Genomic DNA, 285,731 nt, shown 5'->3' with positions numbered 1-285,731 from the left:
TTCCCTCGTTGCTCTCCTATCTTAATCTTTGAGACAAGATCTTACGGTGAAGGTCACTGATTGGCGAGACGAGCTGGCCAAGAGCTCTTAAGTATCTTCCTGTCTATTCATTCACCCACCCACAATTAAGATTACAGGTACCAGTCATAGCACCCATCTTTCTATATGGGTGCCAGGATTTGAGTTTGGATCCTTGTGCTTGCATGAAACCCTTTGCCATCTCCCCAGCCCCCAACTTAGTTTTGATTTATGGGTTTAGTACTGCAGATGCTGTTTCCAAAACAGAATGATGGAAAGTTGATGTGGAGATTAATATTGTTATAGAATACTATAATTTGTGAATTCTTCTCACTGTGTTAATTGCTTCTACTGAGTTTTTAATTTTGGTGTTGTTTCATGTCTTTGTTTATAGAAGTTACGTCTTGTCTTGGTGTTCTGCTACTGTGAAGACACACCACAACCATGGCAACTTTTTTTTTTAAGACTTATTTATTTATTTATTCATTCATTCATTCATTTATATGGGTACTTTGTCAGCATGTACATCTGCACACCAGAAGAGGGCATCAGGCAGTTGTGAGATGGCATGTGGGTGCTGGGAATTGAACTCAGGACCTTTAGAACAGCAGTGAGTGCTCATAACCACTGAGCCTTCTCCCCAGCCCTCCTCCCATGGCAACTCTTAGAGCATTAATTGGGGGCTTTACAGTTCAGAGGTTTAGATGTCTATTATCTGCATTTCGGGGAGCATGGCAGCATGCAGGCAGACATGGTGCTAGAGGGGTTGAGAGGTCTGCATCCAGATCCACCTGCAGCAGGAAGAGAGACGCTGGGCTTGGTGTAGGCTTTTTGTTTTTTTGTTGTTGTTGTTGTTTAGGGGGTTTGTTTGTTTGTTTTGTTTTTTTGAGACAGTTTTTCTGTGTAGCTTTGGAGCCTGCCCTGGAACTCCCTCTATAGACCAGGCTGGCCTCAAACTCACATCCGCCTAACATTCTACCTAACAAGTGCTGGGATTAAAGGCATGCACCACTGCTGCCCTGCTGGCTTGGGCTTTTGAAACTTCAAAGCCCACTCCCAGTGATACACTTCCTCCAGAAAGGCCCTATGTTCTAAACCTTTTGAATAGGGCCACGCCCTAAGGACTAAGTATTTAAAATAGAAGAGCCTCTTATTTCAAACCACCATACATACTTCATTCTTTTCTAAGTTGTCTGTTGTGAGACATTTGATCACACTGTGAACCCCGAATTTGCATTTATGTTAGTTAAAATCAAACTTGGGTCAAGAGGCCAAGTTAGCAACTAGTTGATGAAAGTAATCATAGAGAATCCGAGGGTGTCTGTAAGACGGTAGAGAGACACAGAAGTAGTAGCGGGGGACTTAGTGGAGTATGGGTTCCTTCGGTAGAGCAGAAGGACACAAAGCTCTTTCAGAGATGCCACCTGCAAAGAGAGATCAGCTAGTTGCTATTCAACCTCAGATTTCACCTCAGTCTTTAACTCTCTTACTGGTAAATAGAACAAGAGAGGTTTAATTAAAAGCTGTATTTGGCGGCAGCGACATAGCCTAAAGAATTCTTGCCAGATTGAGGGCTAAACAGCTGGGCAGCTGCCAGAGAAGCAGGCTGGTAACTAGAGCCGCATTTGCTGGGTAAAACAGCAGCAGGTTTGTGTTTTTGGTTTTGGTTTTTTTGTTTGTTTGTTTGTTTTTTAGTTTTTCGAGACAGGGTTTCTCTCTGTAGCTTTGGAGCCTGTCCTGGAACTCACTCTGTGGACCAGGCTGGCCTCAAACTCACAGAGATCCACCTGGCTCTGCCTCCCAAGTGCTGGGATTAAAGGTTTGTGTCACTACCACCCAGCTAAAATTTCTGTTGGCCCTTTGTTTGTCTGTTTATTGCTTATTTTATACAGGGTCTCACTATGTAGACCAGAACTCACAGAGATCCATCTGCCTATGGTGGTGCTGGGATTAAAGGTGTGACCACCATGCCTGGGTCCTCATCTAGCTTTCTAACTTTTTTAAAACTTGAAAGTGCGAGGCCGGGCGGTGGTGGTGCACGCCTTTAATCCCAGCACTCGGGAGGCAGAGGCAGGCGGATCTTTGTGAGTTCAAGGCCAGCCTGGTCTACAGAGCGAGATCCAGGAAAGGCGCAAAGCTCCACAGAGAAACCCTGTCTCGAAAAAACCAAAAAAAAAAAAAAACTTTGAAAGCGCAGTCTAACAATATAAAGAGCAAGCCTTTTGATACTACAGCTGGTTGTCTCCGTAGTCAGCTGGCAGTGAGATAGTAACAAGTTACCTCACACTTGCTTGGGCATCTGCTAAGTGCTTTAGCACTCCCAACCTGGTGACAGAGCTGTGGGAGCTTTGATAGCAGCAGCTGGGTGAATCAGCTCTACAGATAGTCTTTCTTCCTCCTTCCTACATGCTCTTCATTATCTTGGTTGCTATTAGAACCTACTACCTAAATTTAGAGTGGGGCTTCCCATAGCCATTGAAGGATGATTCCAACTGGCAATTAGAACATTCCAGTTCTTTATCACTGCAGTTGACAGTCTGTAAAGAAACAGGCTGGGCCTTTAATCCCAGCCTTTACGAGGTGGAGCCAGGTGGATCTCTGAGTTCGAGGCCAGCCTGGTCTATATAGTGAGTTCCAGGACAGCCAGGAACTCTGTCTGGAAAAAAAACCCAAAAGTAAAGGTCCAAGAGTAGCTGGCACTTTACCTGTGTGGCAGAAGCCTTGAAAGTACGGAAAGATGGATCTGATGGGGCTCGGCCAGTCAGCCTAGTGTGGCCAGATCGTCAAGTCCCAGATCCCAGATCCCAACAAGAAAGTGGGTGGCAAGCTGGGTGGTGGTGGTGGCACATGCTCTGAGTTCAAGTACAGCCAGGGCTACACAGAAACCCTGTATCAAAAAACCAAAAAAAGAAGAGAGTGGTTGGCTCCCGAAGAGCCTCGGTTGACCTGTGGTGTGTACATCCACACTTAGTTAAAAGATAGATGGATCAGTAACAATTCAGACCAAGCCAGGGCTAGTGGGCATGGGTTCTGCTTCCTTAGTGTCCCTTCACCCCTCAGTGGCATGCATGCATTTTGATGATGGGTATTGAACTGTCCCCAATTCTTTGTTTTTGTTTGAGATCGAGTCTAAGTCTTAATTTTAGTATGTAGGTAGACCAAATTGGCCTTTGAATTTGTCGTCATCCTGCCTCAGCCTCCCAGGTAGGTAGGATTACAAGCATGTACTAACATTCTGATGTTACTGTCTCAGGTTTCAACTGCCATGTGTATGTGCATGTACAGCTAAAAGTCGAGGTAGACAGCCAGTTGTGGTAGAGCATGTCAGTAATTTTATTATGTGGCAGGTATGTAGGAGAGGTTTAAGTTAAAGACCAACCAGCTTGGGCTCCACATTGAAACACCTGTTACCCCCCAAACAAGTAGAACTGGGGTTTAAGTGCTTGGAAATGGGGCATTCTGTTTGCATGGGAAAAGGATGCAGCTTCTTAGTCTGTCATCTGTTTTCTGTGTATGTTTTTCCTGCTCAACTGTTACCTGGTATTGGTAGGAACTAAAGAAAAAAATGAAGCATGAAAAAGAAAAGCTGAAGAAGAAAAACAAAATGTCAAAGAAAAAGTCCAAGGAGGCTGCATCTCTTCTAACTCAAGATGACTTAGCACGTGAAACCAGCAGTGCTCCCGTGAAGGCCCCAAGATCCCAGAAGAAAAAGACCAGCAAAGGAAAAGCACAACCCGAAGGGACAGACGAGTGTGATGAAACAATCCCACAGCTGGTACCAATAGGAGCAACGCCAGACAAAGACAATGTGAAGGTATTTTGTGGGTATTAATAGCTAGTATGCATCAGGCAAAAAGTGCTAAGTGATGGAACTTTTAGAGTTAATCAGGAAGGCAGGTGCTGATTTACTTTATCCTCGAGTATCTTGAGTAATGTAAAAGGCCTGTGTTAACTCTATGACAGGGTATCTTCTAGAAGTATATCTCACATATGAGGGTATTCATTGTACCAAGTACATAAAATGGTCAATCCATGTGGCCCCTCAGTGCACTCAGAACACATAACTTTAACTTAAGCTTTTAACTTTAAGCTTTAACTTAAACCTCTCCTACATACCTGCCACATAATAAAATTACTGACATACTCTACCACAACTGGCTGTCTACCTCGACTTATAGCTGTACATGCACATACACATGGCAGTTGAAACCTGAGACAGTAACATCAGAATGTTAGTACATGCTTGTAATCCTACCTACCTGGGAGGCTGAGGCAGGATGACAGCAAATTCAAAGGCCAATTTGGTCTACCTACATACTAAAATTAAGACTTAGACTCGATCTCAAACAAAAACAAAGAATTGGGGACAGTTCAATACCCATCATCAAATAGTGTCTGCTGCTGGCACAGTACAGCATACTGGTTTAAGGTTTTTGTTTTTGAGACAGAGTCTTGCTATGTTAGCCCAGGCTTACCTCCAAAGTATTAGGATTACAAATTTGTATCACCATACCAGGCAACTTAAAAAAATAAACAGCCAGGAGGTGGTGGGGCACACCTTTGATCCCAGCACTCAGGAGGCAGAGGCAGGCAGATCTGAGTTGGAGGCCAGCCTGGTCTACAAAGTAAGTTCCAGAACAGGCTCCAAAGCTACACAGAGAAACCCTGTCTCAAAAAAACAAACAAACAAAAAGTAGGGGTATATTCTAAAATAAAAACTGGCCAGGCGTTGCTGGTGTGCCTTTAATCCCAGCACTCAGGAGGCAGAGTTCGAGACCAGCTAGAACTGCACAGAGAAATTTTATCTCAGAAACAAACAGTAACCTGTATGTGCCTGTAATTCAGACTGAAGCAGAAGCTGACCCCAGCCTGGATTGCATAATGACTTCCAGCCAGGGGAGACCCTGTCTCCAAAAGAAAAAGACAGAAAACAAATGTCTGACAATAGAAAGGCCATTCCTCATTTCACCATTCCGAGGTTACACTTACAGGGTTACAGTCAGAATTGTGGCTCCTTAAGTTTGATTGTGAAATCTTGTTCTTTGTTGTTCTAGATGCAAGAAAATGTCACAGGGAAAAAATCTCCAAAAAAGAGACCTGATCCGAATATACTTCAGGGCAAGAAAAGGAAGGCCCTACCATCTACGGAGACCCCAGAAGCTTTAGGGCCTGGGGCCTCTGGGAAGAAGACAAAAAGAGATGTGCGGGAAATCAGAAAGCCAGAGGCCAAGTTCTTTACTCCCAGGAAATCTTCCAACACACCCAAAGACAAAAAACCCCAAGTGGCCCACTCAAACTAAAATCAGGTTCCTTGGCCTGAAGGAACCATCAGGGTTACCCTAAGAGCTTTTCAAGAATACTTAGACAAGGTGTGGTGGCACTCGCTGTGGGACGTAGAGATAGGCAGATCTGTGTGGGTTGAGGCCAGCCAGAACTACGTAGTGAGACCTTGTCTCAACAGACAAACAAACTTGGCCAAGATTGGGTATGCACAGCTACATCCCTAATACTCAAGCCAAGGCCAGAGAGGCATGAGCTTGAAGGAAGCCTGGAGTTCAGCAAGAATCTGTCTTGAAAAACCAAACTTCAGTCCTGGGGTGGTGGTATAACACTCTGCTAACATATGCACGGTCCTGTCTTCAGTACCCAGAACTGTCAAAAATTATCATACACCTTCACATAACAAAAGGTCCTCTGGCCCCGACCCCACTGCAGCCTTTTTTTTCAACAATGAGTCCTAGACTTAATATTTTTGTAAAGTTTCCAGAGATGATTCTGAATTAATGTTTCTATTTGTAAAAACTAGGGGTTTGAGGCAAAGAAAAAAATCTATTTTTTATTGTTCAGTGTATTTGCTGATAAGAGTGCTTCTGTATGTTTGTGGTTTTTTAATTAAAATATAATATCTGCTTGTGGGTAAATGGCATTGTACTGTGGTGTTTCACATCTCACCTAACTAACTTGAAGACATATAGCAGCATCTTTCCATCTGCGTGGGAGAATTTAGTCACTTAGACTGTTAAACTAGCTTATGCAAACATTCTAAGTAGCCAGTAAGGGGATTGATAAATAAGAATCAACTACAACTAGAAATTTTGTTGATTTCTAGGGCTGGAGAGATGATGGCTGAGGTCAGGAACACTGGCTACTCTTCAGAGGACCCAGGTTCAATTCCTAACATGATGGCTCACAATTGTAACTCTAGTTTCCAGGGATCTGAGGCCTTCTGGCCCCAGGCACCAGCACAGAAATGGTGCACAAATGTATATATATGCAGGCAAAACACCCAAACATGTGAAGAAAAAATTTTTGACAAGTCAACTACAAATTGGAGCTGAGAGATTTCTTGTATGGTTGTCTGGTTAGTTTTAGTAATGAGCTAGCACGTGCGTTAAAGGGTTTTATAGACTACCTCTGTGTAGTATTGCATGGTTTAATCTTGGGAGTCCAAGGCAGGTAACCAGCCTTACTTAACAGGAGAGGCTGTCAAAAGAATATAGATGCACTTGCAAGGGCACTAAATGAATTCTGTGATTGGATTATATATCTTAAGCCTTCCTGTTTTCACCCATTTGAGGCATGTGATGCCACCACCTGGCAGAATGAAATATTTTTAATTAAAAGAAAAGTTCTGTTGAGCCAGGCATGGTAACACACCTTTAATGCCAGAGGCAGGCAGATCTCTGAGTTCCAAGGCCAATATGGTCTATAGAGCGAGTTCCAGGACAGGCAGGGCTACACAGAAAGGGGAAAAAAAGCCCTTCAAGCATGTAATTGTGTGTGTGTGTGTGTGTGTGTGTGTGTGTGTGTGTGTGAGTGGTATATTAAGAGTTAAAACTCGCCGGGCGGTGGTGGCGCACGCCTTTAATCCCAGCACTCGGGAGGCAGAGCCAGGCGGATCTCTGTGAGTTCGAGGCCAGCCTGGGCTACCAAGTGAGTTCCAGGAGAGGCGCAAAGCTACACAGAGAAACCCTGTCTCGAAAAACCAAAAAAAAAAAAAAAAAGTTAAAACTCCATTTAAATATTTACTATTTGACAAAATTTCTAGTTAATAGTAACAAAAGGGCTGGAGAAGGAGCAACAGAAGGGCGCTCAGTGGTAGAATGGTTAGCATCCACAACACCTTGTTTTGAAATGGTCCTAGTTAAACACAGCCTTCTGTGATGACACAAACCTGGAAACGCAGCACCCAGCATGGTCTGGCAGAGTTGGGAGCTGACAGATGATTGCTGTGCTCAGATACACCTGGGAAATGCTGGACTAGGGTGTGTGTGAGCTGCAAGTCGCCTATGCTTAGTAATAACATCCTGGGCTGGGGATCCTGACGCCAGCATTTGATTCCAACACTCAAGATGTGGAGGAAGGAGGATCTCTGTGAGTTGCAGCACAGCCTGGTCTACAAAGCAAGTTCCAGGGCTACAGAGACCCTGTCTTAAAAAAAAAAAAAAAAATTTGACCGAGCGGTGTTGGCGCACACCTTTATTCCCAGCACCAGGGAGGCAGAGGCAGGCGGATCTCTGAGTTTGAGGCCAGCCTGGTCTACAGAGCGGGATCCAGGAAAGGCGCAAAGCTACACATAGAAACCCTGTCTCAAAAAACAAACAAAAAAAGAAAAAAAAATCTAGGTGTGGTGGTGCCTTTAGCCCTTAGTCCCAGCCCGGAGACAGGCAGGTGGATTTCTGTGAGTTTGAAGCCAGACTGCAGCCTGGTCTACAGAGGGAGTTCCAGGACAGCCAGCCGGGCTACACAGTGAAACCCTGTCTCGACAAACAAAACAAAATTACAATTGTAACATCTTTACCAAATCCTCAGCAGGTGAAGACAAGCATAAAAGCCGTCATTGTAAACCCTTCCAATTTTAGCCTTACCTTTTACACAGGACAGTCCAGCGAGGGCTCTGTGTGCACTCCTTGTCAGGACTTCCTTCCGAACAACTGAGGCATTCACATTAGTGGATGAATGAAGAAAATACTGTGTTGCATGAGCCCCCCTCCCCCTACCATGAGAGTCCATGTTGCTTCAATTCTTCAATCAAGGGCCTAATGCATAAAAATGAGGCACAGCCACGCTGACTCGCCACTGAAGGTTACTTCCTCTTGAAAATCCTCGCTGCTTTGGAAGAAACAATTTCTGGCATTTGCTGGCTTGGTTAAGAGCTACCCTTGTGCCAGGTGAGAAAGGTCACTTCTTTCGTTACACTCTCTGCACTCCGCTAGGGTTACCTGAAGGTGCCTTGAGATACCTGCTGAACTTCACAGCTTTATGCATCTATGCATATTAAGTTACAATTGGCACTTCTGCATGGGGAGAGGGTTCTTACCCATATCCCTGGGCTATTTTTCTGAAGATTCTGGACTTCTGGGGACTGAGAGATGGCTCAGCGGTCAAGAACACTTGTTCTTGTAGAGGATTCAGGTTCTATTCCCAACCCCCACATGGCTGCTCACAACACAACCTTTCATAACTCCTCCTCCGCTGCTGCCTCCTCCCCCTCCTCCCCTTCCTCCTCCTCTCTCTCCCTCCCTCCCCTCCCCACTCTCCCTCTCCCTTCCCCTCCTCCTCCTCTTTATTGGTAGTGTTTTGAGGGTTTTGTTTCTGTTTTTTGTTGGTTTTATTTGTTTGCTTTGAGAAGGTGTTTCACTGTGTACCAAGTCTGTCCTGGAATTCAAACGCCTCCTGCCTCAGTTTCCGAGTTCTGGGTTTACAGGCGCATACTGTCACTTCAGCCTAGTTCACATGAATCTTTGAAATTCACTTCTTGGATGAAGTCTAACAATAAAAACACTTCAGGGAGAAGCAGCTCCTACTTATTTCAGTGCCCTGAGTCCAGTGCTCTGTTCTTCGGAGCCTTTCCAAGTGTCTCGAAATGACCTGCTAACAATATATAAACATATAGAAACAATATCTTTTTTTTTTTTCATGAGACAAGATCTCACCATGTAACTCTGGCTGTCCTAGAACTCTATATGTAGTTCAGGCTGCCTCACAGAAATTCCTGTCTTTGCCTCAGGAGTATAGGAATGAAAGGCATGTGCCAACACACCTGACTACATGACACCTTTTTAACCACTAAGAACCACAGTGGAGCTGCGGGTGTAGCTCAGGAATAGAGGGAGGGCTTCCCTACCATGTATGAAGCCCCACCACCCACCCTTCTCACTGTAAGATTTGAGACAGGGTTTCACTGTGTAGCTCAGGCTGGTCTCGAAGTCACAGAGATCCACCTGCCTCTGCCTCCCAAGCACTGGGATCAAAGGCATGCACTACCATGGCCTGGCGAAGTCTGGCCTTCTTGAAAGGAACTCTTCTTTGAGACAGGGTCTCTCTACATTAGCCTTGGCTATCCTGGTACTCCCTATGTAGACCAGGCCATCATTGAACTCACAGAGACCTACCTGCCTCTGCCTCCCAAGCTCTGGGATTAAAGGTGTGGTCCACTATGCCCAGCCTAAAATACTGTTTTTTAAAGATTTACTTACTATTTTATGTGTATAAGTGTTTTTGCCTGTATGCATGTGAATCATATGCATGTCTGGTGCCCTTGGATAGAGGGAATTAAATCCACTGAGACTGGAGTTACAGAGGGCTATGAGCCACAATGTGGATGCTGAGAATTGAACCTGGATCTCCAGTGTGAGCAACAAGTGCTTTTAACCGCTGAGATCTCCAGCCCTTGAAAGACACTCTTGGTGCCTTGTGTAGATCACCCCTTAGAAGCACATTCTCACTGAATAAGCCTTGGACCTGAGCTCACTAGAAGCTTGAACTTGCTGGGAATTCTGAATCTTCCTGCCTCAACCTCCCAAGTACTGGGTTACAAGCATACCCCAACCACACAGCTCTAAATAAACTTGAGCTGTTTCTGACCTGTAATCTTTCCCCTTCAATCACTGCAGGAAAATAACCACAATGCACCAACCTCTTCAAATGGATGATACTAGCAGCATCCCAAGTAGGGAGGAGGAGCCTGTTCGCCGTCTGTCCCTCTATGAATGTTCCTGGTGGCACACACTAGTCCTCATCATGGGAGTGCTGACTATGATTCTGGGATTCATTCTCATTATCTACAGGTCCTCCCACCTCGTGGCTTTCTCTGTTGGAATATGCATGATAATTGCAAGCCTTGCTGCTGTTGTCCTCAGCCGAGTGTCAGTCGCGTCCAACCACACTGAGAACTTGACAGAAGGACCAGCAGGAAGGAGGGCAGAGAGTCACTTATACTCCTCCCAGACTTTGGTATTGGCCACCACCAGACTGTAACTGACTGAACTGGATATCCTAAGTCCCTTCAACTTTTAAATCTGAACACTAAATAGGAATAAAAATCGCCTTTTAATAGGTGGTTTCCTAATAAAGCACATAAGCAAAAATACCCAGAGATAAGACCTTTGTCTGATTTTGTTCCTGTTCTCTGTGGCACAATAGATTCCCTCTGAGGAACTGTCAGCAGCTGACCTCCCACTCTTTTATTCTCTCCCTGCCATCACTGAAGGCCTAGCTACTCTTCCTGGCTCTTAACATTGACTCCTGCAACTTTAAGCATATGCAAAGGAGACCCAGACAACTTACTCAAGATTGGTACCTTCTACATCTAAATACAATCCTGGACTGACAGGTGGCTCCGCCTGAGGTTGACACCCCCAGGAACCATACGGTAGAAGGAGAGAACTAACCCTGTTGTCTGACCCCCACACCCGTGCCAGTGCCGTGTCCACGCACACATAGAAATAATGGGTCTTTCAATCCTATCCAAATCTCGCATGCCCTCTTACACACTCTGAGGATCCGGACTCTGTTGCCCTCGTCTTTGTCCATGCGCTCACCGAATCTGTTTCTGCTGTGATGGGGTTATCCAGTCCCTGCTGTTCCCCAACTTCACTTTTGTCTGGTTCCACAGGGGATTCCCCTTTAGAACCACCACAGTCACACCCCTTCCACTCTTGCTAGCTCCTCGTCCCCTTCTCTGTCCCACTGAAAGTTTCCTAAGTCCTGCTTCCACATCATGTCTTTGTGTGCTGTGTGATGCAGAGTTTCATTATGGCTACTTGCATGAGCACAGTGTTTTACCAGTGGCCACAATACTGCACACACACACTGCCCCTGCAACCCTAGTTCTTCATAGGGCCTTTCCATATTCATAATGATTTGTTTGTTTTAGTTTTTCAAGACAAGGTTTCTCTGTATAACAGCACTGGCTGTCCTGGAAATCACTCTGTAGACCAGGCTGGTCTCGAATTCAGAGATCCACTTACCTCTGCCTCCTGAGTGTTGGAATTAAAGGCATATGCTGCCACTGTCCACTTTTTTATTTTTATTTTTATTTTTATGTGCACTAGTGTTTTGCCTGAGTGTATGTCTGTGTGAGGGTCCCCTGAAACTGGACTTACAGACATTGTGAGTTACTGTTGTGGCCAAGATGCAAGACCCCTGAGCAAGACCACCACAGAGCTGATATCCGATGCAAAACACACAGGGGTTTATCGATAACAAGCAAGCCTGGGCTTGGTCCGTGTCCAACACACTGGCTAGCCAGGTGAAGGAGGACGGCCCTGAGCTCTCAGGTTGAGGAGTTTTTAAAGGGAAAAACTGCAAACAGGGTGGTGCAAGCCTTGGCATCATATGATTGGGTGAAGGTGTGTAACCTTTGAATTTACTGGTTGGGGGTTACAGTTATCATTTTGGGGCAGGCCCGAACAAGTCCCAGGCTCTGTCCTTGAGCTGCCATGGGGGCTGGCTGGCCTTGCACATTCACATTGACCCATGCACGTAGCTCTAAGTTGGTGAGGGGTCCCAGACAGTAAACAACTGGCTGAACTTGAGCAGTCAGAGTACATGCAGAAAGGGAGCTACTTTTTGCTCACGGCCCTCCCAGAAACTGTTGCTTAAGTCTCAGAAAAACTGAAATTGAGGCCTGATCTCTGAGAGAAGACTAACAGCCTGTTATGGCATCTGCTTGGTCCTTTCACTACCATGTGGGTGCTGGGAATTGAACCTGGGTCCTCTGGAAGAGCAGTCAATGCTCTTAACCATCTCTCCAACCCCTCACTGTCCAGCTCTTTAATGGTTTGTTAATGGACTAATTTAAAAGATTCTGAATATATTTTTGGTTTTTTTTTTGAGACAGGATTTTTGTTTTTTTGTTTGTTTGTTTGTTTGTATTTTGTGGGGTTTTTTTTTGTGGGGGAGCAGGTTCAAGACAGGGTTTCTCTGTGTAGTCCTGGTTGTCCTAGAACTCATTATGTAGACTAGGTTGGCCCTGAACCCAATGATCCACCTGCCTCTGCCTCTGGATTGCTGGGTTCAAAGGCGTGCACCCCCACCTCCCAGCTCTAAATAGATTTTTATACAGAGGGCATCACAGCTCAGCAATCCAAATCCATATTCCCACTCACTACAAAGCATGATTTCCCACCTATCAGTGTTTTCCCAAAGTGCAGATTTCCCACTGCTGCAGTGTGCAGGTGCACTCATTGCATGGGATAGCAAGTCTATAAGATGTTACAAACTCAAGCTGGTAGTGCATGTTGGACCCGGCCTCACCTCCACCACTCCATTCTTCTGAAAATGCAGTACATACATTTGGGGAAGAGTTTCAATGTGCTCACAGGAACAACCCCATGCAGAGTCTCACACTCTTAAGAGCTCTGAGGACATCAAGTTATCATTTTTGAGAAAATGACTATCTTCTTTTTTTTTGAGACAGGGTTTCTCTGTGTAGCTTTGTGCCTTTCCTGGAACTCGCTTTGGAGACCAGGCTGGCCTCGAACTCACAGAAATCCGCCTGCCTCTGCCTCCCAAGTGCTGGGAGTAAAGGCGTGCACCACCACCACACGACTGAAAATGACTATCTTGATGACTGAAGAATATAAAATTGGAATGGCACTGCATAAGAACTTGACATGGTGGTACACTCCAGCAATCCCAGCACTTGGGAAAATGAAGCAGTAGGCTGAGAAATCCAGGTTATTCTTGGGTTTGTAGCAAATTTGAGACAAACTTGGGATGCATAAGGCCCTGTCTCAACAATGGGGGACTGGAGAAATGGCTCAGCTGTCAGGAGCACTTACTGCTCTTCCAGACCTGAGTTCAGTCTTCAACATCCATGCCAGGTGAACCAGAACCTACTCCATCCAGCATGGGTCAATAGGTGGGCCTTCGTGGGTTGTGGAGGGAATGCAGAACAAACACCTAGACACATGGGAAAGGTAGGTTCAGGTAGTCTGGACTCTCGGATGGAGGAGCCTCAGTGCCCCAGAAACTCAGCATGTTGATTGCATACAGATGAGCAAGAAGGCAGGTTTAGTCAATCTTGGTAGGATTGCACTCTGTAGGGGAGCATTCTTCAGGCTGTAAATATCCAGGGGTTAAACTCTGGTAAACACTATCTACACACAACTATCAACATCAGCACATGGAGCAGAGGAAGGCTTTGCCGTCTCTCTGAGCCTCACAGGCCCAGGGGAGGAGCTTTTTGTCATTTTCCCACGAGATGGAGGGTCCTTGACATGGCTGGCTCATCTCAACTGACACTTTAACTCTGTACTTCACTCACTCAGAACTCCTCCATTTCCCATAACAATTACATGTAGTTCTGGCTGCAGGGGCTCTGATGACCTCTTCTGGCCTCCACTGATACCCCCACACATGTGCATACACACATATATGCACACACATACACATAAATATAGTTTAAGGCCAGAGAGATGGTTCAGCAGCTAAGAGTGATTATTGCTCCTCCAGAGGATCATCTGTCCCCAGCAACCACGTGGTGGGAGTTCACAATCACTTGTAGCCTCAGCTTCCAATGCTCTCTTCTGGCTCCTGTGGGCAGCCACACTTACACATACAGACACATACCTATGGAAAAAAATCAATACAGAGATAGAGATGACTTAGTGGTTAAAAACATTTGCTGATCTTGCAAAGGACCCATGTTCAATTCCCAGCACCCATGTGGTAGCTCATAACTGTAACTCAGTTCCAGATGATCCCACACCCACTTCTGACCTCCTTGGGCACATGGCACACTTACATATATGCAGTCAAAATACTCATAAAATCTTCTAAAACATCACTATGCACTAGCCAGTTGGCTCAGTGGGTAAAAGTGAAAGTCATTGTCTCATAAGCTGGATGGCCTGAGTTTGTTACCCAGAAACAACCAAAAAGCTGGCTGAGGATGTGGCTCAGTGGCAGGGCACTTGTCTAGTATGTGGACCCTAAGTTCAATTCCCAGAACAAGTGATGGGGGGAAATAGTCTTATGGGCTAGTATTATCTGCATTTGGGAAGCTGAGGAGAAGGATTGTGAGTTTGAAGGCAAACTGAGATACATAGCTGGACGGTCTGTAAATAAACAATATATCAGAAGCTACCATCGTGCTCCTGGAAAACTCTGTAAGAAAGCTTTCAGAGTTTAATGGGGAAACAGTTTTTAACATTTTGATGTTGAACTTGTTTAGTTCACTTCTTTTTTTTTTTTTTTTTTTTTTTTTGGTTTTTCGAGACAGGGTTTCTCTGTGTAGCTTTGCGCCTTTCCTGGAACTCGCTTTGGAGACCAGGCTGGCCTCAAACTCACAGAGATCCGCCTGGCTCTGCCTCCCGAGTGCTGGGATTAAAGGCGTGCGCCACCACCGCCCGGCGTTTAGTTCACTTCTTTTCTTGAAATTCTCCTTTCCTATGTCCTGAACTTTACATTTGACCTGTAATATTCTACTTAGGTCTTCTGCCTTCAAGAGCTACCCCCCCCCCACCTCTCTTTCTTCCTTGAGGGTCTCATGTAGCCTATGTTGGTCTCAAATTTTATGCAGCTAAGGATTATCTTGAATTCCTGATCCTTAAGCCTCTACCCCTCAAATGCTAGCATTACAGGTGTGTACCACCATGTCTGTTTTTCTGTGGTTCTGGGAATTGAACCCAGTGCTTCCTGTATACTAAGCAAGCTCTCGATGGAGACATATTTTCAGGCACTTTTTTTTGTTTTTTTAGACAGTGCATCCCTATGTTTCTTAGGATGGCGTAGTATTTATTATCCTCCTGCCTTGGCCTCCAGAGTGCTGGGATTATAGGCCCAAGTCACAAACATTAGCAAGAATAAATTCTTGTTCTGGGACTGGTCATACAGGTCTATGATCCCACCTACTCAGGAGGTCTGAGTCAGGAGGTCTTATGCTACAGACTGAGTTTAAAGTCATCCTGGGTAACTTAGTGAGCTCCATTAGGAAAAAAAAAAAAAAGCAGCCAAGCAGCCAGGCAGTGGTGGTGCAGGCCTGTAAGTAATCCCAGCACTCAGAAGGCAGAGGAAGGCAGATCTATGTGAGTTTGAGGCCAGCCTAGTCTACAAAATGAGTAACAGGACAGTTAGGACTACACAGAGAAATCTGTCACACAAAAAAGTGCATAGCGATGATAAATTTAATTCAATAGTTATATACATTTCGATTGGCTTTGAAAATTATAAATTTATAAACTCAAGTTCCATTTGCTTTTGGGATACCATCTTACAAGGACTCCAATTTGAGTAAGGCTCGTTAAGGAAGGGAATGGCTCAGTTGCCTTTAGCCTACTGGCTATGGGTGGGTTAGGACCTCTGTTCGTCTTTTCTGTGTTGAACACACAGATTGCAAGCCCAGCGCCACTTTGAGATCTTTGGCAGCAGTTAACTCTGCAACTCACACACAATTGAGCCTGTATGGTAATGAGTATTTGGAGACGAGTAATGCCTGGGGGGCGCTCACCAACCTAAGACAGAGCGCCTGTGTGGCCTGGGCAGGTGTCTGTCTCCATGACTGGTAAGGTGACCTGCTGACGTCCCATGCAACCTAAGTCAGAAGCTCATTTTTCAGTAAAAGGGGGACCTGTAGGGGCCTGGCCCCCATTTTGGGTAACTGTTGCCTTGCTTACTGACCTTGACCTTGATATCCTCCCTATGCTAATTCCCTGCCAGGTTCCATGCTCCTGAATGCTTAAGGGAAGTTCCTTGTCTGTGTATCCTGCATAATCGGCGTTAACAGCTTAGATGCAAGATTGTAAAACATCGGTAGTGAACTTCTGCCCTCCGGGGTTCTCCCATTGTGCTGTAAGCCTGTATTCAAGACCTCCTCCCTCCAATAAAAGGCATTCAGAATTAAAAAAAAAAAAAAAAAAAAAGATAAGCCGGGCGGTGGTGGCGCACGCCTTTAATCCCAGCACTCGGGAGGCAGAGCCAGGCGGATCTCTGTGAGTTCGAGGCCAGCCTGGGCTACCAAGTGAGTCCCAGGAAAGGCGCAAAGCTACACAGAGAAACCCTGTCTCGAAAAACCAAAAAAAAAAAAAAAAATCAAAAAAAAAAAAAAAGATAAAAAAGTGATTGTTCCTTTCTTTGTAAAAAAAAAAAAAGAATTTATACTGTATCAAGCTGATAATAGAAAAATAAATAAATAAAAATGAAAAAAAAAGTGCATAGTGCTCAAGTTCAGGTCCCAGCACCCATTAGGATGCCTCACAACCGCCCTTGTCTCCAGCTATGGGGACCTGACACTTGTGACTTCCAGTGATACTTGTGTTCACATGCACATAATCTGCCCCTCCCAACAACTAAAAAGATTTATTCCTTCACTATTCTTTGTAAATTGTGTGATGAATTATAACAACCCAGATTTTGCTTTCTGAAATTGTGTTTTTAAGAAAAATCTATTTCTGTGGGCATTAACCGCTTAGATGCAAGATTGTAAAACATCAGTAGTGAACTTCTGCCCTCCAGGGTTTGTGCTGTAAGCCTGTATTTAAGACCTCCTTCCTCCTTCAATAAACGGCATTTGGCATTAAAAAAAATCTATTTCTGTTAGAACTTTTATGAAAAAAATAAAATATATTTTTATCAAATTCTAAAAATTATATAAATATAAACAAATCTTGATTTTTTTTTTTTTTGGTTTTTCCAGACAGGGTTTCTCTGTGTAGCTTTGCGCCTTTCCTGGAACTCACTTGGTAGTCCAGGCTGGCCTCGAACTCACAGAGATCCGCCTGGCTCTGCCTCCCGAGTGCTGGGATTAAAGGCGTGCGCCACCACCGCCCGGCGATTTTTTTTTTTTTTTTTTTTAAACTGGGTGTGGTGTAGTGCACCTGTAGTCCCAGCACCCGGGAGGCAGAGGCTGGGGATCTCTGTGAGTCTGAGGCCAGCCTGGTCTACAGATTGAGTTCCAGACTGGTCAAAGCAACAGAGAGAGACCCTGTCTCAGAAAAATAAAACATATTTAGAAGGGGTTCTGTGAGAACCCACAGAGTTCCTAGTGAGATCTGAGCTATTTTTACCAGCAGGGCTGCAGAAGAGGATGATTGGACCACGGGCCTGGGTACAGGTGTTTGGTTTATCTAGCAGCGGGAGGTCTTTTGCCTCACCCCTAGGCATTGTTATAGAAAGCCTTTTGAATAAAGTTCTGGGCCCACCCGAGGCTCTCCTGTGTTTCTATCTGTTTCTCTCCCCTCTATATTTCTATCTAAGTCACTTATCCCTCACTCCTCAAGAGTACCCTGGGGGGACAAGGTGGAGGCTGGTACCCCACAAATGGCACTATGAACAGGAACCAGGGACCTGGCAAAAGGAGAGAGGGAGTGTCTTGGGTACAAGGAAGCATGTTGATAAGAAGGAATTTAAAAATGAAGGCGACGGTATTTTATTCTTGGGAGTGAAAGTGGCTGAAAGATGCCCAAGTGAGATTGCAGCATATATCTCTTTCTATCTAGATTTCTTTCTTTTTCTCTCTCCCTTAATCTCTATCTACTAAAATTAGGTTTAAAAATGGTAGTATAAGTAAGTCATAGAAATGTAGGCTTAGGTATATTAGGGTAGAATAGGCTTTAGGTATACAGATATTGTATAGGCTTAGTAGGAAGGAACTTAGTGTAGGCTTAGAAATTCCCTAGTGCCAGACCTGGGACAGAGAAAGTGGCATCCATGGCAGACTGAGCTTGGCAGTCTGAGCAGCTTCAGAAGCTCCAGAAGCCACCAACAACAGCGGACGCCAGGGCCAGCTCAAGCAGCAGTGGCCGGGTATTGGCGGCTGAGACCCGAGGAGCACCAGTACAGCGCAGGTGGCAGACACCTTAGAGACAGTGTGAGTAGCGAGGGTCTGCAAGCTTTCTGCCGTGAAAAAGCTGCGGTGAGGAGTGGAGATGCCGTGCCCTGAGAGAGGCAAACAGCAGCAGCGGCCAGACTCCGGACCCCAGCTGGAGCAGGTCTATCTGTCCCGGCAGCAGTCCCTGGCGGCTGGAGCTCGGCGGAGACGCCTCGGGAGAGGCAGGAGCACCAAGCTGGAGAGAGAGCACCGAGTGCCATGGCAGCTGTGCCAGAGACAAAGCCCCCATAGAAAGATGTCCTTGGGGCACACGCCAGGAGAGTCAGAGAACAGGTGCTGAGTCTGAGTGCCTTCCGGGAACATCGGGGAGCCTGAAGCTGCGTTTAGCAGAGCGTGGGATGCGAGGAGCACGGGCAGAACAGGTAATGCAGCCGGGGTGCAGCAGCTGGGACTGGCTATGGCTGCGTTTCTTACCGGACCCCGGGTGCTGAGAGAGGCGCTTCATAGTAGCAGGGGCGGCTTCTTGAGTCCCTGTGGTATGAGGTAATTGAAAGCCCTCAGGGCCTCGGGACACAGGGGTTACAGGAGGAACAGACTGGGACTGTGAAAGCTGTGAAAGCCAGGGGCCAAAGCCTTGCAGTTTCTATTTGCTGGCTGTTAGAAAGTCTCGTTTGAGCCGGGCGGTGGTGGCGCACGCCTTTAATCCCAGCACTCGGGAGGCAGAGCCAGGCGGATCTCTGTGAGTTCGAGGCCAGCCTGGACTACCAAGTGAGTTCCAGGAAAGGCGCAAAGCTACACAGAGAAACCCTGTCTCGAAAAACCAAAAAAAAAAAAAAAAAGAAAGTCTCGTTTGAAAGAACTCTGCCCCAGCCAGCTAATAGCTTTTATCCTGAGGCAAGGTTTCTCCGGAAAGACTGCCATAAAATTTGCTGAGTGAAGTTTCAGCAACGCTTGTTTGAACTGGAATTGATAACTGCAAAAAGTTTTTGGTTGTGGGTTTCTTCATATTTGGAAGACTGGTACCAGAATTGAGTTTTTGAACTTTTTGAACTTATGAGGTGGACAGGAGTGATTCAATTGCAATGGGACAATTTTGACTTTTCTTATGTATATAGAGTCTATTCATGCACTGTTTTGTGTTAAAAATGGAACTGTTTAAATGGAAAAGTGTTTTTTTCTCTCAAGCTCAAGATACAGCTGAAAAAAATTATAAAGGGGGGTTAGGGATTTAGCTCAGTGATAGAGCACTTGCCTAGCAAGTGCAAGGCCCTGGATTTGGTCCTCAGCTCCAAGAAAGAAAAAAATTATAAAGGGGGAGTTAATATTCCTCAGTCTATATAATTATAAAAAATATTTTCTTGTCTCTTGAGAGGACTGATATCAAGTTGTGTTAATGTACCCTATGTTTTGTATAGTTCTATTAAGAAACTGCTTTTGGATTTTTGCTAAAATTTTTAAAGTGTTAATGGTTATATTGAGAGTTTGCTTTTGGATGTAGGTTTATAGGAATTGTAATTGTGTATAGTAATATTTATGTTAGTTATTATGTTAATCTATTGATATTGATGTGCCATGGTTTGGGGAAGCTAAGGGAGTGTTTGATGCAGATGCATTAGAAGTTTACCCTATGTTTTGTTAGCAAGAAATGCAAATGGTTCTATTAAGAGATTGCTTTAAAGTTTATTTTTGCTAAAGTTTTTAAAGTGTTAATGGTTCTATTAAGAGTTTGCTTTTAAGTTTGAGAGAATTGTAATTATGTATAGTAATATTTATGTTAGAATTACATTAACCTGCTTATGTTTGAAGCTAAGGGAGTCTTTAAGTTTGACACAGTTACAGTTGGAGTTGGATTTATTTGATGCAGTTGCATCAAGAGTTTATTGGTTTAAAAAAGGGCTTGGTGCAGCTGAGACTGCTGTAGTCACCTTAGACCCATTCCAAAAAAAGGATATTCCATCTGTATCATCCTCCACTCCTTCACTGGGAGGTGTGACAGCTATGGAGATTGCTGTGAGCTCTTAATGGGGAGCCCTTTAAAATATTAAGAAGACGGACCTGTAGGAGCCCACAGAGGTTTCCTAGTGATATCTGAACTTGCTTTACCAGCAGGGCTGCAGAAGAGGATGATTGGACCACGGTCCTGGGTACAGGTGTTTGAAAGAGTCTACACTTGGTTTATCTAGCAGGGGGAGGTCTTTTGCCTCACCCCTAGGCATTGTTATAGAAAGCCCTTTTGAATAAAGTTCTGGGCCAGTGAATAAGGAGCTAGGCCCTCATGAGGCTCTCCTGTGTTTCTGTTTCTCTCCCCTCTACATTTCTTTCTTTCTTTCTTTTTTTAGATTTATTTATTATGTATACAATGTCCTGTCTGCATGTAATGCCTGGCACCAGAAGAGGGCGCCAGATCTCATTACAGATGGTTGTGAGCCACCATGTGGTTGCTGGGATTGAACTCAGGATCTCTGGAAGAACAGCCATTGCTCTTAACTGCTGAGCCATCTCTCCAGCTCTCCCCTCTACATTTCTAACTAAGTCACTTATCCCTCACTCCTCAAGAGTACCCTGGGGAAAAAAAGTGGGGGCTGGTCCCCCACAGGGTTCTGTGCAAAAATCAGCTCCTCGGTGTTTAAAGGTGTTTTACTGCTCACGATTCTATCAGCTCTTCATCTACTTAATGTCATCAGGAAGCCAGTACTTTCTTAAGCCACTCTACTGTGGAGATAGGTCTCCACTGGAAAGGCTGCTTTTGCTTGTAAGCAGTCTGAACTGTGCTCAGCTTGTCTTCCTGGAAGGGTTCTCCCTGTGACATCTCCATCTTCTTTCTTGTGGTCATTGTCCCCTGGCTTTTCTCAGATCCTACCCCTCTTTGGTGTGCTTCCTCATGGGCTTTCCACTTCTCACACTGACCTCATTTTTTAAGATTTTTTTATACTTTAATTTTTTGAGACAAGGTTTCTCAAAAAAAAAAAAAAAAAAAGATATACATGGCTTACCTAGAACTCTATTTGTAGATGAGACTGCCTGTCTCTGCCTCCTGAGTCCTGGGATTAATGGCATGGGCCACCTCCCCCATCAATTATTATTAATTTTGCATAGGTGTCTGTATCTACATGTTAGTGTGTATGTGCAGGTGAGTGCAGGCACCTGTGGTGTCTGGATGTATCCGATTCCTTGGAGCTGGTGTTCATGACTGCTTGAGCCTCCCAACAGATGCCAGGAACTGAACTCGGGTCCTTCGGAAGAGAGTCAAGTGCCACTAACTCCTGAACCTTCTCTTCAGCCCTCACACTGACCTCTTTTTTATTTTTTCTTTTTCGAGACAGGGATTCTCTGTGTAGCTTTGGAGCCTGTCCTGGAACTCACTCTGTAGCCCAGGCTGGCCTCGAACTCAGATATCCACCTGCCTCTGCCTCCTAAGTGCTGGGATTAAAGGCATGTGTCACCACTGCCTGGCTCACACTGATCTCTTAACCACAGATATGTTATTAATAATTGCTTGATTTCTTTGGACAAGGTCCTGGGTTCCAATCCCATAGCAACTTTTTAAAAATTGCTTGAAGCTGGGTATGGTGATGCAGTCATCTGTAATTCCAGAACTAGAGAGGCACAGGGGCAGGAGGATTGCCACAAGTTGGAGACCTGCCAGCTGCATATCAAGATCCTATTTCAAAAGAACCAGAAAGAGACCTGGCATGGTAGCACATGTCTTTGATTCCAGCACATGGAAGTCAGAAGCAGGGACTGCTATGTGTTTGAGACTAGTCTGGTCCAGGCCAAGCAGGGCTACACAGTGAACAGTGCTAAACAAACAAAACACCAGAAAAGGGTGAGAAATGGCTTAGCACTTAAGTGCATGTGTTGTTCTTGCAGAGGACCCAGGTTTGGTTCCTACCCACATGGCAGCTCACAACCACAAACAGTTCTCGAAGGTCTGATGCCCTCTTCTGGCTTTCATGGGCAGTGCATACACGTGCTACACAAACATCGATGCAAAAACATCCGCACACATAAAATCTTTATTTTTTTTTCTTTTATTTATTTATTTATTTTTTTTTTTTGGTTTTTCGAGACAGGGTTTCTCTGTGTAGCTTTGCGCCTTTCCTGGAACTCACTTGGTAGTCCAGGCTGGCCTCGAACTCACAGAGATCCGCCTGGCTCTGCCTCCCGAGTGCTGGGATTAAAGGCATGCGCCACCACCGCCCGGCCTATTTTTTTTTTTTTTCTTTTTTGAGAAGGGGTTTCTCTGTGCAGCTCTGGCTGTCCTAGAACTTGCTTTGTAGATCAGGAGGGCCTCAAACTCACAGAGGTCTGCCTCTCTCTGCCTCTGAGTGCTGGGACTAAAGGTATCTGCCACCACCATCTGGCTAGGACTGCTTTTTTTTTTAAATTTTTTATTTTTTTATGCATTGACTAACAGTTTGCATTTGGTTTCAGGTATAAATTGATGTTCAGGTTGTCAGCATGTGGGCAGTTTATGTTGTTTTGAGACAGGGTCTTCCTCTGTTGCCCTGACTAGAACTCTCTACATAGACCAGTCTAGCTGAAACTCAGAGATCATATGATAGTATGTGCCTCAGGCCTATGCAAGGTACCAGAGGATAGAAGACACAATAAAGGCTGGGTATGGTGGTGCATGCTTTTAATCCTGGCACTTGGGAAGCAAGGACATAAAACAGTTTCTCAGCAAATGCACCTGTTTGGTGCAGCACCCAGGGAAGAAACAACTTTCCATCACTATTATAGAAGCCAAAGGAAGTAGAAACTCTTAGATCACATAGTATTTTCCAAAGCTCAGCCCCCCTTCCCCCTTGCTCCATGCAGTATATAATGATAGGTTCCCAAATATATCTACTCTCTATCCCCAGGAAACTGTGACTATAGCTATCTCCCTGGAAAATCACTGGGAATCTACAGATGTGACTGAGGACCACCTTGCACTGTCCATCTGGTATAAATGCAGAAACCAGGGCTCTCATGAGCAGAGCAGTCAGGAAGTGTGATGATGGAGACCTCAGTCAAAGAGATGCAGAAGGGGAAGGAGACGGTGGCTCTGGAGAGGAAGGGCATGACCCAGAAGTGCAAGCAGCTTCTAGCAGCTGAAAGGGGCAAAGACTCGCTCTCTCTTTCTTTCTTTCTTTTTTTTTTTGTTTTTGTTTTTTTGGTATTTCAAGACAAGGTTTCTCTGTGTAGCTTTGGCTGTCCTGGAACTCACTCTGCAGACCAGGCTGGCCTTGAACTCATAGAGGCCTGTCTCTGCCTCTCAAGTGCTGGCATTAAAGGTGTGTGCCACCACTGCCCGGCGGGGCAAGGGCTCTTTACTAGAGTTTCCATAAGAAACAGGTCTTGGCTGGGGGGGTGGCGGCGGCGCACGCCTTTAATCCCAGCACTCAGGAGGCAGAGGCAGGTGGATCTCTGTGAGTTCCAGGCCAGCCTTGTCTACAGAGCGAGGTCCAGGATAGGCTCCAAAGCTACACAGAGAAACCCAGTCTCAAAAAAACAAACAAAACAAAAACAAAAACAAAGAAAAAAGGAAAAGGAACAAGTCTTGTCAGCATCCTACTTCAGCCCAGTGGAACACCCACTGCAGACTCTGGTCCTCTAGAACTCTAAGACAAGTTTATGGGTTTTTTTTTTTAAGATTTATTTATTTATTATGTATACAGAAGAGGGTGCCAGACCTCATTACAGATGGTTGTGAGCCACCATGTGGGTGCTGGGAATTGAACTCAGGACCTCTGGAAGAGCAGCCAGTGCTCTTAACCGCTGAGCCATCTCTCCAGCCCTTGTTTTTGTTTTAAGCCAACAAAAATGCAGTCCTTTGCTACAGTAACAATGGAAAGTCATACAATCTCATCAAGTTTCTCTTGTACACCAACTCCTGGGCTTTGCCCTAGCACTCTGGGTTTAGTCAGCATGCATCTCCGGGTTTTCTAATGTAAATTCTTTCCTCTTCCCTGTGGCCCTATACCTGCGTATCTCCAGGCTCATAGCCAAAGAAGTCCTGAAACTCCTGCTCTCCCTCCTTACTCCCTGCTGCTATTATAAGTGTATGCCACCACACCCGGTTTCTTTGGTGCTGGGAATCAAACCCAAGGCTTTGTGCATGCTAGGCAAGCACTTTGCCAACTGAGCTCCATCCTCAGCCCCTTTCACTTTTCTGTTTGTCCCTTCTATATATCATTATCTGCACAAGAGTGTAAAGAAACTTTCTAATACTGTACATTAGACCCTGGAATTCCCATCTCAGAGAAGGAATTTCAAATGTCATGTAGTGGCTCACCCTCTTTGAGTTTTCTATGCGCACACACCCACACTCACACACCTTTGGTCTTCCTGTCCCTCATCTACCCAAGTCCAGCTTCAGGAGCTTTGCTTCCTCATGCCTGGGAGCACCTCCCTCCTACTTTGGTGTCACTTCTCCGAATCCCCCCCAGATTGTTTCCTTTGAAGCAGCGCTCTCCTGCTCGTGTGTGTGTGTGTGTGTGTGTGTGTGTGTGTGTGTGTGTGTGTGTGTGTGTCTGTCTGTCTGTCTGTCTTTGCAGGCTTGTGGATCTACACTCCCATTCCGCATCCCCTGTCCCAGGGATCTGTCTCACACACTGCTGTGCCTGGGCACAATGCAGGCCCCTATGGGCATCTGGTCACTGAAGCACAGGTGAATACAGCGAAACCTAAGTTGAAACCTGAAGGCCACGGAGCACGAGGCTGACTATGGAGTCAGCATTGTCTCCGGAGATCCGTGCCTACCATTCTGTTGTAAGACCAGTGCATCTTGTTCTCCAGATGACACAAATAGTGACTGTGTGTAGAGTATAGCACAACTGATGGGAATAAGTTCCGGGGAGAGTGACACCCCCAGCACCTGAAGGAGTTTAGATCACCTCCCAGGGTCCCGACGCCGCCTGCCATTCACTTGAAAGGACACGGACCTATGGTTGCTTTCAAGGTGATGCCAACAGTGACAGGGCGCAGAGCTGGACACACGGGATAAATTACTGCAGGGAACAGATTGCGGGGAGAGTGACACCCTGGTGCCCAGATGAATCTAGGTCGCCTCCCAGTCCCACTCTGGTGCCTGAGCCGCGAGGGAGAGGCCGAGGACACTGGGCTCGCGGCCGCAGGGCCGCTCACCCCGATCCATGCAGCCGCGCCGGCACCCGCCCATCGCCGCCGCTTCCGCAGCCCCGTAGTCCCGACGTGGCGCCTCCATCCCGGGTCTGACGCCAGCGGCGCAGCCAATGGCGGCGTTTGCGGGGCGGCGCGCGAGGCCTCCGGCCGCCAGAGGGCGCCGCCCCGAGCGTCGCGGGCTGGCAGCCGCCGTGGGTCGCCCAGGAAAGCTGCGAGCCAGAGGGCGACAGCGGGTGAGCGCCGGTCCGGCTGTCGCCTCCGATCCCCGCGCAGCCCGCGACCCGGGTGCTGCCCCGCAGGTGAGGGAAGGGGACGCGCGGGCACCCCGGGGGAGGCTCGCGCGCTCCTCGTCGCGCGCGCGCGCGCGGCCACCGCCTCGTGCTCACGCGCGGCCGTTAACGGACTCCAGGCGGGGGAGGGGCGCGGGCCCCGGAAGCCGCCCGGCTGCACGGGGAGCCTCCCGAGTCGCAAGCGGGGGGCGCGCGCCCCCGCCACCGGGATAGCTTGGCCGACGTCCGCGCAGTCGCTTTTGGTGGTTTTACATTTCGTTATTTCCGGGTGCTGGGTGGTCGCGGGGGATCCGGGTTAAACGGTGTCTCGGCTTGGGGGCGCGCACGATGCCTGCCGAGTGCGCGCTCGCCGGTTTCGGGTTCATCCCTGCGGGTTTTGCGCGCGGTGCACCCCGCATATGGGTGGCGACCGGTTTCCGGTGTTCAGCAGAGGTGCGGGAATTGCAAGGGGGTTTTCGGTTTTTCTTTTCCCACCCCTAAAGAATAGAGACCTGTCAGTTCCCATTAGAGGGAATTTCCGGTTAAGGGGTGGTCAGCGCAGGGGTGTGGTCAGGCTGGAAGGTCCTGGCTAGGCCCAAGGGGTGGTGCCTGTGCTCTGATTGGGTGAATTTATTCCGGGGTTGGGCGTTTTCGGGTCCCCAGATGTTAAGGATCAAAAGGGTAAAGGTGTGGGGGTATTTACGACTGAGGGAGTCTGGTGAAACTAGACCTGTGCCGTCCGCCAAGGCGGTCACTGGTGACGTGGGGCCTTTGAACGTCGAATGTGGCAAGACTTTTGAGTTATTCTTCTGGTTTCTTTTTCTTCACTTCTTTCTTCCTCTTTTTCTTCTTTCTTTCTTTTTCTTTTTCTTTCTTTTTTTTTTTTTTCGAGACAGGGTTTCTCTGTGTAGCTCTGGCTGTCCTGGAATTCACTGTAGACCAGGCTGGCCTCAGCTCAGAGATCCACCTGCGTCTGCCTCTCGAGTGCTGGAACTAAAGGCGTGCACCACCACCGCCTAGCTCTGGTTTCAATTTTGAAGTGTGATTTGGGAGAAAAAAAGAACAAAAATGATCTCCTTGCTAAGCTCTTACTTAAAAAAATCAGCATATATTTAGCAGTGTGTTAATTGAGATGATAGCTGTTGTGGCCATGTTAGAATAAAAACAATCTGGTCGGTTTCTTTTTACTTTCTTGTATGGCCACTTGGTAATTTAAAATGGCTTGTGTGGCTAGCATCGTATTTCGATTGGACAGCGCTCAACAGGAGCGTCCGGATGGGGGAGGGGTTGGGAGCCACTGCCATCTGCTCTTCCTGATTCTCTGGAAGTGGCTGCCTTTCCTGGAGGACCTCAAGGAATCGAAGGGTCTTTTCACCCTCAGTTAAACTGAGCGGAGCTGCTCATTGTGTGTGTGGTAAGGTTGGGGTGGTATTCTTCATCTGTGCCCTAAATCAAGTGCTTGGACAGTTTTCTCTGTTGACCATCAGGGTGAGCTTCAGTTGAGAATCAGATTGCGTTATTGAAGTTGAATATTGTGCAAAGAGCCATTTGATTTAGTGTCCTCCAGATGAACTGGGACACTCCTTCCTTGCTCCGTGTTCTTGTGATTTTTGGTTGGGGTTATGTTCTGACGACACTCCTTCGTCACTCCCAGACCTACTGGCAACAATGTTCATGCGCCAGCCGGCTGTAAAGCCTTGAGTTGTTAATAGTGACTGAGTTTGAAACCTGCTGATTTGGGTGTGTTAAATCCATTTGTAAGTGAAGAAATGGGTTGTTAGACTGTCAGCTGTGGAAATAGTTTGAATAGGCAGTTAAGAAAGAAATAAAAACATGTCTCTGCTCTGTTGTCACAAATACTTGAAAATGGGTTTTCTAGACAGAATACCCTGTGAGGAAGCTTTTGTCTTCTAGATAATACCTGATTGTGTTTTGTCCCAGCAAATCGACACTTTCTCCATAATCTTCAAGTGTGGGGTGCTGTGGTCTCAGCCACTTGTCATAGTGAAGTGGGAGGGAGGAGGGCCGCAGGGTGAGGCTCGCCTCCCACAGGAAGCCACAGAAGTCATCCAAACACTTCTGAGGTATTTACAAATGAAGAAAAGTTGTTCGTGTGCTCTCGCTCTCTCTCTCTCTCTCTCTCTACACACACACACACACACACACACACACACACACACACACACACACACACACTTTTTTTTTTGAAACACCACCCACCGTGTCAGCTGGGCAACCAACTGGGTCTTCAGGCTTGACAGTAGTGACTTTACGTGCTGCACTATCTTGCCTCCCTCTCATGGCTTTCTAAGTGATTTCATTGATACATAGTTTTTAAAAAATGAGGTACTCAACCTTGACAGGGTTTGCCCCAACAAAAAATTTGTAATTTGCTTTTTAATTCTCCAAGTTCAGCAATGCGTTGTCTAGTTTATTTAGTAAGATCATGAAGCTTCTGAGCCATGGAATGGTGAGAGGCGAAAGTTCTGTTTCACAAGCAAGAGAGGATATGACTTTGGAGCTGGGGGTTGCTTGGGCATGTCTCATGAGAAGGCAAGAGATGTCAGCTCTTGAGCAGTAGGGCCTCCTGGGGATTTGAGGCACATCACGACTGTGGTGACTCAGGCAGATTATTTCAGTCTTCTGTTGAATAATCCCAGGTTTGTACATGAAGATGCAGGGTTCCCTGTGATCTGCTCTGCTTGACTGGAGGCTGCTTCCCAAGTTTACAGGATCTGGAATCTCTTGGCAGTTTCAAAGTGAACAGTTCCCATGGGGGAAGGGAGGACTTAGCCCAAATAAGGAGTTACCTTCCTGGTGCTGTTTGGCATAGCCTCCTCCAGTTTTCAGAAAGTGAGATGCTGTCTCAGGGAGAGAGAAGCTGACTCAGGAAGAGAGAACTTGTCGCAGGAAAGAGAGAAACCTTTTCAGGGAATGGAGAAGCTGTTTCAGGAAGGGAGAAGCTGTTTAGCAGGGTTTCTCCACCTGGATTGCAGCAGGCAGGGTGTGGCATTTTACCCTCTTGCCCAGGGCTGGATAAGTGCTTGAAGAATCAGCTAGTGTACATTGTTTCAAGAAAGATTCACAGCCGGGTGGTGGTGGTGCACACCATTAATCCCAGCACTCAGGAGGCAGAGCCAGGCGGATCTCTACAGGCACCAAAACTAAACAGAGAAACTGTCTCAAAAAACAAAAACAGGGTTGAGGATTTAGCTCAGTGGTAGAGTACTTGGGTGGGGGGAACCACAGGGAACCAAACAAACAAAAAGAAAGGTTCACAGTAACACTACTTGAACCATTTGGTAGGTTTTTTGCTTTTTTTCTCTTGAGACAGGGTTTTCTCTGTATAACTGTGGCTGTCCTGAAACTTGCTCTGTAGACCAGGCTGGCCTCGAACTGAAAGAGATCTGCCTGCCTTTGCCTGCTGAGTGCTGGGATTAAAGGCGTGCGCCACTGCCAGTGGATACTTTTTTAAAGCAAAATTACAATAATACTAGACTGCTTTTTCTTGCACCCCTTTAAAAAATATCTTTTATTTATATTTTGACAATTTCATATACGTATATCTTGTATCTTGATCATATTTACACCTGGAATGCTTTGCCAGTCCCATAATGGTAGTTGAATCAGGGCCAGCTGGTGGTCTATTTGTTATCTTTTTAAAGATTTATTTATTTTATTTATATGGTGCTCTATCTGTATGTATACTTGTCTGCCAGAAGAGGGCTTCATATCCCATTGTAGATGGTTGTGAGCCACCATGTGGTTGCTGGAAATTGAACTCAGGACCTCTGGAAGAGCTGCCAATGCTCTTAACCTCTGAGCATCTCTCCAACGCCCACACATGAAGTATTTGTGTCTGAATATGTTCTGGCCAAGCATAGTCCATGGAGGTTTTCTTCTTGGGCATGTTTCCTGACCCCTCAGCTTGAGTGAAGATGCTTTAAATGATTGCTATGAGCTTGCCTGTGTGTACACGTGTGTGCACAAGCATGTTCATTCCATTCCTCTTGGGTGACCATGAAGTGTCCACCTGTGTCTGAGCCCAGGCCACCTGGGACAGGGAGCTCTCCATCTTTCTGCCTGCCTCCTTTGTGCTGGGGTTCAGATGTGTGCCACCATGTCCGGCTCATTCTACTTTGTCTTGTGAGCAGTTGTACAGAGTTCTAATGTAACTGATCTTGGGACTTTTCATGAAACAGTCTTTTTACACTTGACTGCTCGGTTCATCATCATCCAGCTATTTAGTGAACTAGTTTTATACGTTGTTCATGTAGTCAGGACCAAGAGACAAGGTCCCTGTTTAAGTGACCAATAGAGGTCAAGGCAGCTGTTGTGGCAATTTAAGGTGATAAGGGAAGGTCCCAAAATGTGTCTTTTAAGCCAAGACTCCAGGATGAAAAGGAGCCAGCTCTGTGGAGGACCGGGATGTACACTGTGGGCAGAGAAAACAGCAAGCATGATGCCTATGAGTACAGAGTACTTAGCCAGTCTCACAACCCCAGGAACCTGTGTGGCCTGGAGGAGGAATGGTGTGCAGGGAGTGGGAAGGAAGGCTCCTTTAGTGCATAGCAAGGAAGCAAGGCTTTCTTCTAAATGCCTTGGGAAGGCTCTGACGGCTTCTACCCAGAAGTGCAGTGATGAAGTTGGGGTTCTTACTGACTTGAACCCCTGATGCTCTTGTCTCCAGAATAGCTAGGATTACAGGAGTGTGTTACTACTCCCAACTCCTAAACTGTATTATGATAAGAGCCTTCCTTTCAGTGTCCTGTGGGAAGTGGCTAGGGAGAGGACAGTAAGAGCACTGGGCTGGGCACGGGCTTGGGAGGAGGTCTTACAGGCCTGGGATGCCCTGTGTGTGTTCTGATGTTCTGATGCTGTCATTAGTGGGATTTGAGAGTTGGTAGGATGTGGAATTGTGAAAGAAAGAACAGTGTACACTTTTGTTTCTGACTTGAGGAACTGGCTAGGTTTGGGAAGAGAATATACAGTTAATAGGGCCAATTAATTTAATTACCTCAGCAGTTAAGAGTATTTGCTGCTCTTGCAGAGGACCCAGATTTGGTTCTCAGCATCCACTTGGTGGTGTACAACTGTCTGTAACTCCAGTTCCAGGGGATCCAGTGCCCTCTTCTGACCCCCAAGAGCACCAAGCATGCACATAGTACATGTACATAGATTCAGGCAAAACACTTATGCAAATATTTTTATTTTTTTTTTATTTTTTAGTTTTTCGAGACAGGGTTTCTCTGTGTAGCTTTGCGCCTTTCCTGGATCTCGCTCTGTAGACCAGGCTGGCCACTAAGATCTGCCTGCCTCTGCCTCCCAAGTGCCCCTGCCTCCCAAGGGATTAAAGGCGTGAGCCACCACTGCCTGGCCACAAAATGGTTTTTTATTTTAAGAGATAATTATAGACACACAGGAAATCACAAAGGGAGAACATAGAGTCCCATGAACCTTTCACTCTTCTACTTCTGGTGACAGACACAAGCAGGAAAAGGCCGTGAGTGTAAGACAGTTTCCCATACATACTGTGCTGGCTTCTCATTAGCACTCATTTGTATACACATGGGGCATTCTGTGCTGATTTGTCTAGAGGTGCTGGTTTATAAACTAGCACCTAAGCTGAGACAAAGAACTTTTTGTTTTGTTCTGTTTTTTTGTGAGACAGAGTTTCATGTAGTACAGGCTAGCCTTGAACTCACTGTGCAGCTAAGGATGGCCTGAAGCTTTTGATCTTTCTGCCTCCTCTTGGATGTTGGGATTATAGGTGTGTGCCACAGGCCTGGTTTAGATCAAGGGTTTTCTATAGGGTGTCTTTGGCAGGACACATAAGAGACTGGAGGCAGTGATTAGCTGCCTTTGGGAAGGCAGATGGGACAGTGTTTGGGAAGGAGACATTCCTTTTTACTAGCCTAGTACCATGTGAACAACCTGAGGCAGCTGTGTGACACCCAAGTGGGACTGTCAGGCAGAGAGTTGTCAGTGGTCGGGGCAGCTGGTGTCATTCATGTCTGGACATGGCTAGAGGTCCTCTAGGGAAGAGGATGGAGAGATCTGGAAGAGTCCACATGAAGCTCGAGGGCTTGCCCAAGGGAGGCCAGGTGAAGACAGTGGCCGTGAGAGAAGGTGGGGAGAAGTGTCATGGAGGGGCAGTCAGGGGGTGCAGCCTGTGCTCTGCGGGAGAGAAGTGACTGTTAGATTTGCTTTAAAGAATTTTCATACTCGACCTGACAGGTGAGATATCATCAGCAAGAAGGTGTGTTTCCAAGGCAATGCTCCTCTGTTGCCTCCGGGGTGTGCTGACTTTTTTTTTTTTTTTTTTTTTTTTTAATTTTTCCAGATGCAAGAAACCCAGCTGCATAATTTGTGGTAGTGGGGATTGCATTTGTGTTCTCCTTGAGAAAGAAAAATATGTTCTCAGCTGGAGATGGTGGGGCACACCTTTAATCCCAGCCCTGGGGAGGCAGAGGCAGGCGGATCTCTGTGAGTTCAAGGCCAACCTGGGCTACAGAGTGAGTTCCAGGACAGGCTCCAAAACTACAGAGAAACCCTGTCTCAAAAAACCAACAACCAACCAACCAAACAAAAACCCTGAGGCCAGACTTTGACAGGATTGAAGAGCAAGGTGAGCTGGGGTGTGGTCGACAGGCAGTTGTCACAGAGCTGTCTAGTATTCAGGGACTCTGGGGTTTAGTCCCCAGCACTGCAGATAAATACATAATAAAACCACAAACCAAAAATAAGGGGTAAACTAAAATAATTTTCTTTCTTTAAAAATGGAGGTGGAGGTGGGGTTATTTTCTAAGCAAAATGAAATCTGTGGTGGAACTGTGTCTGCATACGGGAGAGAACGGCTGGGCCAGTGTCTGTATCTTTCCAAGGTACTCACTGAGATCCACCTGCCTCTGCTTTCTGAGTGCTAGGATTAAAGGCACGCGCCACTATGTCTAGCTACCTAATACTAACACACATAGCATCCTGGACTACACAGTGAGACCCGTTCTCAAAGAAAAAGAGGTGGGGGAGATAATACTATGCATGCTGCTGAAGGGCTTAGGAATGAACTGTAATTTATGTCAAGCCACCCGTGTGTGTGTGTGTGTGTGTGTGTGTGTGTGTGTGTGTGTGTGTGTGTGTGTGTGTGTTTTCAGATGATGCCTTGCAGGAATGGTTTTTCCTGTCATAGTTTTCTGGGATCAAACTCAGATTGTTAGTGGTGGTGGCCAGTTTCTCTACCCACTGAACCATCTCATTGTCCCTGTGGCTTACTTTAAATTTGACAAATAAAGTGAGTTGGTGTTAAGATAGGAAAGGCCAGGAAAGGCGCAAAGCTACACAGAGAAACCCTGTCTCGAAAAAACCAAAAAAAAAAAAAAAAAAAAAAAAAAAAAAAAGATAGGAAAGGCAGGTTGCTAAAGATAGACAGATGTAATAAATATTGAAAAATATAATTTGTAGAATCTAGGTAGTATATACATACATAGTCTTCATTGTAAAAAATGTTTACAGTAAATTTGGAATTCTTTATTAAGATTTTGAGCCGGGCAGTGGTGACGCACACCTTTAATCCCAGCACTTGGGAGGCAGAGGCAGGCGGATCTGTGAGTTCGAGGCCAGCTTGGTCTACAGAGTGAGTTCCAGGACAGGCACCAAAACTACAGAGAAACCCTGTATGGGAGGTAGGGGGGTGGGAGGGTGGGGGGTGGGGAGATTTTGAGAAAAACTGAAAACATGATTGAAAATGAAATGCTATTACACTGTTGCTTAGGTTTATTTTATGTGTATGAGTATTTTTCTGGCATGTTTATTTACCATGTGAGTGCCTGGTGCCCATGGAGGTCAGAAGACAGTGTCAGATTCCCTGGAACTGGAGTTACAGACAATTGTGAGCTGCCATGTAGGTTTACTTAACCGCTGAGCCATCTCTCTAGCCCCTCACACTGTGTTTAAGTATTGCCTGATATACTAAACTTGTGGCTATTTGGGGATGAGGGGTGTGTTTCTGTGGTACAGCATGCCTGCCAGGCCTGCCAAATGCATGTGAAGCCTTTGGTCCAGTTTCCCAGCATGACAAACAACTTTTTGAGCGGGGCCTATAATTCCCAAATTTAGGAGAGGGAAGCAGGAGGATCAAGAGTTCAAGACTGGCCTGGACTACATCTGGAGTTCACTCCAGACAGGGCTGCGAGAGTCAGACTTTATCTCAAAAAGACAGGACAATGACAAGTGAGGCTCTGGCCTCAGTTTTCAAGAGGATTTTTTAATTTCTTCCCTACCACCCCCCCAGACGGGGTTTCTCTGTGTAGCCCTGGCTGTCCTGGAGCTCACTCTGTAGACCACGCTGGCCTTAAACTCACCAAGATCCACCTGTCTCTGCCTCCCGAGGGCTGGGATTAAAGGTGTACACCACCATGTCCACCATATTTCCTTCTAATCATATGCTTGAATATTTAGCTCTTTGCCCTGTGCCCTTTGTAAGAAGTCAGAGTTCAAGGTGTTCTAGCACTTTCTAGGGAAATAGTCCTAAAGCTATAAAGTCCGATTATCATTAGCCAGGAGCCAAATCCCCATCCCCCCCTGAAGAGACAGGGTCTCTCTGTAGCCCTGGCTGTCCTGGAACTCGCTCTGTAGACCAGGCTGGCCACACAGAGATCCACCTGCCTCTGCCTCCAAGTGCCAGGATTAAATAGGATTAAAGGCATATGCCACTACTGCCCAGTGCAACAACTCTTCTTCTTTTTCTCTTTTTTTTAAATCAAAGATTTATTTATTTATTGTCTACACAGTGTTCTGTCTGCATGCCAGAAGAGGGCACCAGATCTCATTACAGATGGTTGTGAGCCACCATGTGGTTGCTGGGAATTGAACTCAGGACCTCTGGAAGATCAGCTAGTGTTCTTAACCTCTGAGCCATCTCTCCAACCCTCAGCAAGTATTCTTAACATGAACCATCTCACCTGCTTCTTAACTAAACTATTTTAAAAGCTGTTTAAAAATTCCAGAAATTTTACTTCATTACGGCCATTTTACTTCAGTGTCGTGAACTTAAAAAACAAAATTATTTGCTTTAATGTGTATGGGTGTTTTGCCTGCACACAGGTATAGGCACCACTTGCATGCCTGGTGCCAGAAGAGGGTGTCAGCCCTTGGGACAGGAGTTACATTTGTGAGACACCATGTGAGTGATGGGACTTGAGCCTGGGTCCTTTGGAAGAACAGCCAGTGCTCTTAACCACTGAGCCATCTTTCTATCCCCCAGTGTCATGGATTTTTTAAAAACTCATTCTGTAAATTTTCAAAGTGAATTCCACAGTTAATCAACATTCTGCCTTTTCATTCTGATCCTCCTATTATAAGTTGGGGGAATATGCGATTTTTATTTATTTATTTTTAGTTTTTTGAGACAGGGTGTAGCCTGGATGTCCTGGAACTGGCTCTGTGATTAAAGATGTGTGCTACCATGCCTGGGGAATATTTGAAAGCAAGTGGTAGATGTCTTTTCTGAGTGCTGCTGTTACAGTATCACATACAGATTCTTAACACTTGACAGTGTTGGAAAGACCAAAAAGATGCATGCCAGTCAGCCTCTGGGCATCCAGTCCTGTATATCCTCAAATAACATTACAGTGGCAAGCAGTGAAACCAGAACATTTCAGCCACCTGCTTGAGGTGTCTCCAGGTCTGAACACATGAGCTTCATTGTAGGTCTCAGTTCTCAGCCGAGGGTGATTCAATGCCCCTTCCCCTGCTGGCCCCCCCAAGATGTTTGCTACTATCTGGAGATCTCTTTGATCATCACACCTGGTAACAAGAGAGACTGCTAATCTCCAGCAGCAGAGAACACTCTATAAATGAGCAGCTATCAGCACTGAGACCAGGAAATCTAGAGTGGGGATCAGGGAATCCATATTTTAAAATTGTATGTGTGTGGGTGTCTTGCCCATGTATATCTGTGCACCACATGCCTGTAGTGTCTGAAGGGACTAGAAAAAGGTGTTGGATTCCTTGGAACTGGAGTCACAGATGGTTGGGAACGGTCAGTGTGCGTGCTGGGAATTTGCGTCCTGGAAGAGCAGCCAGTTCTCTGACGCACCGGGCCATCTCACCACCACCGGAGATCTGTCCTTTATCTCAGCCCCTTTTCAGGGCTTCTGTTTAACTTGCTGGGGACTGCTCAGTGAAGGTTGGTCAGAGGGATGGATAGCAGTGGCATGAAGTCACTGTGTTTAGACCTGTCTATACTGTTGTAAGGGTTAGCTCAGAAGCTCTTGCTCTGCTTACTAGGTTGTCAGATTCCCTCCGAGGCAGGGGAGGTGAAGTTTTCCCTGTGGACACCTTCCAGAAGCTGAGCATGGCTAAGACTGTCCTTGCTGCCGCTCACACATGCAGGTTGATGGGGAAGAGACAAAACCTGTGTCAATAAGGGGATGCCTTGCATGTGGGCTGTTTAGGAGGGGCCCACGGGAGCAGCAGAGTCACGCACCCTGACCAGTCTGAAAATAGCGTGCTGTGGACACAAAACCACAGGAACCCCAAAGAAAGGCCTAACGGCTCCTCAGTGTCCAGGGCCTTTGGAGCTGTGTGTGTTCTAGCCCGAGTGAGGGCCTAGAGTTATGGATTTGTTTGTTTGTTTTTTATTTTTCAAGACAGTTTCTCTGTGTAGCTCTGGCTGTCCTAGAACTTACTCTGTAGACGAGGCTGGCCTCAAACTCACAGAGATCTGCCTGCCTCTGCCTTCCGAGTGCTTAGAATTATGGATGTTTTAGTGGGAAATCCAGAATTGCTGGCGGGTGCAGTAATTTTGTGCCTTGTTTCTTTACAGATTGCTCAGTTAGCAAGTGGATGTGCGGGGTAACATGTCCAGTGTGTCTGAGGAGAGAAGAAAAAGGCAGCACGACATTAAGGAAGGTCTACAGTTCATCCAGTAAGAACTTGACACTTGATGGCCCACTAGTGTGCTGTCTGATGGCCTCTCCTGAATTATGTATGGAGTCCACACATGTGGAAAGTCAGAGATCTCTTGGTGTTTTCTGTTGTGAGATAGAATCTCACACTGTAGCCCAAGAAAGCCTTAAACTCCTTACAGTCCTCCTGCTTCAACCTCACAAGCACTGGATTATAAGCATGAAGCACCCCCCATACCTACCAAGCCGAGAACTGTCATAGTGTTCAGGTTGGGTTGAAAATGACATTTTCATTCCAGCACTTTTTTTCCTTATCCCTTTGGGGTATTCTTTTTGTTGTTGTTGTTGTTTTTCAAGACAGGGTTTCTCTGTGTGGCCCTGGCTGTCCTCCTGGGACTCACTGGTGTAGAGCAGGCTGGCCTCAAACTCACAGAGATCTGCCTGACTCTGCCTCCCAAGTGCTGGCATTAAAGGCATGCACCACCTTTTGGATATTCTTTTTTTTTTTTTGGAGCTGAGGATCGAACCCAGGGCCTTGCGCTTGCTAGGCAAGCGCTCTACCACTGAGCTAAATCCCCAACCCATGGATATTTTTATATTCTTCTTTTTGTTCGTTTTTAGTGCTAAAGCTCTTATGTTGCAGCCCTTTCCCTCAAATTTGACTGAAGAATTGGGATGTGTTCCTATAAGAAGCATTCTGGTGAATTAAACATCTGGAATGAACATCGGTAGCACAGAAGGCTTTTGCTGTCAGGCCATGCTGTTAAGGGACAGCACCAGTGGCAGACAGCTTTTGCTTGGGGACATGTCCAGGCAGAAGGGTCTCTTTGTTCCTTCTGGGGAGGAGACACTGATCAGCAATAAATTGGATCAGAAAGTGTCAATTTTTAATCTTTTTGGTATTTGAAGAATTAGGTCTTTTTTGAAAAGGAGTAGATTTGAAAGAGAAGTATTGTACTTAAGGAAACAGTAGTTGCCATGGTAGCCCATACCTGAAATACCTCAGCACTTGTAATTCCTGCACTCAGAAGCCAGAAGAGAGTGTTGTTGGATCTTTGAGCTCCCATGTGGGTATTGGGAACTGAATCAGGGTTCTCTGCAAGAGCAGCAAGTACTTTTAACCACTGAGCTATCTCTCCAGCCCCTAAAAAGTGCAGTTAAAGATAACTTCTGGCTGAATAATGCTGATAAGGAGCCTGTCATGGTGGAGCATTCTTGTAATCCTAACACGTGGGATGTGGAGGCAGGCTGATCTCAGTGTGTTCCATGTCAATCAGGGATACTGTCTCAGAACAAATGAACAACACTTGTAGTAGATCTTGGTAATTACAATAGATTTGTTTCTTCTTCTCAGGTCTCCGCTGTCATATCCAGGGGACCCAGGAGCAATATGCGGTAATGACTTTGGGAAGGGTTGTGGCTAGTCACAGTAGCTCAAGAACTATAATCTGCAACATAATTTGGCAAACCTTGGCCTCGTGTGTCACACCTGACTTGACCAGCTGCCCTCTTTCACAAATAAAGCTTTATTAGAATCCTGTAGCTGCAGCCATTTGTTTTATATTCTCTGTGACACAGGACAGAACTTAAATGTCCCACAGTGCTTTAGATGCTCACTTTTTTCATTTATGGAAAACGCTTGCTAGCCTCTTCTGTATAGGACAGCCTCTGGGGCATTTTTGGACACTTGCCTTGCGTTTTCCTTCCTGTGTTAGTGTAGTCTGAGTTAGTATGGATTTTGAACCCTCTGCCAATTAACTACTATTTTATTTTATTGATTGATTGGTTTTTTTTTAAACAGGATTTCTCTGTGTAACAGTCCTGGCTGTCCTGGAACTTGCTTTGTAGACCAGGCTGGCCATGAACTCACTGAAATCCACCTGCCTCTGCCTCCCAAGTGCTGGGATTAAAGGCTTGCGCCTGCCCAGCTAACTACTATTTTGTCAAAAATAAGTGGAGTGGAATTGAACAGAGAATGTGGGTGTCATCATTTTCAATTTTGATAAGTCCTGACAGCACTGATGGAGGGTTGTTTAGAGGGTGGGAGGGTAGAGCTGGGATGAATTGGCCAGACATAGGAAGAAGAAGGCCACTCCTTTGGACCTTGGACTACAGCACTGTGGCTTGGAATCTCTGAAGGTGTGTGTTTCCAAGTGTCCACTTTCCTCCTTCCCTGTGTTCAGTTCCTCCTCTTCCTCTCCTCTCCACACTGAGGAGAGTCTGAAAGTATTTGAACTGAAATACCTGGAGAAACCCTTTTGTTTTCCACATGTGGAACTGGGCCACAGAGGTTCAGTGGCATATCACAAGCCACATCAGGCATTAATGCTTGCTTTGTTCCCTGGCAATCTAGTCAGTTTAAATGTGTGTGTATTAGGACCAAAAAAGTTATCTGATCTTATGATAGAAAAGGTACATATCAATAAATGGGTATAATCACTCAATAAGCAAATTACTTAGCCTCATCCCCTAAATCAGGAAATGATCTAAGCAAATAGCTTAAAAAAGAAGAAATACAGGGCCAGAGAGATAGCTAAGCATGTAAAGGCACCAGGCACCAAGCCTAATGACTTGAATTTCTTCCATGGGTTCTGCATGGTGGAAGGAGAGATTTGACTCCCCCAAATTCTTTGACCCCCACACATGCACGGTGGCTTGTATAAAACCACTCCTCCCCTCCTCCCAGTCCCCCACAAATAACAATGTTTTAAAAGAAGAAATGTAAATGATGCATAAAAATGTGGAAAGGTTTGACCGTGCTGGTCAAGACGTGCAAATATAAAGGGTACCATGCATGTGTGCATGCTTACATGCACGTGCTCCCTAGTGTGCTGCACAGCAGCAGTGGAAGCATTTATTACTATTGCCTTGTCAGAAATACTCGTCAAAGGCTTAAACTAAAGCTGGGCTTGGTAGCTCATGCCTGTACACTCAGCTCTTGGAAAGCAGAGGCAGGAGGATGGCAGCAGATTTGAAGCCATAAATATTAAATGTACTCTATTGACTGAGGACTTGCACCAAGTGTCTTATTACCTGCACAGAATCAGAGACACACACATACACTTACAAAGTGCTTTTAACCTTTTTTTTTTTTTTTTTTCCCTCAAAAGGAGAGGGAGTTTTCTCTTGCAGAAGGAGGCAAGATGAACTTCTAGCAAGGCAGCAGTGGCAGCTTTCTTCCAGAAGTTCTGCCCTGCTGTCCAGCAATGCTTTCTAAAGTTTTAGGTGTTATCATGGTATTTACTTCTGTCTTACCTTGTTCTGGCTTCAAGAGGTAATTTTCTCTTTTTAGGTGTATTTGCATGCTCTCGTGAGAAATCTTTTTAATGAAGGAAATGATATTTATCGGGAATGTGATTGGAGTAGCTCTCTAAGTCAGTACTCAGAAGCTTTGAGTATAGCTGATTATGCAAAGTCTGAAGAAATTTTAATTCCTAAAGAAATCATTGAAAAACTTCATATAAATCGTATTGCCTGCTATTCTAATATGGTGAGTTGGGAGTTTTAAAATTAATTCTAGAGCATTTTCTTCAGAGATGTAGTACGTTAATAAAAAGTCATTTTCCTGAGTTTTGTCCTGGACTAGATGTGGAACCTAGCACCCGTGCTTTCAAGGCTGTAGCATGATACTGGGGCATCTACCGTTGTGCTGCACCCTGACCCTCTAGTGCTGTTCATGTGTACTCGCGGATGGCTGATGTTGCTTTCTATAATGTATTCCTGATCAATAAGCTGTTTGGAAGTTACGTTATACTTTTAAAATTGACATATCAATCAGCATTGGAGATCTGTGGGGTACCATGTGATGTTTAGTGATGTGTGTGTGTGTGTGTGTATACACTGTACAGTGTTCAAATCAGGGTAAGAGCATGGGCAGTCCCTTCCTTTTCTTCTATTTTTTAAATTTTCTTTTTACAAAGAATAGTTGTTATAGCTCTGTAGTCTTGGAGGGCTTCCAGGTGCCAACCAAGAGCAATATCTTGCAAGATAAGTTTGCAGTATTTTTGTTGTTGTTTTTTTTATTTTTATTTATTTATTTACTTAGTTTTTTTTAAAGACAAGGTTTCTCTGTGTGGCCTCGGCTGTCTTGGAACTCACTCTGTAGACCAGGCTGGCCTCGAACTCAGAGATGAATCTGTCTTTGCCTCCCAAGTACTGGGATTAAAGGCGAGTGCCACCACCACCTGGCTGTTTTTTTGTTCTTGTTTTGTTGTTGTTGTTGTTGTTGTTTTGTTTTTAATATTTATTTATTATGTACACTGTGTCCTGTCTGCATGTATGCCTGCAGGCCAGAAGGGGGCACCAGATCTCATTGCAGGAGGTTGTGAGCCACCATGTGGTTGCTGGGAATTGAACGCAGGACCTCTTAACCACTGAGCCATCTCTCCAGCCCCCTGGCTGTTTTGTTTGTTTGTTTGTTTTTATTTTTTTTTAAAGATTTATTTATTGATTATGTATACAGCATGTATGCCTGCACGCCAGAAGAGGGCACCAGATCTCATTACAGATGGTTGTGAGCCACCATGTGGTTGCTGGGAATTGAACTCAGGACCTCTGAAAGAGCAGTCAGTGCTCTTAACCTCTTAGCCATCTCTCCAGCCCTGTTTGTTTGTTTTTAAATAAGTTTTATTTCTCACAGGAAATAAATATTTTCCTCCTCATTGTCATCACTGCTTTTTTTTTTTTTTTTTTTTTTTTTTTGGTTTTTCGAGACAGGGTTTCTCTGTGTAGCTTTGTGCCTTTCCTGGAACTCACTTTGTAGTCCAGGCTGGCCTCGAACTCACAGAGATCCGCCTGGCTCTGCCTCCCGAGTGCTGGGATTAAAGGCGTGCGCCACCACCGCCCGGCGTCATCACTGCTTTTTAAATCCAAGCTTTCTTCCTTGGAGATCTAGGGCTCTGTGACAAAGTACTCACATTTGTCTGATATAGGATAGGGAGTATATAGATATTCATGATAATTTCCTACTTTTATATATGTGGAGTATCCTAACAAAATCACTCAAATGAACAATATCATTGTGAACTTGGAGTTTAAGTTGAGAGTCGTAGAATGGGGTCACACATTTGTTTTTGTGTCTGAAACAGGCATCAGAGTGAGATATTAATCATGGGATTCTGGCTTTCTCTTTTGGCCTTTCCCACCAGGGTTTCCATGATAAAGTTTTAGAAGATTGTAATGCTGTCCTCAGTATTAATGCCAGTAACTGCAAGGCTCTGTATCGGAAGTCTAAGGCTTTGAGTGACTTAGGACGTTACAGAGAGGCCTATGACGCTGTAGCAAAATGCTCCTTAGCAGTGCCTCAGGTATGGAATGGATACTTTAGCTCACTTGTTTGCATCTGAAGTATTTGACTGCTCTCATGTATCTCTATAGTACGTGAAAGAATTGAGTGCTCATGCAGCCTTCAGCCTGCCTCAGTTCAGTGTAATAGCTAATCAATCAAGTATCTAGATGGAAATAAAACAGCCCTGTTTGCTTGTTTCACTGCAGATATATTCATGAATGTTGCCTTTTTTAGGATGAACATGTAATAAAACTAACTCAAGAATTAGCTCAGAAATTGGGATTTAAAATAAGGAAAGCATATGTTAGAGCTGAGGTAAGTCAAACTTCTCTCAGGGTTTTTTCATTTTGTTTTATAATCTTGAGTCAGTTCTGTTTTGAAATTGCATTTTCATTTTATTTCAGCTCTCATTGAAACCAGTTCCTGGAGATGGGGCTGCCAAGGTAGGAAAGGCCAAAAGAGAAAGGAGGATTGGAAGTCTTAGCAACTGTGCTTTTTGTAGTTTTAGTGTGTGTGTCTTTGATGCCTCAGACTTGAAACTGGCCATGGCTTCCTGTCTCTTGAGAGAACAAAACAATTCAAATTTAGTCTTAGCCAGCTCTTCCTGCAGGCCACTGGAGCCTGTGACAGGGTGTGAACAGATGCTCAGTTTTCTGTGGAAATCATGGATCCAGGTCAGATACTAGTGTTGAGAGACATTGGGGTTTAAAAAATAAATTAACAACAACAAAAGCCAAAGGCCAGAGAGATGGCTCAGCAGTTACGGGCACTGCTGCTCTTCCAGAGGACCGGGGACCAGGGTCAGTTCACAGCACCACATCGGAGTGCACAACCATCAGCAGCTCCAGTTCCAGAGGAGCTGATGCTGTCTTGTGACCTCCAGGGCACTAAGCACACATGTGGTATACATACATATACACACAATAACATGAAATGAATAAATCTAATTTTTAAAATTGAAAAAAAAAAAGTCAGTAATGGCTATAGATTCCTTAGTCTTAGAAGGCAGAGGCAGGAGGATCTCTGTGAGTTCAAGATCAACCTGGTCTACATAGGATTCCAGGCCGGCCAGGACTACATGGTAAACCCCACCCCCCTCTCTCTCTTTTCTTTTTTGAGACAGGGTTTCTCTGTGTAGCTTTGGAGCCTGTCCTGGAAAAGGATTTATTTATTATGTATACAGTGTTCTGTCTGCATGTATGCCTGCAGGCCAGAAGAGGGCACCAGATCTCATTACAGGAGGTTGTGAGCCACCATGTGGTTGCTGGGAATTGAACTCAGGATGTCTGGAAGAACAGCCAGTGCTCTTAACCACCGAGCCATCTCTCCAGCCTCTTCTCTCTTTTTAAACTTTAAAGTCTTGTGGTTGATGGGATGGCACTAGCCATTGTTAGAGTCTGGTGGATGGGGACTAGATTAGTCCCTAGTCTCCTCTAACTAGCCTTTGAGAAATGCGTGTCTGCTAGAAGTACACAGTGTTTCCCAGTGTGGCCATGCAGTCTTGTGATCCTAGGAGAGTGAGGTGAGTAAGGACAACAGAGATCTGTCTTCAAAAGAAAGTAAAAAAACCAGGTCTGATGATGCCTGGTAATCCCAGACATGGAGGCAGGACGACCAGAAGTTCAAGGTCATTCTCAGCTACATTCCGCGTTTGAGATCAGCCTGTGCTGCATGAGATTGTTTCCAAAGAAGAAGAAGAAGCAGGGCATGGTGGTACACACCTTTTAATGACAGCACTGGGGAGGCCAAGGCAGGTGGATCTCTGTGAGTTTCAGGCCAGCTAGGGCTACATAATGAGATCCTATCTCAAAACAACAAACCAAAAGAGTAGGAGATAAGTGGTTTGAATGTTTTTTTGATTTCTAGTGTCATTATCAAATGTCTTTGCAAACCTGCGTCACTCTTTTTTGTTTGTTTGTTTGTTTTCGAGACAGGGTTTCTCTGTGTAGCCCTGGCTGTCCTGAAACTCGCTTTGTACACCAGGCTGGCCTCGAACTCACAGAGATCCACCTACCTCTGCCTCCCAAGTGCTGGGATTAAAGGCGTGTACCACCACTGCCTGGCTTGCATCACTCTTTTAAGATGAGTTTTTCAGACTGCTTTAGAGTTTAGAATCCTGAAAACATGATCACTATTGCTTTAATTTCCAGGCTGTGAACTACTCCGTGGAAGATATTGAGCCAGGTATGTTTTTCTTGTCATCTTAACCATCTGAAATATGCCTGCCAGTTTGCCCATTTTAGACTGTGCTTATTATATCATATTGTCAGGTGAGATTGCTGTGTGATGAAAGCAAGACTGTGACTGCTTTTATGTCCTCTGTTATTGGCTATTAGCACTCTTACTTTGTAATACAGTGGCTTGGAGTGAGCAGATTTCTATGTCTGTTACAGATTTATTAACCCTAAGGCAAGAAGTGCTTCCGGTTGTCTCCCTTCCTACATCCAGTTTTCCTCATGATATTGGGAGTGAGCTGGCCTCAGTTCCTATTATGCCTGTAACTTCTGTTTTGCAACTGCAAGTGGATGAGAGCCCACTGCCATCCACAGTGTTTGCAAATGGAGGGAAGAGCCCCTTCACACTGCCAGACGCCTTTGTAGATGATGGAGACATTATCCTTGGGGATGACATAGACGATCTCCTTGATTCGGCCCCAGAAACAAATGATGCTGTCATGGTGAGTTTCACTATTTAGTTTCCCTTTTAAAGAATGTGGGTGGTGGTGGTGGTGGTGGTGTATGTGTGACGTGTGTGTGTGTGTGTGTGTGTGTGTGTGTGTGTGTGTGTGTGTGTGACATATGTGCAGGTGCCTGTGGAGGCCAGGAGAGGGTGTCAGATCCTGTGGAGCTGGAGTTACAGGCAGTTGTAAGCCACCCCATGTGGATGCTGGAAACAGAACTCAGGTCTTTTGGAAGAGAAATGATTTTAACTGCTGAGCCATCTCTCCTGCTCAGTTTAGTTTCTCCTCTCTCTTTTAAAATTTTTATTTATGTTTATGCTTTTAGCAAAGGTTCTAGGGATTGAGCTCATGTCCTCTTGCTTACAAGGCAAGCACTCTACCCATGAAACCATCTTCCAGGCCCTACTTTGTCTTCTCAAGGACATAGTTACATCCTGTTTAAAGTATAATGCAACATGGTAGATAACTTGTGTTGCTTCTAGGATTCACTTTTGCTTTCTGACCTTGACATTTTCTTTGCTGCTTCTGAGGAGATAACAGATAACTGGATAACATGGTCATTGCTGAAATAAAAGAAAGGAGTGTGCTGTCTAGAAGTTGATCAATGTTTCTGGAATGGAAAGGTTGAGCATAACATTCTGATAGAGAACAGGCATTTGAGGGTTTGGGAGATGGCTTGGAGTAAAGAGCTTGTCATAAAAGCGGAAGGACCCGGGGAAAAGCCAGGTGTGGTAGCACCAACTTGTGATCGCAGAGCTGCGGAGGTGGACATGGAGGATCGCTAGGGCTCACTGGTCAGCTAGCATAGCCTCGTCTGTGAGCCCCAGGTTCCAAAAGACAAGGTAGGGGAATTCCTCAGCAATGATACGTAAGGTTGAGCTTTGATTTCTGGCTTCATGTATATACTCAGGAAATGTTCCCCCCCTCCCCATCAAAAAAATAAATCTTTAGCCAGGTGGCACATGCCTTTAATCCTAACACTTGTGAGGCAGAGGCAGGAAGATCTCTGTGAGTTTCAGGATAACCTGGTCTATATTAGTAGTTCCAGTCCAACCAGATCTACATAATGAGACCCTTTCTCAAAACACATACACACACTCTCTCTCACTCACTCACTAAACGTGTGTGGCTATCAGATAATACATACATAATAACACACATGTGTAGCTGGAGATTTTCTCTCCAGCTCCTACCAAGTCCCGCCAGTCCCGGAGCCCAATTATTAAATAAACACACAGACTCTTACATTATTTAAACTGCTTGACCATTAGCTCAGGCCTATCATTGTCTAGTTCTTACTCTTATATTTAGCCCATTTCTATTAATCTATACTTTACCATGTGGCTTGTAGCTTACCGGCATCTTCACATGCTGCTTGTCATGGCAGTGACTGGCAGTGTCTCCCTCACTCAGCCTTCCACTTCCCAGAATTCTCCTCTCTCCTTGTCCTGCCTATACTTCCTGCCTGGCTACTGGCCAGTCAGTGTTTTATTTATACAGAACGATATCCACAGCACACATACTCACTCTCAACTAAACATATGTGTATATATAGATATACACACCAGATAATACATATATAACAGCACACATATATTTGTCTGTATATATGTACACACACACACACACACACACACACACACACACTTGTATGAGCTGGAGAAATGGAGAAATGGCTCTTCCAGAGGACCCAGGTTTGAGTCCTAGCACCCACATGGCAGCTCACAACTGTTTATAACATCAGTTCCAGGGGATCTGATGCCCTCTCTGGCCTCTGAAGACACTGCACACATATAGTAAACACATACAAATATATACACATACAAATATATACACATACAAATTACTTCCCTTAAAAACATTAAACCTTATAACAAGAAATCCACAGAGTCTGTTTAAAGGGCAAAGAATTTATTAAGGGGAAAAACTCACAGGACAGAATTGACACAGGTTCTGGAACACTGTTCCTGCCACCTGGATCAGTCCCTCATCCAAGTCCCACGATGGAGATGGAGCCTAGAGAGAGCTGCCTGCGTAATATCTCAGGTCTTAAGGGTCACCGAGAGGTCATGCCCCAGGGGCATGTACTTCAAGGTCATAGGCTTGTGGGGCAGTTACCTGTTACATCTCTAGGGGTGGTGCTTCAAGGTCATAGACAAAACAGCTATCCACTACAGAACCTTGGGCTGGAGAGATGGCTCAGCAGTTAAGATTGCTGGCTGTTCTTACAGAAAACCCAGACTTGATTCCTAGCACCCATATCGTGGCTCACAAATGCCTATAACTCCAGTTCAGAAGACCTGATGACTCTTCTGGCAGGCAAAACACTCACATTTATAAATAAAGGTCTTTTTAAAAAAATTAAATCTTTTTTTTAAGTTTACTCAGTGGGTAAAGTGCTTGCTATGCAGGGACCTGAGTTGGACTCCCTGGCACACACATGAACAGTAGGCATAGTGGTACCTGCATGTAACCCAGAGCTAGGGAATGCAGGCCCGAGTGGTTTGCAGGGCCTTGTTGGCCAGCCAGCCTAGCTGAAACAATAAGCTCTGGCTTGAGAGGAGCAGCCCTAACTCAGAATGAGGTAAGGCAGTTGAGGACATATCAACCTGGCGTCCATACATGCCACACATGCATATACGACACACATGATTTCTGTTTTTTTCACACATTTGTGCACATGGGGGAGGTGAGAGAACAGCTTGCAGGAGTCCTGGGATCTAACTCATGACATTGGGTTTGACAGTGAATGCTTGCTGCCCCATCTCTCCCCACCCCCCTCTTTTTTTTTTTTTCTTTTAATTTTGGTTTTTTCGAGACAGGGTCTCTCTGTGTAGCTTTGTGCCTTTCCTGGAACTCACTCTGTAGCTCAGGCTGGCCTCAAACTCACAGAGATCCGCCTGCCTCTGCCTCCCGAGTGCTGGGTGTAAACAGGCGTGCGCTGCTGCCGCCACCACCACCACCACCACCACCCGGCAACCCCATACCCCTTTTATAGCATATTTGACAAGTTTAAAAATAAATACAAAATAAATAAAAGTGTGAGTTCAGGGCTAAGAATGTAGCTCATGATTTTCTAGCATGCATGAAGCCCTGGGTTACACCCTCAGTACTGTGTGGTGGCACACACCTGTAATCCTACCATTTGGGAAGCAGAGGCAAGATGATCAGAAGTTCAGTCATCTATAGGGACATAATCAATTTACATGAGACTGTGTCTTTAAAAGTGTCTCAGCTAAGCATGGTGGTGCAGGCCTTTAATTCCAGCACTCAGGAAGGATGGATCTCTGTGAGTTGGAGGCCAGCCTGATCTACAAAGCAAGTTCGAGGACAGCCAGGCTATTACACAAAGAAAACCTGTCTGAAAAAAACAGAAAAAAAAGTCTCCACCAAGACTCAATCTTGTAGTTTTTAGAGGATTCAGTCCATCCTGGCAGGGTGGATGTAGCATGGTGGGCAGAGAAAAGGGCTTGCACAGAACTGCTCTTAAGGTTGTTGTAATGGACTTTCCTTTGGATGCAACCCTCTTGTGCAGTACAGTTCCTTAGTTTGGGGGTCTGTTTTGATATGCTGGTGGTAAAAGCAGGAAGCTAAGCTGATGAGAGAGGCCCATGAGTTTCTTCATTTCTTCTCTTCAGCCCTCCTCCACCCTGGGCAGAAGCTCCCTCCTGACAGGCAGTGTGGCTCCTAGCTTGCCCTTCAGGACAGCAGCGTCCCTGCTTGGCACCTTGCCTGTCGGTGCGAGGTACGCTCCTCTGCCCTCCTTTGCAGAGTTGTATCCACCTCTGACCTCAACCTTGGGAGACTTCTGTTCTTCTCTAAATTCATTTTCGGTGACTGAGTCCAAACGAGGTAAGACTTTCTCCTAAATTATAAAAAACTACAGTCGATTTTCTCAAAATGAAAATGTATATGGCAATTTTGTAAAGCATTTTAGGTGGTAGTTTCTTCAGTTGTTCTGATTGTGGCTGAAGAATAAAGAGGGAGCCCTTAGGTTTGCATGTGGCTTCACTTAACTGACATCCTGAGAGTAAGAAGCAAGGGCATGAGGTCGGCTTGGATGTGGTACTGGTTTTAGATGGTACGATTGGCTAAGCTGGTGTTGTTGTTTTGGGGTAAATGTCTTGAAGTGTATTCTGCTGTAAAAGTCTGTCCCATTTTAAAGGATGTGAACTGGCAAACAAACTTTAAAGCTAGCCTCACATCTGGGTTTAATATGATAACATTTAGACATGGCTGAGACTTCATCTGTGGAGCTCGGCAACCTAGGCCCCCATTTTATCATAGAGTTCTGAGATCTTAGTCTGGTCAATACTAGGTTGAATAATTGGTTTTGGGTTTTTTTTTTTTTAAGATTTATTTATTTAGTATACAATGTTCTGCCTGCATGTATGTCTGTCTGCAGGCCAGAAGAGGGCACCAGATCTCATTACAGATGGTTGTGAGCCACCATGTGGTTGCTGGGAATTGAACTCAGGACCTCTGGAAGAGCAGTCACTGCTCTTAACCTCTGAGCCATCTCTCCAGCCCCAGGTTTTGGGTTTTTTGTTTGTTTGTTTGCTTTTGTTTTTCTGGGGTACTAGAGATGGAATCCGAGGCCTACGCATATTATGTAAAGGGCTCTACTACTGAGCTATGCCCCGGGGCACTTACTCCATACTATAAATAGTGAGAAAAGTCTTCATATTTTTTGGAGATACTGATAAGTAGTTAAAGGGTAAAAGTCTAAGTTTCAGAGATTTCCAGTGAGAAGACGGGATAGAGAATGGCAGAGGGAAGCAACTGAATGGTAGACTAGGATGAGGCAGCCCTGAGCCTCTGCTGCTCATGTCAGAGAGGAGGCGGCGGCGCCTTTCTCAGCTGGAATGTGGGGTTTATTTTCTTAGGTTTGTCTTAGTCCCAATCAGTAGACCCTGCCATAGATAATTTCTCCAGTAATGGCTAAGGGTTACTTAGGCCCTTGGCTTCTAGAAGGGAGACCTCCAGCCCTCTTTTGTCAGCAGTGAGTAAGAAAGCTCATAGGATTGGGATGGGAAAGCTGTGGGAGCCATAGGGAGTCAGCTGCAGAGCCCTTGTGTGCTGATTGATGTGGAGTGAAAAGGTCTGTTGAAGTCTTTTTATTATTTTAGATCTGTCCACCTCAACTGCTAGAGAGGGAACAACGCTTAACAACAGTAATTCCTCCCTTTTACTTGTAAGTGTCACTTCCTCTTTTGTGAATCCATCGCTTAAACTGAACATAGGCTGTGCTTAAGTAACTTAATTATGTGAATGAAAAATGAAAGGCTTCCTTGAATTTTCTGTGTGCTGTGGGGAATAGTATTAGAAAACTCATCCAGAACATCCAGTAATAAATGTTTTGAGCATGTGACTCGATCTGTCGGAGCAAATTAATCACCATTACAGATAGTGCCAGCTTTATGTAGTGTAGCTTAGTAGAGCAAGGAGACAGAGCAGAGCGTGTAAGATGTGTGTCCTGTGGAAGCAAACCAGGTGTGTGTTAGTAACAGCTCCTAGAGGATCCCTAAAGGGGCCCAGAGTCCAAAGAGAAAAACATAGAAACTGACAGTTTGTCATGGAGAAGCACCCTGGAACGGAACGGCACCAGCCTCCTCCTCCTCTCCACAGGAGCCCAGTTCTTTCTTTAGTGATAGTACAATATTTGTTGCCTGTTTTTGTTTTGTTTTGTTTTGTTTTTTTTGTTTTCTTATTCTTTTTGCAGATGAATGGACCAGGTAGTTTGTTTCCCTCTGAAAATTTCCTGGGAATTGCAAGTCAGCCTAGAAATGACTTTGGAAACTTATTTGGAAGTGTGATTGCTAAACCATTTTCATCAGGGACTCCTAGGCACCCCCTCGAAGGAACCCATGAGCTGAGACAAGCTTGCCAGATCTGCTTCGTAAAATCAGGTCAGCACCAAACCTAGTGGGCGGCAGGATTTGCGTTGTGGAGCTTGTGACTGGATGGAAACAGCCCTGGCTCTGGTGGCCGTCCACTTGGACATGTCAGGAGGCAAACAGTGAAAGAAACAGGCGGTGTCTAGTCCAAAAGTGATTCAGATTGTTCCTGCTTTTAGTTGATAAGCCATAGAGTTCCTGTCTGGATCATTTCCTTAGTAAGGTGCTGGCAGGGCTGCTGTTGAGTAGAACATTGGACATCCTGACAGAGGCCCGAGGCTACTCAAGCAGTCTGTCTGTTGAGATTTGGGGCCCGTGGTAGTCAGTGTCCATCTGCCCTGACTGCTTATAAACTGCCTGTAAACTGAAAAGGTATCTGTTCTGCCTGTGAGCAATCTCTCTTATGTCTTTTTCAGGCCCGAAGTTAATGGATTTCACTTACCATGCTAATCTAGATCATAAATGTAAAAAAGATATTTTAATTGGTAGGATAAAAAATGTTGAAGATAAATCATGGAAAAAAATACGCCCAAGGCCAACAAAAACAAATTATGAAGGACCGTATTATATATGTAAAGGTATTTATTGTCATTTCTTAATTGGTGTATGTTGTATGACTAATCAACTTTTGGAAAGTCTCTGTGCTGACCACCAGGCCTTGTCTTTTGTACCTCTTGGCTGCATTTGTGCCAATACTTCCAGTTGCTAAAGACAGTTAGGCTAGGAGAAAAACAGCACCTTAAATCGGTCAGTTCATATTTTCTGTTTTTTTTGCTGTTTTTGTTTTTTAACATCTCGTGTATGTTTCATAGTTTGTAGAGACAAGGCCTAGATTGGGTTTTAAAGAACTGTTGCCTCTCTGAGAATCACAGCATGGAATAAAGCTCTGAATGTGCTTCTGAGAGAACTTGCATTCTCCATTTGGTTTAAGCTTCGTCTGAATGAGCTTTGAAAGCCACTAAGAAAAAAAAAAAGAAAGAAAACCACTAAGATAATTTTATTATTTTTTGTAGTTTTCATTTTATTTATTAATTGTATGTATATGAGTGTTTTGCCTGAATATATGTCTGTGCACTACATAAGCTCAGGGACTGCAGAGTCCAGAAGAGCATCCCATCCCCTTGGAACTGCAGTTACAGAAGGTGGTGAACCACCGTGTGGGTTCTGGGGATGGAACCTGGGTCCTCTGGAAGAGCAGTCAGTGCTCTTAACTGCTGAACCATCTTCCCAGCCTGATTTTTTTTTTTTTTAATGAGAGTATTCATTGTTCAAAATGACATTTTCATACATATGTAACAAGTACTTTGGTCATATTCACCCCTATTACCATCTCATGTCCCACTTTCCCCACAGAATGGCTTTTAAACTTGGAGCACGTGCAAACGTTGAAGTGTCCTCTCCCTTTGCAGTCAAAAACATTTCGGCTTGAAGACTGAGTCTCACCTGGTCCTACATAGGGATGATTGTTCTTGCTTGAAGCTCTCTGAATTATTAGAGATTTTCAGATGATGTAACTGTGCTTGCCATTCATTGGCCCTGAAACAGGTGTCTCTGACTCTCCTGCCTTTCCAGATGTTGCTGCAGAGGATGAATGTCGATATTCTGGCCACTGTACATTCGCTTATTGCCAAGAAGAGATAGATGTGTGGACTCTGGAAAGAAAAGGGGCGTTCAGTAGAGAAGCTTTCTTTGGGGGCAATGGAAAGATCAGCCTTACTGTGGTCAAACTTCTTCAAGAGCATCTTGGAGAGTTTACATTTCTTTGTGAGGTGATTTCTCCATGACTCATTTTCTGCTGTAAACGTTGGTGATAGTGGTGGGAGACAGTGTAAATCCTTAGAGATCACTTGCCCAGCCAGCATGGGTTTTAAAAAAACTTTTTAAACTCTTTAACCCCAGCACTTGGGAAGCAAAAGCAGACAGATTTCTATGGGTTCAAGGCCAGCCTGGTCTACATAGTGAGCTCCAGGTCAGTCAGGGCTACTTAGTGAGACTCTTGTCTCAACAAAAAAAACAAAACAAAACAAATTGTGTTCAGGTATGGTGGCACACACCTTTAGCCCAGCACTCTTGACAGTGAAGGCAGGTAGATCTCTTTGAGTTTTAGGCCAGTCTTGTCTACATAGTGAGTTTTAGGCCAGCCAGGGCTACACAATGAAGCCCTTTCAAGACAACAAAAATCTGTAAAAGTTTCTGATTTGTAAGCCTCATTATAGAAAGTGCTCAGCAGACCTTGTCCCATTGTAAAGTGTTCACTCAGTAACCAGGAAGCCACTGTACTACAATTATATGAAAAAAGAGAAGAAATCTGGGCCTGGTGGTGCATGCCTGTAATCCCAGTGCTCAGGAGTTTGAGGCAGGAGGATCACTAGGTAAGTTCAAGGACAGTCTGGGCTATACAGAGATGATGTCTCAAAACAACCAGAGCAGAATAAATGGTAGTAAGGTTTCATGCTGACTGTTGATTGGCACAAATTATAAATGCATGCATGTATAAGGCTACTGAAACTAAGGCAGTATTCTGGGCACATTTGTGTGATAATCTCTTTTCTCTTTATTTCAGAAATGTTTTGATCATAAACCTCGAATGATAAGTAAAAGGAATAAAGATAATTCCACTGCTTGTTCTCACCCGGTTACAAAGCATGAATTTGAGGACAATAAGTATGTTGGTGGTTTCTAATATTTATAGTGACAAGAAAACAGATTTTCTTAGATCCAATAAAGGTGGTAGTAGACTAGGTATGCGGGTGCACATAGTTAACAAAGCAGAGGAAGCAAAGCAGGTCAGCTGTAGGTCAGCTAGGGCTCCACAATGAGACCACACTGCCTCAAAAAAAAAGAAAAGAAAAAAAAAAGAAAGAGAAAAAGGAAAAAAAAAAGGTAATAGAAGGCATTCCTCTGACCTTTCTGTCCTTTTGAGAAGTAAGAACTACTTTAAAATGTCTTTTATCTGGGTGTTATGGTACATGCCTATAATCTCAGCACTCAGGAGGCAGAGGCAGGAGGATCACAAGTTTGAGTCTACCCTGGTCTACATAGCAGGATAGGACAGCTGATCCTAATGAGAAACCAGTCTCAAAAAGCAAAACAATGAAGCCGTGAGATGACTCAGCAAATCAGTGAAGCAGTGAAATGACTCAGCAAATCAGTGAATCAGTGAGATGATTCAGCAAATCAGTGAATCAGTGAGATGATTCAGCAAATCAGTGAAGCCGTGAGATGACTCAGCAAGTCAGTGAAGCAGTGAGATGACTCAGCAAGTCAGTGAAGCAGTGAGATGACTCAGCAAATCAGTGAAGCTGTGAGATGACTCAGCAAGTCAGTGAAGCAGAGAGATGACTCAGCAAGTCAGTGAAGCAGAGAGATGACTCAGCAAGTCAGTGAAGCAGTGAGATGACTCAGCAAGTCAGTGAAGCAGTGAGATGACTCAGCAAATCAGTGAAGCAGAGAGATGACTCAGCAAGTCAGTGAAGCAGAGAGATGACTCAGCAAGTCAGTGAAGCCGTGAGATGACTCAGCAAATCAGTGAAGCAGTGAGATGACTCAGCAGGCAAAGACACTTTTTACCAAGTCTTTTGGCCTGAGTTCCATCTCCTGGACCCACAAGGGAGAAAAAACAGAACCTGTTCCAAGTTGTCCTCTGACCTCCAAATGGCACCATAGAGCATGTACACACACACACACACACACACACACACACACACACACACACACGTTAAATAAATGTAATAGAAAAGACAAAAAAGTTTAAAAAAATGCTTTTTTGCCTGTTTGTATGAGAATTAAGTACTGAATTACTTGAATTGCTAGATTGATTATTTAATATAGAAAAGCATATTTTATGACGTACATTTAGATTTCTCTTAAACTGTAATTGTAACATTAATAGTTGTGTGCATTTTTTTCTGACACTAATTTTAATAAAATGACTTTTCTGAATAGAACTTGACATTGTGTATGTATGTGTATATGCATAGTTTTTCAAAGTTGGCAGAACAGTATTAAAATTTTTTTTTTTTTGTCTTAGGTGCCTCGTCCACATTTTAAGAGAGACCACAGTAAAATATTCCAAAATACGTTCTTTTCATAGTCAGTGTCAGCTTGATCTGTGTCGGCATGAGGTCCGTTATGGCTGCTTAAGGGAAGATGAGTGCTTCTATGCCCATAGTCTTATTGAATTGAAAGTCTGGATAATGCAAAATGAAAGAGGTGGGTCTGTGCTGGCTTGTCACTGTGGCTGTATGGGAAGTCAGGAGTGACAGAACGGTAGCAAGGAGAGCACCTTCTCAGCCAGCTCGTAGGACAGCAGTGGGCAGAGGTGCTTGTTAACCTGATGAGCTCATGTGATGAGCAGAGAGAACGGGCTCCTGCACCTTGTCCTCTGACCTCCTCTTGTGTGCACACACACACAGTCAATAAATTACTTGTAATAAAAATGTAAGTGCACTGTTACACAGAGAAACCCTGTCTTGAAAAACTAAAAAAAAAAAAAAAAAAAAAGTAAGAGTGACGTTCTATCCCTCTAGTCCAGCAGTGGGGTTGAATTTAAGGCTGTGTGCACGCTAGGCAAGCTCTCTACTGCTAAGACTCAGCTCCAGTCCTTTTGACAGTTTCTGTCACTAAGTTGTTGGGCTAACCTTGAACTCCCTTTGTAGCCCAAGCTGACCTTAAATTTGGAATCCTCCGGCCTCAGCTTCCTGAGTAGCTGAGATTATAGGACTGGAGCCACCATGCTTGGCTACTATAATGTTTGTTTTTTTAAGAGTTACCTATTTTGAAGCCGGGCTATGGTGACACACACCTTTAATCCCAGCACTCTGGGGGCAGAGGCAGGCTGATCTCTGTGAGTATCAGGACAGCCTGGTCTAGGAAGTGAGTTCCAGGCCAGTCAGGGCTGTTACACAGAGAAACCCTGTCTCGAAAAAACAAAAAACAAAAAAAAAGTTCCCTATTTTGGATGTGGTTTCATGAAGTTAGTGATTGGTATGCATATGTAGCATGGATTTTAAGAGTGGGGAAAGGATTCTTCAAAAGACATAAAGAACTGTGTTTGTAAATATTCTATTTTGAAAAATGTGATAGATCAGGCTGCCTGAGAACTGGGGAGTTAAGGTTCTCTTAGTCTGACTGACACCAGATGGGTGGCTTACTGTGATGTGTTCTTAAGAGAAGCTTGTACATTCCCTAGGTATCTCCCATGATGTTATTGCTCAAGAATCCAAACAATATTGGAGGAGTTTGGAAGCAGGCATGCCTGGAGCTCAGGTACTCTCCCTTGTGTCCTTGTGAGTTGAGTGTCTTTCTAGAGTCGCCTCGTTTACCCGGTTGACAAAGTTCAGGTCATGCTTGCAGTCCTTCTTATTTGTTCAGCTGAGTAACTCTTCTGTGAAAAAATATTTGTATTTTGTTTGATCACCATAAAAAAGAAAATGACATCCTGTAATATCTGCTAATGACATAGGATACTGTTTTCCTTTTTAGCTTACTTGGGAAAACAGTGGGTCTTGGGCTTTGGCAATTCTTGAATAAGAGAGATGGGTTATGTTGTGGAGTTTTGTGTCCTACTTGGTTTGACTTATTAATCCATCATTCTCCTCGTCCCACCCAAAAGCCATTCAGTTCCAGTAGTCAGTTCCAAAACTAGCTTTTTTGTTTTTGTTTTTTTGTTTTTGTTTGTTTGTTTTTTAAGACAGGGTTTCTCTATGTAACAGTTGCTCTGGCTGTCCTGGAACTCCCTTTGTAGACCAGGCTGGTCTTGAACTCGGAGATCCACCTGCCTGTAGCTCCCGAGTTCTGGAATTACAGGTGTGCACCACCACTGCTGCCTGGCCCAAAACTGGCTTTTGTCAGTTGAGGTGTGGTGTCTATAACCAGTTTTTATTGGATTCTTTTGTGTATGTGAGACAGTTTAGATAGATTACCGGCATATATTTATTTGTCAAGTTATAGAGCCAGACAACTAAGCTCTGGTGGTAGAAAATGCATGGGATTTTGATGTGCTGTTCTTAGAAAAGTGGTTTCTGTTATAATTGGTCTTTCATTGTTTAAGGTACTTGGCAATCAGATAATGCCTGGATTACTTAATATGGAGATAAAGTTTGTCTGTGCTCAGTGTCTGAGAAACGGCCAAGTCATTGAACCAGACAAGAACAGGAAGTACTGCAGTGCCAAGGCACAGCACTCGTAAGTACGTGTGGACGGACGGACGGACACCTGTGTGGACGCCTGGCAGTCCCTGCACTCCAGAGGGGACGGCTGTGCATGTGAGAAAAGAGACGGGGACCTGGAAAGTCAGGAATTAGATGTGATGACCAAAGGAAAGGGAAGAGGCTTTGAGGATATAGTAGCTGGTCTTTCATAAGTGTTTGCTTTTAGTACTTTTTGTTTAGAATTCATAATGAATGCTGATAAATGTCAAGAAAAAGTGAATCAGTAGACCTGTGAGGCATCTCTTAGAAGGGTTGAGAAGAAATCTCTGGTCCTTTGGGTGCACATGCTGCGCCTCTCCTTTTATGTTATGTCTTTTGCCCAAGTGTTGTTTTTTCTGAACTCCATCTTTTTTAGGTGGACCAAAGAACGCCGTGCAATGAGAGCGATGTCTTTTGAACGTAAGAAGTGGATGAACATCCGTCCTCTCCCTACAAAGAAACAAATGCCTTTACAGTTTGATGTACATACGTAATTTTTAAGCCACTTTTTAAAATTAGGCATTTCCAATTATTAGAAAGTAGTACTAATTAAGATTGAAGCTCAGAGCCCTTTGAGTGCTGCTTGTTAGTGTAATGAAATTGAAGCTATTTGGTTTTTTGTTTGCTCTTTGGTGTATGTGTGTGACTCTTAACAGTTTTCATATTGATTGGTACTACATAGGTTACTTGGACAGAGTATAAAGATAACGAGAATTGAGGAAAAGTTAATTTTTCAAAGAATTTATCTTTGGGAGGGAATGAGGATTTCCTTTTATTTTGTCTCAGTTTGAGGTAAAGGGCCTTTTGTATTGTCTTTCATTTTTCTTTTCTTTTGGCAGGGAGGCAGGGTTTTTCAAGACAGTTTCTCTGTGTAACAGCTCTGGCTGTCCTGGAACTCATTCTGCATACCAGACTGGCTTCGAACTCACAGAGATGTACCTGCCTCTGACTCTAGGTGTGGGGTTAAAGGCGTGTGCCACCACTACCCTGCTCATTTTTCTTATATTCCTTGGTTGTTTCACTGCAACAAGGGATGCAAGCTAAGAGACACTACGGATAGAAGACTTGCTAAGGTGGTCCAGAAGAAAATGTCAGTGCTAGTGCACACGATGTTCTCCACACCTCTTGGGAAGAGAACACCAGGCCAGCGTAGCATAAGGAGAGCATTTCACTCATGCAGAGGCACCCCTTGTTTTGGGAGGGCCTTAAATGACCATGGCAAGAACAATAACCAGGCAGGTCACTTGTTGTTTGTGGACTTTGCTTTTCACAGGACAGTGTGTGGAGAGAGTCCACAGGTATCACACTGTGTGACCTAACAGAAAGGGACAGTGGAGTATTGACAGGCAGTACACTCTGCCCCCAGGATGAAAGCATGACAGATTGTCTTCTCAGGGAAGCAAGGCACGTGGTCGCCTTGCAGTGAGCTGCCTTCTGAATGACCAAGAAAAGTGGAGGAATTTTGCATTACCTGTGTTCCTTAAAGCTTTGTAAACTTAGTCACAAGGCCAGTCTTTGCAAGGCAGTGATCTGGCTGTTTGTCTAAAGTGGAATTAGATGGGTTTTATATGAAAAAGAAAAAGTTTTTTTTTTTTTTTTTTTTTTTTTTAAGATTTAGCTATTTATTATAAGCACCAGAGATGGTTGAGAGCCACCATGTGGTTGCTGGGAGTTGAACTCAGGACCTTTGGAAGAACAGTCAGTGCTCTTAACCACTGAGCCATCTCTCCAGCCCAGAAAAAGAAAAAGATTTATTGGAGCCTTGGTATCTTGTGCCTTAAAGGATAAGGATGTATGTGTACCAGAGACTTGGCTAAAACATGCAACTGGGCTAGGTTGTAGCTTAGTGGTGGAGTACTTGTCTAGTATGCATGAGGTCCTGAATTCAGTCCCCAGGACTGCCGAAACAGATTGATGGTTCTTACTGCAGTTCCTGAGGCAGCTGCCCAGGACTGCTGCTGTTCCTTCAATCTTGAGTGGTGAGCTCTGTCACATCACATTTCAGTAGCTGTTGCCTCTTTTTGTCCCCAATCATGTTAGATGTTGCTTAGGGACCCTTTTCCTAGAACGGATAATCGTGTGTGTGTGTGTGTGTGTGTGTGTGTGTGTGTGTGTGTGTGTGTGTGTGTGTGTGTCTGCGTTGTAGAGAATGTGGGGAAGTAAAAAGTAATCTTTCAAAAGAGCCCTGTCACATTACTTGCCTTCATTTGCTCATCTGATAAATTGGGTTCATTATGCTGTAGAGAAAGTCATATCTCATGGGAGTCTTTGAAACCCAGCATAGTGCCTGGACTTGTCCTTCATATTGTGGGTAAGCCAGGCGTGGCAGCTCACCTGTTAGCTCCAGCACCCAGGATGCAGAGGTAGGAGAGTGAATACAGAGGCAGGAGAGTCACCACAAGTTTAAGGCCAGCCTGGTGTACATAGCAAGCAAATTCCATGTTAGCCAGGGCTACATAAACAGACCCTGTCTCAAAGTCTCAAACAAGAGGGAAAAAAAAATATATGTCCTAGCCAATGATTACACTGACTTATTGAATAGGTTGTTGACCTCTTGTAGGTTTTCATGTGGGATTATTGGTTTTCATCCCAGGAGAAAATGTAGTGTTGGGGGTTTTGCAAAAGCATATGCTGAACATTTACTGTTCTGTAAGATAAGTAGTGGGAAGGGCCAGTTCCTGGTGAAGAGCAAACGGTAACCAAGTTAGCAATTAAGAATCTATGCTGCATCACAACCAGCCAGCACATTCCAGACCTCGGAATGAGCTTGTTCTTGGAGGCTAGTGACTCTCAGGGAAATCTTTTCTGATGATTGCTGTCACTTCATTTTCTACTAGTGCCTCCCGTTTCCATTGCTAATTAAAATTCCACATAACCAGACGACTGCTGTTTGAAAGCCTCTTAACTCCCTGGCCTGGCTGGTATAGCTGTCTTCAAATACAGTGTCTAATGAGTTGTGGCTAAGGTTAGCTGTCAGTGCAGGGTCATTAGCACTTTGAGTCTGTAAGTTTCCTGGCAGTGTCTAGTAACCTGGAGCAAGCTACAGTCTCTTTCTGTTCCCAGTACTGACTTGGAGCCATCCTGAATTTTACAGGAAGAAAGCAATAGCCACCTGACAGGGAGGGCGTCAGATGTCCTCTGCAGAGAAGAAATCCCCAGTATGTGACTTCGTAGGAAATCTGTACTACTTAATTCTGTGCTTCACTTTCTTTGGCAAACTGAAATAGAAATGTTTGCTGTCACTATCCCAAGTATTCTGGGCTCCCGTCTCCATTTGAATGGGATTAGAGTTTGTACTGCTAAGGTTAGCACTGATAACAAGACATTACTTTGTTTAAGTGTAAAAAATTAGTTATAGTAAGCAATGCTGTCGTAAGTGTGTGTGTGTGTGTGTTTATGCATATACATCTGTATCTGTCTACTTTTCACACAGCTGTGCAACCATATTGCTTCTGGAAGAAAGTGTCAGTATGTCGGCAACTGTTCCTTTGCTCACAGTCCTGAAGAACGTGAAGTGTGGACTTACATGAAAGATAACAGAAGTAAGTTCGTGCTCTCTGTGACCTGACTTCTGTGAAGTTCGGCTCCTCGTGAGCACCAAAAGCAGCGTGCATGGCTTTGGATGCTGCTCTAGCTGTGTTGCTGCTGTTGGCTGGAAATGTGACCACGGCCTCCTTGGTTGGGAAGCTGACTTCGGATGTGGGTTTGGTTAGGCCGTATTTGGGTGTGCATCTGTAGTTCCTCGTCCTTGGTGTAGTAGGCATCCTCCTTACAAGGGGCCCAGGCTAGCTCAGTTCCTGTGACTTTAAACAAGATCACTTCAGTGGTGGCCCATCAGGTAGATGGGAGTTTGAGAGGCGCTTCAGACAACCTTTCATTTTGAACCGAAACAGTCTTACTACAGAAATTTTAATAAAACAACAGTAAAAACCACTAACAGAAGTGCATGCCTCCAGTCTCTATTACAAGAATCACTTGGAATGAAGGCTGACCTGCCATGTGATTTGTGGGGAGGGGGCACCCTCTTATGTTCTACTTGAGGTAGCCCTTGTTGAGGCTTTTCCAGCTTTGTCTTCCTGACTCCTGCCACCATGCTCTGAAGGAAGAAGCATCTTCAGTTTTGTGCCTCATCTCTGCTTCATGATTGAATGTTGGAAAACTTCAAGGCCAGCTTTAGACTAGCTCTCAGTACCAGAGTTTTTAAATACTGATTCTCAACTGCATAGCCTTCCTTCCCTGAGAACCTCTGGCCCTGTCATGACTAGGGAGATGTGCTGCTGACTTCTAACAGGCAGAGTCCAGGGATGCTGCTAAATACTCTGTAATGGACTAGAAGTGATTGTTCAGCCAGAAAGAGCTCAGCAGAGCTGCCTTTGGAAACCCTGGCCTTAGGCTTGACAGTAATGTGGATACACCTGTTCTTACCTAGGAACCAGCCTGCAACCACTGTCCAGAGCCTGGTCCTGGTGATATTGGCCACTACACCCTAGTATGTTGATGCTCTAGAACTGTGGCTTGATTGGAGGGCTCCCAGCAGGGTTGAGCTTTGCTCTAGTGGGGTTTCCCGTCTTTCTCAATGACCGGGATGTGTCTCAGCCACAGCCCTTCTCTTCCTGCGAGGCACCTCTTGTGGTTACAGCACGGGCAGAGTTTGTGTAGCATAGGGTGACAGGAAGTAATGCTGAGGCCCTTGTGCACAGCCTTGTGATGTTCCTGAGTTTTAAACACTCCCAGAGTGTCTTGCAGGTTCGGGGAGGAGTTAATAATGAAGTTAGTTTTGCAGTATTAAGTCCTGAAAATTGGACCTTCTGCATGGGAGTATCTGCTGCTTAGACTGGACTTGTCCTCTCTCAGGTCTAATACAATTCTGTTTTTCAATTTTGCTTTTTTTTTTTTTGAGACAGGATATTTTCTCTGTGTAGCCCTGGCTGTCCTAGAACTTGCTCTGTAGGTCAGGGTGGCCTCAAACTCCGAGATCTGCCTGCTTCTTCCTCCTAAGTACTGGGATTAAAGGCATGTGCCACCACGGCACATCTGTTTTGAAAATGTACTGAGTGATAGGGAATACATATGCTTGAGTGTGTATTTGTTTTGTTTTGCTTTCGAGACAGAGTTTCTCTGTGAAACAGTCCTGGCTGTCCTGGAACTCACTCTGTAGACCAGGCTGGCCTCAAACTCACAGAGATTTGCCTGCCTCCCAAGTGCTGGGATTAAAGGCGTGTGCTACCACTGCCCGGCTTGTGTGTGTGTATTTGAATGGCATTTCGTGGTTGTTGCTGAACACAATTCCTTTTTCCTTAGTACATGATATAGAGCAATTTTATGAACTCTGGCTGAAGAATCAAAAAAGTGAAAGAAGTGATGATGTAGCCAGTCACTCTAGCAAAGACAATGGGAAACAGATCCACATGCCAACAGATTATGCTGAAATTACTGTAAGTACCATTGCTAACTCCCTTGTGCTTCGGGGCTGCCCCTCCAAAGCCTGGCCCTGCCACCTGCAGCCCGTCTCCCTCTGGTGTCTTCTTTCTTCTGTGCTAAAACATTCTTGCTTGAATTCTTAATTTGAAAACATAAAGAAGCTTGGTTGGATGTAGCCCCATTGGTAGAGTACTTGCCTAGCATACATAATACCCTGGGTTCAGTCCCCAGCACCATGTAAACTGGGTGTGGTGCTACATGCCTGTAATCCCAGCACTCTTGGGAAGGGGAAGCAGAAGTATCAGAAGTCCACAGCCATCTTGGGCTACCTAGCAGATTGGAGGCCATCCATAAGAACCTATCTCAAAAACCAAAATTGCTACACATGGTTGTACACACCTTTAATCTCAGCACTTGGGAGGCAGAGGCATGTGATCTCTTGAGTTCAAGGCCAACCTGGTCTATATAGGAAGTTCCTGGTCAGCCAGGACTCCACAGTGAGACCCGTGCAAAAAGTAAAGAAAACATGAATGGCTTAAGTCTACCATTCCAAGTTAACTGCTGTTAATGCTTTGTGTCTGTAAACTAAATGAAGGCACTACAGATAAAGTTGGAAGTATGTCTTTTCTTCCCAGAGGAACCAGATCCAGTGGGTGTATTTCTCTGTATGTTTATATATCAGTGATGTGACCCCCCCCCCTTTTTTTTTAAATGAAAGGCAGGGGTTCACTCTATAGTCAGGCTGACCTTGAATTTGAGCAGTCTTCTTGACTCAGTCTCCAGACCACTGGGATTATAGGCGTGAGCCACCACTCCCAGCTGGTACTGTGTGGTTGTTCTTCCGCTGTAGCTGACCTGGCATGTTTTCACCTGGCAGGAGTGTGTGTGTTCTGCTGTCACTTGGCTGTTGCTCCCTCTGTTGCATCTCACCCACATCCATCACCACTGCAGGGCGGCTTTTGTGACTCTGCTCAGCACACGTGTGAGCTTGAGTCTCTCATAGTGCTTAACCTCTCTAATGTGTAGCTCTGTCCTTGCAGGGCCAGCAGACTTACTTTCTGGGTGCCTGGTGCAAATCTGTGATAGTAGGGGTCATGTGTAGAATTGCTGCTGGTCATTCTAGAGCTGGCCCACTCTGACCTTAAGCAGATCCTGCTTTCCTCAGGGTGTAACTTCTGTCCAGAATCCATAGCTGCCTCTCTGATGGCTTTGTTTGTCCAGAACGTAATTAGATGAGCAGAGGCCCCATCTACTCATTTGCTTCCTGTGTGCTGCTTTATGTCCCTATACTGTAGTTGCTCCTGTGCTGACACCACCTCTGATTTGGGTTATATGTCCCTTGCTTGGCTTCCCCAGAGTGGAGCCTGGGCTGAGCTCAGGCCTCATTGGGAGGTGCAGGCTCTCAGGCAGCACATCTTCCTGCACGCTTTAGGTGGACTTCCACTGCTGGATGTGTGGGAAGAACTGTAACAGTGAGAAGCAATGGCAAGGCCACATCTCCTCTGAAAAGCACAAAGAGAAGGTTTTCCACACTGAAGATGACCAGTATTGCTGGCAGCACCGCTTCCCCACCGGGAACTTCAGTATTTGTGAGAGGTACGTAGGCCCCTGCAGCTTCTCCCTGTGAAAAAAGCTGACCTCATGGGACTTCTGAGGGCATTGTGTCTGCAGACAGAATAAGATGTAGGTGGTAGAGTCTTGTTATAGTGCTCTGCCCTGGGAGGCCCTGGAAGGATATGCAGGTGTACCTGTCCAAACTCACCCTTACCATCTTTGGATTCTCAGCTCTGATTCTCTGGTCTTTGGTCTCAATCTTTGCTCACAATAAGTGGTCATCAGAGGTGGCCTTTGGAGGGATGGCTCAGCAGTTAGGAGCACCTGCTGCTCTTGGATAGGACTCAGGTATGCTTTTCAGTAACCACATCAAGTGGCTCACAATCACCTGAATTTCACTCCCAAGGGATCTAAAGTGCTCTTCTGGTCTCTGCAGGCACTTACATACATAATGGTATGCATACATACTCAGGCATACATACACATACACCTAAAAGTAAAAACAAGTATTAAGGAAATAGGAGCATAACTATATCACTCCTTTGTCTTAGAAAAATTTTAAATGAAAAGTGGATGTGGGGACTCATGCCTATAATTCTAGCAGCAGGAAGCCATGGCAGGGAAATCACTGCAATTTTAGGTTAGCCTGGGCTACAGAGTATCTCAATGAAAAAAACTAGGTGAAAAATTTTATCATTTTTGAATAGTTATTTTTTTTTTAATTACCATTTGGCAGTTGGGCATGGTGGTGCACGCCTTTAATCCCAGCACTCAGGAGGCAGAGGCAGGCAGATATCTGTGAGTTTGAGGCCAGCCTGGTCTACAAAGTGAGTTCCAGGACAGTCAGGTTTTGAAACTCTGTCTCAAAAACAACAAACAACAAAAAAGATTTTCTTATTTTGTATTTTATTTATTCTTTTACATACCTCATCCCAAACCCAAGGCTTGGAAGATGGTCCAGCAGGTATGGGATTGCTTACTGCCCATGCGTGAGGACCTGAGTTCAAAACCCCAGAACATGGAACTTGCTTACTACCAGCCTAGCTTAGGTTCAGTGAGAGACCCTTTAAGGGAATTAGGTGGAGAGTGGTAGATTAGGGCACCCAGTGGTCCCCCTTTGCTGTCCACATACCCCCAGCCCTAGTCCATGCTTTCTGATAAATACTTTTAAGTAAGTTTGCAGGACTTATTTCCCTCTTGTATATATTGTGCCTATACAAGATTTATTTCCCACGTTTAAGCTTCCTAACTGGGTCTGGGATGCAACTCAGAAGGAACATGTGCTTAGTAGGGAGGAGGCCCTGTATTTTATCCCCAGCAGCAAAAAATGGGGAAAATGATAACTTTTGTGACTGCCAAAGGTGTGTGCAGGTAGGTCCTGCAGCTAGGGAAGAATGTGTTTTCAAGAATTATGACACTTTCTAATTGCCTCACGGATGCTAACCGTGCTGCCTCCTCCTAACAGGTATATGAATGGGTCCTGCACAGAAGGAAGCAGCTGTAAATTTGCACATGGAAATGCTGAACTTCATGAATGGAAAGAAAGAAGAAAGGCCCTAGAGATGAAACTCAACAAAGCTCGAAAAGATCACTTAATTGCCCCAAATGATAATGACTTTGGAAAATATAGTTTTTTGTTTAAAGATTTAAACTAACACGCTGGCTTTCATGTAACCCAATCAGAGCACTGACCAGAACAATTGCAAGTGTTGAAAAGCACGTAGCAGAGGAGCCGCAGGTTTTCTGCTTGATTGGCATCTATGGTTCCTCCTGAGCAGCAACCCACAGTAGATAGGAAAATGGCTGTTTGACAGGCCTGGCCAAGCTCTCACGGAGCCACTGCCTCAGATGGCGAAGTGACTTGCTGCTGGTTGCTGTCTGTTGGACAGACTTTTGGATGAGGTGTGTTGGGGAAGAAGGTAAGGTTTACGTCTAGGATGACTCTCTGAGTTGGTCCATCAGATAAAAACCATGACCATGAGAGAATAAGTGTACACTGGGATCAGAATACATAATGGATGAAATTCTTTACATGTTTAGTGGAACAAATTTATTTAATATAATAAAGTTTGCTACTTATCTGTATGTAGGTTGCTAAAAAGGATTTTAACTCAGATTTTTAAGCCAAATAACCATTTAACACTAGTATCTGTTAAATGGGGTATTTTCTGTATTTGTATGTTTCACTGGTAAGGGAGCCAATGATCATGTACATCAAGAATATTTTGAAAATAATCAATTGACACAAATTTTATTTCTTGGTCTTTTGCTGTTTAAATGATGATTTTTGAAAGATTAAACTTGTACTGTTGTCTAGTGTATGGACCAATATTGCCTGTAATAAAAGATTTTATATAGAGATGACTTTCATAGTTTTGGTGTGTTTTTTTTCTCTATAAAGAATTATTGGAACAGGGTTTTACAGAGGTTTTGTTTTTATTTTTGTTTTTTTTGGTGTGTGGTGTGCTGTGGCTTGGGCCCAGCACTTTTTTAGTTTAATATAATTTTATTTTTTTTAGTTCAGTCTAGTCTAGCTTTGAACTCCTGATCTTCCTGCCTCCCAAGTGCTAGAGTTCGGATTACAGGCATGTGCCACCAAGCCTGGGTTTGCAAGTGAGTTGGGTTTTGCTTTTAATTCATTATTAATGTGTATGTGTGTACATGATATGTGTGGGTCCACATATGCCACAGTGTGTGTAGGACAACCCTGCAATCCTGCAATTGGTTCTCTCCTGCTACCTTTATGGGGTTCTGTTGATTGAACCTAGTTGCTGGACTTGGGTAGCAAGTTCTTTTTTGTTGTTATTGTTTGCTTTTTGGTTTTTTTTTTTTTTTTTTTGGTTTTTCGAGACAGGGTTTCTCTGTGTAGCTTTGCGCCTCTCCTGGAACTCACTTGGTAGCCCAGGCTGGCCTCGAACTCACAGAGATCCACCTGGCTCTGCCTCCCGAGTGCTGGGATTAAAGGCGTGCGCCACCACCGCCCGGCTGCTTTTTGGTTTTTAAGACAGGGTCTCCCTGTGTAGCCTTGGCTGTCCTGGAACTATGTAGACCAGGCTGGCCTTGAACTCACAGAGATCCGCCCGCCTCTGCCTCCCAAATGCTGGCATTAAAGGCCTGTGCCACCACTGCCCCACTTGTTTGCTTATTTCTTATCTACACTTTTTCCAGGGAGAGTAAGATACACTGAGAAGTTGTCCCTGCTGCTGCTGCTGCATCTTAAAGATGAAAGAATTGTAGCCTGGGGACAGAGCTGTGAAGTAGAGCACTTGCCTACACGTACACTATAATTCTCAGCACCACACACTCATTTAAACTTTGGAATCTAGACTAGGAAACAAAATTTGAGGTTTCAAGCATACCAATGACTTTTTTGTCCCTCAAACTCCCCTTCATCTTCTTGCCCCACCTGCTCAGTAGTTTGCATCTTTCCAGAGAAGTCTATTTCTGCCTCAGTCAGCCCATTTCATACTCTGGCTTGCAGCCACAGCCTGGATCTCCGTATCACAACACTGAGATTGTTCATGTTGTGGGTAGATCATACCTCATCCTACTGGACAGAGAGTGTGTGTGTGTGTGTGTGTGTCTGTATAGAGTGATGGCCCCCTCCAGTCCCCTAATGACAGTTTGGGAAGCTGTAATAATTGATATGTCAGTTAGGACTTGGTTATCCATGGGGTAGTTTTTATTTTTAAAGTAATTTTATTTTATGTGTAGGGGTGTTTTGCCTGCATGTATGTGTACCACATACATACTCAATGCCCATGGAGATCAGATACCCTGGGATGAGCTGTCGACCTTTGTGAGCCTCATGTGGGTACTGAGAATATAACCTGAGTTCTGGAGAAACAGCCAGTGCTCTTAACCACTGAGCCATCTCTCCAGCCCCCCATTAGGTGGTTTTCATATTAACATTTGATTTTTTTTTTCCCCTGAAACAGGACCTCCCTTTGTAATACTGACTGGACTCATTATGTAGATCAGGCTTGTTTCACCAGAGATCCTCCTGCCTCTTGAGGGTGCTAGGATTAAAGGTATACACCACCATGCTTGGCAGCATTTGACTTTAAAAATTTTTGGTATTGGGGAGGGAACCAAAGGCCTCAAACATGCTGGACTAGTTCCACTTGCCCACCACATTTACAAAAGGTTTGAATTATATGTATGTATGTGTGGGTGTGTACATGTACATTTAGTACCCTGGGAGGGCAATGGATGACCTGGAGTTAAAGGTAGTTGTGAACTACCTGTATTGGGAACCAAACTTGGGTTTTCTGCAAGAGCAGTACACACTCTTAACTACTGAGCCATGTCTCCAATATCAACCAGGACCTTTTTATTTTGAAATAGGGCCTTGCTAAATTGCCCAGGCTGCTTTGAACTCTCTGTGTAGTCCTAGAACGTGTGGTCCCCTTGTCTTTTCTCTGGAGTAGTTGGGATCACAGTTGTGTGCCACCAGGCCTGGCTTAGAAAATTACTGATACACGATTCATAATATAAACCTCACTTTTTGGGGAAAAAAATTAAGAAAATTCACTTTGTAGCCTAGGCTGGCCTCAGCATTTTTAGTGTTGGCATGATAGGTGTGAGCTAGACACAATTTTGTAATATTTTACTTACCTAAAAATCACACCTTTTACCCAGTATTTTCCAAGTCTACTAACCCCCTTTGCCTCCCAAGCTGTAATCATGAAACTGCTTTTTGTCTCTGTGAAATTTGCCCATCAAACATGTTTCATAGAAATGAAATCATACTGATGGCTGGGTTCTTTCGTTGGATGTAATTATTTTACCGTTTATCTGTACTTAGGGTTTCTATTGCTGTGATAACACCAATAAAAGCTACTTGGAGAGGAAAGTGTTTTGCTTACACTTTCCCATCACAATCCATCATTGAGGGAAGTCAGGGTAGGAGCCTGGAAACAGGAACTGAAGCAGAAGCCAAACAAGAGTTTGGCTTATTGGTCATTGGTTTGTGTTCTTATAGAACCCAAGACCACCTGCTTAGGGTAGCACCACCCCTTTGTGGGTTCTCCTACATCAATCTTCAATCAAGAGAGCGCCCCATAGGCTTTCCAACAGCTGGATCTTACGGAGACATGTTCTCAATTGAAGATCCCTTCTCTCAGATGACTCTTAAGTTGTGTCAAGTTAATAAAAACAAACAACAAAAACAAACAAAAAACCCCACAACTTATCAGAACAGCACTTCATCCCTTTTTGCGGCCAAATAGTATTTTATTGTGCAACAGACTACATTTTGTTTCTTCATCTACCAGCTGATGGACACGTGGGTTGTTTCCACTGCTTGGCTATTGTGCCTGTGCACATTAGTGTGAACTTGTGTGCCTCCAGGTTCGTTGGTTGCAGTAAACCTCCCCATCTGTCCTGGAGTAGTCTGAGGTGGTTGCAGGTTGAGTCCCTCCTACCCTCAGGGACTCCTACACTGTGATTTAGGTGCTGAGTGGCAAGGCTTGCTCCATTCTCCTCAATCCTTTTTTCTTCAAGGCTGCTTGTCCTCTGGGGACCTATTGCATAACACTCACTGTTGAGGCTTAGGTCCAGGGATTGTGATCAATTGAGAAATGAAAGGGCAGTATTCCCCAAGCAAGTGGTACAGCTTACAAATATCCTTTTAGCTAGAGACTGGAATCCAGGCTTCTTATGTTTGTTGTAAGAGATGAATGCCAACCTGTGAAAAGCTCATTTTAGGGTCATGATACAATGTCTCCATGAGTTGGACATAGAGGCTGAGGCAGGAGGATAGCTAAGTTTTGGCCAGCCTATGCTACAAAGTGAAACTGTCTCAGGAAAACAAACAAAGGGGCTGGGAAGATGGCTCAGTATCTAAGATACTTGCCGTACAGCTATGTGTGGACTTGGGGTCGGAGCCCCAGTACCCACATAAAAAAGGGACCACTTTGGCCATCTTTTGTAACCCCAGCAAAGGAGAGGCAGAGGTAGGCAGATCCCTGGAGCTTGCTGGCCAGCATAGCTTAATTACTGAGTACCTGGGTCATAAATTTGGTAGATGGCACGGGTAGGTTCTCACCTCAACATCTGCCTCTTAGCAATGGTTTAGTCTGTGTGTAATGTGTTCATATTTGTGCACATGAGGGAGCTAGAGATGTCCTCTACCATTCCCTGTCTCTGCCTTATTTCTTTTTGTTTTTTGAGACAGGGTTTCTCTGTGAAGTTTTGTTGCTTGTCCTGGAACTCACTCTGTGGACCAGGCTGGCCTTGAACTCAGAGATCTGCCAGGCTCTGCCTCCCGAGTGCTGAGATTAAAGGCATGCGCCACCACTGTCCGACTTCTGCCTTATTTCTTTAAGGCAGGGTCTTACCTTGAACTTGTAGCTAGCTGGATCTCCCCGACAGCTAACAGAAGCAGCAAACCTCATGATTTTGTCTCTGCCCTCCAGAGTACTGGGTTACAGGCCTGGCTTGTTATGTGGTTGTTGGGATCTGACCTCAGGTCCTAATGGTTGCCCAGCACAGCACTCTTAGCCACTGAGCTCTCTGGCCCTCAGTTTTTTGTTTTTTGTATACATCATATGGCCATAATATTTTTCTCTCTTTTGGTTGAGGCAAGGTCTCATGCCATAGCCCAGGTCTCAAACTCTAGGCAACCCTCCTGCTACTGCCTTCACGTGCTGGGCTTGCAGATACGAGCCATTACACCCAACTTCTCTCAAAATTTTGTTTGTCCTGTACATCATTACTGCTACCAGGGGAGCACAGTGGATTGCTAGGTTCCTCAGTTGAAGCCGGTTTGGGGTCAGAATTTCTCACTAACTTCCTGACCTCGGTGAAGTGAGTTTTCTAAGTCTGTCTTTCCACCAGTAAACGGCTGGTAGGACTGCAGTCAAGAGAGGCAGTACCCAGACACACTGTGTGATGGCTAAGGAAAGCTCTATTTTGTGGTAGGCACCTATTCTAAATTCCTAAAAGATAAGCTCCCGGCAAATCTGATTCCTTGTCCCCTTCCCCAGAATTGTAAACTGCCAAGGTAATTAGCTGCTTGCTCTGGCTTTTGTAAGCTCGCTTATCGCAATGTTAACAGGGATAGGGGCAGCTCTTCACTAGCTGAGTGGAGTGAAGCAGTTTCCCATTCAGCTACACATGACAGAAAAACGCGATAATTGTGGTCTCCACTTAAAAATACCCTTCTTCTAGCCCCTTCTACGGAACGGCGGCACGCCTTCGATTTGGCGTTAAGGCTGTCGTTCTGCTAGCAGCAATTAATAAACTCATTTAATTATAATTTGGATGAGTCTGTTGTCTTTTCCGGTGGATTTGAACTCTGGAATGTAAATAAAATGGACTCCTTACTTTCTATGAGTCGCCTGATTTAATCCTGAGAGCGGAAGCGCTATTACTACCCATTACTCTGGTGCCGGCAGGTCTCCGTCTGTTTCCTGCCTCCTCCCCACTCCCACCCCCTTTTCTGAAAAGCAGAGACAACAAATTGCACCTATGCTCTACAGGGTCTGTAGGTCAGAGCACTGGCGACAATCACGGCTCCGAAACTCTAGGGAGAAAAGAGTAGAGCCCCAACAGTACGCGAATCAACCGACGAATGGAAGAACCGGCTACGACACATCACCAAAACGCTTCTGGAACGAGGATGCAGCGCCTGCGCAGTCGCAGGATGAGGGGCGGGGCCGAGCGTGAGTGACTGCAAACTGCGCAGTCCGTACAAGTGGGGAGGGACCTGTGAAAGGATGACGCGGCCGCGAGTGCTGCGAGCGGTCGCGCAGACTCCGTAGGCTCGGGGGCGTGGCCCCAAGGGGCGTGGCTTTCAGGGGGAGCGTGCATTTGCGCAGACTCTGGGGTGGTGGGCGGGGCGTCCCTGAAGTGTCGCTGACGTGGAGGGTCCGGGTTAGCCGGCGCAGCTGCTTGCGAGGTCTGAGAGCGACGTCCGGGGCTGGGTCCCCGGGCCCGAGGCGGCGGCAGCGGTGGTATAAAGCCGGCGACGGGGAGCATGTAATGTCGGAATGCGGAGGCCGCGGCGGCGGCGGGAGCAGCAGCAGCGACGACGCCGAGGACGAGGGTGGCGGCGGCGGCCCCAAGGGCTCCGGCTCCCTCAGCCCGGCCGGGGCGGCGGCGTCCTCGGAGGGCCGGCTCCGCCGCGGATTGCGCGGCGCCTCGCTCATGGCGCGCCGGCGGCCGGAGCTGCTGTGCGGGGCCGTGGCGCTTGGCTGCGCCCTGCTCTTCGCCCTCAAGTTCACCTGCAGGTGAGGCTGCCGGGACTCGGGCTCCGTGGCCAGAGCTCCGCCAGCCCGGCAGCGCGGGGTCAGCTCGGGGCCTCTGGGGTCGGAGGTCGTATGTCTCCCGCGGGGAAGTGGGCCGCAGCCCCCCGCTGTCCCTCTTTCGAATGGAGAGCTTCCTGGGTGCTGCCCCTTTACAGTTTTGTACCGAGGGTGTTTGGCCGTGTTTCTGAGCTGCTTTTCACCAGTTGGGTTTTCTCGGGTGCACATGGCAATTCTTTCCCACGTTATACTCTGTTTTTCCATCAATTTCATTTTCCTTAATGCTTGCAGTGTAGTGATTTGCAAGCCATTTAGGAGTCTTAATCGCTTTTGGGAATCCAGGCACGCATTTGATGTACTGACAGTCAGTGAGCACTTTGTACTCAGCAGTTGTTAATGCTGAAGACAAAAATCCCTGTTCCCTCGTGTATTTTCATTGAGGTGATATACAGTGAACAAACACTTCAGAGACCTTAGTAAGTGCAATGCAGGGAATAGAAGGTTGAGGGTAGGAAGGGCAGAAAAGCTTTCATTAGGAGTTTACACAGGAAAGGAAGGGACCAATGCTGGAATATCTGGGGTACGAGTGTCTACTACAGAGCAGTTAAGTGCAAAGATCTGGAGTCTGGACAAGGTTGGTCTTTTTTTGAAACTTGGGAAAGGCATGAGTAGGCTGGAGTTTAGTGTAGGAAGAGTGGAAGCTAGTGTGCCTCTTTTTAGGAAATGCATAAATGCAAAGTTTGTATTTCAGTTATACTTCTCCTCAGATCATCGTTTGAGATTTCAGTTTATACACTGTCTTGTCACCTATCATATCCTCTTGGCACTTCTGTCCAGAGGGAGATTTATCTGGGTCCATAGTGAGTGCAACAAACACAATGTGAGGTTCCTGTGGTCAAGACGGGTCAAAGGATTGGTGGTTTTAGTGGAAAGGGATTAAGTTTTTAATGTTTGCCATGTGCCAGCTGCTGTGATAGCTGCTGTGATACTGCTGGGATTAAAGGTCTCCATGCCTGACCTGGAGTTGGAATTTTTTTATCTGAGCAGCCACATATTTTATTGTCTTCACAAGGAAAATGCAGAAGTATTTTACAAGGTGGAATATTGCAAGTTGGCACTTGGATTCAAATTAAGAAAACAGCCCTTTTCCCACTTCAAGGAGCTGACTCACTCCAGTTTGTCCAGCTGTGGAAACAGTGCTCAGTGTTTGAGCTGAGACAACAGCATATCACTTTCATGATCTTTAATGAGAACAGAGACTTAGGAAGAATAAACAGGGTCTTTTTAAAAAATTTAATTTTATTCATAGTCCCGGTCTGAAATAAATTATTGCCCTCTTTAGTGTCTGTTGCTTAGTTGAGTTCAGAGTAGATGATATATAAGAAGGTGGATTTGGAGTTGAACCACAATGAATTTTTGTGCATTTCTGGGTATCTAATCCTTGCCCACATCTATTTATGGGCATTCAGTCTCCATGCATTCATTTTGCTTGCTTTCCTTGTACCCTGACTTGAAGGAGAAACGTGTATGTGCATAAGGAATAAAGACGAGTGCATGTAGAGCTGCCTTTCAGAAGGGAGGTTTAAGGGATACATTTCATATAAGAATTGAATTTATAGGCTGGCTTCAGAACTCATAGTAAAAGGAGAGAGCAGATTCAAGATGTTGTCTTCTGACTTCCCTGTGAATGCCTACACTCACGAACATCTTGCCCAGATACAGTAAAGTTGATCTTTTTTTTTTTAAGCAGGCCGTTATTATTCACAACCAACTCTTTTTTTTTTTTTGTACCTACTGCATAAGCTTAAAAGCTATAGGAAATCTCTGATTGACATATAATTTTTGAAAAATGTGAAGCACATTTTGAGAGATGCATGAAAACTCTGGAGGGACTGTGAAAGAGCGGAGGCCCATGTTTCTCTTTCCTGACTGATTTTTTTTGTTTAGTTTGTGTTTTATCTGGCTTTTAACTTTAAGAACTCCTCCATCAGTAAAAAATAATAAGTTGATGTCACATGTACTTCCCTCAGATTGTATTATTTTATGCTTAGCATACAGTTTTTCTTCTTTTGTTTGGTTTTGGACTGGATCTCATGTAGTTCAGGATGATTTCAAACTACTTTTACCCCTTAAGTGCTGGGATTTCAGGTGTGTATAACCATGCTGGGCTTTAAAAAAAAACTAAATTATGTGTATGTGTATATGAGTGCATCTGTGTGGATGTGTGCACATGAGAGCAAGTGCCCACAGAGCCCAGAGGCATTGGAGACCCTGGAACCTGAGTTATAGGTAGTCCTGAACCACCCAACATGGGTTCTGGGAAGTGAACTTGGGTCCTCTGCAAGAGCAGTGCCCACTCTTACCTGCAGAGCTCTTAACAACCTCCTGGCTTTGTATTTGAGACAGGGTCTTACTTTAACCCAGGCTGGCCTGAAGCTTACTGTTCTCCTGCTTAACCATCTGAATGCTGGAATTGTAAGTGTGTGCCATCATGTCCAATTCATCACTTAATGGATCATGCATTTAAATGGTAGGAATATCCACGAATGAGCAGCCTTTAGAATCTCTTCAGAATGTACCACTTTTTCTCCACAGGACCCTCTCCACCACTGTGTATGGCTATCTATCTGCTTGTCATTCAGGCCTTAGTTTGAGAGTTGCTTGATTACCACCTTGTCAGAAGCTGCTCTGTCCATATCTCCATACTGAGTTCTCCCACAACAGTGCTCGTTTTGTGTCGCTTTTATTACTGATTGTTTATATACTTGTTTGTTTGCCATCTTCCTCCTCTAGGAAGAAAGCTCCTTGGCAGCAGTCTCTGCCTGTGTCAGAAGCACAAGAGCAGTTGCTCAGGCAGATTTTTGAAAAGTTGTGCAAGGGATTGCAGTTTTCAGGTTAGGAAAGTATCCTCCACAGGCAGAAAGCTCTGCAGAGACCACAATGGGGAAATGTTTCATATGCAAGCTTGTTCCTTTGAACTCTTTTTTTTCCCTCCTGTTTTGGCATTCTATTATGGCCTCTAATATCTAGCTTTTTTTCACTTTGCATAATTGTTTTGAGATTCAATCAGGTTAGTATTATGTTTTTTGTTTGCCTTTTCAAAAAAGATTTATTTATTTTTATTTTATTTGTATGAGTGTTTTCCTGAATGTATTTAAGGGCGCTGTGTGTACATGGTACCTGCAGAGGCCAAAAGAAGGCATTGATTCCTGTAAGCCAGCATGTGGGTACTGGGAACTGAGCCTGGGTCCTTTACAAGAGCAGCGAGTAATCTTCACCATGGAGCCATCTCTCCAGCCCCTTCTTGTATTTTTGAAGTTACTACTACTGCAACATGTATATATTTATGTGGGGAATGTATGGTTGTCAGAGAACAACTTCCCAGAAATTGCTTCTGTCCTATCATGTGACTATCTGGAATTGAACCCAGATCCTCAGCCTTGGTGACAGGCACCTTTACCTGATAAACCATCTTGCTGGCCCTTGTCTTGTATTTTCCCTCAATTTAAGTAATATTTAATTGTAAGAATATTCGCCTGATGAATCATGCCAGCCTTTATGCTTACTACCAACATTCATTTATTTGGTTTTTGAAATAAGGTATCCTTCCTTGTGTAGCCCAGGCTGGCACTAGATCCTGCCTCTGCTTCCTGAGTGCTGGCCTCTGTGTCTTTATATTCTAAAAAGTATCTCTTTTAGGGGTTTATTTGACAGTCAATTCTTAGTTGAATGGCTTGATCTTTTATAATTAATTGTGATTATTGGTATGGTTGAGTTTTCTTGCTACTTGTTTTCATTTGTCCCTTCTGTGTTTTATTCATATTCTTTGGTCTTTTACTTTCTTTTGGGTTAATGTATTGTTTTAGGGCACTGTGCTCAGGGCTTTATGCTCCGGCATTGTACACATGCACCTGATGGGAGAGTTGTGGCCCCTCTAACTGTGGGGAACCTTTCTAGTTTAGGCTCTTGCTTTGCTCTTCATCTTTCTTACCACTGAATTATTATTTGTATTTGAAGTCTTTGTTATTGTTGCTTTTCCCTGGATGCTTTGCATAGGTATAGGCCAACTCCACTTAACAAATGATGTTTTCTAAGAGTGGAGACAACTGTAAATGTGGGCATTAGGTAGCATCAGGGCCTGGAGATCAGTGGCTTGTGTGGAGAGTCAGACTGCAAAGAGGTGAGACCATAGATCATGCCGTTCTTCACTGCTCTTTTAGCCCACACCTGCATGGACAATACCCAACATCTGCATTGTTCCAGTCAGGTGTTACCTTAGCACAGTGTATTGCTTTTTGTTTCAAGTACAGTGACTTTCAAACTCTTATTTTCTTATTCAAAAGAGGCCTTTAATTAAACAAACAAAAAAAAAAAACCAAAAAAAAACCAAAAAAACCAAACTGGGTGGTGGTGGCACACTCCTTTAATCCCAGCACTTGGAAGGCAGAGGCAGGCGGATCTCTGAGTTCAAGGTTAGCCTGGTCTACAGAATGAGTTCCAGGACAGCCAAGGATACACAGGGAAACCCAGTCTTGGACCCCCTTCTCCCCCAAAACAAAACACAAACCAAAACAAAGCAGAAGTCTTCTCTGTCCTTCCACACAAAGCTGTAATGGAAGGAGAACATAAGCTGAGAAATCTTGTTTGTGTTTACTTTTTTTTAGTCGAGCAAAAGATGTGATAATACCAGCAAAGCCGCCTGTCAGCTTTTTCTCCTCGAGGTCTCCAGTCCTTGACCTCTTCCAGGGGCAGCTGGACTATGCCGAGCATGTTCGCCGGGATTCCGAGGTAGTGCTGCTGTTCTTCTATGCTCCATGGTGTGGCCAGTCCATCGCTGCCAGGGCAGAAATTGAGCAGGCAGCCAGCCGGCTTTCAGATCAGGTAATACACCCCTTCTACCAAAGAGTCAAGTCTGTGTATCAGAGAGGATGGTCCCTCAGAGGTGTTGTGCCAGACTGGCAGTGATGGCCAGGTGAACTCTGGAGACTGTCAGGTACAGAGCCTATGAAGAAGCAAGAAGGGTCCTGTCATGATGGTCAGAGTGGCAAGAATGGGAACCAGTTCTTTGGCTTCCGAGGGAGTTATGTGCTCACCCACGATAGCAGGCTGCATGTCACAGCGCTGGAGATGGTGGAGATGAGACCAAGAGTCCTAGCTCTCTCATGACCAGCTTATGTGGCTTGTTACCTCTGTGTTGTAAGTGGTATACAGGCCATGGTGCAAATGTGGAGGTTAGAGGAAAGCTTTCAGGAGAAGGTTCTCTTGTCTGCTTTGTAGCCAGCTACTCAAATATTTATACAGGAAAAATTTATGTATAAAAAACTAACAGTTGTTGTGTGTGGTGGCACATACCTTTAATCCCACCTCTCAGGGGGAAGAAGCAGGCAGATCCCTGAGTTCCAGGCCTATCTGGTCTACAGAACAAGTTCCAGGACAGCCAGGGCTACACAAAGAAACCGTGTCTTGAAAAACAAACACACAAACAAAAAAGACTAAAGGTACTTTTCACCAAACCTGATGACCTGAGTTCAGTTCTTTGGGAATCAGTTCTCTCCTGCCTTTTTATGGTTTCTAGGGATTAAACACAAGTCACCAAGTTTTGTGGCAAAGTGCCTTTATCTGCTCATCCATCTCACTGGCCCTATGGTTAATTAAAAAAATAAAAATGTGTGTTTGTACACACACACAGATATATAAAATTTTATGTATATGAGTGTTTTGTATGCATGTATGTATGTACACCACACATGTATACCTGGTGCCTTTGGAGGTCAGAAGATGGTGTCATATCTCCTGTAACTGGAGTTACAGATTGATAGCTGTGAGCCACCAGATGGGTGCTGGGAACTGAACCCCCATCCTCTGAAAGGGCAGCGAGTGCTCCTAACTGCTGAGTCAGTTGCCAGTGCAGTTAATTTTTGAGATAGTGTTTTATGTGGTGAAGACTGGTCTTGAATTCCTGATACTTCTGCCTTTTCTCCCAAGTGCTAGGATTAGAGGTGTGTACCATTCCACACAAACCTGAAAATGACTATTTTATGATGCCCCTTTTCTGCCTGTGAGTCAACTCATATTTGACAAAACTTCCCTATGCATATAATTTCAAAGTAACTTAGTGTACTAATTACAACAGAGGTAGTGGGAAAATGGAAAAGTAACTTGTAGCTAAATCTTAAATATTTTAATGCCAGGCAGTGGTGGCACACGCCTTTAAGGAGGCAGAGCCAGGCAGATCTCTATGAGTTCAAGGCCAGCCTGGTCTACAGAGCGAGATCTAGGACAGGCACCAAAACAACACAGAGAAACCCTGTCTTGAAAAACCAAAAAAAAAAAACCAACCAACCAAACAAAACTTAGCGTATTTTAGTTGTGAGTACATGGGCAAAGCATTATGCTTTATGCTCTGGGTTTGGAATGTAGTGAACCAGACATTCCAGCATCAATGCAGGCATTTCAAACCACTGTGAGATAACAAGCTGACTCTTACATGTGCAGAACAGTTTTGAGCATTGCAGGACATCTCTCAGGACCTTTGCCTAATCATTGTAGCAAGCAAAAAGCACTCCATAGATTCCCGAGGGCCTGTGCTGTTGGAGAAGCATGATTTGAGCTAACTCGGGTGAGCCCCTGAGCTGCAGAATTCATTCAGAACTCTCAGCTGTTTTTTCTTAGAAACAGGAAATACTACAAATGGTGCCTAGGTCTCCTGTCTAGTTTCACAAAGCCTTTCAAAACTATTGTTTACCTTAAAGTATACCATGTACATTCCTTAGAGTGTTCATATTTCTAGAGAAGAATCCCAGCACTTGGAGGGAGTGACAGGAGTGTCTGGAGTTCAGTGCCATCCTCAAATACATAGTGAGTTTGAGGCCAGCCCAAGCTACATGAGACCCTCTCAAAAGAAAATAAAAAAAGACTGTATGTTTGTATGTGTATATATGTATAAATTATGTTTGTGGTATGTTAATATGCACACACACACACACACATATATAGCTGACAAGATGGCTTAGTGAGTAAAGACACTTAGTTCCAAGCCTGATAATCTGAAAATTGAAAGTCATATCATGCCAGGCAGTGGTGACGCACGCCTTTAATCCTAGTACTTGTTAGGCAGAGACAGGCAGATCTCTGAGTTTGAGGCCAGCCTAGTCTACAGAGCAAGTTCCAGGACAGGCTTCAAAGCTACAGAGAAACCCTGTCTCAAAAAACAAAAGAAAGAAAGTCATTATATCATATCATATCAACTTTTCAGGGAGGAAACAGGAATTCCAAGGGAGCCCTGGGCAAGCATGTAGTATATAAGCATGGAAGAAAGCACCACTTTCCTAGTCACTCCCCAGTTCTTTGAATCTGAGAACAAAGGTCTGTCTCCCAGGTAGGAAGCAAAAGGGAAATCCATTGTGTTTCATGTTAAAGTAGTGTTGTTTGTGGCTGGTTTAAGCAATGTGTCTTGAATAATGGAATAGTAACTGTAGTATTCTGTGAGCTGTGTACCATGCTCATCTTTACAACAGTCCTTCATGCTTTTTTTTAGCCTTGGCTTTTTTTTTTTTTGGAGCTGAGGACTGAACCCAGGGCCTTGCGCTTGCACTGAGCTAAATCCCCAACCCCTGCTTTGGCTTTTTTTAAGCAGGGCCTCTGGCTTGCAGGGGCTTAGCAGTCTGTTAAGGTCCCACAGTGACAGACAGTAGGGATTGTGCTACCCACAGTGACCAAACCTGTTCTTTTCAGTTCCTTCTAAATTGAGAGTTTATGGGTCTGTGTGCACAGTAAGGAAAAGAGTGAATTTATTTTCAGAAACAGGCAAAAATCATTTGAGCCATTTTGCTTAGTCAAATTAGCAAGATGGTAGGTTGTGCCCTATTTTTAAGTAAAGAAAATGAGACATCAACCATAGGTAATGATTATTGCTTTTTCTCCCTTAGAAATGGACTAAGGGGCCAGAGAGATGAGTCAGTGGTTAAGGGAGCTTGCTGTTCTTCAGAGAACTGGAGTTTGGTCCCAGGACCCACGTCAGGCAGGTCACAATTGCCTGTACTGGCCTACAGAGTACAGGGACACACACACACCATACACTTACACAAACATAAATGTATACATAAAAGCTAAAAGCTAAAAAAAAGAAATAGATCCTAAAAACTCTGGAGAGTCCCCACTAAGTTTGAGCACTTTTGCTCTACTTGTAGGCAGAAAGCAATTTCGTTGGTGACTTCATATTGCTTTCTTCATAACTTCTTGCTGGGAGAGGTGGTGCACACCTTTAATCCCAGCACTGGGGAGGCAGAGGCAGGTGAATCTCTATGAGTTCAAGGCTAGCCTGGTCTACAGAGTGAGTTTCAGGACAGCCAGGGCTGTTATACAGAGAAATGCTATCTCGAAAAACCAAAAAAAAACAAACAAACAGTATTTTTATTGTATGCATGTGTATGTCTTCGCTGCACTGCATGGTGCCCTGTGCGCATAGAAGCCAGAAGGCTTTGCATACCCTGGAACTGGCTGCAGATGCTTGTGAGCTACCATGTGGGTGCCAGGAACAAACCTGGGTCTTTTGGAAGAGCAGTTAACTGCTGAATCATCTCTCCAGGCCTAACTTTTTTTTTAGTTTTTTGAGACAGGGTTTCTGTGTAGAACACATGCTGTAGACCAGGCTGGCCTCAAACTCAAAGATCCACCTGTCTCTGCCTCCCGAGTGCTGGGACTAAAGGTGTGTGCCACCACACCTGATCCAGCTTTTTATTTGTTTTTTTGGTGTGTTGGAGGTGTGATGTGTAGATATATGCTACAGCATGTGTGGAGACCCTGCCTCAATAAATAGATAGATAGATAGATAGATAGATAGATAGATAGATAATAAAATTAAATTAAAATCAAATCCCTCCAAAGTATTTATTGCTTGTTCATTTTAACATTAAAAACAAATAATTTTCCTCTTTTGACAGACTCAGAGTACTAACTAAACTATGGAGAAGGGTTTTTCTTTGAAATTTATGTATTTATTTTTGAGACCGAATTTTAATATGTAGCCTTGGCTGATTTGGAACTTGCTATGTGGACCTGGCTTGCTTCAAACTCAGTGATAAGCCTCCCTTTGCCTTATAAGTACTAGTATTAAAAGCACACTTGGTTATTTTTCATTAAAAAAAAAAAAGGATTTATTTTACTTTTTGTGTGTATGGGTGTTTTGCCTGCATGTATGTCTGTACACACCATATGCCTGACGCCCTAGGAGAGAGCAGTGGAGTGGAGCTACTGGAGTTATAGATAGTTGTGAGCCACCATGTGGGTGCTGGGAATCAAATCCATGTCCTCTGGAAGAGCAGCTAGTACCCTTCTGAGTTATCTCTCTAGCCCCTATTTTTCATTTTTTAAGATAAGACCTCATTCTGTAGACCAAGCTAGCTTGTATGTAACTCATAACAATTCACCTGAGTCAGCTCCCTCACCCACACCCCTCATTCCCATGCCCCAGGGTTGGGATTACAAGTATGAGCTACCACTTAGGCCTGTCTTTTATTTTAGTGGTAAATGTCACCTCTGAAAGCTTGAAACGGGTAGGCGTGGTGATGCACACCTTTAATCTCACCACTGGGGAGGCAGAGGTAGTCAGATCTCTGTGAGTTCTAGGCCAGCCTGGTCTACAAATCGAATTCAGGACAGCCAGAGTGGTTTACACAGAGAAACCCTGTCTCAAAAAAACAAAACAAAAGCTTGAAACAGCTAGTTTGGTTTTTGTTTACTACTTCCTGCTCTGTGGAGGTTGGGGGAGCTAGTTCTGTTTCTACAATTAGAAGTCTTGGTAACTGTTGAGTTGCTATTCATAGTCATGTGAAACCTTCTTTGCCTCTGCAGGTGTTGTTTGTGGCAATTAACTGCTGGTGGAACCAGGGAAAATGCAGAAAACAGAAGCATTTCTTTTATTTTCCTGTAATACATCTGTATCATCGGAGGTAAGGACTTTCGGTGGTATTTCTAGTCCCACCTACATTCATGAGTTTATCAGTGAAACTTTGTTTCTTTTTTTTCTAGGCAAAATTATTAGATAGTCAATGTAGAAAATTGAGAAAATACAGATAGGCAAAAATAAATAAAAAAAAAATGTCAAGGGATTTGATGATTGTGCCAGCCATGAGTGACTAGTGTGTTTTGATTGTCTTTTTCTGTTAATGTACATGTGAGCCCTCTAGCTGTTGACTAGAGATGTATTAGACAGTGATGTTATTTCCTAAATTGTTCTTTCACACTTTTGTGAGAGTCAGTGTAGCTAGAGTTTTCCTGCCTGGCCCACAGTCAGGACAAATCTCTGTCACCTGCCAGTCCCACAGCTGTTCAGGCCCAACCAAGTAAACACAGAGACTTACATTGCTTACAAACTGTATGGTCGTGGCAGGCTTCTTGCTAACTGTTCTTATATCTTAAATTAATCCATTTCTATAAATCTATACCTTGCCATGTTGCTCGTGGCTTACCGGCATCTTCACATGCTGCTTGTCATGGTGGCGGTGGGCAGTGTCTCCCCCTGCCTTCCTGTTCTTTCTTTCTCCTCTGTTAGTCCCGCCTATACTTCCTGCCTGGCCACTGGCCAATCAGTGTTTTATTTATTGACCAATCAGAGCAACAAATTTGACATACAGACCATCCCACAGCACGTCAGTGTATGTTTATATCAGTGTATGTTACAGCATTATTTTCAAAAGTATGAATTATTCCATTGTATGGCTTTACTTACATTTTAGCTACTGAAAATGTTATGTAATGCAGAAGTACACCCTGTCCCTCATCCTGTTAACCTGGTAGTGTAGCATGCTCAAGATAATAGCTTTTCCAGGTATGGTGGCACCTGCCTGTAATCTAAACTACTTGGGAGGCAGAGACAGGAGGATTATTTGAGGCTAGCCTGGACAACTTAGACCCTATTTTAGTCAGTATCCAAATAGCTGGGAGTATTAATTCAGTGGTAAAGTGATTTCCTAACATGGGTGAGATCCTGGGTTCAATCCCTAGTATTGCAAATAAGGGGGAGGGGATAGCATATCATTTCTTTCAATTAGGAAGAAAATTACTAGTGGCCCATAATTTTATGTCTATAGTTTTTGGTTCTTTTTGGTTTTTCAAGAGCCTTGGCTCTCCTGGAACTTTCTCTGCAGACCAGGCTGACCTTGAACTCGTAGAGATCCACTTGCCTCTGCCTCCCAAATGCTGGGGCTAAAGGCATTTGCCACTACAGCCTGACTTGTCTATAGTTCTGAAGTGACAGGGTGGAACCCCTAAAGTTTCATGATTTTTTTGGTCCCCAGTTATATTCATTTTGCCAAAAGTGACAAGTTTCCTATGGTTTTTATTTTAAGCTATCTTTTTGGATTTTTTTGTTTTGTTTTGTTTTTCAAGACAGGGTTTCTCTGTGTTGTTTTGGTGACTTTCCTGGATCTCACTCTATAGACCAGGCTGGCCTCAAACTCACAGAGATTGGCCTGGCTCTGCCTCCCGAGTGCTGGGATTAAAGGTGTGTGTCACCACTGCCTGGCTTCTTGTTTTTAATCTTTATTTTTAGTTATGTATGTATGTGTGTGCCTGTGTGTTGATACAAGCACATGTAGAACAGAAGAGGGTGTCAGAACCCCTAGATCTGGAGTTAGCTGACAGACAGAGGTGCTGGAAACCAAACTCTGGTCCTTTGCAAAAGCAGTTACATCTTAGCTGCAGATCCATCTCTTTAGGCCTAAGATTCATTTTATTTGTTTGTTTGTTTGTTATTTTTTCTGTGTGTGTGTGTGTGTGTGTGTGTGAGTCTATGTATATGCACCGTGTGCATACAGGAGCTCAAGGAGGTCAGCAGGAAAGCATCAGATCTCCTGGAACTACAGGGGATTGTGGGCCACCATGTTGGTGCTGGGAATAAAATCCAGGTCCTCTGGAAGAATAGACAATGTTCTTAACCATCGATCTATCTCCCCAGACTGTTCATTCATTTATTTATTTATCTACCTATCAATCTATTCATTCCATTCATTCATTCATTCATTCATTCATTCATTCATTCATTCATTCGTGGGGTGGTGACAGGATCTCACTATGTAGTTCTGGCTGGCTTGGAACTCACCATGTAGACCAGGATTGCCTGGAAGTCAGAGGTCTACCGGCCTCTGCCTCCTAGTGCTAGGGTCAAAGGTGTGCACCCCATGCCTTGCTTTGTTGGATAAGGGATCTCTACTGTAGCCTAGGCTGGCCTTATAGTCACTTTATAACACGGCTGGCCTAGAACTTAGTGACCCTGCCTCACCTTCTCACAAGTGCTGGGATAATAAGCATGTGTCAACCACATTTAACTTAGTTTGACTTTAAGTTATTTGCTTTTTACCGCATATATATTAATGTTTGGTTTTGCAGACATGCTAAGACCCTAATATGGATGTTAAGTAATATTTGAAAAATCTGACTTTGGAATATTTATTTATTTAGAGGCAGGGTCCCACAATGTAGTCCTGGCTGTCCTGGAACTCACTATGTAGACCATGCTGGCCTTGAATTTAAAGATTGGCCTGCTTCTGCCTCCCCAGTGCTGGGATCAAAGCCATGTGCCACCATACCTGATTATTTATTTTGATTTTTGAGATGGTCTCATTCTGTATCCCAGGCTAGGGATACAGATGATCTTCCAGCCTTAGGCTCCTAGGGTAGAAGATGGAATTTAGGCTTCATTCAATGTAATTGGCTTTAAAGTCTGTGAAAGGCCGAGTGAGTAAAGACCTAACTAGTGAGAGCTCTATTTTAGGGTTTCCCTCCCTTCTCAGGTCTTTTCCCTCCTGGTCTCAGTAGGTCTCACATCAATGGTTAGCAGACTGTTAGTGACAGGGTCTCTATCCCATTCCTTCCCAGTTCCACTCCACTAGCGTAAACTGTTGTCACACAGGATCTTACTGGAACAATTGATGTTATTTAGGCAAGACCACCTTTTCCATCCTCAGGTTTTCCGCTGTATGTGGTTTTCTTTTTTTTTTTCTTTTTTCTTTTCCTGTTTTTTTGAGACAGAGTTTCACTGTGTAGTTTTGGTGCCTGTCCTGGAGCTTGCTCTGTAGATCAGGCTGGCCTCGAACTCACAGAGGTCCACCTGGCTCTGCCCCCCAAGTGCTGGGATTAAAGGCGTGCGCCACCAACACCCGGCATGTTTGTGGTTTTAATGTCCACGGAAGGAACAAACTAACTTCTCAGTAGCTATTTAGATTGGTTTCAGGTCTCCCCACTCTACTTCTTGTCCAGTAGGTTCTTCCTCTGCTTTGACAGCTACTGCAGGGTTCTTAAATATAAAGTACACTCCCAGTGGCCATCTCAGGCCTAGTTCTTCCTTTGTAGAGGTCAGCAGAAACCATTGTGCTGAAGGGGTGGTGTGTTTATTCTACTTAGGTCCCTATGCTACTCTTTGGCTTTGGAAAAAGGACACAGGTGCCCAGTGGGGTGGTTAAAACTTCAGGCTGCTGGAGGTGATTTTAACTTCATGTGACATTAAAATGAGCATTCCCTTGAATTGGAATGGTCATTTTGAGATGCATGGGAAAACACATGAACTGTTTGTGTCCTCAGCTTCTATAGACTTTAGAATCAAATAGTCCAAGCCAGGTGTTGTGCTGCATGCCTTTAAACTCAGAACTATTTAGGCTGAGGCAGGCAGATTGCTGTGAGTCTGAAACTAGCCGGAGCTGCTGTGTGAGATTCTGTTTAAAATTCCCAGTACCTTGGTTTTCTGCACAGGGCTTTGAATGCCCACCCTTCATTTTAGCCCGCTGCTTTGCTCTTCTGTTCATTTCACCACTTAGGTGCAGTGTGCAGCAGGCCTGAGCCACAGGAACTCTCCAAAGATACTTTCTTCTTGTTCTCAGAGTCTAGAGGCCTCATGTGTGCATGTACACATGATTGGTCCATTAGCTGAATGCTCCTGGGCACGCTGGTAATCACAAGTTCTTCCTGCTTACAGTGCTTGCACACATCCCGCTGGGTCTCATGGCTGAGCAGACGCTGCTGTTGCTCTCATTTGCTGCAATGCTTTATCTTGTAGCTACTTAAATTCATGGCTTCCTGCTTTGTGGGACAGGTTTTGGGGTTTGTACTGATGTCATCTCAAGGTTGATGAAACAGAGTTTGGATCATGGAAACAGGTTCTCACCACCCTGCTGTCATTGTGTTCTAGACCAGCTTATCCTACACTGATGGCTGTAATTTCTTCACTTCTGTATCCTGCATCTTGAGATCTTGTTTGCTTTTACAGTTCACTAGGACACTAGGAAAACCCAGCAAAGCCTCATGCCTTGAATAGATGAGATTTCTACATGGGTTGGCTTTCTTTTTTTTTTTTTTAGTTTTATGAGGCAGGGTTTCTTTTGTTCCTGGAACCTGCTTTGTAGCCCAGGCTGGCCTCAAACTCACAGAGATCTGCCTGCCTCTGCCTCCCAAGTGCTGGGATTAAAGTCATGTGCCACCAACTCCAGGAAGATTGGCTCCTTTTTTTGCTGAACGAAACATGTTATCAGATGCTTTCTTGATTTTTTTTTCTCATTCGTTCATTCATTCATTCATTCATTCATAGTATGTTTGTTTGAGACAGGTTCTAATGTAGCTCAGACTGGTCTCAAATTTACAGATATATAGATATGTCTGAAGATCACCTTGCACTCCTCTACCTCCTGAGTCCTGGGATTAATGGTATATATACATTACCATACCTAGTCGTCTTTTTTTTTTTTCCTTTAAATTAGAATTCGTTGATGGATGGTGATGGTGGTAATTAAAAAAAAAATTTTTTTTAATTAAAAAAATACTTTCTATTCAGACCTGACTGGCCTGGAACTCACTATGTAGATCAGGCTGGTCTCAAACAATCCACATGTCTATGCCTCCCAAGTGCTGGGATTAAAGGTGTGCTCCACCATGCCTGGCCTCTTGAGTTGGTGTAATTCTTTTTTTTTTTTTTTTTGGTTTTTCGAGACAGGGTTTCTCTGTGTAGCTTTGCGCCTTTCCTGGAACTCACTTGGTAGCCCAGGCTGGCCTTGAACTCACAGAGATCCGCCTGGCTCTGCCTCCCGAGTGCTGGGATTAAAGGCGTGCGCCACCACCGCCCGGCCCCGAGTTGGTGTAATTCTTACTCCTGTTTCCCAGCTGTGCTTGTAGAATGTTGTGCTTACTTTTTCCGTATTTCTATTTCTTTGGTATCATATTCTGTAGTGTGCACTGAAGAATTTATCACGTATTCAAATTTTTGTAACTATGTAACACCATTATGAGTACAGCATATATGTAATTCTTTCCTAAACTTTGTGCATTGCTGCTGTGAACAATAAACTTAATGTCATCTCTGTAGAGAAAAGAATGGTTGCAGAATTTCTGAATTTCATGTGCTCCTGACCCCTATTGTTCAGTAACATTTGTGTGTATTGTGGGTCACTGAGAGACCTGAGAGACTTTGGATGAGTTTGGGAGGATATTGAGGCAGCCAGGTAAAAATCTGATGATCTCAGGAGAATACCTGAGTGGTGTTAGTGTTTCAGAACTGGACCAGGTGCATACCAAAGCATACCATAAGGGACACCTCCTGACTTCACCCGTGCCATTTTGTCCCTGTTGTGATGACTTTTTAAACAGGTGTCAGGTTCACTTAGTGATCCTTTGTGTATGTGCCTTTGGAAACACAAATAATTACTTTTTAGTAGGCAATGGGTCAACTTCCAAATGATTCTTATTTCAGTTTCATGGAAAAGGAAATCTGCCTACATGTGTTGAGTGCTATAGCAAAGATCCTGGAATTCTTTATCATGTGGTTAGTTTCCGAGGCCACTTTTTTCTTTTTTAGTAGAAACTAAATTTTTCTTTTAGAGGATAGAAAGATTTTAACTTGCAGCTGGATTAAGATTGATCTCATAGAAGTGCTTGTCTCTTCCCCACCTAAAATGCTGATTCTCTGTTTACCTCCTGAGCAAAGCAGGCTGCTTGCCTCTGAACCAACTGTTAAAGCAAAGATGTTTTCTTTGTGTGATGTTGATAGTTTTTGTTACACATTACAGGTTTAATGCATGGTGTATTGTTTTTATTTATTTTTATTTTTATTTTTGGTACTAGTTTTGGACCAATCGAATACAAAGGCCCCATGAGTGCTGTTTACATTGAGAAGTTTGTTCGCCGGGTGATGAAACCACTTCTGTACATCCCATCTCAATCAGAATTGCTAGATTTTCTCTCAAACTATGAGGTACCTGTCTTTCTTTTCTCTTCTGTTCCCGAGACCTTTTACTGGGTTGAACTGGATTGTTTATATTAAGTGGTTTTTAGTTTTTGTTTTATTTTGGTGTATATTAATTGTACAAGATAGTGGGTTTCATTATGATGTTTTCATACTTTAAAAAAACGCTTCTTGGATTTCAGCAATTAAAAACATGACATTGGTGGCTGGAGAGCTGGCTTAGGGTTTAAGAGCGTGTAGTACTATCCTTTGGGAGGACCCAGGTTTAGTTCCCTTCACCTTCCTCAGTTGGCTAGAAACTAACTCCAGTTCCAGGAGATCCCATGCTTCTGGGCTCCACAGGCAACTGCACACACATGCACACCCCACCCCTCCAATTAAAAATAATTTAAAAAATTCACCTTATAGAGAAGCCCCATTTAAGTGCTCCTGGAGTTGCTAGTTATAAGGGTGGCTGCCAGGTGAGCTTTAAAAGACTAGAATACTTGCAAAATCTTGTCTGTGTTTTGTTTGGGGATTTTAAACAAATGTTGGCCTTGTCTCATAGTTAACTATAATATAGAATTAGCTCATAGTTCCTATGCAGCAACTCATTTCTAAGAATATTCTTTGACCCTATAGTATTGTACAATGAGGCAGAGGCAGGTGGATCTCTTTCGAATTTGAGGCCAGCTTGGTCTACAGAGCTAGTTCCAGGACAGCCGGAGTTAAACAGAGAAACCCTGTCTTGAAAACAAAACCAAAACCGAGAAACCCTTGCAAATATGGTGCTGAAGAGACGGCTCAGTGGTTAAGGTCACTTGTTCCTCTTCTAAGGGACTCAGGTTCAGTTTCCAGCACCTGCACCAGGTGGCTCCCAGCTACCCATAACTTCTAGGGTGTCTGAACCCCTCTTCTGGCTTCAGTGGGTATGCCCACACATACACATAAATAAATAAAATAAATGTTTAAAAATAATTTTTTAGGCTTTACTTTATGTGTATGGGTGCTTTGCCTGCTTGTATGTCTGTGCATCCCATGTGTACCCAATGTCCACAGGAGGCTGAAGAGGGTGTTGGTTCCTCTGGGCCTGGAATGACAGTTTCAAGCTGCCGTATGGGTGTTAGGAATTAAACCCAGGTCCTCTGGAAGAGCAGCCAGTACTCTTAACCACTGAGCCATCTCTCCAGCCCCTAAAAGAAGTCTTTATTTAAACAAATAAACAAAAAAACTTCAAATATATTCTTTTCTGTTTTATTCAGTCTTTTTTACAGAAAGTATTTTAACTTACTAACATGGCTTTTTTCCTGTGGCCCCATTGCCAGCTTCACATTTAAAATTATGTTATTGTTATAAGAATCTTAGGTTGCTGGGAGTGGTGGTGCATACCTTTAATCCTAGCACTTGGGAGGCAGAGACAGGTGGGTGTCTGTGAGTTAGTTTCAGGACATCCAGAAGTACATAGTGAGACCCTATGGCAGGATCCTGTGCTGTTTGTTATTCCCTTTTGGGGAGGGGGCCAAGTAGTCACAGAGTCAACGGCACAGACTCTGGGAGAATGTCGAAACAACAAGCTCAGTTTTTTCAGGAAGAGGCAAGCCTTATATACCCTCCTCTTCACCCTGGGGGAAGGTCTGATGAATATACATCTGCTGGTGTGACATGGCTGCCTCTCATTGGTTCAGGTCATCTCTAGATTATGTCTCAGCTGCTGTTGCTAAGGCCGTTAGGCAGACCCAGGTTGGCTCTCAGAAAATATCTTTTTTACTGGTTTGGGCCGGCTGGCCCTCAAGCCTGTTAGGGATGAGTTATCCCACATATCCACCCCTTTTCATTATTTATAGGACATGCTCAGTGGGAGCTAGGGTGCATTGTCCTAACCTTGTTGACCCCACCTCAGGAGAGCTCAGCATAATAGACTGTGCCAGCATAATGGACTGTGCCTACCTTAGGTTGGCTTGCCAAACAAGCTCATACAAGTTATTAACTACCAGCCATGGAAGAGCATCAGTCCTGGAGATCTGTCCAGATAGTGGGCTTTAGGCAGTAGCCTTCTGTATCTCAATGAGCCATGCATGCATTATTTCTCTAGGAGAACTTTGTTCTAGTTGTCTGAAAGCCAATAAAACCTGTAGGGTCACCTTTGTGGCTGCCTTCTGTTGATGAAAGACATTTGAACAAGAGACCTGCTATAGGGTCTCACTATGTACTCACTATGTCAAAAATTCAGTCTCAAGGACATGGATGGGATCCTAGTCATATTTATTGTGCCAATCGAAGTGTTTCTGGTGATGCATTAGCAACCTTGTAGTGGGTGAGGCAATTGCTTTATATCTAGGGTCGCATGTCAGTAATGACATGACCTTTACTAATGCCGCAGTAGTGGAGCAAATCATACATTATCCCTCTGAACCTTCTTCTTTGTCCAAAGTCTCTTGGTCTGTTGCTGGATGCACATCTTTGGAGGGTATCCATATTGGCGTGGTGATATTCTGGGGAAAAATGCATGTATAACCTCGCCTCTGGGTTAATAGGGGAGCAGAGTGTTGCCATTGAAGGGTGATGGGATCTCTCCAGTGTACCAAGGGCAACGGTGTCTCCCGAGGCAGGTAAATCAGCATGTTGTCCAATTTGGGCTTGTGTAACAGGGTTAACATATGGTCCTTGGCCAGTGAGCATCTCAAGAGAAACAGTGATGTTATACTGTATATTAAAATGAGCCTGAGCCTGAGCCTCAGCCTGGTCATCACAGGCAGCTCGCCAGTTAAGGAAGTCCGCAGGCTCTAACACAACCTTCATCAAATGGTACCAGTCTTAATAAGTCTATAAACACATTGCCCATTGCCGTAGGACTTGCTCAAAATATGACGAGTCAGGACCCAATTTATTAGTGTCCTTACGGACCAAAGACAGGTCTGCAAGAGGGGTAGGTATCCATGGTTGGTTGGCTGCACTGGGGCCCACATTAACTGGAAAGGCCATGGTGGGCATGTGGAGCACCATAGGTGGAATAGGCAGGTAGACATCCGGGCAAATCACTCCGTGGATACTGCAGGGGGGAGGTAGCCGCTCGAGGCATGGGGGGAGCAGAGAGAGGGACTGCTGGTGTAGGCTTAGATGCTGCTGCAATCATTTCCTCTCTCTTTACATCCCTTTCCTTTCCTTTATGCCTATTCTTATCTGTCTCCTTGTCAGCAGAGGCAGAGGAAATATCAGTCATGGATGGAATGAAGGTGATAGATAAGTTGATGTTCCATTGTTCCTGGCAGTGCTTGTCGTGGACCTCCTCAGTAGAGGAAGACTTTGGCCAGCAATTATAACAAAATGGGCATAAAAAGACAGTTGAAGGGTTACTCCCGAGGCCACTTCCCTTTTTCTGGCCAGGAGCAGAACTCTCATCCAAAGATCAGGTTCTCTGGAGGAGCAGCACACACTGCTGATTAACTGCTGAGTTAGCTCTCCAGGCATCACAACCCACAAGTACATGCATGCATGCACGCACGAACGAACACACACACACACACACACACACACACACACACACACACACACACACACACACCTAAAATTAGTCAGATGATGGCTATTGTTTCCTTAGGGACCAGCCCTTATATGGAAACGCCAGGTAGCCTGAACAAAAGTATATGCCACCCTACTGTACAAACAGACTCACAAACAAAAAGAAGAAAGTGGGGGGTCCCAGCGCTTACCTGCTGAAGGGACTGAAATCACACAACATAGAGGGACCTACTCACCGAAATACACCACTCGAGGGGGCTGCTCAACCAGCACTAGGCATGAGGAAAGGGAGACAAACAGGTCCCTGTTCAGGCACCAGATGTAGCAGGGTCCTATGCTCTTGGAAAGTATCTTTTTTTTTACTGGTTTGTGCCAGCTGGCCCTCAGGCCTGTTAGGGATGAGTCATCCCACAAGACCCTGTCTCAAAAAACAAACAAAAAAAGAACCTTGGGCCTGGCGTGGTGGTGCACACCTTTAATCCCAGCACTTGGGAGGCAGAGGCAGGCAGATCTCTGTGAGTTCAAGGCCAGCCTGGTCTACAGCGTGAGTTCCAGGACAGTGAAGGCTACACGGAGAAACCCTGTCTTAAACCCTACCCCCCAAGCCCCCCCAAAACAAAAACAAAAACAAAAACATTTAATTGAGGCTGACTTACAGTTTCAGAGGTTTAGTCCATTATCATGGCGGGAAGCATAGCAGCATGCTGGCAGACATGGTGCTGGAGAAGGAACTGAGAGTTCTGGATCCACTGGCAACAAGACCAGTGAGCCATTGGGCATGACTTGAACTTTTGAAACCTCAAAGCCCATTCCCATGACATACTTCTTTCAACAAAGCCACACCTACTCCAAGACTACACCTCCTAATAGTGCTACTCCCTTTGGACCTATGGGGGTCATTTTCATTCAAACCATCACACTTAGTTATCAGTATTCTGCAGAATGGAGAGTGGCCCGTGCATGATAATCATAAGAATGAGATGATAGGATCTAGGATTTTCTTCCTAGATAAACACTATAGCACAATACTAACTTACACCACATGTGTGTAGCTGGAAACTGCAGTGAACTTTCCCAGGGACCCTGCTTTAGTCATATCCTTGCAAGCATGTTAGATTGTGCTTCCTGCAGTTAATCTTACTTATTCTCAACAGTTCTTCTTGCCTGTGTATAGACAGGAAGATGTAGTTTATTACTATGAACAACATAGCCAAACAGAATGTGGCTCATAGTTATTTTGGTGGCCTTGAAGTTGATTGAAAAAGGAGTAGGACTGAGTGAGTACGATGAAATTTTTACTGGTTTTATGTCTTGTAATTTTAGTTGTTTCTTTTTTCTTTTTCTTTTTTAAGGTATCATCTCTCAGGTATTGGTAGCTTCTATATCAAGTGCTTTATTTTTTTATTTTATTTATTTTTTTTAAGAATTTTTTTTTAAACTTTATTTTATGTGCATTGGTGTGAGGGTGTAAGATTCCCTGGAACTGGAATTACAGACAGTTGTGAGCTGCCATGTGGGTGCTGGGAATTGAACCCAGGTCCTCTGGAAGAGCAGCCAGTGCTCTTAACCACTGGGCTATCTCTCCAGCCCCCCAAGTGCTTTATTTTTAAAGCTCATGAACAAAATCATTTTGAGTTTACCTTACAACCTTCCTACCAAATACTAACAGAATTGTTATTTGGAACTTTTATCTTGTATTTGTCCCAAAATATTTTCTAAACCTTTTTGTAAATTTCTGTAATTTACTTAAGATGAATTATTTAGCATATGTCTATTAATTTATTCTTAGAAATTCAATAAACTAAAATTAAGTGGGATAATAAGAGGCCTAGGAATCTTTGGGGTGTGTGAGAATAGGGTATTGACAATTGCTAGATGAGAGAAAAACCTGAGCATTTTGCAGAAAAGCTTGAATGCCCAATATTATATTGTTTTTAAGCATAAATATGAGTGTTGAGCAAGTATGCAGCATTTCTGTTAGTTCAGAGTTTTATACTACTGTGAATAGGGTAGTTTTACACGAATTAACACCATGGCAGAAATGGTTCAAGTGCCAGTGAGTAAAATCAAGGTGGGGGGTGGAGGTGGGGGGGTGGAGGTGGTGGCTGCAGAGATGTTGCAGAAGTTAAAAGCACTGGCTCTTCTTCTCGAGGACCCAGGTTTCATTCTCAGCATCTATGTGGTGGTTCACAACCCAACTGTACTATACCACTTCCAGGGGATCTGACCCTTTCAGGCACCAGGCATGTATATGGTTCACATACATACATGTAGGCACTTAACAGACATATATACGTCTAAAAAAGAAAGGGGAAAAGGACTTTTTAAAAAGCACATCAAGGTAATTGTTCATAAGGCCACTAGAGGGTGTGTGCCGTGTGCCAAAACCTACACTATTCTGCAAATGGTGCATGCTTCCTCAACAGAATGTTCCAGGAGGTGTTAAGGATTTTCTGGCTATCTGTATGTAGCTGTTTTCTGCCTCCTTGCTAAAACAGCTCCTAACCGTCTGTACTCATGGATTGGCGTTACATCACAAAGTAGGTTAAGGGATAGCCTGCCAGTTGATGAAGGAGCTTTGTCCAATGCATAGTGTTTGCTCTGTGCCAGGCACAGAGGGAGACTGTTTCATAGATTGACAGCGAATGAGTATGCTCAGCAAACCTCAGAAAACAAATGAACAAGAGGCACTAGGCTGACTACTGTCCTCCTGATATACATGTCTGTGTGAAACTTTAAGAATAACCTTATTTGAAAATAGGGTCTTTGGAGCTGGGCTTGGTGTGCACCTTTAATCTTAGCACTTGGGAAATAGAGATAGGTGACTTTTTATGAGTTCTAGGCTAGCTTGGTCTGTATAGCAGGTTCCAGGGCAACCAAGGCTACTTGGAGAGACCTTGGGGGTTTGGGGGGAGAGGCAAAAGGGTCTTTGAAGACATAATTTATTATGGGTCTTGTGATGAAATCCTAAATTTCCTTGACTGATGTATTGGCAGAACAGTAGCTGGTATGGAGAGGGCCATAAGGCTGCGGCCACTGGAACATTGCAGTCTCAAAGCAGGCCAGGCCTGGAGCTATCTAAAGCTGGTAGAAGCAGAGAAGACACCCCACCCCACCTCCCACACCCCACAATTCTCTAGAGAGTAGAGAGAATGGTTGCTGTGGTTCTGCACCACCCATTTGTGGTAATTTGTCAGGGCAGTCCTAGGGAATGAGGCAGTGTCAGGTTTTAAGTACCGTGATGGAAGAGTAGTGATCTGGGACAGGGGAAGGGTATAGCTAATTTGAAAGGCAGGAAGTCCTCACTAGGAAATGATATTTGAACAAAAACCTGAACAAGATGAAGCCTGTGTGATCTGACCAGACCAGACCTCAGGAAGCTGGAGAAGGTACAGAGCCCCAAGGAAGATTGGGATTGTTCAGGCCAAGGAAAGAGGACAGTGAGAGGAGATAACCCTGTCATTTGGCTGAATAAGGAACAGGCAGTAGCTTGTCCACTGGGGGCTGGTTAAGGTTCTGAGAACAGGGAGAGACAACAGGACATCACCAGAACCTAAGGCTGCTGCCTGCTGCCCAGTACCAAGTTGGCCCCAGTCCTGTGCTCTCTTCTCCAGAAGGACCTCTGTGAGGGCGTTAAGTACAGGCTTAGAGTTGTCTGCTTCAAGCTAGCTCATGGATGTGTTTGCAGCTGAGTACACAAAAGCTCAAGTCTAGTAAAATCTATGTGGAGATATTATTTGTTCCTCACCCTTGTTTTCTCAGATTTGAGCAAGACATTTGGAAAGAATTGAAATATGTGTAATTAATTTGTGTTACTTGTTAAATAATGACATGGTTTCTGTTGGAGAGACATTGGAATTTTGGGGAAATCTTTGCAGATTTTGCTTTACCTACAACATAACCAGAGTTGCTTTCAAACCTAGATAATCTGTAATAGAAGTGAACAGATCAACATCGCCCCACCTTACTACTTACTACACTCCATTCTTACTACTGGAGCATGGCCAAACTCCCCATGGCCAGCCCTTAAAGAAAACTGAGTCCTTCTCCACCCCCACCAGAAGCCATCCACTGTGAAGAACTACACTCCAGGAGCCCTATCACAGTTTTTAAGAGTTCTCTTCGATGGCTTCCTGTCTAGACTGTTTCTCTTTTTTGTGGGTGGGGAAGGAGAGGATGTCACAGATGCCTTCTATGTCTCTCATTCTCAACTGTGAGTCTGCGGGCATCAACACTGCTCCAGACCACAGCAGGACCATGGACACCATCATAGCCCTCAATTGCAGCACAAACCATGAAATTCAACATGGCCTGCAGCAACAGCATGGGCCTTGGACATCATCCTGGCTTCTGGTGGCAGCACAGACCATGGACACCAGCACATTCCCTGGCTGTGGCACAGATCACAGATATTCAAGATGGCCTTTGGGAGCAGCACAGACCCTGGAGGTCTTTTGAGGAGGCCCAATCCAGAAATGAACCATTCTCCATCTTGGACATCCTGTCATTGCAGTGCCTGGATGATCGTGCAGCTGTGCAGTGTGTTAGAAGGCAGAGCCTGTACGAGCTGCTGCACGCACCTGCCAGCCCTATTTGGCAATGACGTGTTCCCCTGTCCACCTCAGCCTTCTCCCTCACCTGTCACCACTGTCAAGTCTCTAGTTCCACCCCTTTCCACTGCACATGCACTGCCCCATTCCTCTGTCATTCCCACCTTTCTAGCACGTATTTGTTCATCAGAGTGGCACTGCAAACTGCAGTGTGTCACAAGGTATGTTTTTGTTTTTTCCAAACAGCATTACATGCAAAAATACTCATTACAACAAGTCATTGGTCTAGTTCAAAGTTTTCCTGTTTCTAACACACCATAATACTGGACCATCGCCAAGGCTCGTCTTGGATATCCCACTGTTGCCCAGAGTCAGGGTGATCTTTCAGCTAGGAAGGGCATCTGGGGGCAGGATCCGTATGAACCACAGGTGGCAGTATATCTCTCTACCCATGATGCTGGCCACCCTGAGTTGTGCTTGCAGCCTGCTGGGATCACTGCTGCCCCAAGCTCTCCTCCTCCCACCAGGGCAAGTAGTGTGGGCTGCAGTAGAGATCTATGCTGAGGGCTGGCCTATTGGCTAATGCATGTTCTTTGCTGCAGCTGCACTCTCCCACATTGTTCCCATACTCTCGACTGCCTCAGCTCCTCCCTGGCAGTTGATGGGCTGACAGCCAAGGTAGGAGGGGTCACCAGCTCAGCTGCAGCATCTCGTCCATGTACCAAGCCCCACATGGCTGCTGTGGATCGTCAGCTGTGGCCTGTTGCAGGATGCCAGGAGCAGTTTATACAACTTTTAGTCATTTTGTATAGTCAGCTTCTGTTCTTCATTCTTTTGGTAGTGAAGAATGAAAATGATTTTGCTGTATTTTGCATTGTACTGTTTGGTGAATTTCTTGTAATTTGTGGAACACATATTGTGGGGTACACTGAAATTTGCAGTGCCACTCTGATGAACAAATAGCTCGAACTGCTTGACAGTCAATGTTTCTCTGAAAACAAAGGCTCCTTCATCCACACAGTATGTGCTGCAGCAGTAGGGCTGGGAGTGTCGACATGAGTTAGAGGATTTGCCTAGTACACACAAAAGCCCAGGGTTTGATTCCCCACTACTGGCAAAAACTAAAAATAGCTATGCTGAGAATAAGCTTTATATACTTAAGTGCTCTCAAATGGTACTGCAAATAGTCCAAGTGCTTCTCATTTTGAGAGCTGTAACATGGTGGCCTGTAAAGGTTCAGTGGGCAAAGGCACTTGTCCCTAAGCCTGACAACATAGCAGAAGGAGAGAACTGACTCGTGAATGTTGTCTTCTGACCCCCAAACATGCACCATGCAAATGTAATAAATAGTTACCACTGAAAAAAAGATTTAATTTGGATTTCTCTTGGAAATAAGAATTTGTATTCACTTTACTTTCAGTTTGTGTACCTGTGTGCTCACTTTTACACACATGCAATTGCATGCATGCATGGGTATGGATAAATACATATCTATGGGTCATATATATATGTCCATTTTCATGAACCTCCCTAAGGTAATGTGATGTGAAAAGAGAACATTTACATGGAATGTTTATTTATTCATATTTAGAACTATTTTACTCCATTGGCTTTGGTTCAGGAGAGTGATCAGAAATTAAAGGAGTTTAATTGAGTCATTATCTTTCTGTTTTTGTATAGTATTAACAGTTTCTAGAATTTCTGAAGGTTCTGTTTTTTGTTCATGGTAGCAAACTTATTCTGTTTTGGAATGGCTGGAAACCTTAAGAAAGCAAACTTGTTGTAAGTCCACTGTAGGCTGGCTTGTTTTAAGGAGTTCTGAAGGAATAGGACAAAAGTTTCTAGTGTTTGCTTTTCCTGGGGTACATGGGAGAGGGTACTTACCCATGTAAGAGGCCCTGGGTTCTATCCCCAGTACTTCAGATTACATGAAAAAAAACAAAAACAAAAAACCAGCTTTATTTCTTTAGTTTGAGAAATTGGCTATTTGCTAGATTTTTCTATATGTTAGGATTAAACATTTCATCTCAGTCGCCACCCCCCTCCCCAGAGTGAAGACCAGTTGAGTTAATTGAATCTAGAGTTAACCAGATAGTTTAGATTGAAAAGAATCCTCCAGTATGGATCAGAAATGTCCTCTTTTGTGTAGTAAACTGATTTTGGTGGGGGAAGGAATTTCGTTGTCTGAAACCGGGTTTTATGCAGCCCAGGCTGGCCTCAGATTCATATATAACAACTTTGAACTCTTGATCCTCCTATTTTTTTCCTGCCAAGTGCTGGATTTATAGGTACCACTATGCTGGTCCTTTTCTTTGTTTTTATTTATTTATTTTTTTTGTGACAAGGTCTCATTGTGTAACCCTGTGTAGAACAGGCTGGCCTGCTGCTTCTGCTTTCTGAAGACTGGAATTACATGCTTGAGCCACCGTGACTGGTTAGCAGTGGTTTTAAATGTTACCAACATAGGAAATTTCTGTCTTAAAATTTTGAATCCAGTTTTGTCCCAAGGATCTGCCTTTTCAGTTACCTACTAGAAGCATGAGGCTGAGGGCATTAAAGCTAGAAAGGGGCTAGACTACATGAAACTAGCACCTTGTGTCGTAAGACTTTTTTCACTGTTACCAGTGAATTGGCCCTGATGCCAATATGGAACCGCTGCTCACACAAAGGTCATTCCAAGGCCATGTACTTAGCTCCTGAAGCTTTGGCTTGAGCTTGGCTCTTCTGATTCTAACCCCATCATTCTTTTCTCAGGATCTCACAACGGGTGAGCTTTTTAAACAGATGTTATTGCCACAGAACCAATCCAGACAGGGGTACCATGGGACCTTCAAAGAGGGAGCAAGAGAAGCAGATGTGTTGTGGGGAGCAGTTAATTTTAAGTTTGTCATATTGAAGGGCTGCTCTGTGCTAAGCTTAGAGGAGCAGATTAAGCAGGTGGCATTGAGTTTGAGGAAGGTGGGGAAAAAGGGCCAGAGTTGGGTCTCTGTAGCTAACCTGACCAGAAAGGGGCCTTGCCACTCGGTAGTATTGGATGTGGGGAAAAAGGAGAGACCTGATTACAGAGGAAGCCAGCCAGATACAATCCAGTGTCTACCAAAGGGGGAGGTAAATTTGGAGAGGAATTGATTGAAAGAGAAACCTAAGAAAGATACAGTGACATTACTGATATACTTTACCCAGAATGGTTGAATCACAGGGATGAAAATCTGAACATGGTGGTGTTTACTGCCAGCGCTCTGTGCTGCCCACAGAAATGGAGAAGTTCACTGCAGCCCACAGCCTTCCTCGGGTGGTCAGGTTTAGAAAATGAAATGCAGCAGTACATTGACCATCCTTGCCTGGCGTCATGTTTTCATAGACTTAAGATAGCAGCTGTTCATGGCAGGACTGGCAGTGCCTCTGTCACCTAATTGTGCTCTTGTTCTTGCAGCCTGGAGTACTCGGCTTCTTTGAGTTCAGTGGCTCACCCCAGCCTCCTGGCTACTTGACCTTCTTCACCTCAGCACTGCACTCTTTAAAGAAAGGTAAAGCTGATGTGTGTTAAGACATGGCACTTTAGCAGAGATGTACTCTTTTGATATGTTTTGGCATGTAGTATCTTTATGATTATATTTTCTAATTTGCTAGGTTCCTTTTCTCAATGTATTTTTAATAGATATTTTGTTGAATTTCTATTAACAAAGCATTGTACTATTCCAAATATATTCTCTTGCTGGGCATGGTGGCGCATGCCTTTAATCCTAGCACTTGGGAGGCAGAGGCAGGTGGATCTCTGTGAGTTCCAGGTCAGTCTGGTCTACATAGTGAGACCCTGCCTAAAAATGAATTAATTAATAAAATAATCAAATTCTTTATTATGTTTAGCACATTATTATAAAATAGTTTGACCCTCTGATGACAAAACTATGTTCTCTGCTTTAAAATGTGTTTGTTATGTTATTGTCATCTTTTAGCATGAAGTTGACAGGTTTTGGTCTGACTCAGTGCTTACCTAATCTCCTGTCTGGCTATGCTATGCCATAGCTTAGCAGGACCCTTCCTTCACAGGTGGTCTCCAAAGGTCACAGGTATGCCACCGTGCATCAGGAGCCCGTGTCAGTTTCACTCTTCTCAGGTCCATGTTGTGTGTACGAATGCCATGTCCTCTGCCTCTTTCCGTGTTGTTTTGTGTCCTCTCAAGGTCATGACTGAGTCTGTCTGTCTGTCTGTTGGCTGCATTCATCTACACACTTGTCTCTGGCTCTTTTGTTACCACTGGTGCTTTATCTACACCTGGACTAGACAGTGGACACTTAGCTGTTTCCAGCCTCTGCCTTCCTCCTCCCATGATACCTTTTCAAATGTTAGTCTTGTCTAGAAGGTAAAATGCCCCAAGCCCTCTACTTGTCAAACTCCTATTCACCCTTCACGGTCCAGCTCAAATATCACTCTTACAGTTCAGTGACTAATAAGTCCCTCCCCCAATCTAAATTGAGTTCTTTGTTATTTTTCTCCACTTAACACATGCATGGATGCATTTATGAATGTAATTATAAAGTAATTTGTTTAATGTCTTTCATCTTTCCCAGACTCAGGTTTCTAGGGATAGGGAGCATGTGTTTTTCTCCAGTGGCTGGCATGTAGCAGGGTATTTGCCAAGTGAGTGATCACATTAAAGGCATGTTACCCCAACATGTTACCCCAACAGATTAACCATCTGTTTTGTTTTGTTTGTTTGGTTTTTGGTTCAGAGTCTCACTATGTAGCTCTGGCTGCCCTGGAACTAGCTCTGTAGATCAGGCTGGCCTCGAAGTCAGAGATCCACCTGCCTCTGCCTCCCAAGTGCTGGGATTAAAGGCATGTGCCACCACTGCCCAGTTTAACCATCTGTTTTTTTACTTGGTGTTAGATTACTTCAGTCTTGTATAATATTAGAGGGACCAGCCTTAATATTATTCATCCCAGGGGCTCAGGAGAGAGAACTACTAACGGCGAGGACTATTTTCAGGAAATAGAATCTCAGCACACCGAGCTCTCTAGTCCACTTGCTTTAATTTCTCTGGCATAACATCCTATATACACAGCTTCAGTTCTGTTCTCGTGCCTAGCTCCTATCTTGCCTGATTTCTCTCTGTTTATCTACTGCTCCCTCTAAGTTCTATCTTAATTCTCTTCTCTTAATTCTGCCTCATCTAGGTCCTTTTCACCTTGTTCTTACCCAACTAGGACTTTCCCATCTGGCTCTTCCTCACCTTCCATCTCGTTCCTCTAGTACTCTCTTCTAACCCTTCAACCTAGTTCTTCCCCATCTCAATTTGTTCCCCTCAAGTTCTTACCCGTCTAGTTCTTCCATTCTCTTTTCTCTGTCTCTCCGTGCCCTGGAAGTCCTAGTATATAAAGCCAGGCTTCCAGGGTCAAACGGAGGGGTGATAAGAATCACATAGGGAGGCAATAACCAACCGTTAATTATCATTTGCAACCCCAAAGGGAAGTGACCAATGGGGAAATGAATTAACTAAAGGCTAAATTCAGGTAATATCTAAGAAGAAGGATCTTATGTGCTCAACTATTAAACTCTTAAACGTGATTAGTAGAAAATGTTAAGAATCTATAAGTTGCTAGGTCAATGGGAGAAAATAAAACTGTCTTCTTTTTTCCTGTGGCTCCTATCTGTCCAAGCTATCTGCCGTTTTTCTGCAGGGTGGGGGAAAGTGTGCTCAGTCGCTAGGCAATGTGTGTACAGCTAGATGCCTCTGGTGATAGTTAAAGGGAGATCTGGAACTAGAGGTAAGGTTTGGGAAAGCAGGAAGTAAAGCTTAATTGGCACATCCTCCAGGCCTTCTCAAATGGGTAGCCTGGATGCTTAAGTCTGTTCTTAGAAAGTACGGAGGTATCACTGATGAGGTACTTTCCTCCATCTGGGGATGGACCTGGCCAGATGCTGCCAATGATGATAATTACATGGAGGCTTGAACTGGGGTTCTGGCTGAGCATAGCTGTCAGCGCAGAAGGTTATCTAAATATTCCTAGAAGTGGTTAGGTAAGGAGTTAGCGGTCTATAAAGTTAGTAAGGCTGTAAGAAAGGAGGGTCTGAGCTGAATTGTGTAAAGCTATTACTTAACGTCCACCTGACCTAGGTGGTGTCTCCTTGTGGAATTTACCTTAAATCAGGAGACTTGCATGTGGACTGTTACTACTGCTAGTCCTTGAAAGTGGCCAAGGGAGATATCTGATTCCAGAGAAAGCCTTTCCTGAGGCTGTTCTCCAAATACCTGGAATGTGTATGTCCAGAGAGTGATCAGTCCACACTGTTAGCCCTTCTTGGGGAAAAGTCAATTGGGAAAACTGTGAAGGCACACATGACTTTTATAACAGAATACAGCTGATATATAACAAGCCAAGTAACACCAAAAACTCCTTGGGATTTGGCTTCCTCTGGAGGAATTCCCTGATTCCTCCAGGTAGTGACTTTGCCATAACCAGCTGAGTTCTTATAATATATTCCTGCGGCCCACAGCACTTCAGGTTTAAAAACTTGTAGCACCGGCCGACCGGGCAGTGGTGGCGCACGCCTTTAATCCCAGCACTCGGGAGGCAGAGCCAGGCGGATCTCTGTGAGTTCGAGGCCAGCCTGGGCTACCAAGTGAGTTCCAGGAGAGGCGCAAAGCTACACAGAGAAACCCTGTCTCGAAAAACCAAAAAACAAAACAAAACAAAAACAAGAAAACAAAAACTTGTAGCAGCATATCATTATTATATCAAACAATTGTGTTAGTGACCATTTTAATGTGCACATTGTCCTGGGGTGCACAGAGAATTGACTATGCTCACATTTTCTTGTCTGGGAAATAATGGGGGAGAAAAACAAACTTATGTAAATGTCTTCTGTCTCCTTAAAAGACTGGGCTTCACAGCCTCAATGACTTTGGCATAGTGAAGATCTGTGCTTAGAAGTGGACCTGCTGCCTTATGCTCTTTCCCTGAGCTACCTCCTAACCCTCTCTTTTCATCTTGAGACAAGGTCTCACTAAGTTGTCCAGGCTGGCTTTGAACTTGCAGTTCTCCTGCCTGAGCCTGCGAAACAGCTGAGATTGCAGGGCTGTTCTACTAGGTCTGACTTCAGGTTTGAACTGTCAAAACAAAATACAACTTAAATAAGTTTAAGGAGCACATATTCAAAGCTGTTCCTGGAAGGCCATAAATAAAGTTATATATGAAAGGGAACCCAGTGACCCCTGAAAATCACATTCTTGAGCTGAAGGTGCTATTTCAGGATCATGGAAGGTTTGGTTGCTTTTATTACATGCTGCTATGCCATGTTAGTGAGATGAGCCATCATCTTAAACTGCTTTTTCATTTAGAGTTTTTCAGTTGGAAAAGCCTTTCCAGATACAAGATAGCAGCCTTCCTTCCCTCCCCCTTCCTTTCTTAAAGCTAGAAGAGGGCAAAACAGATAAATAACATGGGGGTGCTCAAGAGAGAGAGAAGGTTGCCAGGCAGTGGTGGCATACGCCTTTAATCCCAGCACTGGGGAGGCAGAGCCAGACAGATCTCTGTGAGTTCGAGGCCACCCAGGGCTACAGAGTGAGTTCAAGGAAAGGCACAAAGCTACACAGAGAGACCCCATCTCGAGAAAGAGAGAGAGAGAGAGAGAGAAGGCTACAAGCTACTCTACTCAGTCCTGGCTACTCAGGAGGCGGAGGGTGGAAGATCATTTGAGGCCAGTTGGGAAAACATTGCAGGACCCACTCCCCAGTACAAAAAGGATACAAAAATCTGGGAGAAAAGTATACCTTGGTGGTAGAGCCTTCCCTCTAGTATGTGCAGGAGTCCTGGGTTCTATTCTCAGTACGTCAAAAGCAAACAAAACATAAACACTCAGAAGTGAATTCACAACAAAATGAGTATGCTTAGTGATTTGAAAACTTTTCCTGATTTACCTTTTCGGTGTTCCCGCACAGTGCTGTGATTCTAGCTAGGTCTTAAGATCCTACTGCATATGCAAGTATGCAGGAGCTGAGATTCATGCTAATTAATCTTGTTCACCCTGCTTTTTGTGACTAAGTCCCCACTTAAGCTTAATGAACCATTTTTTAAAAGATTTATTTATTATGGATATAGTGTTCTGCCTGCATGTATGCCTGCACACCAGAAGAGGGCACCAGATCTCATTATAGGTGGTTGTGAGCCACCATGTGGTTGCTGGGAATTGAACTCAGGACCTCTGAAAGAGCAGCCAGTGAGTGCTCTTAATCTCTGAGCCATCTCTCTAGGCCCATGAATCATATTCTTAAGAAAAAGACACATTTGGAATTATTTCTTCCCTAATATGTATATTCTGAAGGATTACCTAAGATGAGTCTTGCCTTGATCATCTGAATTTCTTCTCCCTTTTCTCTCTTACTCGGAAGGACAGTTATTTTCCTTATTGTTAATAACAGAAACACGTTAAGAGAAACGTGCTTACTTTTCTAATGGGACAGATTCAAATGTAAATTGTAGGTTACTGTCCTGTTTAGACTATGCATGCAAATTGAGGCCTGGGAAACATTTGACTGCATCAGTTGAAGTGTTTAGACTACTGTGTCGGGAGCAGATGTTCCAGCTGAATGCCTGTGTCTTCTCAATTCCTCGATGGCTTTTTTTTTGGGGGGGGAGGTGGGGGGGGGATCCCTGGAACTCAAAAGTAGGGCCCCTTACTTTTTTTTTTATTTTTATTTTTTCGGAGCTGAGGACCTAACCCAGGGCCTTGCACTTGCTAGGCAAGCGCTCTACCACTGACTAAATCCTCAACCCGGCCCCTTACTCTTGATAAGCCCTTCTTCTTCTTCTTCTTCTTCTTCTTCTTCTTCTTCTTCTTCTTCTTCTTCTTCTTCTTCTTCTTCTTCTTCTTCTTCTTCTTCTCTCTTCTTCTTCTTCTTCTTCTTCTTCTTCTTCTTCTTCTTCTTCTTCTTCTTCATCCTTCTTCTTCCTTCTTCTTCCTTCTTCTTTCTTCTTCTTCTTCTTCCTGGTGTGATCGGACACTGGACGACCTGGGTTCCTCTGGAACATCAGTCAGTGCTCTTAACCACTGAGTCACCTCTCTTCTTTCTGATAAGCTCATCTTAATGATTTTTTAAATTGTCTTAAAAGTCAGGCATGGTGGCACACAGCTTTAATCAGCACTCTGGAGGTAGAGACAGCAGGATCTCTGAGTTCAAGGCCAGTCTGGACTACTTATAAAATAAACATACAGACAGACTCTTACATTATTTAAATTGCTTGGCCATTGGCTCAGGCCTATCATTGTCTAGCTCTTACTCTTATATTTAGCCCATTTCTATTAATCTATACTTTGCCACATGGCTCGTGGCTTGCAGGCATCTTTACATGTTGCTTGTCATGGCAGCGGCTGGCAGGGTCTCTCTCTCCCCCAGCCTTCCTGTTTCCCAGAATTCTCTTCTTTGCTTGTCCTGCCTATACTTCCTGCCTAGCTACTGGCCAATCAGCATTTTATTTATACAGAGTGATATCTACAGCAATATATCAAGCTTCAGGACAGCCAGGGCTACCTAGACAGACCCTGTCTCAAAATACAAACAAATGAAACCAAAATAAATAAAATGAAATTGTCTTAGAAACAGGATACTGAGTTCTGTCTTGCTAGGGCTCACAGTTGCCTCTGGAGGTGTGAGGGTAGGATTGTAAGGTCAGCTTTACCACTGCCAAAGCAGCTGTTGTTTGCTGTCATCTTTACACGCTAGGATAAAGGAAATTAGGGGAAATGTGTATATGGTCTTAGCCCTGTGCTGTGGCCTGCTAGTCCTCTTTACTGTTTGAACTCTCTCCTTTGGCTTAGTTGCATGACCTGTTTTCCTGAGGCCCGCTCAGCCTTGGTGCTACTGTGTCAGCTGGTGGAATTTGTACTTGCTAGCAGGCACGAGCAGGAGGCCATTGTTGTATTTCTGCCTGTTATTTTTCCCAGCCTCCTTACTGCTAGGAAATGATGCTAGCATTAGTGTTACTTATCTATTTGATATTTATGTGTCTGTCTGTGTGTATACATGTGTGCCATGTGTGTACAGTGCCAACACAGGCCAGAAGAAGGTGTTGGAGCCCATGGAGCTAGATTATAGGTGGTTGTGAGCCATCTAAAGTGAGTCCTCTGGACAAGTAATAATACATGTTTTTAACTGCCATGCCATCTCTCGAGCCTAGTAGCATTATTTTTGATGTAGTTAAATCTTAGGTTCTGAGCCAGGCATGGTGTTGCAATCCTACAATACTAGCACTTGGGAGGCAGAGCCAGAAAGATCCTGAGTTCCAAGTCAGCTTAGGCTGTATTGCAAGATCTCAAACAAATAACACCCACTGGCTCTTTTTCTTAATTTATTTCTTTCTGAAAATACTACTAGTAGATTTTTTTTAATTTATCAGTTATTTATTTAGCATTTTTCATTACTTGGTTTTGCTTCGGCCTGAGTTTGGAGCACAGTTGATATTCTCCCTCTCCTTTGCTAATCAGTTGCACCATTTACAACTTTTCTCTGCCAGTGCTTGCTTTAGCACAGACTGCAGGCTGTACTGCTTATGGGTCTGTTTTGATGTTTTCTTTTAGTCTAGGTTTCTGCTTTGTGCTACTGTTTGATTGGTCCATTAGTTTTTTTTTTGTTGTTGTTGTTGTTTTTTTAGCTGAGGATCGAACCCAGGGCCTTGCGCTTGCTAGGCAAGCGCTCTAACACTGAGCTAAATCCCCAACCCATTTTTTTTTTTTTAATTTTATTTATTACACATACAGTGTTCTGCCTGTATGTATGCCTACATGCCAGAAGAGGACACTAGATCTTATTACAGATGGTTGTGAGCCACCATGTGGGTGCTGGGAATTGAACTCAGGACATCTGGAAGAGCAGCCAGTACTCTTAACCTTTGAGCCATCTCTCCAGTCCCGGTCCATTAGTTTTTGACACAGTCACACTGTGTATCTCATGGCCTGGAACTTCCTTTGTAGACTAGGCTCTCAATACTCTGCCTCTACTTCCCAAGTACAGATTACAGACACATACCATCTACACTCTTAGGTGATCATTTTTATAGAAGTAAATATGGTGAATTTATGGCTTTATAAGCTTTTACTACTTGGCAAAATAGTAGATGGATTCTACTTCTTCTAGTTCTTGTGGAATTTTTTTTTTTTTTTTTTTTGGTTTTTCGAGACAGGGTTTCTCTGTGTAGCTTTGCGCCTCTCCTGGGACTCACTTGGTAGCCCAGGCTGGCCTCGAACTCACAGAGATCCGCCTGGCTCTGCCTCCCGAGTGCTGGGATTAAAGGCGTGCGCCACCACCGCCCGGCTTTTTTTTTTTTTTTTTTTAGTATATACACCCATGCCTTTGGCTGGATTAGGGTTTGAATTATATTAAATGTGGGAATTGGCTTGAAGTCAGTTCATTCATTAGATCATAATGCTTACTTTCCCTTTCTCGATGGTAGCATGGTTATTCATTTAATTAAAGCTTCCTTTTGATTCTTCAGTGTAGGTCTCAGAAGGCTCACATTAATGTTGGGTTGTTTCCAAGTGCTAAGTAGTTAACTGTGGGCCTGCACCCCACCCTGTGTGCTTCTAGGGCCTAAAGGAACAGCCTTTGTCCTCACTCTTCCAGACAGCAGAGACTTACTCTTCGAGCCATTCAATGTGAACAGCCTTTATTGTTCTTTTTCTTAAAGAACCTAATAGCTGGCCATGGTGGCCTATGTTTATAATCCTTTCACTTGGGAGGCAGAGGCAGGAGGTTTACTGTGAGTTGAGACCAGCCTAGATTACAGAGTGAGACCTTGTCTTTTCGTCTTGTGATTCTTTAAATAATCATTTTCCACAAAATGTGCTGAGGTCTAGTAAAATGCTACATTATGATAAGATTGGTAGGTTTTTGTTTGTTTGTTTTCCAAGACAGGGTTTCTTGTAGCTAGAGTTTTCCTGCCTGGCCCACAGTCAGGACAAATCTCTCTCACCCGCCAGTCCCAAGCCGCTCAAACCCGACCAAGTAAACACAGAGACTTATATTGGTTACAAACTGTATGGCCGTGGCAGGCTTCTTGCTAACTGTTCTTACAGCTTAAATTAATCCATTTCTATTAATCTATACCTTGCCACGTGGCTTGTGGCTTACCGGTACTTTACATCTTCCTTGTCCTGATGGCGGCTGGCAGTGTCTCCCCCCTCAGCCTTCCACTTCCCAGCTCTATTTTCCTCCTTGTCCCGCCTATACTTCCTGCCTGGCCACGGGCCAATCAGTGATTTATTTATTGACCAATCAGCAACACATTTGACATGCAGACCATCCCACAGTAGTTTCTCTGTGTAGCCATAGGCTGTCCTGGAACTTACTCTGTAGACCAGGCTGGCCTCGAACTCACAGAGATCCACCTGTCTCTACCTCCCAAGTACTGGGATTAAAGGCTTGTGCCACCACTGACTGACTGTGGTAGCTTTTTAAAAAGAGATCTGCAGTGGTTTTTGTTTTTTTCCAGTGCTGGGGATGGAAATCAGGACCTTCTGTGTGCTAGGCAAGAGCTCTACTATTGAGCTATACATCTCTAGCCCTTTCAAGAAAAATAGAAATGTTTTTTTTTGAGACCCTCTCACTCTGTAGTCCAGGTTGGGATAAAATACAGGGAAAACCTCTTACATCAACCTTACAAATGCTTAGAGAAGAGTCCTTACCCCTTGCAGCAAATATTGGTTTTTCATTTCATCTGATTGATAAAAAGAGATGCAGTCTTGGGGAAGAAAGAGAAGCAGTGAACTGGAAGCTGGCAGTGTCTGACCCTAGAATAAGATCATTAATTTTTCTTTGAGTTTATCAGTATGGAAATTTGGGAGGTAGAGAACTGGTGCTTGTTTTTTAAGTCTAGGTTAATTTATGTGTAGATAAACAGTAGCCTTAAAGTCTGTAGTTCCTCAGGAACTACACCCCTACTTGGAAGTGCTCAGATAAGCATCGTTTGTGCTTTTGAAAGACTCCATCTGCATCACCTGATTGGCCTTACGTGTGTCCACCTAGGTGTGCTTGTACAGGTGTGCGTCTGCTTGTGGGAGCCAGCGGTTGGTGTCAGGTGTCTTCCTCAGTTGCTTTCTATCTTTGAGACAGAATTTCTCTTTGAACTTGATACTCACCAATTGGCTAGATTGGCTGGCCAGTGGACTCTCGGGATCCATCACACCTACCACCCAGGAGTTACAGACACATGACCATGGTTGGCTTTTTTATGTGGGTGCTGGGGATCTGAACTCAGGTTCTCATGCTTGTGGCATCAAGCACTTTACAGACTGAGCCATCTCCTCAGACCAAGAAAGGGTTGAAAGTCCTGTGGCTCTTGTCCATCACTGCTTCTCATGTCTGGCCTTCAGATTGTAGCTTAGTGTAGCAGTCATTGTGATAGGCTTCCTGGAGCCCCTTCCTGTCCCTTCCTACTTTTTCTCCCCTGGTTTCTCACTGTCCCAACACAAGAAACCTGAATAACTGAATTAAAATTTACATGGTACCTAAATGTCACCTTGAAAATACACTGAATTATTAATTAATAACAATAATTTCCATTCCTTTTTGTTACTTTACTTTGTGGTGTTAGTTTTATTGATATGCAGATTCAGTTAAGTATTAAAAATTGTCAATTCAGTAAGCTGAGTAGGAGAATTTCCTGAACCCAGCAGTTTGAGGCCAGCCTAGGTAACATATTGATATCCTTTTTTTCTCTTTAAAAAAAAAAAAAAAGATGCCGGGCGGTGGTGGTGCACGCCTTCAATCCCAGCACTCGGGAGGCAGAGCCAGGCGGATCTCTGTGAGTTCGAGGCCAGCCTGGGCTACCAAGTGAGTCCCAGGAAAGGCGCAAAGCTACACAGAGAAACCCTGTCTCGAAGAACCAAAAAAAAAAAAAAAAAAGATGTCTTTATTGAACACATATAGATTTTAAAAAGTGTGTGTGTTTGTGTGTGTGTGTGTGTGTGTGTGTGTGTGTGTGTGTGTGTGTGTGTGTGTGTGTGTGTTCAGGTACCCACAGAGGCCAGAAGAGAGAGTATCAAATCCCCTGGAGTTGTAGTTACAAACAGCTATGAGCTTCTCTCTTTAGGTGCTGGGAACTGAGCTCTGGTACTCTGTAAGAGCAGCAAGTGCTCTTAGCCACTGAACCATTGCTCCAGCCCCATGTGTACAGTTTTAAATTGCCATTCTTTAAAGAATACAGTGTAAGATTATCATCTAGTCTGGATTCAAAGCACACAGGCAGATGCAAAGGAAATATGCAAATGCTGTGCCATTTTATGGAACTCGGATACCTTAGTTGTTGGTCCCCTCAGGGAGTCCTGGGATTCATCTCTTTCCCAGATAGCAAAAGATGACTGTACTATTTTTCTTTTCCTCCAGTTTCCCCAAGTCTTGGGAGATCGGGCAGCTATACTGTTTTAATGGTTGTCTTTTAGAAGAAACAGAGGAGAGTTCTCTGCTCTACCTGGTGGCATCTGGTAGAACTGAGTGGGGAACCATGAATTGTTGATAAAAGTAAATTTTTGCACAGGAAAAAGCCCTTCTCCATGTGCTTACTTGTAAATAAAGCTTCTCTTGGGTACTTATAGAGGGGGCTAAGATATAGCTTAGTTGGTAGAAAGCTTGCCTCACGTGCACAAAGCCTTGGCTTCAGTCCTTAGCACTATATAAACCTTGTGTAATTTCAGCACTTTGGAAGTGTAGGCAGGATTTCAAGGTATCCATATATATATAAAGCTTGAGGCTAGCCTGGGCTATAAGAGACAGTTAATTTTTATTTTAATTTTTATTTTATGTATAAAAAGTGTGCCTGGTACTCACAGAGGCCAGAAGTGGGTGTTGGGTCCCTTGGAACTAGAGTTACAGGTGGTTGTGAGCTACCTAATGTGGTTCTCTAGAAGAGCAAGCAAGTGCCCTTAACTGCTGAGCCATCTCACTAGGCCAAAGGATCCTGTTAGGAAACAACAATGAAAAAGAGTTGTGGAGAATCCAGGCAGTGGTGGCACACTCCTTCCCAGTATTTGGGAGACAGAGGTAGGCGAATCTCTGGGTTCAAGGAGTGAGTTTCAGGGCAGCCAGAGTTATTAGAGAAACCCTGTCTCAAAGAAACCAAAACAAACAAACAAAAAAAACACAGGGAAGGAAACCTCTGCCCTCCACAACAGTGTTTTTTACAGGTTAGGAATATAAAGGCCTGTCAAGCCAGGCCAAATTGGAGGTTGCATTACTTTTCTTGGGCTATTTTGGTCTGATTCTTGAGACTTTGGGCTTAATAGTTCTCTATGGGCTACAGATGAACTTTCATGAACCATACATTTTTTTTTTTTTTCAGTCAGTACCAACTAATGTGAACAATGGGTATGCTTGTCCATAGTGAGTGGGGCACAGGTTTGTCAGGTAGGTCTTTGTAGGGAAGCATGGTTTTCCAGCTAGACAAAAGGCTCAGCAGGGCACTGCCTCCAGGTGACTGTGAAACTCTGCTGAGTCAGTAGGGTGCCTGGAGGCCTGGGGGAAAGCAAAACCCTCAGGCATTGTCATTCCAGCTCCAAGAGAATCAGAAGTAATTGAGTATAGATATTTCCATTCCTTGAGCCTGTGTACTTAGAGAATGACTCCATTTTCACTTTCTAGTTGTTTTGTTGTATTTTTTTGTCTTATTTTGGGGGTATGTTTGTATGTTCCTCTTTCTTCATGTTTTTTTTTTCTTTCCAGTGTTTAGAAGTTGAAATATACTCCTAGACAAAGAATCAAAAGCATTGAAAATTTGAAAGAAATCTAAGGGTTCACAGAATAAAATCACAGGCTTACATTTGCACATTTTTGTAAGATCCACTCCAGATCGATACATGAGCTTCTGTTAACAGAGCTGAACATGTTAAGCTGATGTTTGAACATTTCTGTGGGCCAGGCTTTCCCTGGGTGATGCAGTGTTTACTGCCACCTTTTGAGATACAAACTGTTCTTAACCCAGTTTTAAAAATTTGGAAGCTGATGCTCTGAGGTAATGGTTTATGTCTAAAGTCTACTTTTAAACTGCAGAACCTGTGATTGTTGATGTCACATGGTGAGGAGCAAGTGAAATTACATTGCTAACCAGCCGATCTTGAGATGGGATGTTATCCTGGTGTTGGTGGTGTATTCTGATGATGTAGTCAGAATTCTTACATATTGATTGAAAGGCAGAACAGTCAGTATGAGTGTTACGTGTTTTGAGAAGGAGTTCACTGGCCATCACTGGCTCAAAGGCTGATGAAGGGGCAAGCAGTGTGGACAGCTACCAGGAGCTAGAAGGATTCCCTCTAGAGCAGTGGTTCTCAACCTTCCTAATTCCTGACCCTTTAATTCAGTTCCTCATGTTGTGGTGACCCCAACCATGACATTTCGTTGCTACTTCATAACTGTAATTTTGCTACTGTTGTGAGCCATAATGTAAATTTCTGTTTCCCAATAGCCTATATACCCTGTGAAAGGTCATCTAACTCCTAAGGCATCATGACCCATGGGTTGAAGGAACATATTCTGATGACACACGAGGTTGATTGTAGTCCAGTGCAGCTCATTTTAAATACCTGACCCTTTACAATCCTAACATAAATCTGTGCTGTTTGAAGTCATTAAATGTCTGGTAATTTGTTACAGCATCACCAGGAAACTCCTATAATACAGCTGTAAATACAGAAGCTGAGATAGGGGCCTAGGTCCATGGTGAAGAGCTCACCCCTTCTAGCCCTTCTCCTTTCTTGGAACTCACTCCAAGAAGGAGTTGCATTCATAGAAAGCCTTTATCTTAATTTTCTCTTGGACTTAGTAATAGCTTTCTAGCAAGGACTCCCCCATGCACAGAGAACAAGTCACTCTAGTGGCAAACATTCATGGCCCAGGCACCCCTTCTCAGTGACCTTCAGTTTCTCATTGGAAGAATAAAGGAACTTTTTCAGGTAGAAAATGCCATGATCCTTCTATAGTAATCATAGGCCTGTGAGGTTAGAATGGTCTTCATATTTTTAGAGGATTGTCTTGAGGGAAAGAAACACCTCAGGTGGCTGACTCAACTAGCACATAGTACAGCCTGAAATAGGTGGAGATCTTCAGCCTGGAAAGCCCTTCCTTCTCCAAGGGTAGAAAGGAAGAAATTTAAAGGGAATTGTGTGAGCATTTAACGCTGTGCTTTATAATTTAATGGGCAGGACTGCTGCTGTGCTGGTATGTGTTTTACTGCCATGAAGCTGTGTGACAATGCCTGCTTAGCTCTGTAGTTTATGGTCTTCTAAAGTCGTGTATCTGGAACTGCATTGTTCCATGTTTACGTTAACAGTGTCTTGTCAAGCACTGGCATGTGTCTGTGGTGCCCAAGTGCTAGATTTCTTCCCTATACAATTGCTTTAGTTTTATGTGGAGAATCATGAAAATATACAAACCTCAAAGTTACATTTCTGGCAATAGTTTATACATAGGAAATAAGCACTTCTGCAATGTGTCCATTTCTTTGAAGGATTTTCATTTAATGGACATGTTTATCATTGGAGTCTGAAGTCATCATTGTAAGTACGCTGGGGAGGGAGTCACCAGCTGCACTGGAAGAGTTGTTATCCTTCTTATTCTCCTTTTCTCAATTCATCTAAAACCCTGGAGCGGGGGAAATTAGAAGTTAATGATAATAAAATAAGGCTTGTTTCCAGGCCACACTGGTTTACCTATTGGAATGTCACTGTTTCCCAATATAAAGAACTAAGAAAAATTTGCCCAGAAGAGAAATTTCCCTAGAGGTAAATTATGTCTTAGTCGTACTGATTAAATGCCATGTAGCTTAATCTGGTGATGCTCAGTTATGAAGTAGACCATGACATACTTACCGTTAGGTGTCTATATGCTATGTCTCCTGGGGGGTCTAAGACTTCTGCCTTGTTCAGTTCTGGCCTGTTTGTTTTTGGGGGATCTTTGAGTCCAGTACTCCCAGCACACCAAGTGTTGTAGGCCTCTGAGACAGTTACATTGTATAAGCTCAGTTTGTAGTTAGAGTGTGACATCTCTTTCTGAAGGAGTGGAGAGGAAATGACATCCTTGATAATTATCCCGATGGGGTCCTGTCCTGTGTCCTTTACAGATAGCTGGCCATTGTTAAGACTGGTTTGCTGATGCATGGATCATCAGACTAAAATAGGTTTAATTCCTCATTGCTAGCATTTCAAGTGTTCAATAGCCACACTGGACATGCACTGTTACTGTATGCCTTCAAGTGAAAAGCCCTTGTTGAATTAAGGATATGATGTCTCCTGCAGGGTTTTTTTGTTTGTTTTTTGGAGAGGGCTTGGTGTTAAAGACAAGGTTTCTCTGTGTAGCCCTGGCTGTCTTGGAACTTGCTCTGTAGACCAGGTTGTCCTCGAACTTGGAGATCTGCCTGCCTCTGCCTCCTAAGTGCTGGGATTAAAGGCTGGTGCCACCACACCTGGTCTTCTAGTCTGTTTTCTAATGAAAGTAACCATTCTTACTCTTTCTTCAGCATTTGAAAGGTTAATATTTTGCCTTATTTATGTGGTTCAAGGCTCAGAAGGTATGTGCTCTCCCTAATATTAAACTGAAGTTTTAATATTTAATACTGAATTTAAGGCAAATGGTACTTAACAAAACAGACTGAGATGAGAACATTCAGAAAGCCCCTAACAAAATCCTTGATGCAAGCATGATAGTCCAGATTGACCTGAGTGGAAACCACGGGGAATTTCACCTTTTTCATTCTCCTTGCACTCTTGGTGAGCTACATAGTGGGTGGTGACAAATATGTACAAGAAACAGGAAAGGTGACTGAAGCTGTCCCTAGGGTACATGGGAATTGGAGTGAGGTAGTCTGTTATTGGCAAAGAGCCCTAACCCTCTAACAAATGGCCAGGAGCTGAGACTAAGAAGTCAAAGCAAGATGGCTGACCACTCAGAGCTCACCATACTGCACAAGTGCCTTCTGTTGCTTCCCCTCACGCCATGTTCATGGAGCATATCCTGTCTGCGCTTAAGAATGGCACCAAACAAGCCAGTTGTCTGTCTGTGTGTTGTTCTCCAGGAGTGGGTGGCCACAGTTCAGGCTCTGGTCCCCTTTATCTGATTAGCTTTTGGCACATGCAGCTGTTTCCTTACCAAGATATTCCTCCAGGAGCTTGACACATTTGTAGTCATCTTTGCTACCATTTGCCACTGTGTGGTCACTAGAGATCTGAAACTGGCTAATGACCAAGCTAATGGACTTCATTAATTTTTCTTTTTTTTTTTTTTTTTCTTCCGTTTTTTTCGAGACAGGTTTCTCTGTGTAGCTTGGCTGTCCTGGAACTAGGTTTGTAGCCCAGGCTGACCTCGAACTCAGACCTGCTTGCCTCTGCCTGGATTAAAAGCATGCGTTACCATACTGGGCTGCTTTTTTTTTTTTGGAGGGGTAAGGGAGGAGAGAATATGAGTTTCAATTTATTTTAAATTCTGCAACATATTCAAAGTTGTTTTGTTTTTTTCCTTTAGACAGACTTTCATGGAGCCTAGGTTAACCTCCATCTTCCTACATACCTGAAGATGACCATGCACTGACCCTTTTATCTCCTGTTATGCCTGGCTTTCATGTTTCTTAATTAAAATATTGGAACTCATTACTTTTAGAACAAAATAATTCATTTTATAAGTGACAAAGAGTATTGTAGAACATGCTGGTGCCCACTTTAGACTGTAAACTTCTTATGTTGATCCAAGTGTTAATTATTCACATGAGATTGAAAACTTGAGATACTTCTTCCTGGAAAGTCTCCACCGTGTTCAGGAGCTTCCCCAGAAGTATGATTTGTATAAATGTCTTTATGTATGAAAAGTAAAGTTTTAGAACTGCACTGTGTTCAAGTTTTTAGGCTCTGCTTTGTTCGACAACCTGTCCATTCATACCGATGCAGTTAAACTGGGCCTTTGAATGGCCCCATTCAGGCTCTGAGTCAGGCTGTCACTTTTTATTCTTCTGCTGCAGCATATCACGCTGGTGACTTTGGCACACTACCAAATCAGTGTCCTTATTGACTAATTTTCCTGTTCTTTGAACTACAGCTGTTCGCCAAGATTCAGCCTTTTCCTGTGTATGGTGTCATATAGGTGCTGGCAGTTCATACTTTATCTTAGGTGCTGCTTTTTTCCCCCTGATATTTTCATTATCTGAACTTAATGTGTTTTATCATTTAAAATTTTTAAAGGGACTTGGGGAGTGGCTCAGTAATAGAGTGTTTGCTAGAGTGTGGAAGGCCCAGGGTCCATCCCTAGGACTGCAACACACACATTTCTTTCCTTCTTTCACCAGCCTCTTCTGGAAGAGCCTGGTGCCTTCCAGTGAAGATTGATACTTGGAGATGAAGATCTGAGTGCTGGGTGTACTCTTTGCTAGTATCACTTCAAGGTCTAGCAGATAAAACCAGGAAGCTCATGTGTTTATACCCTCATGATATGAATGTATCCATATTTTTATATTATATACATAACATGCAAATTAAAAGCCAGCTTATATAATGGTCTCTGATTCCAGTGTAACACATTTTAGCCTCCCCTCCTACAGTACAACTTCTTACCCTACTAGTAAATATCCTGGTGCCCAAAGGTTGACAGTATACTTACATACAAAGAAGTATTGGTAGTTTCAGAATTGCTAGTTTATAGCCTTATGGGAAACATATTTCTTAATGAGCTTTATGGACTTGGTCCATTTCTCTTTACAGTTCTCCAGTTACTGAGGTTGGCTCTTTCTCCTCACTGTGGTGTTAATCACTTGCAGTTATGTTTATTTGCTAGTGCTAAGCATTCTACACTAGGTTCCCTCCATTTCCCTTGGTTTAGTTTTTGAATTATGTGAAGCATGACTGCGGCTCTGAGTCCTGTGCAGACAGCCCTGCTCAGGGATATACAGGCTTCCTCACAAACCACTCTTTTTACTTTCTGGTTTTTTCTTCCTATATTTCTCTTTTGTCACTTTGAACCTGTCAGGTTTAGAATTGTTTACCATGGTAGAGAGGCATTCCTACTGTTCTGCTCAGCAGCTCCTTACCCAGGAATGCTCCAGGTAGGGTTTGGGATTGAAGAACACTTTTTTGTGTGTGTGTATTTTTTTTACAGGATCTCACTATGTAACAGCTCAAGCTGTCCTGGAACTCTCTCTGTAGACCAGGCTGGCCTCAGACTCACAGAAATCCACTTACCTCTGCTTCCAAGTGCTGGAACTAAAGGTGTGTGCCACCACACCTGGCTGAGGGTGACACCTTTGTGTGTTGAACGCCTTCATATTTTTATACTTTGGCTACTTGGATATAAGTTGGTGACATTTGAAGTTTAAGATCTTATTTAGCATATGTAATACAGCAGGGAAGATAGGAAAGGACACACTCTTCCCCGTGCCATCTTACTCATCCCCTGTATTTTAGAATTGTTCAAACACTACAGCATTGCATGTTCCTTGAAAAATAATGAAGACTAAGTGTTGCTGGGTCCTAACGGCTCCCTTGGGGGAGGGGCGAGGAGGTGCGGTGTCAAGGGCACAGACACCAGGAGTCAGGTAAAAAGCAGACAGCAGGCCAGGCAGTGGTGGTGCACACCTTTAATCCCAGCACTTGGGAGGCAGAGCCAGGCAGATCTCTGAGTTTGAGGCCAGCCTGGTCTACAGAGTGAGATCCAGGACACGCACCAAAACTACACAGAGAAACCCTGTCTCGAAAAACCAAAAAAAAAAAAAGCGAACAGCAGACTTGTTTATTCAGCAATGGGGAGAGCCTTATATACCCTCCTCCCAGCACCCAGGCTACATCCTGATCCGGTGACATTGTGTGGTCATACCTCATTGGCTGGGCATGATCAGGAGTTCCGACAGTGCCTGTTGTTAGACCCTCAGGCAGACTCCAGGTTGGCTCATCTCTCGGCCTTGTAGGCCTATCTTCCTACAACTAAGCAGATAAGGGCACTTGCTACCAAGACTGACAGCCTGAGTCTTGTCCCCAGAACCTCCAGACTCACAATGTGGCCCGTCCACACACAGCAAATTTAAATTTAGTTATTTATTTTTAGTAATGAAAGCGTCACATATGAGGCTATAACTCTCTTTGTGTCCCAACACCAAACTAGTTTTACTCTTCTTTCAGAGACAGGTCTCCATATTTTGCCCTCCTTGGTCTTAAGTTCCTCCTAGGCTCAAGCATTCCTTTTGCCCCACTCTTCAGTGTGTCTGGGACTACTGCGCAGCTCTATCCCCTTTCAGGTTCTCTATACACTTCTACTCCCATGTGCCCATAAGAAAAGAATACTATTTTCCAAGTTTGAGGTTTTATTTGTTTTGTTTCTTTAAACAGAAGTTCTGCTATCTTGGAGATGTTTCTGCACGTTATGATAGTTCTTCCTCATCATCTCTTACATCTGTACAGTGTCTACTAGCTAGTGTCCCTGAATGTGACTCCTAGTACACATGTGAGATTGCTAGTGGTATCCTTCTTTGTTCCTAGCAGTCCACAAACTTCTGTCAAGTCCCAAATTTTACCTTTCTGCTAGTGTTGTGTCAGAGCTCCAATCGCTCTGCTGGCCACTGGTACTTGGTGTTTCCTAAGCCTTAAATTTCAGCAGTTTGGCAAAAGTGGTATTGTTTTGCTTTACTCAGAGTGAGGTTGCTCATTATTCAATGTAGTGATTAGCCAGGTCCATTCCCTTCCTGTGATGTGCCCATTTAAATCATTTTTTAAATGTCAGTTTATGTGAGTTCTTTGTATATGCTAGATTCATTCATTTCACATATATTTAGTGGCATGCAATGCCACTCGGTTGATAGAATACTTGCCTAGCATGCATAAAACCCTGGGTTTGATCCTTAGTACCCCATAAACTGCTTGTGGTGACACATTCCTGTAATTCCAGTACTGGGAAGGTGGAGGCAGGAAGATCAGAAGTTCAGAGTCATCCTCCTCCAATTAGGGTACCAGCAATAAATAAGGACTTGAATTCCTAAGAGGAATTTTGAAAATCTAAATAAATGAATAAGACAATATAGGTACTTAAAAGTGCCATCAAAATAGGATAGAGTCCCAACATCTCCCCAGAGCTTCCCCCTGGGTACGTGGGTAGTCAGGGACATGAGAACAAGATGAATGATAACAAGGAGCTGGCCATGTCCAGAGACACCAGCTTGTGCTTTGGCCCAGAGGTAGGCTTGTTTGAGCAGGGCAACAGGGTGGCAAAGCAGACAGGCCAGCTCACTGCAGCTGGTTTTAGTCTCCTCAGCCTAAGTGACTGGAGTGAAGAGTCCACCTTCTGCAGCTGCTCCTCCCGGGGCCAGGCCAGGTTAGCAGCAGCCTTGTCTTAGGGGATAGGCACATTAGGACTGGATCAATGGGTTTGGGGTTGTTTTAAGGCCTAGGCCTCCTCTTTAATAAAGGAAAATTTTCTGTTTCAGATTACCTAGGAACAGTACGATTTGGGGTTATCACAAATAAACATCTTGCGAAACTGGTATCCTTAGTACACTCTGGAAGTGTGTATTTACATAGACATTTCAACACATCACTTGTAAGTATTTTAAAATCACATTTGTATTAGTGCAGTGGTTCTTAACCTTATGTAGGTCACAGACTCAATTGAGAACTGGATGAAATGTATGGATCTCTCCCTAGGAAAGAGCACGTGATTTTATGTGCACATTGAGAATTCCTATAAGCCTACCCTAGAGCCCAGCCCCTGGTAAGAATCTGCATTAGAGGGCTCTTGAATGCACTGTCTAGAACTTGTTTGCTTAGATTCTTAGATTGTGATACAGCTTTGTTAGTTGCCCTTCTTGAGTGAAACTGCAGTTACTCAGTTGGTGATTTCTTGCTCTGGGCCCATGTTCTCTGAGATTAGCTTCCACTGGGCAGTGTTGTTCATTTGTTCTTGTATGAAGAGCAGGAATGGGAGGGGCTTTTCTCCTACAATAACAGTGGAGTGTTGAAGTTCTTGTCAAGACATAGGGAGAAGTTGATAGCCTCTCCCCTCAGAGATCCTAGGTTCTCATTGTCTCCTTTGTTCCCTGATTTCATTTGCTTTTTTGCTGGGACTGCTGCCACGTACCTACTTCTGAGCATTGAGCTTCACATCTGTGTCCTTGCTGCTTCCACAGTCACTGCTGACAGGTTATTTTTCTGAAGTATTTTATTTTTAGTTATGTTTATTTTTGTCATTGAGTAAAGCTAGTGTGAGAACCTGAATTCAGATTCCTAGAACCACGTAAAACTGGGGGTAGCAATCCATCTGTAATCTTATGTCATTCCTATGGTGACAAGGAAGGAAGAGACAGAATCCCTGGATGCTCCCAGTCTGGTTAGCCTGGTGTATGCAGTACTGAACAAGAGACTCTACCTCAAACAAGGTAGAAGGTGAAGACTGATGCCTGTGGTTGTGCGCTGATCTTCACTCCATTCCCCCCACACCCACACCCCCACACGCGCGTGTGGAGGTCCAAGGACAATTTGCAGGAGTTGATTCTCTCCTTCCACCATATATTTCCATTTCCATTCCTAGGAATGGAACACAGGTCATCAGGCTTGGGGTCAAGTGCTTTTATCCATTGACCCTCTCACTGGCCCTCTGAGGTGTTTTCATTGTTGACAGGATTGCTGGCCTTCAACAGGATCACTGGCTTTCGGATCCAGTGACATTTCTGCCCTTAGCTTAGGGTCATGGGTCTTTTCAAGTGCTGTTGTGCACTCACCACACAGTGCCCCTTGTTTGCCAGTCATTTTAGCATATCTCAGATAGTGTGTTTTCCTTCTTGTTATTTATATTCCTAAATGTATTTTTGTGTTTTCCAAATGGAAATGTTGATGATGTGTTTTAAGCCCTCACTGTCGTACTCTGAGCATCACTGCTGTGATTGCCTCTCCCACTGCCTCCCACTTTCCTTGTTCCTTGTCTGGCTTGTCACTTCATCTGCTTTGCTACTTCTCATTGTCTTACGCCATTGTTTCAGCCTCCATGTATTTATAGCAGCACAGGGCAGCAAGGAAGGGGAAATGGAGGAAAGGAGAACCGTAAAGTGATTCTGAAACTGTCCAGGCTTGCCGCCTCACTCGGGTGCTTTCAGTTGTTTATCAGCTGATTCCTTTTATCAGAAGAAATGTCATTGGAATAGTAGTGGCTTACAGAGCATAAGTAGCGGGCACATTCATTATAAGGTCATTTAAATCTCCATTCTGGTAGTTACCACATGCTTCATCTTGTGATACCTTCCACTCTGGAAATTATTTGAAGCTCTGATTTTTATCATTGGACTTTCAAGTTACAGAAGAACAAAGCCAAAATGCCAGGTGTCTCTTTCCTTCCTGCTACACACAAAGTGTAGCACTTAGGTCACTCACTGATTTGATCAAGTGTCTGCTGAGTCCTTGTTCTGTGCCAGGGATTTGTCCAGTTACTGGGGTAACCACGAACAAAGCCTTTGTAGCCTCTGCCTAGTGGAAGCTCCACCCGGACCTCTGGGGCAGTACTTGACAAGCATAAGGTAAAGCTCTTAACATCCTGTCACCAAGGACAGTAGGCCTAGATTCTGTAACCCTCCTTAGACAAAGTAATTAGAGGTCATTTCAGCCACCTGAAGGCAGGGGAGTATCTGTGAATAGGTGAGTCAATCTCAGCCAAAGGTGGTGTGACAATGACCTCCTGCTCCCGTGGTGGCTTTCTCCCACTTGTTGAGACACCTGTTGAGATTGTGTGGAGAGGTGGGCTAAGTGGGCCTTACAGCCAGCAGTGGTACCTTTTCTGGGTGTTTTTTTCTCCCTCACAGTGCGGCTTGACCAGGCCTCTGGAGGACAGTGCTGGCACTTGGGCTCCGCCTTGTCCTACTCACCTGTTTCATTCTCTCCAATTTGTCCTTGGCAGGTCTTCCCCAGAGAAGTCATGAACTTCACAGCTGAGAACATCTACAAGTGGGCCTCAGAAAACCAAGAGACCCTCTTTCGATGGCTGCAGCCCCATGGAGGCAAGAGTCTGCTATTGAACAATGAGCTAAAGAAAGGACCAGCACTCTTCCTATTCATACCTTTTGATCCCTTAGCGGAGAGGCATCCTCTCCTGGATGAGGTAGGAGTCTGGTGGTCCTCTCATAGCTCTTATTCCACATTCAGGGGCACTAATCTATCATCCGAGTGGCCATCAGGAATAGTAGCTGTGGCTCAGTGGTCTCTGCCTAGGACCGGGATTCCTCCAGATTCTCTGACCATCTTTATTTGTTGCTCTGGTCAGGGGTGAATAGGAGTGAAGGGAGTTGAAATTGTTTCCCCAGACACAGACAAACATCCTCTATTGCACTGACGTTCCCGTTTAGAGAGTATTGGACACAAGCAAGCTGATAAGGCCTAGGAAATGCCACTGACATGGGACTGGCCAGGCTGCCAGCTGGGCCATCCTGGGGGCAGCAGCACAGTGGCCAGGCACAGCTGCAGTGGTGCTGTGTGCCTTTTTCTCTAGACTTGTGTTGTTGCACGGAACTGACAGGTTCCCAGAGACAAAGGTTTCCGCTTTCTGGGATATCGTTCTCTCTAGGCGTGAGTTTATTTTATACATGGATCATTTGGAGGCACTTAGAGGGAGCAATAACAATCAGCAGAGAGAGCCTGGAATTGCTAAATTGGATTTACTAGGGTTTTATTTTTTCTTTCCCTCAAGGATCCCTTAATTGGCCCAACCCAGAGTCTGACAGCCAGTGTAGCAGAGAGCAGGCCAGGCAGACAGTGCCTGTCCCTGGGCCCCTCAGCACTGCTCTGGAGGCTGGGGTGGAACTTCTCATCAGCCAGACTCACCATGCTGTTCTTCAGCATTCACTTCAAGTTGTTGTCCCCACTGGGAGCCTTCTAACTGATGCACAGTCTGGCTTCAAAGGAAGAAAGGAGGGACCTATGAAGTAGTTCTCTTCTTTCCACTGAACTGGTCTCAGGACTGCATTTCTCTAGAAAATGTGCACTGCATGGATGCTCTATGATCCAAGAGTCTCTTCACCATGCCCAGGCCTCTGTGCCATCTAGTTTAAGAGCCATCAAAGTTTTTGCAGAAAAGACAAGGTTCCAGCCTTGCTGGTAGCTATGGCTGTGGCTTTTTACTTCTGGGATATTGTCTTCCTTGACTTGGGCATGCAGAGTGGCGGGGTTGTGTTGGCAGGAGTCCAGACCCTTACTCCAGAGGGCTGAGGCTGAGTTTGGCACCAGCCTTTTGTTCTCAGATGAGCATCTCCCTACATCTTCTGTTTCTAGCATCTACCAACAGGCCTTTTTAAAAATCACTTTCACCTGTGACTCTTCACAGGGCTCTTAGGGTGCTCTGTAGTAGGTGGAGTCTGTCCCCCTCCCTCCATGTAGGGATGGGACGGCCCCTCATAGTATTGTGCATTCCCGAGACAAGCCACATCTTGCCCAGCACTTCCCTCCATTTGTCAGGTCAGTCTGGCCAGTGTTCATCAAATACTGGGAGCTGGTGGGAAAAGAAGTGTGTGGCAACTGCAGGCGTCTGGTCTCAGAAGCTAGTCCAGCTGGGAACTAAGAGCCTGCTCATTAGTCAGAGGACAGTCCGACTCCAGCCAAGCCAGGTTCAGGAAGTAGCAGAAGAGAGAAGCGGCATCCCAGAGAGCAGGAGCCCAGCAGAAGAGGGAAGGAGAGGCTTGGGAGGAAGAGCATCACACTTGGGTAAGGAGAGCTGTTGGCTCAACAGAGAATTCAGGGCATCTTTGTTTTTTTATTGTGAGCCTAGGTATGGGTAGAAAATTGAACTTACACTCTTGAGGACATAGTAGGCAAGGACCCTTGTGACAGTTGTGGGCTTCATGTAGGTCAGAAGTGACCAAGTGGTGGCTGTACCAAGCCTAGGAATGGGCAACTGCCCTTGCGTATACACCACCAGCATACACACCCCACACCTGCATGTGGGCACACAAAGAAAACATAGATCTGACACCAGGGACAGTGCTCCCTGGTGTCCCTAGAGCATTCTTAAGACATCGTGCTGTATATTATGCAACATGCTAATCAAAGGAAATGTCTGTCTTGGCCTGCAGTGTCCTTTTGACTTGCTCTCCACTCGGAGCAATCTTTCAGGCATTTGCAGCATGAATCAAGTAAGCAGAGGCATCCACACTTAAATTTCTTTGATAGAAGACAACAGAAGTATTGACAACCCAAACATTTACAATTGTTTGCCAAGTTCTTAATTGCTTACATTAATTAAACGTGACATAGATTGAAACACATTAACAGGACATACCATGAATTTTGTTTTCAGAACTGTTTCTGTAAGAGGCTTGTGGTGTGAAAACTTAACTCATAGGAGAGAGGGTAAGAGGCCTCACCTCTCAGGAGCAGTGGCTGCCTTCCATGTAGTCCATCCTCCATTAAAGGTAGTCTTTACATGGCTGATGTGTGAGGTACCAGGAACCAGACAAGGAAAGAAAATGATCTAGGAACAGTGTTCTCTTTCTGTAATGAATATTCATATTTGGGAGATTTTATAAAATATAGCAGTGGATCTTGAAGTTTTATAGGGTGTGTAGGGCCCTGGGGAGTAGTTATTGTATCACTGAATATAAACCAGTTCAGGGAGGGTGGGAGGTTCCAGGGTTCTTTGTGGGTTGTCAAGGCCTGTCCTATTGGCACAGTATCAAGAATCTTGTCCAAAATGGATGATGATGTTTGTATGGGTGAGGGGTAATTTAAAACACCAGTTTACCACCTAAAGTGATGTTTTATTCCAAGAGCTAGTCTATTAATATGTTTTAAATCTATCTTCCATAAATGTTATAGAAATTGTCTAAATTGAAAGTGTATTCATTAAATGGTTCATACATACTTACACACTTCTTTGTTTGTTTGAGACAGTTTCATGTAGCCCTGGCTGGCTTTGAACTCACTGAGTAGCTGAAGATGACCTAAATTGAGAGTAAAGTGGATGCTCTCTTCAAGAAAGGATATTGTGCACATTTCTCTGAAATGCCATGTGTTCACATGTGCTCAAACTTGGTCCTGTCAGTGAGGATGCATAAACCTGGAAAGAAAAGAGATGTTCTAGCAGAAGTTTTTGAGGTTATGGGAGGAGTGTCAGGGACTAGACTTGCAGAAGCTAGTTCATTTACCATTCAGAGTGGGATTGCAGTCTCCCAATTTGAGGATCTTAGCAATAGCTGGAGGAGGAGGCAGGTTCCCTGGTCAGGCATCAGTAAGGTGCAGCACTATAAGAAGACCTGGGCCGGGCGGTGGTGGCGCACACCTTTAATCCCAGCACTCGGGAGGCAGAGCCAGGCGGATCTCTGTGAGTTCGAGGCCAGCCTGGGCTACCAAGTGAGTTCCAGGACAGGCGCAAAGCTACACAGAGAAACCCTGTCTCGAAAAACCAAAAAAAAAAAAAAAAAAAAAAAAAAGACCTGGTCTGGTCTAAAGGGGGCAGCATGAGCCTGGAAAGGCAAATGGGCCAGAGTATGACTGTATTTATCCTACAGGTAATAGAAAGCCACCAAATACCACTTGGCCAAGGAGTATCCATTATGCTTAGGGTTGTACTTTAGAAGGAAACATCAGTGTGGAAGTTCAGTTGTAAGGAAGAGGAGGGTGGTGGCCTGAGCAGAAGTAGAGGATGAGCTGGTCTCTAGCCTGATGATGCTGAGACCCAGCCACAGTGGTAGAGGGAGGGAAGAGGTACTCTAGAGAGGGAAGATGGGCATAGACAGTTGGGAGCAGGCTGGCTTGGTGATCTGGAAGGCATGAATATATTTGGGAGAATATATGCTGTACATTTACTTAAATCTACATGTATTTTGGGAGTTTTCAGACTTACTAAACATGGAGAAAAATGACAGCATAGGGAAATGTTAAAGGTGTGAAGAAAGTACATTCACCTGGAAGGCAAGAGGGTTCAAGTCTGTTCTGATTCTTTGAATGGTCTGGACACAACCCTGAGTTGAACAGTTTTATAGGCTGGACTTCATTTATCTATGGTGGGCAGACATTTCTAGAACCCTCTAATTCAGAAGAACAATGGTTCAGTGCTTGCTGATAGAGGGGCATGTTGTGAAAAATAGACCTGTGGCACATGCCTTTAATTCCAGTACTTGGGAGGCAGAGGCTGGAGTTCTATGAGTTCGAGGCCAGGCTGGTCTACAGAGTGAGTTCCAGGGCAGCTAGAGCAGAAGGGTTTTGGTATGACTACTTCTCCTTTGAGGCAATGTTGGCCTGGGCTCTTCGTGTGACTTAGGGATGCCATCCAGGCAGCAAAGCTGCCTTCTCTATGTCCGTAGTCCTGTCTCTTACCAGTCCTGCCCTGTCTTTCAGATCACCGAAGTGGCCTTGGAGTACAATAACTGTCATGGGGACCAGGTGGTGGAGCGCCTCCTTCAACACCTTCGGCGGGTGGAGGCACCTGTGTTCCAGTCCCTGGCACCAGAGCTGCTAGCTCCACTGCCTGATGTTCAGCTGATGTCAGCGTCCCCCTGCTGTAACACGGTGGTGGTGCCACAGGGGCCAGCCCTCTCCAGGACCCACAATGTCTGTGAACTGTGTGTCAACCAGACAGTGGGTGGTACCAAGCCGAGCTCAGTGAGTGTGCCACAGTGCAGCTTCTTCGAGATGGCAGCCGCTCTGGATTCGTTCTACCTCAAGGAGCAGACCTTTTATCACGTGGTGTCGGGCAGCATAGAATGCAGCAATTTTTTAACCTCCTACAGCCCTTTCAGCTACTATACTGCATGTTGCAGGACCATATCCCGGGGCATGGCAAGCTTCACTGACTCTGAACAGGATGTCTTTACAGCCCCGGCCATCGCATTCTCTTCCCTAGAGAAGAGCTGTGAGTCCACTGCCCTGAGCTCCATTCCTCACATTGAGGAGAACAGGTATCACTTTCCTGAAGTGGGCCTCACTAGCACAACCTTCACAGGCCTGAGCTGCAGAACCAACAAGACCCTGAATATCTACCTTTTGGATTCCAATTTATTTTGGTTATATGCAGAGAGACTGGGTGCACCGAGCTCTGCTCCCGTGAAGGAGTTTGCCACAATTGTTGATGTGAAAGAAGAGTCGCACTATATCTTGGACCCCAAACAGGCCCTCATGAAGTTCACCCTAGGTACTGTAGGTGGTTTGTCTCCCTGAGCATGATAAGCTTTGTTTAGCTTAAGAGCCATAACTTGCATTGATGGTCTCATTATTCCTGATCATGGGGTGATGTCAGCTTCATAGCTCATTTGAAGTCTTCAGACACCTGACCATAAGTTGTCTTTATCTGTTGGTCAGCTTGAAAGGAAACCAGTTTGTCTGGTAAATAGAGTAGAAGCTTCAATTTGCCCAATTCTGGTTGAGTTTGTCAGCTAACCCATGGGGGTTAAGAGACCAAGATCGGCAACTTCTGTCACATCTCCAAGGCTGAGCAAGCATTAATCCCAGGAACCTGGCTTCCATGCCAGACAGAGTGGCGAGAACCTTTCTAATGGGACGTGCAGGGGCTGATGAGCATGGCCATTAATAGCACCAGCAATTGAAAGGAACTGAAGCGGAAGGGAGTGAGCTTAGACTGTCTTGTTTATTCTTGTTTCACAGGGTTGAATGTATGAGTGTCAGGGCCAGTCAGGCTCATTTGTTCTGCTGAAGTTTTCTGGCATGTTGGGGAAGCCTTCCTTGACCCCCAGTCCCTACATTGCAACACACAAGTGTTGAGAACAGGTTGCAAACCAGTGAAAACCACTTGGGATGACCTAAGGCTTTACTGTGGGAAAGTTCCCCAGAGTTGGCTCCTGGGGCTTGGCAGCAGCAGCAGCAAATGGACTCATGCTGTACTGTTCCCAGGATGTTGCCAAAGTCCCTGACATACAACACAGGAAAGTAAAAATTCAAAAGCCTTGTTAGTTCAGCATCACTGGAAATGCAGGGAGAGCCATTGCTTGCCAAATGAAGAGAAGAGGAATTTGATAGTGAGAGGAACTTGATTTCCAAGTTGAGAGAGTATGAAAGCAGTGTGAGCGGAGCTCCCCTTAGTACTAGTCCTTCTGGCTATCCTTTCATTGGTCCAGGTGAAGGAAGCATTCACATTAGCCACCTTTGTTGTTGGAATCTAAGATGGTCCTTTAATAAAAAACCCAGAACCAGATATCAGAGTTAAAGCTGAAAGATCAGAGAAGCAGAGCAGCCAGCCACTAGTTCTTACCTCTATGAAATCCTCAGCCTAAAGAGAGTAAGTTCATGTTTCCTCATGCCTTACATACCTTTCTCTGCCCAGATATCACTTCCTGGGATTAAAGGTGTGTGCCACCACTGCCTGGCTCTGTTTCCAGTGTATCCTTGAATTCACAGAGATCCAGATGGATCTCTGCCTCCTGAGTGATAGGATTAAGGGTGTGTACCACCATTGCCTGACCTATATGTCTAATCTAGTGGCTGGCTCTGTCCTCTGATCCTCAGGCAAGTTTATTAGGTTATTTTTTTTTTAATTTTTTTTGTTTTTTAATTTTCTGGAGCTGAGGACCGAACCCAGGGCCTTGTGCTTGCTAGGCAAGCGCTGTACCACTGAGCTAAATCCCCAACTCCGTGAGCCTTCTTAAAATGAAACAACTGTAATTTATTTTGCTTTGATATTTATTTTTATTTTATGTGCATGGGTGTTTTGTTGCATGTATGTCTATATACTAACACATGTTCAGTATCTGCAAAGGCCATAAGAGGACATCAGATCCCCTGGAACTGATTACAGGTGGTTCTGAACCACCATGTAGGTGCTAGAAATAAAACCTGGGTCCTCTGGAAGAGCAGTCAGTGCTCTTAACTGCTGAGCTATCTCTCCATCTCCCCAAGCATGTAGTTTAAATTTTTATTTTTATATGTATGGTATTTTGCCTGTATGTATGTCTGGTACCTAGAGAGGCCAGAAGAGGGCATTGGATCTCTTGAAACTGGAATTGTAAGCAATTGTGAGCTACCATGTAGATGCTGAAAATTGAACCTAGGTCCTCTGGAAGAGCAGCCAGTGATCTTCAACAGAATGCTGTCTTTCCACAACTCCCAACCATGTTTTTGCTATTGTTACTTGTCTGGCTTTTTTCCTTCTTTGAGATAGGGTATGTCTGTATAGTTCTGACTGTCCTAGAATTCACTATGTAGACCATGCTGGCCTCAAACTCAGAGAGATCCTCCTGCCTCTGCCTCTCAAGCTATAGAATTAAAGGTGTGTGCCACCACACCCAGGTGAGCATGTAAGTTTTAAAGTAAGTGGTAATTGAGTTCTCTGGATTCTGTGAGTAATACTTAGCTCAGAGAAGCTCAGACACATTACTTTGAATTTTCGGGTTTCCTGAAAGAATTCCTCTTCAGGCTTCATTTTATCTTTTATATCAACTGGGGCCCAGCTATTCTCTCTTGGGCCAGCTATTCTATCCTTGGTAGCAATTTTGAGAGTCCTTGTAAAATAAGTTACTTGGGGGGTTAACTCCTAAGTCAGCTCGGGTAGCTTCAGAATTTAGGCTTCATTCAGATTGAAAAATCTTGGTTTCACAGTCCAAAACTATAGACAACTGAGTGTCGTTCAGCTATGATAAGGACATGTCTTTAGTGTTCACATGACACTCTTTACTTCCTCCTGCTTCTGCAGGGCCAGCCATTGTCTGTCAAGACCTCCGTTGGAGGGAGTTGGAAGAGAGAAGCAAAGTTCAGACTAGTGTTGCTTCACTGAGGCAGAGGATTCTGAGATGATGGTATTGATGGGAAGGGTGAGATTGTTGGCTTAAGTTAGAGCTTTTATTACTTGGTTTATTTATATATTTTTCCACCATGTATAATTATTTTTGTTAGCTTTTAAAAAAAAGAAAACTTGGAGAACTTTAATAAAGGAAACAAAAAAGCTCCTTGGCCTCAGATTAATGATCATTAAACATCCTTGTATTGTACTGTCACTGCATTTGTAGTGATGCTTAAAGAGCTTAGCGTTCAAAGCTGCCTCTCTTGCAGAAGGTACAGTGTGCATTGCTATGTGAGTTCTCATGCTGTGTATGTGTGGCAGTCTCTTTGGAAAAGAGCAGGATGGAATTCATCCCACTTTGAGTTAATACAAAGTCAAGCATGATGGCAGCCTGGGCACTGTTGTGCCAGGGTTTGCTTAGTTGAGGTGATAAAAAACATAAGCAACCCATGGAGATGGGTGTGGAGGCGAAAGCTATTACTCAAGAGGCAGAGGCAGGTGGATCTCTTGAGTTCAAGGCCATCCTGGTCTACATAGCAAGTTCCAGGTCAGCTAGAGCTACAAAGTAAGACACTGTCTCAAAACAAAACAAAACTAAAACCCCCAAATAAAATCACAACAATAAAAAAAGTAAGCATGGGAGATCATTTCAGTTCTAAAGTAGGTGAGCTATCCTACTTGTACCTAGAGCAAAGGTGATCTCATTTTCTCTTTATTTTTAGAGTCTTTTATTCAAAACTTCAGTGTTCTCTACAGTCCCTTGAAAAGGCATCTTACTGGAAGTGACTCTGCCCAGTTTCCGTCTCAGCATTTAATCACTGAAGTGACAACTGATACCTTCTGGGAAGTAACCCTTCAGAAACAGGTATGGGACTGGAGAGATGACGTCATGGTAGAGCACTACAAGAAACAGGCTTAGGGGCTCAGGAGTGGGGCAAAACTCAAGCCATCCATTCCTCTTCATTTCTACAGAGGTAGTCATTGGGGGGAAACAAACTATTTCTGATATGCAGAGTGGTCTGGTGGTGGAACATGTGCAGATTTCTAACTGCAGAGACTGTAAGGAAAGCACATAATTAGAACTAAAGATGAAAAAAATCTCGCCATGAATCCTGCACAGTCAGTGACTCAATGCCTTCAGGATTCTGAGCACAGCAGGAAATGAGGTCCAGGACCAGGTGTGAGTAACTGTCTCCCCTTCCCACAGGATGTTCTGCTGCTCTATTACACACCGTGGTGCGGCTTTTGCCCATCTCTCAATCACATCTTCATCCAGCTAGCTCGGCTCCTGCCAGAAGACACATTTACCGTGGCAAGGTAAGGACACCAGTCTATAGGGTCATGGGGTCCTCACTGCCACCTAGCCCGTGGTAGGTGGGCTTGACTCTAATGATCATGAAGATGTTTATTGCTGATTGGATTCATAGGAAAACAGGTGCAGGTTTGGCTGCTTGCATGTCTTGGGAAGGGGATGCCTAGAATTGCCACCCAGCCCTGGGACTCAGAGCCTTTGCCCTTGTTCCCTCTTTGTTGGTGAAATCAATTTGATAATAGCCATGTGTCTAGGTTTGTGATTCCATGGTGCTTTATGTGGCCTTTTGTATAAACACATTTTGAATCCTTTGTTTTTTTTTTTTTTTTTTTTGGTTTTTCGAGACAGGGTTTCTCTGTGTAGCTTTGCGCCTTTCCTGGAACTCACTTGGTAGCCCAGGCTGGCCTCGAACTCACAGAGATCCGCCTGCCTCTGCCTCCCGAGTGCTGGGATTAAAGGCGTGCGCCACCACCGCCCGGCCCTTTGTTTGTAATTCAGGATGGGTTGAACTTACTCTGTAACCCAGGCTGGGCTTTAATTCCTTGCAGTTCTTCTGCCTTGGTTTACCAAGTGCTAGGGTTACAGTTGTAAGTTACCATATCTGCCTTCAAATACCAGTTTAATTACATTTATTCCTTGACAGTTGTGTATGTGGGTATGCTTGCTTTGTTTTATTTTGAGACAGGGTCTGCTATGTAGCCTAGGCTGACCTGGAACTCACCATGTAAACCAGGTTGATCTTGGACTCAGAGCCACGTGGGTTCTGGGATTGGAGATGTACACCACCATACCCAGCTCCTTGACAGTTTGACATGTACTTCCTGATGACACTTAGGGTCCACCTTTTGTTCACTCTTCCAACTGTCAGCCCTCTCACTCTTCTCCCCATCCTGATGTCATGTCATTTTGTTTTTGTTTTTCTCGAGATAGATAGGGTTTCTCTGTGTAACAGCTCTAGCTGTCCTGGAACTCGCTTTGTAGATTAGGCTGGCCTCAAACTCACAGAGCTCCACCTGCCTCGCCTCCCCAAGTGCTGGAATTAAAGGCATGCACCACCACTCTGGCTGTTTTTGTTTTGTAATCGAGTTTAACCAGAGTCGCCCCAGTGCTCATGGGTGTGGAGCTACACACAGAGCATAGAGGACATACCAATGGCTCCACTATTGAAGATCAGTACTTCTCCTCCCCCAGCATCATCAGTAGCTAATGGGTCCCCAGGAGGGGTAGGCCCATGAGCCCTTCCCCTGTTCATGACTAAATGTTGTGAGTTCATAATTGCAATTGGCCATCCCCCCAGTCATCTGTTCTTAAATCTCCCGTCTCCCTGAGTTTCTGCATTCACAGCTGTTGGCTGCAAACAGAAGCTTCTCTGATAAAAGCTGAGAGCAACATTTGCCTGTGGGTATAAGCATAAACGCTTAGAAGGCAGTTCGACACCATGTACATTTAGTAGAACAACAATAATAAATTTGGTCTGTTGATGGGTTTTATAGTACCAGGCATGAATCCCCTCCTAGCCCTCAAATCCAAATCCAACCAGAAAATACTCCTGCCACTGTTGTGCCTGTGGGCACATCCTGCATGGAGGTCAGCATTGTAGCATGCAAGGTCTACCACTGGGTAACATTATTGATGACTTTTCTTTCCCAGCTGCCCAGTAGCATCTTATGTGTGGTTAGAAGAGAAGTCTTTCCATTTCCTTTCTAGCTTGATTTTTCTGTCCTATAGCCAGGGTGTGTGGTGTCTGCAATAGAGTCTTACCATCTAGTTCTGGTCAACAGCCAAGAGCAATAGCAGTAGCCTGTGCTGTTTGGAGGGCCTCTGGGACCTTCATGGCTAACTGATGGGGTAATGTACCTTATTTTTAAAATCAGGGTCTCAGTGAACCTGGAGCTCACCAGTTGGCTAGCCTGGCTGGTCAAGGATCCTACTGTGTCTGCCTCCTAACACTGGGATTACAAATGTGCACCACTACACGTGGTTGTCTGTGTGTTCTGGAGATCCAACTCAGGTTCTTATGCTTATGTAATAAACACTTTACTAAGCCCTTAAATCCAGTTTGTAAGATCAGGAAGTGAGCAGCTTAGCTTTAATATATATCTTCTCCTCTCCATCCTTGCCACTAAATGTGAAAGACCAGATCATAGAAAAAAAATAACAGAAGATAGAGATACAGTCTTTCTGATGAAAAGATAACAAAAGATGAACATATTCCATTATAAGTATGTACAGTGAAAACAGCATACTTGATGCTTTTTTGTTGTTGTTGTTGTTGTTAGTAGTATGATTGAACCCGGGACCCTCATGCATGCAAAGCAAGTGCTCTACCACTGAGCTATAATCCCTAGTCCTAATAAAAACATGCTTTAAAAAGTAGTCATAAGCACATGTATGTTTATATTTTACCTGCTGCCTGCTATGTATTCTCAGTAATAATCAGAGCCAAATTTGAGACGTTTCTGTGCTGAGAGATTGTTACATACTTATAGGCTTAAACCTCAGAACACCCAGCGCAGCTCTTGTATCTATCCATTGTTTTCTTTTAATTAATCTTATGCACAGAAATATTAAGCAACTTGCCTATAATTATGGAACATGTAAATTAGGGACCAGTATTCAGGCTCAGGAGTTCATATTCTAGGTATGCCACATTTAAAATGGATTGGGGCTGTAGCTCAGGTGATAGAGTGCTGTCTGGTATACACAAAGCCCTGGTTCAATCCACAGCTCTGCATAAATCAGGTGAACCAGGTGGTGGCTCATGCTGGTAATTCTAGCACTCAGGAGGTAGAGGCAGAAGGATCAGAAGTTCAAGGTCATCTCAGCTGCATAGTGAATTAGAGACAAGCCTAGATAAGACACCCTGTCTCAAAATAGTGAAGGTTTTTTTTTTTTTTTTTCTTTTTCTTCTTCGAGACAGGGTTTCTCTGTGTAGCTTTGGAGCCTGTCCTGGAACTCACTCTGTAGCCCAGGCTGGCCTCGAACTCACAGAGATCCACCTGCCTCTGCCTCCCGAGTGCTGGGATTAAAGGGGTGCGCCACCCCCCCCACCCCCCCACCCCCAGCATGAAGGAGTTTTTAATAAAATGTTTGGCCAGGTGGTGGTGGCCCACGCCTTTAATCCCAGCACTCGGGAACCAGAGGCAGCTGAATCTCTGTGAGTTCAAGGCCAGCCTGGTCTACAGAGAGTTCCAGGACAGCCAGGGCTACACAGAGAAACCCTGTCTGGGGGGGAAAAAACAAAGCAAAAAGCGTGGCGGGGGAGCTTAAGGACAGGTAAACTCCAGTGTATACAAAGAACACAGGCATGTGACAGAAGAAACAAACAACTGGGAAATTATAACCTGAGAAATGTAAATTAAATTAAAACACCAATAAACTTACTAAATTTATAAATGTGTCCAAGTGACAGGATCTTGTACTGATAAAATAAAGTTAGTATAGTCAGACATAGCTAATGGAATTGACATGTACAAGAAGTTACAAAAAACAGTTGTACGTTTTTGACTCCGTTAATTCACTTTGGGACTTAGGAAAGTGTAGCTAGAGTTTTCCTGCCTGGCCCACAGTCAGGACAAATCTTTGTCACCTGCCAGTCCCACAGCCGCTCAGACCCAACCAAGTAAACACAGAGACTTATATTGCTTACAAACAGTAAGGCTGTGGCAGGCTTCTTGCTAACTGTTCTTATAGCTTAAATTAATCCATTTCTATAAATCTATACCTTGCCACGTGGCTCATGATTTACCGGCATCTTCACACGCTGCTTGTCCTGGCGGCGGCTGGTAGTGTCTCCCTCACTCCGCCTTCCACTTCCCAGAATTCTCCTCTCTCCTTGTCCCACCTATACTTCCTGCCTGGCCACTGGCCAATCAGTGTTTTATTTATACAGAACGATATCCACAGCAGGAAAGTAGGGATTCCAGAGATGTGTGGGTCAGTCCTTACAGCATTCTTCACAGCAACAGGAAAGTGTATGTCAGTAGTGTTGGCACAGTGAACATTTCAGTCCATTGCTAAATTGGTCCTTTCCTTTAACTAATGGACTAGAATAAAGGATGAGCCATGTGATTGCTCCTGTGTCAGTTTACAAGCCACACCTGAAAGGATCCCAGGCAGAAGCCTCCAGTGGCCCAGTGCAGTTCCCCTGGGTATTTTATAGTATTTTCACTTCACAATTGACTCTTCATTGAAGTGCACATTAGGAGAGAAAAAGCACTCAATTATAAAATATGGTGGCCAGTACCATTTGGCTGAAAGGGTCTCTAGTGTTTCACAGACAGGCTTTCACAGGCAGAGGTAGACATGACATTTTGTTAAAAGGTGTATTGGGGGAGGGAAATTGCATTTGCATTTGACTGTGTCAGTTTTGGAGTTTTCTGTGTGTATATTTGAAACAGGGTCTCCTGTTTCCCAGGCTGGCCTCTAACTAACTGCAGCCAAGGATGACCTTGTGACCCTCTTGCTTTTGTCTTCTGAGTGCTGGGACTATAGGTGTGCATCACCATGCCAGGTTTAAGAAGGGCTTAGCTACAAATTATGCTCAGTGAGCACTCTACCAACTCAGCTACATCCCTTGCCCATATGCCACTTTGAGCAAATACATAACTCCAGTTTATACTGCCTGATCATCTCACACCATTTACACCTTTTGAAAACCTCCACCAGATGAATAGGTCCAGGCATTTTCATCTTCTGTGTGCACTGGTCATGAATATCCCCCATTTAAAGGATGCCATCAGCCCTGTGTGTGGATCCTCATCACCTGCCCAGCTCAGTGCTGCTGGAGGGCCATTCACCAGAGCAGTTGTAGATTATTCCACAGTAATTGACCACAGGGTGGGTGATTTAGTAGATGCCATTTTTTATACTCATAAATTAATCTGTTGACCTTGGTGGCACATACCAGTAATCCCAGCACTAGGGATGATGAGACAAGATGGCTATTGAGAGTTTGATGCCATCCTGTGCTAAATAGTGAGAACTAGACCAGCTTTAGCAGCGAGACTCCATGATGGGGGAAATAGAAGTGTAAAAAGGAAGAAGAAGTGGCACTCTGGCCTTCAGATTTACAGACTATAAAGTGTAATCTTCAAAGAGACCTGCTGTGTGTGCTGTGCTTAATAGCTTTCTTTTTCTAGAACTAATGCACCAATTGAAATGCTCACCAGATCCTGTCAGCAGATGAAGTACTCCTTCACTGAGGCATCTTGGGAGATTTATGTTTCATTTTAGGTTCTTGTATTACCCAGGGTGGACAGTGGCTCATGTTCTTAATGTGTAGGTGCCTGACTCAAGCTGGAGCATAGAGGAACTCCAGGTTCTTCAGGTTTGGCCAGTCGTGTCTTACCAACCCTTTCCCTTTGCCTCTGTCAGGATCGATGTGTCTCAGAATGATCTTCCTTGGGAATTCATGGTTGACCGTCTTCCTACTGTTTTGTTTTTTCCCTGCAATAGGTAAGGCTGAATTTTTTTCAGGATTGGGCAGGTGGGATTTTCCTGTTGAAGCTTGAAGGTGAAATGGGCTTCTGTTGTAAATCTTTCATTGTGTTCTACACTATTGTTAAAATCGTGCCATTAGGGATACAGAGGAAAAGAGATCCAGTGTTGTAATGTCATGTGTTGTGATTTTCTTTCTGTTTTTGGTTTGTTTTTGTTTTTGTTTTTGAGACAGGTCTCACTGTGTAGCTCTGGTTGTCCTAGAACTTACTATGTAGACCACACTGACCTTGAACTCAGCCTCCCAAGCCCTGGGATTAAAGGCATGTACTACCACGCCTGACATGTGCTGGTTTTCTTTGACACTTGCTCTTCTCTAAGGTCTTTCTTACATAAGCATTCATGTGACTCTGGGAACTAATTAGCTTTCATATCTGTGTGAACCTGTAGAAAGTGCTCATGTTTGTGTGGGATGAATCCTACTGATACCTGCTGGTCCCTCTCACCCAGGGAGATACTGGCAGCCCCTACCCACTGCTCCATTCCTAGGGAGCTCTCTCTGCATGTGTACAGTCTGTTCTGATGTTGTTGTCACCCAACTGAAAGCTACTATAAACGAGTGGGACATTAGCAGAGAGAGCTAGGCTTGGCATTGAGTGTAGGTCCAAAGGTTTCCACAAAAAAGGGGAACAAACCCTCAAAGCTAAGGAAGGTGGGTGCTGACCCCTTCTCACACACAGGTCCACATGGAGATCCACTCACGTCCCCTGTGGAAAATGTGTTTGCAGGATCCTATAGGGAGGGCCCTGGCCCATGCTGTGGTCACTGTTGTAACTTCTTGTGTTTCACAAGTCACTGTCCCACTTCAGTGCTTATCAGGCCTCTCTGGGAGAGGGCTTCCTTGGACTGTCAAATCATTGCCTCTGTTTTTGCCCTTTATCTCAAAGAATGTGTGCTAGAATACTTCCTGTCGTAGCAGGGGCTTGTCAGATCACATACTAAAAACAGTGCGTGACTCAGTCTGTTCTGCTGCTGGCTCTGCCATTTTCTCTCTGAGATGTGTTAAATTGCCATATAATCAAGAAATCATGGACACACTAACACCAGCAATTTCGTCTGTGTGGACACAAGTTGGGCATGTAGCGTAATGATATGTAATTTTTGAATTCCAAACATACTTTTAAAAAATACTAAAGTTAGAGCACACAGTAAATGCCTTTGCAGGCAAAGGCTCTCAGCAAGTGGACTAATGAGCATGTGTGCATGGACGGAAAGACACCTGCAGGACAGGTGCACAAGAGGGACATGCTTGGCCAGCACTCCACTTCTGGAGCTGCCGTGTATGATAAAAGAATGAATGCAGGCCAGGTATGGTGGCATACACCTTTAATTCCAGCTCGAAAGGCTCAAAGCTCTTTGAGTTGAAGGTCCCTGCAGCCCCTCTTGTGTCCCTTGATTAAGAGTAGAAGACTGCCTGTGTCTGTTAAACACAGAGAGTCTGGTGAATCAAAGCCTTTATTGTTTTGGAATGGGATTTTTCTCATTTCCTAAAAACAGATGGTGGGCACAAGTGGAGGGAGCTCATCATTAGCTGGTCCAGAGAGCATTTGGCTTACCCGGAAGGTGAAGAGAAAATTGTAATGTGACTATTGCTTGTATGGAAATAAATGAAAGGGTGCACAAGGTGATAGAGATCCACTGGCCCAGCAGGAAGCAATCAGCTGAGTAAGGACTGTGAGGGCCAGTAGACAGCTCCAAGAGCTGTAAGTGGCTTGTGACTATCAACTATCAAGTACAAAGGCTCACGGAAGGGGAAACGAAAAACACCGCTGGGTAATATGTAATGAGACTGTTTTCATGGTTCACCTGCTCCTGCTATTTTTAGTGAAAGTATAAAGCGGCATCTGTACTATGGAAAATGCAAACTCTACACAAGGTGGAGATGTGCAGAGGGAGAATGCTAAGGTGTTGACATGGCTGGTTCTGAGGTGTGAAGGCTACGAGCATTGTATGATTTTTACATCCCTGCAAACTACATTGACTGTGCCCCATTGCAGTCCAAGGCCTGCCCTCTGCCCACAGTACGGCCTGCTCTGGTCTTACCTCTCTTCTTCAGAAGTGTTGGCTGGGATATAGATCTTCACCTTCTTACACTGGGCTATCTTAGAGCCAGTCCCCAAGCCAGCAGCCTACCCTACTCTAGAGGACATTGCAAACTGCAGATATTTGGGCCTAGCTCTGGCCCAGCAGATGCATTGGGTACATGCTCCACAAGAATACTCCAGTGTTGCACACCCAGGAAGAACTTCACTGTTTCTGAGGAGCTCTAGCTAGCAGTGGGATCTCTTACTACCATGCTTTCAGGAGAACAACTTTTTTTTTTTTCCCAGAGCTGAGGACTGAACCCAGGGCCTTGCACTTGCTAGGCAAGCACTCTACCACTGAGCTAAATCCCCAACCCCTTTTTGCTATTCTTTAAGATCACAGTCTCACATTGTTTCTCAAGCTGGTCCGAAACTCAGTATGTAACCCTGGGAACTGAGGTTAATGAAGGGTGCCACTGTGGTGATATATTATGCACCACAATAAAACTTATCTGGGGATCAGAGGATCAAGCCAGCCACTAGATTAAACAGAGGCCAGACAATGATGGCACACACCTTTAATCTTATCACTTGGGAGACAGTCTGGATCTCTGTGAGTTCAAGGCCACACTGGGAACAGAGCCAGGATTAATGGCACACTCCTTTAATCCCATCACTTGAGATCTCACCCTTTGCTTGGAAAGCACACATGCCTTTAATCCCAGGAAGTGACATGGCGGGTGGAGAACGGTACATAAGGTGTGAGGAGACAGGAACTAAGCAGCAGTTCAGCTAAGACCCTCAGGGGTGAGGACTCATGGAAACAGGATCGGCTGAGAAGTTGGCAAAGTGAGGTTGGCTGTGGCTTGCTCTGCTTCTCTGATCTTTCAGATTTCACCCCAATATCTGGCTCTGGATTTTTTTTTTTTATTAATAAGACCTTTTAAGATTCATGTTACATCTCGAACAACAAGCCACCATTCCCAGATTAAAAGAACTACTTTTTGGAATCAGTTTATAGATATGTTGTATCCTAGCTACTTTTAAAAAAATGTATGAAAAAAAATGTTTTAAAGGCCAACATTTGATCTTTTTTTTTTTTAAAAAAAAGTATATGTTGGGCAGTGAGGGCATGTGCCTTTAATCCCAGCACTCAGGAGGCAGAAGCAGGCAGCTCTCTGAGTTTGAGGCCAGCCTAGTCTATAGAATGAGTTCTAGGATAGCCAGGGCTACACAGAGAAATCCTGAGTCAAACCCTCTCTCCCCCACAAAAAAAAAAAAAGGAAAAAAGAAAGTAGCCAAGCATGTCACACTTCATACTCTCATGATCCCAGTTCATGGAACAGAGATGAGGATCACAAGTTCAGGGTCAGCCTGGACTACATATTGAGTAAAACAAAACAGCTGTGACTCAACTGGTAAGAGTTCTGAAAATCCAAATGGTGGAAGAAGAGAACCAATTCCCATGTCCCTTGACCTCCACAGGATGGCCATTGCAACTGTATACAAACACAAAATAAATGCAATTTTTAAAAAGGTAAATTTTTCTTTAAAAAAGGTGTAATGGCACAAACCTTTAATCTCAATACTCAAGAGGCAGAGGCAGGCAGATCTGAGTTTATGACCAGCCTGGTCTATATAGTGAGTTCCAGGCCAGCCAAGGCTACAGAATGCAACCTTGTCTCCAAAACCAAAACATAACCAAAAAATAAATAAATGAATGAAAAGTATGAAAGCATTTTAGCATGACAGTTAACGGAACCATAGCATTACCCCAAGACTTCAAAATAGCATCCTGCTTACCAGTCTAATTCTGTAAACATCTCTAGAGACATTCTGAGGTGTCTTACAGTTCTTCACAGGAATGGTGCATCTAAATTTGGCTCTAGAAAAGACAGGTCCATTGCTGCTTGATAGAGTGGCAGGCCCAACCATCTACTCCATAGTCAAGCTGAGTGCTCCATGGGAAAATCTATTGTAAAGAGCACTTACCAGATTATTGATAAAAACAGCTGACATTGCAAACTCTGAAATTCTGTTTTCTGTTACCTGAACGTTTTTAGGGTACTCCCCCCTCCCCCATAAACATTACATGGAGGGGGACATAATCTGGTTTCTTTTTTCTTGTGAGATAGAATCTCACCTATAGTCCAGGCTAGCTTCAAACTTCTAGTTATGCTCTTGCTTCAGCCCCTCCACCCTCCCCTAGAAAAGATTTCTTTGTGTAGCTCTGGCTGTCCTGGAACTCACTGTCCTGGAATTTGTAGACCAGGCTGACCTTAAACTCAGAGATCTGCCTGCTTCTGCCTCCCAAGTGCTGAGATTAAAGGCCTGCGCCACCATGCCCAGGCTTGCTTCAGCCTCCTAAGTGCTTGAGTTACAAATGTGAGTTACCATGCCCAGTTTGGCATATCTGATTTAATTCTCTTGTGATTTTTTTTTATAGGAAAAGGGTTACATATTAATAAAGCAACTTTGTTCATTTTTCAGTGTTTGGCTTCTGGCTTTGTGTGGAATTAGTGTCCCAAGTTTTTTAATTAGTGCATTCTTTTTCCATTTTTAACTTTGTTTAATTTTATTAATTTATTTTGGTTTTTTTGAGACAGAGTAGCCTTGGCTGGCCTGGAACTTGCTATATAGACCAGGCTTAGCCTCAAATTCATAGAGACCCACCTGCCTCTGTCTCCCTAGTGCTGAGATTAAATGTATGAGCCATCACACAAGTCTTTTTAATTAAAAAAAAAGATTATTTCTTTGTAAATGTTTTTTTTTATTATTATTTTTATTTTATGTATGTGCATTAGTGTTTTGGTTGCTTGTATGTCTGTGTTCAGATCCCCTAGAACTGGAGTTACAGACAGGTGTGAGCTGTCATGTATGTGCTGGGAATTGAACCTAGGTCCACTGGAAGAGCAGTCAGCCCTGTAAATGGGTGTTTTGCCTGCATTTATGTCAGTATAGCATGTGTGTGCAGTGCCCTCAGAGGCCAGAAAAGGGAATCAAATCCCCTGACGCTGGAGTTACAGTTGTGAGCTACCATGTGGGTGCTGGGAATTGAATCCAGGTCCTGAAAAAGCAGCCAACACTCTTAACCACTTAGCTATCTCTCCAGCCCCGAATTGGTACATTAAGGAACCATGTTTTTTGTTTTGTTTTTGTTTTTCTCATTTTTGAGACTTAGTCTCACTATGTAGCCCAGGCTTGCTTCAAACTTGTGATCTTCCTGACTGGGGGATTATAAATGTATGGCACCATACCTGGTTAAAAATGCAATTTTGAAAAAGCTAATGTTGAACATCCACTTAACTCATTTAACCCTTACAACAGCCCGCTGAGGCACATGACAGTCTTATCCACATTTTACAGAGCCCACACCACTTGTCTGAGGACATATAGCACTGAGCAGAGCATCGTGGGACACTGCCTTTGGGGTCTTATCAGCTGCATTCCTTTACTCTCTGAGAGTGTTGATTTCTGTATGGTGATTAACCTCAGGCAGAACTGTAGAAAGTAGTGTTTTAAGTTATGGTAGCTAGATTGTGTATGCACGGGTAAACATACCCATGAGAGAAACTTTGGTGGCTGGACAATTAAATGACAAGTTCTAAAAAGGACTTTTCTGAATCAGAGCATGGAACAAAGACATAGGGACGAACCCCTTTGAATGTCACCAAACTCACTTCTGTGCTGTCAGGGCTGAGTGGCTGTAATTCATCTTAGTCCCTTGGTTGGTCCATTTGCCAGTAATGCCTGTCCAGGTGTGAGCCCAGTGTCCCCAGCCAGGGTGGGGTACAGTCCCCGCCAGCCAACAATACTTTATGCTATAGATACTGTGCATTAAGTATATGCTATTACTGGCTTTTTGTTTATTTGTTTTTTCAGTTTTACTGAGTACTGTTAAAAGCCATGATAACAGAGGACAGCCCTGTTCCAGGACTGATCACCAACCATTGTAGATCAGACAGATTCTTCCTCCTCCCCAATTCACTGGTTTTGGGCTTAGGCATGAGCGTGCTTGTCTGAAAGTTAAGTGCAGACACTTGAGTTCTGTTCTGAGGAACAAACACTTTTAAGTCAAATTTCATTACAATTGAAGTGCAAGTCTGTGGAGTACCTCAACTCCACAGAGAGCTGATTGCATGGGCATCACTTCTTTTCAGTAAGAACTCAGCAGAGTGGCCAGCCTGACATCAAGTCCCATTTGTCTCTGCATCATGCCTATTGAGACCCTCACTTTTGATTTTTCCTTCCTCTCCAGAAAGGACCTCAGTGTGAAATACCCTGGAGACCTCCCCATCACCCTTCCAAATCTGCTGAGGTTCATTCTGCATCACTCAGACCCTGCCTCTGCCCCTCAGGACCTTGGCATCAGCCCTCCTACCCAAGAATGTGTTCAGAACAAGGCAGTCCTGCAGCGTGAACACATCTCTCACGTGGAGAATGCCATGCAGAAGCTAAGGTCCGAGATGAGCAGCCTACGCCGCACACAGGAGAAGGTAGAGGGCCGGCTCTTTAGTGCCCGCAGGGATGGGCACCGCCTGCTACGCCGACAGCGTGCTCTGGAGCAACAGCACAGGTTGCTCCGTCGCCACAGCCAGAAACTGCAGGCCCTGTATGTGCAGAAGGCCCGTGAGCTCCAAGAGCTGGCCAGTGCCTCAGAGACCCCCCTCCCTGAGCACTCATGGCTCAAGATCCTTGTGGCCACTATGGAGAAGGAGCTGGAGGGTCAGGGTGGAGCTAAGGAACCAGCCCCTCTGGAAAAGGCTCGCCCCAACCACTCTAAGCCCATGGGTGCTACCCAGTTACCTGGTGACACCCCTCCACCTTCTACCACCAGCTCCACTCTGGCATCAGAGAGGAAGCATGAGAACAGGACAGACTAACTTTTGAATGAGATGAAGGAATCAGAGGTAAAAACTGTACATTGGGAATATATTTATGAAAATTTTATTGAGATTTATTGTAAATAAAGATTTTCTCAGTGGTCTAGAAAATGAACTTGAATGTCATTCAGCATTTATTGATCAGGAATGGTATCCCTTCCCTTCCACTTATTGCACAAACTTGGTAGCTTTGAGACACAACAGTAGCACAGTCCATTTGAAGATTTATCTAGGAAAATCAGTCTTGGCGTTCCTGCCTGCTCCCCAGGATGAAAGGCTAGCTTCTTACTCATCAGAAGACCTCACCACAAAGGTTGCACTATTGAGAAAGAATCTGAGGAGAGGTCATAACTTATTAACCATTGGAGTGTATGGCTCTGGTGTACACTTAGAAAACAAAGGTAGCCAGTGATAAACAAGGACAGGGAAGACTTGTGTGGTTGTTCACTAGTTCTATAGGTGTTTCATTTTTCTCCCTATGACCTCTACCAGCGCCCCACAGTGCCTAAAGTTACTCTGCAATCCATCCCACTGGATGGGCTGACTCAAATGCCAAAGACCTCCCTGGCAACTGGGGGAGGAAACGGGAAGCTCCCCGAAAGTGTAACTGGTAAGAATGTGATGTCTGAAAAAGAGAAATTTCATTGGCATAGTAAAAGCTGCAACATGTCTGACAGTGGAGTGATTTGAGCATTTCCAGGAGCCAGGCTCACACTGAAAGCCTAGATCAACCTGTTCTTGGATCAATGGATGGTGGAGCTAAAGGATCAGCAGTAGACAGGCTGCTGGCTGCAAGGAGAATTAGAGGTAGAAAGCTGAAGTGGGGTGAGAATGGATCAAAACCCTCAGCCTCTGCCAGCTCTGGGGCAGATCCTTTCATACCTCCTGTTCACTTCCTAGACCTGAAGAGTCACTGCTTCCAGGTCCAGCATGCATCCAAGCTAGCTTAAGCTGCCTCTGCCGGTGGCCAGTCTACCCCTTACTACCACCTCCAAGACTTAGTTATCTCACCGGGGTCCAAGAGTTTAAGCTGTTCTTACTGCAGCAGCCCACCAGAGGTGTCTTATTCCTACCTTCACAAATGTCCTTCCAGCTGTCTCCCCTCACCTAGAGCTGTTCCTTAACATTTGATACACACAGCCCCGCTTTGAGGCATACACTGCTAAAAAGTGTCCCTACAGCTCCTCCCTCGGGGTTCCAGAGAATGGATTAGTTTCACATGCATTTTAAAGCTGTCTCCAGCCTGGCCTGAAGTTCTCTGCTTCCTGCCCATTGGTATGCTGGCCAATCCAGGGCTGGCCACCTATTCATCACCAAAGATGCCAGCACATTCGTGTTTTCATCATAATGGTTTAGAATGCACTTATAGTGGTGGGATTAACATCTAAGCAAGTTTATAGGCATGGACTTAAGGATATCCCGGACATACATGCTGCTGGCTCCCTTACCTCCCTGAATTTGAATCCTGGTGGCTGTTGTAAATGCATATGTACACACTAGAAACGATCTTATATAGCACATAGTGCCATTAGAGCTGGGTCAGGGGGCTCTGTCTGCAAAGCTCCGTGGATCTAAGTGAAACCCAATACCCAGCCAGTGGGCAGTCATTGGAGAGGAAAGGAAGCTCACTTGTGAAAAGGTGGGAAGGAAACAACAACAACAACACCGAATCGCCCATACCCCCACCTCCACTCCAGTGCAGAAAGTATTAAATACAAAACAAAACCTTGCTTGCTTGGGCCAACTGCGTTTCAGACTTCAAGTAGCCACCACAGGCTCTGGTGTTTCCAGAGGACCAGAGCAGGATCTGCAAGGCCTGTGCTGAAGGGATGTACTACTGGGCATGCTCAAGACCAAAGGGCAAGAGACTGCTCTGCTCAGCTGCCTGGCAGCCCTCAGGACTCAGGGACTCGTCCGTCACAGGCTTCCAAACAAATGCAGCAGCTTCCTTGCAGTGACTGCCATCTGCACACACTGCTATTTAACAAAGCTGAAGCTATCGAAAGGGAGGGGTGTGGTTTTCTTCTACCCATTACTAACCAAGCAGAAGTCGCCCAAGCACCCAGCTGCTTAGCCCTTCACTTCCTTTCCATACACACAGATAAACCTCGGTGAGCCCTGCCAAGGGCACCTGGGGCCCGACCAGTCAAAGACCCTCCACGGTCATGCCTCAGCTCACTGTGAGTATAGTCATCAAGCCAGCCCCACGGGCTCTATGTGGTATTTTTAAAAATCAGCACAAAGGCTTTTAAGCACGTGCTTCTGGGCCTATTTACAGTTCACAGGTTGGTGAGTTCACGCATTACAGTAGTAGCTCCATCAAAACAGGCTCAGCTAAAACATTCAAGTAACAAAAGCGCTAAGGGGCCATGAGCCCCAGCAAGGTCAGGCCTGCCCACTGCCTGCAATGGGCAGCCCCACCAGGAGGCTGAGGGGGGAGGCCAGGAACAGCCAGGACCCGCAGTCAGTGCATGCGATGATGAAGCCCGAAGAGACCATGCCAGCAAGTGTCAACCCCTCTCACACAGCATCATGTCTGCTTCGGCCCTCTCGGTGCTTCTGGGCTGGCCGCAAAGGAACCAGGGCCTTCACAGCCCAGCTCAGCCATGCACTTCCGGGCCACTGGCGGTCACCAACTTGGCCTTTCTTTCCACGCATGGCCCCTTGGCAGAGTACTGCACCAGTAGAAAGGGCTCCTTTGTCTCGCCATCACCCACGATGCTCTCCTCGTCCTCTGACTGGCTGATGCGCTGCAGCCGCAGGTAGCACCAGCAGCCCAGGATCAAGGCCCCCAGGGCAGCAATGGCGATGAGGATGACAATGACTGTGACCACCCCCGTGGTGGGGCTGTGGTCCATAATAGACATGGTCAGTGTTTGGAGGGGCTTCTCTGCTGGGAAGTTCTTGGTGTGGCTGGCTCAACAAGGCTGGAATTCGGGCTGCACAGGACAATCCTGAAAGACAAAGCCAGGAAAGACTATACCGGGGGCTTGGCAGGGGACTCAGCCACCCAGTTGGCCCTTGCTGGGGTCTGTTTTTAGGTTTGTGAACTCAACTGGCCCTCAACCCAGTGACAACCGTGGGATTTCCTTTCCACTGTGTCTGCCCAGATGCTCACCCACCCTACTTCCCCCAGCTACTTCTGACACCCAGGTGTTTCCGCTGTCAGTAAGTCACTCTGGTGGACTTACTGGTGGAAAGGGAAATGGGCACCATGACAGTTGAGGCAGAGGCTGCAAGAGGACTGGCCACTAATCTGGCTCTTCTGTTGGAGGCGTACATTGTTTTTTTGTCTGTCTTTCAACAGTCTTCCTCTGTAGCCCAGGCTATCTCACTCATGATTCTCTGGCCTTAGCCATCTGAGCCTTAGGATCCCAGGCCCAAGCCACCATGCCTAGCTGGAGGTGGACACCCTAGAAGACGGCACCAGTATATGTCCAGTAACCACTAGTCCAGGGAGCTAGAGAGGGAGGAGCCAAAGGTAGAGAAACAGCATAGGTCCTGTGAGGGATCAGGTAACACGTAATGTCTCAGCCTTCTTGGACCCAGGTAAGAGGTCACAACAGCCAACAGCTTTTGTCCTGTGGAGCCACAGCTGATCTGTGAAGACCCTGGTTTTCAGGAAGCCTGTGGGGCGGACAAGCAGCAGTGAAGCAGGTCCTGGAAGACAAAGGTACGGGGGAAGCTCCAGGGAAGGCAGGAGGGTGGGGTAGCTGGCTCCTGTCCAGGTGTGGTCACATCAGAAGCACAGGGGACCAGGTGCTGTGATGTAACTGGATGGGTAGGTGAGCTTCAGGGAGGCCACACTGGCAGGAAGAGCATTCACGGCAGGGGAACAGTACTGCTAGCGCTCGGAGGGCAGGAGGGAGAACCTGGGGCATCATCCTGTTAAGAGTGGCAACAGGAAGTGAGTGCCAGCTGGGTTCAGGTATGCTGAGGGAGTGATCCCAGGCCACGGAGAGCTGAGATGTTCTTAGCTACAGGAGCCCAGTTCTCATCTGTAGACAAGGTTTTGAGTGGCAAAGGAGAAGGAGACCGTGGGATACACAAGGCCTGTAGAATCTGGACTCCAATCTCTAGGTGGTACCCCAAAGCCCAGTCCACCACTGCCCCCAGGATCAGGGCTTTGCTACCATGGCCTCCGAGCAGCTGAATCCAGCAGGCTGCTCCCGTGTCTCGAGGTCCCCCACTTTCTTACTAATGCCAATTAGTAATGAACATCAGTGTAGTTAGAGGAATGAAGATTCCAGAGGAGTGTTCTGCATAGGCCAAGCACAACCTCCCTGAATAAGACTTGAATGTCCAAAGTCTTCTCATCCACATACTCAGGTAGACAGTACAGGAAGATTCTCCCTCCAAACAGGATGGAACTTGCTGCGTCCTTGAGCAATAATCCCCTTAATTAGAAATGACTCTCACTCAGCCATGGAGGCTGCTGGGGGTCAGGTCCGCCTGAAGGTCACAGACAGCCGAATCAATGCCCTGGAGTATCCAGGACCAAGGCCCTGTAACCACGGAGTACCACCTTCATCCCCTGCACCGACTGCAGGGGAGCTCTAGGCAGGGAGGGGCAGCATCCTCTGATTCTCAAACGTCGTGCTCTCTAGAGTCGAGCTGCCTGGGTCCCACTCAACTGGCTGGCTGTCCACTCTTGCAATCAGAGCACACAGGATATGCTCAAGTGCTTATAGTGACTGACAATGTGTTCCCATTCCTGCTCAAAGCTCCCAGCCTTGTGCTCTCCAGTATCCTCCTGGGCCCAGGCCTCTGCCTCCACAGTTCCTTCTGCCCAGGATGCTCCATTGCCTAACCTTTGATCACGAGGTTTCAACTGGGGGCAACTGTGCACCTGACCACACCTGGTAGGCAGAGTCCAGGGATTCTGTTCAACACCCTTCAAGGTATAGAACAGTCCCCAAAACCTCAACAAAGAATAACCTAGCCCCAAATGGCACCCACATGGAGGTGGAGGAAGAAAATCTGACCTAGTTTACATTCACTCCAGGAAGGAAGCCTCTACAACCAGAAGGCCAAGGAAGTTCCCTCCCCTGGCATGGCCACCGAGCCCCTGGCCTTTCCCCCATCCCCAGAGCTGCATGTCCGAAGAGTGCTCTGCTTGCTCCGTAGCCTGGCACCTACCCTGTCAACATCAATTCCCACAGCCCATGCAGCCAGACCACACAGGACACTGTGGTCTGCTCCATCTACCCTTTGTCCTGTTCTCTTTGGGACAGGAAGGGGAAGTGTGTGTTTGGGGTCTGGAGTGCTTCTGGGATAGCAAGTGGAAAATCAAACAATGGTACCATGATCTGAGGGAAACAGCTGTCCTGGAACTAATGAGGAAACTGAGGCACAAGCAGCTCCAGCCCAGAGGGACCCCAGGAGAGCAGGGATGACCTCAAACTCCTGTCCACTATGGTGGCCCCAGGCCTGGAGGTGGACAGACCTCTGAGCATAAAGACTCGTGACCCAGCCAGCCATGCCTGGCCTGTGACCTCTGCCTAGTCCTAATGGGCTTCTTTCTTTTTTCATTTACCAAGTGTTTCCTGAGTAGTGACCTAAACCTGACAGTGGCCTCAGAAGGGGGACTCCTGAGGTTGTCTCACCCTCTGCTGGAAGCCTGGCTACCCATGCCTCCTGAACAGTCCTGTGGCTGCCTCTTTCCTTAGTACTGGGCTGGAAACTTTCCCAGAGGTGGCTCTTGGGGCTGCTTCCAGGACTCCAGGTGCTGCCTCTTCCCACACTGCCCAGCCTGCATCCCTACACACACCCCAGTCTTGCCTACGGCTGTCTGCTATCTGCAGGTCTCCTGGTTTAGGGAGTGTTTCCCTGGCTGTTATCTCCTGACCTGTGGCCTCCAGAGAGTCTAAGAAAAGGTCACTGTCCCTCATGTTCACAGTCATGCCTCACTACCCTACCAATGATACACAGTGGGTGCTCAGTAAAAGCTGGCTGGGTGTTCCAAGCCTGTGGTGGTGAGTTAAAAGAGATCTAGCTCTCCTGCGGATCAATCAGAGCACCCTAGTCCTGAGCCAGCTCCCTAACTCCACCTACTCCCAGACTCCTAAGCACAGGTCCCCATGCCTGCCAGCAGACTTTGGGAAAAGAGGATGTAAGCCAAGCTCAGACAGGGGCAAGGCAAGGCATGTGGTGCCTAACAGGTCTGAGCCCAAACAGGAACACTAAAATAGTGGTTCTCAACTTTCCCAATGTTGTGATCCTTTAATACAGCTCCTCGTGTTGTGCTGATAACAACCATAAAATTATTTTCATTGCTACTTCATAACTTAAGTTTGCTACTGTTATGAATAGTAATGTAAATATGTGTTTTCCTATGGTCTTAGGCGACCCCTGTGAAAGGGTCATTCGACCCTCAGAGGGTCATGACCCACAGGTTAAGAACCATGGAGCAAACTCTTCATGCTTGGGGCAGGAAAGGGTGGCAGTAGAGAAGCAGAGTCCAGAGGAAGCTGGGACACCCTGCATCTGGCTAGTATAACCCTCTGCACACCACTGACAGACCTCCATTCCATCCACCAAGGCCTGTGGGTCTGCACAAAACACAGCCCAGTTGAGGACAATCCCAGGAGTACCTCAGAGCAATTACACCCCAATCCACCTTATCTCTTCACTTGCCTTGACCATGCTATTCTGCAGATGGGCAAACTGAGGCCCGGGGTCAGCTAGAGCACAGGCCATATCCTGTCCCTTGTTGGAAGCAACAGCAGTGACAACTTCTAGGTGAGCACTGGTCAGCACAGGCCTGGGCACTCCACAGCCACCCCCGTGTGCAATGCTTGAGAATTGTTGGGCCTGGTGTCTCAAGACCCAGAGCAAATGACACACAGTGTGACTTCTGGGCAGCGGTCTCCTCTAGGAGACTGGGACTTCCTTGGTGATGGTTTTTGTTACCCCTACCTCTTCACGGGATCCCCAAACTCACTCTTCACCCCACCATTCATGCTCAGCTCAGAGGGCACATAGGCAACAGGCAAGCTGAGTCCCCTCTCTACCCCACATCAGACTGTTCCTGATGACCTCCCTTTCCCCTGTATTCCTTGCACCCCAAGGCACAGACCCAATGTCACAAACAGCCTCTTCTCTGGGGACACCGGCTGACTGCTCCTCACTTCACTGGGCACACCACGAGTGCTGCTGAACTCAGCTGTGCCCCACTCCACCCAAAGCCCCCACTTTCTGGGGCACTCCAAGGGAGCAAGAAACATCTCCTGATTTCAGGGCCAGCTAATGCCCAGGAGCTTCCAGTGCTGTCCCACCCTCCAACAAAGCCACCTGCCAAGTATCCTCTTTGGGGACCCCAGGCCAGAACTATTTCCTGCCCCAGGTTCTGTTCTGCCAAACCCCAGCAGTCAGCATCACAGAGGGCTTCTGCCATCCAGGAGCATAGATAAGGATAACAGCATCGGAAGGAGAGCTAACATGCAGCATGGCTGTGTCCACTGTCCCCTCACCCTCCACCTTGCCCTCTAGAAGAGAAACCTGCTCCAGATGCCACACCACTGCCAGATCTCATGGCAGGAGAGGAACCGAGGGCTGAGAAGTTTGGAGACTGCCCCAAGGTCAGCTGCAGTCTCATGGTCCAGGCCTGAGTCCTCGCCCTCCTGTGTAAATCACTTGCCGGGCGCTCTTCAGGATCCTATTGAGCCATAGAACTTTGGAAGTGATCCAATAGCAGATGCTGAAAAAGTTCCTTGGTGTCGAACGCTTGAGCTCAACATCTCATGTAGATCTCTCCAAAATTTCTGCCTCAAAACAATCCTAGAGTTGAGTTACTACTCTTGCCACTTGACAAATACAGCTTAGAGAAGTTAAGTCAGCTGCCCAAGGTCACACAGCTTAAAAGTGGATGTGCGGTTATTCAATCCAGGTAGTCTGGATCCTAAATTACCGATTTCAAACCTGATTCTAAAACGGCATCTACCTGACCTGTCTCCTCTCTCCTGGAGGCTGAGAGCAGTGAATCGGTGTCTGACCTCTTCCTAGGAGCTAGTCTAGGTGACCTGGGCCGAGGACTAGACCCCGATGACAAGCGCCCCAGCAGCTCCCGCGTGCAAAGCGCGGGCGGCGTGCAGGCGCAGTGCCGGGCGACGCCGCGTCTCCCCCACTACAGAAGGAGCAAGGCGAGGCGTGAGGGAAGCAGGGGCCCCTTCAGGGGGCGACAGCTGCGGAGGAAACGACAGCTGAAGAGACAAATCAAGTCCGCCTGACCTGGGTTTTTTTGGGGGAGGGGGGCGGGGAGGTGGACCAGGAGTCAAGCCCACGTCGCGCGGTCACTGCCGACCGGATAGGGAACAAACGCTAAGGCTCGGCCTCAGTTTCCCCACTGACGAAACCGACTCCAGATGTTCCCTGGGCCCCCATCCCCCTTGATCCATCTTGACCATGCTGGGACTCTGCCAGGAATCCCGTCAAGGCTGGGAGTGAGTGTTCGGGGCAGCCCGGAGGATCCGCTCGGGGCGCAGAACCGCGGGTCGTGGAGAGGGACAGACGTCCCGCCGAGCAGCCTCCGCCCCCCACCGCCTCCTTTGTCCCAGTCGCGCCGCGGAGGACAAAGAGTCCCCGCCCGCGCGCGGCGTCCGCGGCGCCGACCCGTCAGCGCCGCACCCGGGCCCATCCGGCGCGTCCCTTCCCCCTCATCCGCCCGCCCTTCCCGGTTCTGCTCACCATGTCGCGGCCCGCAGTCCGGCACAATCTGCCAGCAGCAGCCTCGCCGCCCGGCTCCGCCCGCGCGATAGCCGGGTCGGGCCGCGGCGCAGGAGCCAGACGCCAGAACCAGATCTGCGGCGGGCGGGGCGGCGGCTCCGCCCAGGGCGGGGGCGGGGCGCTCCGATGCAGCCAACGGGAGACCGCGCTGGGACGACGGGGCGGGGCGGGAGGGGAGGGGTGGAGTCACGTGCGTTCCGGGCGGACAGGGGCCCGCGGCGCGCGGGTTTGGGGTAAGCGGGGAGGGGAGCGCAAGCAGCGGAGGGGGATGAGAGAGGGTGCTGGGCGGCTGGCGGGTCCGCGAGCTGGGGTGGGCGGCTGGGCTTTCGTGCGCGCCTTTTGGGTGCCGGCGGTATTGGGCCTGCTCCTGGAGTCCTTTCTGTGAGAGTAATCTGAGCCCAGTGACAGAGGGGAAACTGAGGCTCACAACAGGCAAGAGTATGGCACACCGCCCCAAGGTTGCAGGCACCGGCAGAGTTGAATGACTCTGCTTTGGAAAGGAGCTGGCCGTTCTTTTTTGGTTAATTCCATCATTATCCCTCCGTACATTCATCCACCCACCCATCTGCACCAATGTCAGCCACAAGCCAGACAAACAAGGTCCCTGTCTGCAGAGCTGCGGACTGGGGCGCGTTATTTAATATAACTTCTTAGTTAAGACGCCAAGTGCCGTGCTCTGTTCAGCCCGCTCAACAAATCAAAAGAACCCCAAATAAAAATGTATCATCCCATTTGACATTAGGAACCCAAGGCTCCAGAAGGCTTAAATACTACCGATGTGCTCTTGTGGAGGTAGGATTTGAGGCCAGACATAACTGGCTAGGAACACAGAGGTGATAACTGGTGTAGTGACTGCCCCCAAGAAGAGAGTCCAGGGAGAGGATAAGACACTACATGGTGGCCACCTGGAACTCCCAAGAGGCTCAAGACCTCTGAGGCCCACAGTACTCCCGAAAACTGGAAGGGACAACTTGGTTGGGGCAGATCAGGCTGGGATCTCCTGGTGGCTGGGATTTCAGGGGCTGCTAACTTTCCCAGATTCACACAGAAGGTCCTGCACACAAGCTGAGATCACCAAACTGTTTCCTACCTCCCATCTTTGGCCCATGCCATTTCTTTTATCTTGAACATTCTTCTACATCATCTTTTAGATCTCAGCTCTTCTCATGCCCTTGCTCTGGAGGCTTCTATTTCCCCACTCAGTGGACTCTCCTGTCCATTGTGAAATTGGGTTTTCCAAGGGGTGTCGATTAACTTTTGGTCTCTATTTCAGGACGAAGACTGGGCTATCCACTGATGAGTGTATGGAACAGTGTACAGTAGGTTCTTTTTTGTTGTTGTTTTGCTTGTCTGAGACAGGGTCTCACTATGTAGCTCTGGCCGTCCTGGAACTCGCTCTGTAGACCAGCCTGGCCTCAAACTCAGAGACCTGACTTACTCTTGTCTCCTAAGTGGTAGGATTAAAGGCATGCACCACCATCACCTGGCTACAGCAGGCTCTTGATAAAATATATCAAATGAGCTAGGCAGTGGTGGCACATGCCTTTAATCCCAGCACTCAAGAGGTAGAGGCAGGTGGATCTCTGTGAGTTTGAGGCCAGCCTGGTCTACATGAAACCCTCAAAAGAGTGGCAAACACTTAGGTAGGTAGAACTTGCCATGAGTTGACTCCTTTTCTAAGCTCTGCAGCTTCCCAAACTCAGCCGCACTGCACACACAGGAAACAGACACTTAGAGGTGCGTGCCTCAAAGTCACCCAGGAGAGTGCGTCACAGTGCGGATGTTTCAGTCGCTGTTTGAACCTTGTTCTGTTTGGTTTGGTTTGGTGTTGAAGACAGGTCTCACGTAGTAGCTCTGGCAGTCCTGTAATTCACTATGTGGACCAGGCTGGCCTTAAACTCACAGAGATCTGCCTCTGCCTCCCAAGTGCTGGGATTAAAAGCGTGGGCCACCACCACCCATCTGATATTTCTTATGAGCTCCCAGGAGGTATTGATCATGTGGGGACCACACTTTGAGCAGTCTGGGGCTGTCAGCTACTGAAGTTGACAGAGGCAGCAGGCATCCCGCCTGTGGTTAAGCCCACATGGCCAGCAGGGAGCCCTGCACTTGTAACTGTGAACCTAACTGCTTGTCCTGTACCCTAGCTTTCTCCCCCTGACAAGCAGGCAGGAAGTCTTGCTCTGCTCCTGCCACCCATTTCCTCTCGTCCCTTCTTCCTCCATGGTGACATCTGGCCCAGGGTCTTCCCAGTGGGACTGGCTGGAGGTTCTCAGATTTTCATTAACAAGAAAGATAATTAAGAACTTGCTGGGGCCCAGCTGGGCCTGCTTTAGGCCAATCTGGCCCTGTGCCCACTTTCCCAGCGTTCCAGAGGCACTGGGACAAGAAGAGGCTTGCTGGGACTGGGAGTAAAGAGTCCTCACTAGCCTCAGAGGAGACACCGTGCAGCTGGGCCTCCTGCATAGCCGGCAGTCACCAGTCTGAGCTGGTCAGCTGTTTCCCAGGCATTCCCAAGAGGGGTTTAGGCTTAAAAACAAAGTGAAAATTAGTTAGCCACAGGGGAGTTTCCTGATGGGTGAGATGGGAACCACTGGTGAATTCTACAGAATGAGGCTCAGTGGCACAGAGAGCTTCCTGTTGCTCCGAGGAACACAGCTCCTCTCTCAGGGAGAGGGGGCCCTCACTGGCTGATGGCTTTACTGATTTATCTATGGTTGCTTCAGCCCCTTAGAACCAGAGAGAGGGCTTGCTGGCCCATCTCAGGTAGAGCTAAAATGTGTTGTTTTCTATGCATTTATGTCTCAGTTCTCTTTGATTTATGAGCCACATGTTGCTTTTTCATTTTTGATAGTAACACACTCTATCCTTTTATTTTTCTTTCTGTTTTTTCAAGACAGGGTTTCTCTGTGTAGCCCTGGCTGTCCTGGAACTCACTCTGTAGACCCCGCTGGCCTCGAACTCACAAAGATCCACCTGCCTCTGCCTCCCGAGTGCTGGAACTAAAGGCGTGCGCCACTACCGCCTGGCTCGAATGTTCAAACATGTATGAATTACTTTCCTCCTTGCTCAAGTGCTGGGATGACCACCACGGGGCCCAGTTTCAGTGATGCTCGACATAGATGGAACCTAGGGTTTTGTGTAGACTAGGTGGGCCTCTACTGACTGCACTGCAGCCCCAGCCTGTATTCTGTCATGTCTTCCACAAAGGACACTAAGCCCTGCATTTGTCCTCCATAGTCCAGAACCGTAGCTAATGGGAACAGGAGGAATGGTCTTGCCTGGTGTCCTGGCCCACACCCATCATCCTGGCACTCAGGAGACAGAGGCCAGGAGGATTGAGAGTTCTGGACCATTCTGGGCAAATGTGAGACTGTCTAAAAGGAAAGAGGAGGAAAGAAAGGAAGGAGGGAGGGAAGGAAGAACAAAAAAGGAAAGACCTCCTCATCCTGCGCAACTGTCCAATCACAGTGGAGATGAATCCCCGGGTCCCTGGGTGTGGTGGACTGCCGCCCTGCAAGCATGGTAACCATTGCCATCTTTATCAGAGCAGTTGTTACTATCCACAAGAGATCTTCAAGGAGGGGCCTGTGACCTCTTATAGATGGAAGGGTTGGGAAGGGTCATTAGACGCCCATCTGAGGCCCCAGCCACTCTGTCCTGCTCCTCCTCTCCAGGTGTATGCAGTTCTGCCCCAGCTGTTCTGATCCTCCAGAGGATCTAGGTGCTGGAGTGTATAGAAGAGGAAGGTTGCTAGAAAGCCGAGGCCACAGGAAGGATGTCACCCATGCTGGCCTGAGACCCTTCTGTGACTCAGCTGTTTGGGGATGATGATCACCTGCACTCCTGTAAGTAATCCCACCAAGCTTCTGTCAGTAAGCTAAATAAACTCATCGGCTCACAAGCTAGACCTGGATGGAACCGTTTTTCAGTCTGTTCTGTGCCCTATCTGAGGCAAGTAGATGTTGCTCACGGCTCCTAGGAAAAGCTAATGCAACGCTCAGTCATGCAGTATTCACGCCACCATGGTATCAGCTTGACTTCTGGCAGGAGCTGTTCCCCAGGCCCATCAGGGCTTTTATCTGTGCTGAGCCCAGCACAGGATGTCCTGTTCTCCGGATCCAAACCTGGGGGTCTCCAGCAGACAGGGGATGGAGAAGCCAGATGGAACCAGAGCTGGTGGACACACTGACAAAGGATTGGGAGCTGCATAGAGCCTAGCATTGCCTTTTGTCAGCTCTGCAGCCTGGGATTCTCACTCACCTTCTCTGGGCTGGAATGTCCTTATCTATAAAATGTAAATGTCTGCCTTGGCTTGCTAAGACCTTAGACATACTGTACACATGAACCTGGAGCAGCTATGTTGGACTTGGTCTCAGGAGTTTTACACTCATGTGCTTTTTAAAAATATGTTTTAATTTTTAATTTTTTTAAAATTTTATAATTTGATTTAATTTTACATATCAGTGACGGATTCCCCTGTCTTCCCTCCTCCCGCCCCCCCCAATTTTTAATTTTTTTTTTGAGACATCATCTCATGTAGCCAAGACTTGCCTTGAACTTCTAATCCTCCTGCCTCTATGTCCAGAGTGTTTTTTTTTTTTTTTTTTTTTTTTTGGTTTTTCGAGACAGGGTTTCTCTGTGTAGCTTTGCGCCTTTCCTGGTACTCGCTTTGGAGACCAGGCTGGCCTCGAACTCACAGAGATCCGTCTGCCTCTGCCTCCCGAGTGCTGGGATTAAAGGCGTGCGCCACCACCGCCCGGCCCAGAGTGTTTTGATTATAGACATTGTGCCACCATTTCTGGTGACATATGCTCTTACATCTTCCAGGATGACTCATTCACTGGAGAGTGTGGGCGGGGCCTCAGATCTTCGCTGTGTGCACCTGTCTTAGGGCTGCTTCAGTGTCTTGACTACTTAGTAGCTGGCTTCCCTGGGGTAATTCCCCATAGACCACAAGAATGCCTTTTGTGACCTAGTCCATCATCTCATTCTGTTCCTTAGTGAGGCACCAAACCACACAGGCAAAGGAAGAGTCTATTTTTTTTTTCTGGGGTGTGTGTGTGCATGTGCGTGTGCGTGTGCGTGTGCGTGTGCGTGTGTGTGTGTGTGTGTGTGTGTATGTGTGTGTGTGTGTATGTGTGGTGTGTGCATGCATGTTCTCTTGTGTGTGTGGTGTGGTGCAATTCTTATGTGTGTGGTGTGTGCATGCACTTTTTTTGAGTGTGTGTGGTGTGTTCATGCATGTTCTCATGTGTGAGCAAAGGTGTGTGCACATACACATACTTTTGTGTGCACATGCAAGTGGAGGCCTGAGGTTGATGTCAAATGTCTTCCTCCACTGTGCCCCACTTTGTGTATTGATACAGGGTCTCTCACAGCCTCTGCCTCCTGTTCACACCCATCTGGGGATGCAAACCCCTGTCCTCAATTTGCTCAGCAAGTGCTTTACCCATGGAACCATCTCCCCAGTCCCTGAGTTCTACTTTTTTTTTGAGGTGGGGTTTCTCTGTGTATCCCTGTCTGGCCCAGAACTCCTGATGTAGCTCAGGCTGGCTTTGAACTCACTCTCTTGCTTCTTCCTCCTGAGTGTTGGAAATAAACAGATAGCTAATATGGTGGATATTAGTGGGGTAAGGGAAGCTTCAGAGATATTCTAAAATTTATGCTAGAGAGAGTTGAGAATCAAACCAATTTCAAGATATAGGCCTGATTTGGACACTATGTATTTATGTGTGTATATATGTAGATATATATACATGTGCATATACATATGCATGTATACACATGCATGTGTATATAAATGTGTATACACACACACATATATACATATATATACACACATATATATTCCTATTCAGGGTTTCTATTGCTGTGATGAAACACCATGACCAAAGCAAGTTGGAGAAGTAAGGGTTTATTGGGCTTGCATTTTCATCTTACTGTTCATCACTGAAGGAAGTCAGGAGAGGAGCTCAAACAGGGCAGGAATCTGGAGGCAGGAGCTGATGCAGAGGCCTTGGAGGATGCTGCTTACTGGCTTGCTCATCATGGCTTGCTCAACCTGCTTTCTTATAGAACCCAGGGCCACCAGCCCAGGGATGGCCCCACCCACAATGGCTCAATTACTAATTAAGAAAATGCTCTACAGGCTTACCTGCAGCCCAATTTTATGGAAGCATTTTTTCTTTTTAAAGATAATTTGTTTAACTTTTATTTTATGCTCATTGGTGTGAGGTGTCATCCCCTGGAACTGGAGTTACAGACAGTTGTGAGCTGCCATGTGGGTGCTGGGAATTGGACCTGGGTCCTCTGGAAGAGCAGCCAGTACTCTTAACCACAGAGCCATCTCTCCAGCCCCTGGGGAGCATTTTCTTAATTGAGGTTCCCTCCTCTCATACGACTGTAGATTGTGTCGTTGACATAAAACTAGCCAGTGCGCGTGCACACAATTCTTTAATCAAGTCAAAGACTTTTTATTATCAGTTAATGCACCAGTTAGAGTGTAGAGAAAGGATCAGGATCATAAGAAAAACCCAGGTTTTCACACATCACTGTTTAGGCATGGACCCAGGGATGCCCCACATCAGGTGCAGCAGCTACGCTGGTCGGGTGTGCCAACCTAGGTGCACTTCACACGGTCCATGTGACAGACAGCAGGCGCACAGCCCTTCTTGCAGGAGGTGCATCTGCTTTTGCAGCAGGTGCATCGAGGCACAGGTGCAGCTGATGTCCACAGAGAGTGGAAGCAGCAGTGGGAGTCGCCCTTTGGGGGCCGGAGAAATGGCACAGCAGTTAAGAACACCCACTGCTCTTGCAGAGGACCTTTCCCCAGCACCCACATGCTGGCCCCAGTTCCAGGGGGCCTAGTACCCTCTTCTGACCTCTGAGGGCACTAGGCATGCATGGAGACGCACATACATATATGCAGGCAAACATTCATATGCATACAATTAAAAGATTTAAAGACAGGTATTTTTAGAGATATCTTTTCAAACACTGACATTTGAAGTGAAATGCTTTTAGAAATTTGCTTCAAAATAATCTGCATAGAATGTGTAAAACAGAATGGCTGGCTGCAGACTAATGGTTGCTGGGGCTTTTGGGGTGGGCAGTGTGTATGGAGGCTTCTAGTCACTGTGTTTTAGTGTAGGTTTGGGATTCCACATAGTTTTATAATATGGCAGGAATAACACAGTCAAGGCAGCCCCATGAAGTGACTAGGAGGGTCAGAAGGGTCAGGGACACAAAGCTGTAGACACTGAGGTGCTGTCCCTGGACCACTCTGTAGCTTGTTCATCGTGGAGAAGTAGCGAGTGTGGGACTGAGACCAGACCTGTGTCCCCAACAATGCCCCCCCCATGTTGGCACAATTAGTTCTCAGGCTGTCACACTCATGCATCTGAGGCAACCTGGTGGCTATTATGCTCAGACTTATGACAGATGGCTTTTAAGTCTGAGTGGGGCTGCCGTTTTGTCTTAATATATTAAGTCATTACAGTGGGTGTTTCATTGTATTTTATTTTAGATCTTTCTGTTTCAAAGAAGATTCTTAGAATGAATATAATCAAATTCATACTGAAATCAAAGACTATAGCATTCCTGTCCTGCAGTCATTTCCCAAGGACAGTCACTTCATTTTTAAATGGAAGAATTAGGAAAATATTTTATTAGCTAATGAACTGATTTATTTTGGAGATGGGAGCCCAAGACGGCTTCAAGCTCTCGATCCTCCTATCTCAGCCTCTTGAGTGCTGGGACTACAGGCGTCCTCTACCAGGCCCAGCTCGCTGGCTCCTCCATCTCTCCGGCTCCTCCATCTCTCCTTCCTCCCTCCTGATCTCTTTATTTATTTCAGTGCTAGAGATGGAGCCCAGTGTCCTGAAAAGGCTAGGGAAGTGCTCTAGCACTAAACTACACCCTCGGCCCTTAGTTCATGCATTTATCCAGCACACACACACACACACACACACACACACACACACACACGCACGCACACACACACACATTGTTATTTTAAGACAGGGTTTCTCTGTGTAGTCCTGGCTAGAGAAATTGAGGTACATGGATGGCATTTGTGAACAAGTAGAGGCTGGAAACTACTGTCTTAGGGTCTCTGTTGCTGTGCAGAGACACCATGACCACAGCAACTCTTCTAAAGGAAAGCATTTAATTGTGGGTGGCTCTGAAACTGTTTTCAGAGGTTTAGTCCATTATCATCATGGCGGGACATGGTGGCATGCAGGCAGGTGTGGTGCTGGAGAAGGACATGAGAGCCTACATCTTGATCTACAGGCAGCAGGAAGTGACTGTGTGTCATACTGAGAGTAGTTTGAGCAAAGGAGACCTCAAAGCCCACCCCCACTTCTTCCAAAAAGTGCCACTCCAACAAAGCCATCCCTCCTAACAGTGCCATTCCCTATCGGGGCTATTTTCTTTCAAACCACCACAACTACTAACTGCAGAGAAACGGCAAACTCAGGAATTTGGTATTAGTAAATGGTTGGGTTTGAGAGATCTCCTTGTCATGCAAAAGACTAATACAGTATTATAATGTATAGTATTAATATGTAGTAGACTATATTAACATAATATATTTAATATATAACAAATATGTATGGTAAGACTAATGATATTTCATGTTATAAATCTGTAATATATAAGAAAATATGTGAGATCATAAAATAACAGGAAATTAAATAATTAAGGAAAATTACTGGGGAAAGAGCCAAACTAGGCAGAGCTAAGAGCTTCCTCAATCAGACACTGAAGGGTGGGGTAGCAGGTCCCAGTGGGGGTTCTAGGTTGTTTTGCAGGACAAGGGTAGCGGCAGGATCTGATCTCAGACAGAAAGAAGATTCCAGAAGTGAAGTGGTATCTGGAATGAAGGTAGAACCTTCCTGCTGACCTGGGTGCCTGTGAGGCAAGAGGCGGCACATTCCTGTGACAGTGTACTCCAGCCCAGAGCCCTAGAACCCCTGCACTCCAGGCATGTGGGTCCTCCTGTGCGTGGTGTCCCAGTGCTCTGCCAGGGCCGGGTTCCTGGCACCCTGGATGATGGACAACCAGGTGACTGTGCAGGAGCTGGACGGGGTCGCAGAACTGCCTGCTTCATCTGGCCAGGTGAGGTCAGGTCACATGTGTGAAGTGCTACTACAGGTCCTGCTGCTGCCCCCGTGCCCTCAGAGGCCCTGAAAATCCTGAGGCCAGGCTGCTCAGCTGGGGTGGGCCCTGCAAGACACTGATTCAGCACAGTGTTTCTGAGCCTTAGTTTCTCCATGGATAGCACGGGCTTGGGATGCTGGCAGACTGGGTAACTGCTCAGAGTCCTGCCTGGGTGGTGCCTATAACAGGGACGGCAGGATGCAGAAGCGTAAGGGTGTTGTCAGTAAAGTGTTTGTCATCCTTGTGAAAGTCCAGATGTGGTGGCGGAGACAGGATTCCCTGGGGATCATTGGCCAGCTAGTCCTCCTGAACTGGTGACGTTCAGCTTCAGGGAGAGACCTTGTCTCAAAAACAAGGTGGAAAGGGACAGTGGAAGACATCCCATGTTGACCTCCTGCCTCCACATGTGTGTGCACACACATGACCGTATTAAATATACCACCATGAAAATAAAGAAAGCTGGAATAAATTCTGCATGGAGCGAAGTTCCTGGAGCTCATTTCAGAGTTGCCTGTGCTGCCCTGGGCTTCTGCCAAGCCTGTCTTTACTGTGGCTCTGCTCCCTGGGGGAGAGGAGTGAGCAGTGGGAGCAGCTGTCAGCCCTAGGTCTCCAGTTCCTCCTCAAACTATTGAAGCCGCAGAGCTCAGCCTCAGCACCGCCGCCCGCCCTGCCTCCTCCACTGCAGCCAGGTCTCCTCTAACTCCTGTCTTCTACAGTCGCCCTGCCCTTACACGGGCTGCTTCTGGGCCTGGGATGCTATTCTTCACTCCACCAACTCCTCCCTTCCATTCAAGGCTCTGCTCTGGAGAGCATGTCCACACCCTGCCCTTTCAGCACACCTCCGTGTGCCCAGCCAGGTCTTACCTTACCCGATGGTCCCCACCAGACCCTGGAATCTCTGAGGAACAGCACGAGTTCCATCTGGGTAACCAGGGACAGTAGATTCTCTGTACATGTTCATCATAAGCAAATGAATGGATACAGGCCAGCAGACAGACAGGACCAGGGAAAGGAAAGGACACACAAGACCCCATGAAGCCTCAGTCTCAGAAGGCTTACAGGCCATTTACCTGCTTCTAAATGTCCAGACTTGGTGGTGCTTAGCAATTGCTGATTGATATTTAGCAATCTGGCCTGGCCACACCCATGAAGGCATAGCTCCTCCCCATGACGTGACTGGACTGTTGGGCATTTGGGGAGTTCTTCCAAAAGGCCCTAGGGCAAGCAGGATCCTGAGCAGTGGATAAGTGAATAAGCCCAGCCAGAGAATGTGTTAGTGGGCAGGACAGGACACGAGCCCTCAGCTTCTGTAGGCCTTGGCTGTCCGGCTCAGCCACTTCTGCTGTGTACCTTCACCTCTAGCCTTCTGCCTTCAGGAAACTCACCCATCCTGTCTCCTGCCTTGGGAGGGGCCAAGCCGGAACCAGGCTATCTGGAAGCAGGAGCTGAGGGCAACAGAGTGTGGACACAAGAATACATTACAGCAAGCATCAAGCTCCCTCCTGGACTGTGGGAGGCCAGCTGGGAGACCGGCTCCCATATTTTACCCTAGGGTACTCTTGAGGAGTGAGGGATAAGAGATTTAGATAGAGCCGGGCCGTGGTGGCGCGTGCCTTTAATACCAGTGCTAGGGAGTCAGAGCCAGGAGGATCTCTGTGAGTTTGAGGCCAGGCTGGTCTACAGAGCAAGATCCAGGACAGGCACCAAAACTACACAGAGAAACCCTGTCTCAAAAAAAAAACGAGAGAGAGAGAGAGAAAGAGAGAGAGAGAGACTGATTTAGATAGAAGGATAGAGGGGAGAGAAACAGATAGAAACACAGGATAGCCTCGGGAGAGTCTGGATCCTTATCCACCAGCCCCTTCTGTCTCTTCTAAAGGGCTATTTATAGGAATGCCAAGGGGTGGAGCAAAAGATCTTCCCCTAGCACAGCCAAGTGCAGACCCTTCCAAACACCTAGAAACCATGCACCTGGTCAAGCAATCCTCTAATGCAGCTCTGCTGGGTGAAGCAAACTCAGATCTCTCTAGGAAACCTTGTGGGCCTCCACACTGGACAGTGACCTTTCCTGTTGGCAGTGCCTGAGGGACCATCGTTGAGACCCCCAGGATCCTCATGAGACCTCCTCCCAATAAGCCTAGCCCAGACACAGCCTGGTCCCAACTGAATCTCCACTTATCTGTCTAGGAGGTACAGGCCAAGTCCTGGAGACAGATTCCAGCCATCACGGCTGCCCTTCCAAAGAGGACATGGATAAATGAGCCCTATGTTATCATCTCAGAGAGGAATCAGGAGATTATGAAGTGGTAGGGGCTGCAGACTGGATTAGAAAGATCAGGGGGTACCCTCTAGGCACACACAGCTCAGGCCTGACAAATGCCAAGAAGGCAGTCTTCAAACGTCCCCCAGGAACCACCAGTGCGAAAGCTTGGAGGAATCCAAGGGTACTGGAGAAGGGACTGGGGGAGGGAATCACAGCAGGCCAGGCCCATAGGTGAGAAGCGCCCTAGAGAATGTGGCCCGAGAGGTGTCTAGGGTTCCCAGCTTGAGAACTGTGTCCTTTCCTTCGGCTACCACAGTCTTCTCCATACAGCTGGGAGGCCCCTCACCCATGCTGCCCTGCTTCCTGCTTCCTCTTTCCTCCTTCCAAGGGCCTTTCCTTTCCTCTCAGCTCAAACCCGGTGCTCTCTGAGCTGGAGTTTCCCTGTGGGTGATAGCCCAGGGGACTTGCATTCTAAAAGGTCTGTGAGTGAGATTCCTACCTACTGTGTGCTTGCTAAGTGGTGGGAGTGATGTAGGTCATCAGACCCTCACAGCCTACCTATTACAGCCAGATTCTACAAGCATGCTATACAGAGCAGGCCCAGAGCAAGTCAATTGAAACCACAGGGCTTGGGAGGCAGGGTGGGCCCAGCATAGTTGCACCCCAAAAGCTTGCCAAGCCTTGTCATGCCTCATAAGGATGGGGGGCGGGCACTGGGGGCTCGTTAGTCCCTTTCCTAGTGCTGCAGTTCAGCCCCCTGTGGCTGAGACCTGACCTCCTCAGGCCTGGCAGCCAGCCCTCCAGTGCTCCCTCCCTCTGGAGGAGGAAGGAGGACCTTAACTGACAGTTGATCTGAGAGTCACAGGGAGGCCTGTGGGCGCCACTGTCTAAAGACGCACTTCACAGGACTGCAGTAAATGCAGTGTCTGGAAGCCAGGCCAGCTGGTGCCTTACGTGCCAGTGGCCCCTCAAGGCTGCCTGTCGCCCCACCCTGTGGAGCAGTGGCAAGGTGGCAGCCCCCATCGGCAGGCCCAGGACCTCTCTAACCATGTCCTGAGTGTGGATAATGGTTCAAACTTTGTTGAACACAGTCACCAGCTGTGCTAAAACATTCACCAAGCTGTACACTTCAAATGGGTCACTCCTATGGGATGTGAGTCACATCTAAATAAGCCCATTAAACACCCTAAGTAGAGTGTAGTAAGAGCCATAGTTCCAGCACTTGGGGCACTGACTCAGGGGGATTTTAAATTTCAGGTGAGCCTGGGATACTGCTCTAGTCTCCTTCGTGGTGCTGTGATAAAACACTTTGATAAAAGGCAGCTGAGGGGAATAGAGGGTTTATTTCAGCTCGCAGTGATGGATCACAGTCCATCACTGAGGAAGTCATTGCGGAAACTTGGACAAGACGCCCCTGAGAAACGGTGCTCACGTTAGGCTGCCTGCCTAAGGATGGGGCTGCCTTCAGTGAGAAGGACCCTCTTACATCCATCAGCAATCAGGACAGTCCCTTCTAGACAGGCCAATCTGACCTAGGCAGTTCTTCAGACTTTCCTCTCAGATGGTCCTAGGCTGTGTGTAGTCGACAAGCATTGCTAACTCTCACGGCTGCAAAAAAAGACCTTCATCACAAACAAACCACAACGCACAGGGTAGTGGCACTCAGGCGGCTGAGGCAGGGGACTTATTCAGAGTTCAAGTCTATCTTGGGCTACATAGTGAGGACCCATCACCCCCATCAAAAAAAAAAAAAAACCAAAAAACAAACAGGTGATTTGAGTTTGGAATAGTGGAGCATGCCTTTAATTCCAGCACTCAAGAGGCAGAGTCAAGTGTCTGTGAGTTTGGGACCAGCCTGGTATACAAGTGTATAGTGTATAGGAGTTCCAGGACAGCCAAGGCTGTTACACAGAGAAACCAAACCCTATCTCAAAAAATCAAAACAAAACCAACAAAACAAAACAAAGGAATTTGCAGGGCCTTGTAGCAAAACAACCAAACAATACAGAAACACCCCAGATACCCTACATCCTTCTCCCAAACACAAGAGTCCAGATCTGCTCATATAAACAAAAAGTTAAAACAAACCATACAACCTCCCAACTTCAAAAATAATTACCTCAGTGACAGTAAGCCGAGCTGCAGTTCCCTGAATGCCTGGGACCTGCCGGGCCTTGTTCTAAGTGTATAACATGGGGTCAGATGGTGCTTAATTGGAGAGGGTATATAACATGAGGGGTGCTTACTTGGGGAGGGTATATAACATGAGGGGTGCTTACTTGGGGAGTGTGTATAACATGAGGAGTGCTTACTTGGGGAGTGTGTATAACATGAGGAGTGCTTACTTGGGGAGAGTGTATAACATGGGGAGGGTGTATAACATGGGGAGAGTGTATAACATGAAGAGGGTGTATAACATGAAGAGGATGTATAGCATGGGGGAGGGTGTATAACATGGGGAGGGTGTATAACATGGGGAGAGTGTATAACATGAAGAGGGTGTATAACATGAAGAGGATGTATAGCATGGGGGAGGGTGTATAACATGGGGAGGGTGTATAACATGGGGAGAGTGTATAACATGAAGAGGATGTATAGCATGGGGGAGGGTGTATAACATGGGGAGGGTGTATAACATGGGGAGAGTGGCCGGGCGGTAGTGGCGCACGCCTTTAATCCCAGCACTCGGGAGGCAGAGCCAGGCGGATCTCTGTGAGTTCGAGGCCAGCCTGGACTACCAAGTGAGTTCCAGGAAAGGTGCAAAACTACACAGAGAAACCCTGTCTCGAAAAACCAAAAAAAAAAAAAAAAAAAAACATGGGAGAGTGTATAACATGAAGAGGGTGTATAGCATGGGGGGGGTGTATAACATGAGGAGAGTTATAGCATGGGAAGAATGTATAACATGGGGAGGGTGTATAGCATGGGGAGGGTGTATAACATGGGAAGAATGTATAACATGGGGAGAGTGTATAGCATGGGGAGGGTGTATAGCATGGGGAGGGTGTATAGCATGGGGAGGGTGTATAGCATGGGAAGAATGTATAACATGGGGAGGGTGTATAACATGGGGAGAGTGTATAGCATGGGGAGGGTGTATAGTATGGGGAGGGTGTATAACATGGGGAGAGTGTATAGCATGGGGAGGGTGTATAGTATGGGGAGGGGTGCAAGTACCACGACTTGCCTGAGGAAGTCAGAGGACAGTTTTCAGGAATCAGTTCTTTCCTTCCACCATGTGCATTCCAGAGATCAAACTCGGTGTGGCAGGCTTGTTGGCAGGCATCTTTACCACTGAGCCCTCTCAGCAGCCCCCATCATATTCTTCACTGGCACCAATAGGCCATAACTGGCCCAAGTCCTAGACACTGTCTATTCACTGTGGTAACGTCAAGCCAACCTTTTGTTTTGTTTTTTGGTACAAGGTCTTGCTATATAGCACAGACTGGCCTGGATTATCAGTGTGGCCAGAACTCACAATCCTCCTGCCTCAGCCTCCTGAGTGCTGCAGTTAAAGGCATGTACTGAATATCTGGCTTGCTAATTATGTTTTGTTGGTTGATTGGGTCAAGTACAGTGACAAAAGCCATTGTGTTTAGTTGCTATGTGTCTCACATCCCTTTTAATCTAGAATGAGTCACACCTCCAGTTCCTTGCTTTGGTCCCTGCGGAGTGTCTGACCTTCTTCCACAGTCATTCATTCACTGCCCCTAAATGGTCTCCAGCTGAAGTCAGCAAGGTCTCCCCAGCTTTGACCTTGAATGTGGGACGGGGATTGTACTTGTTATTTTCAAAGTCAGCAAGAAAGCTACACCTGGGCAGAAAGGGACTTGCATAAATTCTCGCCAGCAGCTAAATGAGTCATGCCTCCATTTTGTCAAAAGCCCTGTGCTCAAAGCGTGTCTGGGCTCTGCCAGCATTTCTTGTGAAAGTGGACTGAGGGGAATGAGGGAGGAGATAGGTATGGGGACATTCCGCTCACCCATGGTGGCCTGGAACCCCAAGAATGAGATGTCCTGGAGGCAGATGAGGTCAGAGGCTCTGGTGGGGTGAGGCACAGGGAAGGAGGCAGCAGGGTCCTCTTGAGAGCCTACGCCCTTCTCTCCTCACCTCTCACTTCTCTCATCCTGCCACTGTGCTCCCCAGCTGCAGCTGGGGGGTGACCCTCAGCACTCCCACCCTCCCTAGAAGGCTGAGCTATCTGGCAGGAAGAGGTGACATGCCCCAAGGGCATAGATACCAGGGTCAGAGACATGAGCTCCAGCTGTTTAGTGTTCTGCCCAGCCTCAGGATTCCTCACTTCCTACTTGGGAAGTGGTGCACAGTCTTCTCTGGCTGTTTCCAGGAACTAAATGACAATCACTACTATTTAAGGATGGTCTTTAATTTTTTTAAATTTATTTATCTGGGTGAGTAGGGTAGGGATTGTGAGTGCCATGGTGTATATATGTGGAATCGGAGGACAGCTTTCAGGAGTTGGTTCTCTCCTTCCACCGCGTGGGTCCCTGGGATCCAGTGGGTTGTCAGGCTTGGTGGCCCCCTCTGAGCCATTCCAGTGGCCCCTTGAGGTGTGATCTTGAAGAACAGAGCCTTGCGGTGTGACTGGCAGGGACTCTGGGTTAGTGAAGGCTCTGTCTGCTGCTGCTGCCCAAGATAAGGCCCAGGTCCATCCTAAGTTCCTGGGTTCCCACTAGTGCTGGCCTCTGAAGCCCTGGTGCACGCACACACACACACACACACACACACACACACAACACACACAGCTGAACTAGGGTGGGGTGCTGTGGGTCTGAAGCCCTGGTACACACACTCACACACACACACACACACACACACACACACACACACACAGCTGAACTAGGGTGGGGTGCTGTGGGTCTGAAGCCCTGGTGCACACACACACACACACACACACACAGAGCTGAACTAGGGTGGGGTGCTGTGGGTCTGAAGCCCTGGTGCACACACACACACACACACACACACACACACACACACACACACACAGAGCTGAACTAGGGTGGGGTGCTGTGGGTCTGAAGCCCTGGTACACACACACACACACACACACACACACACACACACACACACAGCTGAACTAGGGTGGGGTGCTGTGGGTCTGAAGCCCTGGTGCACACACACACACACACACACACACACACACACACACACACACACACACAGCTGAACTAGGGTGGGGTGCTGTGGGTCTGAAGCCCTGGTACACACACACACACACACACACACACACACACAGCTGAACTAGGGTGGGGTGCTGTGGGTCTGAAGCCCTGGTACACACACACACACACACACACACAGCTGAACTAGGGTGGGGTGCTGTGGGTCTGAAGCCCTGGTGCACACATACACACACACACACACACACACACACACACACACACACACACACACACACAGAGCTGAACTAGGGTGGGGTGCTGTGGGTCTGAAGTCCTGGTGCACACACACACACACACACACACACACACACACACACACACACACACACACAGCTGACCTAGGGTGGGGTGCTGTGGGTCTGAAGTCATTCTCACCGATGACTGTGAGTCTTGGGGACTTCCTGGATTTTTCCATTTCTCTCTTGCTGCTGGAGACCCTGCACTGATGAAGATTGATCCCAGAGGCACACTTCCTGGATTTGAATCCCATCTCAGCCACCCACCAGCTGCCAGGACTCTGGGTAAATTTCTTAGTTGTCACCCAGTGACTCAGGTTTTTCATCCATGAAAGCAGTTACGGTGGAGCTGGAGGTCTTTTCCTAGTCTGAGTTAGCACCTTAGAGCGCCCAGGACTGCCCAGCACAAGCAGTTTGGAGCTCCTTGCTCTGGGTCCCCTCTGCTTTCCGCGCCCCCCTTTGGTTTTTTTCAAGACAGGGTTTCTATGTGTAGTTTTGGTGCCTGTCCTGGATCTCGCTCTGTAGACCAGGCTGGCCTCGAACTCACAGAGATCCGCCTGACTCTGCCTCCCGAGTGCTGGGATTAAAGGCCTGTGCCAACGCCACCGAGCCTGGGTCCCCTCTGCTAAGACACAACCTCATCATGTGTCAGTGTCCTTGGTCTCTGCATGACGGACATGTCTTACGTATTTTCCACACAGGACTAGCCATTTTCCCCAAGAAAAGGTGGTGCTCCTTTCGGTGACAAGAGGATTTGGGAGACCATATCATCAGCACTAGGATGCTCAGTGGCACTGGGTTGTCACTGCAAGTGGACTTGAAACTAGAAAAACTTGTTCTTTTTTTGTTTGTTTATTTAATTGTAGCATTTAATTAGGTTGATGATCTGAAAATTGAGAAATTAAAGCTCAGTCTTTTTGGAAATGAAAATGAACAACTGTTAACACTGTCAGTATTCCGATTTGTAACATGCACTCACTAAGACAATCCATTAAATCTTGGCCTTCTGTGATACCTACAACCAACACAATCAATATCTAATTAAAATGCCAAGCTAGGCATGTTAAGAAACTTTCCATAGAAAAACTTAAAGGAAAAAAGAGGCCCATAGTTGGATTTGGATGTGTGATGGTCTTCATTTACAACATTACTGGCAAAAAAGGGCAGAACTTTGAAAGCTTTAACACAGGGCATTGCAGCTACCCTGTCAGCTTGGACAAGTCCCAGTCTCTGTGTCCATCCAATTGTCCAGCTGGACAATACTGAATCTGCACATGCAGTTTACTTTATCAAGCACAGTGTTTGTCTTTCAGGCAGTCTTTAAAACAGATAAATACAAAGGAAAGGAAACCACTCATTAAAACCCGCCACAAATGGAAAGTATTTTAAGAACGAATTTGTCCTTCCTGGAAATAATCCATGCCCATTGAAACTCAAACTCTGGAGAAGCAGTTACACTCCCTATGGGAGTGGACAGATACAACCACCATCTACCTAAGACCATTTTCAGTTTATCAGCTACTCAGAACTTACTGTGAGATGTCGTCAGAGTCAGAAGAGAAGACTGAGGGGCAGCATCCCTCCAGTACCGTCAGGGGAAAAAGCATCCTGTTGATCTCGGTGGCAGAACATCAAATGGAGTCAATTTCAATTCGTGTTGATCGTGTCGAGCTGACCTGATTTTCTTCCTTGACTTGTCTGGTGTTGTTCTTCTAGATCAAGTGTGTGTAATTCTTCTTCTAGCTCTTCCTGGTCTTCCCCAGTGGCAGATTTTCATCAAGGGAACAGCATTGATCCTGGGTTGTTTTTTTGTTTTGTTTTTTTCTTTTTTTTCCATTTTTCTTGGCTGCCTCCTCCACTGTCCTCATCCAAATCGCTTCTTTCGCCATCCTCAGTCCGACCTCCAGACACTTTACTTAATTTGTTTTCATTTTTATCTGAAGTGTGTGTGCTGAACCTTTCAAGACTGGCCACAGAGATACCAGTCTCTTCTGTATCTCATGGGATGTGCAGGCTTAAGTCTGTGTCATTTACACTCATAGAATCATCAGCCTCACCACCTGTCCCCTGAATGTGGTGGGTACCATCTGTTTCCTCCTCTCCTCACTGTCCTTGTTTGAAGAATGCACATACCACAGATTTGGGTGCTTCGCCTTAGTTTTTTGTGCAGCAGCTACAGGTTTGAACAACTCGTTTAGTTCCCGTAGTTCTTTCTTCTTGACGTCTTCCTTCAAGGCCTTTTCACGTCACTTTGTGTCCCTGATGAGGGTTCTGTTGATGATTCCACCTGATGAGTGGCAGCCTTAACAGAAGACTCCGCTGTCTTTGTGCCTTTAGACTCTTAGACTGAGAGCCTTGTCCTCTGTGACCTTCTCCTTCTGCTCTGCCTTCTTGCTGCCCCAGCCTGAGGCTGGAAGAGATTATTCTTTAAGACAAATTTCTTTTGCTTGTTTGATTGTTTTTGTTTTTGTTTGTTTGTTCATTTGTTTTGAGATAGGATCTTGCTTTGTAGCCCCGCTGGCTTCAAACTCCTTATCCTCCTGCCTCAGTGTCCTGAGTGTTGTGGTTATTGCTTCTCATCCTCTTTATCCTGTGTTATAAAGCTACTAATATGCCGGGCAGTGGGGACACATGCCTTTAATCCCAGCACTTGGGAGGCAGAGCCAGGCGGATCTCTGTGAGTTTGAGGCCAGCCTGGTCTACAGAGTGAGATCCAGGACAGCCAGGGCTAGACAGAGAAACCCTGTCTTTTTTTTAAAAAAAAAAAAAAAAAAAAAAAAAAAGCTACTAATGTAAAACAGATCATCCCAGGATCATCTTTACCATCAAGACATCTAAGTGAAGTTTGGGGTTTTGTCATGGTTCTCTTTCTTGACTAATCATTGTCCATAGAGTTGAGTACACCAGGGATGTATAAGCAAAATTCTGTTTTAGGGGCTGGAGAGTTGACTCAGCAATTAAGAACACTGGCTGCTCTTCCAGAGGACCCGAGTTTGGGTCCTAGCGCCCACGTGACGGCTCACAACCATCTGTAACTCCGGTTCTGGGGATCTGATGCCTTCTTCTTGCTTCTGTGAGTCCTGAGCTTACATGTGGCCCTCATACACACATGGAGGAAAGACACCCACACACATAAAATGAAAGTGAACTAAGCTGGGCTTGAGAGTCGGGTTGGCAGTTAAGAGCACTTGTTTCTCTTACAGAGGACCCTGGTTTGGTTCCCACTGCCTACATGGTAGCTCATAACCATCAATAACTTCAATTCCGGGGACTTTGACCTCCACAGGTACCAGGCACGCACACAGTATGTACATATACATGTAGCAAAAACACATACACATATGATAAGTTAATTGCTATTTAGTTATTTTAAAATATATTAATTAAAAGATTAACCAGTTAAAATGTAAATTAATTTAATTAAATCATTTAAATGCTGTTTTTAGCAAGGTGTGGTGGCACATATCTATAATCCCAGCACTTGGAAGGCAGAGGTGTGAGGATTTGGAGTTCAAGGGCAACCTTGGCCACACAGTGAATTCCAAGCCATCCTTAGGTGTATTAGTAAGACTCTCTCTCAAAATAAACAAACAAACACCCACCAACCGTCCCCACACAAAAAACCCTCTTCAAAGTCTCAGGCTGGGACCTGAGAGATATTGGATTGGGTCTAAATTCCAGCTGTGCCGTATGACCGTGGACAAGCTGCTTAATGTCCCTTAGCCTCAGCTTCCTGTGTGACCTGCCTTCATGGTGACAAAGCTGCTGTAGGAGCCTGGCCAAGGGCCTCCCATTCAGTAGGTGCACAGGAAGTAGTTGCCTTCCAATAGAGCAGCACTTCTCAATCTGTGGGTCATGACGCCCTTGGGGTTGGCCGACACTTTCACAGAGGTTGCCTAAGACCATAGGAAAACACAGATATTTACATTAGGATTCATAATAGTAGCAATGAAAATAATATTATGGTTGGGGTCACCACTACATGAGGAATGAATTAAAGGGTTGCAGCATCAGGAAGGTTGAGAGCCACTGCTAAGGAAGTCTGTCCTGCTGCCCCATGACAGCATGAGGGCTGAGCTGGACAGCCATGCCAGCCATCCCCCACGGGCAGGACTGTCTGGAGACAAGGCTGGCTGGAGCTGGTTACACCAGTGGTCCCAGGCCCTGGCTTGGCTCTACAAGGTGACAAGGGAGTTGCTCCAAATGAAGACCTCTCCCAGACAGACCGCTGCCCATGCAAGCTAGGTCCAGGAGTTCCCACAAAACCCATTAGCATGGGGGAACCCATCCTGCTGAGGTTCAAATCCTCATTCTGCCCTTTTCTCTGCCTGAATCTTCAGTCAACCTTCTGTTTGTTGGGGGTCATGAGATCACCTGTCCCTTGGGGATGTTAGGAGGCTGAAATTCGCTCAGAGGGTTGGATGTGTGAAAACATGTTGATGAGGTAGCTGAAGGTGCTGGGGAACTCCTGACATCCTGACAAAACCAAACCAAAAAGCGATCCTTAAGTACCACTTGGGAGCCCGTCCTCACACCCTTCACGTCACTGACCCATCCAGCTGGCCGCAGACAGCAGCCCCCTCGGGCAGAGAGGCCCAGACAGACCTAGCCATCACCATTTCACGAGTTCAGTGCCAGCCTGGGTCACACAGTGAGTTTCAGAGCAGCGTGGGTTACATGAGATGCTGCCTTGAAAAGACAAAGGTAGAGGCTGGGCTGGTAACTCAGTCGATAAATTCTTGCCTTGCAAACTTGAGTTTGCCTGTTTATTTTACTTATTTTTGAGGACTAATAAGATTTCACTACTAACCAAAGGATACTTCAAAAACAGCCATCAAGAGTGCTGAAAGGAGCCGGATGTGGTGGTGCACACCTTTAATTCCAGCACTCGGAAGGCAGAGGCAGGAGGATCTCTGTGAGTTGGAGGTCAGCCTGGTCTGCAGAGAGAGTTCAGGACAGCCAGGGCTGTTACACAGAGAAACCCTGTCTTGGAAAAACAAACAAAGAAACAAAACAAAAAAATAAAAACAACAAAAGAATACTGAGAGGAATTCACAGATAGATGCAGAGCTGCTCCCTGGGGCTGTGGTCACCTCTGCAGGTGGACACATCTGCATGCCTCTGGATGAGTGTGGTCTGCTTTGCATCCAGTTTTGAACAACTTTCTTGTCAGACAGCTTGGAGATGGAGGGCTGAGGTCACTCAGAAGGCTGCACCAGGAGAGACACCGGGGATGGTGTTCGCCTGTTTACAAAGCTTTCACCATTTTCCTGACAATACCGCCCCTCCCCCACTACTCCCCCCCAACCCCCCCAACCCCCGTTCACTCACACAGCCAAGCTCTCAGCAAGTCAACTGTTCGTTTGCACCCACCGCCCCAGGTTCACACACACAGCCAGTCAACTGTTCGTTTGCACCCACAGCCACACCGTCTTACTCCACGCCTTGCTGTCCCTGCTGCAATGCACTTTCCCACCCCTCCTCCACCCAACAACATCTTGCTGACCTCCAAGCCTCTCTCTGAGCTGGGGTCCCTCTGTCTAGCAGACTTATTTCCTGCCTCCTGACTGTTGCCTGGAAAGTAGATAGGCGCCAGTGGGCCAATCTGGTTTGAGTTCCACCCTGTACTTTGCAGACTCAAGCCTAAGTCTTCCTGTAACATAACAGAGCCAATCTCATGGCAAGTTATCTCAAGTGCCAGTGGCTGGAGAGATGGCTCAGAGGTTAAGAGCACTGGTTGCTCTTCTAAAAGACCCAGGTCCAATTCCCTGGTCGCTCACAACTGTCTATAACTCAGGTTCCAGGGGATCTGACACCCTCACACTGACCTAAATGTAGGCAAAAAAACCAATGCACATAAAATTAAAAAAAAAAAAAAGGATTAAATTGCCGGGCAGTGGTGGCGCAGGCCTTTAAACCCAGCACTTAGGAGGCAGAGGCAGGCGGATCTCTGTGAGTTCCAAGCCAAAGTGTCTACAGAGCTAGTTCCAGGACAGCCAGGGCTGTTTACACAGAGAAACCCTGTCTTGGAAACACAAAACCAAAGCAGAAAAACCAAAAACCAAATCAAAATAAAGATTAAGTTATCAGAGATTGGGGAAATGTTCGGCAGGTCCTCAGAAGTCAGGTTGGGGGTGTGGCTCAGTTGGTAGAGTGCTGGCCTGACAACGCCCTGGGTTCAGTCCCCAGCACCTCAGAAACTGGATGTGATCACTTACTGTCATCTCACAATCAGGAGGTAGAGGCTGGAGGATCAGAAATTCAAGGTCCTCCTCAGCTGTGAGTTTAATGCCAGCCTGGGATACCTGCAGCCCTGCCTCCAAAGGAAAAAGGAGGTCAGCTTAACCAAGGTCCCATGGGGCTCTGGACCTCATGGCTGCAGCTGGGCCACCGTCTGCATGTCCCCAGGCTGTGGTAGTGGATTGGGTTCAGCTGATAGAGAGAGGCTGCTTGGGGACAGCTGGCCATGGATGGCGTGGGCAGCCCGTGTGGAGAGGACAGGAGGATTAACACCTGGACAAGTAGCTTTGCCGGACACAATGGGTGTTGAGGGTCCCACACCAAAGCCTCCCACCAGATGATCTTGGGCACAGCATATCCTAAGCCCTCCTTCCTTGTGTCCTATCACACAGATAGTCCTTCAACACCCCATGAACATGGACATACGAGCCTGGGGAGCAGACCCTGTGACCATGGTGAAGTCACTCTGCCTTTGTGGGCCTCAGTTTCTTCAGAGGTAAGACAAGGCTTCCACATGGCCAGCCTCCTAGGGCATATGGTAGTTAATCTGAGTGTCTGCCCAGCTGGGCTGGTAATTCCCTGGTGGCTGGTAGACATGGTCTCTGCTGCATGTGTGAGGACTCCTGGAGGTGCTCCCAGTACAGAGCTCTACCTTCACCAGGTCCTCTCTTCCCAGAGTAGGGCGGGAAAAATTTGCTCTTCTCTTGCCTCTGAAGCTCGACACCGCTCTTCTTCCGTCTTTGGACATAAGAGCTCTGGATTCTTGGGCCTATGGACTCCAGTACTTAAACAACAGCCCCAGGGCCAGCGAGATGGATCAGCAGGGAAAGAAAGGTGCTTGCCATCAAGGCTGACAACCTGAGTTGGATCTCTGGGACATACGGTGGAAGGAGGAACTGACTCCTGCATGCAAGTTGTCCTCTGATCTCCATGTACCACACACACACACACACACACACACTCAATGTAATAATAAGCTGGACATGGCAGCACACACCTTTAACCCCAGGACCTGAGAGGCAGAGGCAAGTGGATCTCTGAGTTTGAGGCCAGCCTGGTCTATTTAGTGAGTTCCAGGACAGCCAGGGCTACAGAACAGAGAGATCCAAGGTGGGTGGTGGTGGTGGTGCAGAGACAGGTGGGTCTCTGTGAATTCCAGGACATCCTGGTCTACAACATAAGTTCCAGGACAGCCAGGGCTGTTACACAGAGAAGCCCTGTCTCGGAAAAACAGACCAAACCTACCAACCAAACAAACAAACAAAAAAGAGATCATGTCTCAAATAACAAAAAAGTAGTAAAGTAATAATAATAATAAATACCCCAACAGCAGCTGCAGTACATATCCCTGGTTCTCAGGCCTTCTGGCTCCAACTAAGCCACTTGTCCAGAATCTCTGTATCTCCAGCTTGTGGCTGGCAGATTGTAGAACTTCATGGCCTCTGTGGGTGTGTGTCCATAATAAACTCTATTGTTTCTACTCTTTTGGAGAATCCTTGCTAACAACAGGCTGGTGTGTGCCTTAAACCACAGGTATTTAAGGACCTGACACACACTGAACCCTTAATTTAGTTACTGTCAGGAAGGCAACAGCTTGGCAGGTCCACGTGGTGCCATGAGAGGGCACACTCTCCTGAGTGTGGAAATTGGCTTGATTTCCTTCTCCTTATCAGGTGGCTTTGCCTAAGTCACTTCTCTTGCAGCTTCTGTGTCCTTTTCTGGAAGAGCGACAGTCAGTTTTTCCCTTTCATTCGGAGCAGCAGTGTCATAAGGACCTGGTGCACAGACGTGCAGGAGTTACTGGGAGAGAGGGGAGTTACGGTGTGTGGGAGGCTAAGTGGTGCTCTCTGAGGGCTGGGGTAGAGCTCAATGACAGAACACTTGCCTGGAATGCACAAGGCCAGGATTTCATCCTCAGTACTGTAAAACATGAATAAGGGGCTGGAGAGGTGGCTCAGTGGTTATGAGGACTTGCAGAGGACCTGGGTTCAGGTCCTAGTCCCTACCTGGCAACTAACAATTTCAACTACTGTTCCAGAGGATCTGATGCCTTCTTCTGACGTTCTCAGATACTGAAAGTACATGGTGTACAAACATACATACAGGCAAAACACTCATATACATAGTGATGTTGGACTGGGAGTAGTGAGTGGCACATACCTTTAATCCCAGCACCCAGAAAGCAGAGGCAGGTGGATCTCTGGTCTAGTTCAAGTTCGAGGCCAGCCTGGTCTACACAGTGAGTTCCAGGACAGCCAGAGCTACATAGTGAGACCCTGTCTTCAAAAGAAAACAAACAAACAAACAAACAAATTGTGGTGATGCGATATTAAGAAAATATCTCTTACATTCTAAGAGACTGGAACTTTTGCTGGGCCTCACAGGCAGAGTTGTTAGTATACCTTGAGGTCATGTAAGACTTAAGACTGTTTTCCTAATGTCTACTCAGCCTGATTGCTTAAGGCCTTCAAGAGAACAACAATGTAACAACCACTACTACTTGCCTTGAATTTCCTATGTAACTAACCTTTGTAACCTAAGCTAATGCAAGTCTGTAATCTTAAATTATGCACTCCTCCATGCCCTGGGCCCACAGTAATGCATTTGTGTTTTGATAATCACTTGCTGAGAACAGCAAAAATAGACGTCAAAGGTGACCTTATAAAATGTATACCCACCATAAATGTTGAACAAAACGTTTGGATATTGCTTAATAAACGACAGTGTTTGTAGTTCTGTTTGCCATCCGGGTCAGTTGTAGTCAGTGACGTCATCCCTTGTAAACTGTTGAAGATTTCTGTGAAGTGTCCCATTTCTTCCCCATGTGACGCTTTCTGTGCAGTAAAAATGGGCCTTTGTTAGGAACAGACACATTCAGACAGACAGACACAGACACACAGGGACACATTTACCAGATAGCCTTAAGGCAGCACAGATTCAGACTCACACAACGGACAGACAAGAAGACAGAGACAGAGGGAGCATGAAGCAGAGGGTTGAAATGGGGCTCACTCGCTCTTGATTTAAATGACACCAAGGATTTCTTCCCTTAATGTGATACTGATGTATTATTGGTGATGCAGAGTTAATCACTAATGTGTTTAATCTACACAAAACAATAAGCAAATCATTTTAAAATTTTAAACCAAAAAATACATAAAATCAGACATGAATAATGGCCCCTGAGAACTTCCATGCCCCCAATCCTGGTATCTGCCACTGTTCACTATATGTCAAAAAGGACTTTGAGAGGTGCTGAAGGAGCCAGGTGTGTCCACTGCATCACAGAGATACTCCTAAAAGGCAAGTATAGGTAGGGTGGGCACCAGGAGCAAGAGTTACAGAAGAGACCGTAATGAAAGAGCCGTAAGCAAGGGAGGCAGCAGCCTCAGGGAGCTGAAGAGCCTCCCAAAGGCTTTTAGCCACAAGAAAATCACTGTGGATTTCTACTTCGAGGACTATAAAAGGATTTGTGAAGGGTACACTCCCCTGAGCTTGTGGTCAATTATTAGCATAGCTTCAGGAAATAACACAGTGGGAGAGCGCCTGCCTCTGTTTCCTCGTGGCCCTAAGGGGTGGACTTAAGTAGTAGGAGGTTGGTTAAATGAGGTGGGCTATCAGGGACCAAACATGGACCATGGAAAAGTACTAGCTAGGCCAGAGAACAAGCCCCTGCCCTAAACCAGATGCCCCCGAAGATAAAGAACCGGTCAGGTAGGTCAGGTAGCATAGCAACAGAACAATGGGCCTGACCAGTGACCTTACCACCTAGCAGCCTCACGACTAGCACGTCCTCCTTGACTTGCATGTCTCCCCTCAACTGCACGTCTTGCACGTCCTGCACCCCTTCCCTCCTTCCTGCCCCCCTCCCCCTCCCATGCTATATAAGCCTTGCTGAGGAGAATAAAATTTGCAGCTTGATCAGAACACTGTCTTGCTGTCTTCCTTCGTGTCTCCCCATCCCTTTCATTCTCTCCTTCAGGTGGGTCGCCCCGGTTGACACCCCGCTGGCCGGGACAACTTTTGTAGCTTGAGTTTTCCTGTCTGGCCCACAGTCAGGACAAATCTCTCTCACCTGCCAGTCCCACAGCCGCTCAGACCCAACCAAGTAAACACAGAGACTTATATTGCTTACAAACTGTATGGCTGTGACAGGCTTCTGGCTAACTGTTCTTATATCTTAAATTAACCCATTTCTATAAATCTATACCTTGCCACGTGGCTCATGGCTTACCGGCATCTTCACATGCTAAAAACTTGTCATGGTGGCGGCTGGCAGTGTCTCTCCCTATCTGCCTTCCACTTCCCAGAATTCTCTTCTCTGCTTGTCCCACCTATACTTCCTGCCTGGCCACTGGCCAATCAGTGTTTTATTTATATAGAGCGATATCCACAGCAGTGGGCTTCGTGTGGAGCTGAGTGTGAATGTGTGTGTGCATAAGAGCATGATGTACACAAGGATGGAGGTTGGACAGGCCATGGCCTCCCAATGCTCTAGAGCTATGGGGACACTGGCTGGGGTCTAGCTCTGGTCCTAAGTCACCTGTGTGACCTCAGGAAGTCTCTGTCCCTCTCTGAGTCTTCGTTTATTCCTCTGTCAGCCACAGAAGTTGGACCTGGAGCCCCATGGGCCTGGCCATCTCCATCCCTGTCACTGGGTAGCAGGCAGGCTTGCTTGGGTGCTTGGCTTCAGAGAGGAGCAGTTGAGGCTGTGCCTAGCATGGAGCTGGGCACTTCCAGTGTGACTCAACGCCCTCTAGAAGACAACTCTGGATTGACAGAGAAGCTCCTCTTCCCTTCTCATTGGCAAAAATGTTCCCCTGGAAGGGTCTGGCATTGGGTAGGGATCCCATGAGTCTCAGGAACTACTGGAGGAGGGTCCTTGCACACAATGCAGGCCCAGACCCCAGGATAAGACCTTATTTGGAAACTGGGCCTTGCCAAGGTGATCGAATAGAGATAAATGGAAGACACTGGATCAAGGTTCCCACCAGTATCCATGATCCCCCGAAGAAGAGGAAACAGATACCTGAAGGGACAGTGGTGTCAATGAAAAGCCCACGGAGAAGGTCATCTAAAGTCATGGGCAGAGATTGCGGTGAAGCCATCAGGGGTCAAGAACCTGGGACTCATGATCCTCAGTGCTGGCTCCAAGAGGAGTTTTGGTAGGTGTTGCTAAGACTCTATTTGGACCCTCACTGGTGACCTCTGGGAGAAGAGAGCAAACACTGTCAGGATTTGGAAGTCCTGGCTGTGTTGGGGACACAATGGGAACGGTCATGAGTGAATGTTGAGGGGTTTCCTGTTCTTGCACTGTTTCATAGGGGTTTTTTTTGTTGTTATTGTTTTTTGTTTATTGTTTATTGGGGGTGGGCTCTGCATTGGACACTTGAGATGGGGACCTGCTCCCTCAGAGGTTTTAAAGCTCTATCAAAAAGAAAAAGAAAAAAAAGGTGTGTGTGTTAGCAAGATGGCTTATCAGGTAAGTCCTCTGACCTCCACACTTGCAGTGTCTTACACACATGCATACACATGACGGGGGGGGGGGGGGGGGGGGGGGGGGGGCACGACACAGGACACACAAAAACACGCTAGGTGTGGTGTATCACACCTGTAATCCCAACACTCAGGATGCAGAAGAAAGCAAATCTCTGTGAGTTCCAGGCCAGCCAGGGCTACCGAGTGAGACTTTGTCTCAAACCAAAACACACAAACAAAAAAGAACAAGACTGGAGAGATGACGCAACAGTTAAGAGTACTTGCTCCCAGGGAGGACCCGAGCTGGGTTCCCACGGCGCAGCTCACAACCCTCTGTAACCTGCAGTTCCAGGGGGTCGGGGATCTGATGCGTTCAGACACACATGGCACGTATACAGGTAGACAAACAAGCGTACACCTAAACTAAAAATGAATACATATTTTAAAAAGCCACAAAAGTTATGTATATTACAGGTAGCAAGCATTGGGCTGAGTTTTGAGCAGCTCTTTCAGGCCCCTAAGAAGGAAGGGGCTGAGACTGGAATTCACGTTGCCTGCAGCCTTCTTGTGGAGGTCAACCAAGCTGCCCTTCCCAAAACGGCCTGCAGGGGAGTCAGAAAGCCGAGGTGCCCAGAGAGCACCAGGCGGCACCTGGCCAGCAGGGGGGGCAGCAGTCTTAGGCAGCAAGAGAAGCCTAGGTGTCTGGGCCAGCTGAGCACCAGAGGCAGCCACCGGAGGCTGGAGACACAACTAGAATTAACCCTCGTTTTACAGAGGAGGAGTCGGGTCCTAGAGAGCAAGAGAGGAGAAAGGGCGGCCTCAGGGTGACTCAACATCTCAGACCCCCTCTGCCACCAGCAACCCTGCTGGGAACACTGTGCAAACCAAGGGAGGGGCCAAGGGAGGACAAAGACTGGCCAGGGTTCCTGAATACACTGTGTGGGCTTCTTCCTGCGCTGGGCTCCACCTGCTTTGTGCAGCGGGTGGTATAGGTGGTGGCATCATGCGGCACCTTCCTTCTAGGCTAAGGCATCTTTGTTGCTGTTGTTTTCAAGACAGCAACAGATGTAGCCCAGGTTGTCTGGAACCAGCTCTGTAAACCAGGCTAGCCTTGAACTCAACAGATCCGCCTGCCAGATTTGCCTGCCTCTGCTTGATAGTATATCACTATGTAGCTCTGGCTGTCCTGGAACTAGCTCTGTAGACCAGGCCTAGCCTCAAATTCAAGAGATCTGCCTGCCTCTGCCTTCAAGTGCTGTGATTAAGGGTATGCGCCACTACACCCAGCTCAGTCTAAGGCATCTTGCAGCCCATCTTGGATCTTTTGATGTTTCGGTTCTCTCTCTCCGTGTGTGTGTGTGTGTGTGTGTGTGTGTGTGTGTGTGTGTGTGTGTGTGTGTGCGCGCGCGCGCGCGCGCTGCGCGCGCGCGCGCATGTGTTTATGTATGGAGACCAGAGGCTGACATTGGATATCTTCCCCTCCACCTTGTTTTTCAATACAGTGTCTGTCACTGGGTCCTGGAGCTTACCATTAGACAAGACTGAGAGCCCCACGGATCACTTGTCTCCACCTCCACATCACTGGGATTACAGGTGCATTCCACCATGCCCTTTTCACATTGTGCTGGGATGGAATTCAGCTCCCAATGCTTGAAATAGCAAGCACTTTACCAAATGAACCATTGATGAGCCCCACCCTTTGCATTTTCTAAGCAAAGGCCCTGAGCAGCAGCAATCGGGAGCTCTCTGGGCTCCTGATATATTCTCTGAGGGCTGGTGGCTGCAGTCAAGGTACAAGGTCTGGGGTTATCTTCTGGCCTGCAGGGGAGGAGAGAATGCCTGTCACATGACCAGGGCTTGGCACTTGGCTCTATGAGCCTCTTCTGCACACAGGAAAGTCTGAACCCAATTCTGCAGAAGCGGAAACAGAAAGCAGTCTCATGTGACATAAAAATGTCACCCAGTTTTGCACCTCTGTCCTCAGGCAGACTCATGTAGAACCTGCAGAGCTAACTGATAACAGACATTGTCAAGGCTTCCACAGGGGGTGATTGACTGCATTGCAGACACAGTGACTCCATCGAGCAGAAGATTGCCAAACAATTCACCTTGTTCAGCTAGGTGACCGAGCTCACCAGCCTCAGTGATGAGTCTTTGAAACAGTAACACTCAGTATCACAGGATGATGAGGACGCTTCCCTCTGGCGTCTTCCTCCCACAGCCTACCCCCTCCACCGCCAGTCTGCCCTTGAGGCAAGCAGGAGGCAAACCCGCAGTGAGGAACACTTAGAAAGTGTTCTGGAGGCAGTCATCAGAACCTTGAAGAGAGTGAGGACAAGAAGAATCTGCGGACTGTCAGCCTAGAGGAGCCTGGAGAGACAGGGCAGACAAATGTAGGAGAGCCCATGCAGAGCACACACGCCTTTGGGTTTGATCCCCAGTACCTCAAAAGTAAACAGATAAACTAAAAATGTCTTCAGCGGGGTTGGAGATGGCTCAGCACTTGTCACACAAGCCTGACTACCTGAGTCTGATCCCTGAACCCACATAAAAACACGATTAGTGGCTTGCATCCTTCATCCCCGCACTCCTGAATGTGATGTGAGGTGGAGACAGGAGAAAGTCAGAGCGTTCTGGCAGCCACATGTAACTCCAGCACCAAGGGATGTGACACCCTCTTCTGGAATCTGTAGGTACCAGTACTCACATGCACGCACACACACACACACACACACACACACACACACACACACACACACACGCACACACTCACACAGGGAGAGGGAGAGAAAAAGAGGGAGGTGGTGATGCTATCCATTCCTCCCTCTAGTCATAAACACCGAGGCAGACACTCTCGTAACAAAGCCAGGCTACCTTAAGGAAAACACAGGCTCCACAAAGCAGGACAATGGTAGAAGCAGGAGGGGGCCAAAGTGGGTGGCCCGACAGGGATGCAGCAAGCCTGTCTGCTCAGATGCTTCTGGCCTCTCCTTGTGGATTCTCTCCCCTGGGAGGTGGTGCAGGGTCCCTGTGGTATACAGATCACATCACTTACAACCAGACAAGCAACGTGGATGAGTTCCTCACAGCTGGCTGCTACAGGGTTCTCCAGCGCCTTTGGGGAGGAGTTTGAGTTCTTCCTGCTTTGGTGGAGGAAGGGAAGTAGGAGGTCCAGGGGCTGGCCAGAGGGACACTGCTTCTGAGGCCCAGCCCAGTGTCCCCTGCAGAGGTCCTAGCAGGCCCAGCACTATTTGGGATATTGTTTCTACATCCCAACATTGTTGATGTTGTCGAAGACAGTGATAAGCCGGGACACTGCACACAACTCTGCTAACTCTGCTGCCTTTACAATGGGATGTGAACTTAAGGCTGTAATGAAAGTTCATTTAAAGCATTGAGGGAGGACACGGGCTGGCCTCACCTCAGCAAGCTACTCCCCCAAGGCCCAATAAAGAGCTGTTGGGAATCACGGCTGCCTCTCCGGGAATAGAAGGCAGGAAGCAGACCATACCAAGCCAATGAGCCCCGAGACTCCTCATATGTCTCACCTAACAGAAATCAGGAGATGCTGGAGTTGGTGTTGGGAAGCATGAACCCTGGGGAATGTGGGCATGGGGAGAGATGTTTAAGGATGGAATGTGGCCCTCTAGATGGTTGAGAGACTGAAGCTGTCCTTAGAGATCTGGAGTGCCAGGTGTTGGGGGAGGTGGGACATAATGGCAGGTGGGGACTTTGGAGACAAGAGGGTGAAAAAGCATAGACCCACTGTTTTTAAGAGATGATGGCTCCCAGAACTGGTGATAAACGTACCACCATCATGTTGGAAAGCTGAGGTGGGTAGAGCCACCAGCCACAGTGGCCATTTTGGTCGTACAAATGCTGCAGTTTAAAGCAATAGTTACACAATAAGGCAGATTCAGATGCAACAAGACTTTAAATGCTTTACAATGTGTGTGAAAATGTATGTAGGATTGGAAGAGAAAGAAAAAGGAATATATACAGTTATATAAAGAAATACATAGTTTTTAAAAATAAAGTCTTTAAAGAGACAGTAAAGGTAGTATGCAAAATAAGCCACGTAAAGATGGATATTACACAGAAAATCTGGATGGTGTTCTCTTTGGGATTTTTAACTGCAGAGAAACATTTGATCGTAAAAGCTGTTGAGTTAAACCAATATGGATATTTTAAAGGTACCTTGACTTCAAAATTTGGATGTAATGATATGTTGCTTTGGAAAGGAAGCTCTGCTTTTGTTTCCACAGTAAGCCAGAGGCTATGGATTTGTTCCAGATTAAGATACATCAGGTTTGACCAGCCAAGACCCCCTGAAAGGTCTCCGATGACACCATGGCCCAGATCATCCAACATCCAGAATGGTTTCAAGGCAACTGGCTCAGACGATACACCCTCACGGACTACTCCATAATCCTAAAATTTTCTTTGTGTCCCCATAAGATACAGCGCCCCCCTCCAGCAGGAAGTAGTAAGAGAAGCTACGCCCAAATTCCCAAATATACCAAGCTGGCTTTGGAGATGGAATTGGCTCACTCCTTCTCTAAACCCAAACATATTGCTAAAAAAAAAAAAAAAAGGTTGAGAGATTCTTTTGTTCCATATCAGAAGAGCCCTCTGGTGTGGGACAGAGAAAAACCAATATTTTTATTTAAAACAGGTTGATTATAAATGCGATCTCTTTCTAAAAAAAAGCGGGGGGGAGATAGTTTAGATATGATAGGATGAAAGGGTAGATTAATGAACCTACTTTTAAAGAGCAACAATTTGTTTGAAATGTTTTACATTGGTATAGATTTTAGTTTATTGATACAAATTTAAAGTTGATTTTGTTCTACTATATATATATTTCTACTCTTGCTTAAGATATTATGTTTATGTAACTCATTTAGATTGTAATGGATAATTAAATACAGATTAATAATTAGTCTTCTATGATAGTCAAACTTGTAGCCATGTTAGTTAAGTTTTCTAGGTATACATAGATATAACTCAGGTAAGTAATCTTCAAACACTTCAAAAACCTACAGAATATGGCATTTAAAATATTTTTTAAAATTTAGACTTTCTGAACAATGAGACATGTCTTCTCCTGGCAGTACTGATTTACTTCAGAGAGGAGGATGGGCATCGAAGACACTCCGTATGGAGTTTATCTTCTTCTTGGCAAAAAAGTCATTTGGGCAAGAAACTGTTCTTGACTGGACTGCTTGAGAAAGTGTATCGACTGGATATGCAGGACCCATAGAAAGGTGACCACTGAACTTTGCTTGGCAAAATGGTCCTTTAGGTTCCTGCTTCACAGAGAAAACTGCCAGACATTCTACAGGACACAGAGAAAAATGACTGAGGGACTCTAGGCCTGAGGGCTGAAGACAGATGCCCCAACTTTACAAGAGAACTTTGGATGACTGTCCAGGCTGCCAGCTGTCTCTGTCTACCCTGCAAGACTCCCGAAAGTTGCTTGCATCCTTCTCTCATTTCTCAGGTAGTATTATATCCTTCTGAGGTCTTTGATGTAGTTGAAGACTAGAGATAGTTATAATTTTCCTTAGTTAGGATAAAAGATAAGTTAGATATAAAACCTTAGACTCACAAATATAAGATAGATAGGATATCCTCTTTAATTTTGCCAAATAGACTAGATATTATAAATACACTAGATATTGTAACTGTAATTCTTGCTTGATAATTGTTTTGCTAGCTGTAATTTTACTATGTGAAAATTAAAACCTTCCTTTTTGAAAAAAGAGAAAAGGGGAAGTGCTGTGGGATGTTCTGTATGTTAAATGTGTTGCTCTGATTGGTTAATAAATAAAACACTGCTTGGGCAGTAGCCAGGCAGGAAGTATAGGTGGGACAAGGAGAGAGGAGAATTCTGGGAAGTGGAAGGCTGAGGCAGAGAGACACTGCCAGCCGCCACCATGACAAGGGAGATGTAAGGTACCGGTAAGCCACGAGCCATGTGGCAAAGTATAGATTAATAGAAATGGGTTAATTTAAGATATAAAAACTAGGTAACAAGAAGCCTGCTGTGGCCATATAGTTTGTAAGCAATATAAGTCTCTGTGTTTACTTGGTTGGGTCTGAGTGGCTGTGAGACTGGCGGGTGAGAGAGATTTGTCCTGATTGTGGGCCAGGCAGAAAAACTCTAGCAACAAGGGTGACCAGTTTTTCTGGTATGATTTTCAGTTTTGAAACTCAGCAAACCTGGACAAACTAACCAAGCTGGGGGGGCTCTGCTTATATTTTTGGTGACCTTGACACAAGCTAGAGCCATCTGGGAAGAGGGATCCCACAGTTGAGAAGATACCTTCTCAAGATGATCTGTAGGCCAGAATGTGGGGTCATTTTCCTGATTAATGACTGATAAGTGCCCAATCCTGCTGTGGGATGTTCTGTATGGCAAATGTGTTGCTAATTAGTCAATAAATAAATCACTGATTGGCCATTGGCTAGGCAGGAAGTATAGGCGGGACAAGGAGGAGAATAAAGCTGGGAAGTGGAAGGCTGAGTCAGAGAGACACTGCCAGCCGCCATGATGAGAAACAGCATGTGAAGATGCCGGTAAGCCATGAGCCATGTGGCAAGGTATAGATTAATGGAAGTGGATTAATTTAAGCTGTAAGAACAGTTAGCAAGAAGCCTGCCATGGCCATACAGTTTGAAACCAATATAAGTCTCTGTGTTTACTTGGTCGGGTCTGAGCAGCTGTGGGACTAGCAGGTGAGAGAGATTTGCCCTGACTGTGGGCCTGGCAGGAAAACTCTAGCTACACAGTCCACTGATGGTGGTGCCACCTTGGACAGGTGGTCCTGGGTTGTGTCAAAAAGCAGGCTGAGCAAGCTGTGAGGAGCAAGCCAGTAAGCAGTGTTCATCCATGACCTCTGCATCAATTCTCCAACACCTGTAGAAAAAGCCATGTGCAGTAGCATACATCTGTGATCCTAATGCTGGAAAGGCAGAGACAGGAGGATCCCCAGGTTTTCTGTGAGCTCCAGGTTCAATGAGAGACCCTGTCTCAAAACTATAGTGGAGAGTTATTATAACCAGTTATTATTCTAGCAAGACACAAGATGTCAGCCTCTGGTCTCTGTGTGCTCACATACAAGGCAAAAAACCACGAAGTCCCCCAAACAACTGCAAAATTCTTCTCAAGCCAAATCAAACACAATAATTGCCATCTTGGCACCAGGCTGCCAGTTTGAGATGTTTGGGAGTAGGAGTACATAATCCCTTTTCCATGACTGTGAAATGGAACCAGTCTTGCTTATTTTGTGGGCCATGTGGTCTGCCAGGATGTCAAGCCTACGCATAGGAAACTGTCATTCAAAAGAAAATGGACCATTGCACCATGGAGCAGTGGATAAACTTGAATATTACTCAGCCATAAAAAAGAAAGAAGAGCCAGGTGGTGGCAGCACAAACCTGTAATCCCAGCACTCGGGAGGCAGAGGAAGACAGATCTCTGGGAGTTTGAGGCCAGTCTGGTCTACAGAGCAAGTTCCAGGACAGCCAGGACTGTTATATAGAGAAACCATGTCTTAGAAAACCAAAAAAAGGGAAGAATTGTCCTGTTCTACTGCATTGTTCCCAGAGGAGTTGGCTGACATGACAGACTGCATACCCTTCTGTTCCTCTCCTAAGAAATCCCCAGTGGCTATAAGATAGCTCAGCGGGTGAGGGAGCCTGCTGCCTGCCAAGCCTACACGTACAACCTGAGTTTGATTCCCAGGTCCCCCATGCAGGAGAGAACCAGCTCCCACGAGTTGTCCTCTGAGCTCTACATACATACACACTATGCCATGTACATGTGTGTACATGTGCATGTGCACACACAAATAAATAAATGTAGTAAGAAAAAAGATGTAAAGAAACCTTCAGAAAAGGTGGATCCAAGGAGGAAGCAGTGACTTCAAAACTGCTGGGAACTGGGAGGTTGGGGGAGTGAAGGGATGGAGATACAGCTTTTGTGAGTGTTGGGTTTGTTTGTTTTTTCGAGGCAGGGTTTTTTTGTGTAGCCTTGGATGCCCTGGAATTAGCTCTGTAGACCAGGCTGGTCTTGAGTTCACAGAAATTCACCAGCCTCTGCCTCCTGAGTGCTGGAATTAAAGGTATGTGCCACCACCGCCTGGCTGAGTATTAGGTTTTTAGGAGTGATAATAAAATGTCCAAAATTGATCCTGAGAATGGTCATGATTATCTACACAGGGGCTTGTAGCACGGATCTTAAAAGGTCTTATTAATGAAAATAAACCTGGAGCAAGGTATTGGGGTGAATGCTGGAAGGTCAGAGAAGCAGAACAAGCCACAGCTACCTCACCTCGCCAATTCCTCAGCTGATCCTGTTTCCTCAGACTGGATGCCACTCAGCTGAACTGTGCAGCTCAAAAGCCTAAAAGCTTAACCAGGCTAGTTTCTGGTTTTTATGCCTTATATACCTTTCTGCTTTCTGCCATTACTTCCTGGGATTAAAGGCTCTTGTTACCACGCCTGGCTGTTTCCAGTGTGGCCTTGAATAAGAGATCCAGGCGGATCTCTGGCTCTGGAATGCTAGGATTAAAGGTGTGAGTGCCACCATTTTCTGGCCTCTATGCCTATCTAGTGGCTGTCTGTTCTCTGACCCCAGATAAATTTATTAGGGTGCATGATATATTGGGGAACACAATATCACAGGGGCTAAAAGCTGTGAAATGACCCACCTTGCATGGTGAACTGTGCATTGTGTGAGTTTTATCTTAATTGATACCTTGTTTTTGATTTATCTTAATTGATACCTTATCTTGTTTGATAAGGAAAAGCATTGCAGGTAGTAGCCCCAAGGTCTAGTTCAGCTCTGTCCAGCTCCCTGTGAAGCTAGGGTGAAGGACTGTATCTCTTTGGGCCTCAGTTTCCCATCTGGTGCCATAGAGGTTGGCTCAGGAGTACCCAAGGGCATTCCAGCTTTAGTCTTGCTTGATAGATGTCTACATTGTTTGACCATGCCACCTGCTCAATGAGACCCAGAGAAATTCAGGCTAAGGTGCCCATCAGGTCCAAGCCCACTGTCTGCAAAACTGTGAGGGGTCAGGACAGGGACAGGAGGGAACTCATGGAATCCAGCAAGGCCACATGATGTTTGCATGCAATTATAGACCTTTGGGTGGGATGCAGTTCGCTGCCTGCTTATTGTAATGTCTCCAGGGAAATCCAACTCAGTTCACAGAGAGGGTGGTTTGGAGTCAGGTGGCCTGCGTGGCCTGCCTATCGCAGGTCTCTCGGGGAGGTGGAGCCACTGCTTGCACGGTAGAGGCAGGCTCACAAGGATGCTGCCACTGCTCCTCAGTAGTGCCTCCTGCTGGGGTTTGGGCAGGACTGCAGCCTGGGGCCATTTTACTCCCAGATCATGTTTACAATGTCTGTGGGCATTTTTAGTGGTCTGGCATTTTGGGTACTACCAGCGTTCAGTGTTGGGGGAAGAGGGGTCAGGATTACACATCCTACTGCGCACCGGCCAGCCGGACATCAACAAGTGCAGTGCTGAGAGACAATGCTAAGATCATTGCTGAAGGTTCATCACACTGTCCTAGAGATGTGAGCTCATTGTGACCTGGGTTTAGTAAGTTTCCTGAGATAGTTCCAGAGAGTTCTGTCCAGCAACTGCAGTTTCCCAGTGAGTAGCCCTCTGCAAAACTCTGTGTGACTCTTTACTCCCACTCCATCGCTCTGTTGTGTGACAGTTTCCTCCAAGACTGACATAGTCCATCCTTCAGGGAAGCTCAACAACTTGAGAAAGCGGAAAGATCAACAACTCAGAAGAGCTTCAGGAAGTCCCTGAAACCCACCAGATCCACTGGGCCCCTCCCTGCCAGAGTAAGCAATAAAAGCTGAGAGTCCCTCTCAAGAACAGAGCCAAGCTGCAAAGAAGATTCTCAGACAAGACCAGCTGCCTAGAGGAAGCAGAAACCAGCCCAGCTGCTCAAAGAGGTTTAGACCAACTGAGGCACCTGGAAAGGACACTCTCCAACCTGTTGAACTGCCTGCAGGCTGTGCAATGTGTTCAGGTTCCCAGCCTTGTCAGCTCTCACCCATGCTGAGGTGGGCTTTGTGATGCGGCTGTCTTTGAGTCTTTTCTGCTCCTTTGAGTGACCCCTCACCCATATTCCTGTAAGTAATCTGAATAAAATTCATTGGTATACAATCTGTGAGTGTCCCATCCACCTACCCCCCAGTGTGCGCTTTGGTGGGGAACAGGGCAGAAACCACTGTGACTCCATAGTTGGTTTCTTCTTGAAGAGGTGGCTTTGGGTTATCTGTAGTCAGATGGACTGTATGTACTGGCATGTGAGGTGATATGGCCTGTGGAAGGACTGGGGAGGCCACTGTCCAGATGGGGAGGAACAAGCAGGGTTAGCTATGGCCTGGAGGGTTGAAAGGAGATAGCTTCCCATGCTCATGTATGTGTGTGAATGATTGTGCAGTTATGTGTACACTTTCCTGTACACATGCCTGTATGGGGTGCATGTACTGCCGTTTTATATCCTAAATAAGTGTTTGTGTACCTGTGTACATGTGTGATGATAAGGGTATGTTGTATTTTCTTTTTTAATATTTATTTGTTATGAATACAGTGTTCTGCCTGTATGTGTGCCTACACACTAGAAGAGGGCACCAGATCTCATTATAGATGGTTGTGAGCCACCATGTGGTTGCTGGGAATTGAACTCAGGATCTCTGGAAGAGCAGCCAGTGTTCCTAACCTCTGAGTTCTCTCTCCAGCCCTGGTACATTGTATTTTCACGTGTGTACCCATGTATCTGTTTATATGTGTGTGTGTGTGTTGTGTTTATATGTGTGTGTCTCTGCCTCGCCATAAGCGTGCACCACTGTGCAGCTTTTTACATGAGTTCTAGGGATTGAACTCGGTCCTCGTGCTTGTGTGACAAACATTTTACTGAGCCCGCTTTTGCTTATTTTTTGAGACAGGATCTCACGTAGCCCATGCTGGCCCCAAAACTCCCAAGGATGATCTTCAGCTCCTGATCTTTTGCCCCTACCTCCTGAGTGCTGGGATGACAGACATGTCACCATGCCCAGCTCTGCATGTCAGCCTTTCCCCCCTTGTGTGTGTGTGTGTGTGTGTGTGTGTGTGTGTGTGTGTGTGTGTTACACATGTGTGCAGTTAGTTACTCCCATAGGCTGGAAGAGGACGTCAGATTCCCTGGAGCTTGAGTTCTAGGCAGTCTTGGGAACTGAACTGTAGGTGCTCTTAACTGCTGAGCTTTCCAGGCCTGCATGTGAGCCTTTACTGGAGTTTACACACGTGCTGTTGGTAAGCAGCCTCACACAGGCCTGGTGTTCACACCACTATTCATGGCAGATGCCAGAGCTTCCTGTGTGTCGGCCCAGTGCTTTCCAAGGATCAGCTCGGTCTTCACAGCAACACTGGCGCCCAAGGCAAAGACGAAGCCTGCTCCTGTACAGGAAGCCCCTGATTGCCTGCAGCCACGCCCAACCATATAAAATGTAGCGCATCTCCCAGTTACCCAGGGAGCCTCCTGCAAGTGACCAGTGTCAAGAGAGGCAGCTAGTGTTGTAAGACTCACTTCCTAATAAGACAGTGAGAAGTCAGCCTGACCCCTTGTGAATGGCCTGTAGGACTGAGTAACCCCTCAACTGTTACAAAAGATTTACACAGGTCTCGAGATCCCGCCTCCTGGAGCCACTGGTGGTTGCTGTTGAAGCAAAATGTGTTTAATCAACGCTTTATTTGTGTCTTTTTGATAATTTATTTGTATCACTGGCCTGCTGCCATCTTCCAAGCCTTGCAGGTACAGTTTGCAGATGAAGAAACTGAGGCACAGAGAGGCTGAGTAACTATCCTAAGGCTACAGAGTGTAGATTTGAACTGACTTGCTGCTTTTCTATGCAGAGGCTCTGTGTGCCTTGTGTCCACTCCCTCTGGGAGCATGACCCATATCACCCTCCTGAGTGATGTGTGCATAGGGCAGGAGTTTCCATGCTTACACGGTCAGAAATGTTGGGGTTTGACCGTGGCTCCTAGGTCTGTGTCTGTGTGTGTGTCCATGTGTCTGTGTGTCCGTGTGTCCATGTGTGTGTGTGTGTGTGTGTGTGTGTGTGTGTGTGTGTGTGTCCATCCCTGTGTGAGGAGTATACTTAGGATAGGGTCAGGACTTTCTCTTTCCTCTGGTCAATGGCAGAGGGCTGCAGAGGGATCATGTAACACAGCCTGGGTGGCTCCTGGCAACTCAACCCAGCCCTCCTACGGCCCTGAGGGTGGCCTTTGTTTCCGTTACTAGGGGTCTAGAGTGGGCAGGCCTGTGGAATCCCAGGCATTCATCCTTTCAAGAAGGAGGAGAGGGCCATGCAGTCATGAAGCCAGGATCTGCTTTTCGTTCTCAGAGCAAGTGGGGCTGGTGGTGTTTTTGGAACTCGGATGGACCTGCGGAACTTGCATCTGCCTTGGGCCTGGAGCCTGGCCCAGTGGGGCTTTCTTCAGACCAAGGCAAGGGTCCCATATGCTGGAGCTCCCAGCACGCAGGCCTACATGTCAGCTGGCTACAGGCAGCAAAGGGGCATCAGGCAGCGCTGTCTGTCTTCAGCTAGTGCTGAGGGAGCTGGGAGCAGCTTTCTTCTCTGTGAGGTGGGGGACATCCTGCCTCTGCTCTCCCCAGCTTCTCACACTCTCCCTGGTGAAGAGTCCACCTGGAGAGGGGCCAGCTACTCAGCAACCCTGCTCCCATCTGCCCCTGCTGCACGGTGCCCTCAATCCTGTTACCTCGAGATGAGACTTGAATTTGAACAGGGTCTCGTCTGGTGGATGAAATGCCTCTCTGGCATGTAGGAAGCCCTGGTTTGACCCCTAAGTCACATAAATCAGTGCTCTGGAGGAGATCAGAAGCTCACAGTCAAATCTGAGCATGGTCTGCAGGAGGCCACGTTGAAACAAACAAACAAAAAAAAATGGCCTTTGCGGAGGTAATCAAGCCGGGGGTCAGTTTCCCTTTTTTGACACCTCTCACTATGCAGCTCACACTGGCTTCACACTTGGAGTCTCCTGTCTCTGCTTCCTGAGTGCTGGGATTGCTGGCATATACCACCACACCCTGCTACATCATGGTTGCTCTAAGCAGGTGGTTCTCAACCTGCGGGTTGAGACCCCTTTGGGGAGGTCGAATGACCCTTTCACAGGGGTCACCTAAGACCATGGGAAAACACAGATATTTACATTATGATTCATAACAGTAGCAAAATTACAGTTAAGAAGTAGCAAAGAAAATAATTTTATGGTTGGGGGGGCGGTCAGTCACCACAACATGAGGAACTGTATTAAAGGGTCACAGCATTGGGAAGGTTGAGAACCATTGCTTTAAGGCATTCGGCATTTGGTCATTTATCATAGCAGCCTTAGGACCATAACAGTACTGTCGCTGCCCCCATTCCCCCTTTATGAAACAGGGTTTCACTGTGTGACCCTGGCTGGCCTGAGCCACCTCTGCTGGGCCCCAAGGTCACGTTCTAGAGCAAGGGATTCTTTTTGGTGAAATTATTAAGGCCACTCCACGTAGTTAAAAGGAGATTTATTTAATGGCGTAACTTACAAATTAAGGAATAGGTAGGTCGCGGAGTCTGGGGAAGGTGTATCACAGTCCAGCGGTGTTCTCTGGAGCTCTGCTCGGTCCACCTCTCCAGTCCAGGGTCCCGCAACAGAGAGAGCGCCCGCCGATCCAGATCTCGGGTCCCCAGGCGCCTCCCTTGGCCCCGCCTTGTAGGCGTGACAGTTGCCGAAGTCTCAATGGGGGTTGGAACTTCCAGATCAAAGCTGGAATGGCTACCCACTACAGATTCTTGCTGATAGGGAGATCGCTTTGTCCTCAACACAAACCATCCTGTATCCTAGTTTGTCAAATAGACCACATTACCCTGTACCCGGGCCTGTCAGAGCATAATCATCAGCCAGGCTATTTGTTTTCTGCAACCGTCCGTTCAAATTCTGATTCTATCGTGTGCTATGGACTAGAGTCCTAACCATGTCAAAGTCCAGTTCCCAGAATGTAAAGCAGGGACAGGGTCTTATTTAGGGTTTCTGCTGCTATGATAAACACCCTGACCAAAAGCAACTTGGGTAGGAAAGGGCTTATTTCATCTTACGCCGCCACATTACAGCCGTCACTGAAGGAAGTTGGGGTAGGCCGTCGATGAACACTGTTTACTGGCTTGCTCTTGGTGGCTGGCTTAGCTTGCTTTCTTATACAACTCAGGACCATCTGACCCGGGGGCACCCCTACCCCACTCCATGGGATCAACCCACCCACATCAGTCATCACTCAGCAAATGCTCCCCAGGCTTGCCCACAGGCCAGTCTGGTGAGAGTGCTTTCTCAACTGATGTTCCCTCCTCCCAAACGACCCCTGTTTGTGTCATGTTGGCGAAAAACTAACCAGCGCAGATAGAAACATCACCAATTACTTGGACAGTACCCTGCCGAGCTGGGCTTACGGAGAAATGGCAGTCAGGAGCCCAGCTGCTGCCTCCCTGGGCCTGTGCCAGATCTGTGTACACCCAGCCCAAGGACTTCCTGGAAGAGTGTGCCATCGCAATGAGGGTGTGTGCGTGGGGCCAGATAAACACAGCAAAGAAGTGCAGGGGGTGGGGAGATGTGCAGGGAATAGGAAGAGCCCACCTAGAGGTGCTTGGGTCCAGGAAGGCTTTCTCAGGTCAGAGGAGGCCTGAGGTCAAAAGAGAAGGGACAGGAGAGAGTCGGGCAGGCATTCTGGGCAGGGAAAACAGTGTGCAAGGGCCCGGGCACAGGGTAATGTGGTCTATTTGACAAGCTAGGATCCGGGGTGGTTTGTGCTGAGGACCGAGAGATCTCTTCACAGCAGGGATCCCTTGCTCTAGAACATGACCTTGGGTCTCAGGGCATCACTGGGAGGTGTTGGTAGGACTGTTGTCTTTTGAGACAGAATTTCATGTAGCCCAGGCTGTCATCGAACTCCCAGAGTAACTGGGGATAACCTTGAATTCGGATCCTCTGCCTTTACTTCCCAAGTGCTGGGATCACGAGTGTGTGCCACCATGACCTCTGGGTGCTTTGAAGCAAATTCATATTAGCACACCCAATTAATGAGTTGCTCCTTAGACAGTGCCTCATTTTGTATTCTAGACCAGCAGACTCTTCATGCCACTTGGGGTATTTTCCATCCATTGGGTTGTAGGTGGGAGGTGAAGTAGAGGGCCAGGATTCTCCAGCTGGGAGCGTCTGGCATCCAGAGGCTTGTGTCTGGATGACGTCCACCTGACGCTGACCTCCCTGCTTCTGGAGTCCCATAGCCCTGGAAAGCAGAGCCAAGACTTGGCTTACATGGGAGCCTGTCAGACTCTGTGGATGCTGGGATGGACCAAGAAGACACCTTACTCTCCTCCAGAACTACTAATTGATATCGGAATTTCCCCTGGGGCCCAGGCCTTCGACACCTGAAGACAGGCAAAGCTGAAACATGCAGGTGCTTCCTGCATGAGCTCCGGCTAAAAAGTATTCACCCCATATTCCTCACCTTGAGCCAAACACTCCACACCATCCCCCCAGCTCCAGAAGCAGGCAGCCCAGACGTAGGATTAGAACCTACCTCCGTGTGCCCCAAAGCCTGGGCACACAGGCACCAGCTTCTCAGCCTCATTTGCACCCTTCTTGACCAGCACATTTCAAGTGTTTTGTCTGGAAGCAGGTGAGCAGGCTGAAAGGAGGGGGAACAGTCAGTGTGTTCGACTTTCCTCGGCTGCCTCACTCCTCATACTTCTGGCCCTGAACGCTTCCTCCAGTGGAGGGCTTGATGAAGTCTCTTGCAGAACCAAGTGGGATCAGATCAAGCGAGACCCTGCTGAGCCTGGCCCCCGATGAGTTTCTGGCTCCCTCCCTCATGCTCTTCTGAGACCCAGCCTAAAATGACATCATGTCTGATGTCCCTAGTCGTGTGACTTCCTAAAAGTCTTCAGAGGCTTCCAGAAAGTGTCCCTTCTTGTCTGGCTCCTGCTGACTCTAGTGTTTCTGGGGTTTTGATGGGAGCCCAGTACTTGGAAGGAAGAGCAAAGCCAACATGTGCCTGTTCTTTGGTACCAGAACTTCCTGTGGAAGCCCGGTCGGTCCTTCTGTACAATGCAGTATGGTATGGGCCCCTTTGTCTTGCTAAACTCCTGAACACCGTGATGACTCCCCTTCCACATGACATGTTCTTGTGCTCATCTACCCCACAGGCAGCCTTGAGCCCCGAGTCCCCACTCTTCTGTCCAGGTGCTAACAGCCAATTTACTCAACAGTTATTCTATCAACCCTAACCCTTCCCCATAAAAGGGACCCCAAAAGCCAGTGAGGGGCTGCTCTCGGAAACCCCGACTCGGGGAGGCAGTCGTCTGGCCAGGCCCTTGTGCACTGCTAAATACAGCTTGCTTTAATCTGACACTGTGGAAATGCCCCCCCCCCCCCACCTCAGGTCTACCATTCCCTCCTTGAATCTCTACTTCCCTCACTGATGAACCATGACATGGAAGTGTAACCCACATAATCCCTTTCTTTCCGAGTTTGCTTTTGGTCAAGGTGTTTCATTACAGCAATGGAAATTTAACTAAGACAACACACAAGATGTTTTCTGGAAGCTTTAAACCCGCTACTGGGCTGGAGATGTAGCTGTCAGGAGAACACTTGCTTAGCATACTCGAAGCGCTAGACCCACGTTCCATCCCTAGTACCATGTAAACCAGGCATGATGGCACACAAGTAACTCCAGTAAATGAGAGATGGAGACAGGAGGGTCGGAAGTTCAAGGTCATCCTTGACTACATAGAGAGTTTGAAGTCAATCTGAGCTACATAAGACCTTGTCTCAAAAAACAAAATAAAACAAAACAGAGAAACTAAAACATAACTCAGCTCCTGAGGCTGGGAGCTGAGTCCGGGGAGATGACGGAGGCAGGCCGTGGAAGCCCTGGGAAGGCTCTGAGTGTGCCGGCTTCTCAGCTCCTCCCCACTGCTCGGTGCTGATGTGAGTCACGGTTCTCAGGCAGGATGACCTGCTGATTCATCCCAGAAGATCGGGAAACATTTCCCCTCCCTCATCTCCTTTGAAAAGCACCTTGTCTATTCTCAGCAGCTGTGTTTGCTTTGGGCCAGTGAAGCCTCTGTGTGTGTGTGTGTGTGTGTGTGTGTGTGTGTGTGTGTGTGTGAACTGTAGTACATTATTCAGGACTAGTAAAATGTTGCAAAGGACAGAATCAGAACTAAATTGTCTTATATGAAAACAATGTATCTTGTATGTCATGGGGAGTTGGCCATGGGGTATCTTGAGGCATGGCTGGATCCAGGGTTCTGGCAGCAACGCTAAGATCTGTACTTCCTCCAGGGGCCTGTCTCCACATGCTGAGTGAGTCCTTCAAGCTCCCAGATTGATTCCCTCCTACCGGCCTAAGAGAGAACGCCCTTGCTCAGAAGCTCAGGTGAGAGTCTCAGGGAACAGTTTTACTAGCTGAATTTGGATCCCATACCCATGGATTAGGTGATCCAGAAAGCCATGCCATCATCGGCCAGTTGTGACTGCATGCAAGGTAAAAGCCATGCCATCATCGGCCAGCTGTGGCTGCATGCAGGATGTGGCAGGAGAGCCTGGGTTGGGCCCAGGAAGGAGGAACACTTCACAACTAAGGTCAGTGACTCAGGGATCCCCAGGTTTCCAGAAGGGTAGAGGTGGGCTGGAAAGGGCTCATGGGAGGTATTGGGGGGTGGCTTCTATCTGGCCGAGGCCTGTCCCCTAGAAGAAGGTCTCAAATCCTAATTTCATCAAACTGGAAAAGTCATCTCTCTCTCAAATGCCAAGAAACTAGCTCACACCGTTTGTGGGGACGAGTTCTACATCTGAGACTGTCCTCCACTGCCCTTGTCTCGGAAACCACTGGGGACTTGATTAGGAACCTGGCAGCTGGAGACAGCTCCTGAGTTCAAATCCCACCCTCTGCCCTGATGACCTGTGTGACTGTGGGCTTGTTTCTCAAACGCTCTGTGCCTGTGTTCTTTTATCTGGAAACACACACACACACACACACACACACACACACACACACACACACACACACACAGAGGGATCCTGAGATTTCCTGCCTCCTGTGACTACCTCAAGGATTCAATGAGGCTCCCAGAGCTGGGTGACCTGTGTGTGTGTGGAGGCTGAGATCCAGCTCAGCGGGCTGACTCCCAGTTCTGGGCTTTGTTGTGGAATATTATTTTAAGATGTGTTACATTCATTTATGCTGTGGAACATTTGTTTAATGATGCAAAGATGTGTTGCATTCTTTTATGTTGCATTTGTTTAACTCTGTGGAGCTGTGTTACTGTGCCTGTCTAACACCTGATGGTCTAATAAAGAGCTGAACGGCCAATAGCAAGGCAGGAGAGAGAAATAGGCAGGGCTGGCAGGCAGAGAGGATATAGAGAAGAAAAAAAGCACGAGCGATCAAGGAGCAAGACAAGGAGGAGGACTCCAGGCGCCAGCCACCCAGCTACACAGCCAGGCACGGAGTAAGAAGTAAAGAAAAGGTATACAGAAACAGATAAGGGTAAGAGCCTAGAGGCAAAAGGTAGATGGGATAATTTAAGAAAAGCTGGCTAGAAAAAAGCCAAGCTAAGGCCAGGCATTTGTAAGTAAGAAGAAGCCTCCATGTGTGATTTATGAGAGCTGGGTGATGGGCCCCCCAAAAGAGCTGGGAGCCATAAGAGCAAAGAAAGCAGCAGCTACAGGGCTCCCTGTTGGGGCGGCAGGGGCTTGCCGAGGGCATACACGGATGGTCAGAAGGGAGCCCATGCTGACTCTGAACCACTGAGGGGTCCTGTCTACTCCCACATGGGGGAGCTCAGGCCTTCTGTCCTGGACTCAGTTCCCCAGCAGCAGATCTGGGTGACATTAGGCTGTGACACACCATTGTGATGCCTGGCCACTGTGACCTTCAAAGACTTGCACTGTTCCTGCTTCTCCTCTGTGCCCCAGGCTCCTTTCTCTTCTGGCCAGCTCTAACTGGGAACCACACAAGGACAATTTGGGAATACGATCTGCTCAGTTTATATGAAGCAGCACTGCACAGTTCACCCAGTTGTCTGCCCACTTCCTGGTCCTATTGTCCACAGCTGGGCTGCTGTGCACCTTGGCTTCCGCTCTGTGACTCTCATCCGCTACAGCTCTGTCCTTTGCATGCTGCTCTGAGTGTGCAGAGGGTCATGATGGGACTCAGGCTCCTGGTTTATTTGGAGCTGGATTTTGAGCAGGGTCTTCCTATTAGTTCAGGCTGGCCCTAGATTCATGATTCTCCTGCTTCTTTTCTTTCTTTTGTTTTTGTTTTTGTTTTTGTTTTTGTTTTTTCGAGACAGGGTTTCTCTGTGTAGCTTTGGAGCCTGTCCTGGATCTCACTGTAGCCCAGACTAGCCTCGAACTCACAGAGATCCACCTGCCTCCGCCTCCCGAGTGCTGGGATTAAAGGCCTGTGTAGTGGGTAGCCATTCCAACCTTGATCTGGAAGTTCCAACCCCCATTGAGGCTTTGGTAACTGTCATGCCTACAAGGCAGGGCCAAGAGAGGACCTTGAAGACTGGAGATCCAGATGCTCCATCTCTCTTGATTCCTGGACCCTGGATGCTGGAGGTAGACCGAGCAGAGTTCTCCAGACAACACCGCCGGACTGCGCTGCGTCTTTCCCAGACCCCGCGACCTACCTATCCCTTCATTTGTAAGTTACGCCACTAAATAAATCTCCCTTTTAACTACGTGGAGTGACCTTAATAATTTCACCAATAGGTGTGCGCCACCACTGCCTGGCGATTCTCTTGCTTCTTGTTCTAAGGGCTGGGATTACAGGCCTGTGGGATCCTGCCTGGCTGAACCCAGCTCCTGCCTCCACACCATTCCTCTTTGACACCCCCTTTCCCTCCCCTCCTGTTCCTCTCCTCCCTTCTTTTCCTCCCCCCTCCCCACTCTTCCTCCTCTTCTACTCTCTCCCCTCCTCCTCTTTCCCACTCTCCTGCTTCTTCCTCTTCCTTCTTCTGAGGCAAGGGTCTCCTCTGGCCCAGGCCATTTTAGAACTCACCATATAGCCATGAAAGACCTTGAGCTCTTGATCTTCCTGTCTCTACCTCCCAAGTACTGAATTACAGATGTGCACCACCATGCCTGGTCTATGCAGGGCTGGGATTACAGATGTGCACCACCATGCCTGGTCTATACAGTGTTAGGATTACAGATGTGCACTACCATGCCTGGTCTATATAGTGCTGGGGTTACAGATGTGCACCACCATGCCTGGTCTATACAGTGCTGGGATTACAGATGTGCACCACGATGCCTGGTCTATACAGTGTTAGGATTACAGATGTGCACTACCATGCCTGGTCTATGCAGTGCTGGGATTACAGATGTGCACCACGATGCCTGGTCTATACAGTGCTGGGATTACAGATGTGCACCACCATGCCTGGTTTATAAGATGCTGAGACTAAACCTAGGATATTACACATGTGTGACAAGCACTCTACCCATGGCCTCATCCGTCTCTCTTTTGGTTTTCTGAGACAGCCTCATTGTTACTTAAACTAGCTTTGAACTCACACCAATCCTCCTGCTTCAGCTTCCTGAGTGCTCAGATGACCAGTGTGTGCCACCACTGGCTGCTTCAGGCTAATCTGCAGGGTCACAAGCACGGGTTCTATCTGGGAGAATTTGCATGTGGGTCACTAGGCCAGCCCAGGTGAGGTATGAGGAAATTGGCACTGGCCTTGATGGGAAGGGTTGCCAAATACTGTGGTCATGTTTTTCAATCTGTCATGTTTCCTTCCTTAAGAAAGATCCTGTCATATGTAGAACAGTTGTGATAAATATATAAATGTTTAGTGGTAGTGAGAGTAAAAAAAAAAAACCCTGGTTAAGTGCTATTTACAACCCGCTGTGGTGAATCCATCTGCTCTCAAATGCCCCACTGTAGCAGCGATCTGTTGTTGTTGTTGTTGTTATTATTATTATTATTATTATTATTATTATTATTGGTTTTTCAAGGCAGGGTCTCACTATGTAGCTCTGGCTGTCCTGGAACTCACTCTGTAGACCAGGCTAGCCTTGAACTCAGAGATCTACCTGCCTCTGCCTCCTGGGTGCTGGGATTAAAGGCATGTGCCACTACTATTCTGTTGCAACCTGTTATTTTTGAATGTCCAGCATCCCTTCTGGGACAGTAGCTACCCGTGTCCCCTTGCATTATAGTGGGCTGGCTGCCCTTTCAAACTCAAGGGTGGCATGTGATCAGGAATTTGGTCCCTGTCTCTATAGAGACTGGGCAGGGATATAGGCACATGGCTCACATAGGACCAATAAGACTTTTGCTGGGACAGTTGGGAAATAAAGGTTCTTCCCATGAGAATGCCCAGCTCACTGGGGCATACCTGGGGTTGCTGGGGACAATCTTGACAGTCACAGGGGAAAGGCTTGCCTGAGAATGAGATAGCAAGAGATGGAGAGAGCTGGGAGTGCTGGTGTGTGCCACCATAGAGGGTCCAACTTCTCATGTTTGGATTAGGCATTCTGAAAAGCCCACAGGAAAGTGATGGTTTTAAGTAACCAATCCTGAAAGATGATCCTATTTTATTTATTTTTGGGAGAAGAGAAAAGGGAGGGGAGGGAAGGAGAGAGAGGAGAAGACAGGGATTGGAGTAGAGGAGGAATGGGAGGAGAGGGGAGGGGAGGAGGAAAGGGAGGGGAGAGGAGGGGAGAGAAAGGGAGGGGAGGGGAGGGGAGAGAAAGGGAGGGGAGGGGAGGGGAGAGAAAGGGAGGGGAGGGGAGGGGAGAGAAAGGGAGGGGAGGAGAGGGGAGAGAAAGGGAGGGGAGGAAGGGTTCAGTTTGAGCTAGGAGGATCAGACCACGTTTCCTTGCAATCTTACAGCTACTAGAACATTCATTACTATGTGGCTAATAGATAATACAATCCAGAAATGTCTTCCTTAGGGGCTTTAGGTAACTATTTCTCTCTCCTGCAGATCCACCTTCCTGATAGCTCAGCCTTTTTAGATTCAAGGGTAAGCTCCTAGTCACAGGGCACATAGGCTACCACAAAGCCCAGGCTTTGAATAAGAAGCCACGTCTGTGCTGGACCTTCAGAAAGCTGAGCCTGCTTTGTTTGCTTCTGAGATGGATAGCATCAAGTGTGGAGAGTTAGAATGTTGCCAGTTCAAAGGGAATTATAGTGGGCTATTATAGCTTTCTGAATACCATCCTCTGGGTACTGCATAACATGATTGTAACTAATACTCAAAACAATGGAATTACTTTAAAAAGATCTATCTAGGCAACCCTACTAAGATACATTTTTATTCTCTGCCTTCCCCCATAAACCTCTAAAGTTAAAAACTTTAATCTTCCAGGGCTTCCCTCCTCCAGTGGGTACTGGTACCTGTAGTATTGCAGAGAGGGGCGTCTGACTGGTCTCTAGGTCAAACTTAACAGGAGAGGAGATGGTGTGCTAAAGAAGTGGGGTGGTGGTGGTGCACACCTTTAATCCCAGCACTCGGGAGGCAGAGCCAGGCAAATCTCTGTGAGTTCAAGGCCAGCCTGGGCTACAGAGTGAGTTCCAGGAAAGGCACAAAGCTACCCAGAGAAACCTTGTCTCGAAAAACCAAAAAAAAAAAAAAAAAAAAAAAACCAACAACAACAACAAAAACAAGTGGGGACAGTCACGTCCATCTTCACAGGAGGCGGGACAGCATGGGCTTAAGCTTGGAAGTCAGATGAACCAGGGCCTCCCACCCAGGAAGCAGGTTTGGCATCACAGCCTGGAGTGTGTGTGCTCGGAAAGTTTTGCAGCTGACTGTTTATTCTAGGTCTCCAGGGGCCAGTGAGCAGGCAGTGGTCCGCCCAGCGTCTCCTGTGGCTGAAAGTGCTTACTGCCAAGCCTGATGATCTGATTTTGATCCCTGGGACCCACATGGTGGAAGTGTAATGATAGAGCACAGGAGGCCTTGATGGGTTTTGGAGCCATGGTGTCCTGCAGTGGGTGAGACACACCATGCAGGCAGTGACAGTGGAAAATTACACTGCAGACAAGATGTTCATGTAGCAAGTTTATTTCGGGGGGAGGGTAGAGAGAATGGAAGAAAGGAGAAAGGAGAGAGAGAGAGAGAGAGAGAGAGAGAGAGAGAGAGAGAGAGAGAGAGAGAGAGAGAGAGGTGTGTGCTACTTCTGGTGAGGAGGGAGGGGTTTTTTCCTCTTAAGAGGGCTTTAACAAAAGATGACATCAGGACACTGGGTGGGTCCCCAAGGGACAGGTCCTCCATTTTAATTATTATAAAAAGGTGAAATAATTATTATAAAAATTATTATAAAAAGGTTATGGATAGCAAATTAGGGAACAAGGTTGCTGAATTCCCAAGATTGCTTCCTGCTGATTTGGGGGCAAAGTGGGAGGGGGAATTTGGGAGTCGGGGTTACGCATGTCAGGAGGTGTGGATGAAGAAGCATCATCATGGAGTCCTCGGGCATCTGTTCCTTGAGGGAGCTGAGAAGGCAGGTTTCAGCAGGGATGTTCAGAAGCTTGGGGAAACAGCACACCAAATCAGGAGTACAGGAGCCATCCCATCTGCTGTTCCTCTGGAGGTGGAAATGCCTCTATTCATCCTGTAAAAGTGTCAATGAATTTGGAGATGACAGAGTTTTTATGAGTGGGCATGTATTCACCTGGTTGGCGTCCTTGGCTGGTGGTTAGGATCCTCAGAGCTGGTGCAGGGGCTGGAGGTGTATCTGAAGAGCCCCTGAGGGTTAGTCTTGGCACAAGTCTGGCAGGAGGGGTGGACCTGTGTAGGGACCTGTAAGTGTATAAAACCGAAACAGATTTACATCTTGGTGTCATAGCAAAAGGCTATGGCTTTGGGTTAAAAGGCATGAAAGTTTTTTAGAGCCTGGTTTCAGCCCAATGAAACATATCTTTAATTCTATAACCAGAGGAAATTTACTGAATGGAAGTGGTTGAGTGAGTGAAGGAGGAGGGAGGCTTCCCTATAAACATCACCAGATCTGAGAAGGATATGTAAGTGAACAGAAGTGAGACAGCTTTCCTATACTCATATAAACAAACCTTAAAGCTGTTTCTTTTATCTAATTCTCCAGGAGATACTGAGAGCAGTCAATAGTAAAAAGTTACATTGAATTCTGTTCTGTGAGTTTATCTGATCTGGTAACAAGGTAAGTTGTGTCTAGACCTAGTAGTAGCCCTAGGAGAGGGAGACCTGTGAGTTTTACATAGAGAACTAAGAAGGCAGCTGAAGCAAAGCCTGGTCATCAAATGGAATCAGAGATCTGAGAAGGATAAATCATACCTGAGTGCAGACCAAGCAGCTTTAGAATCTATTAAAGATGACAGGGACCAGTCCATACCCAGTTAGCCATACCCAGGTCTCCACATTGTTGGAGGCAGAAGTATCAGAACAGCATCAACTTCAGCCACCAGGCCCATAAGGTGGGAGTTTTTCCCATGGAAGAGGGACATAGGGAAGACTGATCTTGCTTTGTCTAGGCAAAAGGGGTTCAATAAATTCTCTGATGTCCTGCTGTTTGTCCACAGTCTGGCCCGGGTCCTGGTGGCAGGTGTCACATTGGGGCATCTTGTCCAGAGGTCAGCGTTGCCATAATCCAGGTGGAGACATCATGATGCCTCGTAATCTTCGGAGACCTTGGGTCACTGTTAGGATCTGGGAGTCTCTGTCTGATATAATAAGCTTTTTGATCAACATTTTAAATGCCATATTCTGCAGATCTCTGAGCATCTGAGGACTGCCTGTCTATTAGGTAGGAATGGCTGACTATCAGCTTGTAGTCTCCAATATTTCAGCAACTTCCATAAGGCTTGCTGTCTCCTGAAAAGGCAAAGAAGAGTGACAGGGGAAAGATCCCAGGGCCGAATGGAAACAGGAGAAAAGGGGCTTATGAGTCGGGGTGTAGCCCAACTCTGAGAAAAGGACTCTCTCTGGGTGGAGGGGGCAGAAACTCCATCATAGGATATATATCTTGTTTATCAAATATCTTATTTATCAAGCACATGCCATCATTTATTTAAATCTCTAGAGGTGTAAGTTAGCTTTTGTTAATCTAAACAGATAAATTTGGCAAGGACAAGAAAGCTTACATTCTTAAGCCTGAATAGACCTTGAGTAAGGAGAGACACTTTTAAGCCATTGGCAGCGATATCTGCACCCATTACCATTTTTAAGGCCCTGAGTTCTAATCTTTGAGTATAGCCAGATTATAATCCTGAATGATTTATATAGAAATAATAATTTCTTAAGGTCATATAATACTTTTTGGTTCTGCATAGAGAAGGTCAAGTGTCTTACTGTGTTGCAGAATCATTTTAGTTAATAAATCTATTAACTGACAATATTGGGTCCAGTTTCCTGGTATATCAATCAGTGGGCATTGGGTAGCCAATTAGTCCCCTGTGCCAGGTTTTTTTGTATCTTTAACTTGGCCTTCAGCCTATTTGGGGCAGGGGTGCAGGTGGGGGGCGATATACTCTCTTCTGTAGCTGCTTCAAGCTGAAATGGGGCGCAGGTGATCAGAGCCCAGGGTGGCTAAAAGGTCAGTCAAAGGTATGGAGGGAACCCAGGCAACGGGGTATTTATCAGAAGTATGTGGTCATCTGTCCTGGCTGTAGAGGGAGCAATTACATTTGGCTGGACTGGTCCACATCATCTCATCCTTCAGCACATCTAGAGCTCGTGGTCTTTTGGAGCAGGTTGCAACCATTGACGTTTGGATGTGCCTGCCAGCCAAGGTAGACTAGAGACAGAAGTTAAAATTTATGAACCTGTTTGGAGCCTTTAGTCCCATGGTCTTAGTAATTGGGAAAGGGAGACCAGGAGAGAGAGAGAAATACCATCCTCAGGAATAGAGAGGCAAGGAAAACTCCTTTATCTGGAGCAGGGGTGGGACATCTGAAAAACAGCGGTAGACTCATACCTATACGTTTATATTTGGAAGACAACCAAAGAAAGTCCAAAATCCTGAGTTTGTGACCCAAACTGCATCAGAACTCTATTAAAGGCGCCACTGTGGGAGGTCACTGGGTCCCACACATAGGAAGGAGCTCGAGAGCAGTAGCAGAGGAAAGCAGGCCTTGACTGGAGGCTCAAGTCAATGCGTGGCCTCAAGGTGGAGCTTTCCTGACCTCCTCTGTACAGATGACCTGAGCACTGGGTGCCCTGGCCATGCTTGAGCCATTGACAGGAAGTGACCTTTTGCCGCACTTAGTAAAGATGGCCCCTGACCACGTGATTGCCCTTATCAAATATGGCAACTGATCACATGGTCATGTGGGTTTTTTGTTTTTTGTTTTCCAAGACAAACTGAACAGATAAGAAATAGAGAACCTCAAGCATTTAAAAGAAATACTGAGGCCACTACAGCCTGTAGCCGTGGGCGTCCCCAGGGCTGGCGGAGAACAGAACGAGGACCAAGCCGTCGAAGAGGGCCATCGCCACTCTCAACAGGAATCAGCTTAGCCTGGCTAAGCCAGAGGAGTCTCAGCACCTAGGACTAGGATATTCGAGGGGGCGAGAACAAGAACTGAGCTCCGAAAGAGAATCTCAACCACAGGAAAAGGTCAGCAAAAGCTGAAAGGCCTAAAGGAGCTGTGGGCAGCTCCAGAGGAGGTGTAATAACCCAACTGAAACTTCTGCGAATGGCACAAGTGAATGGGGTGGTGAGCGATCGGGTGAGCCGGAGCCTGTTGTGAGTAGACTGGTCCAGGATCCTGGCATGCGAGGGGCTGCCGGGAGGGCCTATCCGAGTCACAGAAGCAATGTAATGATACAGCGCAGGAAGCCCAGGTGGGTTTTGAAGCCAAGGTGCCCCATGGCGGGTGAGACTCGCCATACTGCACGGATGGTGGAAACTTACTCACAGGGCAGACGGGATGCCCACAGGGCAAGTTTATCTGGGGGGAGGGTAGAGGGAATGGAAGGACAGAAAAGGGAGGGAGAGAGAGAAAGAGAGAGAGAGAGAGAGAGAGAGAGAGAGAGAGAGAGAGAGAGAGAGAGAGAGAGAGAGGAGGAGGAGGAGGAGGAGGAGGAGGAGGAGGAGGAGGAGGAGAAGAAGAAGAAGAAGAAGAAGAAGAAGAAGAAGAAGAAGAAGAAGAAGAAGAAGAAGAAGAAGAAGAAGAAGAAGAGAAAAAGAGAGGTTCTGCTACCTCTGGCGAGAGGGTCTCAAGAAGGGAGGGGTTTCCTCTTAAGGGGGCTTTAATGTAAGATGATGCTGGGCGGGTCTCCAAGGGCCGAGTCAGAATACTAACAGGAAGGAGGGAACTGACTCCTACAAATTGTCCTCTGATCTCCACATGTACACCATCACACACACACACACACAGAGAGAGAGAGAGAGAGAGAGAGAGAGAGAGAGAGAGAGAGAGAGGTGACCTACAAACATGCTAAAGGAATAAAATACTTTTGGGTCTGTTTGCTTGTTTTTTCTTTTTCTTTTATTTTTGTTTCTGGGTTTTTTGTTTGTTTGTTTGTTTGTTTTGAGATAAGATCTCCCTTGGCTAGCCTGGAACTTACAGAGATCTACCTGCCTCTGCTGGAATTAAAAGTGGATACCACCACACCCAGTTCATACAGATTTTAAAAATTAGAAGAAACCTCTCTCCATCTTTTGTCCTCTCTTGGAAAAAAAAAATCAGAGAGACTCACCAACTTTCCTACCCAGAATAAATAGGCTATATCTGAAGCCAATGACTCCTCAGCTCCCCTTCTAAACCTGAGAGGACGACATGTCAGGATCTGGAACAGTTGGTTTATAGGGCTAGGGTCCTAGGAAGCTCCAGGGAGGGCTGGGAAGAGACACAGGGGAGGCAAGAGCGATCCAGGCCTGGCGGCACACACCTGTCACCCCAGCACTCAAGGAGTGGAGACAAGAGAATCAGGAGTCTACCTGCCTCTGCCTCCCACGTGCTGGGATTGCAGATGTGCACCACCACCTCTGCCTTTGACGGCTTTGGTTGTTTTCATTACTTTAAATCATGTATATGCACTATCTGTGCACCTGAGTGCAGGTGCTTGCTGGCGCTAGAGCCACCAAATCCTGTGGAGCTGAAGTCACAAGGTGGCTATGAAGCCCCTGACATGGTCCTCTGGAAGAGCACCAGCCTTTGGTTGCTGCATCCATGTACTGCTCCAGGGACTTGCCCTGCCTGGGCTCCATGAGGATATGAAGAAATGACAAACACAGGCAGACACAAAGGAAAGCTGGGGATGGGTGAAGGGAGGCAGGACTATTCCACACAGGTAAACAGGAGGCAGGACTATTCCACACAGGTAAACAGGAGGCAGGACTATTCCACACAGGTAAACAGGAGGCAGGACTATTTATTACACACAGGTAAACAGGAGGCAGTGTTTTTGCTATACAGCTGAATCAAGGAGACAGCTTTAGCTAACCATGGTAGGAGCACTCACTGTGGAGGAGCCGTCTTCAGGCTGTAAACATCTGGGGTGGTGCTATGGTGGTCATTTTCTTCACATAGTATCAACATTTGTATTTGGACTAGGAAGGAAAGCTTTGCCTTTTTCCCATGAGTCTATGCCCATGTCAACAGCACACATTTACTCAGGACTTCCTCTGCTCCCTACACTTCTCTCAATGGGCTTTTTCTGTCCTGCCTGCCAGCTCCCAAATAACCACATGAAGACTTCTTATTAATTATGAAAGCTTGGCCAATAGCTTAGGCTTGATCCTAACTAGCTCTTATAACTTAAATTAACCCATCTCTATTAATTTATTTTCTGCCACGTGGCTTGTGGCCATCTCCTACATGCTTCCTGCTTCCTCTGCATCTGGCTATGACTCTGCCCTTCTTCCCAGCAACCTCTCTGCCCTGAAAATCCTGCCTAGCTATTGGCCGTTCAGCTTTTTTATTAAACCAATCCAAGAGACACATCTTCACAGTGTACAAAAAGGTTATTCCACAACACACTTTGTTTGTTTTGTTTTGAGAAAGGGCTTCATGTAGCCCACGCTGGCCTTGAACTCTTGATCCTCTTACCTCTTCCTCTAAAGTGGCACATCCGGCTTTTATTTTTTCAGTTATGGTTTTTGGTGTATGTTTGTGTGGTGTATGTGTGTGGTGTATGCACATATGTGTGCAAGTGTGTGTGCCTGTGTATTCGTGGAGGCCAGCGGAGAGTGTCTGGGGTTCTCCTTGCCACCCTCCCTACCCTGTTCCTTTGAGGCAGGGTCTCTTCCTGAATATCCAGCTCACCTTTTGTTTCTCCCTAGCTAGAATGGTAACCAGCGAGCCCCAGTGATGCTCTCATCTCTGCCTTCACAGCCCTGGGTTGCATGTAAGCAGGAGACACACCTGGTTTGTTAAGTGGCTGCTGGAGTCTGAACCTGAGCTCTTATAGTTATGCAGCAAGCCCTAAGCCCTCCCTTCAGCCCTGGCCTGTGTCTTTTGAGATAGGGTCTGTCTTAGTTAGAGTTTCTATTGCTGTGAAGAGACACCATGACCACAGCAACTCTTATAAAGGAAAACATTTAATTGAGGGGGCTTACTTACAGTTCAGAGGTTTAGTCCATTATCATCATGGTGGGACATGGTGGCATGCAGGCACACTTGGTGCTGGAGGAGTTGAGAGCAGAGAAGCTACATCTTGATCCCACAGGCAACAGGAAGTGAACTCAGATATTGGGTGTGGCTTGAGCGTATATAAGACCTCAAAGCCTACCCTCACAGTGACACACCCACTCCAACAAGTCACACCTCCTAATAGCGCCACTCCCTATGGGGGCCATTTTCTTTCAAACCACCACAGGGTCCCACTTTGCAGCCCAGGCTGGCCCACAACTCACAGCCTCCCAAGTGCTGGATGATGGGAGTGTCCCACCTCGCACAGCCTGCCAGCAAGATGACAGCCAGAGCTCAGCCCACTTGTCCCTGCAGCTGGGCCGGTGAGCGGTCCAGGGAGCAGCTGCTTGTCTCCTTCTCATCAGTCTGTCCAATCAATCTGTCCCATCCACTTGCTAGTGGTGACAGTGAAGAAGATGAGGAGCTGAAGGTCAGGGAGTGTCTTGCCTGTCAGGGGACAGCATGGGTAGGCAGGGCCAGCTGTTTGCAGATCTTGGCTTCTGAGAGCCTGTTCTGTTCCTTGGCCATCACTCTGTGACAGACCTCACAGCCTGCTGCAGGGAATGTCACCTCAGATGCCGTGTCCCCAGTGGCAACAACCTTGCTGTTCCTCAGCTACTCACAAAGGTTGAAACTTCAAGAGTAGCCTCCTCCAGAAATGCTAACAGCCGGCCCCCAGGAGCTTCTGGAGCTCCACGTCAGGAGAGTGTGCCCGGGACCCACCCTACAGCTAGACTGCTCCTTCCCTAGGAGTTGCTTTCTGCAGAGCTGATGCCTGGCCTGGAGAAGGCCCTGGGTTCCATCCCTTTAGCTGCAAAACCCCAAACAGCTAAGCCCTTGATTGGCTGGTGTAGGTACTGGAGTTGTCAGGGTCAGAGCCTGGGCCAGGGCATCCCTGACTGCTGGGCTTCCCATCCTCAATTAAACAGACAAGTGACAGTGAGGAGACAGGAGATTTATCCAATGAGACCACGCCAGGAAGAGGGACAGAGAGGTCCTGTGACAATTTGGGGTTCCCAGTCCCCAAGTCCATCTTCAGGATCCTGACATAAGGTTTAGGTTTAAATACAGGGCCAGAGGCCTACATGGCTGAGCGGCCTAATCAGGGTACGGTCCCACCCATTTTCGTTATCTGGGCCCCAGACCCTCCTGAAGGTGGCCTGACAAGATCAGGACCATGTAAAATCTCTTCCTGCGAGACAAGTTCCTCTGGCTGCCCTTCTTTCCTCCAGCATGAGATCCCTGGGGAACTGCAGTTTCTTGGGGACCACTGTTTCAATAGTCTGACAGCGAGAGGGAGGCTAGTGTCTGGGAGGGACAGCGCAGCATCTCCTGGGAGGGAGCACCCTAGGCTTTGATGGTCGCTTTTGTTGCTGCAAAGTACCCCAGTGTGTCTCCAGAGATCAGAACTCTGGGATGATAGGAAGACAGGATGATAGGAGGTCAGAGGTATCAGCTGAGTGCTCACTTGGGTCCAGCCTGGCCTCCAGTGGAATCCTGGAGCAGCTGACTCATGCCCTAAGCAGTCCTCTGTCCCTCTGTCCTCTCAGGGTCAAGCTCAGAGAGATGTGGGAGTGGTGCATAGGGAAGCCAGTCTGTGCTGGAGCTGGAGCAGGTGGGTGTTCCCCGGAGGCTGTGGGTGGAGGAGGGCAGGCCTGGGGTTATTTCCATCCAGGAAATAACCCTGTGTGTGGGTGCTGGGCTGGGCTACCTGGCCACAAGTATGCAGTGTCCTCTGAGCACCGGTGTCCCCACCTAAGTCAGCAGCCGTTGCCATGGAAACAGCCCTGGAGTTATCTGGGTGCTTTCCTCCTTCTCTGTCCCACAAGGCCAGAGAGGGAAGAGCTTGCCCTTCCCAGTGGATCCTCATCGCCCTGTCACAGAGGCCCCAGAATGCTCCTGTCACTGTCCTGGAAGATCACCTGACCTTTCAGAAGCAGCCCTGGGTGGAAGTCTGGGTAGAACTTACAAAGATTGGTTTGGTCCCCATGAACCTGTTGGTGCCAGGCATCAGCAACCTTTTGTGATACCAGGTGGTGATTCCACAGCTACCAGGGGAAAGAAAGAGCCCACGGAGGTGTGTGTGTGTGTGTGTGTGTGTGTGTGTGTGTGTGTGTGTGTGTGTTTGTGTGAGAGAGTTGCTGTTCCCAAAAGGTAGAGGGTAGGGGAGGTTTTGCTCTTAAGTAGTCGCAGGTTTACTGGTATTTCCGGGCAATGATAGGTGGCAGACTCCTCACAGGCCTGGCCCTGGTGGGTGCTAGGATTAATGAAAACACAGGACCTCCAGCTATGCCTGAATGTCTGATAAGCAGCAAATGACATATATATATATATATATATATATATATATATATATATATATATATATATACACACACACACACATATATAATTTATATTTTATATACATTGGTGTTTTGTATGCATGTATGTCTGTGTGAGGGTGTCGGATCCCCCTGGAACAGGAGTTACAGACAGTTGTGAGCTGTCATGTGGGTGCTGGGAATTGAACCTGGGTCCTCTGGGAGAGCAGCCAGTGCTCTTAACTGCTGAGCCATCATTTCTCCAGCCCCATAAATGGCTTTTTAAGTGTATCGTGTGTCACAGTGAGGCAACCGTGGTACTAGAAATTGAGCATTGTTTACCTGGCATTCCGATTGAGCTGGGTATCATATGTGATACCCTGTCACATCCTGTAATCCAAGCACTTGGGAGGTCAAAGCAGAAGGATTGTCATGAGTTCAAAGCCAGCCTGGGCTATACAGTGAGTTCCAGGCCAGCCTGGGCTATACAGTGAGTTCCAGGCCAGCCTGGGCTATATAGCTAGGGGGGGCTTTGGGGTTCCTACTCTCATTAATGAAAGAACTTAAGAATGGACTGAAAAGGAAGCTTGAGGAAGACTTTATTAGAGTGTAAAGAAAAGCCTCCAGGACAGGCTAGCTGTAAACCTCAGCAGCTGCGGAAGGCAGAGAAGCAGAGAGGCGGGGAGAAGGCCTCCTGTTTGAGTTAAACTGGCAGATGTCAGCCACATGACAGACAGCAGCCTCACGTCGGGGAGGGAGCTTTTGAGAAAGACTATATTCCCAGTTTGCTTCCTATTGCTGTGGTAAAGCACTGGCCTAAAGCAGCTCGGAAGGATCAGGTTTAGTTCATCTTATAGCTCTCAGGCCACATCCCACCACCGAGGGAAGTCGGGGCAGGAACTCACACAGAGGCCACAGGACTTGCTCCCATGGCTCACTCAGTCTGCTTTCTTACACCACCCAGGCCCACCTGCCCTGTAGCGGCTCACTCACAGTGGGCTGGCCCTGCCCACATCTGTCATTATGAAAACGCCCCCAGACTCGGCCATAGGCCAATCTAAGGTAGGCATTGCCTCAGTTGAGGTTCCTCTTCCCAGATGATCCAGACTTGTGTCACAGATCACAGTGAGGAAGCCCGGAGTGCTAGGGAAGGCGTGCTTAAAGAGCAGATGGAAGAGAAAGAGGTTACACTTTCCTGAATAATTCAGAAAAGCACGTCGTTTCACAAAGCTGCATGTCTGTGCTGTGTAAAAGAGTGCTGGGAGACAGGGATTCTGGGAAGGAAAATTACCTTATCTCATTAAACGGATAATATTATTAAAGGGATAAAATAAAATTACCTTATCCCATTGAAGGGATAATATTGCACCCCCCCTCTCTTTTTAGACTTAATTCACTTTATTTTTCTAGTATAAAAACCCTTATGTGGTAGCCATAGCTGGAGCCTGGGTCCTGTGAATAGAGACTCTGGTGTGGGTTTTCACAAAATGGTCATGAATTCCTGGTGGGGAGACTTTGTGAACAGTCTCTTTCCAGAGGTCAGGGGTCAGGTAGCTGTAGGTTTTGGAGATGGTATCAAAGGTGCCCAGGGGGCAGTGCAGCCCCTGGCTGATGTGTAGCGGTCATCAATACTGGCCATCAGCAGCAGCTTCTTGGGAACAGGAGCAGAGATGATGCCAGTGCCTGGGGGTGGAGGAATGAGACCACCAACACAGAGCCACAGTGGCCTCTCATCTTGCACAGAACAGTGTGGGCTTGCCAATCTTATTTCCCCAGTAGCCTCTCCAGAGGGGTGATGGAAAACTTGGCCAAGATGATGGCCTCTTGGATGGCAGTGGCTATCTCCTTGGAGCACTTAACACAAGACCAGTGTGACCACTATAGTCCCCAATAGTGACAAAAGCTTGAACCTGGTCTGCTGGCTAGCCCTGCTTCTGCACTGGCATGATCTTTAGAACCTCATCCTTCTAGGATGCACACAGGAGATTCCTTAATGGGCAGGGAGAACAGGTAGATCTCCTCCAGGGATTGATCTTTGTGTCCTCAACCAGGTGGCCCAGCTTGGTGACAAGCTTCCACTCCTTGTCTTTGACTTTACCTCCATGAGCTCCATGGCCTTAACCATGGTCACAGCCTCAACCATGCTGTGGAACAGTCCTTTTCTATACTATAAATATGTCTTACTCTCATTGGTTAATAAAAGGCTAGCAGGCTGGTAGCTAGGCAGGAAGTTAGATGGGAAAACCAAACTGAGGATGATGGGAAGAAGGAGGGTGGAGTCAGGAGAGACACCAGCCAGCCACTGAGCATGCAGGACATGTAAAAATGAGGTAACAAGCCATGAGCCACGTGGCAAAGCATAAGTAGAAATATGGGTTAATTTAAGTGTAAGAGTTAGCTAGTAACAAGCCTGAGCTATGGATCGAGCATTTGTAATTCATATTCAGCCTGAGTTGGTTATTTGGGACCTGGCAGTTGAGACAGGAAACACCCATCTACACAACCACAACCAAACTGATGCCGACCTTCACAGAAGCCTGGGTCCCCAGGTCCTCTGGGCTCTCCCACTGCATTGGTATCATCTGCCATTTGGTGTTCTTCCAAAGAAGAAGAAAGCGCACCTGTCTCTTTAGCACGACTGAGGTGAGGAGTGAGTCCACCTTCCCAAGGGGTGGTTGTGAGAGCCAAAGTTACATTTTAAGTTTTAGTTACTGTGCCTTAGAGATCCATGAAGCAAAAATGCCTCTGGTCTGCAAGCCCCTTGCCCAAGGACAGAGAGTTCCTGAAATGCTGGAGGCTACTATTTATGGGAGATAACAAGCCACATGTTTTCACTCCCCTAAACAAGTGTGTTTGACCCATCTGCACTGATGTGCTTGATCACATGTGGGTGGGAGGTATGTAGGCAGGAAATACATCAGGATGTATGCTTGCACCTGATTGGACCTGATGGGAAATGCAATGAATTATGGGTTTTCCTTCTTAAGCCCTTGTAGTACTTGATTCAGGGCCATTTCCTGGGAACCTGGGTATGGATCTGGCCAGAGCCCATCCACCTGGCCAGTATTTAATTAGAGCTTGTATGGTGATATTTTATTTGTACTGAAATGTGATTTTATTTGTATGTTAATAAATAAAGTTGCCTAGGGGTCAGAGCTAATAGCAAGCCATAGCAGAAGTCGGGTGGTGGTGGTGGTGGTGGTGGTGCACACCTTTAATCCCGATCACATGACAGACATATCTCTGTGTGTTCAAGGATACAGCCAGCATGGAGACACACACCTTTAATCTCAATACCAACCATAGAAGACCTGGAGGTCTGTATAGACAGGCAGTGATGAGAAGGTCATGTGGTTGGGTTTACAACCAATGAGAAGGCAGAATAGAAAGTCAATAAAAACACAGATACACAGGAAGTAGCTCTCTTTCTGAGGGGAAGGATGACAGCAGCAGCAAAGGGTAAGAAAGGGTTTTTAGTATCAGCTCTCAGCTACTACTCTGACCTCTTGAGCTTTTAACTCTGCATTTGGTTCTGTGTTTCTTATTTTTTTTTTTTTTTTTTTTTTTTTTTTTTTTTTTTTTTTTTGGTTTTTCGAGACAGGGTTTCTCTGTGTAGCTTTGCGCCTTTCCTGGTACTCGCTTTGGAGACCAGGCTGGCCTCGAACTCACAGAGATCCGCCTGCCTCTGCCTCCCAAGTGCTGGGATTAAAGGCGTGCGCCACCACCGCCCGGCCTGTGTTTCTTATTTAATAAGACTTACATCTACAAGCTTGCTTCAAATTTGACTATAAACTGTGGTAGTGGTCTTATTCAGTGGGATTAACATAGTCTCTTAGCCAAATGATTGACATGGCCCTGTTGGAAGTTCTCCACTCAGGCCAGAGATTCTCTGACCAGAGCAGTTATTGGCCTTTATTGCTGCTCTAACAGGACTCTGTCTCAACACACACACACACACACACACACACACACACACACACACACACACACACACACACACCACCAGTGGAGGGTGGTACACAACCTCATGGCCTGCTGTACCACTCCTGGGTGGATTCTGGAAGGACTGTACCAAGGAGATGCCCTCTTATCAATGTTTATGGCTACTCTATCTACAACTGTTAGGAGACAGAAGCAGCTAAGATACCCATCAACACAGGAATAAACAAACAACATGTGGCACATGCACACAATGAAATTTCATGTATCTGCAAAGAGAAATGAAATTATGGTATGTGCAGAAGGATGGATGGAGTTGGAAATCATAAGCCAGACTCAGAGTGACAAATACCCCTTGTTTTCTCTTATATACTGAACTTAAATTTTAAATTATATATGTATGCATGTATGTCTCTATTTGTATTTAGGTGTGTATATGCCTCTATTTATATGTGTACATATACATCTATCTATATATGAACATGCATATCTTTATATGTGCATGTATATCTATATATATTGATGAACATGTATATCTATATATGTGTGCAAATTATATACATGTGTGCATGTATGTCTCTATTTGTATATGTGTGTATGTATATATCTATATATGTATGCATATATTTATCTATCTATATATGAGTGTACATATGCCTATCTGTATATGTACACGTATGTCTCTACATGTGTATTTGCTGACTGAGAAGTGGAAAAGAGGGTCTTGAGGGAGGAGGCGATCTCAGGAAGGAGGTGGCAGGGTAGTAGAATTCATTTAGCAGGAGGGTAGAGAAGGCACTATGTGGGAGAAAGAAGGGCCTCGTCTGGAGGGCAGTGAGGGAAGGGAACAAATGAGAGGAAACTGTGAAGACACTCAGACGTGAGCCATGATGGTGCAGGCCCTTGTTCCGAACACACCCTAAAGTGAACTGAAGGAGAGAATGGTTGTATGCGCAGCGCCACCACCAGACAAACTGAATCGGGCAACATGCCCAAGCAGGACTGCCCTGCATTTTGAGGATTCCCCTGAACTCGCCCACCCCCACCTTAGATGCAGAGGGGCAGGGTACTTGATGAGGACTCTCGTTTGTGATTAGGCTTTGCTCTGTCTTCCACATGCCCGTTGGCCACTGCTCAAAGACCCATGGAAGAGTGAGGACCCGGCCACACGGGGCACCTGGTACCTTCTGGGATATTATAGGCCACCTTGAACAGGTCTGTAGGTTTTTACCCAATGGGACTCTATTTCAGAAGAGTGTCCCCACAGTTGTGCAACATACAACCTGTACAAGCTAACACAGTGACCCTGGTTCCACTTGCTGGTTTGGACACTGAGTTTTCTCTTTCAAATATTTCTTAAACAGAGCAGCCAAAGGTCACCATTCCATTCCTCCTTCATTCTATGGAAAGCCTAGTGACCTGAGACGGCACAGTGGCAATGTCTGAACAGTCAGCACCCGGGCAGCCATGCACAGAAGGGCTTTTGATCCTCTGTGCCGACGTGACATCTGCAGGCGGGTGTTCCCTACCCACTACCCAGCACGCAGCTAACACGGAGGGACTGGGTTGCAAATTTCCTGCCTGCCCACCCGTCCACTACATCCTCTTCCAACCCTCACCCGTGCCCACCCCCAGCATAGGCATAATTTTAGAAACTTAATAGATGTTGGCTGCATTCTTGGCCCTGTGCCTGTGGGGGTGGGTCCCAAAAGGAGACAGACATTTCTTTCTTCAGCCTTGTTGACTGAGATCCTCTGTCTTCCCCAGGGACTGGCTTCTGAAGGGCCATTGTATGAGGACAGCTTTTTACACACTCGCCTCTTTGTGGGTCCCCACCACACTGCCCTGTCAGCCTGGATGACCATGCAGGGTTAGTGGCAGTTGTTAGCGGTCCTCTCCCCAAAGCCAACAGTAGCAATGGGAATAGACTTGGAGGAGCAGGATGTTGATGGCCATGCGACCACTTGCCACCATTCATTCATTCATTCATTCATTCATTCATTCATTCAATTTATCTAGTCAGTTAACTAGGTAGTTTGTTAGAGACAAGGTCTTGCTTGGTAGCCTTGGCTGGCTTAGAACTCACTCTGTAGCCCAAGTTGCCCTCAAACTCACAGCAATCCTTCTGTCTCAGTCTCCTGAGTGCTGGATTTACAGTCATGCCTCACAATGCCTGAACACTTTATTGTCTTAATATCAGAAATGGGAAGTCACACTCATATTTGGGGAGGGCAGATTGGGCATGGCTCAGGGCCTGGCACTTGGACACAGGGAAGGCTTTAGTGTCCTTTCTAGTGGGGTCTGCTGATTTCAGGGGCTCACCCCCTTCCTGGAGCCAACCTTGGCAGACTTCTGGCAAAGGGTGTAGTGGAAAGGAGACACACTCAGAAGCTGGGTCTTAGCTCCAGCTACAGCATCTCAGGCTGGCTCTGGCAGGACACCTTCCTCTTTCCTCATCTCCTACCCCAGTCAGCGGGACCACTTCATGCCCATTTACAGACAGGAAGGTCAAGGCTCCGTTAAAGTAACTCATCTATGATCACTCAGCCAGTGCCTTTGAATGAATCTTTCCCCTCCCTATCTTATTTTAAAAATCTGTAGCTTTATTGAGATACATTCATCCATTTAAAATGACAGCCAGCCCTGAGTATCCTCATTCAAATGGTCTGCTGTCAATCTTTCTTTAATCTGTACCATTATTGCTTTGCTCCAAATACAAATTGTCTTGCTTCTTTTGCAAAGATAAATAGGCAGCCAATAGTTTTTCTTATATTGAGGATAGCACAGCTAGCCCCCTGGTCTATTCCAAAAATTCCATCTCTCTAAAGACCCTTGATTCTCTTAGCTGACCCCCTCTGGTCCCTGTGGTCCCCCGTGGGCACTCTGCCCTAAGACTTCTGGGTCTGTTCTTCCTTCCAAGGTGCGTGGTGTTCTAGGGTTTCAGAGTTACATCGGTACTTCATGTCACGTGTCTCTGTGGCGACTGAAGCCAGGGCGTTTGGTGGTCAGGCTGCTGTGGGGAATGCACTCATGAGTTCTGAGCACAGGTTCTCCAGTGAATGTCAGTGTCTTCACTATCTGGACTCTCCACTCCAGCTGGCTGCTCAGATTCCTGTTCGTGCTGCCACCATCCTATGCAGGACACCCTAGGTAAATCTGGCTGTGGCTGGATGTGATCACACATGCCTACCATCCTAGCTAGCACTTGGAAGGTTGAAGCAGGACAAATCTGGCTTAGATTTCTGCCCTGAATCAAGGTTTTCTTCTTTCCTTTGTGTTCTCTCCTTGCAGAGGGATGTTAGCCACAGGTTTGACCTCTGTGAACTCTACTGAAGAACAGTTAAGAAGCAAGGGCCTGTTCTGTCCCCCGGAGTTGCTGTGAGAGTCGGGACGGCAAGAGCTCTGCGACTGAGAAACCTGGAGGGGCTGTGGTTTCAGCGGGAGGTCCCCTGCTCAGGGTCCACCCGTGCTGGGCCCCACCGGTGCAGCGATTAAGTCCCTTAGCCTGTCTCCAAGGAGCCCAGGCTTTTGCCTCCAGAGGTTCCTTGGCATCACCCAGAAACATCTCGGGTCACCATGGCAGTGTGTGCTGTGTATATTCATGGCAACTATTAGGTAGAGTTTTGTATAGTATTAAAGGGCCAGCCTTATTATACTACCCCAGGGGCCCAGAAGTGACGCTACCAGCAGCGTGGGAATGAATCTGGATGCCCGGAGCTCTTTCGTCCAACTCGTTTATTCACCCACCACCACCGTTCTGCCATCATAACTCCTCCCGCTTCTCTCGGGACTGGTCTATATCTTTTCCAAGACATCAACTCCTTCATGTTTACAATGCAACATAAGAATTGCAAGGTCCCCACCAGAAGCTTCCTGGCAACTTCTTTTGCAACCCCCAAAGGGGGAGAGAATAAAGGCGGAGTTAGATAGGAGCTGGAATAAATCAGAGAAGGAATTTATGTGCTAGGAATCTATCCTTACTGTGGCTAGGTGAAAACATTACGGGTCCATCATAATGTGCTCCAACTACAAACTTACAGGTGATAGGGTAAAGAAATCTGTAAGTCACTAAAATAAAACTACCTCTGTTTTTCTCTGCTACCAGTTTTCTGACAGGGCGGGGGAGAAGTACTGATAGCTAGTCAATCTGCATCTCAGCCTGAAGCACCTGGTGAGAGGAAACCCCTTGTTCTAAGAAGTTGCTCAGGGGCAGTGGAAGATCTGGACTTGATTTGTTCAATAAACAAAACTATGCATCTAGTGGCCTGTTAGTCTCCTAGGCTCAGAGGGGGAGTTAGTACCTAGTGCAACAGTGTCTGAGAAGCTTAGCTGTTTGCCAAACGGCCTATATATAGTATTTGGACACACAAGAATCTTGTAGCAGAAGACAGCTGAAATATTAAAAACTGGATAACACCAAATATTCATACTAAATGGCTTGCCTTTTGACAGACCCTTGGCTGGTCAAAGTATAGCTTTAATACACAGCTGAATCTCTATAATATATTCTTGTGACCCGCAAGAGTAGAGGCCAGGGGCAAACACTCCACATCACACAGGCCACTTGACAATGAGGAAGAACCTGACCCCAACCGGGAAGTGTGCCAGTGTGCAAGTGGGGAGCTTGCAATGTGTCCGTTACAAGGCATGTGCGTCTATACTCCTGTCACTCCATGCCAGGATTTGAGGTAATTTACAAAGGTACCAACAAAATCAATGGGAAATAAGGAAATTGTGGTTAAAATTAACACAAGGCAAGGACATTAAACCGAACACAGATGATAGCCAGGTTAAGACACACTGGGATGTGCAGAAGTGGGATGTGCTTTGAGTGTCCTAGCAGCCAGAGCAAAAAGAACAGTGCAATCAATTTTGAGATTTGTTTTCACCAGCTTAATGTTAGAAACAGTCAGAGCTCTCAAGGGCTAGAGAACTCAGGCCTGAATTCTCCCGCGGGTCAGAATAACAGGCTGGAGCCGACATCACCATCCTCGTCAGCAGCTATGCAGGGGACATAGCAGGGCCAGCGTGACAACAAGCTGAGCCTGCGGTGGCTAGGTCTGCCACTGTCCCAGCTGATTACAGGAAGCAGGTCACACTATGGGCAGCTCAGAAGAGTGACTGAGCAGAGGCTCTGGAGCCAGATGCCTAGACCTGGGCTTACTCTCTAGTGGCTGTGTGTTTTTGGGACTGTCCCAGAAACTTCTCTGAGCTCAGTTTCTTCATCCATATACTGTAACTGATCACAGCGCCCACCCATTGTGTAAGTAAAGATTAACAGAGTGTCTAAGTGCCTCAGCTGGTCAAGTGCTTGCCTAGCATGCACAAAGCTCTGGGTTCAGTCCCGAGTGCCACATAGCTGTCATACAGCACTAGGGAAGTAGAGGCTGGGGGATCGAGATCTTATCTCAAATGATGGATCTGACATCCTAAATTCAATCCCTGGATCCCACAATAGTGGGGAGAACTGACTCCCGAAAGCTGTCCTCTAGGGTACTCTGTGTTGGGATTCTGCTGCTCCTTCAGCTGCATGGCCGCATACACGCAGTTCAGTAGCTTAAGCAAGGGGTCTTACATCTTACGTCATCAGTGCACTGCGTGATTGGCAAATGCACAGCGCGACCACGCAATCAGTGCATGCGTGGTGTAGCTCCGTAAGCCCACCTGCGCATGTGCAAGGGAATCCTTAAAAAGCCAGACACAGACTCCTCTTCCCTCTTCTCTGTTCTCTCCTCCCGCCACGATCTCTCTCTGCTCTCTGCATGTACTTCTTCCCTAGGCCTGGTTCCCCCCCTTCCTCCTAATAAAGCTCTGATACTGGGTTTTCTCGTGTCTTATGACCTTTTCGCCCAGTAACAGTACCGCTTATCATTTTTAAAAACAACACTCTGTCTCTCTCTCTCTCTTACACACACACACACTAATAATAATAATAAATGATAATAAATAATAGTAAATCAAGAGAAATTTAAAAACAGGGCTGGGTGTGGTGGCACATCCCTGTAATTCCAGCACTTGCAGGCAGAGGCAGGTAGCTCTGTCTGTGAGTTGAAAGCCTGCCTGGTCTACATAGAAAGTTCCAAGCTAGTCAGGGCTAAATAGTGAGACCATGTCTCAAAAACAAAACAAATAAAAATAAACAAAACAAAACCAAGATCCATCCAGTAGCTGAGAGGTCCCTTGGCATTAGGAACCAGGCACCCTCTGCCTCTCCCAGCACACCTTCACCAGCTGCATAATGTGACACTCCTACCCTTTAAAAGTTCCCTGACATCATGGCCATTCTCTCTCCCCCTCCCTCCCCTTCCTTTCTTCCCCTCCCTCCCTCTGTCCCTTCCTCCCCTCCTCTCATCCTTCTCCCCCCCCCCAACACCCTCAATAAATCTCTTGTGTGAGATCTGTTTTGGGGTGTGATTTCTGCTGCATTCCTTGGCTCTGATCCTCCAAAGTACTCTGCTGCCGACCACTTACTATGGCGCTGTGTGACCTAGATCAGACACCCTGGTGCCTGTGCTCCCCACTGGTGGTCTAAGCCGCACTAGGACCCTATCTTTATCTCCAGTTCACCCACAAAAGATCCACCTGCCCACGGATCGCTTGGCCCTCCATCCATCACCAGCAATCTGTGAGTGATCCCTCTCAGTGACGTGTAAATGCTTCCCTGAGTCTCTGGTACTCCTGGAGGAGAGGTACCCACCTCTGACCTTTTCCCTTGGGTGAGGCTTTGTTTTTGAGCTTGGTTTTTGTCTTTTGGTTTCGTTCGAAAGTCCTGGTACCAGGTGCCATGTTTCCTTGGGCTTTTAGCCCTGACCCCTGTCCAGTGAGGTGTTGACCCACTGAATGACTTGTGTCTTCTTTTTTCCATTCCCTGAGTCCTGGGGATGCCTTGGACTTCAGGCCTTGGACCTTCCCCTCTTCCTCAACCATGGGAAATGGTTGCGAAAAACCTCCAGCCTCTCCTGACACCTGGCCTGAAGGGCTCCAAATTTACTGGCTTAAGTTACTGATGATGGATCTGTAAGTTTAGTGCACAGTGGGAGCCCAGAGCTAGCAGGAAGGGAAAAAGCAAGGAAGCAGGCCAGCTGCACCGCGCACACACCCGGCACACACCTGTTCTCCTCTGCGGTGTCGGCTCTGAACCAAGCTGCTGGTCTAACTCTCCTGAGGTATGCACGGATCATTTGCTTGTGAATTTGATTCCAAATTCTAGAGTCCAGTTCTTCAGCTGATGCTTCCCCCTAGCCTGCTGTACCCTCCATGTGGGCACCCATGTGCTCCTCTGGCTCCTGCAGCCTGCCACACCTCTGGCCTGCAGCACCCATGTGGACATCTCCCTCCTCTCCTGCTCTCTCCCCTCCCCCAAGAGCTTCAGTCCACCTGCGGCAGCCTAGGACTCTTCCTTTTGCTTCCTCCCACTCAGAGCTACCTGCTCTATCTCTCTATGTGCCTTCCCGGGTCTTCATTCACAAATTTCCTAGCTCCCTCTAGGAGCTGCCTGCTAAGTCCTGCAACTTCTCTGCACTCTCATGGCTTTTACGATATTGGGAAGAAGTTCAATAAAAATTTAAGGTTATATTTGCTATAACATATATATGTGATTCAACTCTGGTTTAGAATATACTGTATATGATGATAAAATTTTAAGGTTATAGAGGTCTACTCAGATTAAGAAAAATTGATATACTTAATAGGTAGAAGGTCCCCAAACTCTTTAGAGATCTGCTGAATATTCCATTTAAAATGTTTAATAAAAAGGCTTTTGCTAATCTGTGATAGAGAGAGAAGTGCCAGCTCCCAGCAGCAGCTCTCAGATCTCCTCCAAAGAAGATGCTGGGGCACAGAAGAACTCCACCTAGAGCCTGCTGTAAATGTGACAAATCTGGCCACTAGGTGGAAAACTGCCCTTCATCTTGTCTGCTGTCAGAACCCTGTCCAGATTGTGGACAAGCAGGACACTAGGAAATGGATTGCCCCACTTTGCCTAGACAAGGTAGGCTGGTCTCCCCAAATTCCTCCTCCCCAGGGAAGTCTCTTGGATCTTCCGACCTGGCAGCCAAAGACTGATGCTGCCCTAGGACTTCTGCTCCCAACAACCACAGAGGAAGCTGGGGTGATTGTCCAGGAAGGCGGTAAGTCTCTGTCATTTTTAATAGATTTGGAAGCTGCTTGGTCTGTTCTTCCTGCTTACTCAGGTGAAATTTAACCTTCTCGGGTCTCCTGATGGTGTTGAGGACTAGGCTAGTGACAGCTTTGTCAGTTTAACAGCAGCAACCAAGGCTCAGCTGCCTTCTTAGTTCTCTTCATATGTAAAAATCAGGCCACAGGCCTCACTCTCCTAGAGCTACTACTAGGTCTAGACACAGTTTACCTTGCTATCAGACTCTAAAAAGAGATAAACTCCCAAAACAGATTTCAATATAACTTTTTACTTTTCCGTTATTTAAAGGAACTTGCTTTACAATGATTTTTCTCAGTAACCAGTCTTCTGTGTCTCATGGTAAATGATTGGAAAAAAAAAGTGTAAAGTTTAAGGTGTGTAATGCTATTTCTAAAGGTATAAGAAATCAATTGAAGAGCCATTGATCTAGCTCTGGTAAGTGCTGACTACTGTTATCATAGTCACAAGCTTAAGATTTTAAATTTTCCTTGGCCATCTTCTAAGTGCAGGCTTAAAAGTGCTTCTCATTGTGCTAAAAACATCTGTCCAATCTGTATACACCAGTCTTCTAGATAGAGGAAAGGGTGTTCATGTTTTTTAACCCAAAATCACTTGGGTCTCCAAGCTTCTCCCATGACTCAAAGGCATGAGTCTACTGCCTTTCTACAATGTGGATTTCAGTACAGATTGCAAACAATGGCAGTGTTGACCTATGTAAAACTTACCTCTTTTTGTAAACTTTAAAAAAATCTTGCAAGCTTCAGGAAATTGGTTTGAATCCACCTCTTGCGGGTCAAACAGACTCCAGATAAGTATTGTCAATAAACAGCCTGTTTCCCTACCATTCCCTGGTCTTGGGACCCCTTCCCCCAACTTTTAGGACTATGGGGCTGAAAGTTTCAAATGTACAACTAAGGAAAAAAAATCGCCAAACTCCTTCACTTTATCTTCTGTCCCTAGTCTGTCTGTCCCGGATTCAAATCAACTACAGACTGCTCCAGCACCAGCTCCAGATAGTCCCTCAAAGTCTGCATCCCAGACAGCTTCAATTCGACTAGCCCCAGGTGGTCCAGCTTCACAAACTGTTCCAGCTGCTGCCTGCACATCCCTAGCCCTAGATGATCCCACAGAGCCTGGACAGCAAGTTCAACAGCCTGCTCTTCCATGACTTGGCAAGCATCCCCGTTTTCTTGAGTCCCCAAAGATGTCAATGCCCCCAGCAGTCTAAAGAGCATGATGCCCCCATTACCTCCTCACCATCACCCCTTCCCATTTCCTCACTTTTTATAATAAACAAAAGGGAGGAATGTTAGGAACCAGGCACCTGCTCCCAGCCCACCTTCAGCCACTCAGCACCAGCAGCCACATCATCATCAGCTGCCAAATGCTCTCTCTCTCTCATCCTTGCCCAGAGGTGGCCTTTCACCCCACCCCCCAATCACTGTTCTGTTGCATGGTATGATTTCTGCAGCGTCCTTGGCCCCATCAGCCAAGGTACCCTTCCGCCACTAAACCCTAATACTTGGGGTTTGTAACTGCATGGGATAAACTATGAGACGTATGGGAAATGGACAGTGAGTAGAGGGCAGGTGTACTGTCCTCTATGTATCTGTGACACTCCACAGCAAGCAAAACACAAGATTATCAACTAGGTGGATCCCATGTGATCAATGCTCTGGAAAGCTGGTGCCTGGGAAGGAGTGGGGCCACAGTCTACGGCTTTATCCTTAAGGAGTGGCTGCTGGTGGCTTGCTGTGGGGACAAGGGCATCTGCCTCGGTGGGCTGTGAGATGCGTTGGAAGCCCTCAGGTGTGGGCATTCCACTGCCTACCCTCTGGGGTGCTCAGTGATGCCTGCAATGGCTTTCTCCTCTCTCAGCCTCCCCCTCTGTCACGTCCTGGCCCTCCTTGGTTCCCCTTTGTTCTGTCTGTCTGTCTCAGCTCCCCTTCCTTCCTCAGCTGTCTCTCTCACTCTCTTTTAACTCCTGGACCTGCTTCCTGGCCCACTGAACTGTAGGGACCCAGGGCTGAGAAGAAGTCAGGACACACTTTGGGCCGGGGACACAGGAAGTTGACGACTTCCCTCTCTTGCCCTCCTTCCAGGAAACGGGAAGGTCCTGCCTGCCAGTGGGAAGCAGTGCAATTGCCCAGGAACCTGGCCTGGGGTGGGGAGTGGGGTGGGGAGGGTGTCCCTAAGATCTCAGAGAGAAGAAAGACACCAGACCAGCCCCACCCAGCTTTAGGGCACATTCCAGAAGCTGTGGCTACGTTATTAGGGGAACATGGGCGGCCAGTGACGTTAACAGAATTCCTCCGAAGTTCACGGACCAGTCAGTACAGGAAGAAACACGGATCTTCCCACAAGCTGGGTGGCTGTGGGGGGGGGAGGGGGAGGCAAGATCAGGATCCGTGGCGCGTGCGCGCGGTTGGGGGGGTGGGGGTGGGGGAGTGGGGGGAGGTGGGGGGTTTTCTCCTCTCTCTAGGGGCCTTTGGCCAGCTCCTGCTGAGGTCCCACTGCAGTCCTTCATGTCTGGAGGCCAGTTCCTGGAGAGGGAGGGAAAGTCTCTCCGTTTCCTGCTCTACTCTGGTTCCTGACACAGAGAACAGATGTCTTGGATCCCTGGACAGAGATCTTGTCCCTGCTGTGAGGGCGTGGCAGTCCCTTGGAAAGGCAAATGCCTGGCCCCTTTCCCAGCAGTCTGCCTGAGCTTTTCAGCTAGGAAACAAACGTTTCTCAGCAGTTACATTTCTGGGAATTTGCCTAAATTTAGAAAGGGTCCTGAAAACAGAAAGTCAGGTATGAGGTACACTGCAGTCCTGGAAGCTGGGAGGCTGAGGCAGAGGATTGATATGAACTCTAGGCCAGCCTGGGATACAATCTGAATTTCGGACCATCCTAAGTTGCAGAATGAGAACTTGTCTGAACAAAACAAAAAACAAACACTACAAATGTAGAAAGAAAAGAAGAGAGGGAAGAAAAGGTGCGTGTGTGGTGTGTGTGTGTGTGTGTGTGTGTGTGTGTGTGTGTGTGTGTGTATGTGTGTGTGTATGTGTGCGGATGTGTGTGTGCACGTGTGTGTATGTGTGTGTGAATGTGTGTGTGCGTGTGAGTGTGTGTGTATGTGGTGGCACACGCTTGTGAACCCAGCAGTTGGGAAGTTGAGGCAGGAGGATTTCAAATTCAAGGCCAGCCTGGGCTATACAATGAGATTTTTCTCAAACAACAACAACAAAAAAAAAAACAACAACACACTTCTTTAAAAGTAGGGCTGAGGCTGGGGCTCGGTTAGGAGAGCACTTGTCTTGTGTGCACAAAGCCCAGTTGAATCCCTAGTACCTCATAAAGCAGGTGTGGTGTGGCATGCTACACCAACACTCATGAGGTGAAAGCAGGGGCATTAGGAGGTCACCTTTGCTATCCTCAGCTACATATGCAGTTTGAGGGTAGCCTGGGCTTCATGAGACCAAGTCTCAAAACCAACAAACCAAAGCAAAATAACCAGAGAGAACAAAACCCAACAGCCCACATGTGACCGTAGGACGGTGATGTTCACGGCAATGCTGTGTGGATAACAGTTGCTGTGGTGATGAGCCGCCTGTGGACTGGGAGGTCTGTCCTATGGTTCTGTCTCATTGCTCCAGATGGTGGGGAAGGCCAGCTGGGACCCTGGTGGCACTTCCAGGGGACCTGGTCTGTTTTTGGAAATGAAGGAGGATTTTCTCAGAGTGATTCCTGGAGAAGGAGCAGAGGATGTAGAAGAGAAGCCAGGAGACTGTGCAGCCCTTGGGGGCGGTGCTGGCTAGGGGTGTAGTCAGCCTTTCTCACAGCCAGAAGCCCAGCACACAGTCCTTTCCAGGGATGAGGCGAGGAGGTTCATTTGTCCTAAAATCCTTAAAAACAGGCTTCCTCCCCTGCGAAAGCAACGCACGCTCATGGCTTGAAAACGAAGCTGTACATAATTCTGTGAAGTCCGTGGGCCTGACACCTTCTTCCCATCCCAGGGAGCCAACCCTGGGCTATTTGTGTTTTCTCTTTTAGATATTTTGCATTCAAATTTTCCAAACTAAATTTGTTTTCTTTAGCTACACGCCACACAATAAAGAACAAATTTTACATTGTAATCCAGTACGCACAGCTTTGCATATAACTAAAGCAGAAATTTTAGTCAGTGGTGATATTCCCATTCTGTTGTTTCTTTCCATTTACAAAGAGGGGCACTGCACCGGGCAGTGGTGGCACAGGCCCTTAATCACAAGGAGGCAGGGGCAGAAGGGTCTGTGAGTTCAAGGCTATCCTGGTCTATAGAGTGAGTTCCAGGACACTCAGTGCTACACAGAAAAAGTCTGTGTGTAGGGGTGGTGTGGAAATGGCGCTGACCTGGTGATGTCATGGCTCATCACTGTGTGGCTTGCAGAGATAGCTGCCCTGCCGGGTGCTGAGTCACAAGGTTGGCTCTCTGTTCCCTTTTCTGCAACTAGGCTTTGCATGTGGGACTTAGCAGGCAGCCACTTTTCCTAGCATTTCCATGGACGGCCTGGGCAGGCCCTTTCCTCCTCCCAAGGTGGTAGAGCATCTCATGGGGAGCAGGGCAGCAGGGGCCGGGGTGGGAGTAAGGGGGTGGGGAGCTGTGGGTGGGGAGCAGCCTCTGTCTCTTCTCCCTCCACAAACTGTTTACAGACTTCCCCTTGATTCGACCTGTAACACACATACATACAAATATCAACATCGTACACAGGGCGAGGGATGTGGTTCATTGGTAGAATGGTTGCCTAGCATGCGCAAGGCCCTGGGTTCAATTCCCAATACCATGTGAACCAGGCATGGTAGCACACTCCTATAATCCCAACATTCAGAAGAAGGAAGCATGAGAGAAGGACAGAAGTTCAAGGTCATCCTTAGTTACACACCAAACTCAGGTCTTCAACCCCCACACACAGAGCTCAAGGGAGCCCTGGCCCATCTCCAGTCCGCTGGGCCTCTTTAGCTCACGGCTCCCAGTGCCTCCAGGCTGGCCCCAGGACCCTGCTATGGCGCTGAGACTCACCTACCCTGGTTTTGGACTGACAGAGGTCATTCCTCCTTCCTCCTCTCATTTCCTCTTTTGTCCTTTAGGGCTTCGGGGAAGCGACCCTTGGTAACAACCTTCCCCATCAGGGAGCGGAAGTGGCTTCTGATGCTCACGCACCGCACCGGCAGGAGCCCAGAGGCTACAGGAAATGAGTGGACACCTCCCCTGGTGTCCTCTTGGCTTCCAAGTCTGTCCTCGTATGTGAGCAGAATGTTTATGTTTCCTGCTCAGGGAAGCCCATCTGGGCTCTAGCCTTGCCTTTGAACTACCAGCTGTGTGACTGTGGGCAAGTGCCTGACTTCTCTGAGCTTTCATTGCCTCGGACAGGTAATGATAGCTGATGCCTCATGCTTTCTCCTGGGGACTAAGCAAGTTGGTAGGGACGAGGCTGACCCTTGGCTTGTGTCTGTAGCCATTGTTATTTTAAATGTTTGATTTCTTTTTATTTGTGTGTATGAGTGTTTGCCTGCATGTGTGCCCAAGGTGGGTCAGAAGATGCCATCAGATCCTCAGGAACTGGAGTTCCAGAGGGTTATTAGCCACCCTGTGAGTGTTGGGAGCCAAGCCCAGGTCCTCTGCATGATCAGCACTGCCCAGCCCTCTCTCTAGCCCATAGTATTACTTTTTAAAATAAGCATTTGGAGCAATATACAGCCCAAGGACCATTTATAAATAAAATTTTATTTATTAAAATTTTTTAACTTTTTCCTTCCTTCCTTTCTTCCTTCCTTCCTTCCTTCCTTCCTTCCTTCCTTCCTTCCTTCCTTCCTTCCTTTCTCTCTCTCTCTCTCTCTCTCTCTCTCTCTCTCTCTCTCTCTCTCTTTCTTTCTTTTGGTTTATTTGAAACAGGGTTTCTCTGTGTAACAGCTCTGGCTGTCCTGGAACTCATTCTGTAGAGCAGGCTGGCCTTGAACTCACAGAGATCCACGTGCTTCTGCCTCCCAACTGCTGGGATTAAAGGCATGAGCCATCACCACCCAGCTACATTTTTTTTTTTAATGTGTATGGGTGTTTTGCCTGCATGCACACCTGTGTACCAGGTTGTGCAGTGCCTATGAAGCCAGAAGAGGGTGTTAGATCCTCTGACACTGGAGTTACAGATGGTGTCAGCCTCCATGTGCACCCTGGGAATTGAATCCTGGTCCTCTGGAAGAACAGCCAGTGCTCTTAACTGCTGAGCTATTTCTCTGGCCCTTGTGTAATTATATTTTTTATTTTTGCAGTGCTGAGGATGGAAATCAGGGCTTTGTGCATGCTTGGCAATCTCTCTACCACTGTACTACACCTCAGCCCAAAGAGACCTCCCAAAGAGCCCACCCCCCATCAGGTTGAAGCACCTGTGAATGAGGGGCAGTGGAAGGGGGCAGTGGAAGCCAGATGTGATGTGCACCTGTAATCCCAGCACTTGAGAGGCTGAGGCAGGAAGCCTGAGCTACATAGTGATACTTGCTTCAATAAAAACAAGGGGATACTGGGTGGTGGTGGTGCAGGCCTTTAATCTCAGCACTTGGGAGGCAGAGGCAGGTGGATCTCCAAGTTTGAGAGAGGCTAGCCTGGTCTACATAGTGAGTTCCAGGACTGCCAGGATTACACAGAGAAACCCTGTCTCAAAAAACCAAACTGAACAAACGAAGCAAACCCCAAGGGGGTTAGAAGTTACTTAGTGGGTAGATGCTCACCCAGCATGAACAAAACCAAATGTGGTGTTGCACATCTGTAATTGTAGTCGGACTTTCCTTTGAGGGACCACCAGCTCACCAATAAGGGCACAGGGCTTATTATTAATTATGAAAGCTTGGTCTTCAGCTTAGGCTTGTCCTACTAGCTCTGATGACTTAAATTAACCTGTTTCTATTCAACTATGTTCTGCCATGTGGCTTTTACTTCTCTTCAATTCTGTATATCTGGCATGTTCTGCATCTCACTGGTGTCTTTCCACTTCATTTCTTCCCAGAGTTCCTCTCTCTCCCCAGAAGTCCCGCCTATTTTCTCCCACCTAGCTATTGGCCATTCAGCTTTCCATTAAACCAATCACAATGACACATTTACATACAGTGTAAACAAATATCCTGTAACATGTAATCTTAGCAGTGAGAGGTAAAGCAGAGAATCAAATGTTCAAAATCACCCTCTGCTGTAAGCTTTAGGCTAGCCTAGGCTACATAAGACCTTTTCTTAAATGAAGGAGGGAGGGAGAACAGCAAGAGTATTGGAGGAAGGAGTGAGGTTTCACTACTCCTCACATTACTGCTCAGGCTGCTCTCCATCCACTCATATGTGTGCCAGGCAAATGCCAGCCCTTGGGACTTATCAGTGAACCAGTGAATGTAGCCAGGGCTGCCACTCCAGCTTACAATCAGCTGCAGACAGGAATGAGAATTATAATGTGGTCCGTGAGCAGGTCGTTAGAGCAACAGAAAAGGGGCAGCTCTCAAGAGGCCAAGAGTGGGCTGTAACTTCGGGTGAGGTGCTTAGGGAGGGTCTGGGTGAGAAGGTGATGCTGAAGCAATGCTTGAGGGAAGGAACAAGCAGTATGGTACCTGGATGCCAGCAGGCCAGGAATCAGGAGCAAGATGCAAAGGTCCTGTGGTAAGCCAAACTAGCACAAGGACACTATGTGGCTGGAGTAGTGAAACATTTATCTAATTATTCTTTATTGATAAAAATGCAGGAGTCACCGTGTGGCTGTGGTGCATGCCTTTAATCTCAGCATTTGGGAAGCAAAGCCAGGTGGATCTCTGTGAGTTTAAGGCCAGCCTGGTCTACAGAGCGAGATCCAAGACAGGCACCAAAACTACACAGAGAAGCCCAGTTTCAAAAAAAAACCAAAACCAAAAATAAAATAATAATAATAATAATAATAATAATAAATTAAATAAAAAAATAAACTCAGGAGTCAGATATCGCCTTTGCTCATTTTTTTCTGTGACCATAACCAGTAACAAGTTGCAACCAACCACCCTAAAATGATGACAAACATCCATAACAGTGAATGACCAAAAAACACCCACTCCATCTCTTGGGAATGTGGGGATTGTGTTCTTAAAATTACTTCCTGCTGTGTGGGGCAACAGCATCTTTAGGGGACCCTGAGAAAACTAAGATCATGGTCAAGTCCCTGGAAAACCAGCTGTAACATTTGTTGTCCAGTCTCTGTACAATGGGAAAGTGCAGGGCTTTTCTGAAGTCCTGGCTGGAGTAGTCTGTGAGGCTGGACCCTCTCAGCTGCTTCTGTACCAGCTGTTCTAACACCTGTAACTTTTCTGATGTCAAAGGCCATTGTTCCACCCAGACAGGTTTGTCAGTTAACCATTTTAAAGGTAGAGCTGTTGATACTTCTGAAGAATCAGCAGCTGTTGTGCCCTGCTTATGTACAGCCTGAATGGTTGTTGACTGTTATTGATAATATCTTTTAATATTTCTCTCAGTGCATTCTTTATTTTACAATTTGTTTCTGAGATTGAAGGAATGTTAATCTGGGTTTTCCATTGTTGTAACTAATCATGTCCCCATTAATTCATTGCTATGTTAGCCACATATGGCTTTAATTTTCCTCTCTGTCCTTCTGGCCCTATATACTCAACCCACCTTGTACTTTGTTTTACCTGAGATAAAAGTCCAATCCTTAGAAATTGAATATTTACCTCCTGAAGAGGCCAATTTGGATGCCAAGATTCTGGTGAAATTATTTTTAATCTGCACCTGTGTCTACCAAGCCTGCAATTTCAAAGCCATTTATTTGTATTTTTAGCCTTGGTCTCTGATCATTCATAGCAGTTTGCCAAAATATTTGGTTTATGGTCTCTCCTGAAAATTTTGTTTTATCTAATGAAGCTGTTCTGTCATCCAGAACAGTATGGCTTTTAACAATAGGCATTAAGTCTTTCAATTGCTCTGTGGAGGAGTTAACTCAATGCTGACAGGGAATGATTGAACCAAATTTGACATGGAGGCCTATCAGAGACCTCATAAGGTGTTTTCCAATGGCAAAGGGTTCTGCTCCAAACTTCTCTCTCTGTGTGTGAATATTTTTCTTAGTTTCATTAGTAGGTCTTTCTAAGGATTGCATCTTATCAACAATATTTAGTATTTGGCACTGGTATCAAACTACTTTGTTTGTTTGTTTTTTGTTTTTTGTTTTTTTTCAAGACAAGGTTTCTCTGTGTGGTTTGGTACCTGTCCTGGATCTCGCTCTATAGACCAGGCTGGCCTCAAACTCACAGACATCCACCTGCCTCTGCCTCCCAAGGGCTGGGATTAAAGGGGCGAACCACCACCGCCTGGCTCAAACCACTTTTTAAAGGATAAAACATGAATTACCATATTGATAATGATTATAATCGACATTATGTCAATCTCAACTAAACTGATTATCCCTTCATATAATTTTTCCAATTTTAAGTCATCCATTGTGGAACCATGCAAAGACCCAACTCCCTGCATTGTAATATTGTTCTTCATTCATAACATGGGAAAAACTTTTTTTTTTAAACTAATTCCCCTTAAGGATTCCCAGGTGTCTCATCAGATCTGCTGACAATGACAGCGAAGTGTGAGGCTGGCTGCCACTGTGCAGCGCAGCTGGGTAGAGAACTCAGGTGGTTCACGGCCTGGCTGAGGGCCGTTGCAGCTGCTTGAGTGTAGCCGGGGGCTGAAAGTGCATGGCGTGGCAGCAGCAGTGAAAGCCTGAGCTGGGGTCATGACTATAGATGTAACCATCTTGTTAAATAAGAAACACAGAACCAATGCAGAGATGAAAGCCCAAGAGGTCAGAGTAATAGCTAAGTGCTAAAAACCTTACCCTTCACTGCCGCTGCTGTCCTACCTCTCCGCAAGAGAGCTACTTCCTGTGTGTTTGTCCTTTTTATTGACTTTATATTCTGCCTTCTCATTGGTTGTAAACCCAGCCACATGACCTCCTTGTCACTGCCCATCTATATAGACCTCCAGGTCTTCTATGGTTGGTATTGAGACTAAAGGCGTGTGTCTCCATGCTGGTGGTATCCTTGAACACACAGAGATTTGCCTGTCATGTGATCGGGATTAAGGGCGTGTGCTTCCACTGCCAGACTTCTGCTATGGCTTGCTATTAGCTCTGACCCCCAGGCAACTTTATTTATTAACATACAAATAAAATCACATTTCAGTACAAATAAAATATCACCATACATGGCAGCCGACCTGGTGTGGCAGTGGCCTGAGGAGGGGTCCAGAGGAAGCCCACAACCCACAGGGAGAGGCAGCGAGCCACCTGAAAAGCAGCCACAGGGGACATGCAGAAGCCCACATGGCAGGAAGCGAGGGCCCAGGGGCACCTGAATGACAGAGCCCACCAGCAGTGAGCAGCTAACTCCAGTGACATTTGGGGCTGTAAAGCGGGCAGTGAGTGGCCCCCTTGTGATCTAGTGCCCTGTGTTGGATGCCAGATGAAGTGTTTATCTCATTTTTCTTTATCAATAAAACTCAAGAGTCAGACATTGGGGTAAGAACCTGATCGATTAGGGAAGTGGCGGAGAAGTGACCAGTGACCTCTTTCTGTCCTCTATCCAAAAGGGCTGAGAATGTTTCTAAGCCCTTTCCTACAACTTCCTCTGTCTCTCTATATGTCCTTGGTCCTCCAAAACCTCTGTGGCTAATTTGGGTCAGCTAGTAGCTAGCTCCGCCCTCTGAGTCAAAGTAAACTTTATTGGTAGTCTCGGGAGTGTCAGAGTGCAGTCACAATATCCCACAACAGAGTAGAGTGACTATGTCTAGGGTGATGACCGGAGTGAGGAAACAGGGTACTGGTTCATAGCTCTCCCACTGTGGAAAAACTAGTGGGTGAGGCGGGTGAGTGGGTGGGTGGGTGGGTGAGGCGGGTGGGTGGGTGAGGCGGGCAGGTGGGCGGGTGGGTGAGGTGAGCGGGTGGGTGGGTGAGTGGGTGAGTGGGTGAGCGAGTGGGTGAGTGGGTGGGCGAGTGGGGTGAGTGGGTGGGCGAGTGGGCGGGGGGTGGGGTGGGGGGGGGTGGGGGGGTGGGTGAGTGGGTGAGGTGAGTAGGTGAGTGAGTGGGTGACTTCCTTGCCTGGGATCATTTTCTTCTTTGAGGTGGGACATTTAATAAGAAAATGTCCCTGGGGCCAAGGCTGTGCTTAGCTGGTAGATTCCTTCCTCAATCTGCATGAAGCCCTGGGATCTATCAGTACAGCTGGACGTGGCGGCACATGCTTGTAATCCCAGGCTTTTGTTGTAGAAGGACATCTTCAAAGAGAAAGTCACAGAATTGCCTCAGAGTGCAAGCTTTGTGTCGCCAGGACCCCCTGTCCCTTCACAGCAAAGATTCCAGGACCACTGAGAAACTGGACTTCGGGGAGACTGACCTGAGCGACAGCTAGAGACCATCTTCAGTGGCCCCCTACCGTTTCTTCTAGACCACTTCCTAACTCCCCAGGAGCCTGGCCAACCTGAGGCTTCCCACTGCCTGTCCCCACCTGTGCTTCTCCTGGCCTCTGAAATAGAAACTGGTCTTGAACCTCCAGCTGCAGGTGCCCTAGGGTTAAAGGACATACACTGACATTTAGGGTCAAATTACAAGAAGCATGGCAGTGACATGGCCCAGCCAGTTATATCCCAGAGACAGCCCTAGAATGAATGTCCCTCTGTAAGCCTGGCTTGGGGGTGCCCCAGCAAAATAGGCCCAGGCCGTGGAGAGACTGTGGGCCCATGAAGCCCCAAGGGTGCTGAGGTGTGTTCTCAACTCCTGCACTGGCCGGGGCACAACACCTGCCCTACCTGGGCCCCAGCTGTAAAGCAATGAAGCTAGGCTAGCTGGTTCTTGACAACCATGTGCCAAACTGCTCCCTTCTTCTCTGTAGGTTGGGACCATGGGTGAGATGGTATTGCAGGGAAAGGTCCTAAGGTCACATGCCCCAACAGCCACAGGTCTGGACCACCCATAAGCTCTGATAAGCAATCCCTCCACAAGCTGGTATCGATGTGGAAACAGATAGCCTGGGTTCAAATCCCACTGCTAGCATGCAGTAGCTGTGTGGCCCTTGACAATTTGCCAGACCTCTTTGGGCTTCAACTGCTAACCCTGTAAAGGAGAGCTATTTCCCTTGTAGGGTTGTTGAGACAGCAGTGTGTGGTGGAACATGTGACTGTTTATGAAATAAACATGGTTCCATGAGTCATGCTTCAGCCACCCCCCACCCCTTCAAACTTGCTCCCCTCTAGATTGGAACTCAGAGGATGAAGTTCAGCTGGACCATGTGATGCATGGTTCCTGGAAGCTACAGGAGGAGCCTGCTGATGACCTCAAAGTCACACAGTACTCATTTACTTATTTGCTCATGTTTTGCTGTGTTAGAGGTGCAAGCCGGGGCCTCACACATGCAAGGCAAGTGGTCCCTGCTGAGCTGCGCCCCAGCCCCCCTTTGGGATTGATGTGGGATTGTCCTCCCTCATGCAAACCAGAATATAAACTCTTTAGATCAGTTGGACATTCTGTTGATTTTCAGTCAACTTGACACAAGCCAGAGTCATCTGAAAAGAGGGAATCTCAACTGAGAAAATGTTCCCATCAGATTGTCCCTATGGGGAAGCCTGTGGGGGCATTTTCTTGACTGATGTGGGACCCAGGCCACTGAGGGCAGTACTGTCCCTGGGCAGGTGGTCCTGGGCTGTATAGGAAAGCAGGCTGAGCCAACCATGAAAGCAAGTCAGTATGCAGCAATCCTCCACGGCCTTTGCTCCTGCCTCCAGGTTCCTGCCTTGAGTTCCTGCCCTGACTTAAGCTGTAACAAACCCTTTCTTCCCTAAGCTGCTTTCGGTCACGGTGCCTATGACAGTTGTAGAAAGCTAACTGGGACAGAGGGATTTGTAGTTCCCCCCACCAGCCCCTGACATAGAGCCCAGGGCCTGAGACACATAAGCGATAAGCAGTTGGGGGCGGTGGCGGGAGAGAGGGAGAATCTGAAGAATCAGCCCACCCCACCTGGCTCAAGCCTGATCTCCAGCCACCTCCTTGTTGTGAGTCCCAGGTATGGCACTGGACTTCTCTGGGCCTCCTTCTCTCTCCTCACTTGGATAAAGGGGTTGTTGCCAGGAGAGCTCACACCTCCTTCCTTTTGTGCCCCCCCCACATTGCTTTTCCTATCGTTTGGGGCTCACACTGTATCCTGTGCCATGGTGTGTGTGTGTGTGTGTGTGTGTGTGTGTGTGTGTGTGTGTGTGTGTGTGTGTTTTAAATACAAACAGAGGCACACCCATAACCTCTGTGGCCAGGGCAGGACCCCTGGGTGCCGCTGCCTTCCTCTGGCCCTCCTACCTAGCTTCAGCCCTGTCTGCATTAGGGGCAGAGGCTGCCCGGGGCCTATGGGCAGAGGGTCCTTCTGCTCTCCTACAAAACCATAGATGGCTTCCCTAACCTCTTAGTGTCACAGGCTTCTCCATGGGCTTTCAAACACAGCGGCTTATAGCTCCAGGCCCTAAGGAAGAACTAGAGCCTGTCTTTCAGAGCCAAGGTTCTGTGTGCATACATTGGAGGAAGTGCTGTTCTTCCAGCCTGAGGCATCTGCTTCTAGGCTCTGGGAAGGGAGGAAGGCTGCTCCAGGCTTGTACTGCAGCTCCAGGAGCTGGGTCTTGGTTCTCAGGGACTCTTGCCACTGAAAAGGCTGTGGTTCTTGGCTTCAGGGCCCTCCTTCCACGTCCCTAGCCACTCTGAACTCTTCAGCTCGCCTCTGCTTAGAAGAAAGTTGCAGTTCACAGAAAGGAGCTGTCATGGGATCACCCACCCTTCAGAATGACATTTAGACGTGGGACCTGGAAGGGGCAGAGCAGACTTTCAGGTCTGAAGAGAGGTTTCATTAGGACAGACCCAGCTTCCAGAATTGGCAGCCACAGTGGGGTCCCCAGAGGAGCGAGGGCGCAGTCCCCTCAAATCTAGAGAATGAAGTGGATTTCTGACTCTTACATTGTTTCAGAGGAGTTGGCAAGCCTCATACCATGTGACCTAGCCTGGCCTACATGCCAAGGGCAGTGAGGCAAACGAGGGGTAGAACCACAAACCTGTGAGTACAAGGCCACAGCATCCTCTGTTGGTGCTTTTAATCAATTCTCTGTCCCAGAGAGATGGACAGGGCTGCAGGGGCTTGATCTGGCTTAGGTTGGAGGGAGAGACAAGGAGGGAGAGGAGTTTATAGTTTAATGTCTTGCTGATGCTGGGTGGGTCTGGGGCTAAAAGCCTCAGGAACTTTTCTGGGTTTTGTGTAACCAGCTCAGCCTCTTTGCCTGTGATAAAGGCCATGTGCGGTGGGGAGATGAGAATCAACTCACCTTTCACATCAGAGAGGCACGGGGAGGGGTTCAAAACATCAGATGCACACCGGCTGCCCCTCCCCCTCTCCCACAACCCCCTGAAGTGCTCAAATTCCCCCCTCCCCCCCCCCCTCCCATGCTGTACTGTGGCCCTCAGCCCTCCCCCTTGAAGGTCCTATCCAGTGTCTGGCTTCTTGTCAGGCAGGTTTTTTTGGACTAAATCACATGGTGCGGAATTTCCCACCAAGCCCAGGAAACGTATAAAACTCAGAGACCCCTTTATTTCAGAGTTCTCTGGTCTGCTTCTCCTCCCAGGTCCCCTGTGAGGCTGCCCACGATGGCTGTCTTTTTTCTCTTCCGCTTTAAGCTGTCACTCCTAATGCTCTCTCAACCCAACAGCTCTATTGTTTTGAATGTTTTATGCAGGAGCTCATGTAGCCCAGGCTAGCCTCATACTTCTTTTTTTAAAAAAATATTTTATTTATTTATTGTCTATACAGTGTTCTGACTGCACACCAGAAGAGGGCACCAGATCTCATTATGGATGGTTGTGAGCCACCATGTGGTTGCTGGGAATTGAACTCAGGACCTCTGGAAGAGCAGCCAGTGCTCTTAACCTCTGAGCCATCTCTCCAGCCCCCTAGCCTCATACTTCTGTGTAGTGGAGACTGAAGTGTGCAACATCATGTCAAGCTATTTTTAATTTAATTTATTTTTATTTATGTATGTGTTTGTGTATCCACATGCATGTGGGTACCTGCGGAGGTCAGAAGAGGGTGTCAGATCCCCTGCAGCTGCCTGACACAGGTGCTGGGAACTGAACGTGGATTCTCTGGCCGAGTAAGTGCTTTTTACAATGGAGCCACCTTCCCAGCCCCCAGGCTATTACAAAACATTTCTATTCATTATCATTCTTTCTCTCTCCAGAACTGCACCCCCCATACACGCGCGCGCGCACACACACGCACACGCACGCGCACGCACACGCACACGCGCGCGCGCGTACACACACACACACACACACACACACACACACACACACACACACACACGCATTCATACACAGGGGAGAGAGAGGAGAACTTTCAGGAGCTGGTTCTCTTCCTGCAGGTGTGAGTCCTGGGCATTGAATTCAGGTTGTCAGTGTTGGGGTAAGTGCCCTCTGGCTAGTCCTGCATGCTGTTCTTGTCTTTTTTTCTTTCTTTCTGGCTCTTTTGTCTTTTTTTTTTCTTATCTTTTTTTCTTTCTTTCTGGCTCTTTTGAGGCCGGTGCTTGGAGATGGAAAGGTGCTATGGAAACATTGGTTCCCAGGCTTTGGTGGTGACGCAGACCCCTTTGCAGATTGTTTCCGGAAGTTGTGTCCTCCCACCCCATCCTCACCCCGAGACAGAGTTTCTCTCTGTAGTCCTGGCTGTCCTGGAACCCACTCTGTGGACCAGGCTGGCCTCAAATCACAGAGACCCTCCTGCCTCTTGGGTGCTGGGACCGAACGCACACTGTCAGCCTTGGCAGCAAGTGCCTTTGCCAATGAGCCGTCTCATCAACCCTGCTTCTGTTATTTTTAGACAAGTAATTTGGGTTTTCTTATAAAACATCCGAAAATAAAAAAAAATTCTTTGATTCTATTACACAGATATCACTATTTATAGTCTCCGTTATCCTTGGAAAGTGTGGGAACTTTCCAGATGTGTCTGTGTACTTCCCCCTCGCAGACATGTATACATGTAATTTTTATTTAGGCCACGAAAGGCAAGGCAGGATTGTTCCACATTCTGTCAGACGCCATGCTTCTCTCCCTGACGCCATGCTTCTCTCCCTGACTGCTGCCGTTTCTGCAGCCCCAGAGGAGACGTGGCTCTTCCTCAGCCATGTGAATCTTGAGGCTCTGGCACCTGCTGTGTCTTGGCCTCTCCTGCTCTACCATGTTGGATCATGGGCCTGCTCTGTAAAAAGACTGGTCACTTGGCCGGGCAGCAGTGGTGCATGCCTTTAACTCCAGCACTTGGGAGGCAGGGGCAGGTAGATCTCTGTGTTCAAGGCCAGCCTGGTCTCTAGAACAAGTTTCAGGACAGCCAGGGCTACACAGAGAAACCCTGTCTCTCCACAGGCCAGGACGGCGTTAAGACATGCTCTGTGGCTTCACAGGCCCTAGTTTACTATCCTACCCAGGGCCTGGTTTCTCTGTCTTCTTGTCACATGGCCTACGCTATGTTGAAACAAACCATGTGGTGTGGGACTTCCTACCACCCCCTGAAAAGACGTAAGGGTCAGATGTTTCTTTGGTTTAGGGGATGTCTTAGTCACTGTTCTATTGCTGTGAAGAGAGACACCATGACCAAGGTAGATCTTGTGAACGAAAGCTTACAGTTTCAGAGGTTTAGTCCATCGTCATCATGGCAGGGAGCACGGCAGCATGCAGCAGGCATTGGCGCAGTAGCTGAGAGATTCATTGTGATCCATAGGTAGAGACAGAGAAACTGGATCAGTCATGGGCTTTTGAAACTTCAAAGCCTACCCTCAGTGACACACTTCCTCCAACAAGGCCACACCTCCTCATTCTTTTAATCCTTTCAAATAATGGCACTCCCTGGTGACTAAGCATTCAGATGTCTGAGTCTCTGGGGGCCGTTCTCAGTCAAACACCACAGAGGATTTCTCTCTGAAGGCTCTCCTGTGTCCCCCCCGCCACACCACCTTTTCTCATCATCCTCTTCATCGACAGCTCTCTGTGGCACTCCTTTCCAGGTTCTAAAGAGAGGCCTGTCTTCCTTTTACAGTTGGCGGGCTGTCACTGATAAGATGTGCTGTCCCTTTCCAATGCTTGTCCACACACACCAAGGTCTGATCACGGCTGTCATGACTTCTAGTCCCCGTCTCTTAATAAAACTCACTTCTGAAAGGGGTGGTTTGTGTCTTTCCCACATCAACCAACTGCTCTGTTCTCTTCTTATCTAATCCCCTGTCCAGCGCACCTGATCGTGTGTGTGGTTTTTTTTTTTTTTTCTTCGAGACAGGGTTTCTCTGTGTAGTTTTGGTGCCTGTCCTGGAACTCACTCTGTAGACCAGGCTGGCCTCGAACTCACAGAGATCTGCCTGCCTCTGCCTCCTGAGTGCTGGGATTAAAGGCATTCACCACCGCCGCTTGGCCTGATTGTGTTTTTTAAAGAATTGAGAGGCTGGGGACGTGGCCTAGTGGGTAAGGGCACCTGCTACTTGAGCCTGAGGACCTCTGTTTGGATGCCCAGCCCACATTAAAAAAAAAAAGCCAAATGCGGTGCTGGGGGAGGCAGAGATAGGTGGGTCCCTGACACTCATGGACCAGCCACCCTGGATGAGTCAGTGAGCTCCTGGTCTAGTAAGAGAGCCTGCTAAGAACATCAGGTGTCTTCCTGGACTGTCCCCCACCTTAAGGCAGCCTCTGGCTTCTTTACACCCCCCCCCCGCGCGCGCGCGCGCGCGCGCGCGCACACACACACACACACACACACACACACACGTGCACTTACTTTCATGCACAGCCATACAGACAAATAAACACACGTGTACACTCCACCAACACACAGTGAGATAAAAGCCAGATGTGGTAGCAGATGCTCTGGGGAAGCTAAGGCAGAAGATTGCTGTGAGGCAGAAGCCAGCCCGGGCTACAAACCAATACCCTGTCTGGAGAAGAAAGGAAAGAAAGAAATACGGAAGTTATTTCGTCTAACACAGAGTTTAACACTTTAACCACTTTTGACTGTACACTGGTGGCATCTAAAGTATTCAGTACTGTGCGCCCATCACCACTACTTCCAGAACTATGTTATCATCCTGTCAGTGGTCTCGTCTCCCCCTCTTGATCTTTCCAGTCCGAGCAGCCACTAATCAGCTTTGTCCACTGATTTACCTGTTCTGGGCATATTTTATGTAAATGAGACCATAGGTTAGGTGATGATTTGTGTCTGCCTTCTTTCAGCTTACATAGTGTTTCGCGAGGTCTCTCTGGCTGTGGTGGGAACCTGTGCTTCATTCCCTTGTGAGGTCTGAGTAGTACTTCCTGGTGTGGCTACGTCACATTTGTTTATCCACTGATCGGTTGGCCGTTTTGGTTTTTACCCACTTTGACTTTGAATAGCTGCCCTCAACAATCTTGAACAGACGTGCAAGTTGTTTTCAGTTCTGTGTGCTACTTAGAAACAGGGCAGCAGCTGCACCCTCTCACCGTTCTGGACTGGCTGTTCCGGAACTCACTCTGTAGAGCAGGCTGGCCTCAAACTCACAGAGATCCACCTGCTTCTGCCTCCTGAGTGTTGGGACTAAAGGCATATGCCACTACCACCTGGCTTCAACACACATTTATTTATTTACTGTGTGTGAGCACACATATGTACACATGCACAGATGCATGTAGAGAGGCCAGGAGCCAATGTCACATGACTTCCTCAGTTGTCCTCCATCTTATTTTAAGGGAGAGCTTGAATACAGTCTGCACCTCCCCCCCACCCACTAGCCCCACAGCATAAATTAAGCAGTTGCAGTCCCCACGTTTGGAGAAATCCTAGGATCAGCACATGAGGAATACAACGGTGAGCCTCCCCTTGGGAAAAGCAGTCACATGACCATGGTATGCTATCTCCCCTGCCAGGAAAGTATACCCTACTTTTTTTTTTATAGAATCTCTTACTGAACCTGATGCTGTCTGGTTCTGCTAGGCTGGCTGCCAATGAACCCAGGCATCCTCCTGCCTCTGCAGTCCTAGCACTGAGGTTACAGACTCCCTCTGCCTCACCCAGTTTTTTTTTTTTTTTTTTTTTTTTTTGGTTTTTCGAGACAGGGTTTCCCTGTGTAGCTTTGCGCCTTTCCTGGAACTCACTTGGTAGCCCAGGCCGGCCTCGAACTCACAGAGATCCGCCTGGCTCTGCCTCCCAAGTGCTGGGATTAAAGGCGTGCGCCACCACCGCCCGGCTGCCTCACCCAGTTTTTAAGTGTGCTAAGGATTGAACTCAGGTCCTCATGCTTGCACTCCCCGCCCCCCATTTATTTTCTCTTATGAGAACATTCTACAGCTCTCACAGGGGGATGTGGCTTCTCACTGTCGTTTCCATCACATTTCCCTGATGACTGAGGAGCCTGTAGGCATTTGCACACATCCCTCCGTTTGCTTGTCCATAGCTTATGATAAAACACTCTCCAAAATCGACTCGGGAGGAAAGGGTTTGTCTGTTTGTTTTGTTTTTTGAGACAGGATTTCTCCGTGTAGCTTTGGAGCCTGTTCTGGAACTCACTCTGTAGACTACAACGCTGCCCTCAAACTCACAGAGATCCGCCTGCCTCTGCCTCCCTAGTGCTGGGATTAAAGGTGTGTGCCACCGCCTGGTTTAAACTGATTTTTAAATATAATTTAAAATATGTGTTTATTTGTGTGTGTGAGTTTGGGCATGTGAGAGTCATGGTATAGGTGAGTGTCATGGGAAAGGCACATGTGGAGGTCAGGGGACAGCTTTGGGTTCTTTTCTCACTGTCCACCTTGTTGAGCAGAATCTCGGCCTCTTCTGAGCTGCCTACTGTAAGGGGCGGCTGCCTGAGCGCTCCCTGGCCGGGCTGTTCTGCATCTGCTCCTCTCATAGCAGGATTCCTAGGATGCAGATGCATGCCACTGAATTCAGCCTTTTTAAAAAAATATGAGTTGTGGGGATCTGAACTTTCACCCACAAAGCCATCTCCTTGGTTCTAGTCCCCTACCTCAGCCCCTTGGGTTTCCTGAGATAGGGTCTTCCTAGGCAGAGCAGGCTGGCCTTGAACTCGAGGAGGGCCCGCCTCGTTTTCTCCATTGCTGAGATTACAAATGTCCACCACCACACCAGATCCCACTGCCCATTTTAAAACTGAGTTGTCTCTTGGGGTGGGTGGTGGTGGTGCATGCCTTTAAGTCCAGCACTCTGGCAGATTCTAACACACACACACACACTCAGACATGTATGTTGTAAGAGTAGTTTTCTTTTTGTGTGTGTGGGATGGGTTGAGACATGGTCTCACTGTGTATCCTAGGCTGGGTTCAAACTTCCTGTCTCCCAGGTTAGCCTCAACTTCTCCATAAACTGTTTCTCGGCCTTCCCAAGTGTTGGGGTCACAGTATGTGTCACGATACTCATTTATGAGGCACTGGAGACGAACCGAGATTTTCATGCACGATATACCAGCCCCTTAACAGCTGAGCTGCAGCTCTGCCTGATTTTTGTTGTCTTGAGACAGGTCTTGAGACACTATGGAGCCTTAGCTTGCCTGGAACTCACTGTTGTAGATCAGGCTGACCTCAAACATATGCCTCTATCTCCGGTACAGTTCTTTATATAATTTGAATATTAGACCTTCATCAGCTACATGACCTACAAATACTGTCTCCCGTTCTGTAGGTTGTCTTTATGCCTTTTTGAGGGCGGATGTGTAGTTGGGGTGTTAGAAACAAAGAGTAACCTCCTCGCTCCGCCCTCTCCCAGGCCTCCGCCGCTGGTCTAGTCCGCCTCGCTCTGGACCCTCTTGGCCCCGCCTCCCCGCGCCCCGCCTTTTGCGAGCCCCTTTAGTCGCAGTTTCCTTCCCACCCCGCCTGCAACCAGGCTGTCGCCCCGCCCCTCCCAGGCCCCGCCCCAGATGGCCTCCCGCCCCCTCCAAGCCACGCCCCGAAACATCCCCGCCCCCGGCTCGCGCTGCCTCCCTGGATTCCTCCCGGCCCGCGCGCGCGGCTAGTGCAGACCTCCCGGCTCGACAGGCGGCGCGGGCGGCGGTGAGTGTGGCGCTGCTGGGTGCTGCGTGGGGAACGCCAGGCTCGGGGCGCAGGGCGGCTTCCGAGGCGAGGGCCGCGCTCTGGCACCTGCCTAGAGCCCCGGGACACCGCGCTCTCCGCGGGTGGCGGGTGGCGATGTCGCGGGACCCGGGTGGCGCGCTCTGGGCGGGATTGAGGGTGAGGGGTTCCAGCCGTGCTCTGGTAGTCTTTGGTCCGCAGGCCCGGAGTGCTCAGCTCCCATCTGAATCTCTCCAGATGATGCCCCTGGGGCTTATAGGAAACGGCGCGGTTTTCTCTAGTAACCTCTAGAATCCAAGTTGCGATTTGGAGAACGATCGCTTGCGGAGTCTGAAACCAAAAGTGAACAGACAAAAAGTAGGACAACTTTCCAGATGCTCCGTAGCTGCTCCGGGTCCGCGCGTCGGCATTTTTGCTCTTATCCCTGTGGGTTTCACGCAGGTTCCCAGCAGGGTGCGGGCGTGCCGGTGCGCAGGGGATCCGGTGTGATCGCGGAGCTCCTAGCCCAACGGCCACCGGTAATGACGGTGGACGTGGCCCTGACTGCCCAGCCAGCCCAGTTCTTGCTTCCCGAGGGGTTTCCAGTCAGCGTGGGTCCAGACGGTGCTCTTAATCGTTATTTGGTGTTGTGCCCATACCTTCCGTTCAAGCTTAAGAGGAAGGGGTTAGAGGGGCATGGGTGTGTTCTGGAAAGGCGGAGCTACAGTGATCAGGCCGCTTGGAACTTCCCTAATATTGTCGGGTTTTGTGCTTCCGGATAGTGGAGCTGATGTCACTTACTGTTGATTGAGCGGTAGTCGTTGGGAAATAGTTTGTGGGAGCCACAGGCGTTCTGAACTCCCGTCAGCTTGTTGTTGTTTTGAGTGAGACAGGGTCTTATGTAGTCCAGGCTGGAATCCCAACTCCATATGTAGCCGAGGTTGGTCTTGAACTCCTGGACTTTCTGCCTTCACAGTGTTGAGATTACAGCGTTGTGCCATCCTGCCCGCTCCTCCAGCCTTTTCAAAATCTAACCGCCCTCCCCTTGGCGTGGTGAGCTGGAGCTGGTTCAGGGACTCCTGGACTCCATATTGGAGTCCTTTGAAGGAAATGATTTCCACCAGTAGGTGCTTGCCTGCCTTTCTGGTCTCCACTCCAGCCTTCCCAGATTGGCTCTTTAAAACAACTAATGTAGGTGGCTGTAAAGAAAGGCACTGGGTGGTATTGGGGATTCCTCCTGTGTTTGGCTTAATCAGTCAGATCAGGATCCAGAGGGTGTGTCACTTGCTCTACCTGGCCTAGAATACACCCATACTTCACCTGGCTCTCTTCTCAGCCAGTCCTTGCTTTATATAAGTGTACGTCTAAGAAACGTTTGCTGTAGGTCTACTGTGGGAGAGGCCCATTGTTCTCTCTTTCCTGTTGCACTAAAAGCATTAATAATGAATAGTTTTATTCCTGCCTGGAAAAAAAAAATCTGTGTGATGTTTTTCCGGATTAAGTGACCCAGTGATTGCTCTAAAATCTCTCATCAGTTTCTTGAGCCTCTAAAATACTAGATTGAAGTAGCTCTCATGTCTTTGGCACATATGTTTCCTTTGTCCTTCCTTATGGACTGGCCACGGGAGGGTAGAGGACTACACCTTGTTCTGTAAAGGTGCTGAAAAAACGGCTCCTGGTCCTCAGTGGCTTATGCTATGGGTGGAGATCAGGCATGCTGTGGAAAAGTGCAGAGCTCAGCTCAGAATCCCACTAAAGTTGGGAGGCATTCCTAGACAGGGAAAGTTATATGGAAAAGCTGAGGTCTGAGCACACTGCGCATAAGCAGAAGAATCCCAGCAAAGCTTCGGTGGAGGTGCAGATAAGTCCAGGGTCAAAGACGGAAGGAGTTGGCAGGCATTCCCAGCCTAAACTGAGACGATAAGCTGTTCCTGCTTTTCTACCTTAATCTAATCCCGTCATCCCTGCTGATGGGGCATGGCCCAATGCCACAGTGAGAATGGGCAGGACCCCTTCCTTCCCCCATCTCTCTTCCGAATTTCCCTGAAGGGAACTGGGAAGAGGAAGCCCTGGAGTGCTGGCACCAGTCTCTCCTGTTCTGTTTGTTTTGGCTTTCTGCTGCCATGAAAATAGCCCGGGGAGCCAGGTGGCCTGAATCCACAGGTAAACAGGCTGCTCTCTGCTTCTGTCTTGCAGCCCGTTGGCCACCATGGCTGACTCTGAACATGACTGGTGTTTACTTACCGGGGAACTGGTGTTTGAGGTCAAGTGCTGCTTTCCAGCGGTCCTCATAACTTCATTTTATTGTTGAGCATTCATTGGCACTCTGGATAGACACAGTGATGACAACGTTAGACCCACTGAAGTTGTCACTTGGCTACAGGTCTTTGGAGATTTGTGTGTCATTTCGTTAGGTTTGTAGACACAGAAAGGTATGGCCCTGTCCCAGCAGTCTAAGAGTCACGTCCAAAATGCCTTCAACAAAAGAGAAATTAACTACAGAAAAGTATAACAAGTCCAAGAGTTTTCATATATGAAGACCAAAGACCCTGAGATAGATGTTTATTGCTACAAGGATGATAGATGATGGGGCTGACACAAGTCTGCTCAGTCTTTTCCGGTATTCTGTGAATTTCTTTTTCCTGGGGTAGGGTAGGACCTCAGGTTTTAACAACTATGATCAGGCAAGAGAGGGATTTTTTTCTTCTTCCTTTCCCTCTTCTCTTTCTTTAAATTCATGTGCATGGGGTCTGGAGCAATAGCTTGCTGCTATTCCAGAAGACCTGAGTTCAGTTTCACCACCCATGTTAAGCAGGTCACAACTGCCTGAAAACTCTAGCTCCAGAGGATATTGTGCCCTCTTCTGGCCTCTGTGGGCACTGCACTCATATACACATACCCACACCTGGACACATAATATATACATAATTGAAAATAAAAAATAAAACTTAAATAAGTTTTTAAGTGCAGGTAGGTTCATGTAACCATGTGCACAGAGACTAGAGGACAACTTGGGGACTTTGGGTCATCTTCTGGAATACTGCCTACCGCCTTTGAAACAGGATGTCTCATGGGCCTGGGGCTTACCGTTTAGATTAGCTAAACTCACTGCCTGGTCAGTGAGTATCAGAGACTGTAAGGCTGTCTCCCCAGCGCTGGGGTTACAAGCGTGTGCCTCCATGCCTGGCTTTTTCTGTAGGTCCTGGATATTGAACCACATCCCCAGGCCAGCACAGCACGGTTGTAGCCAGGTGGCTCCTGCAGAGTTAGAGTAATAGCCCCAGGTTCTATGACAGCCTTGGAGAGAAACCTTGGTTCCTTGACCTGCCGGTGGGGAGGGAAGGCAGGAAGCAGTCAGAAGAAGGAGGCTGTGCTTCTGAGGCCTAGCCAATTCCCTTTCTGTGCAGTCACCAACATGCTGTGTGTTATCCTTGGCGACTTTGTTGTCTGCGCGTCAGCGCACAATGGGCAGCAGCTCCCTCTCCACTCAGCCCCACACCATGTAGAGCGCTAACTCCCCAAGGTCCAAAGCCTAGCAAGTGTGTCTGGCGCCATTACTGATACCATCTACAGAGCTCACATGGGAGAACCCTGCAGTCAGGTTACAAAAGAGGATTATGTCAGGTCTTATTCTCCCTGGGGTGCAAATGGCCCTCAGGACACAGGTCGGACACACGTGGAAGACCTGCGAAAATGTAAGCCATTTGACCTGTGGAGCCTCTTGAGCGTGTGACCGTGGAGTTTAAGATATCAGTGTTAGCGGACACGAGGCTGCACACCTCTCATTCCAGCCTCAGGAGGCTGAGGCCAGAGGATTGTTATATGGCAAGTTTGGGCTGCTGCACAAGGAGACCCTGTCTCAGGAAACCAAACTAGCAAAAATAAAAACAAATCCTGAAACGGCAACAGAAAACTTAGCATTGACCTGCTCATCTCTGATTCCAATGGCATTTACGGACCATGTACTGATATTTGAGAAATTTATATTAAGAACCAGCAGTAGGACTGGCAAGATGTCCCAGCAGGTAAAGACCTGCCACCAGGTCCTGTGATCTGAGTCCCGCCTCACAATCTGTGTAGTGGAAGGAGAGAACTGACTTCCACAAATTGTTTTTTGATATCCACACTTGCACTGTGGCACACATACGCACAAGCACACATACACACACACTAAAGAAATGCAATATAAGAATTAAAAATAAATAACAAAACCCAGCAGGATTTCAGGAAATGTGGAAGATGAAATCAGACATAATTTGAGCGACGATTTGAAGCTGGTACCCGCTTTCTTTGTCGGTGGCCCTGTCTTTTGTCATTGAACCGTCCCCACCCCACACCCCGGCACTAATCAGGACACGCAGGATCTGATAGCCTGGCGCAGGCTTATTGATGCTTTTGGTGCCATTTCATCAAAAGCTGGCATTCATGGGGGAGCCTGGGATGTGGTTTCACCCGGGATCCCCAGGGAAGCGGTCCACACTGATGGTAGGGTGCAGCTCTGCTTGCCGTGGAACATTTTCCATTCCACAAATCAATGTAATTTGTAGTTATGCTGTATTTGAACCTGACTTTAAGCTTGTGGTAACTTTATCTTTGACTTGTGGGACATATGACCCTGCAGAAACCACTGAAATTCAGAAGATGGAATTTGAAAACATTTCTCTGAAATAATTTACTAAGAGCTTTTGAGTTCCTCCAAGGTGTATGGAATCAAGTTTGTCAGGGCAGTTAGACACCACCCTGCAAAAGCTGTTTTTTCTTCCTTCCCCAAGAGGCTTAGCCTCTAAACCACAGAGGGCCCTGGCTTGCCCTGTTGTCTCAGTCTGCTCCCCCCTCATTCTGTGGCATGTGAGAAGCCCCGTTCATTCTCCTTGAATGGCCGGTGCTCTGCACTTGAGAATTGTTAAGCAATGTTTGCTCTCATGGACATCCAGTCCCGGGTTTAGTTCAGTCCTGCTCCGTTACACACACACTGTCCTAAGGAATACTTTGCTCCTTCTTCCAAGACCTCAGACCAGACCGGTTGGCCCTCTCAGCTGGTTTCCGTCTTGTTTACAAACTATGCCGTTTTCTAAGGCTCCCGTCCATCTGCGTGCCAGCTCCTTTCCCTTACTGCGGTCATTTCTGTGATCTCCATATTAATACCACCCAGCCTTGTGCATCCTTTCTAGGGCTGGGGTGGTGGGCAGTGGGCACGGAGTGAATAGAAGAATTCTTTTTCTTTCTGGAAGAATTGGTTGTAGGGGATTACATTGGTAGTTGAAAGCCGATTCATCTCTGTGAAGGCCTTGCACTTTGTGTGTTGATCTGATACCTAAATCTAGGAAGCCATTCTCTACCAGGGAGCCTGTATTTCCCACAGCATGTACCACCCAAACGTGGCATGTACCACCCACGCATGGCTGAAAACGGAGAGTAGGAGGTCCAGGAGACTGTTCAGCTTGGACAGGCCTTCCTTTTGCTAAATCCTAGGGTCTTGTCTCTTTTAAATTTGTTTTAAACCTTTTTTTCCCTCTCTCTTTTTGAGACGGTCTCATATAGCCCAGGTTGGCCCAGGTCTAGCTAAGTTTGAACTCCGGATCCTCCTGCCCCCACTTCCTAAGTTCTGAAATTACAGGGATATACCACTAAACATGGCTACTTTTCTTCTTCTAAGTGTGTGTATGTGTGGTGTGAGTGCATGTGCATATTCCTGTTCATGTGTGTGTGTGGGTGCATATCTGTGTGGGTGAGTGTGGACACCCAAAGTTGATGTCAGACTTCTTCCTCACTTGACTTCAACTTTAGCTGTTGAGGTAGGGTCTTGTGCTGAACCCAGAGCTCCCCAGTGGCTAGCTAGCCAGCTGCCCCAGCCCCACCCTCAGCCCCTGAGTCTGACTCTGGAATGCTGGAATTACAGGCAGCTGCAATGCCTGCCTTTTTTACATGGGTTCCGGGATCTGAACTCTGGTCCTCACACTTGTAGAGCAAGTCTCTTTCCACTGAGATATCCCTCCAGTCCTTACTTCTCTTCTCTTCTCTTCTCTTCTCTTCTCTTCTCTTCTCTTCTCTTCTCTTCTCTTCTCTCTCTCTCTCTCTCTCTCTCTCTCTCTCTCTCTCTCTCTCTCTTTCTTTTACTTCTTCCTTCCTTCCTTCCTTTCTTTTGAAACAAAGTCTCTGTTATGTAGCTCTGGCTGTTCTAGAACTTACTCTGTAGACCAGCCTGGCCTCAGCTCACAGAGATCCACCTGCCTCTGCCTCAGAAGTGCTGGGATTAAAGACATGCATTCATCAGTACACCTAGATTAAAAAAAAGAAGCACACAGTTTTAAAAATTTGTATCTGTTTGTTTGAGACAGGGTCTCTTTCTTAGTTAGAGTTTCTATTTCTGTGAAGAGACACCATGACCACAGAAACTCTTATAAAGGACAACATTTAACTGGGGTGGCTTACAGTTCAGAGGTTCAGTCCATTATCATCAAGGTGGGACATGGCAGTGTGCAGGCAGACATGGTGCTGGAGAAGGAGCTGAGAGTTCTACATCTTGATCTGCAGTCAACAGGAGGTGAACTGAGTACCCTGAGTGCTTTGATCAAAGAAGACCTCAACCCCACCCCCCCACCCCCCCCACCCCGTGACACACTTCCTTCAATAAGGCCACACCCACTCCAAAAAGCCACACCTCCTAATAGTACCACTCCCTATGAACTATGGGGGCCAATTATATTCAGACTACCCCAGTCTCCCTGAATATCCCAGGTCAGATTTAAATTCATTATCCTCCTACCTCAGTCTCCTAAAAGCTGTGATTATAGATCTTGGTCCTCCTGCTTGGCCTAAAGAAAATGGCTTTTAAAAATTAACTTAATTTTTTTTTTTTGTTTTTTGAGACAGGGTTTCTCTGTGTAACAACAGTCCTGGCTATTCTGGAACTCACAGAGATCAGCCTGCCTCTGCCTCCTGAGTGTTGGGATTAAAGGTGTGTGCCACCATGCCTGGCTTAATTTTATTTTTTGTGTATGAGTGATTTGCCTGCGTGCTTGTCTGTGTATTGCTTGCGTGCCTGGTGCCCACACAAGTCAGAAGACGGTGTCTGATCCCCTGGAAATGGAGTTACAGACTGTTGTGAGCGGCCATGTTGGTGCTGGGAATCCAATTCAAGTGGGCTCTTGCCCCAGAGGAGCATAGTACAGTCCAGTTGCAGAAGCAGAACCTGCCTAGAGTAAGAAGCAATTAGGGCCCAGGAGGCAGTCATGTGCCATCAGGACTGGTTGTGTGTAGGTGGCCCTGGGAAGTAGGGTGGGCCTGAAGAGAATGCTGGATGCCATAGGTGTTTTCACATGATCCTAAGTCTTACTAAAGGCATCCTTCCCAAAGCCACCTGGTTACCTGCAACCTGGAATCTGTCAACACTGGGCTAGGAAGTAGATGTGAGACTCCACAGCACCTCAAATATTAGGGAGCTGTTAGATGTTTATAGGCTTGTGGGACATTGTAGCTGGACCCCTCCCTCCTGGTAAACAGTTGGAAGAATGGGCCTGAGTCCTATCTCTGGCCCTGGAAGGCCATACTAGATAACTACCTAAACCCGGTTCCAGGATTCCAAACCCCTTGGATTACTGCCTAGCAGGACTGGCTGGCTTTCCTTTCTTCCTTCCTTTCTTTCTTTCTCTCTCTCTTTCCCTCTCTCCCTCCTTCCTTTCTTTATTTCTCTCTCCCTCCCTCCCTCCCTCCCTCCCTCCCTCCCTCCCTCCCTCCCTCATTCCCTCACTTCCTCCTCCTTTCTTGACAGGGTCTAATGTATTCCAGAATGGCCTGATGCCTCCATCTACTGAGGTCTGGGATTGAAGAAGGCTACCTAGGAGGCTCTGAGAACTGAGCGCTACAAGGTACTTCAAATGTGCCTGTCAGTCACCTGGACAGGACAGTGCCTCAGGAAAAGCTGCTGGTTCTGGGGCAGGTGAGGTGGCTCATCAGGTGTGTTTGCTGTGCAAGCCTGTCGACCTGAATTCAATCCCTGACACCCACGTAAGGTGGAAGGAGAGAACTGACTCCAGAAAGTAGTCCTCTGACTTCCACACCAGCTCCCTCCCCACCCCCATAATAATAAAAGATACGTTTTTGAAAACTGTTCTAGAGAGTTCAGAATAAGCTAGGTGTAGTGGTGCACACCTGTAATCCCAGTACTGGGGAAGCAGAGGCAGGAGGATCACTGCAAGTTCAAGCCAGGCCTACTTAGCAAGACCATTTCAAAATAAAATATTTTTAAACAAGGAAAAAGACTCCAGTAAGGCCTGCAGAGGTGGGGCATGGTCCCCTGGGCCGCTGTCAGCTCGTGCTTGTCCAGTGTGCGCTGTCCAAGAGCTTCCGCTTGTCTGGGTTCCTTTTCATTTTTAAGGTATTTATCTCCCATGTATGTATGCGTGTGAGCACGCATGTGCCTCAGCCTTGAGTCATTGTGTAGCCCTTGATGGTGGGATTACCAGTGTGTGCCATCATGTTGGGCTCTCAGCTGAATGATGTCAAGGGAGATCTTGGGACCCTGGGGACTAGAGATCCCAGTGATGAGAGCAGATGGCCATCTGGCTCCGTCACTCCCAGGAAGTACTACAGGGCAGGAACAGCTTTTCTCTGGCAGGAGGAAATGTTTACAGATAACTTACACTGTTGGGATATGCATCACAAGAAAGAGAAGCAGGCAACATCTAGTCACGCCCTCTAGACGTGACTATGGGGACAGTCTGTGTAACAGGTGACAGCTAGCCTGTGACAATGTCCAGCCACATGTGGTATTGACTTTTGGTCATCTTTCCTAAGCTGTATGTATGAGCCTGTCTGGTGAGGAGCCTTCCTGGCAGAAGGCCAGAATGATGGAGTCTGTCAGATGATGGAGTCGGTCAGAACACTCCTGCTTTCATGGAAAAGGCCTAGTCCTGAAACTCCTTTAGGTCAAACAAAGAGCTGGGCTTTGGGGGTAATTTTTTCTTTAAGTGTGTGTGTGTGTGTGTGTGTGTGTGTGTGTGTGTGTTGCATACAGTGCTCTTAGAGGCTTCAAGAGGACTTGGAGTCCCCTGGAACTGGAATTACAGGGGTTTTGAGCTGCCAGATGTGTGCTGGGAACAGCAGTCAGGGTCTTTCACAGGGGCAGCTGGTGTTCTAACAGCAGAGTCTTCTCTCCTGCCCCTTTGCCTTTGAGACAGGATCTCATGTAGCCCAGGCTGGCCTCAAACCCTTTGTATAGCTTCGAGTGACCTTGAACTTCTGATTCTCCTGGTTCCACCTCCTGGGTATTGGGATTACAGACCTGCACCACTAGGGTTTGTGGGGATCGAACCCAGGGATTCATGCATGCAGGGCAATCACCCTACCAACCAAGTCACACCCTAGCCCCGACCCATCAGTGTTTTGAGTCACAACACTAGTAACTGTTTGTATAGAGTTCTTACACACTTGGTTCTGATGGGGTCCAAGTCCTCAAAACTTCATAGCAGCATGTTGGAGAAGGTGGTGGTGGTGTACTGCCATGGCCCCTGGTGTAGCCAGGGGTGAATTAGAACCTAAAAGTGTGGACAGACCCTCTCTCTCGCTTCTCCCCATCTTTTCATTCCCCATCTTCTCCCAGACTTAAAGAAAGCAGAGAGAAATATATGGGGTCAATTTTAGAAGAAAAGTTAAGATACTGTTTTGGGGAAGGAGAGATGGCTCAGAGGTTAAGAGCACTGGCTGCTCTTGCAGAGGACCCGGGTTTGATGTTTGTCTCTGTAGCCCCAGTTCTAGGGTGCCCAGTGCCGCCTTCTGGCCTCTGCAGGCACCAGGCGTACATCTGGTGTACATACATTACATGCGGGTAAAACATCCACACATAAAATCAAAATAAATGAGTCTTTTGAAAAGATACTGGTTCACCGGGTGGTGGTGGTGCACGCCTTTAATCCCAGCACTCGGGAGGCAGAGGCAGGCGGATCTCTGTGAGTTCGAGGCCATCCTGGTCTACAGAGTGAGTTCCAGGATAGGCTCCAAAAGCTACACAGAGAAACCCTGTCTCGAACCCGCCCCCCCCCCCAAAAAGAAAAGAGGTTTGTGGAAACATTTAAAGAGCTTGAGGGCAGGACTGAAAGGGTAGTACAAAGTTCTGGAGCCTGGGACTCCTGCATTTGTGAGTGGTGCCCTTGGCTTTTGATATGTTTTGTGTTGTCGTGAGTTGCTGGGTGGCTCCTGGCATTCTGGGGTTGGAGGGTTATTTTGAGGATCTGAACTCCCTTCTTGATAAGGGTTAAGTGACTTGGGGAACTGCTGGATCCTCCAGAGGCCCAGACTGGTACCTCCTTGATGCGAAGGCCCTGGAAACTGGACTGCACCTGCCTGGCCCACCTTCCTGCTGCCCCCCCACCCCAGGACATGCTGCCTTTGGGCAGATGCCCACACTACTTATCGCCTTTGCCATCCCCCAAACTCCCTCCTCCTGTGTCTACTTGGGTCTGTTGGTTGTTAGCGTTTGCCTCCCTGCAGACTCCTTAGGCCAGCAAGGAAGGTGCTCAGCTTCCCATGCCTCACTCACCCTTGACCCTCTGAAGTCTCTGCGTGAGAACAGGCCATAGCACAAAATACCAGCAGAGGCGGTGGTGGCCACACCTTTAATCCCAGCACTCGGGCGGCAGAGGCAGGCGGATCTCTTTACAAGACCAGCCTGGTCTCCAGAGTGAGTTCTAGGACATCCAGGGCTACACAGAGAAACCCTGTCTCGAAAACAAAAACAACAACAAAACCAGCAAAGAAACTGCAAAGTGGGAGAATGATAGAATAAGAGTCCTCTTGCTAAATGATAAAACTGCTCTTTAATTGTAGGACTCCTTGACATCAAAATTTATGGGTGCTCTGGCCTCTAACCAAAAATAAAAAAAAATGGTATGGTACTTGTGTTGAACCTACAGATTTCCCCCACGTACTGTTAATCATCCCAGAAACCTCTCTAATAATTACTTATAAGACCTAAAACAAAGCCAGATTGGTGTCGCCTGCCCATAATCCCAGCACTTGGGGAGGCTGAGGCAAAAGGACCAGGTTCAAGGCTGTCTCAAAAATCCAAAAGAAGGGGTTTGGAGAGGTGGCTCAGTGGTTAAGAGGGCTTACCACCTTGCCAAGGATCAAGGTTCAGTTCTCAGAAACCACGTTAGGTGACTCATAAGTGTCTGTAACTCCAGCCTCCAGGGATCAATGGCCTTTTTCTGGCCTCTTTGGGCAACTATTCTCATGTGTGAATATATCTGTATATATGTGTGTGTATGTAAAAAATCCTTTTTTCAATCCAAAAGAAAAAATGCTAGGACAGTGTAACAGTGGGTAGGTAATTATTCTACGGTATTGTCTCGGGGATAATAAGAAGTGTGTGCATACTTATGCAGCTGGTCTGGGTTTTTCCAAATGTCTTTAGTCCATGGTTGGTTGACTGTGCGGATGTGGTCACCACAGATAGGTTCTTCCCTCAGCCTGTAATTAGAGCCTTCCGCACTCTGCAAACAGGAGGGACCTGAGACACAGTTCACAGGACAAAGGGCTGTGGTCATGTTACTTTAGCCTAAGAGAGATGCCTGGGAGTGGGGGCAGGTAGAGACAGGTTGGCTGAGGACATTGTATTCGCCTAACAAAAGGATTTATTTGTTGGATGTGATTATGGCTGTGGCAAAGGTTGGTCGCCTCCCTCCTCTGCCCTCCTGCTTCCTGCAGGGACCCTGCATCATTCCTTGTGTCCTCTCAGGTGTGTTACACGTGTGAGAGAAGGACCTATGAATGATGAAGGTGGTGGCACCTTGTGGCCGTTCTGCCTTGTTCACAACACAGCATTTCTCAGAGATGTGTTTCTGCACACAAAATGTCCTGCTTCTTCTTTGAAGGCTGTATACCACGTCCTTGTGTGGCAGGGTGACTGGGCGGTCCACAGCCCTGTCCAGCAGCTCTACAGAGAGAGCTCTGGATTCTGGTGGTCAGAGCCATGCCAGGTTCACCACACAGGTGGGGAAATCCATGGCCACAGACTCATGTACGTTCACTTTCAGCCACGAGCCTCAGTTTGCTGTCAATGGAGGCCTTTGTATCTACACCCCAGCCAGCTCCACATGAGATTTAACCAGGTTGGGGTTTTTTCCCTCCCAGATAAGCTTTTTAGTGTGTGTGTGTATGTGTGTGTGTGTGTGTGTGTGTGTGTGTGTGTGTGTGTGTGTGTGTGTGTGTGTATTCATGTTTGTGTATGCACAAGTGTGTGCATGTGAAGGCCAGAGGACAACCTGGATGTATGTTATTCCTCAGGTGCTGCTCACATCTTTCTTTTGCAATAGTGTCTTTCACTAGCCTGGGGCTCACCAAATAGGCACCACTGTTTGCCAGAGAGCCCAGTGCTGGGCTTACATGTGTGCGTTTGAGGCAGGGTCTCTCAGTGAACCTGGAGCTCATGATCCGGGTTAACAGAACTACCCAGTAGTTCCAGGGACCCACCTGCTTCTGTCCCCCCAGCTCCGGAATTACCAGTGAATGTTGCCACACTTTATCTGTGCTTGTCCCCCCCCCCCCCCCCGCCCCCCACCCCTGTTAAACTCAAGTCCCTATAATTACAAGGCCATCGCTTTACCTGTTCAGCTGTCTCTCCAGCCCTGAATAAACATTTTACTTTAGAATAGCTTCAGATTTACAGAAAAGCTGCCAAATTAGTCCAGAAAGTTCCTGTGCACCCTTAGCGCACTTGACTACAGTAAGAGGCCGAGTGAATTGGAACAAATAGAAACATGTCTGCTTGGGTCAAGAGGCTGAACTACAAGATTCTGATTGGTGCCCAGTGAGGGAGGGTTTTCTTTGTTGTGCCCTCTCAGGGTCCCTGTGGGGACTGGGGGGTTATAAAATACATTCAGAACACAGTGTTCCGCTCCTGGCCCCTCACATGTCCCTGTCACATGTGAAATCCATTCCATTCCCATAGTGTCAAAGGCTTGTTCAGCCCAGCTCTAATCCACAGTCCATATCTCACTGAAGTCAGGTATGGATGAGACTTAGGACACAAACTCAGCAATTTTCTTTCCACTAAAAGCCTGTGAAAAAGTTGTGGGTGGAGGACATTCCCTTAGAGAGGACCGGGTAAGAAGAAAGGAGTGCCAGCTGGCTTGAACCTGCTCCTCACGATCCCAGTTAACTGAACTGTCCACCAGCTCCACGGTCCGTCCCACTCCGTCCTCCAGTTCTGACATCACGGACTCGGATCCCTGTGCTTGCACGTTGAGCTCTGACGAACCTTCTCCCAAGCCAAAAGTCGTGGGTTTGTTTGTTTGTTTTTGCTTTTTTCAATGATTTATTTATTTTTAAATTTTGGGTGCGTATGAGATTCCTGGTGCCAGTGTCTGTGGAAGCTGGAGGTGTTGGATCGTGCAGAGCTAGTTACAGGCACCTGTGAGCTACTTGACGTGGGTGCTGGGATTGAACTTGGGTCTTCTGCAAGAGCAGTGAGTGCTCGTAACCACTCTGCCGTCCTTCTAGCCCCCAACCCCTTTTTGAGACAGAGTCTTGCTGTGTATCAAGCTGACTTTGAACTTGTGATTTTTCTGCCTCTGCCCCTTAAGAATTAAGATATGAGCATAGGCTCATACCCCCAGACTTTTTTTTTTTTAAATATACATTTCTTTCTCTTTTTGAGACATGGTCTTATATAGCCCAGAATGGCCTTGGACTCCTGGTCCCCCTGCATGCCTGCATGCATGCATTCATTCATTCATTTTTTTGTCTGTTTGTTTATTGTTGTTGTTTTTGAGACTGGCTTTCTCTGTGTAACAGCCCTAGCTGTCCTGGAACTCGATTTGTAGACCAGGCCTTGAACTCACTCACAGAGATTCCCCTACCTCTGCCTCCCAAAGGCATGCACCACCATACCTGTTTTTGTTTTTTGTTTTTTTTCTATAGGCAAGCCCTGCCACACCTGGCAGAATATTCCTTCCTTCCCTGTGCCAGCACCTGAAGTCCTGGGGCAGCCATGTCCCCTGCTTCCCCCACTGAGCAGCTCTCACAGGCTCACTGGTGGCTTCACCCTGTGGTTCCACCACTTGTCAACCTGATGGGGACTCACAGTGGTGTCGCCTCTGTGACACCTGGGGAGCACCAAGGTTGCCTGTGTATCTTTGAGGTATAGGTAGGTGGAAGAAGCTATGTGCCAACCCTACCCCATATCTGCTTCAGCACCTGCTGGATTGAGGGTTCCTCACTAGAGTTGGGGTGAGGTTATCTTGAGGTCTTCTAGGCTCTTCTGGAAACCTGGCCTTGAGGTCCCAGCTTGCCTGGATCTCCAACATGCCTGCCTGCTGTCATTGTCCACTAAGCTGTTCTCTTCAGAGGATGGTTCCCGGCCACACCCTCGTTCCTCTGGGGATGCCATGTGTTTATCTAGTCAGGCTGAGATTCCCAGGCTCCTCTCTGGCTCCGCTCCACTTCCGCGAAGTCATTTCTTTCTTCATTTTGCTAGATGTGTTTAAAAGCAGTCACATAGCGCTTCAACATCTTCTGCCAAATGTGGCTTTTACATTCTCCCTCCCATAGCTCCTCAGGGTATGCCCATGGTTCTGCCAGCTTTTACTGCTTTAGAACAGGCGGGGCCTGCCTGCACTCTAGTTTTCCTCTGAGGTCTCAGCCAAAAGGCCTCCCGGCTCTGACTGCTCTGGTGACTTAGGATGGTCTCACTCCCTGCAGTCTCCGTCTGAGGTCTCACCCAGACGTCCCCTTAAAGTCACTTTTCTCTCCCTTTTCCTGGCTGCTGGCCTCCCCACCTCTGCCTGTTACTCAGTTCCAAAGAGGTCTACATCTCAGCCATCCACTAGGCCAGCACCCACCCCCTCAGTCCTCATCGTGTGCTTACTACAGTAAGAGGATACATGAAACTCCTGTAATTAAAACAATCCATCTCAGGGCTTTGTGCATGCTGGCCAAGCATTCTGCCAGCTGAGCTCTAGCCCTACTTTATTTATTAATTGTTTGTGAGACAGGGTCCCTCTATATGTAGCTTTGGCTGGCCTGGAACTTGATGTGTAGACCAGGCTGGCCTTGAGCTCACAGAGATCTGCCTGCCTCTGAGTACTGGTGTTAAAGGCGTGTGCCACCAGTTTTTTTAAAAAAAGCTTTTTTCTTCTCTCCCTGTCTCTCTCTCTCTGTCTCTCTCTCTCTCTCTCCTCTTTCTTTTTCTCTTTCTCCCTTGTCTTCCCTCCTTCCCTCCCTCCCTCTCCCTCTCTCTCTGTCTCTCTCTCTCTTTCTCTTTTTGAGAAACCGTCTCACCGTGACTCTCTGGCTGGCCTTGAGCTCCCTGTATAGCTGAAAATGACCTTGAACTTCCCATCCTCCTGCCTCCTCTTGTTTAGGTTACTGGGGACAAAACTCAAGGCTTCATGTACGCTAGGCAAGCACTACCATTGAGCCCTGTCCTTCTCCTGGGACAGGGTACACTTATAATGAACAGAAACTGGTTCACAGTTATAGAAGCTGGAAGTCCATTAGCGGATGGTATCTGGTGGGGGCCTTATGCCGTACCACGTGGCAGAGGCCTGAGGTAGGGAAAAAGGGCACTAGCCTAACTTGCCTTTTATAATGATTCTGCACACTAGAATACATTGATCTGTTCGTTAGACCCAGATTCCCAGAACTAAAGTTTTGGGGATCAGGTTTTCAACACACTGTTTTGAGGACAGGTTGGACTCAGTGCTCAGCGTTGTCTGTTGTTAGGCTTACCTCACCAGGGGACATCTCCTGACGGAGGAGCTGACATGGGCATGCCACCCTTCAGCTGAACCCCATATTTCGTTTGAATGTCGCCAGTTCTGCTGTTCCGAGGTCCTGTCCAGGATCCCACATTATCTTCAGCTGTCAGGTCTCGCTCCACTGCCAGAATGGTTGTTCTGGCTCATTGGCTGTGATCTGGACTGTTTTGAGGTGTGCTGACTGTGTTCCCCGTGATGGATTTTTTTATGATCCAAATGTGCCAGGAGTGTGGAGAATGGAGTTGTGGCATTCTCTCCCACTGTGACAACAGGTTCATGGAGCCCACCTGGCTTCTCCTGCCTGTGAACTCTGGTCTTCTGGAATCTCTGTTTTGAGAGGGATGGAGCCTGCTTAGAGGGTTGGAGACGGACGCATGGGCCCAGAGAAGGACTGTGCTCCATTGGTGGGGTTTGAGGTTGAGCAGTGAAGGAACCCCAAGTTCTTGGAGACCCACTTTGGAACGTCTGGGTCAGTGTGGCATTAAACTGGCATGCCACTGTGGCATTATCTTGCTAGGAGGATGTGGTCTCCAAGCCTGTGCTCAGAGCCTGAGGCAAGCAGAGACCAGGAAGAGGATGTGACCAGGGAAGGAAGAAGCCTTGTGGAAGGTGGACCTGTGAGAGAGGCAGGTGGCAGGGCCAAAGACTGGACTTTTCACTGTGACAGAGAAGAGGTGGGCCCCTGTGAGGCCTGAAGACCACAGAGGAAGGCCAACCCACGGCTTAAAATGGAGCTGGAGGGGGCTAAGAACATAGCTCAGTTGGCAGAGTGCTTGCCTAGCATGTATAGACCTGAGTTCAAGCCCGAGCTGTGGTGGTGCAGGCTGTTATTCCAGTACTAGAGAGGTAGAAGCAAGGAGGGCCAGAAGTTCAAGGTCATCCTCAGCTTCGTAGTCAGTTTGGTGCTAGCCGGGGATACATGAGACCCTGCCTAAAAACAACAATAAAAATAACTGACAGCTGGGGATGGCCGGGGACTAGACACACCCTCAGGTGTCGCCTTGGGCCAAAGTTAGGTGCCCTCTTGGCTTTAATCCGGTGGGGAGTGTCTTTTGGGCTTCCCTGGCTTCTGGGGTGGGGGCTGGGACTCTACCTTTGCCTATGGCCTCTGACATGCCTTCCCTTTATAAGGGCATTGGTGATGACCTGCAGCCCTCCACACACTGCCTGCAGGAGCATCCTGGGGTACAAGCTAAAATTTCAGGATTTACTTACGCCCCAGGAAAAGGCAGGGTCAGTTCAGAATGGCAGGCACTTCTGAGCAAAGTAGGGATCTACCAGGAGGAGCCTACTCTTGAAGGGATCTCATTGTGGGGCTCAGAACAGGCTGAGTGGTGGCACTGGGGTGTGTTGAAAGGCTTTAGCCTAGGACATTGCGGGGCTCAGAAGTCCCTGTCTGCGCTCTGGTACTTTGAACCGGTTTTTGCCCCTTGGACCCTCATGCAGAGAGGAAGGGTCAAGTCTTTCCACCCCTCCCTACATTCTTCCCATTCTTCCTAGAACCGAGGGTGGGTGGAGGCAAAACCTAGGGAGAAGCCCCTTCCACAGAGCTGGAGACTTGTGTCGCCGCGACCTTTCATGAGGGATGACCAAGCCTGGAGGCTGGTAGACTGGCATTTTCCTTTTGCTTCCTCTGGTTTCAACTTGCTCCGCCACCTCCACACTTCCTTGTTCCACGTCTGTCCACCCACATCGCGACTTGACCTCCTACCTGGACATTCCAGGGCACCCTGTTGAGGCGTATTCCACCCTCAGGAATCTGGAGGGTGCAAGGGGCTGCTGGCTCAGTTCTGAAGGTGGCCAGCCTCACTGCCGGGTTGTAACTGGATCCTCGTGTCTGAACGGAAGTGTGAGGGTGTGAGGGTGCCTGTGTGAACGCACCCTCCCTCTTCTTAGCTGCTAACGGCTTTTGTTTCCAGATCACCCATTGTGTCTGTGTGCTTGCATGTGGAGGCCAGATGTCAGCCTGGGCTGCAGTCCCCAGGAGTCATCCACCTTGTGTCTTGAAACAGGGTCCCTCACTGACCTCGAAGTCACCACGCAGGTTAGGCTGGCTGGCCAGTGACCCGGAGATCTGCCTCTCTCCACCTCCCCAGTGCTTTATCACAGCCGTGCAGTAGTACGCCTAGCTTTTTTGAAACATGGATTCTGGGGATCAAATTCAAGACAGACATATCACCAACTGACCTATCTCCCCAATGTATGCCACCCCCTTTTTGAAGAGAGTCTGTGTAGCCCAGAATGGCCTTGATCCTCTTGCCCAGCCTCCTCAGGAATTACAGGCCTATGCCACCACACCTCATTCTCTGCTTCTAAATCTCGATGTTGATGGAGCTGGGTGACATTTAAACATGGCTACTGTCCTCTTCAAGTGTTTCCTACGTACCACTGGGGGACCCTCTTGTCCTGCGTTGCTTGAGACTTTCCTGGATTTTGTACCCAAAATGTTCCCTCTTCAGGGAAGCCCTCTGCCCCAGATAAACTGGGGTACGGCTCACCCGTGCATCACCATGATGTTTGGCTGTGGTTCTAGCCAAACATTTCTGTTGTTGCTCTTACAGAACCCACGGGATAGTCAGGAAGACAGATGAAGAAAAAGTGCCCTGGACAGCTACAGAAGAAATGGGGACAGCGGCAGCTAAGGCAGGGCACCGGTCCCGTGTGCTCTGGGTGCTTTCCTCAGATGGGCTCCTTTACTTCTAAGAGGAGAGGAAGCACCTACCGTATGCCTCTTTTACGGGCACCCATGCACTAACGTCCCGCCACAGGGCACAGGAGCCTGGGTGTGAGCCCTGCCCTTGCTGCGCTCTGAGGCGGCCAGAAGGCTCACAGTGCCGGCCTGGGTGTAGGGAATGAGGAGGGGCTGGCCCAGCCATCCAGGGGGGTCTGTGGAGGCAAAGTGAGGAAGTCTGCGTGGGGACACGGAATCAAGAGTGCCAATGCAGACGTTTGCAGCGATGACCGATGAAACAAGAGGTCATGTGGGCAGTAAGGGAGACCCTCATGGTTTTGAAAGCCAGGACATTGATCACCCCAGTCAGGGCATGGTGGGGGTGGTCACTGGCTTGGCTTCAGATTTTTCAGTCCTTGGAAGGCCTGAGGACCAATATGCAGGCTTGAATATTAAGTTGTGCCTGGAACATTCTGGCAATGTCTTCATGCTCCTGCTACCCCCAGGGGCGGAGATTTTAGTAAAGATATTTTAATATATGCTTAAGCACAAGGGCTAGGGGAAAAGAGAAGAAAGTAAAACACACCCAAAAGACAGAGTCACAGCAAGTAAGACAGACACTGGGTACTGGCTCCTCAGGGCTGAGTCGCCTGATTTTTCCAAGACAAGACCTCTTTGTGTGTGTGTGGTGATGTTGGGAGTCCTCCTTCACCTCTCCCCACTTCATCGTTTGAGATAGGGTCTCACTGAATTCAGAGCTGCCAGCTGGCTAGACTGGCTGGCTGTGGCTCTCTGGGGCTCCATTCTCCACCTCTGTGGTGACTCCCTGCAGGCTTTACAGCAGGCAGGGACAAAATGATCCTCAAAGAGACAAGAATGAAACTCAGCTTAGCCTGATTTTATTGTGACCAGTGCTGGACCAGGACTTCTAGGGTCTGGCCAGATCATTTTGCTTAAGTCATATTTAAGCACAGTACAATTTTTGAAAAAAGTATTCAGCTAACAATTAACTCAGTCCCAAGTGCACAACACTTTAAGACATGTTTACATTGAGATTCCTTACAAAGTACACCTGGCTTCTTTCACAAGAATGTGTACTGTTGACTCAGATGTTGCCCAAGATTTAGGGTCTAGGGAGTTTGACTGAGGTAAACATAATGCCTGTGGGTGTCAGGGTTGGCCTGGCCCTAAGATAACATAGAAGTCACTTAGGCTGTTGTAAAGCGCAAGTGACCTCACTCCTAAGAGTGGGTTTATGGTCTAAAAGCATTTTAGATTTCAAGATTTAGGGGAAAGGGTCTTGGATAAGTAAAAACCTGAATTCTGGGAGATACGGTCAGGGCCTGTCTCATCGGACTGCAGAGGATCACCAGGTTGTAAAAGGACATCATTCCCAGTCTTCCAGGAAGAGCAGGTGTGCGCCTCATTCTGTTGAAGAGGTGAGCTGCGTGTTAAACGTTCCAGGGCTTCTCCAGGGCGCAAGGCTCTGTCCTCTCCACACCTCCTCAGTGCCGGGGTTACAGATATACGGGTGCTGGCGATCAGAACTCAGGTACAGACAGAGCCATCCGTCCTGCTCCTAGCCAGTGCTTTTGCGACAGGGTCTCACTGTGTAGCCCAATCTGGCCTTGGAGTTAAGGTCCTCTTGTCTCTACTGCCTGAATTTGAGGTTATAGGCGTGTACTAGTATGCCTGGCAGAATTAACCATTTAAAGGCAACAGTGGCTTTTTATACTTCACCATGTTGTGTAACTATCACCTCCATCTATCATATCTCATCACCTCCAAAAGTGCCCCATTTCTCTCCCATGCCATCCCGCAGTCCCTGGCCCCAGCCAACTTGCTTCCCGTGTCTTCGGACTTCCCTGTTCTGGGCATTTGGCATCAATAGGACTCAGGGCCAGGGCCTTTCGTGTCTGGACTCTAACAGAATGATTTCGAGGATCATTAGCAGCCATGACTGGGAACCCGAACCACTAGTGAGGAGCCAGTGGCCTGGCAGCTTCTCAGCCTTTGGCAGCCTCATCTTTAGCTTAAAATTGGGGGCTCGACTGACCTGTGTGGGGACAGCCAGTCTGGCTCAATCAACACGGAAGAAACGTCTGCCGTAACTGAGTCAGTCTCCTGAGCTGTTGAGGACAAATTCCTTAGAAACAAATCTGCCTGAACATGGGGTGTCCCTCCACACCCTGACGCTCGCTGAGCATAGTTGAGAACACTAACGATCACTGGGCCCGATAATGCAGCGTCTCCCCAGGATTTGGGGGTGTTCTCCTCTTCAACAGCATTGCCAGTCTGCTCTCCGGGGAGGGTCCCCAGAGCCTTTGGCTTTTTGTCTCTGAAGCAGATGGAGAGGTACCAGCCCTGTGAATTTTGCATCTCCCCACCCCCAACCAATCCAGACCCCTGATTCAGAAGAAGCAGATAATTTTCAATTAAAAGTGCTTGGTGATAAAATTGTTGAAATTTATACTTGGTGAGGAATTTTTATATCCTGTATGGGTGTGTGGAAATCTTACTTTACCATACCAAAAAACTTTCTTTACTAAAAATAAGTCGTGTGTTAGAATGGCGGAGAAAGCGGTGCCCTTGCTAGTCAGATTTGGGGCTGTCACCTAGGTGTTGGTCAACTTGTACAAAGTAAGGCTGCCGCTTCTGATGTTCTCCCGGGCTGGGAGGGGCTTCGGTAAGGTGTAAAGAGCTCTGGAATCTAATGGATGTGGTTCAAGCCCCAGCCTCTCACCTTCCTCCCTGTGTGACTTCCAATGAGCAGCTTAACCTCTCTGAGCCCGTTAGTTCAGGTACAAATTGGGATGATCGTAATCATCGTAATATTCTGTCTCACCGACTCATGTAAAGGGCCAAATTAGTCTGTTAGGTAACACAAGAGGGAGGCGAGGTTCATCTTGGTGTTTTGTCTTGTTTTATGGTGTTAGAGGTGGAACCCAGGGCCTGAACACATGCATACTCCACCACTAAGTCACACCCCAAGCCCCCATCCTGGTGTGAATCCAGGAGAAGAATGGGTACCGAAAGAGATGAGTACTGTAATCGATTTGTCCAAGCCAGAATCTCAGTACACAAAGGAAATGCCTAGTAGGACTCAGTTGGCCAAGTGCCGCTGCACAGAGAGTGAGGGCCTGAGTTCAGATCCCCAGAGTCCATATAAAAGCCAGGCATGCCTGTAATCCACAGCACCAGGGAGGCGGAGACGGGAAGCTCCAGGGCTCGCCGGCCAGCCAGTTAGCCAACCTCACTGAGCATCGGGTTTGCTGAGAGTGACGAAGAAGAGACCCCGACGTCTGATCTCCGTGGGCACAAGCACACATGTATGTGCACACACATGCACACACAAAATAAATAGCAATGTTGGGAGCCACCTGGCACTGCCTTCCTCCTTCTGGTGCCAAGCACAGTGTTTTCAGTGATGAAGACTGGATGGTGACACTGAGGAGTGACTCAGTGACAGGGTGGAAGTGGACACCAGCCAACCCAGTTGTGCCTGGCCCCAGAGCAGTAGAGGGGAGCGTTCCGCAGGCCCCATGTGTCTGTCACCACAAGTGTGCTGCGACTGTCCTGGAGAGCCTGGACTGGGCAGATGGAAGGAGAGCCAGGTTCAGTCAGTGTCGGAAGGGTTACATCTGTGACAGCACTGTGACATCCCTCACCGGCTCAGGGACAGGCTGACCGTCTCAAGAGTGCACTCACTAGGGAGTGACAAAGGATGAAGACAAAGTCATAATAAATATGACGGTGGTGTGAGGCCCTCAACTCTCCCCAACAAAATCTTATTTCCTAATTTTAGTTTCTCTTGTTAGGCAGAAATTAAATTATATCTAATTAATTAATTGAGTTAAACATAACTTAATTATTCTGCTTGGGATGGAGTGGCAGTAAAGAAAACAGGCCTGAGTGAGAAGCCCTTCTCTGTAACACGTTCACTTGAGTCTCCTAGACACAGCCCTGCAGGCCAGAGATGACTGTCACCCGTGTGTCCCCATCCTCCCCGGTGTCATTTAAGATGCCATCTGCGGGCTGGAGAGATGGCTCAGAGGTTAAGAGCACTGACTGCTCTTCCAGAGGTCCTGAGTTCAACTCCCAGCAACCACATGGCGGCTCACAACCATCTGTAATGAGATCTGGTGCCCTCTTCTGGTCATACATGCTGTATACAAAATAAATAAATCTTTAAAAAAAAAAAAAAAAAAGATGCCATCTGCCCCAAAGTGGATCACTGAGGCCCGGACACGAGGGATTTTTAAGTGGTGGGTTTGGATAGGACAGGGGCATTCTCAAAACGGGCCCAGTCTCCAGTTCTTGCTTGTCTGCAGCGGAGGTGGGAGTTGGTTCCCCAATTTCAAGTCCTCTACAGTGTGTTAACACAAAGCCTGGCCTCAAAAGTGGCAAGAATTTTATTTAGGGTGGCCACACAGGGACATTGTGCCAAGCATGACTCTCTAGGCCACTGTTTCTCAACCTTACTAATGCTGCTGCCCTTTAATACAGTTCCTCATGTTGTGGTGACCCCCAATCTTAAAATTATTTTTTGTTGTTACCTCATAACTGTAATTTTGCTACTGTTATGAATTATAATGTAACTATCTGTGTTTTCTGATGGTCTTAGGCGACCCCTGTTAAAGTGTCCTTAGATCCCACAGGTTGAAATCTGTTGCTCTGGGCCCTTCTAAAGCAGAACCTGGAATGTCTAGGCAGCTGGCCTTGTCATCCCCCACATTCCGAATGCCACCCCTGAAGCCCGCCTCTCCACTCCACCTCTCACCTTTACGAAGTAGATGTGGAGTTAGGCATGGTATACCCCCTTAATCTCAGCATTTGGGAGGTGGAGACAGCTGGATCTCTGAGTTTCAGGCCAGCCAGGGCTACATAGTGAGACTGTCTTCAAAACAAAAAAAACAACCAAACAAGCAAGATTTGGACTTGACAGGTTTGTACAGGAATGCCTCCGTCCAAGTTTGGGACTTGCTAAGGACAGAGGAGTCCTTCCGAGATGGTGGGACAGCCACTCCAGCTCCCTGTGATTTCTTGGTGAATGCTGGGAGAAGGTGAGTCTGAAAGATCTTAACGACAGTTAAACAATGGGGAGGAAGGAAAGGTACAGCCGTATTTCCTCCACACAGCTCCCAGTAACTATGGCAACCAGATTCTGTCAGGATCACCTGACTCAACTAGTGTGGCCACTCGACGGCCCAGGGCCACCAAAGAGGTGTTACAAGGCTGGACTTCCTTTAGACAAACAAAATTAATTTATTTTGCGAGCGGCGGGGCACACTTACGTCATGGCTAGCTTTGGTGTGGAGGTCAGAGGGCAGCTTGCAGGAATCGGTTCTTTCCCCGACATGTGGGTGGAGGAGCCAGCCTTTGGGGCAAGCGCCCTTTCCGTCTCAGCCCTTTGCTGGCCTTTGCTTTTCTTTCTTTTGGTAGAATTATAAATGCGTTTATGCATCTGTTGGATCCAAAAGCAGTGCCCTGGAGAGACAGGGTTTGTCTGCATTTTCCGGAAGATTCAGTCTGAGCACGTGAATGTGACTCAGTTCATGAGAGTGTGTGTGAGGGATCGGGGAGTCAAGGCCCTACTCTCCAGGCCAAGAAGTTCGTCCCCTTTCTTCCTTTGAAGGTGATGGTGAGAACCCCACCCCCCTCATCCCCAAACCTGGAGGTCAATTCTTTTAAAATGCAGTATAAAGCCAGGCATGGTGATCCAGGGCTGTAATCCCAGCCCCTGGGGAGCTGAGGAAGTGGCAAGTCACGGGTTCTAGACCAGCCTGGTCAACACAGAAGTCTTGTCTCAAGATGATCAAAATCAAGTGCAGGTACCAGGACGACTCTCCAGCTGGAGGAGTCAGCTCAGCTGGTGGTCCCAGGCCAGCTTCACAGCTGTACGCCCTTCCTCCCCCCAGCACATTGACCCCCATGCCCCACCCCCCTGCCAGGGGCAATTTTAGGATTTCTGAACACACCATCTTGTAATTTTTTACGTGTCCTAATTTTCATAGTAAATCTTTGAAGCAGGTTTGTGGCTGGCTGTTCTTGAACCAGGAAAGGACAGCGCGTCCCTCACATCCGTCCCTCCCATGGCAGGATAATGTCTGCTACTGCCAAGCAGGAACTGCATTACCTCTCTGTCAGGAGTTTCTGCAGGCTGGGTCAGTGCTCGAAGCAGATGGGGTGGGGTAGATCATCTTCCAGATGATCAGCCTGTCACCTTGCCTCTGCATTTCTTTTCCTGTCAGAGGAAACCCACAGAGCATCTCAAACTGCTTGTGGGCCCTGTCTCATTCTTTTGGTCTTTTTATTTCTAGCTCTGAAGTGGTTTTCACAGCACGCTCCTGTGATCTTCTGAATCCCCCTTCCTTCCCTCCTGGAGAACTTGGTGCCTTCTTCTCCCTGCCACCTACCTGCAGGGCTTCTGGTTTGCTTCGTGTAAGATGTCGTCTTGAACCATGTAGCTCACTTCAAGTTCTTCCATAGCTGTGCTCTTAAAAAGACACCGATGGAGCTGGAATTAGCTTAATTCCATGTGTAACTAACATTGAACATGTAACCAGTGTTTAAGTTGCTGATGGGCTGTCTTACGTTAGTCTTGTGTAGTAAGTTTTTAAAATCTAGGCTGTACTTTACTTCGACATCCTACCTGATATTGGATGTTAATTTTGTTTTTTTGCTTTTGTTTTTTTGAGACAGAGTTTCTCTGTGTAGCCCTGACTGTCCTGGAACTCTCTCTGTAGACCAGGCTGGCTTTGAACTCAGAGATCTTCCTGTCTCTTCCTCCTAAGAGCTGAGATTAAAGGCGTGCGCCACCACTGCCCAGCAGATGTTAATTTTTAAATACATATTTATTTATTTATTTATTGATGGTGGGCATACATTGGTTAATTAATTTATTGGGAGTGGGCACACATCTATGTATGTATGTATGTATGTATGTGTCTATCTGTCTGTCTGTCTATCTATCATCGGTGGCCAGCACATATGCCAGGACATGTCTGTGGAGGGAGGCAGGAGAGCACAGTTTGCAGGAACTGGGTCTTTTTCTTCACCATGTGGGTCTTGAGGACTGAACTCGGATCATCACACTTAGCGTGAAGCACCTTTACCTGGCTGTTTTACCAAGCACCCCACCCCCAGCCCTTGCTTCTTGCCGGCACACTTTGAAATACCCTTCTGAACCTCTTCCTGCAGCACGGCCCGTCTCTTTGCTTCCCACACATTCTGCAGCAGGAGCTGGTTTCTATGGATGGAGGTGTCAGGACCGCCCAGCCCTGATGCCATAGCACACCGTCCTCAGTCCTGGCTGCCCATGTCTCCTGAGACAGGCTTGAATAACTCTGCTAAAGCTGCAGAGCCTGTCCTGTCTGGTTGGGAAACAGGCACACAAAGGACGGCCCTGTGTCCCACCGAAGCTGCCCCATGACTGCACCAGCAGGCCAGGGCACAGCCTGGGTCCCGGAATATGATTCTGGGCAGGTAGCAGTCCAGGCAGGTAACAGTTCTGCCGGGGTCGGAAACCTTCTCCCTCACTTGAAGGCACTCTATCCCTAGCTGCCCTGGGGTTCCACTTTCCAAACAAGAAGTACTGTGATGGGGGTAACTCTGGGGCTGTTTTGAGACAGGATCTTGCTGTGTATCCCAGGTTGTTATGTATGTAGCCAATGATGGCCTTAAACTTCTGATCCTCCTGCCTGTCTCTCTGCCTCTCAAGTACCGAGATTACAAATATTTGCTGCCCTATCATGTTTTTGAAATGTTGGGGATCAAGCCCTGGGCCTCACGCATGCTAGGCAAGTGCTTTACCAACAGAGCCTCAGCTAATATGCTGAATTTTAAGATAAAAAAATGATGTGTTTGTTTGTTTTGCCGGTACACATCTATGCATCACATACGTGCCCTGTCTGCAGAGGCCAGGAAGAAAACACCAATCCCCCAGAACTGGAGTTTCCGGTGATTGTGAGCCTCATGTGACTCCTGAAAAAGCAGTCCTCCTTTACAAGGAGGCAGCCTAGGACTGGAGTGATGGCTCAGTGGTTTGAAGAGCATACATTGCTCTCCCAGAGGATCTGAGTTCAGGCCCCAGCATCCATGGCAAGTGGCTGAAAACTGTCTGTCACTCCAGCTCCAGGGCGTCTCATGACCTTTTCTGGTACTGCACTCACACATGTACAGAAACACACACAATTAAAAAGAAAGATTTTAAGAGTAAATAAAAAAGAGGCAGATTCATTGGGCACTTTGTTATGTAGCTGAGGTTGTCCTTGAACTTGCCTCTTCCTCCCCAATGCTGAGGTTACAGTGTGGACCACCATACCCTGCACACACATTCACTTTGAAAACAAACACAACGAAACAACATAAACGGTCAAGTCTCGGTTGTACAAATTGAGTTTTTATAAAGTGAAAAAGACTCTTGTAACAAAGGAGAGCATGGCCAGCCTTTTAAAACGCCCTTCCTGCCCCCTTCTAGGTTTCTCCCCCCGATATTGGATGCCATGTGTTTTGGGGCACCAGGTTTTACTCACACCTTCTCATGGTTGGTATTTCAAAGCTGCCATCACTTCCGTCACTCATGACACATTGGTTTATCAGAAGAAATGCTGGTTTGGAGTGTGTGGCCTGAGGGAGCTCCTCAGAGGCAGCTCGGGAGCGTCCAGTCATCCGGGCCAATAACTTACTTTTTGTCTCTGCTTGAAAGGCCCTTGTGAAGTTGGTAGCCTCCTTGGTTGTTCTGTTTGCCAGATTAGAGATTGAAAACTTGTTCTGTGGGGAATGGGCAGGGGGTACGGGAACATCTTCTTTCTCCCTGCTCCCTTTAGAGTTGTTTTTGAGACAGAGTCTTAAGTAGCCCAGGCTGGTCGCCAACACTTGTTGACAGTGGGGGATGATCTTGAATGTCTGCTCCACCTCCCCAGCACTGGGGTCTCGGGCATGCGCCACCCCCAGGTCAGGTGACCTCCTTACGGTGTCTTCTGCCTTTGCTTTAGGTAAAATGTCGGCTCCAGGACCTTACCAGGCGGCTGCAGGCCCTTCTGCAATGCCCACTGCACCCCCAACCTATGAAGAGACAGTGGGTGTCAACAGCTACTACCCAATGCCCCCAGCACCTGTGCCGGGGCCAGCCACAGGGCTCATCGCAGGCCCAGATGGGAAGGGCATGAATCCACCTTCGTACTACACCCAGCCTGTGCCTGTTCCCAATGCCAATGCAAGTACGTATGTCCCCCAGTCCTCTTTGCAGCTCCTCAGTCACCAAGCCTGCGGACCCTGAGAGGTAGAGGACCGCAGTAAGGTGCCAAAGTGTCAAAGCCAAGTGACAAGCACTGTGACGTCCACCCCACCCTGGTTTCTCATCGGATATTTCAGATGTTCCATTGTTGAGGCCTGAAATTCCCCTATTATAGAACACATTTAGTGGCCGGCAAGACGGCTCAGTGGTTAAAGGTGCTGGCTGCTAAGCCTGAGTTTGCTCCCCAGGACTCGAATGTGGAAAGAACGGCTCCCCAAAGTTTCCCTTTGACCTCCACATACACATGCACAGACATTAACAATAAATGTAATCAAAATAAACAACGATAACAAAAATCCCCAGCAAAATATGTGGGATCCTCCACATGCGGTCTGGGCTCCCAGCACCTCACCACCCAGAGAACTTGGGAGTGGTAGTTTATGAGTTCAGAGCCAGGGGTGGATAGAGAACTCCTGTCCTGAGGCCAGCTGCGGCAGGAACAGGAGCAGGAAACAGTGCTGAGTGAGAAAAGGAGGCAAAGCTGCTGCCCCTCTGTTGGGCCGGGTCTCGCCTGGACCCTTGGAAGGTTTCTCCAGAGTCCTTGTCGTAAGAGTCCTCGCTGGCCAGGTGTGCGAGTGTGCACTACTCACCATCGTAAGCTGATGACAGCCATCTGAGAGAGCAAACCTGTGACTCAGACCAGCAGAGCTTGTCCCCTGCCCTTCTGTTTTCAGTTTTGTTTGTGTGTACCTGTGGAGGCCAGAGGTCAACCACAGGAGCTATCCACCTTGTTCTGTAAAAATGCGTGTGTGTGTGCGTGTGCGCGCGCGTGCGTGCGTGTGTGTGTGTGTGCGCGTGCGTGCGTGCGTGTGTGTGTTTGCGCGTGCTAGCATGTATGTATGTGCACCATGTTGCGTGCCTGACACACAAGAGGGCCCGAAGGAGCCTTGGATCCCCTGGGAATGGACTTGCAGGTGCTTGTGAGCCATCATGTGGGTGTGGGGACAGAACCCGAGCTCTGGAAGAGCAGCCACGGCTCTTAATGGCTGACACATCTCTCCAGCCCCCTTACTCACCTTTCTAATGGCTCGGTTTCCTCATCAGCGCGTCCCTGAGTTAGTGGGTCATTCTGTTAAAATTAACTTCCTGGGTCATCACCTGATAAGATACTGGTCATTGTGTCCAGTTCTGACTTCTTGGGGTGGAGAGTGAGCTAATAGCTTTTTGGAGACAGGGTATTACTATGTAGCCCTGTTGGTCTGGAGTTCAGTATGTAGACCAGGGTAGCCTCAGACTTCTGGTTTTATTATCTCTAATTCCTAAGTGTGTCACCATGCCCAATTTTTGAAATCCTGGGGGTTGCACATGCTAGACAACCACTCAACCAACTACCCATGTCAGTAGCCTGCTACTTTAGTCTCGTCGACCATCCTGTGATCAAGAAATAACTTATTCTTGAACCAAAGCAAAACTTCTGTATAACTGAAGTATGCTTCTTCCTGCTTTCTGGAAGCAGTCTTGGTGCTGGCGAGTGAATTCTCGGTAGATAGTCTCTGGTCCCCTAGCTCCAGGTTATGTAAATGACATCCCAAGGGCCTAGCAGTGGAGGGGGGTCACTGACAGGGATACAGCTGAAGCGGCCTCAGGACCTCTGTCACGGAGATTGTCTCCTGACCTCCATGAGTGTCTTCTCCTTGGCTCATGGCTCTCTTAGCAGTGTTTGACTTGTGTGTCAGCTCAGTTTGCTGGCTGTTTCCCAGTTGGCAAACTTCATACCATTATCATCAGGTGTCAGAGGCCAACCAGGAGTCGTGGTGTGTATCCCTCCCTCCTCTTAGCTTCTGGCAGCCAGGCTTGGCTAACACCCATCATGTCTCTGCCTCTCTAACCCCTTCTGCCAACCACCTCAGTAGAGCCATCTGCAGAGCTCAAGAAGTAGTTTGGGGACCCTGCTGCTCACGCTTGAGTCCGACCGCAAGGCCCAGAGCCTGGGAACTGGCATCTTCAGTAAGAACCCCACAGGACAGGTGCTCTAGGAGAGCCAGGACCCACCAAGAGGACACAAAGTCTTTCTTTATTTCTTTTTTTTTTTTTTTAAAGATTTATTTATTCATTGTGTATACAGAAGAGGGTGCCAGGTCTCATTACAGATGGTTGTGAGCCACCATGTGGTTGCTGGGAATTGAACTCAGGACCTCTGGAAGAACAGTCAGTGCTCTTAACCGTTGAGCCATCTCTCCAGCCCTCTTTATTTCTTTTTTATAGACTTTTAAAAACTCCTGAAAATCTGTCACTGTTTTCTATCTCCTTTTTTATTCTTTCTTTTCTGTATGTGGGTGTTTTAAATGTGCATGATACTTAGGAGGCAGAGGCAGGAGAATTGCCACAGATTCAAGGTCAGCCTGGTCCATGTAGTAAGTTCCAGGCTAGCCAGGACTACATAGGGAGGCCATGTTCCATCCCACCCCTTCCTAAACAGTGTGTACACACAGATTCAACACCGCATAAAATCTACCATTTGACTACATGGTAAGTCCAGAACTGAGGAGGCTGCTGAGGCAGGAGGATCACAAATTGAAAGATAGTGTGGGCTATCTGATGAGATTCTCATGATCACAAAAAAATGGAAAAAAAAATCAACCATTTTAATTATTCCATTTAAAAAATAGTACTTGTATTTAGAACATTTCATGAATATATATGTATGTATGTATGTTTATAGTATATATACTATGTATATTACATGCATATATATTTATAGTCTTGATCGTATCCACATTCATTCCCCTCTACCTCCCTCTGCCCTCCCCTCACTGTCCTCTTCCCAACTTCAAGTCCTTCCCACCTCTTGAAACATCTGAAAGTGCACCTCAGTGGTGTCGGGTAAACACACGTTGTCCACCTCCACTCTTAGTCTCTGAACCTTCCGTCTTCCCACCCCACCCCCTCACCCCCAGGCGCTGACTGCAGTGGGCTCCTGTAGGCATCTCTGGGGTCACCCGGTGCTTGTCCTTTGGTGACTGGCTTATTTCACTCAGCACAGTGTCCCTTTAAGGCTGAGCTGTGGTTGTCCAGGCAACTACAGTTTACTTATCCTTTCATCCTTGGGAGCCACAGGTGATTTAGTGACAGCGTTATGAGCTTGGGTTCTGGGGTACCTGCTGTAACTCTGGTTCTCGTGTGGACAACAAGCGAGCGCTCCTGTCCCTGTTCACTGACCAGTGTTGTCTTCTACCATCAGTTGCCGTACAGACAGTGTATGTGCAGCAGCCCGTCTCCTTTTATGACCGCCCTGTCCAGATGTGCTGTCCATCCTGCAGCAAGATGATCGTGACTCAGCTGTCCTACAATGCCGGCGCCCTCACCTGGCTGTCCTGTGGCAGTCTGTGTCTGCTGGGGTGAGTGTACCCACTTAGCCCCTGGAGGGTTCCCACTATGCGGTGATTGATATTCAGTGTGTGTGTGTGTATGAGCGTGGAGGCCGAGGTTAGCTGTTTGACTTGTCTTTTGAGACAAGCGCTCACTGCTCTTAGACCTGCCAAGTGGGTTAGGGTTGGCTGAACAGTGAGCCCTGGAGAGCCCTCTGTCTCGACTTCCCAACCCCAGGATTGCAAGCTGGTTCCTTACCATCTCACAGACAGTTTTAAAACCACTTCCCTTTTTCTTCTTTGTGTGTTCATGGACGTGTACCATGGTGCACATGACGAGGTCAGAGGACAACTTTCAGTGGTCGGTTCGCTTCCACCTCTTGGTTCAGGGGACTTGAACTCAGGTCCTCATGCCTGCAAGGCAAGTTCCTTACTGACTGTGCTATCCCCCAGATTCCTGTAGGAATTTTTTTCTTCTGTTTTTATGATACTGGGCCCAGCAGCAGCACTCAGGACCTGCATGCTAGGCTAGTTCCCTGTCTACACACCCTCAGCCTGTGTAGGATGCTCAAGGCTGAGCATGGTGGCATACTCCTGTAATTTCAGCACTAACAGGAGGTGAAGGCAGGAGGAGTGAAGATTTGAAGGCAGCCTTGGTTACAGAGTGAGACCTTGTCTCAATAAAACACAAAACAGGACTGGTCAGATGGCCCAGCAGTTAAGGGTGCTTGTCACCAAGCCTCACAATCTGGGTTTGATCCCCAGAACCCACACAGAGAGACCTGACTCCCAAAAGTTGTCCCCCAACGTCCACATTTGTGCTGTGACACATAGGTATTCACCTCTACACAATGAATGAATGAATGTGAAAATTAAAAATGAAAGGCTGGAGCAACACCCCTGGGCTTGGCTTTCTAGACGTTCATACTGCCCCCTCCCCACAGGGCAGCCACCAAAAATTACCCTGGATCTGCAGGGTGCCTCCAGGTGGGAACTCCGCTCAAACACATGTGGAAATCACCTGGCATGTTCATGTAGAGACCCACGGAGCAGCTGTTCACATCTGCAGAGGGTGGGATCCTCGGGCTTCTTTTCTTCTAGAATTTCATGACCTAAATAATAATTTTTACGTGACCCTGAGCGAAGCTTCAAACACTCTGTACACTAACACACATTATGGGCCTCTCCTCAGCCATGCTTCTCCCTTAAAACCCTGCTATTTTCCCGTTGCCTGTGCAGGGGATTACATAAATATTTATGTCTGCCCTGGTAATAGCAGGAGCCTCACCCTTTCTGGCCCATGTCCACTTAGAAAGCCACTGCTACATGCGTTTTCCTGGAAGAGCAGGTACCTCAGCTGCTAGGTGACTGGCCCACATCTCCTCACTGTCTGCTTGTGACTTTAGGTGGAGAAGGAAAAACATTGTTCTTTATTTCAAAGGAAGCCCTCAAGCCTCTGCTCTCTGAGGAAGAAGTGGTCTACGCAGGCCTGTCCACCCATCCTTCTGTCTTGCCTATGCGGCTCCATTGTGGACTCTAATAACATCCATCCTCTGGGCAGACAAGGCTTAAATAAAAGTTCATTGCTAACCAGGTCTGCCATCCCAGCACTTAGGTGTGAGGCAGGAGGATCACAAGCTTGGGCTCTGCCTGGGCACCTGAGTGAGACTGTCCACAAAGTAAAAAGAAAGCCGTGCATAATGGCACACACCTGCACTCCCAGCATGCCGAGGCTGAGGCAGGAGGATCAGTAGTTTAAGGGCAGCCTCCAGCACCAAGGGTGTTTGAGGCTAATCTGGGCTACATGAGACCCTGTTTTCACGGCTTTGAGATATTTGTATTAAGACTACCTTTTGTCTTTGAAACTGGGTTGGGGCACAAGGTCAGCCTCGCCTGAGCCAACTGCTGAAGTGGAAGCTGGCTTTCTGCCTCTTTTATTTCCCAACTTTTTAATTATTTGGAGACATGGTCTCACTATGAATCAGATTCCCTCAAGACAGATGACTTCCCTTCTCTGTGTTTGAGTACCCACATCTGTCTCCTGGGGGTGTGGTGAGGATGAGGTCCGTGTATCTGGGGTTACAGGGACCTCACAGGTGAGAGGAGCGAGCAGGCAGCAGTGTTCCTACCATGGGTCCGAGGCTGTAGGAAGTCCCTTCTGTGTGCAGAAGATGGCTGTTAGGAGGGTCATGTGGGGAAATGGATTTCCTGGTCACTGGAACGCTGAAGACAACTTTGTCCCCAGGCAAAGCTCAGCCCACTCCTGTTTGGATGCTGCCAGCCTCGTTTGTTGGCTCTTCATGGTCATGCTACCAGGAGGGCTGAAGAGCAGGCGAAACGCAGGCCATGTGGCCGTCTAACATGTCCAATACGTGGACTGTGGTCCTTTACAAAGCAGTTTGCCAACCCTCCTCCCCCTCCTCCCCCTCTTCCTCTCCCCCTTCCTCCTCCTCCTCTCCCTCCTCCCCCTCTTCCTCTCCATCCTTCTCGTCCTTCTTTGATATAGGGTCTAGTGTAGCTCAGGCTGGCCTTAAAGTCACAGTGTACCCAAGGATGTCCTTGAACTCCTGATCCTCCTGCTGGGATTATAGCCCTACACCACCATGTCCGGTTTGATGTGGTGTGTGGGGTGGAACCCAGGGCTTTGTGCATGGCAGTCCAGCACTCTACCCACTGAGCTACAGCCTCAGAATGCTCCTCCTAAGGTTTTTTTTTCAGTGCTGAGGCTAGAGCCCAGCCCTCCCACATGGTGGGCAAGTGCTCCACCACTGAGCTGCATCTGAGGGCTGCTGCTCTGTTGCTTTTTGAGTCTCACTGTGTAGCCCAGGCTGGCTTTGAACTCAAAATCTTCCTGCTTCTGTCTTTCTAGTGAGAGGATGGCAGGTATGTACCACCATGCCTGGCTCTACCACATGTCATCTTTACTCTGTGTGGCATATCTTTTTGAGAGGATACCATCTTTGGGTGTAGGGGCCACCTAGAGTTTCCAGCGTGGTCCTGTATCAAGATACTTAATTACTTTTGCAAAGACCCTCTCCCTTCCTTTTTAAGTCAGGGTCTCATGTACCCAACTCACCAGGGAGTCAACAATGACCTTGAACTCCTGCTTCTCCTCCTCTCTCCTGAGTGCTGGGGTTATAGGCTCGCACACTTGATATTGGGGATCAGATGCTGGGCTTCGTTCATGCAGGGACAAATTCTACCAGCTCAGGTCTTCAGCTCCACGCCAGCCCACCAAAGACCCTTCAGGAGGTTCCAGCACAAGGATGTGAACCCATGTTTGGTGTTGGTGACGTGTTCCTTCTGTCTCTGTCCTCCCAGGTGCATCGCTGGTTGCTGCTTCATCCCGTTCTGTGTAGACGCCCTGCAAGACGTGGACCATTACTGCCCCAACTGCAAAGCGCTCCTGGGCACCTACAAGCGCTTGTAGGACTTGGCCAGCCAGCCATAGGGGAGATGGTAGATCCTGCTACCGGAAGTCACCTGACCCTTGCCCAGCTCACCCAGAAGAGGCCCCTTCCTTGATTTCATCTCTTCATGGGCTCCATCTTCTTGTCTTTTGCAGGGTGGAAAAGGTCAAAAAAGTAACAAACCTCCAAACCCCAGAAACTGCTGCTTGGAGTTGTGCCCTGCAAAGACGTGGACCTTGATGTTTCAAAGGCTTACAGCCTGCCCAAGTCACCCCCACTAACTGTGGTTGTTACCCCATTTACCTCGCCACTGATTTGCCATTGGCTGGCTCCTCTTCCTCGTCAGTGGTGGCGGTCTCAAACCCGGAAGCCAGTCTGCCTTATTCTTTGCTGTTGGTCTGATCTTGTCTGTCTCTCCCCATCCCTGATGGCAGAGACCCCGCCTTAAAGACTCTGTGGTTCTGTAATTGCAGACTTCTCTGGCACTCAGAGTCACTTTAATTCCATAGGTTTTTGTTTTGTTTTCCAAGTGCACAGAAGGGCTGCCGACACCCACCAGACACATACAGAGAAGGTCACAAGTACAAAATAAAAAGAACAGTCAGGCTGGGTTTAATCACACGCGTCCTGTCTCAGCCCTGCTTCTGTGTGGTGGGGGTGGGGGGGTCTTCTTCCTCGCAGTTTCTGTGAGCTCCTTTTGTTCTTAAAACACACGTGGAAGTCACTGGCAGGGAGACATTTCTACAATAGCTTTTGTGATCGTCATACAGCCCTCATTTTTTCATTTGCTGGTGTGATTTTAGTTGGTTTTGTTTTAGTTTTTGATATGCAGTCTGGCTTTGTTGCCCAGCCCAGCCTTGAACTCCTGGGTTCAAGTCCATCCTTCAGTCTTCGCCTCTCAAGTGCCCAGGGCTCTGGACACGTGCCGCGGCACCTACTGGGCGTTTGTTTTGTTTTCCAACAAATAGGTAATTTCATCTACTGCCTGCATGGATTTGTGTGGTTTTGAAAACCTTGTCTATGTGGGGTCTCTTTGAGGGGATGAGGGGGTCTCTATCTGAGCCCGTGATACAGTGCTGAGAGCTTGGCCAGAGAGCCTGAAGCATGGCTTTGTTTTTTAGAGATGAGCTGCTTGTGTGGCACCAGCATGGTCTTCAGTTTCAGCGGACCAGGTGGGAGGACGCCAAAGACAAGTCAGGGCTCTTTCTAGGTGACCACTCTGTCGTGTGTAGCGTTGACAGAGCGCAGCCAGCTTTTCAGGAGACCCTGTCTCCATCCCGAACCCACACAGAACTGCTGCAGACAGTAGTGTGTGAAGTCAGCCCGACCCTGCACGGCCTGTTGGTTAAGATGCAGTCCTAACCATTCTCTGAGCTGCTCATGCAGTGATCCAGAGAAACTAGCCATCATGTCTGCAGTGACTTATGGGTACCATATACGACTTTGGTGTTATCTGCTTTTAAACAAATAAAATCTTTGGTCACTCTTGGTGAACGATTCAGTTCACCTGCTGTGAAGAAAGGCCTTGTGTTGTGTTTCCAGGCACTGCCCAAAGAATCTTAAGTTGCTCTGTTACACTAGAAAATCCTTCGTGACCCACACCTCAGGCTTGCTGAACATTCGGCCACAGCAAGATGACCGTTGCTAACAGTGGCGTTCGAAGGTTTGGCTGTTGGGAGCCCACAGGCGTCATCCATGGCAGCAAGCCACAGCTTTCAAGTTTGAATAAAACACCGAGGAGAAAGCTGTCCTCATTCATTCTCTGGACAAAACCCCCCTTGTTCATTGACTGGGGCGGTTGTGGGATGCTGGGAGAGGGGGGTACCAAGCCAGGAGTGGGGGTGCCAGTTCTTCCTCTCTCCCACCTGTGGTGACATGTTGGAAGGTGTGAGGAGAGTCAAGTCATTTAGTCGTGGCTTGTATTGCCACTGAAACCCTATTTATGTTCTTGTGAAATCACTGCTCATGGGATCTCAGTGTGTGCTTTTCTTTACTTTGGTCAAGTTCAAGTCTTTGTAGTTAGAAGTTTGGCTGTCACTGTGATGTGTAACTGATCTCAGCTGGTACTAATTACACATGCAGAGTTTTCCAAACAAGGACCCTGTGTCAAGGACTAAAATAGGTATTGTACAGAGTTTAATGCCAGATGGCTACATACTTTTGTGAATTTAGACCCTCCTGTCACTGTTTCTTGGGGGCTGGATAAGTAATCTAGGCTAGCTGGCCCCTGAGATCCACAGGTCTGCATAGCAGCCTCTGCCTCTTAGCTGACAGTCACCATACATCCTAGGCTTCCTCTTACCACACCCCAAAACAAGATGGAAGCTGAATGAAAAAAAGGACGACTGCTCCTGAGTTGGCTGGAGGAGGTTTATTATAGATTTGTAGGAAAGCATAGCCAGAGGTAGGTGCCTCTGGGAGAGAGGGGGATCAGGTGCAGCAGCCCGGAGGCCCAAAGAGTAGACGAAAGGGACCAGGTAACCTAAAAATGTCTGGACTATATGGGGAAGGACAGCCCAGCCCCTGGGCTGGAGACTTCTGGGGTAGAGAGTGAGGTATCCCAGCATACCCTGTAACAGGTGGGGACTGTGGGATGCAGGGAGAAGCTGGCTGCGGGGGGGGGGGGGGGGGGGGGGGGGGGGGGGGCAGCTGTTTGTCCAGTTTGAGACCTAAGGAGCCCTGTGTGGGGATTCTGCACAGACTGTCCAAGAAGGGGACTTGAACTTGGTTGTCCTCAGTGTTCACTGCCTTGCCTGCTTATACGGAGAGGTGGATGTTTCCTGGTAAGCCTATTGGTGGAGAAGAGAGACCAAGTGAAGCCATGGCCACAACCAGGAGGTCGATGCAGGAAGTGTTGACTGTGGCTTTCAGTCATTTTCTGCTCTTAGGCCACCGCCTTTGACATGCAAGACTGGGTGGGTGTGACAGCATCTCTCTGAGGGTGCCATGATCTGATCTCTGCCATTTCCTCCCTGCTCTTTATTGCCTATCCCTCCCTTACTATTAGGGATTGAACCCAGGGCCTCGCTCACCCTAGGCAAGCGCTTTGTACTGGACGAGGCCAGACTACTGCAGTCCTAGGGAGTTCAGCTGCACCTGTGCGAAGCTCATCCAGCTGCGCCGGCTGCTGACTGTCTACCCGCACCCCATGGCGGGGTGGGGAGGGTCCTGAGACCTTCACCTGACAGCTCCAGCCACTCCTTACCTCCCGTTGTTTGTGTGTAGCCTCAGGGAGATCTGGAGGCCCAGAAAGACTAGGGGCAGGGTCTCTGTCGGTGTGCCTATGGGGAAAACCTAACTCTGGTGTGATAACGACTTCCTTTGCAACTTTATGAGGAGGAGAAACCTTGTTCGTGGCCCCTTGCCTGTGCTCATAAGGAGTTCCAGGAAGCTCATTATGTCCTCAGTGAACTTTGTTGGAATCCTGCCTTGACTTGTCATCTTGGGAGGAGAGGTAGACCTTGCTTATGTCCTCACTGGAAGGAATTTCAGTAACACTGTGATGTCTCGACACTTTGGTTTGACTATTTATTGGTTTTTCTGTTTTGTTTTGTTTTTGAACTGAGTTGTGGTACACAATTCAGGCAAGCAGGGAAGCTCTGGGAGGAGCTTTTCATCTCACCCCCTCCCACAACCCAGTGCTAGGATCTAAGACACCCCCCCACCTCACCCCACCCAGAGCATGCAACCACAACCCCAGTGCTGGGACCTCACCCCCTCCCACACCCCAGTGCTGGGACCTCACCCCCCTCCCACAACCCAGTGCTTTGACGAGACGCATCACCACTCCTGGCTGCTTTGAAAGATTCTAGAATGCAGAAGAGGGCACATAGCAAGACCGTGGGGGTGGGGGAACTTGAGAATGCTTTCCTAAGCTGTAATTTGCATTTTGTGTTCGTGCCTGAAATTAAAGCAGTAGGAAGAATGCTCATCCCAGGCCAAATGGGAGGTACTGGCTGGGGACTCAGCCTTCCACAGGCCTCGACCTAAGACAGTCATGTCTGGCTGAGTGTCTCCATGTGTGCCTTACTGGATGAGTGAATGTAGGTGTGAGTATAGTGGGTGGGGTCTGTTAAGTAAGCTTTTCTAAAATGGACAGGGTAGGCCTGTGCTCGAGCTTTGGGGGAGGGGTGTGTATGTGGCAGTGGGGTGTCTCTGATGACAGTAACATGGCCAGCTCACCAGCTGCACCCTAGGATCAGCTGTTTGTGACCACTGGCGCATGATGACAGGGTCCTTCCTGTGACGCTGAGAGCCGTTCTGTGGTTGACTTGGCTTAGCATTCTCTGCTCTGCTGCTGTTCCAACTTCGTGTTCTTTTGTTTGTTGGTTGGGTGGTTTTTGTTTTTCGGACAGGGTTTCTCTGAACTCACAGAGCTCCCTCCACCTGGCTCTGCCTCCCAAGTGCTGGGATTAAAGGCGTGCGCCACCGCTGCCCAGCATGTTCTCTTGCTTTATGTGCAGCTTGCCATGTGCCTGGTAGTCATGAGTGGGTGCAGGCCTCCACGTAAGACAGTTGGGAGTGTGTCTGTCTGTCTGTCTGTCTGTAGAGGGAGGGACAGGGCTGTTTGCTCTAGATCTGAAGACCAATCCCCATGAGAGAAGTTGACAGGATGCCTTGCTGATGTGGGGACTAAAGGGTGCTTGTGCATGCTCCTGGCTTTCCCTACTTTCAACCTCCCAGTGTAGCCCAGAGTCCCACCCATGGCCCGACATCGTTGTGGGACATTTGATCTCACTGTGACCCCTGAGACTGTGTTCATAAAGTTCCGTGAATAAGGGGCGGAGCCAGAGACTAATTGACAAGAATTAGTCATAGAGACCATGGAGGACCCACATAGGAATAGAAAGGCCCAAGAAGGAGTAGGGAAGGACTCGGAGATTCAAAGACATTTTGTTGGCCCTTTTTCATCTGGGAAGTGTGGGGAGAAGGTCAGCTGGTTGATCCTCTGCCACTTCTGTGATCTATCAGGTTTTCATCCCAATATCTGACTCCTGAGTCTTTATTGGTAACAGAGCAACTAACATAACACAGCATGACATAGTGGGAAAGACTTGCTGGGCCAGGCCAGTGCTCTTAGCCTCAGTTGTACACAGAGCCTGGGGGACCCCCACACTCCTCTAGTGGTATGACTTTTAGACCTGGTACCACAACCCAGTTCAAAAACAAAAGCCATTTCCACAGTGTCAAATTAAAGCAAGCTGTATTTAGAAGTGTACAAGGGACTGGCCAGATGACTGCCTCCCCAAGTTGGGGTTTCCGAGAGCAGCCCCTCACTGGCTTTTGGGGTCCCTTTTATGGGGAAGGGTTAGGGTTGATAGAATAACTGTTGAGTAAATTGGTTGTTAGGACCTAGACAGAAGAGTGGGGACTCGGGGCTCAAGGCTGCCTGTGGGGTATGAGCACAAGAACATGTCAT

General features: G+C 47.0%; 5 protein-coding genes and 1 long non-coding RNA gene across 16 annotated transcripts in view; 5 read left to right on the top strand and 1 right to left on the bottom strand.

Annotated features, from left to right (window-relative positions):
* Rsl1d1 (ribosomal L1 domain containing 1) overlaps positions 1-5,939 on the top strand; it is a 14,982-nt gene extending 9,043 nt beyond the window's left edge. Inside the window, exons 8-9 of the mRNA XM_052759502.1 lie at positions 3,569-3,832; positions 5,073-5,939. Of these exons, the coding sequence (XP_052615462.1) occupies positions 3,569-3,832; positions 5,073-5,318 (510 nt within the window). The 3' untranslated portion in view covers positions 5,319-5,939. The remainder of the gene's footprint in view (positions 1-3,568; positions 3,833-5,072) is intronic.
* A 19,671-nt stretch (positions 5,940-25,610) lies between these two features.
* Positions 25,611-65,771, top strand: Zc3h7a (zinc finger CCCH-type containing 7A). Its single transcript, XM_052759484.1, is given in 24 exon segments — positions 25,611-25,733; positions 36,296-36,397; positions 37,732-37,750; positions 37,752-37,772; positions 39,670-39,867; positions 41,525-41,683; positions 41,899-41,979; positions 42,069-42,107; positions 43,815-43,848; positions 44,058-44,341; positions 47,983-48,196; positions 49,474-49,538; positions 50,067-50,253; positions 50,658-50,819; positions 51,814-52,010; positions 52,805-52,905; positions 54,272-54,453; positions 55,433-55,509; positions 56,294-56,427; positions 56,809-56,914; positions 59,866-59,974; positions 61,734-61,867; positions 63,286-63,449; positions 64,873-65,771. Coding segments are annotated over 23 exon segments (2,925 nt in total). The 5' UTR covers positions 25,611-25,733; positions 36,296-36,329; the 3' UTR covers positions 65,063-65,771.
* Positions 65,772-71,270: 5,499 nt separating this feature from the next.
* On the top strand, positions 71,271-143,472 carry Txndc11 (thioredoxin domain containing 11). Of its 3 annotated transcripts, XM_052759479.1 has the most exons (12): positions 71,271-71,641; positions 76,321-76,537; positions 81,509-81,606; positions 87,761-87,890; positions 99,363-99,456; positions 119,366-119,478; positions 121,822-122,022; positions 126,249-127,041; positions 130,362-130,504; positions 130,847-130,956; positions 136,328-136,408; positions 142,733-143,472. In XM_052759479.1, exons 1-12 carry the CDS (start codon positions 71,394-71,396, stop codon positions 143,355-143,357), a joined length of 2,853 nt encoding a protein of 950 aa, XP_052615439.1. In that variant the 5' UTR covers positions 71,271-71,393; the 3' UTR covers positions 143,358-143,472. The 3 variants fall into 3 exon arrangements, with proteins under 3 accessions (XP_052615439.1, XP_052615440.1, XP_052615441.1); XM_052759480.1 differs by lacking the exons at positions 71,271-71,641; positions 87,761-87,890 and having other exon boundaries at positions 76,425-76,537; XM_052759481.1 differs by lacking the exons at positions 71,271-71,641; positions 76,321-76,537; positions 81,509-81,606; positions 87,761-87,890; positions 119,366-119,478 and having other exon boundaries at positions 99,359-99,456.
* Snn (stannin) lies at positions 143,406-152,183 on the bottom strand. Its single transcript, XM_052759483.1, has 2 exons — positions 152,043-152,183; positions 143,406-146,311 (listed from the first exon to the last, which is right to left on the bottom strand). The coding sequence occupies exon 2, from the start codon at positions 146,222-146,224 to the stop codon at positions 145,958-145,960; it is 267 nt and encodes an 88-aa protein (XP_052615443.1). The 5' UTR covers positions 146,225-146,311; positions 152,043-152,183; the 3' UTR covers positions 143,406-145,957.
* Positions 152,184-152,258: 75 nt separating this feature from the next.
* On the top strand, positions 152,259-200,461 carry LOC128123270 (uncharacterized). 8 transcript variants are annotated; one of them, XR_008222625.1, is made up of 7 exons: positions 152,259-152,314; positions 153,355-153,400; positions 155,759-155,929; positions 175,561-175,664; positions 185,761-186,149; positions 198,057-198,150; positions 200,261-200,461. It is a non-coding gene; the product is annotated as an uncharacterized LOC128123270 (long non-coding RNA). The 8 variants fall into 8 exon arrangements; XR_008222622.1 differs by having other exon boundaries at positions 200,069-200,461; XR_008222623.1 differs by adding an exon at positions 182,149-182,239 and having other exon boundaries at positions 198,057-200,461.
* A 45,295-nt stretch (positions 200,462-245,756) lies between these two features.
* Positions 245,757-281,816, top strand: Litaf (lipopolysaccharide induced TNF factor). Of its 2 annotated transcripts, none has more exons than XM_052759474.1 (4): positions 245,757-245,873; positions 273,293-273,517; positions 276,776-276,932; positions 280,224-281,816. In XM_052759474.1, exons 2-4 carry the CDS (start codon positions 273,298-273,300, stop codon positions 280,330-280,332), a joined length of 486 nt encoding a protein of 161 aa, XP_052615434.1. In that variant the 5' UTR covers positions 245,757-245,873; positions 273,293-273,297; the 3' UTR covers positions 280,333-281,816. The 2 variants fall into 2 exon arrangements, with proteins under 2 accessions (XP_052615434.1, XP_052615435.1); XM_052759475.1 differs by lacking the exon at positions 245,757-245,873 and adding an exon at positions 253,691-253,809.
* Positions 281,817-285,731: the final 3,915 nt, after the last annotated feature.

The sequence above is a fragment of the Peromyscus californicus genome, unplaced genomic scaffold (assembly GCF_007827085.1).
Source record: "Peromyscus californicus insignis strain IS unplaced genomic scaffold, ASM782708v3 Scaffold_3__1_contigs__length_106647218, whole genome shotgun sequence".
Taxonomy (NCBI): domain Eukaryota; kingdom Metazoa; phylum Chordata; class Mammalia; order Rodentia; family Cricetidae; genus Peromyscus; species Peromyscus californicus.
Note: the sequence above shows the minus strand (reverse complement) of the source record. Positions and strands in the feature narration are given on the sequence as shown.

Bases quoted from the DNA above. Each gene is read 5' to 3' on its own strand.
- Txndc11 (XM_052759479.1), top strand. From the start codon at position 71,394: ATGTCGGAATGCGGAGGCCGCGGCGGCGGCGGGAGCAGCAGCAGCGAC. The intron at 99,457-119,365 runs GTAAAGCTGATG...TTTCTGTTTCAG, and splicing joins ACTGCACTCTTTAAAGAAAG to ATTACCTAGGAACAGTACGA. The intron at 136,409-142,732 runs GTAAGGCTGAAT...CTTCCTCTCCAG, and splicing joins TTGTTTTTTCCCTGCAATAG to AAAGGACCTCAGTGTGAAAT.
- Snn (XM_052759483.1), bottom strand. From the start codon at position 146,224: ATGTCTATTATGGACCACAGCCCCACCACGGGGGTGGTCACAGTCATT.
- Litaf (XM_052759474.1), top strand. From the start codon at position 273,298: ATGTCGGCTCCAGGACCTTACCAGGCGGCTGCAGGCCCTTCTGCAATG. The intron at 273,518-276,775 runs GTACGTATGTCC...TTCTACCATCAG, and splicing joins TGTTCCCAATGCCAATGCAA to TTGCCGTACAGACAGTGTAT. The intron at 276,933-280,223 runs GTGAGTGTACCC...CTGTCCTCCCAG, and splicing joins GGCAGTCTGTGTCTGCTGGG to GTGCATCGCTGGTTGCTGCT.